This window comes from Pelophylax lessonae, assembly GCF_965119305.1.
Source record: "Pelophylax lessonae genome assembly, chromosome: 3".
NCBI classification, from domain to species: Eukaryota; Metazoa; Chordata; class Amphibia; order Anura; family Ranidae; genus Pelophylax; species Pelophylax lessonae.
Genome location: NC_138770.1, coordinates 423311262 through 423599619, shown reverse-complemented (window position 1 = coordinate 423599619; position 288358 = coordinate 423311262). Strand labels below are relative to the sequence as shown.

The 288358-nt window shown below is 42.8% G+C and overlaps 2 protein-coding genes across 16 annotated transcripts in view; both read left to right on the top strand.

Moving 5' to 3' along the window:
• PTPRK (protein tyrosine phosphatase receptor type K) overlaps positions 1-26407 on the top strand; it is a 658422-nt gene extending 632015 nt beyond the window's left edge. For all 15 annotated transcript variants that reach the window (XM_082251915.1, XM_082251914.1, XM_082251916.1 and 12 more), the window contains 2 exons: positions 11858-11993; positions 25258-26407. In XM_082251915.1, the coding sequence (XP_082108041.1) occupies positions 11858-11993; positions 25258-25311 (190 nt within the window). In that variant the 3' untranslated portion in view covers positions 25312-26407. The remainder of the gene's footprint in view (positions 1-11857; positions 11994-25257) is intronic.
• A 97009-nt stretch (positions 26408-123416) lies between these two features.
• Positions 123417-246364, top strand: THEMIS (thymocyte selection associated; the record flags this gene model as incomplete). Its single annotated transcript, XM_082250912.1, has 7 exons — positions 123417-123550; positions 179537-179692; positions 193800-194258; positions 205283-206295; positions 221119-221248; positions 240160-240294; positions 246348-246364. The coding sequence occupies exons 1-7, from the start codon at positions 123460-123462 to the stop codon at positions 246362-246364; spliced, it is 2001 nt and encodes a 666-aa protein (XP_082107038.1). The 5' UTR covers positions 123417-123459.
• Positions 246365-288358: the final 41994 nt, after the last annotated feature.

Here is a 288358-nt window from a genome sequence, read left to right as displayed (position 1 = left end):
GACCGACTGCAGTGCATGGGCTCCTTCTTCCTCTTCAGTGCTCTAGGCTGAGTCAAGACCCCGCAGAGCACAGCCCTGGGAAGGCATCTTGGAGGAGCGGAATGTTTTTTCTTAGGTTTCCGCCGCCTTTTTTTTTTTTTTTTTTTTTTTTTTCAAATTTGCCGCCATTTCTCCGGATCGAGTGACGCTCGTCCGGACCGGAAGTGAGGTTCCGGAAAGGGCAGCGTTCTGCAGGGGGCGTATGGCGTCATTTCCGCCGGACGCAGAGGAAGAAGGGAGGAGCAAGCTGGTGCCTTATTCCGGATCCGGTCCAGTGCAGGTGCGCTTTGGTCTCCGGAACCGGTACCGAAGCCACGGGTGATACCGCTGCCAAGCGATGGAAGCTTCTTCAGCGAGTGGGACAGGCACAGGCACCAGTAAGGCCCAGGTAAGGGGTGTCTTTATATGGCCTATCTTACTGTGGGGTCTCTCTCCATCCCTTTTACTTTCCCCCCGGTGGCTGGGGGCCTGTCAGGGCACATGGGACTTCCTTTAAATGTCTTTCTGTGCACCTTTGGTGGCCCTGAGAATCAGGCTGACTTTTAAGAAGCATGTGTATGTTTTCCCATTCATGTCTTCCAGGCTAAAAGCTCTGAAACTGTTTTCAAGAGAAAGTGTCCTTCATGCAAAGCAAAGTTGTCGGAAAGTTGGAAAAAGACACTTTGCCAGGGATGTATTGATGCACTAGTAAAGGAAGAAGCATCTGCAGTTTGTGGCGATTTAGTCGCATCTGTGAGGAAGGAATTGGATGCTACCATCCAATCTTTTCGGTCATCCCTACAGGACCCTGCCCTGAGTCAGCCATCAGCCTCACTGTCCTCTCAGGGTTCACAATTGGTTCCTTCGGTGGGGACAGAAGGGGTTCCTTCCACCCAAGGAGATAATTCCCCCTCACATTCCAAGGAGGATTCAGAGGAAGAAGAGGAGGGAGGGGCACAAAGCAGGCCCACTAAATACAAACTATCCTTAGAGCAAGTGGATGGTCTCCTGAGGGCAGTTTACATCACCCTGGGTCTAGAGGAGGAAAAGAAGGAACTGTCCCTACATGACAAAATGTATGCAGGCTTGGAAGAGCCTAAGGGCCGTATCTTCCCAGTGCATCAGACCATCTCAGATGCAATAAAACATGAGTGGTCTGATCCGGAAAAGAAAACCTTCTTCCCTAAAGCCTTTAAAAGGCGATTTCCTTTTGATGAAGACCCAGGAGCTCCCTGGAATAAGATGCCAAAGATTGATGCAGCCTTCTCCCAGGTTTCTAGGTCAACAGACCTAGCATTTGAAGACATGGGAATCCTGAGGGATCCAATGGATAAGAAGATGGACCAGCAACTTAAGAGATCCTGGCAATCCATCATGGGGAGTCTGAAACCTGCCATGGCAGTAACCTGTGTGTCCAGGAATCTGGAATACTGGCTTAGCCAGCTAAAAGCACACATCACAGCAGACTCACCTAAACAGGAAATTTTGGATTCCTTTTCCACGCTCTCCACGGCCATAGCCTTCATTGCTGACGCTTCAGCAGAGTCAGTGAAGATGACAGCAAGATCTGCAGCTTTATCCAACTCAGCCAGAAGGGCTCTTTGGTTAAAGACATGGCCTGGAGATACAGCTTCTAAAAATAAGCTGTGTGGACTTCCTTTTCAAGGGGATCTACTATTCGGGCCTGGGCTAGACTCTGTTCTAGATAGAACAGCAGACAAAAAGAAGTCTTTCCCTGTGAAGAAGAAACAGGCAGCAAAGAAGCTTTTTCGACCTCAAAAAGCTCAGCAAAATAGCAGACCCCAGGAGAAGAGAAGAAACTGGTCGACACAAAAACCCAAAGGGAAAGGAGGTGTTCTCTTCCATCCTCCTGTGTCAACCAACAAAACACAATGACAAGACATTGCCGGTGGGAGGAAGATTGAGGGAATTCCTCCCCTATTGGGCAGCCATAACAGAAAATCAATACATTCTGGATATGCTGTCCCAAGGCTACAACATAGAGTTTTCAGAGACGCCACCCGAAAGGTTCTTTGTCACAAACCTCCCAAGAGATGCAGAAAAAGCCCTGGCTATGATGGACCTGTTAAAGGACCTGAGGCGACAGGGAGTTGTCTGTCCAGTTCCAGTGGAGGAACAACATCAGGGATTTTATTCCCACATATTTTTGATAAAGAAACCATCGGGGGATTTTCGTCTTATACTGAATCTGAAACCATTAAACAGGTCAGTTCTGTACAAAAAGTTTCGAATGGATTCAATTCTTACAGTCAGAACCCTGTTAACAAAAGGATGCTTCATGGCATCAATCGACTTAAGGGATGCTTACCTACATATCCCTATTGCCCCTCGCTCACAGAGATTCCTAAGGTTGGCAGTAAATCTGGGAAAGGAAATGCTCCATATCCAATTCAAAGCACTCCCTTTCGGGCTATCATCCTCCCCTCGTATTTTTACGAAGGTAATGGCAGAGTGTCTAGCTCCCCTCCGCCTTCAGGGAATCTCTGTGGTGCCTTACCTGGACGACCTGCTTTTCTTTGCCCCGTCAAAGGAAAAACTTCAAGAGGACCTGCACAAGGCAAGAGGTCATCTAGAAGCTCTGGGATGGATAGTGAACATCAAGAAATCGAATCTCACACCGGCTCAGCGGGTTCAGTTCCTAGGGTTTCAGTTATGCTCTGTGGAACAAAGAATCTTCCTACCAGAAGACAAACAGGTCAAAATACAGAATTTGGTAGCAAGGCTACAAACAAATCAGTGGTGGTCGATCAGAGAGATCATGTCAGTCCTTGGAAACCTGACTGCATCAATTCCAGCTGTCCAATGGGCAAGGCTGCATTTTCGACCACTCCAATACTTCCTCCTCAGAATCTGGGATCACAATCCAGAGACTTTGGACTTAAAGGTAAAAATCCCCACCAAGGTCAAGAGGTCCCTTTGGTGGTGGAGAAATCGGATAACCTTGTCTCAGGGTTTGGCCTGGTCCTTCCCGGCAGACCAGAGGTTAACAACGGATGCCAGCAGTTGGGGGTGGGGAGCCCACTGGAACCAAAACCTGGCACAGGGGGTTTGGTCTCAGACCGAGACAAGAAAATCCTCAAATTGGAAGGAATTAAAGGCAGTCGGCCTAGCCCTAACTGCCTTCTCTCAAAATCTTCAGGGGACTCATGTTCAAGTCCTTTCAGACAACGCCACTACAGTGGCATATCTAAACAAGCAAGGGGGCACAAGAAGCAAAACCCTACAGCTTTTGGCAACGGAAATTCTGCAATGGGCGGAAAGGCAGTTACTTTCCTTGTCAGCAATCCACCTAAAAGGTACACTAAACAGTGTGGCGGATTATTTAAGCAGGCAGAAGATCCGAGAAGCAGAATGGAGCTTGAACCCAGAAGTCTTTATGTTGATAACCAAGACTTGGGGAAAGCCAGAGGTGGATCTGTTTGCAACGAAAGAAAACGCAAAACTTCCACTTTACTTCTCACTCCACAGAAACGACAACTCTCTGGGAGTAGATTCCCTGGCACATCCCTGGAGGTTCAGGTTGGGGTATGCCTTCCCCCCCTTCCAGCTCATTCCGTTGGTATTGAGAAAAATCCAAAAGGAAAGAGCCTCAGTGATCCTGATCACACCTTATTGGCCCAAAAGGGTTTGGTTTTCGACTGTCCTTCAACTATCAGTCAAACCTGCTTTTCAGCTCCCTCTTCGTCAAGACCTACTGCTTCAAGGTCCAGTCTATCATCCAGAAGTGGAAAAGCTAAAGCTCACCGCCTGGTATCTGAGGAGCAACTGCTGAAAAGGAAAGGATTTTCAGACGCATTAATTGCTACTCTACTTTCCAGTAGGAAAAAAGTCACAAGGAATATATATGCAAAAGTTTGGAAGACATATAATACCTGGTGTGAATCGAAAGATCAAAAATTGAACAGTATTACTTCAATTTTGGAGTTCCTACAGGAGGGCGCAGGAAAAGGTTTGGCAGTAAGTACCCTCAAGGTACAAGTTACAGCCCTGGGGGTATTCTTGGAAAGGCCCATTTCTTCAGAATCTTTAATCATCAGATTCTTCAGGGCCCTTACCCGCTCCAGACCAGTGCCTTTCAGAAGCTTCCCCCAATGGGACTTGTCGGTGGTCCTTCAGGCCTTCACAAAGGAACCTTTTGAACCACTAGAAACGGTTACACTAAAAAACCTTACCCTCAAGACGGTCTTCTTGGTGGCAATAACATCAGCAAGAAGAATCAGTGAATTACATGCTTTATCGGCTATCGAACCTTTCTTGGCCATATATCCAGACAGGATAATTCTCAAGACGGATCCAGGGTTTCTCCCAAAAGTAGCTTCAACGAGAAACCGCTCACAAGAAATTGTGTTACCTACCTTCTGCCCTAATCCATCAGGAGATAAGGAAGAAAGCTTTCACTACCTAGATGTAAGAAGGGTTCTTATACACTACTTGGAGGTTACTAAAGAGTTTAGATCATCAAACTCTCTTTTTGTTCTTTTCTCTGGCAACAAAAAAGGTCGCCAGGCATCAAAAGGATCAATAGCCAGATGGCTCAGATCCGCTATTTCAGAGGCTTACTCCCAAATGAAATTGTCTCCCCCGCAGGGGATCAGAGCTCACTCTACTAGAGCGTTAGCCACTACATGGGCAGAGAAAGCTGGTGCCACTCCAGATCAAATCTGCAAAGCGGCTACGTGGTCAAGCTACTTTACATTTGCAAGACACTATAGGTTGGACCTTTTGGCAGCTGAAGATCAGGCTTTTGGCAGAAAGGTCCTGCAAGCTGTGGTCCCTCCCTAAATTGAGTAAGTCTCGATAATCCTCTCTAAGGTGCTGTCCTGAAAGACGTTTTAGGGAAAATTCAAGTTAGACTTACCGGTAACTTGTTTTCCAATAGTCTTTCAGGACAGCAGGAGGATCCCGCCCTATTGTATAAAATGTATTGCTGTGATTAACCATATCTGTTTATGTGTTCCAGCATGGGCCGGAGGTACTCTTCTACAAACTGATGAATGGTGGGAGAAGCCTCCTTTTAAAATCTGGTGGATGGGGTGTTTCCTGATGAGGAGAGGGAGGAGCCATCTCTCTAAGGTGCTGTCCTGAAAGACTATTGGAAAACAAGTTACCGGTAAGTCTAACTTGAATTTTTGAAGCTATAGGGGCGGTGATTTGGGCGGTAGAAGTCCCTCCTCATCCCCTAGTGCTGACATTTGGATCTTTCTCTTCCTGATCGCCGCATGGTGTGCAGTTTGCCTGGTGATGTAAATGCCTGGTCGGTGGTGATGAGTCTTTTTTGGGGGGTTTTCTCTCCCTCTCTCTGCTATAGTAGCGGTAGTGCTCTGTGCTGGACCCTGTGGTACCGCTAGCGCGGTGGGGATGCCTCTAGCAGTGTTAAAGAATTGTTTTGTTTGGGTCCTCCTCTCTAATGGAGTCCCTGGGGCACATTTCCCCACCTGATCCCCTCTCGGAGGCTGCCCAGCCCTCCGGGTCCCACCAATCCCTGACTGTACTGTCAGCGGTCCTGGAGTCCTAGCAAAAAGCATCCCCTGCCTTCCCCTCTTTCATCTGTCTCATCAGATCCTGAATTTGTGCGGCCACCATGGATGCAAATTACCATTCTAGGTCTGCGTCCCTGCACCCTGCATGCTCAGATAGTGAAAATTATTCATCTGCTCCTCTAGCCGTGCATGAAAAGGCGCTGGTGGATGCGCTGATTGTGTCAGTGCGTGAAACTTTAAAGATGGAGGATTCGGCTGATGCGGCGGAGGCTCAGGTCCCTTTTGGCACCTACAGGCCCTGCAAGGCGGCGAGGGTGTTCCCCTTCCCCGCTTACTCTGATAATATTGTCACTAAACAGTGGGGTTCTCCTTATGAGGATCCCTTGCTTAGAAAGTGGATGGTACCACCTGTAGTGGACTCACTGGTTTCCAGGTTAAATAAAGCCATCTTCATTCCGGTTGAGGAGTCCCCGACCTTTAAAGATTCGGCTGATAGGAGGTCGGAGGCTCTGACCCACCATATGTTCTGTGGCTGGTTCAGCACTTAGGCCAGTGTTTACTATTGCCCTGGTGTCATAAACTCTGACCAAGTGGGCTGACCTTTTACTCCGGGACCTGGAGGTGGAACAGCTTCCCCCTGCCTTTACAGAGCTGGCGGATCACTAGGTCCAGGGGCTAGTGTTTCTGTGATGCCTCTTTGGATGCGGCTCCTTTGATTTCCAGACTGTCTGCCTCAACAGTGGTCCTTCGGCGTATTATCTGGCTGAAATGCGGATCAGACGTCTAAGAAGGCCTTAGCTGATCTGTCATTTGTGGGGGATTGCTTGTTTGGAGCTTCCTTGGATGTCTTTATCAAGGGCCTCACAGTGGGGAAGAGTACTCTTCCGCAGGCTTCCAAGGGCAAGGACCCCCGTTGTACATGCGGGCCATTCTTCTCGGCTCATAAGAGGCCTTTTCATTCCTCAGGGTCTAAAGACAAAGGATCGAAGCCCTTCAGAGCTTCCACCGGAGGTTCCAGGAGGACCTGGTATGGCAAGTCACGAGCGGACTCTTCCAGACCTGCAGACAAGGCTTTTACTCAAACCTGTTCAGTTTCCAGGAAGAAAGGCAAGGTGCATCCAACTCTGGACCTCAAGGCACAAAACTGCTTTCTGCGGGTACAGAAGTTCAGAATAGAGTACATTCGCACAGTAGAGGCATCCCTACATCAGGGGGATTTTCTCGCTTCTATCGACATCAAGGACACCTACCTTCACATTCTATTATGTGCCTGTCACCAGCGCTTCCTCCACTTTGCTGTGGGCTAGGAGCATTATCACCTTGTGGCGTTACCCTTTGGTCTCGCCTCCGCTCCTCGGGTCTTCACGAAAGTGTTGGTCCCGGTACTAGCATTGTTGCGTCAGCGGAAGATCGTGGTACTGGGGTACCTGGACGATATTCTTCTGCAAGTGGAGCCTCCAACTGCTCTCATGGACAACTGGAGATTACTATGTGAACTCTGAAGCTGTTTGGTTGGTTTCTGAAACTTCAGAAGTCTGCTCTGGTTCTCTCCACGAGACTGGACTATCTAGGTCTGGATCTGGACTCGGCCTCAGCCAGAGTTTCTTCCTCCTGGAAAAACTCCAGAATTTGCAGGGGGCAATCCAGTTTCTGTTGTCCAGCAGACGGTTTTCCCTCTGGACTTGCATGAGGGTGCTGGGCCTGATGGTGTCTACCTTTTGAGATGGTTCTATTTGCACAGTTCCACACGAGATCTCTGCAAAGAGAGAACCTGGCTAAGTGGGACAAGAATCTCTAGACAATCTGGTCCTGTTGAGCCAGGGTGCGAGAGGGTACCTGATCTGAGGACTTTGTTCTCCGGCACTTTGACAGGGAAAATCCTTTCTCCCCTTGTATTGGACGATTGTCACCACGAATGCCAGCTTGTCTGGGTGGGGAGGGGTCCTCGGCACAGATTGTGCTCAAGGGGTTTGGACTCTTCCAGAGTCCAGACTGCGATCAATGTACTGGAACTTTGAGCGATCAGACTTTGTCTGGATTATTAGACCGTTCGCCTTCAGGGGTGTCCGGTATGTATTCAATCGAACAATGCCACAGCCGTGGTCTATGTCAATCACCAAGGGGGCACAAAAAGTGCCCTGCTGGCTTGGGAGGTAGCCAGTATTCTGAGGTGGGCAGAATGATTAGTTTCAGCCCTTTCTGCCGTACACATTCCAGGGGTGGAAGTCAGACTCACTCTTTGTACTCACGGATGGACCTCAAAAAGGGTTGGCTGTTTCTGCTGCGACCAATTCCGGAATGAGCAGACAGATGGTGATTCAGGCCTATTCAATTAAGGATCAGGTTCCTCCTTTCCCTGTTAAGGCGCACTCTACTTGATTAGGCGATTAGTACCTCCTGGGCCTTCCGCCATCAGGCGTAAGTGCTGCAGGTTTGCAAGGTGGCCACCTGGTCGTCTGTGCACACTTGCATAAAGTTTTATAAGGTGGATGTGTTGGCATCTGAGGATGTTTCCTTTAACGGCAAGGTTTTGCAGGCTGCTGTTTAGAGGACCTGGTCCTCTTGGAGGGTGTATTGTTTTTTACAGGTGAGCTTCAGTTGTTTATGGTTGAGATCTCCATGTTCCCTGGTTGGCTATGATTAAGCCTTGGGAATTTGTTCTTGCTGTTCCCACCCCTCATGTTTGACACTGCTTTGGGATGTCCCAACTGTCAAGAAGATAAGGAGCTGTATCCATCAATGAACGAAAGAGAAAATGGGATTTCTCTATCGCTCATTGACAGACGTAGTCTTCTTGATTCTCAAGAGCTGGGTTATGTTGTCTCCGCAGGAGTAGGACTAGGCAGAAAGACAAAACGTTCTGGCTCCACCTTAGGGGCAGTCCCTGAGGGTATATCCTCCCTCTCTCTGCTACAGGGAATCAGTTTGTGGCGTTACCTTTCGGTCTCGCCACGGCTCCGCGGGTCTTCACAAAGGTGTTGGCCCCAATGTTGGCACTTCTGCGCCAAAGAGGCATATCGATCCTTGGTTACCTAGACGATCTTCTACTTCATGCAGAGTCTCCTCAGACCTTGCTACAAAACATAGAAATTACTATGATTTCTTTACAGGAATTCGGGTGGCTGGTGAACCAGCAAAAGTCATTTCTGGTTCCCACCCAGAGGCTCGAATATCTGGGTCTAATTCTAGACACAGTCAGGACAAGAGTTTTTCTTCCGGTAGGGAAACTCCGAAAGATTCAATCAGCAGTCCAGTTGTTACTGTCCAACAGCTGGTCTTCCCTTCGGACTTGCATGAGGGTTCTGGGGTTGATGGTGGCTTCGTTCGAAGCAGTCCCATTTGCCCAGTCCCATACCCGAATTCTTCAGCAAGAGATTCTTCTCAGATGGAATCGGAATCCGGAATCCCTGGACAATCAGATCCGATTGAGCAAACAGACCAGAGAGTCTCTGGTCTGGTGGCTTCGGTCTCCGATGCTCAGCCAGGGAAAGTCATTTCTGCCAATATATTGGACGATAGTGACCACGGATGCCAGTCTATCCGGATGGGGAGGAATTCTCGGTCAGTTATCTGTCCAGGGACTTTGGTCCCCGGAAGAATCCAGGTTACCGATAAATGTATTGGAACTGAGAGCGATCAGACTTTGTCTGATTCACTGGACCGAGCAGCTCCAGGGCAGCCCGGTTCGGATCCAGTCGGACAATGCCACGGCCGTGGCTTATGTCAATCACCAGGGGGGCACCAAGAGTGTCCGAGCGGCCAAAGAAGTGGCTTGCATTCTTCGCTGGGCGGAACGATTTGTTCCAGCAATCTCTGCGGTGTTCATTCCGGGGGTGGAGAATTGGCAGGCAGATTATCTCAGCCGTCAGACCCTGGATCAGGGGGAATGGTCCCTCCATCCAGACGTTTTCCACCAGTTGTGCCTACGGTGGGGCACCCCGGATGTGGATCTGTTGGCATCACGATTCAACAGGAAAGTTCAGAGATTCGTGGCTCGCTCCCGCGATCCTCTAGCAGAAACCGCAGACGCACTGATCGCCCCGTGGGGGCAATACCAGCTAATATATGCCTTCCCTCCTCTCGCGTTACTGCCAAGACTTCTTCGCAGGATAGAGGAGGAAGGAATTCCAGTAATCCTGGTAGCTCCGGACTGGCCTCGTCGAGCTTGGTACGCCGACATGGTCAGACTGGTGGCGGACGTCCCGTGGAGACTTCCTCTCAGGGAGGATCTACTGTCTCAGGGACCGATCTTCCATCCTGCTTTACGATCGCTGGCTTTAACGGCCTGGCTATTGAGACCCAGGTGCTGAAGGAAAAAGGTTTGTCAGCTTCAGTTATTCCTACTCTAGTTGAAGCAAGGAAAGCGACTTCCAGAAAGATTTATCATCGCACATGGAAGTCCTACATTGCATGGTGTGAACCTTTGGGGTTCCGTCCTCGGTCTTATTCGATTAGTCGAATATTGGCTTTTCTGCAACAAGGGGTTGAGCAGAAACTGGCCTTGAGTACTATCAAGGGTCAGGTCTCAGCATTAGCCATCTTCTTTCAGAAGCCTTTGGCTACTCATTCCTTGGTGCGGAATTTCATCCAGGGGGTGCGACATCTGGCTCCGCCAGTGCACGCGCCGTTACCCCCCTGGGATCTTAATTTAGTGTTGTCGGTTCTTCAGAAACCTCCCTTTGAAGATATTAGGGAGATTCCTCTACCTACGTTGTCCCAGAAGGTGTCCTTCTTGGTGGCTATTACTTCTGCACGCAGGGTGTCAGAACTGGCCGCATTATCTTGTCGTTCCCCATATCTGGTGGTTCATAGAGATAAGGTGGTTCTTCGTCCGAATCCATCCTTCCTACCAAAAGGGGTTTCAGAATTTCATCTGAATGAAGAAATTGTATTACCTTCCCTGTGTCCTAAGCCCAGTCATCCTCGGGAGTTTGCTTTACACTCCTTGGATGTGGTCCGGGCGATCAGGGTATACTTGAAAATGACAGACTCGTTTCGCAAGACGGATTCACTTTTTGTGATCCCAGATGGACCCAAAAAGGGGTTGCCTGCATCTGCCGCGACCATTTCCAGATGGATCAGACAGACGGTAGTACAGGCTTATTCTATTAAGGGTCGGGAGCCCCCGTTCCCTGTTAAGGCGCACTCCACTCGGGCACTTAGTGCGTCATGGGCCTTTCGCCATCAGGCGTCAGTGGTCCAGGTGTGCAAGGTGGCTACCTGGTCGTCGGTGCATACCTTTACTAAACATTATAAAGTTGATGTAATGGCATCGTCTGATGCCTCGTTTGGCCGCAAGGTTTTGCAGGCCGCAATTTGAGGAGACCAGTGGTCTACCTCGAGGGTTTTTCCGTTGGAAAATTTTTTCTTTAGTCTCATTCTTTGTTTATAATGAGCCTTTAAAACTTCTAGTTTGGCACCGGTTGGGCCTTCTAGATTGGATTTGATTTGTCAATCCCACCCCTCATTTGTGGCACTGCTTCTGGATGTCCCAGCTCTTGAGAATCAAGAAGACTACGTCTGTCAATGAGCGATAGAGAAAAATGGATTTTTGTAAGATCTTACCGTAAAATTCTTTTCTCTTAAGCTCATTGACAGACGTAGTACCCGCCCCTCTATCATTGAGTTGGGTTGGGTTAAATTCTCTGTACTGCTTTAAAACAGAACTGATTCCCTGTAGCAGAGAGAGGGAGGATATACCCTCAGGGACTGCCCCTAAGGTGGAGCCAGAACGTTTTGTCTTTCTGCCTAGTCCTACTCCTGCGGAGACAACATAACCCAGCTCTTGAGAATCAAGAAGACTACGTCTGTCAATGAGCTTAAGAGAAAAGGATTTTACGGTAAGATCTTACAAAAATCCATTTTTTTGACTTACTGTAAAATCCATTTCTCTGGTGTTCATTGACTGACACAGCACCCACCCCTCTGTGGAGTTGGTTTTGTTCTGACACTGCTTGTAACGAAGCTGAATGCCTATAGCTGAGAGTGGAAGTATACCCCCTGGGACTGCCCCATAGGCAGAGTGAAGTTTTTTCCTGCCTAGTGTCCTACTCCCGTAGGAGGCAGTATAAATCAGAGAAATTGATTTTATGGTAAGTCAAAAATCTCATTTTCCTTTTCTGCTTTACTTCTAATATCAAAAGTATTCAGGAGATCACACGAGGTTTAAAACAATACTGTCCCTAGAGTACTTCAGAGGTATGAATAGGCTCTTTGGCCCCTAAACTGGAATTTCAGTTAAGATTGGACTGATGCCCCCAAAAATTATATATTAATTCACAGGAAATAATTTTTTATTTGTAGTCATTTTTGTTTATTTTAATCACTTACATTTTTAGGAATGGTGGAGGAAGAAGTGGAGTGTTCTGTGCCATTAGTATTGTTTGTGAAATGATCAAGAGACAAAACGTGGTGGATGTTTTCCATGCGGTAAAAACACTACGCAACAGCAAGCCAAATATGGTAGAGACTCCGGTAAGTGCGAATATAATCATAGTCTTCTAAACTTCTACTGTGTTTAGATAAAAGCCACCTGTGGCGTATTGCTAGTATACACTACTACATTTTATCATTGTGAATAAGGCATAGCGTTCTAGTAAATTAACAAATACAACCTTTTCTATTCTGTTCTTTCATCATGGATTTTTTTTTTTTGTACTTTCCGTGGTGTTTAATGAGTTTTTTGTGCCTGGAAAAAAAATACTTCCACATCTAGTGCAAGCACATTCCATCATCGAATCTAGTGGTAGCCAGTGTTGGTCATCTTACTTTAAAAAAGTAATTAGTTACAGTTACAAATAACTTTTCCCAAAAACTAATTGAGTTACTGACTCAGTTACCACATTGAAAAAGTAATTAGTTACTCAGCAAAGTAACTGCGACTTTTTTTACTATTCTATAATGCAATTACGTTCTATGAGATCTTTAATAGTGGTGGCGGTGTGGCACACTGTAGGGGTCTGAGTCCTGAGTCCTCCTGACTGTGAGTAACTGTATTTTGTTTTGATTTTTGGTACCTGCTGCCTGGAGTGGCTGGCTGTTGGTGGTGTGGCACACGAGTGGTGGCAGTGTGGCACACTGGTGGTGGTGGCGGTGTGGCACACTGGTTGTGGTGGCAGTGTGGAACACTGGTGGTGGTGGCGGTGTGGCACACTGGTGGTGTGGCACGCTGCTGGTGGTGGTGTGGTGGCTGGTGGGGGTCTGAGACCTGAATCCTGACTGTCTGTGACTGACTGAGTTTTTTTTTTTTTTTTTTGGTACCTGCTGTGCTGGGCTTGCTGGTTGTGGTGTGGCCTCTGGCCTGGCAGGCACACTGTTGTCCGGGTCCCTCTGGCTCCATCCTCCTGCAGGCCTCAGGCCTGCCTGTCTGTGCCTCTCTCCTCTTCTGGGCTGGCTGTGTGCGTTGGACCATTGGTGGACTGGTGGTGGTGGACTTCCTGCTGCCCTGTGGTGGTGGGGGAGTCTCCTGGACTATATTGTTTTGTAAGTAACTGCCACTGGTTGTTTTATATATATATTTTGCCAGTCTGGCAAAAGTAAGGTCCCCCATAGATCCCCCTTCAGTGCAGGCCAGGGCAGGTCTCCCGTAGATCCCCTTTAGTGCAGGCCAGGGCAGGTCCCCCATAGATCCCCATTTAGTGCAGGCCAGGGCAGGTCCCCCCATAAATCCCCACTTTAGCGCAGGCAGGTCCCCCATAGATCCCCCTTTAGTGCAGGCCAGGGCAGGTCTCCCGTAGATCCCCCTTTAGAGCAGGCAGGTCCCCATAGATCCCGCTGTAATGCAGGTAGGTCCCCCATAGATCCCCCTTTAGAGCAGGCCTGACCAGGGTGAGGGTCCTCCATATTTATGCATCCCCCTTTGGAGCAGGCAAGGGAGGCAGGTCCCCCATAGATCTCCCTTTAGAGCAGGCCAGGGCGAGGGTGCCCCATAATTATATATCACCCTTTAGAGCAGGCAAGGGCAGGCAGGTCCCCCATAGATCCCCTTTTAGAACAGACAAGGGCAGGCAGGTCAACCATCCCCCATAGATCCCCCTTTAGTGCAGGCAGGTCCCCCATAGGACTCCCTTGCCTGCTCTAAAGGGGATGTATAAATATGGGGGACCCTTACCCTGGCCTGCTCTAAAGGGGGATCTGTGGGGAACCTGGGATGGCTGACCTGCCTGCTCTAAAGGGGTATTTATAAATATGGGGGTCCCTCACCCTGGCCTAGGCCTGCTCTAAAGGGGGATCTAGGGGGGACCTGGGATGGCTGACCTGCCTGCCATTGTCTGCTCTAAAGGGGTATTTATAAATATGGGGGACCCTCACCCTGGCCTAGGCCTGCTCTAAAGGGGGATCTAGGGGGGACCCCCTAGATCCCCCTTTAGAGCAGGCCTAGGCCAGGGTGAAGGTCCCCCATATTTGTAAATACCCCTTTAGAGCAGGCAACCCCCTAGATCCCCAATTAGAGCAGGCTTAGGACAGGGTGAGGGTCCCCCATATTTATAAATACCCCTTTGTTAGAGCAGGCAAGAGCAGACAGGTCAGCCATCTCAGGTCCCCCCTAGATCCCCCTTACAGCAGGTCAGGGTGACATTCCCCCTTAAAGCAGTCCAAGCAGGGTTCCCAGGCCTCCAGTCCAGTGAGTCCACCACAACCTTACCTACTGTTACAATCTTCCTGTTCTTCTCCCGCGCTAAACAGTCAGTCACAGAGAGATCACTGCGCAGCCGTGCATGCAGGTCTCTCTCCAGTCTCCACTTTGTGGGCGGTGCCACTGCCAAGAGCTAGAGCCGAACAGGAGCCGGGAGCGGACAACCCGAGGGAGGCCTGAGGCTCCGCCCCAGAGCGATCGCATCAGCAGACGAGCAGAGTGAGTCTACTAGCTTCGGCGCAGCGGACACTGCAAGGACCGCTCACGGACACCAGTGTCCGTGTGCAGACACCTTGCCGACCCTGAATACAATTACATCTACTGCCATCTAGTGGCGGTAGATGTAATTGCGGCAACGCAGCCGAAAGTAGCGGCAGCGGCGTTACAGGGAAAAAATGAGTAATCTGATAGATTACTCGTTACCCTCAAAAGTAACTGTGTTAAGTAACGCCGTTTACTTAAACGCAGTTACTACCAACACTGGTGGTAGCGTTACTTTATTGCACACCATTAATCTGAATTTTAGGTTAAACAGTGTAGTCAACACTACAGTGAAAATTCTGTCATATAAAAGCTGATCTATTACCTTTACAGCTATAGTAGTGGGATTTCAAGAATTGAGGGTTTTCTACCATGTTCAACTATTCTGTCCAAAAAAATGTAATCATGTGTGGAGCATGTGGTTTAACCAGAAGTTCACCATGTTTGATGGTAACTCTTTTTTAAAGCAGGCATTGTTGCAGATCTTGTTCCTAGATTTCTGAAGGTAGTATACAAGCATTGTGTCTATGCCTGATCACATTTATTACAGAAGACATCAAAGTTACAACATTGGGCTAGACAACATCAATAGTTAATAGTTCATGGGTCAAGAATTTTAGGCTTCAGGGTGGGTTCACACTGAAGGACGGAGCGGTTTACAGCAGGGGGTCCGGTGCGTCCCTGTTCACCATTTCAGGTTCGATTTTAGTCCGAATCTTTGGCTAAATTCAGACCTGAAACGGACCAGAAGACAGACAGGACTCCTGTGCAATTCGCAACGGAGCTGCTCAGGAAATATGTGAACTGGCTCTAAAGAGAGCCTGTCACAATCTCCTGACATGCGAATTGGATGTAGGGAAGCCTGCACAATTCGCAATAGTGTGAACCCAGCCTGAAGGTCGAAGTATCAAATTGATTGATAAGAAGAAAAGGCAAAATGTTTTTCAGTCAGACATGGAGCCTTTTATTGTGAGGAAAATCAAAAAGGGAAATGCAAATTTTTGTTTATAGTAGTTCTAACCCATTTTCGAGTATGCTATAGCTGATAAAATCTCTGGTAGCCATATTGAGAAAAAATTTTAGTTCATTAGCAGATGGCCTTTGTTTACATCCGGCCTGTATAATACTGCAAGATGTTTGACCTCAATCTTCTGAGCACAGTAGACACACATAAATATATGAGGTTAGTAATATCAGTTGCATGTCATAAATATGATCCGTTTTGGAGCATCTGAGAAGACACAGTGCACTATTATCAGGGAGGGAATTTTTTTGAAACCAGGACAATATAACTCATCTGTATTCTGGAAATGCAGTTAAAGAAATATCTAGATCAAATAGTTGAATTGTTTCTAAATAAATTCTTTATTTTACCTTTTTATTTTGAAAAAAATGCACTTAAAGCCTTGTACATTACAGTTCAACAATTCATCCATATTTAACACTGCTCATCAATTCATGGTAATGTACTGTTTGCACAGAATGTGATGTCCCCTAGGATCTTCAGCATATATCACTTTTGCTGAGGAAATAAGGAAACCAAGGCAAATTATGGAAATGCTGCAAAGCAAACATTTCTCAAATGAGCTGTGCAGTTAATGAGAAATCATGTTTGTTTGGATAATTGCTTTCTAATTATAATTTTTTATAGAGAGTGTTAATAGGTTATATATATATATATATATATATATATATATATATATATATATATATATATACTGTGTGTTTAAAAATTCTAAACAGTGCTCAATCTAATTGCATATTGCTTGTGAACATTTTAATCTGTAACCTTGATCACTGCGAGAAGAAACTAGAGCCAGTACATCAAGAGGTGGATTTGTACTTCCTCGATGGAAGAAGGGAGGAGCTAGCCTTTTTTTAGTTTCGTATACCAAGTGAAAGGCTTAGAACATCTGTAAATGAGCTGTCTGTGGCCACATTTGGGTATGCGAGGGGAAATCTCTCCTCCTCCTGTCTGTATAATAGGTGCCAGACCGAAAAAAAAAAAAAATCCTCCCCCCAAAGTGGGCATAGCCAGCAATAAAGAATTAAATAAATAAATAAATTACTTTTCTAGGTGATAGCTGACAGATAAGAAATTAGAAATCTCATTGATAGGGACATAGACAGCCTTTAATTCCTAGCAGCAAAGCCAACAGAATGCCCCCCTCTGTCTACAGCTTAAAACTATCCTAGGCCCCTCTGGTTTATACTCCGGGCTAGGTTTATTGTTATGCAGAGTATTTTTTTATTTATTCTGGGAAGGAGTAGGAATAAAAAATACTCTGTATAAAAAGTGATCCTAGCAGAGAGTGCAAAAGGTTGTGTGCCTAGGGATAGAATCCATCCCTGATTTATATTCCTGCCATTGCCACTCCAAGTGCTTTCTAGTGTGGCATTGTAGCTGCCCACCATTACTTATCATGTTGTTGTGCTACAGACATTTTAGTAGTCAGAGACTATGCTAAGGATTTTGCAACAGTATGCAGTTATTAGTTTCATGTATTGTGAAATACACTATTGCATTGTGATCTAAACATGTTATTGAGTCATAAATAAGCTCAAAAACAATGCGGCTGTGCGCTTTCACTGGATTCGTGTTTTAATTTGCATTAACACATGCTTATTTTGAGGCATTGTTATGTGCATTGTGAGAGACCTCAATGAGTTAACTGCAGGTTATCGCACCAAAAATGTAGTATGCAAACAATATTTTCCAGGGCAACTCCATAGAATATTTTGGTATAAAATAAGATCTATTATCAGAAGAACATACAGCTTGTAAACCGCTCAGGGGATCCTGTGCACATAGCACTTCTCTCCTTTCTGAATCTATGCAGGGGTTGCCAAGCTGTGGTGCCCGCCTAGCTATCCAACAACACAGATCAACTGAGAGGTTTTTTAGTGTACAGAGAGACTGGATCTACAGCCTAATGTTCAGGGACATGGAGGGAGTGGAAACTGTCAGTTTGTATTGTGAATGGGTGCAGCTCGAGAAAGGGCTTTCTTTAACAAAAACACAAGCTGACAATAGCACACAGCTGCCCCTACACTTGATTGAGGCAGCCAAATATAGTACCTGGCTTGTGTTGTTATGAGATTGTGTTTTTGTGAATTAAAGCCATTTACTCCTGCTGCAGTCATTCACTCTTTCCTCTACTCTGCAGCCTGCTATTCAAAGGGATAAGGAGACAGAGCACTGCAGAATGGTTGGGCTCAGCAATGACCGAAAAATATTTATTTTATTTATTTATTTTAGGTACTTGTATAGCGCTGTCAATTTACGCAGCGCTTTACATATACATTGTACATTCACATCAGTCCCTGCCCTCAAGGAGCTTACAATCTAAGGTCCCTAACTCACATACATACACAGTAGGGCCAATTTTTTATACAGGATCCAGTTAACCTACCAGCATGTCTTTGGAGTGTGGCAGGAAACCGGAGTACCCGGAGGAAACACACGCGCAGGCACAGGGAGAACATGCAAACTCCAGGCAGGTAGTGTTGTGGTTGGGATTCGAACCAGCGACCCTCTTGCAGCTAGGTGAAAGTGCTAACCACTACACCACTGTGCCGCCCCATTGTTTAACTTTCACTGCTTGGATTTAAAATGGGGGACACAAGCCATGTGCACAAAGACCCCATGGGGCACCTACATTTTTGCTTCTGGTGATGACGACTCCTATTGAAAACTGTGTTTTTACCATTTCTTTACATTTTACGGCTGTGTAAGAAGGCATATCTATCTATCCCCCTTTACTACTAGATTATCATTGGCCTTCTTTTTAGGTGAATTCCTTTTTTTTTTTTTTTTTTTTTTTTTTTTTATATATATATTAAGTTTTTTAATTAATTTTAGTCTTCTAAAATTACAAACTTTCAGGTTTTAGTGGATATAAATGGATATGGAAGCATGCTGTCAGTAATAAAACAGACACTAAGATAAATCAATAGAGAAGGCAGTTTGTGTTTATTTCTGTCCATTATTGACTTGTTCAGAAAACTTGGCTTTCACATTAACAAACGTGCTTCGTTCTCACATACTGTTATATCCACGAGCCAAGACTAACCGTGCTGAAGTTAACACACTGTGCCTGCTGAAGATCAGGTACTAACTCATTTTTATGATGCCGCTCGGCTGTGAAGTCAAAGGTAATGTGATTTACACATACTGTTGCAGTATAGCAGAGAAAAAAATATGACTTTACATTTCCGACACGCACTTGAACACATTTTTCTAAGAAATGTATCTAGATATAGGTAGTGCGGTGATCATGGATGTATTAATTTGTGTTGACATCTGTGGCACATTTTTATCATAGTGAAGCCCATTCCAAATGCTTCATTAACTTTTTTTTTTTTTGTTCTTGATAGCTGTGAACAATGATTAGCTAACCTTTTGTAACTCATAGTTTTGATGAGCTTCATATTTTACTTTTTTACTTGACAGCCCATGTACTGCAATAAATACCTTAAATACTTACCTTAAGTGAATGCTTTAGCTCCTGAGGCAGAGCTAAAACTATCCAATACCATATTGAATGCACAAAGCACTAGGCTGTAGACTCACACGTTTTACTATCCCTTCAAATTTAGCAACTTAGGACAACTCCAGGTAGCACATTTAATAATTTAGTAAACTGCTATATACAGAATGAGATGCCAGAGTTAGAAAGACCACTATCTTCTAAGACCAATATTAGACCAAACCTTTTTGTTTTATACAAAGATGGTAATGGTTAGGACTTCTGTCTGTGTTCCCTTCAGCGAAATCTTTTGGCATTTCCGTTCCCATGACTGAGTGTTAAAGTGATGGGATCTCTTTCTGATGCAGAAAGAGAATGCAGCAAAACACATTTAATAGATTGAGGAAGGGTTGGAACATCTGTAAGGTTTTTATTGTATGTTCTCTTTCTTGGTGACTCCTACGCCCTCTAATCCCTCAGGACTGGAATCAAGGAGACATTGCCTCAGTTATAACACAGGCAGCAATAAAAGCTGGGCAATGGTTCTGACTCATACCTACTCTGATTTAAAAAAAAAAAGTTTTGCTGGGGTTTAGCTTTACCCACAGTTTTTGTCAGCAAGATGGTCACATGAGAGAGCTGTAGTCATTATTATGTACAATGTCATTTGTTGGTTCATTTATAATGAACAGCCGATATCACTATCACCGTTTTCTGCTATACTCCACTATGTTACTGTACCCCTCAATCTGCATTTTTTTCAGCCAGCTTATTTATAAAATGCAGGCCATGGTGTGGAGACTGAGATGTATTACAGAACTCCCACTGTCTATCACATGTGACCAAGATCTTCTTCTGGTCTTTTTTTTTTTCCTTCACTCATTTTTCCTGTTCAATATAGTTATTAAATGTTTTGTAATACAAAAATTTAAATAAAAAATAAAAGTAATAATAAAGTTATATGCATACATATAATGTGTACAATACATAACATAATTGGACAGCCCATTTTCCAAAAGGTGCAGTCTTGCCCAGTTGTTAGAGCCCAAATGTGTACATTTAACAGATATAAACCAAATCGCCTCATAAAGGAGGAGTCATGATACTGCAGGTTAGAAAGAAAAATGTTATCTGTATAGCAAATCCTAAAAAAAAATGACCAGAGTAAATTCACTGTGTTAATATAATGTGAGAACGCTTGCTTAATATATATGTTACTCCATTGTTACCCATATTCAGTGTCCTTATTTCTGCTGTTAGCATCAACTAGTATCCCACGTACAGTACTCCAAATGAATTGTCTGTTCTTTAGATGCAGCACTGCGTACACCTATACATTAAAACCAATGTGTCATATGGGTCCGTTAACCTACAAACGACTTCAAAAAAGAAACCAAAGGAAAACTTTTTTGCTTTTTGGAAATTATTTTTATAATCTAAATACCACCAAGTGTAAAACCACCTAATGCAAAAGTCCCTCAATGAAAGTCTTCTTTGAAATATTGTTGTCCACATCAATGTTTTTCAGTGGAGTCTCTGTGTCCTTCACCTTTTAACACTATACGCTCACCTTGATATATGACCTACAAACATGTAAAGAACTTCCAGCATGCAGAAAAGTTGTTTTTTTGGTTTATTTTTTTAAGGGTAATAGACACATAGGACACATTGGTTTTAGTGTGTAGGTGTATACAGTGCTGCACCTGAAGAATAGATATAGAGTAAATTTACTGCAGGTCTATGTGTAAAGTCCATGTAAGCAAATGACAAATTTACTAAATTTTCCTCTTAAGAAAAAGAGAACAAAAGCCCTTGAGCAGAGGTAAAAGGCCTTAGAACAAAGAAACAATAAAAGAAGAATAAGAGAAAAGAATTGAAAAAGGGAGGGAAATTGAAAATGGAAAATAAGTTAGAGAAGGACGTGGGTAAGGTACACTACATAAAGGAGGAGATGATCCCCCATCCCCGGGACCACAGAACCACATATGCCTATGAAATATTTCCAAAAGTCAGACATGTAACGATGTCTGATCAGGTTGCGAATAATTTATCCATAGGGTCCCAATTTTCAAAAATGTACTATGTTTGTCCTCTGAAATGGCAGTCAATATTTATTTGATCATTGTACTGTTTAGCAATAGTTTGTTTGAATTAAAAAGAAGCCAATTAATTTGACTGTTTTACAATGTAGTACTGGAGGTGGCATATTTGGCAAGGCCTCAACTGGATCCTTACACAGTTTACACTCAAGAACTGTATGTCTTAGGGAGTAAACGCTAATCCACAGCCTCTGTGCCTCAGGGCATATCCACTGTATATGTAACAAAGTTCTCTCCTGCTCACAACCTGCAATTCAATGGGGGGAGTTCTCTAGAATGTATTTGGAAATCCGGGAGGAAGTTAAATACCATTTAATCAAAACTTTAGTATGACCGTGGTAAGACCATAGGGCTATACCACTGCTTTAATAATGGGCCCTATAGTCCTAAGGCTGTTCAGAAAATAAGGAAAACCGAAAGTAAACACTGGGATGAAAATTTAATCCAGTCACTAGTTCACCCCACCCCCTGACACACAAAGTTTGTATATAGCCATTTTAATTTTGATTGTGGAAACCCTGGGTGCAATATAAGGTGGATAAAGGCATTATGATACTTTAAAAATTGAGCCATACCTTTCCTGTTTAGGTGCCTAAAGAAAGAAAGGTCTTGGGCAATGCTTTGTCTCTGTACGGGGAGGCCCAGGGCTTAGTGTTGTGTTTGTGGGCCGGACTGTCTTGTTTAGAACCTCCTCCCCCTGGTTCCCTTCTCCCTCCCTCGGTGGATGTGACTTAAGTTTGAATAAGTTCAGCACTGCTTAGCCTCTGTCTCCCTTTACTGAGTGTTTTTTTTCCACTCGCAGGCGGGAGGGGCATCTGTGGTTCCAGGTAAAGGCTTCTTACATCAGGCTGGCATCCACAGTTCTACCCTTGGAATCACCCACCCCAGCTGATATAAAATGTCATGAGAGGCACCTCCAAAAGAGTAGTAAGGGCACTAAAAAGACTTTGTGGTGCATGCCCAGAATGTGTGGCAGCACAGCAGCCACATATTTAGCTTCTATTTTGTTGATACTGAGAAGAGGGAGGACATTAGAAGTGGCAGGATCAACCTGGTATTTATCAAAATATATAAGGTAGGGAAAGAAAAGGTGCACAATATTGATAAAGGCCATCTTTATTATTATAAATATAAATGCCAAGAGAAACATTAATGGCACTTTAAAGATCTTGTGGTTAAATCATGGCAGGTCGTATCATGCTGGTTAGTTTAGGCATCTGTACACTGCATGAATTCTCCCAGATCTTTTGAGTAAAAAGTTTCTGTTTTTAACACATTTATTTAGATTCTACTAGTGGTCATTGTAAAAGGTTCTCTTTCTTTCATTGACGGACACAGCTCCTGGTCTTCTTAACCATTGGATTTTACTGCCCCCTACAGGAGTAGGACACTAGGCAGAAAAAAAGTCTGGCTACCGCCTATGGACAGTCCCAGGGAGTATACTCCCTCTCTCTGCTATAGTTTTTTTTTCTGCTTAGTCAGGAGTAAGGACCTAATTCTTTGCTGGGATCTCTGGTCCTGGCAATTTTTTCTTTTTAGATAGAATTTTTTTTCTCCTGGTTTTTCCCAGTGAGATCTACAATCAACTGCCGGACTGGGCGACGGGCTGGATAATCTAGATCCAGTGGTCACCCCAGTTTTGCCAGCGAGCGCGTGCGGACCTCAGCTCCACGCTAGTTTGGCCGCGACATAGCCGCACTGGGGCTGGCCTGCGAGTTAAAGACCTTGCGAGGTCGCATACGACCGGGTCTCGGCCCGAGTCGCAGCGTTCCTTCTGGCTGACAGCTCCCCCATTTCAATGGCAAGTAGGTTCTGTCTGGAGCGTTGCCCGCCTGGTTCCTTGTATGGTAAGTAACTGTCCCCCCTCTCCCCTGGAGGGTTTTGGGGTGGACGTGGGCCCCTCCATGGGACGTTTGGACCCCTTGGTTTCCCTCCTTCCCGTTAGGCACCCCCCATTGGTCTGATGGACCCTGTGGGACATTTCACCGCCCCATACGCCCCCCCCCCCTCCACTGATGCTGGAGCTGTGGGGTTGCCTGGTCAACCGCCTAGGTTGAGGAAGGTTGCTGTGCTGGCAGTGGGGTTGAGGGGTGCGCCACCGGCGACTGGGTGATAGGCAACTGGGGGGGGGGGGCTGTACCTGGTGGGGGCTACTGCCAAGGCCCCCCTTCCTGCCTGTGCTATTTTCTGAGGCCTAGGGATCCCTCCTGGTGCCATTTTCTTGTAGCCTGTGTGCTTAATGCATGGCCACCATGTTTCAGTGTTTTGCCATTGAAAATAGCGGCAGCCATGACAGTGGAGCCCTCTGGGCGGCGATTTCAGCCCCTCCTCATCCCCTGGTGCCGACTCCTGGATATTTTCATTTCCTGCCCAACGTTTGTGCAGATTCTCCTGGTAGCTGCGGTGCCTGGTTTCTGCGGGGTGGTGAGTCTCATGGGGTTCTCTACCTCTGCTGAGAATCGATTGGTGCTCTGTGGCTGGCAACTGGGTGGGCTGCCAGAGCGGTGGGGGTTGTCCCTTAGCAGTGTTTTACACTTTTTTGTGGGGTCTCCCTGGTGGTTTATGGAGTCTTTGGAGCACATCTCCCCCCACCTGTTCCCCTCTCTGAGGCTGCGGGGCCCTCTGGGTCCCATTCATCCATCGATGCACTGACGGCGGTCCTGGAGTCCTTGGTGTCCCCGGTGGAGATGGTTTTTGGGCGACAGGCTGGCAAAAAGCACCTACCCCTGCTTCATCTGTCTCATCAGATCCTGAATCGGATTTGGCCGCCGCAGACATTGGCCTTCTGCTGTGTCCGCAGCCAGGCGCCTTAAATCCCTGGAATGTAAGGAGGATTCCTCCCCTTCTGCTACCGCGTATGAAAAGGCGCTGGTAGACGCACTGATTGTAGCGGTGCATGAGACCTTAAAGATGGAGGACGCAGCTGAAGGTGCGGCGGAGGCGCAGGTTCCCTTTGGCATTCAAAAGCCATCCAGAGTGGAAAAGGTGTTGCCTTTCCTCTCCTATTTTGACAGAATTGTCACTAAATAGTGGGGATGGCCAAAGCGTCCCCTTGGTGTCCCTAAGCGATTTTTCTGGGCGATACCCTTATGAGGAATCCCTTTTTAAGAAGTTGACTGTTCCACCGGTGGTGGATCCTCCGGTTTCCAGATTAAACAAGGCAACCATGACTCAGGTTAAAGAGTCCCCTGCCTTTAAGGATCCGCTGACAGGAAGGCAGAGGCTGTGGCCCCCATTATGTATACCCTGGCTGGTTCCGCACTGAGGCCGATATTCACTCTTGCCTTGGTGTCGCAGACTCTGGCGGACCAGCTGGTCCAGGGGCTGGGGCTGCAGTTTATCTGTGATGTCTCTTTGGATACGGCTCCCCTAGTGGCTCGGATCTCTGTTTCGGCAGTGGACCTTCGGCGTGTATTTTGGCTTAAATGCTGGTCTGTGGACCAGACTTTTAAAAAGGCCTTGACTGATCTTCCCTTTCAAGGAGGTCGCCTGTTTGATGCTACCCTAGATGACCTCACGGCGCACTCTACTCGGGCGCTCAGTGCCTCCTGGGCCTTTCCGTCATCAGGCGTCAGTGACGCAGGTTTGCAAGGCGGCAACCTGGTCGCCGGTGTACACTTTCACAAAGTTCTATGAAGTGAATGTGTTGACATCTGCGGATGCTTCCTTTGGCCGTAAGGTTTTGCAGGCTGCTGTTTAGAGGACCTGGTCCTCTTTGAGTGTGTACTGTTTTTTTTTCAGGTGAGCTCTAGTTGTTTTGGTTAAGCTCCTGTTTACTGGGTTGGCTATAGTTTAGCCTTGGGAGTTTCTTTTTTTCGCTGTTCCCTCCCCTCATGGTTAACACTGCTTTGGACGTCACAATAGTTAAGAAGATCAGGAGCTGTGTCCGTCAATTAATGAAAGAGAAAATTGGATTTTTTTCTTACAGTGAAATGCATTTCTCTTATGTTCATTGACGGACACGGCACCCACACCTCTGTGGAGTTGTAATTCTTCTGACACTGCTTGTAACAAAACTGAGTATCTATAGCAGAGAGAGGGAGTATACCAACTGGGACTGCCCATAGGCGTAGCCAGACTTTTTTCTGCCTAGTGTCCTACTCCTGTAGGGGGCAGTATAACCTAATGGTTAGGAAGATCAGGAGCTGTGTCCGTCAATAAACATCAGAAACATTTATTTTACGGTAAGGCAAAAATCCCATTTTTATCAATGTTCTTAATTGCTAACTGTTGTAATGTGCTACCTACTATTCTTTTCTTTTTGTTTTTAACAGGAACAATACCGTTTTTGCTATGATGTTTCATTAGAATACCTTGAATCGTCATAGTTGGATATGCCAACCTGCACCTAATGTTCGGACAGATATTACTCCAGCTTTGCAAAGGGGGATTTTTACACCGGACCTTAAAAGTTTTAAACTGAAAAAAAAAAATCAACGAAGAGAAAGTATTTTTCTTATGACTTTCTGTATCTTCATAAAAAGAACTTGAACTGTTTTTATGACTGTATAGAGTATTGATGGATTTATTGCCACATTATCACATATAGTGCTGGAGGCAGAAGCAGGACAAGTCTTTACATCACAAGGATTTGTATGTATTTGTATATGCAGCCGTCTCATGAGACAACTTTAAAGCCAATATGTTGCATGTGTCTATATTTACAATGTGGCAGTATTCTCTCTTTTTTTTTTATTCAAATTTGTTTGAAAAAGATGCAAAGGAAAGCCGTGCAGCTTTGGCGGTAAATTCTCTTTACATTTTAAGTGTCACCAATCTGTACTTGGCTTACTATTTTTTTCATACGTTGATGGCTGGATCATACCATATATATTATTTTGGAAAAAAAAATCCCTAACATAAGCCAAAGAGTCAATTGTAAATATGTCAATATGGAGAAGCACACTCTGTATTTATTGCTTATTTACATTCCTTTCTTTTGACGGCTGAAGGAACAGTCATTTTTCCTGGGGAAAGCTTTTTGCTGAGATTGACGGCAGTTTATTTTTGTATGTATTGAGTGTAAGTAAGAGGCATCTGTTTTTTGCATTAACCCAAGAGCAATGTTTTGAAGATGTTTTGTTGTGCTCATACTGGTGAACTCAAGTTTATGTGACTGACTGGTTCTGGACCATCTTTAAAAGCCGGACCAAAGTGATGTAAAGTTTTCCACAAAGACTTGTACCTATGGATCAAATTACTCTCACAACTTATGGGAATCAAGGCTTACAAAGCTAGATCCGAGCCCTGGGCCACATTTTAGAAAAATTCCGAATGGGAGATCAAGAAGTTAAAACGTCGTTTTCCAGGTAATGAACACCTATGATTGGCACATTGTATCGAAATGTGTTTCTTGATGTTTACAGGACTGTAAGCTTTGGGCTCTCGGAAAATCAATTTGAAATAAATAAATATCTTATTCAAGGTGTGTGAGTTGTCCCATGATTTAAAAGGAGCATTCCTTCCTGGTCTGGCATTACTATGACGTGCTATTAATATTATATTTTGTGATTGATGTGAACATTTTTATACGTTCAGATTGTGTAGTGGTATAGGGGTCTCTAAAGTATCTGGGCCCAAATATGTGTACTGAAATTCCAAGTAATGTGTGAAAGCATTCGACAAACCACTAATACTTTACAGTACAGACCGCAACTGTGTTATGTCAGACAGTTTACTGTATTTACCTTATACTCAGTTATGTGCAATCCCCTTCAGAATAAACATAAACACATACATACAGGAGACATAGGAGGGTAGCTGGCCTCTGGCGCTTACCATCCACTTACACTGCTTCATGCATCATCTAATACATTTCCATGCCAGGATTTAATCTATTTTCAATAGGTGTCTCAGACACTAAGATGTCAACTCTATGTTAAAAACAATGTTCCCCGTTCAGCTACCCCCCAAGTGCATCCCTAGCTACTGTCGAAATGTTCACAATATATGGAAATGAATAGAAACTCAGCTGACTTTCCCGTTCTGATGGTATCACTTTAAGTTTGTATGTATTTGATCACACAAAGAGAAAGTCAGATCTGCCTGCAGGACACCCAGCTGAGAGTATAGTTGACCACAGATGTGAGGTGGCATATGGTCCTTTGACCTGTAAAGTTACGAAAATAAAAAGCCTTTTCTTAGGCTCCATGTACACGGGACGTTGTTAAAAGTCCCTTTGAATGCTGGAATTTTTAGGACGTTTGAAACGTCCGTTAGGTCGCGTTTGCACCCGCGTTTAGCGGGCTTTTGCGTTTAGAACCGTTCCTAGAGGTCAAAAAAATTATTCCCCTTTAAAATTGAGAAACACGAACGCTAAACGCGGGCCATCGCGTTCGGACGCGTTCAGATGCGTTCAGACGCATTTGTGCGTTTGAAACGCCGGGAAACACACGTTCGAACGCAAATAATTGCGTTCTAAAAAAAGTCCCTGAACGCAACTGCCTGCAAATGACTGTAAACGACCATGTGTACATGGACAGATAAGATAACATGGAGCTGCGTTCAGGGGCTTCTGAAAAAAACGCCCAACTGCTCCTAAACGGCCATTTCCAGCGTCCGTGTACATGGAGCCTTACCCTTTTGCCTTGTCTATTACCTTTATACTTCAAGTATTTTGCTTTATCTTAGGGTGCCATTTGTCTATTGATGAATAGATTAATGCAATCTTGATAGATCCTTTTGGAATGACATGAACTTTTACTAACTGGTGTATGTATCTGTATGTGTGTAATATAGAATTTAAAATCCAAATTTCTGACACATGTATGACTTTTCCTTTCTCATTTTATTTCATTTAGTATTTTCAGTAAATTGTGAGCTCAAATATATACTATATTACCAATAGTATTGGGATGCCTTTCTTTACACACACATGAACTTTAATGCCATCCCAGTCTTAGTCTGTAGGGTTCAGTATTTAGTTGACCCACCCTTTGCAGCTATAACAGCTTCCTCTCTTCTGGGAAGGCTGTTCACAAGGTTTAGTATTGTGTTTATGGGAATGTTTGTCCATTCTTCCAGAAGGGCATTTGTGAGGTTAGGCACTGATTTTGGGCGAGAAGGCCTGGCTTGCAGTCTCCACTCCAATTCATCCCAAAGATGATAATCTATGGGGTTGAGGTCAGGATTCTGTGCAGGCCAGTCAAGTTCCTCCACCCCAAACTTGCTCATCCATGTCTTTATGGACCTTGCTTTGTGCACTGGTCCAAATCATTTGGTGGAGGGGGGATTATGGTGTGGGGTTGTTTTTTAGGCATTGGGTTTGGCCCGTAATTCGAGTGAAGGGAACTCTAAAGGCGTCAGCATACCTAGAAATTTTGGACAATTTCATGCTCCTAACTTTGTGTGAACAGTTTGGGGATGGCCCCTTTATGTCCCAACATGACTACACACCAGTGCACAAAGCAAGGTCCATAAAGACATGGATGAGCGTGTTTAGGGGGGAGGAACTTGACTGGCCTGCACATCCCGATAGAAATCTGACCTCAAGCAAATAGAACACCTTTGGTATGAATTAGAGCGGAGACTGGAAGAATGGTCAAATATTCCCATGGACACACTCTTAAACCTTGTGGACAGCCTTCCCAGAAGAGTTGAAGCTGTTAAAGTGTCTAAGGGTAGGCCTACTCAATATTGAACCCTACACACTAAGACTGGGATGCCATTAAAGGTCTTGTGCATGTAAAGGCAAGCATCCCAATACTTTTGGTAATATAGTGTATTTGTCCCTCTACAAACCACACTTGAACTTGAAAAGTTGCTTGTGGTTTTTGATCAGTTTCTGTCCACCTGGATGACAGTGGCAAACTCCATTTTGGTAGTTGAAGGGGCTTATTTAGAAACCTGTTCATACCTATTAGAAAATCTCTGACAATAGGCCCCAGATCTGGTATAGAGCCGAGGAAAAGATAAAACTACCTTATGTATTTGTTAGTAACTTCTCTGGTCTTTGGTCCTTTCACACAGGCTTAGTTACCTACATGGCAGATGTTTTGCGACATCTGTGCCCGTTCAGTCTCAATCCACATTTTGACAACAGACATCTGAAGACCCATGATAGCTCTATGGCTGGCTGGATATAAAAGTATTTGTGTCCATTTACATAAGGCTACCTCCAATCTGTCATTTTAAGGATCCTGAAAAACAGAAAAGTAAGCAGCCCTTTTCCATTTTTTATTTTCTGGACATATACGCAAAGGTAGGCAGATGTAAATGCATACAAGTCTGTTTACATCTGCCCCCCAATAGAGCTAGATGAAGCTTTCGATCAGCTCTGCCTGAAAATCCCGATGGGCAGACCTGATTGGAAAGCGTGTAAGAAAGGAGCCTTATTGTCATTTGGTGCTTAATACCATAATAATACAATCATGGTATCATTTTAGAACACTGAGTAGTGCTTGTGCTGCTTAAATCATCAGGGGTTTTAACTTTACAGTTTTATTTTACTGGCAGAGGGAAGTTTGTCAGAAATGTCTGTCAGTGGTTTTATTGGAGAAGGATGGAACTGCTGTTGTCACCTTGATCCTGTTGACACATTCTTGGGTGCCCATCTAGGTTCAATGGTCAATAAATTTTTTTCCAAAGTTTTGCTTACTGAAAGGCCTTTTGGTGATTATGATAGACCCCTTCAAACGGAACAGAAATATGCTTTAGAATGACTGTATCACTTAGGAATCTTGAGAAATAGAAGATTAACTTTTAATGACTAAAAGTAGTAAATCACATAATGTTTCTGACACGCAGCATGAGTTCAGCAGGGCTAATAGTGTTTTGCTGCTAATTTTTATTTCTACTCAGTATTCCGTGCATCTCGCTGCAGCGTCCAATAATGGTCAGCCAGCTTTGATGGTATTTCAGTTGCCTTGTTACCATTATACCATTGTGACATTGTCCTGGAGAAACCTTTTACCATGTTCTTCAATGACTGCACCTAGATTTTTGTAAAAAAAAAAAAAAAAAAGTGTAAATGCAGGAAAATATCTCCTTGGACATGTTGCTCTTGATGGTCTTGCATGCTGTAGGATGTTTTTCAAACAACTGAATGTAGCTTGGTACTCTGTAGTTGGCAAGAAAATGCTCAATGACATCTTAGAATGCTTTCGAAGCAAATGTCTTTGGTGTATCTCATCTGTGGAGCAACCAAAATGCCTTCCTTAAGCGGTATTAAACCCAAAAGAAAACCTTATTTTATTTTGCAGCTTACCAATTTTTAGATGTGATGGCTGCATTCGTTTTTCTTTTTTAGGCTTTCTTTCTATTTTCATCTGGTGATTTGACCAGCAAGTCTGTTGTTTTTCAAAAGTACAAACTCTCCAGCAAATGTCTGTTAGAGATGGGACACAAATTTAACACTGGCAGGGGTGCTTACAATGATGCTTTTATTTATGTAAAACCTGTATGCCAAAAGGAGAACAATGATTTGCTGTACCTGCTTATAAAGTATTACACTAACAAATTTAAGCTGAACATCCGGTATCTAAATCTGCTAGTACATCTAACACCCCCTTCCCCCAGACTGACATTGCTGCTGTCAAAAGATTCCCCCTGGGCGCAATTATCCAGGAGGTGTGTTACTGATCTTATCACCAGGTGAAAACAGAGGGAATAAAAACATAGTGGTTGTAAAGGCTAAAGGTTGTTTTACTGTAATGCATTCTCTGCTCCTCCCCTGCCCCCTCCTAAATACTTACCTGAGCCCGATCTTGATCCAGTGCTGTGCCTAGGAGAAGCGGAACTGCTGTCTTTCTCCCTCACTGGACTCATTTAAAGCTTAACTCCCTTTTTGTTGAGAAAAAAACATTCCCCTCTGGGTGATCCTTGTACAGTACAAGGATTTTAACAAACGTTGTTGCAGATTCCTACCTTTTGTTATTCTGAACAAATCATTGTTTGTTCCTCTGTGCCCTTGTACTGAGTGGGTCTAATGGGAGTGTTTTCATAATTATCTATCAGCTGTGCAGCTGCAGGGCTCTAATGAGGAATGCTTCTGGGTCTGAATTGTTTTGAATGTGTTCCTATTGGGAGTATCTCACCAAAAATGACATTTTTGTTGCAGTGGATGCCAGAAATCTGAGTTGTATCTTAGTGCAGACTTCTGGGAAAATTGGTGAGCCAATCACACAAGCAGGAAATTATGTTTCTGAGGTGTGATCAGTACACATTATCTGTACAGAAAACCTCCAGGTAGCCAAATTGCATTGCATTTTCAGAAAATTTGCAACAGCTGCAGATTGAAAAGGAAAGGTAAATTTTGATAACATTCAATTACAATATGACTTTTGTCATTGTATATGCTATTTTGTTTTTTCTTTGCTATTTTTCCCCTTGAAAGTGGAGTTACCCTTTAATCAAATCCAGTACCATAGAGGCAGGGCAAAGCCACATTGTGTGTTTTTAATGCACACAATGCCACATGGGATCAAACTCACAGCAGTACCCCTCCAGGGAGGCAGGAGGAGCCAGGAGCACTGACTGAAGACCCCAGAAGAGGAGGATCGGGGCTGCTCTGTGCATTACAATTTGAAAGATACTACGTAAGAGATGAAGTTATAAATAATAAAGAAATTGTATCCAAGTATTCCACTGTCATGCAAAACTGGGACAAAATGCCAAAAAGCATAAAAAATTAAAATATATTCCCAGAGGTGTAGCTGAATCTGAATGCAGATAATAAGCTAATTATTTGCTGTGCTGCCTCCTCACTGGGCTGGGAACACTGGGTTCTATGAAGAGTGGGGGTGCCAAACAGCCTCGTAGTGTAGTAAAAGTTTATTTAGTGGATCAATAAAATACAAAAGTATTGCATTCACAAAGGAGGAGAAAGCCAGGTTTCTAACTGTGCAATGCAAAGTCCATCCTTGGATGATTGTGGCAGGACCTGCAGCAGCTGCTGATATGTTAACAGTCACTGCCACTGGAGGAGAGTGCTGACAGCGCCAGCTGGGTTTAGATGGCGCTTTACAGGAATGCCGCTCGGATCTGCTCCTGCAGTCTGGGTGCGCAAGAAATGCTGAGATACACATTTTGGAGAGCAAACTCATCCCTTTCATCAGTCTAACTACTCCCTATAGTCCAGGAGGAAGAACTCATCTATGTGGTCTTTTAACCACTTGACGACCACCCTCCGCAAATCTGCGGCAGGCAGCCGCTCCTGGGCAAACTGACGTAGTACTCAGGAGACTCTAGGGGGCTAGCGCGCGCTGCCGGCGGCGCGCTCCCGCTCGTCAGCCGGGGAACCAGTGCATGTGACTGGCGGCTCAGATGGCCTCCGGCCACTCATGATCTCCCCCCACTGACAGAGAAGGACAGACGGCTGATGTAAACACAGCCATCTGTCATTCTTCCTGAAGTGATCATAGAGGCTATGTGATCCTGCTATATAGGATCACATGTCTCTGTGATGACTTCACAAGCCACGCCCCCCCACAGTTAGAATCACGCCCCTAGGGACACATTTAGCCCCTTGATCACCTATACTGTTAACCCCTTCCCTGCCAGTGTCATTTTTACAGTAACAGTGCATATTTTTAGCACTGATTACTGTAGTATTGTCACTGGTACCCCCAAAAGTGTCAAATGCCAGTTAGGGATCTGTCCGCCGCAATATTGCAGTACTGCAAAAAATCGCAGATCGCCGCCATTACTAGTAAAAAAAAAAACAATAAAAATGACAAATCTTTCCCGTAGTCAGTAAGCGCAATAACTTTTGCGCAAAGCAATCAAAATACGCTTATTGCGATATTTTTTTTAACAAAAATACGCAGCAGAAAACAAATTGGCCTAAAATGTTAAAAAATTTAGATTTTTACATTTTTTTTTTTTTTTTTTTGAGAATCTCAAGAATGTGAAAAATATTATTTTTTTCACAATTGTCGCATTTTTTTGTTTATAGCGCAAAAAATAAAAATCGCACAGGTGATCAAATACCACCAAAAGAAAGCTCTATTTGTAGGGGAAAAAGGACGTCAATTTTGTTTGGGTACAGTTTTCGCACGACCACGCAATTGTCCGTTGAAGTCACGCAGTGCCGAATTGGAAAATAGGGCCTGGTCATTGAGCAGCCAAATCCTCCGAGGCTAAATTGGTTAAACTCTCCAGTATCTTCCTGACAATAGAAGCTAAACTAACAGGTCTATAGTTGGTAAAGACTTTGATCCCTTTTTAAACATAGCCACCACATTGGCCTTAGTACCATCTAGTGGTACTATTCCAGTCATTAAAGAGTCCCCAAAAATTAGAAACCATGGCTTTGAAATGACAGGAACAGTTAAAAGACAAAAATCACACATGCAGAAATTAAAATCAGAAGTTAAATAAAATCAACTACTAAACTTGTCTCAGATTGCATAAGTAATATGAAGTATAAAACAAAAAAATAAAACCAATAACATTTCCTGAAAAAAATAAATAAGAATGTAAATAAATGAAAAATAGTAATATTGGTAAAGACTCACAATAATACAAAAAAAAAATCAAGAAAATATTTATAAATATTAGAAGTAAGTGCAAACATTATGCATCTAGCTCCAAAGGAGTAGATGAGAATAAAATGTATTGTTTTTGTTGTAATTCTAAGATTTCCCGATCAGCAACATGGGAAAAGAATGTACATAATATCAAAATAAGAGTTTTAACTTTTCAAGGGAAAATCCTTGAGGCCAATTATATTAGTAAAATAAACATGAAATGAATGAAAAAAAAAAAAATATTCAAATTGCTCCAGCTTTAGACACAGTCAAACTTACAGAGTAATGGAAATTGCAATTCTCATGGGCCCCTAAAAATGTCTAAGTGCATCTATATAACAATGCACATGCAAAAGAAACCTAACTCATTTCACGTCATCCCAAATCCCTTCCTCCCTCACCTCCCAACAGTCGTCGCCCCCCCCCAAAAAAAAAAAAAGTGGGGAAGAAAGGCCACTAGGGTCTAAAGAACCATGAACAATGCAAAATCAGCTGGATAGAACAGGTAAACCACAAATGAAAATGAAAGGTAAATGATAACCAAGGAAGGCCAATGAGTCATGGATTCGTAGGAAGTGGGGCAGGAAAATAAATAAGGTAGATATAATTGAAATTCAATAAACAGGGATCAGGGCATGGGTGGAAAAGAGGAAGGATCAGTGCAAGCCCCCAGGGTGGACCTTTGTGGAAAGGGTAGGGGGAGGTTCTAGACCCTTGGGAGAGTTAGGATGGCTGACGGAGTGGAGAACACTGAATACTGGAAGAGCAGAGGAAAGAACGATCTTCAAAGATCAGAACGATTTACTACCACAAGATTATAGGATGGCATGAACTTCAAGTTCTTCATTTAGATGACCTGATTTCAAGCTATCCAGCTTAAAGCTCCAATAGGTTTCATGGTAGCAGAACTTCTTACCTTCAGTAAGACGTAACCTAGTGCGCCCTACATAAAATAGGCCACACAAGCAAGTGATTAGATACTGTAGATGACAAACTTAGAAGAGCAACTTAGTGAAATATTTTTGACCATACTATTCGTGAGCGCATGTCAAGCACTTCCTTTCCATGCATTGATACATGCCCTTGATGGAAAGAAAAGTGAGGAAAGACTGATGAAGGGGATGTTTTCGCACCCTGAAACGTGTATCCCAGTGTTTCTTGCACACCCACAGGGCAGGAGAAGCTCTGAGCGGCATTCCAGGTATAACGTGAAAAAAGCTAGCCGCACACCACAGTTAGATGAATGCTTGTCAAGGTTCTTTGTCGCCATGTCAGACAGATGTAACAGGACAAGGCGACATATAAAGAACCAAGCGTTCGTCTAACTGTGGTGTGGGGCTATCCTCTTTCTCGTTTTACCTGCTATCAACGGTGGTGAGCCGGGGTGAGCACCCACGTTAATGTGCTGAGTCTTTACTGGCCTGAGCAGTGTGTGCATTTCTGTTTGATCATCTAAACCCAGCCAGCACTTTCAGAGGTCTCCTCCAGTGGTGGTGACTGTTTACAAATCGGCAGCTGCTGCCGGTCCTGCCAAAATCATCTGGGGATGGATTCTCTACTGCACAGTGATAAGCCTGGCTTTCTCCTTCTTTGTGAGTGGAATACATTTGTATGTTATTGATTCACTAAATAAAGCTTTACTACACAAGAAGGCTGTTTAGCTCCCCTCTCTCCCCTATTTCTTCTAGTAGTAACCTAATGTGTTCCGATAACACAAGCCTCTGTTACTCAGGTCAGGCAGATATTTTTCAGTGACTGTGGGAACCAAGGCTGAGACCACTATTCTGCCCACATTCCTGAATTTTACATTTTGTAAGCACGCACAGGAGGATTCGAACATGTGGCTTTCAAACCATGTATGGCCAGGCTGAATGTACCCATGTTGAACGATCAATCAACTTGGGTGCATCAACGGCCAGCTATGCAGTTAGTCACTGGTGGAGAGAGAGCATTTGTTTGTATTGTCTAAAGGCACAGAGTGGACGCTGTTGTTATTGGGAGACTGGGACAACCCTCCTCTTTATTTTCCTATGGGTTTTGAATTTGTGTTTACTTGGCATCCAGGCAGTGGTGTTTGCCCAAACCACAATTTGTAATCCTCTTCAGTTTTTTCTCTGCCTCCAGAACTGTAAGGACTTATGACCGATTTCCTGTGTATTCGCTCACTTTACGGATGCTTCCTTCTGGCACTCTGATACTGTTTTCACAGTAATGCTGCAGCATTGCAAGAAAGCACACAATGTGAACTCCCCTCCCATGCTCTGCAAGACATATGACCGAACAGCTGCTGTAGTTGTCTACTGACAGCCACACTCCACAGGTCTTGTTTATGGAGCTCAGCAGCTCTGACAAGTTATCCACTATCTCCACTCTATTCTCCTGCTGCCTTGTGGAGTGACCAGTGCACACTGCCTTTCTGCTCAGATTCCATAGGTATTCTTAGATGATTGAGTAGCTTCTTCCTAAAGGTACATAGTTCCTTTGGGTGTAAGCAGCATGTCTGTTTCTAAATAAAATGTGTGCAAGACAGAGGTTAGCACATCTATCAGTGACTGTTTCTGAACCTGTTTCTTCTTAAGCCTCGTACACACGCACCGATTGTTGGCCGTGAATTTTCGGCCAATGTCCGATCGGCCGATTGTCGGCTTGTTAGTATGATGCTTCCGACAACTGACTGCGACTTTTCGGCCGAACAAAATTTGGTGTGCATGCTATAAAATTTTTGTTGGCCGTCAACAGAACGGCCGATTGTTCGTCAGTCAGTACAGATTTCGGCAGACAAAAATCAGATGAGCAAGACTGGGCATGCTCAGAGAAGAAAAAAACACACGGAAAGTAAACCAGAACATGACATCACTTCTGCATTTGGTTGTTGTTGGCCGACAAAATTTGTGTGCAGTCTAGAGCACATTTCAACCAACACAACAACACTGGACAAAAGACGGCCGATTGGTCGGCCAACAATCGGTACGTGTGTACGAGGCATTACATGGGTATTCATCCCTCTCCTTATCTTACTAAGGACGATTTTCCCTCTGTTATGGAAGGTTTTATGCCTTGTTGCTCCCCCTGCGTCCAAGGGTCAAAAGCACTGTCTGGCTCATTCCCCAGCAGATTCTGATGCAGAGATTCCTAATATTTCTTGGTCTGTCAAAGATATACCGGTGAACTTGTTAGTGAACCACTATGTCTCCTCTTTCCCTTGAGGAGGAAGAGACCCAACCAGCTGACTTTGCTAAAGTGGTTGTAAACCCTCACTTAAACCCAGTGAAGTGACTGGCCTCCGGTGATGCACAGAGATGAAACAAATCCTACTACATATGTTGTACCTGTTTATCTGCACTCTTCCTTCTCTACATCCGTTTGAAGTGCTGAATTTTTAAAGTTGTCAGAGTTCAGAATAAAGGGGGTGAAGAGCTTAAATTACACTCACACAGCTCACATAAACAGAGCAGAGGCTTTCAGTCTGCTGCAGGTCCCTCCCCATCACTATTTTTCTCTTGGTGTTAGGAGAACTTGTGAGAAGTGACTCATGCTGATAGCAGAGAAATGAAGCAGCATACAGAAATGATACTTAAGCCCCGTACACACGTACCGATCGTCGGCCGAACGATCGGCCGTCTTTTGTCCCTGGGCTGTGGTGATGGTTAACTTTCCGTGTGTTTTGTCTTTTCTGAGCATGCCCAGTCTTGCAAATCTGCTGTCTGTCAGGCGAATTCTGTACTGACTGACGAACAATCGGCCGTTCTGATGTTGGCCAACAAAAATTTTAATGCTTGCACGACAGATTCTGTTCGGCCGAAAGTGCGCTGTCGGAAGCATCATACTAACAAGCCGAAAATCGGCCGATCGGTCGTCGGCCGAATCTTTTCGGCCGACAATCTGCACGTGTGTACGGCCTTTAGTCATCTTAATCAAGATAAGTACACACAATAGAGGGATATGCTTTGTTCACATTTCATATCTGAGGTGTACAACCACTTTAACACTATCTGCAACAGAAGGAAACTTTTTTTTTTTTTTAATTGAAGCTGCGTGTTTCCTCTCTTCACCTACTACAGTATCTGTCCAGTCTCCTTTCTTATAAACCTAAAGCAATTTCTTGTCTCCAAATGGTTTCAGATGCGCTATTCCCTTTTTTTGATTTTTGAAGAAATGGTCTACTTCTACCGACATTGAATGTCTTGCCTTAACAAGAATGACCATTCCTATCAAAGATGCTCTGTCCTGTAAGGTCTCTGCTTCCAATGCCTTGTCAGTACTTTCCTAATCCATCTACTCCTTAGTGGGATTGGTTCTTCAACTTTTGATAGCCACTTTTTTTTTTTCCAGACTGGCTACTTGATCTAAATTGCTAAGTTGGGATCAGGAGGCTTTGTTGGTCCTCACATGGATAGGCCTTGACCAGATGACTCCCATGTTACATTCTATGTGCAACATGGTACCGGATGATAGTTGTGTTCTTTTTTGAGCATCCCTTTGGTTCAGATGTGCACTTTCTTTCACTTAGACAAGGTGAATGTAGTATCCATAGATGAGAGTTTTGACTGCGTCCTCCACCTGGGTCACCAGATATTTTTTTTTCGCTTTGCTGTAGAAGATGACCATGATCAGTTTGTGGGCCTTCCCCTTGGTCTAGCCTAGGCCTGTCAAATCTTACCTTGGCTTGTATGTCAAACTGCAGCTAATTAGATTAGGGCAAAGAATACCCAACACAATCCTGTATTCCAGGACAGTACTTTACGTGAACAATTACCTTTTTGTCCTGCTTTTTTGTGTGTGTACTCTAGAACTATAGACAATCTTCCATAAGATGTGTTATGTGTTATGTGTTGTGCGTCTGACCGGGCTGTGCGACTGAATGTTGTGCGTCTGACCGCGCTGTGCGACTTAGTGTTGTGCGTCTGACCGGGCTGTGCGACTTAGTGTTGTGCGTCTGACCGGGCTGTGCGACTTAGTGTTGTGCGTCTGACCGGGCTGTGCGACTGAATGTTGTGCGTCTGACCGCGCTGTGCGACTTAGTGTTGTGCGTCTGACCGGGCTGTGCGACTTAGTGTTGTGCGTCTGACCGGGCTGTGCGACTTAGTGTTGTGCGTCTGACCGGGCTGTGCGACTTAGTGTTGTGCGTCTGACCGGGCTGTGCGACTCAGCGTTGTGCGTCTGACCGGGCTGTGAGATTGTGAGTGTTGGGTGACTGACCGGTGTCAAGTGAGTGGAGCGGAATACCAGAGGGTGAGAAGGTAGCGTTAGGAAGCCAGGAAATAGCCACATAGGATAGACTTAAATCGCTGAATCCCCATTAGATTAGATAGTAGGTACAATGCCCGGCGGGTGTGGGGATGCGACTCGGTGTACATCTTGTGATATGTATGCGTTCCTCGGTCATGCGATAGAGGGCGAATACAAATGCGCAAAATGTGAGCACGTTGCTTCCCTGGAAGCTCAGGTCCTGAATCTAGGGAAGCAGCTGGCAACACTGAGACGAATGTCCATACCGGAGGAGAGCCAGGATTGTACCAATCAGGTGCAGACAGGGGCCTGCACAGAGGTGGGCGGAGTATCGGAGGTGCAGGCATCAGAGCAGAGCAGAGGGGTGACAGTTAGGAGGGGTAGAAGGGGACAAGGCAAGGAGGCTGATCCTGGGCTGGAGCACCCCAACAGATACGCCCCGTTGTGTGATGTTGGGGAAACCAGTCAGGGACCAGCATTGCTGGAGCAGAGCGACGCCCCTAGCTGCCAGGGGACGAACTCCTCCAGTGAGGCCGGGAGAAAGGGAAAGGAAAGACAGGTGCTGGTGGTAGGGGACTCAATTATTAGAAGGGCAGATAGTGTAATCTGTGACATAGACCGTGTGCGCCGAACAGTCTGTTGTTTGCCGGGCGCTCGGGTTCGGCACATCGCGGATCGGGTGAACAGATTATTGGGTGGGGCTGGGGAAGACCCAGCTGTCATGGTACACGTGGGTACCAATGACATAGGCAGAGGAAGACGGAGAGTCCTAAACGATTTCAGGGACTTAGGCGCTAAGTTGAGGACTAGGACCTCCAAGGTAGTATTTTCCGAAATACTACCTGTACCTCGAGCCACACCAGAGAGGCAGCGGGAGATTAGGGAAGTTAACGAGTGGCTGAGGAGCTGGTGTAGTAAGGAGGGTTTCGGGTTCCTGGAGAACTGGGCCGACTTCTCAGTCGGTCACCGGCTCTTTGGTAGGGACGGATTGCACCTAAATGGGGTGGGTGCAGCCGTACTGGGTGAGAGGATGGCCAAAAAGTTAGAGGGGCTTTTAAACTAGGGAATGGGGGGGAGGGTACAGATGTAGAATTAGCCAGTGGAAAGCAAGTTTCAGAAGGCAGAAATGGGGGCATTAGCGGTAGGGTGTTCGGAGCCCCTATACCCAGGGTGGGTACGGGGAAAAATCAAGAGAGCAGCCTAAAAACATCAAAATTACGAGGCTTATATACCAATGCCAGAAGCCTGGCCAACAAGATGGGAGAGCTGGAGCTGCTGATGTTTGAGGAGGACTTAGATTTTGTGGGGATAACTGAGACTTGGTTTGACAGCTCTCATGACTGGATGGCGACCATTCAGGGGTATTCCCTTTATCGCAGAGATAGAGAGGGTAAAAAAGGGGGAGGGGTATGTTTGTATATTAAGAACAGTATACAGGTAAATATGAGGGATGATATTAATAATGGAGCTATGGACGAGGCAGAATCCCTATGGGTAGAGCTTCAAAGGAAAGGCACGGTGGGGAAGGTAATATTGGGCGTATGCTATAGGCCCCCAAACCAGAGGGAGGAGGGTGAGGTGGACCTCATGTTACAGATAGGATTGGCAGCAAGGATGGGAAATGTCATTATAATGGGGGACTTTAATTATCCTGATATAGACTGGGCAGAAGGAACCGCGCATTCAGCCAAGGCTCGGCAGTTCCTAAATGTTTTGCAGGACAATTTCATGGGTCAGATGGTGAATGCACCGACAAGAAACAATGCGGTACTTGACCTACTGATTACCAACAATACAGACATGCTCACGGATATAGAAATACGGGACAACTTAGGGAACAGTGACCATAGGTCAATTGGTTTCAGTATTAATTACAGTAATAGGAAACACAAGGGTAATATAAGGACACTGAATTTCAAAAGAGCCAATTTCCCTAAACTGCGCTCGCTGCTAGAAAATATCAATTGGGATAGAACCCTGGGAACAAAGAACACGGAGGAAAAATGGGAGTGCTTCAAGAGCATACTTAACAAGGGGGTGGACCAGTGCATTCCACAGGGAAATAAATTTAAAAGAGCAAAACTAAACCCTGGGTGGCTAAACTCCAACATAAAAATGTATATTAGACCTAAAGAAAAGGCCTTCAAAAAATACAAGACTGAGGGGTCATTGGCAGCATTTAAGCATTACAAAGAGTGTAATAAGAAATGTAAAGATGAAATCAGGGCGGCTAAAATAGAACACGAGAGACATATAGCGGAGGAGAGTAAAAAGAACCCCAAGAAATTCTTTAAGTATATAAACAGTAAGAAAGCGAGGCCAGAACACATTGGCCCCATAAAAGATGATAAAGGAAAAATGGCCACTGAGGACAGAGAAAAGGCGGAAGTGTTAAATAATTTCTTTTCTTCAGTCTTCACAAAGGAATCGGGGGGCTACACGAACCCCGCTTGTAAGGCCGAACTAAATAATACACCTCAGGAAGTGCCGCCATGGCTAACAGAGGATAGACTTAGAGCTAAACTAGAGAAACTTAACATAAATAAATCCCCGGGACCGGATGGCTTGCACCCAAGGGTTCTAAATGAGCTCAGTCAGGTGATTGCCAGACCATTATTCTTGATCTTTAAGGATAGTTTACAGACAGGTATGGTGCCAGCTGATTGGAAAAAAGCCAACGTGGTACCAATATTTAAAAAGGGGCCGAGATATATCCCGGGTAACTATAGGCCGGTCAGCCTAACATCTGTAGTCTGCAAAATTTTGGAGGGGATGATAAGGGACCACATACAAGACTTTAGTAATGAAAACGGTATTATAAGTAGTAATCAGCATGGATTCATGAAAAATCGTTCATGCCAAACCAATCTATTAACCTTCTACGATGAAGTGAGCTGCCACTTAGATAAAGGTAAGCCTGTGGATGTGGTGTATCTGGACTTTGCAAAGGCCTTTGACACCGTTCCCCACAAACGCTTACTGTACAAACTAAGGAAGGTAGGTATGGACCATAAGGTGAGTACCTGGATAGAGAACTGGCTCCAGGGGAGAGTACAGAGGGTGGTGATTAATGGGGAGTACTCGGATTGGGCGGGTGTGGAAAGTGGGGTCCCCCAGGGTTCTGTCCTGGGACCAATCCTGTTTAATTTATTCATAAATGATCTAGAGGAGGGGATATCTAGTACAATCTCAGTATTTGCAGATGATACTAAATTAGGCATGCCAATATCTTCTATGCAGGATGTGGAAATCTTGCAAGCAGACCTGAACAAAATAACGGGGTGGGCAACTACATGGCAGATGAGATTTAATGTAGAAAAATGTAAAGTAATGCACTTGGGGGCCAGAAACCAGAAAGCAAGCTACTCACTAGGGGGGGAACCTCTGGGTGAGTCTAGGATGGAAAGGGACCTGGGGGTACTGGTAGACAACAGGCTTGGAAGTGGCATGCAATGCCAAGCCGCTGCAAGCAAAGCCAACAGAATACTGGGTTGTATAAAAAAGGGGATTCACTCCAGAAATAAAGAGATTATTCTTCCACTCTACAAGACTCTGGTCCGGCCACATCTGGAGTATGCTGTCCAGTTCTGGGCACCGGTCCTCAGGAAGGATGTGCTGGAACTGGAGAAAGTCCAGAGAAGGGCAACAAAAATAATTAGGGGAATGGAGGACATCGGCTATGAGGAAAGACTACAAGCACTGAACTTGTTCTCTCTGGAGAAGAGACGCTTGAGGGGGGATATGATATCAATGTACAAATACTGTACTGGCGACCCTAGCATAAGGAACAAACTATTTAGAGTAAGGGAATACAATAAGACACGTGGCCACTCACTAAAACTAGAGGAAAGGCGGTTTAACCTTAAAGTGCGTAAGGGGTTCTTCACTGTAAGAGCGGTAAGGATGTGGAATTCTCTTCCGCAAGCAGTCGTATCAGCGGGGAGCATTGATAGTTTCAAAAAACTATTGGATGGACACCTTAAAGACCACAACATACAGGGGTATACAATGTACGGTTAAAAGCAAACACACACACATAGGTTGAACTGGATGGACTTGTGTCTTTTTTCAGCCTCACTAACTATGTAACTATGTAACTATGTAACTATATAATGGCTCGGATTTCCTTTTATATGTGCAGAATCCTGTGGCTCAAAGCCTGGTCAGCTAAAGCTGCCTGTAAAAGATACCTCACAGGCATGCTCCTTGAAGGAAGACCTCTCCTTGGCACAATTCTGTTTGCCTAGTTGTTGCCCACCCATCTCATTAATTTCTTGAGTATGTTTCAGGTTCTATAAATAATCAGCATGTGTCCTGTACTGTGTGATTGATGTAGATAAAAGGAAATTTGACTTACCAGTTAAATTACATATCTTGGAGTACAGCAAAAACGCATGTCCCCCCTCCCTTCTATTTCTACATCGTTACAAAGCTGAGGACTCAGGAGTAGGGTAGGGTTACAGGTAGGGATGTCCTTATCCTCAGTGGCTTGCTAATGTCCAGTCACTTCAAAGCAGCATCCTAAAACCCAGGTCTGTCAACCTTAACTAGAAGGATCTCTGAGTTATCAGCTTTGTCCTGTAAGGAGCCCCATGTATCCTTACACAAAATCAAGGTTGCTTTGAAACCAAGGACCCTTTTTTGCCCAAGGTGGTTTCAGCTTTTCACCTTAATGAGGATATTGTGTTACTTTCATTACGTCCAGCTCCTGTTTGTTTTTAATGGAAAAAATCATGTTTTTTCATTATGTTTAGCTCCTGAGGGTCCTTGCTTTTCACTAGAAGGGTTAATTCACACCTGCGAATGCACCACCATTCTGGTTAGATGCGAGAACCCCAGTAGGGGTTCCCCAATCAGCTGAAGAAGGAACCCTTATGAAAAGCAATAGAAGGGTGCTGGCACCTGCAACTAATCATGGACCCTTGCATGTAATCCCTCGCGCAGTGATCACATGAGTGATGGCCCCTGGATGCAGGCAGTATGCGATCACTACATGAGAGATTACATGTGAGTGGCCACGATTAGCTGCATGAGCTGGCATCTTCCTATTTTCTTCAATGGGGTTGCCTCTCACAGTTAGAGGTGAGAATCCTAGCAGGGCTTCCAGCGATTGTTTGGAGTGCAGGTGCATTCGCAGCTGTGAATGCACTTTAAAGCAAACCTTTACCCTACCTCACATTTTGTGCTGCTCTGCTCCCTCCCTCTCTTACTAATGGACATCATGTTTTTTTGTATGTATGTTATTCGTGCTGCCAAGCTGCACTTTGTGTTCCTAGAATAGGCAAGACTTTCTCCCTACCTCCTGTGCATGTGAAGATGTGCCACAGTGCTTAAAGTACCAAAGAGCCCTGTGGCACATCAGTGCATGTGCCAGGTTCCCCGGCTAACTGCGCACCCACAGGGTTTCCCACACATGCACAAAGACTGCTACCAGGGAAGCTCTAAATCTTAACGGTTTTAGCACATGCGTGATAATAGTGATGGACTGAAGTTCTGTGTTAATAAAAAAGTTGTATTACCTTTGGTATATCCAGCTCCATTTCATTCCACTGAGAGCTCTTTCCATTATCTGCATGTGATAAGCATCACCAGGGTTTACCTCTCCACAACTCCTTCTTTTGGGCAAATACAATCCCTGTTTGTTATTCCAGAAAGTCCCAAAAGAGGTTTTCTGGCTTCCAGATCCAACATTTTGTTGTGAGAGAAAGTTTCTCCTTTTCCTGTTAAAGACTGCTCAACTAGAGCAGTGTGTTCCTTTTTTGGGCTTTTGTAAGAAAGTACAGGTAGATTAATCGATATATGGGGCTTACATCTCAAACTACTGAACATAAGGAGAGAAGAACCCCCTGGAAAAGGGACTTTGGTGGCCAATCGGGTTTAAATAATATTGTGGATCATATAAAATCATAGTTTTCTCTGTCGCTCATTGACAGATGTAGTCCTCCTTGATTAATATCAACTCGGGTTATACTGCCCTCTACAGGAGTAGGACTAGACAGGAAAGAAAACGTTCTGGCCACACCCTAGGGGCAGTCCCAGAGGGTATATCCTCTCACTTCCTGCTACAGCAAATCAGTTTTTTTTCTGTCTAGTTAGGAGTAAGGACCTAGATTCCTTGCTAGGATCTTCGGTCCTGGCAGGATTTTTTTTTTTAGAAATACTTTTTTAGACAGCTTTTTTTCTCCAGTGTTCCTGTGAGATCTTCAAGCAAGTACGCTGAAACTGGGCGATGGGCTGGATGTTGAGATCCAGTGGTCACCCCAGTTCAGCCTATGAGCGCGTGCAGGCCATAGCTCCGCGCTGGGTCGGCCGCGACATAGTCCCACTGGACGGGGACTGACCCTGCGAGTTAAACGTCTCGCCTGGACGCCAATGACCAGCAGAGTCACGGCGTCCGTATTGGTCGACAGCCCCCCCACCCCGGTGGAGAGGGGTTCTGTCAGGAGTTGGCGCCCGCCTGGTTCCGGTATGGTGAGTAGAATGTTCCCCCTCTCCCCCTGTCGGGTTTGTTGGTGGACGCGGGCCCCTCTCTGGGATGGTCGGACACTCAGTTTCTGGGTCTCCCCTCTATCCTATAACAGGTCACAGATCCCCCAATTTTGAGTGTGATTTTGTGAATAGAAACTAGGAGGCTTGGTTTGGGAGCTGATGATCTAAAGTCACTATATGACTGTAAGGGTGACTGAAGTCAGTGGCAGACTACTAAAAGGCATTACTGTTGAGGTATAGAGGTATCCTACCTGTCTACTGTGTACACAGGCCGATGTCTATGCCTGAGTTACTGCAGCCACAGATCGCTATCCCTCCAGAAAGCCGGTCACTTTCACAGGCCGCACAGCCTCCCGCAGGCCGAGGACACCTCCTGCAGGCCGAAGCATTCCCATAGGCCGCACAGGCCGAATGCACACCTCCCGCAGGCCGCTGCTAGCTTGCAAGCCGCCGCTATCCTATACAGACCGCCGCCATTTTTTCTTGCAGATCGCACGAGGCCACCATATTTGCGTAGCCTCGTGTCTCCAGCATGGGGGCAGCCATGTTTGAGGTGACCAAACACCTCGTGGAGTAATTGGGAGGCGCCGGAAGGTGTGTAAAGGGGCGGAGCCGCCTCCTTGGCCCAGGGAAAGCAAGCCAAAGACTTCCTGTCTGTAACAGACAGTGCTGGAAGCAAGTTGATAAACTTCTGTGCATCAGGTGAGCCTTGGGGTCTCTCTCTCTCTTTCTGAGGGGTCCAAGCAGGTAAACTGAGGGGCGCTATTGCGCTGGGGGACTAAGTTAAAAAAAAAAAAAAAAAAAAAGTTTTTTTTTTTCTTGCAATTAATTTTTTTGTGTTTGCTGGCAAGTGTCTTGTTACATGAACCCTGCCACACATGTATCCCCACCTGATCCCCTCGGGGTGGCCGCAGGACCCTCCAGTACCCCATTTGTGATGATGCATTATCAGCAGTTTTGGAGTCTTTGGTATCCCGGGTGGAGGTAGCCTGTCAGGGACGGGGGTCAAGAAGAGCGACCCCCGCCTACCCCTATGTCATCTGATACTTCAGATACGGATTCTGAGCTGGTCATTGCATTTCTGGGGTTGTTGTCTCAGGTAGGTCTCCTCAGACAGTGAGGAGGACGCTTCTGCCTCCGCCATAGCACAAGAAGCGTTGGTGGAAGCACTAGTTGTGTCTGTCCGGGAAACCTTAAATCTTGAGGTTACACCTTTTTTGGTACTAGCAAGCCTACCAAAATGATGAAGGGTTTCCCTTGCTCAAATGGGGTCGTCCGTAAATGAGCCCCTGCTATTTCCAAACGCATTGCTAGGCGCTATCATTTTGAGGAATCCCTCATTACAAAGATGGACGGTACCACCAATAGTGGACTCACCGATTTCCAGACTAAATAAAGCCACTGTTATCCCATTGGATTGACAGAATGGGCCCCACCCATCTCTAGGGTGGGGGGACGTCTTCACCGGTTTCCGGATCCAGGGCTTTCCAGAATCCCGGATAAAGGGCAAGGTCATATGGTCGGGATACAAGATCGAGTTTCGATCACTTCCACCGGTGCGATTCTTCCCTTCCAATATTCGACATCCCCGGGTCGCTTAAAAAGCTTTGCGGGGGACAGCTTGATGTAACAAGCAGTGGTAGTTCCCATTCCTTGGAGGAGTTCTATTCGAACCTGTTAACAATGCCCAGTAAAAAGGGCTAGGTGCGTCCAATTCCGGTCTTGGAAGAGATGGAGTCCATCCATACAGTGGTGGCCTCCCTGCATCAGGGGGATTTCCTGGCGTCCATAGACATTTAGGATGCCTATCTTCATATCCCCATCTTCGCAGGACATCAGCGTTTTCGTTGCTTTTCCCAAAGATCATCCCTGGTTCCCACCAGGAGACTGAACTATCTGGGCCTAATTTTGGATACATCCTTGGCAAGAGTGTTTCTCCATGCGGAGAAACTCCAGAAGATTCAGTCAATGATTCGGATGTTGCTGTCCGTCAACTGGCTGGGATTGATGGTCGCCTCTTTAGAGGCAGTACCGTTTGCCCAGTCTCATACCCGAATTCTCCAAAGAGGAGATTCTTCTCATATGGAATCGGAATCCCGATTCCCTGGACAATCGGATCCGATTGAGCGAGCGGACCAGGGAGGCTCTGGTCTGGTGGCTTCGGTCTCCGATGCTCAGCCAGGGGAAGTCATTTCTTCTGATAAATTCCAGGTTACCGATAAATGTGTTGGAACTGAGAGCGATCAGACTTTGTCTGATTTACTGGACTGAGCAGCTCCAGGGCAGCCCGGTTCGGATCCAATCGGACTATGCCTCGGTCATGACTTATGTCGATCACCAAGGGCCACCAAGTGTGCCCTGGCGGCCATAGAAGTGGCCAACATTCCTATTGGGGGAACAGTTGTTCCAGTTCTCTCCGCGATATTTATCACGGGGGTGGACAGGCAGATTATTTCAGATTCTGGATCAAGAGGAATAGTCTCTTCATCCAGAGGTATTTCACCAGCTGTCCCTTCATTGGGGCACCCCAGAGATGGATCTGTTGGCAGGTTGGCTCAACAGGGCTCGCGCCCGCGATCCTCTAGCGGACGCAGCAGACGCGCTGAGCGCCCCGTAGGGGAAGTATCAGCTACTGTATGTCTTCCCCCTTCTCAAGTTACTGCTGAGATTTCTCCGCAGGATAGAGGTGGAGAGAACTCCAGTTATCCCGGTAATTCCGGGCTAGCCTCGTCAAGCCGGGTACGCCGACTTGGGCAAGACTAGTCACGGACGCTCCTTGGAGACTTCTTCTCAGGGAGGATCTGCGGTCTCAAGGACCGATCTTCCATCGTGCTTTACAGTTGCTGGCTTTAACGGCCTGGCCATTGAGACCCAGGTACTGAAGGACAAGGAATTGTCAGCTTCAGTTATTCCTACTCTAATTAAAGCAAGAAAAGCGACTTCCAGCAAAGTCTATTATCGCACATGGAAGGCTTATATTGCGTGGTGTGAATCGTAGGAGTTTTCCCCCACGTACCTATTCGGTGACCCGAATCTTGTTTTTTTCTGCAATAGGGGGTTGAGCAGAAACTATCCTTGAGCACTATCAAGGGTCAGGTTTCAGCGTTGGCAATCTTCTTCCAGAAGCCTCTGGCTACTCATTCCTTGGTGCGGAATTTCATCCAGGAGGTGCAGCACTTGGCTTCGCCAGTGCGCGCGCCCTTACCACCCTGGGATCTTAATTTGGTGTTGTTGGTTCTTCAGAAACCTCCCTTTGAAAATATCAGGGAGATTCCCTTGCTTACATTATCCCAGAAGGTGGCCTTCTTGGTGGCTATCACTTCTGCACGCAGGGTGTCAGAACTGGCTGCATTATTGTGTCATTCCCCATATCTGGGGATTCATAGGGATAAGGTAGTTCTTCATCCGAAGTCATCTTTTTTTTCCTAAGGTGGTTTTCAGACTTTCATCTGAATGAAGATATTGTGCTACCTTCCTTGTGTCCTAAGCCCAGTCATCCTCGGGAATGTGCGTTGCATTCCTTGGATGTGGTGCGGGCAATCGGGGTATACCTGAAGACTACGGAATCGTTCCGTAAGACGGATTCACTTTTGTTGATCACGGTTGGCCCCAGAAAGGGGTTGCCTGCATCTGCCGCGACTATCTCCAGATGGATTAGACAGACGGTGGTACAGGCTTATTCTATTAAGGGTCGGAATCCTCCGTTCCCTGTTAAGGCGCACTCCACTCGAGCGCTCAGTACTTCCTGGGCCTACCGCCATCAGGCGTCAGTGGTCCAGGTATGTAAGGCGGCCACCTGGTCGTCGGTACATACCTTTACAAAATTTTATAAAGTTGATGTGATGGCATTGGTGGATGCCTCATTTGGCCGCAAGGTTTTGCAGACCGCAATTTGAGGAGAACGGTGGTCTACCTCGAGGGTTTTTTTCCGTTGGAATTTCTGTTGAGTCTCATCTTTTGATTGATGAGCCTTTTAAACTTCTAGTTGGCACCGGTTGGGCCTTCTAGATTGGATTTTGATTTCCATTTTCCCACCCCTCATTTGTGGCACTGCTTTGGGACGTCCCGAGTTGATATTAATCAAGGAGGACTACGTCTGTCAATGAGCGACAGAGAAAAATGGATTTTTGTAAAATCTTACCGTAAAATCCTTTTCTCAAGCTCATTGACAGACGTAGTATCCGCCCCTCTGTTTTTGAGTTGGGTTGGGTTAAATTCTCTAAACACTGCTTTGTGACATAACTGATTTGCTGTAGCAGGAAGTGAGAGGATATACCCTCTGGGACTGCCCCTAGGGTGTGGCGAGAACATTTTCTTTCCTGTCTAGTCCTACTCCTGTAGAGGGCAGTATAACCCGAGTTGATATTAATCAAGGAGGACTACGTCTGTCAATGAGCTTAAGAGAAAAGGATTTTACGGTAAGATTTTACAAAAATCCATTTTTATTAAACAAAGTATCTAAAAACACAGAGAGATGTACATAAGAGTCCATACATTGTGGCTTGTAGATAAAACATTGACAAAATGTAACCAACATATTGACACCGCAAATAGAGGCCGACGCGTTTCAGAAGATACTTCTTTCTTCAGGGGTGTATATTTCTGTAGCATTGACAGATCACTTCTAGAAAGCAAGAAGAAAATGTATAATATATAAGCGAACACTTTCACATCAATATACATTATTATTGCTCCACTTAACATGATTGTACACTTACATGTTGAAAAGAATTATACATAGAAAAAGCCACAGGATTAATTAAAAACAGACCGTGACAAACTTCAACTGGTCACAGGAGGGAAAAGTGTCTCAGGATATTTGAATTTGCCTCTAGAGTATTCCAGCAAGACCTGGTAGCTGTCAGTACACACAAAAGAGAAGCGTAACGAAGAAAGGCACAAGGTCTAATACATAAAAAGATTTATTTAGATGTGGAGTGGCTTAGGCATATAGTTATATAGAGGTAGCAGATGCTAATCACCCATCATTAGCCCATAGACATGAGGGTATGTAATAAATTGGGCTTTTTGTCATCAAGCCTCTGATTGTGAGCTGCAAGGCTGCAAACTGATCTTCAGTTCACACGTTCTTTAAGGCTGGCCATACATTATACAGTTTTCTTGTACACTTTCCTTTAGATTTACCAAAACCATATAATATCAAACCTAAACCCTTTCAATTTGCATGCAATCAGGCAGGCCTTGGAAAACATAATTGTAAGTAAATCTAAAGGAAATTGAACGAGAAATTTTTATAATGTTTGGCCCACCTACAATTTATGGGGTCGATGTAACTGCTCCCCAGGTGCTTTTTTTTTTTTTTTTTAGTAATAACAAAAAAAGTCCTGTAAGTGTAAGCAACTGTTTAACACTTAATTTTCCTTTGTTTTGGGTGTTTTCCTGTTTGGCTGGATCACTTTTGGTGTTTTGGTGTATGCTTCCATCTGTTTAAATTGCCTTTGGAAGCCCCTATGTTGCTCAATTTTAATCAAACTGTGTCCCATTGAGGAACACAGCTCCCTCCCTTCATATGCTTTCTTTTCCTCTGAACTGCTTGCTGCGACTAACTAGATGGGAGGGTTATAAGGAGTTTTGGGGCAGGCCTTCAGTTTTCATGTGCCTAGTGTTTATTTCTCCTGTAGGTGGCAGAATATAGCCATATGTTGCTTAATTCCCATCAAGCTGTGTCCCTCAATTGGCTCACAGTAAAATCCTTTTCTCAGAGTACAAAATTCCCATTATTCCACTCAGTTTTTGTGTACCATGTTTTTTTACTTGCTACCAGAATGTATTTTACTTAATGGCATGAAGAAACGGCAAAGCAGAATCTTCCTTACATTAAGACTTAAAGCAGCTGTGCTGGACTGGCATCACTCTGAAGGTCTAACCAACTCCAGACAGAACTTTTTTTTTTTTTTTTTCCATAGCATTGAATTTTGATTGCGGTTTGTTGCACCGTTAGGTCCTTGCGCTATGTGATGCACATCACCTGGACACCAGGCCTTCAAAATTCTGACAAAGGTTTTAATCTTTCTCAAATCCACTAAAAGCAGTTTTCTGACATTGTATCTGACATCCAATAAATAGCAAGTAATTAGAAATCTCCCAAGTGGAGATACATACAGAATTCCCCATTTTATCTAAATGTAGAACAAAAAGCTTCAGTCAAGATTATAAAAAATACATTTTGCAACTTTTGTAATTTAATATAGAAATTATTACAAGACAAGCTCAGAAATCAATACCTCTACATCACTATAAACAGAAAATAATTTTAAAACATAATGTACAGTACTGTGCAAAAGTGTGAAAAAATTATACCACAAAAAAAAGCTGCACTGTGTCTTTAAATGAAAAGTGTTCAAGTGGAACTGAACATATACAAAATTCATATATAAAATATTTCTCTTTTGTTCGACAGACTCAGCACTCCATAAATCATAACTACTGGGTTATATTGCCTCCTCCAGGAGTAGGACTAGGGAGAACAAAAAACACCTGGCTATACCCATGGACCGTCCTCAGCTTGGTATATAACCCTCTCTCTACTCTAGATAATCATCTGTCTGGTCAGGAGTAAGGACCTAGGTTCCCGGCTGGGATCTCCGGTCCAAGAAAATTTTCTCCTTCCTTACATCTTCTTTTTTGTTTTTTTTGTTTTTGGGAGATTTACAATCAACTGCTGGGCTGTGAGACGGGCTGGATAGGTCTAGATTCAATGCCCCCCAGCCCAGCCAGCGAGTGCGTGCAGACCGCAGGCATGTGCTAGGTCAGCCGTGACATAGCCTCACAGACAGAGGCTGACCCACGAGTTAAACTTCTTGCAGGGTCGGATATGACTGGGCTTGGGTCTGTATCGCAGCGGTCCCTTGGCCGACAGCTCCCCTACTAGGTGGCGAGGATTTTGCCTGGAGTGTTACCGGCACCATGGAAGGGTAAGTACAGTCCCCCCTCTCCCCTTTTTAGTGTTTTTTTTGGGTGGACGCAGGTAGCCTTTAGGGGCAGTCAGACCTCTGCCTGCAGGTTTCCTCCTCCCATCCTTAAATCCCTCAGGAAGCTGGTCTTCTCCCACTCCCTTTTCCCCTGACTAGACCTGGAGTCTGGTGGGGGATCCCAGGGCAGAGAATGCAGCGGAGACCTCTGGGGTCTCCCCCGCTATCCCCACTCTGTAAGGGTTCGGGGATAATGTGTGTCCTGCCCTGGTAGTCTGGAGGGGTCCCAGTGTAGGAAACCCCTAGGTGCATGCCCTACTGTTTACATTGTGGGTATAGTTCAGGGGGGTCCCAGTGCAGAGACCAGTGCACAGCGCAGTCTCTCCTAACGTGTGTCTTACCTTCGGGGGGTCCCCTTACAGAGGGTGCAGCATTGCAGAGGGTGCAGGGAAGATCCTGGCAGTATGCTTTTGCATTTGTAGCTGATGGTGGCCATTTTCTCTTAGTCTGGCTGGTCTCCAGTTGGCGGCCATGTTTGTGTAGCCTAATGTCACGGGGCCGTTTTCCCTTAAGGCCTGTACACACGATAAAAAAATCTGAAGGGAAATTAGGTCCGACGACTGATCTGCCGATTTTCGGATTGTTAGTATGGTGCTTTCGACAGCCGACTCCAGGATTTTTTCTGCCGAAAAGTCCATGTGCAGGCTATACAATTTTTATGGTCCGTCACCACAATGTCCGATTTTCATCTCATTAGTACAGTTTTTTCGATGGAAAAAAATCTTAAGAGCAAGACTAGGCATGCTCAGAGACAAAAGAACACCTACAAAAAAATCCAACACATGACATCACTTCTGAAGTAGAATTCTGTCGTACAGGAAAATTCGTATGAAAATAACCTCTTCACTTTCCACATCAGACTAGCATGCCACAAAAAATGGACGACTGATCATTTGATAATCTGATCGCGTGTACGGGGCTTTAGTCTGGCTGGTTTCTGGTTGGCGGCCATGTTTGTGTAGCCGGATAATGTCATGGGGGGTCATTTTCCCTTAGTCCAGGAGATGCTGGAGACGACCGAAGCCTTGTGGGAATGCCGAAGCTTCTCCTCCTCCTCTTCCTCCTCAGTTTCCTTTTCTGTGCCTGGGACATATGAACAGGGATGGCGTCCATGATGATGCTGGGTTCGAATACTCAGCGCTCCTCCGGTCGGTAGGGGGACCTTGGGGGTCACTATTATCTCTCTCTCTGCTCTGCTGATAGGTACCCTGAGCCTTGAGGGGATCCCAGGTCCTTCTGAACCTCGGCTTCCCATGGTTGCACTGACAGCGGTCCTGCAGTCCTTGGTGTCCCGGGTGGAAGTGGCGTGTGGGCAAAGGAGGAAGCGTCCCCCCACCTTCCCCCTGATCAGTCTGTCTTGTCTGAGCCTGATGCGGCCCATCCAGGGGGACTTAATATCACACCCCCAGATCCATCTGATAGTGAGAATCAGCAGCAATTAAAAAAGCACTGGTAGACGCACTTATCACTGCAGTGCGTGAGACTTTAAAAATGGCGGGTGCGGCTGATGTAGCCACGGACGTGGCTGTGTCATTTGGTACGCATAAGTTGCCTTGTACTCAAAAGGGGTTTCTTTATGTGCCTTATTTTGACAGGTTTTCCTGTAAGAAATGGAAACAACCAAAATGACCCTCTGTGGTCCCCAAACGTGTTGCTGTACATTACCCTTTTAAAGAGTCACTTTTAAAAAAGTGGACTAGTTCACTAGTGGTGGACCCTCCTGTTTTCAGGTTTAATAGAGCAAGCATGATACCAGTAGAGGAATCCTCTTCCTTTAAGGACCCAGCTGACAGGAAAGTGGAGGCGTTGGTGTCACAAGTTAGCCGTCTGCTGTCTGTCCTGACCTCGGCTTGTCTCCTGGATCTCCTTATAGTCTCCTGTTTACCCTGCACAGGCCAGCGGTCTCCACATCTTCAGCTGGGCCTACCTGGGGGCCGCGACCTGGTTCCAGTCTGCTGCAAGTCCATCCCCACCATCAGGGGCCCTGGTGAAGAAGCAGGCTGGGGCTTAGACTCAGCGCCCTGGGGAATCCTGAGCTGGGGATCTATAAGGGCTCACTACCACAGACTCGTTGACAGTTGGCACACAGCATGTTTATTATGGCTGGTTCGGGATTGCGGCCAGTCTTTGCCTCAACCCTGGTATCTCAGAACCTAACTGAATGGGACAAGCTTTTGCACCAGGGCCTGGGGAGTGAGCAGATCCCCGCTGCTTAGGTTAATTTAGAGGACAAGTTGGTCCATGGGCTGCAGTTTATTTGTGATGTAGCTTTGGCTAAACCTCCTGTGCTGTCAAAACGTTCTGTTTCAGTGGTGGTGATTAGGCACTTGTTGTGGCTTAAGAATTTGTCCGCAGACCAAGCCTCCAAGAAAGCTATCATTGATCTGCCTTTTCAAGGCAATTGCCTGTTTGGGGCTATCCTGGATGACATCATAAAGGGTATCATAGGGGGGTGGGGAAAGAGTACCTTCCTGCCGCAGCCCTCCTCCGCCACAGCCCTCCTCAGCCCATAGAACATTATTTTGTGCTTCAGGCTGCTGTTAGAGGGGCTGTTCCCTCTTGAGGGGTGTTTTTCTTTCAACTTTTATTTTTTTCAAACGGGTCTCCTGTGACCCGGTTAAGGCTCCTGTGTCCTGGTTAAGGGCACTTATGTTTTAGCCTTGGGTTATTTTCCCCACCCCTAATTTTCCCTTTGGTACTGCTTTTGGACGTCCCAGTAGTTATGATTTATGGAGCGATGTGTCCGTTGAGAACGAAAGAGAAAATGGGATTTTTGTACTTACCGTAAAATCCATTTCTCTGAGTTCGATGAAAACACCACCCACCCCTCTATGGAGTTCGGATATTTCTAATACTGCTTGCTAATAAACTGATTACCTAGAACAGAGAGGGGGTGTTATATACCAAGCTGAGGACGGCCCATGGGCGTAGCCCGGTTTTTTTATGTTCTGCCTAGTCCTACTCCTAGAGGAGGCAATATAACCCAGTAGTTATGATTTATAGAGCGCTGTGTCCGTCAAACTCAAAGAAATGGATTTTACGGTAAGTACAAAAATCCTATAATTATAGCCAAATTGCATAAAATTAAAAGTGCATCATTCTCAACCGCACTGAAAAAGTGCTCTAACGCAAGTAATTTATGTACACAATTCATACATTTTACATAAAAGTGCTATCACGCATAGATCACATCAAGTGCTCATGTGCTTCTTTTAAATTAGTAAGAAGTCCACCAAAGTTCATAATATCCAAATAGTCTGGTGCTGGGAGACTTTACTCAAATTCCACCGCTGTGCAACAACCAATTAGCCTGTATTTCTCAGCATTGAGGACTCCATTGATCCTGAACAAATCTCCAACTCTATTTGCAGAAATGCAGCCCCAAACATGTAAGGAACCTCCACCATGCTTCACTGTTGCCTTCAGACACTCATTATTATTCTGCTCTCCAGCCCTTCAGTGAACAAACTGACTCCTGCTACAGCCAAATATTTAAAATTTTGACTTATCAGTCCAGAGCACTTGCTGCCATTTTCCTGCACCCCAGTTCCAATGTTTTTGTGCGTAGTTTAGTCACTTAGACTTGTTTTCACAACAGATGGATGGCTTTTTGGCTGCTGAAGACCACTTCTGGCCAGGCTTTTCTGGACAGTAAATGGGTGTACCTGGATTCCACTGGATTCAACCAGTTCTGTCCTGATGGCAGTGCTGGACATATTCTTATCTTGAAGGAAAATAACCATGTGTCGTCTTTCATCTGCTGCATTAAGTAGGCCAAACACTGCGCCTGTTGTCCTTAAAACACTGCCGTTTCTTTGTGCTTCTACAAAAGAGCTTGAACAGCACATTTTGAAACTCCAGTCTGCTTTGAAATCTTTGCCTGGGAAAGACTTTGCCGAAGCAGTATGGAGCATTGACATAAAGTGTGCATTGACAACAATATAGGGTAGTCCTGTGTCCTTTTATCCCTAGTTACATTCACGTATGATCTATTGCTCTAAGCCGGTGCTTCTCCATTCCTGTCCTCAGGACCCACTAACAGGCCAGGTTTGCAAGATAACGGAAATACATCACAGGTAATATCATTACTACTCAGTGATTGCAGTATTCTAGTCTGCATCTCCCCAAGGTAATACTTAAAATCTGGCCTGTTAGTGGGTTCTGAGGACACTGCTCTAAGCTCTTGGAGTACATGGTTGTTTTTGCCTATGCAGTATAACTACCTTGTGTCTTGTTGCTGTGCCCAGTATTGACATGGTGTATGGTCTGTGATTGCCTTCCACAACCTCACCTTAGTAGCTTAGTAGAGTTTGGCTGTTCCTCATCCAGTTTTAAGTCTCCTATATAGCTGTTTGTTTCAATTAATGACTGCGTTTCAACCTACGTATAAAATTGATGATCATAAGCACCTGCTTGGCATAATTGATAAATCATACACCTGACTCTAATCCTACAAAATCCCTCACTTTATGCATGTGTACAAAGTGTGCAAGTGTAAGAAATTATGCTGGTTTGAAGCCAAAGGGAAGTTGCACCAAACGTTGATTTGGTTTAGATTTTTGTTTTATATATATATATATATATATATATATATATATATATATATATACAGGTCCTTCTCAAAAAATTAGCATATTGTGATAAAGTTCATTATTTTCTGTAATGTACTGATAAACATTAGACTTTCATATATTTTAGATTCATTACACACAACTGAAGTAGTGCAAGTCTTTTATTGTTTTAATATTGATGATTTTGGCATACAGCTCATGAAAACCCAAAATTCCTATCTCAACAAAATTGCATATTTCATCCGACCAATAAAAGAAAAGTGTTTTTAATACAAAAAAAGTCAACCTTCAAAAAATTATGTTCAGTTATGCACTCAATACTTGGTCGGGAATCCTTTTGCAGAAATGACTGCTTCAATGCGGCGTGGCATGGAGGCAATCAGCCTGTGGCACTGCTGAGGTGTTATGGAGGCCCAGGATGCTTCGATAGCGGCCTTGAGCTCATCCAGAGTGTTGGGTCTTGCGTCTCTCAACTTTCTCTTCACAACATCCCACAGATTCTCTATGGGGTTCAGGTCAGGAGAGTTGGCAGGCCAATTGAGCACAGTAATACCATGGTCAGTAAACCATTTACCAGTGGTTTTGGCGCTGTGAGCAGGTGCCAGGTCGTGCTGAAAAATTAAATCTTCATCTCCATAAAGCTTTTCAGCAGATGGAAGCATGAAGTGCTCCAAAATCTCCTGATAGCTAGCGGCATTGACCCTGCCCTTGATAAAACACAGTGGACCAACACCAGCAGCTGACATGGCACCCCAGACCATCACTGACTGTGGGTACTTGACACTGGACTTCAGGCATTTTGGCATTTCCCTCTCCCCAGTCTTCCTCCAGACTCTGGCACCTTGATTTCCGAATGACATGCAAAATTTGCTTTCATCCGAAAAAAGTACTTTGGACCACTGAGCAACAGTCCAGTGCTGCTTCTCTGTAGCCCAGGTCAGGCGCTTCTGCCGCTGTTTCTGGTTCAAAAGTGGCTTGACCTGGGGAATGCGGCACCTGTAGCCCATTTCCTGCACACGGTGGCTCTAGATGTTTCTACTCCAGACTCAGTCCACTGCTTCCGCAGGTCCCCCAAGGTCTGGAATCGGTCCTTCTCCACAATCTTCCTCAGGGTCCGGTCACCTCTTCTCGTTGTGCAGCGTTTTCTGCCACACTTTTTCCTTCCCACAGACTTCCCACTGAGGTGCCTTGATACAGCACTCTGGAAACAGCCTATTCATTCAGAAATTTCTTTCTGTGTCTTAACCTCTTGCTTGAGGGTGTCAATGATGGCCTTCTGGACAGCAGTCAGGTCGGCAGTCTTACCTATGATTGCGGTTTTGAGTAATGAACCAGGCTGGGAGTTTTTAAAAGCCTCAGGAATCTTTTGCAGGTGTTTAGAGTTAATTAGTTGATTCAGATGATTAGGTTAATAGCTCGTTTAGAGAACCTTTTCATGATATGCTAATTTTTTGAGATAGGAATTTTGGTTTTTCATGAGCTGTATGCCAAAATCATCAATATTAAAACAATAAAAGGCTTGCACTACTTCAGTTGTGTGTAATGAATCTAAAATATATGAAAGTCTAATGTTTATCGGTACATTACAGAAAATAATTAACTTTATCACAATATGCTAATTTTTTGAGAAGGACCTGTATGTATATATATATATATATATATATATATATATATATATGATACACTGTTGTTGACTATGTTTAGTTTTTCTGTTTGTTTTCTAGCAAACACTTCTATTACCTAAATTGTATGTTTTTTTTTTTTTTTGTTTTTTTTTTAATTCTACAAGTTTATTCAGCACTGCTTATTTAGCTCCTAGTTATTTACGTTACTATAATATTTCCTTTCTCATTTCATTCTCAACAATTTTTTTTTTATTTCACTTTATTAAAACTGTTTCCGGTAAATCACTTGACTTTTTTCATTTATCATAAACAATAACCTATTTTGCTTAAAGATGATGTACAGCCAAAGCTCGTTTGGCTGTGCTTCTCCTATGGATCACAGGAGTACAGTTTGTTCTTCACTCCCGTGATCTGTTTTTAGCAAAAAGTGTGCTGAAGTCCACTCTCTGCTGACGTCAGATGTCAGTCCAGGCACCGTGTCATCACGACCACAGAGTCGAGATCCGCCAGGTGCCTGAACCGACACCCGGCTCAGCCTCTCATCGAGCAGCTGAGAGGCTGAGCTGGCCTCTCTGCCCCTCCACAGCCCAGCGCTCCAATGAATGAGGAGAGGGCAGAGCAGAGAGCTGCTGACTGACAGTCAGCTGCCCTTCACTCAGAGAGCTGTCAGAACCGAGTGATTGGCGGTGTTCGATTGCTTGGTTCTCAGTGTAGAGGCGCCAGGGGACAGATGCAGCATCAGACCAATGCTGCAACAACCTAGTAGGTAAGTATAAATAGGGAGTAGGTATAAATAGGGGGAAAACATTAAAAGCCATGCTTCTCTTTTAATTTTAATAAAATGAATCCAGGCCAAACTGTTCTGTATTTTCTAAGACTCAAATGTCAGTGATAAGCCTGAGAAGTGCCAGTAAAATGCCATCTGTGACATTGCAGTTATTCTTGGAGCTCTCAGGAAGAGCCACAAGATTCACGACTTAATGAGAAAGTAAGTGTTCTTTTTTCAGAAATAAAAAAGACTACTAATCTAGCTGCTCAAAAAGTCAAATTTCTAGATAATGTCTCTTACTGTGTTCAGTACTTTCTAAATTTTAAACAAAAAAAAAAATGTGCTGTTCCTATAGTGGCTGACCTGTGATCAAAGGTCTGGACATTAGCCATTTAACCTCTTCTGAAGAGAAGAATCAGAGTTCTGGTTGAGTTGCCAATTGACTAGTTTAGCTATTATTTGTTTTTAGTGACCTCATATTTTGATTATTACCTTAGGGTGCAGCACACTCCTAGAATATGTTAAGTGCATAGATTAATATATGAAGTTCATCAGTGATCAATATAAAATGAAATACAATAACTATATACATAAATATATTTCTCCTTCATTCATCGACAGATACAGCGCTCCATAAATCATAACTAGTGGGTTATATTGCCTCCTTCAGGAGCAGGACTAGGCAGAACAAAAAACACCTGGCTATGCCCATGGGCTGTCCTCACCTGGTATATAACACCCCTCTCTGCTCTGGGTAATCAGTTTTAATCTGTCTAGTCAGGACCTTGGCTCCCAGCTGGAATCTCTGGTCCTAGGAATTTTCTCCTTCCTTACATATTTTTTGTCTTTTCTCTCGGGAAATCTATAATCAACTGCCATGCTGGGCAACGGGCTGGATAATGTAGATCCAGTGGTCCCCCCAGCCCAGCCAGGGCATGCAGACCGCAGCCATGCGCTAGGTCGGCCACAACATAGCCTCACTGACAGAGGCTGGCCCGCGAGTTAAACGTTTCGCAAGGTCACATACTACCGGGCTTGGGTCTGAGTCACAGCAGTCCCTTGGCTGACAGCTCTCCTACTTCAGTGGCGAGGAGTTCTGTCTGAAGCATTACCCACACCATGGAAGGGTAAGTACAGTCCCCCATCTTCCTTTTTGGTGGTTTTCTTTGGGGTGGATGCGGGTAACCCCTAGGGATGGTCGAACCTGCCTTCAGGTTCCCTCCTCCCATCCTTAAATCCCTCAGTGAGCTGGGCTTCCCCCACTCCCATTCTCCCCTGTCTGGACCTAGAGTCTTGTGGGGGTCCAAGGGCAGAAAATGCAACAGAGACCCCTGGGTTCTCCCCTACTATACATACTCTTTAAGGATCTTGGGATAGTGTGTGTCCTGCCTTGGTAGTCTGGAGGGGTCCCAGTGTAGGAGACCCCTAGATGCATGCCCTGCTGTTTGCAGTGTGGGTATAGTGCAGGGGTCCCAGAGCAGAGACCGGTGCAGAGTGCACAGCAGAGTCTCCCCTAAACGTGTGTCCTACCTTTAGGGGGGGGTCTTCTTGCAGAGGGTGCAGTGTTGCAGAGGGTGCAGGAAAGATCCTGACAGCATGCTTCAGTGTTTGTAGCTGAAGGTGGTAATTTTCCCTTAGTCTGGCTGGTCTCTGGTTGGCGGCCATGTTTGTGTAGTCGGATGGTGTCACAGGGGCCATTTTGCCTTTCCCTGGTCTTCGGTTGGCGGACTTGTTTGTTTAGCTGGATGAGGTCACGGGGGCCATTTCCCTTAGTCTGGGAGATGCTGGAGACAACTGAAGCCTCATGGGGTTGCCGAAGGTTCTCCTCCTTCTCCTCAGTTTCCTCTTCCTGTGCCCGGGACATATGAGTCTTTGGGGGTCCTTTGTATCTCTCTCTCTGCTGATAGGTACCCTGAGCTTTGAGGGGATCCTTTATTGGTGCCAAAAGATCGTTTTTGTACTACAAGGTCTTCCTTTCCTTATGGAGCCTCAGAGTCACATCTACCCCACTGACTCCCTCATGGAGGTGGCAGGTCCCTCATAACCCCAGCTTCCCATTGTTGCACTGATGGCCGCAGCGCGCGTCTGACCTAAATCCAATAGAACACCTCTGGGACATTTTCGGTCCATCCGACGTCTCCAGGTTGCCACCTCAGTCTGTTCAGGAGCTCAGTGATGCCCTGATCCATATTCGGTAGGAAATACTCCAGATACCATCTGTCGTCTCATTAGGAGTATGCCCCGACATTGTCAGGTATGCATACAAGCACGCGGAGGCCATACAAACTAGTGAGTACCATCTTGAGTTGCTGCTATGAAATTTCAGCAAAATGGTCTAGCCTGCTGCATCATTTTTCACTTTGATTTTTGGGGTGTCTTTAAATTCAGACCTCTGTAGGTTGATAACTTTAATTTCAATCAAACGATGTGGCATCCTTTCATTCCTAACACATTACCCAGTCCATATCACTATAGATATCCAGCATGATATTTTTTCCTATTGAGATCTGATGTGTTTTCAAAGTGTTCCTTTATTTTTTTTGAGCAGTGTATATATAAACATTTGAAAGTGAGTCCATCTTTCTGTGGCAGTCCATAAAGAAATATATGTATAAAATCTGCAAATTGTGTAATCCCGTTCACCTAAAACAATCCTGTGTGTATTGGCCTTTGTTCACCACGTGCCCTTCACCCCACCTAAGGGTGTCTTCTCACCTGCTTGGGTGGACCCCACTACCTAAATGAGGTCATATGCGCCTTTGCAGTGTAAAAGTGTCACTGCTTCCACTGACCATCCAAATCCAGTTCACAGCTCTCAGCATAGTGTCATGCATGTAAGAGACAAACCATAGTGCAGATCACCCATGCAATATATTTATTAAGAGTAAAAATAGCACTCACAGTTCAAACACAGAAATATTTCAGTACTATGCCTGGCTTGCACAGCTCCACCTGGCTCCGTCCAGCATGATTACATCATCGTCCACCTCACGCGTGGCGCCCAGTGGGCTTTCTCAAAGGTCTGCTGGAAATTTTCATTTATACGGCTATGCTTGCATTTTAAGAAGAAACAGTGGAGCACAGCCAGTGTGTAGCAGTACATATCAGGGCGCTACACCTGTATATGTAACAAGGGAATAAGACTTCCCATATGTACATATGATTTCAAATGATATGGTATACAGTATATCTTGTGCTGCGTCTTCTCCTTAGTGCTATGCAGGGACTGTAAGCGTATGATACCAGGTAAAATTCAGATTCTTGCTTACATTTAAAAAATAAATGTAATTATGTGTTAAGGATAATTGGCACATAGCCAAGGAAACTCTCAATTGGTTTCAAGGAAATAAAAATAAAGCTGCTAGAATGGCCAAGCCAATCCCCCGACTTGAATCCAATAGAAAATCTTTGGAAAGAACTAAAGATCAGAGTTCATAGAAGAGGCCCACAGAACCTACAAGATTTGAAGACTGTTTGCGTGGAAGAATGTGCCAAAGTCACACCTGAGCAATGCAGGTGACTAGTTTCTCCATACTGGAGGAGTCTTTAAGCTGTCGATAACAAAGGATTTTGTACAATACTTTTTCCCTGTGTCAATCCATTTTATTTCACATAACTTTCTGAGCGTATTTGTTTTGGTTTCTTAGTATGTATGGATTGCGTGGATTGTTACCGGCATGTGGTGAAAATGTCATGTCAATAACCACTTTAAAAATATATTTACCTAGAAAAATGGTGACATGTTCAATACTTATTTTACCTGCTGTATGTACACTCACTGACCACTTTATTAGGTACACCTGTTCAATTGCTTGGTAGCATAAATGGCAAATCAGCCAATCACATGGCAGCAACTTAATGCATTTAGGCATCTAGATGTGGTGAAGACAACTTGTTCAAACCGCGCATCAGAATGGAAAAGAAAAGGGATTTAACCTCCCTGGCAGTATGATTAGGTCAGGAATTTTGTTACCAAAAGCGGTACAATTTTTTGCATGGAAATTTGGTGTTATGTATTATAGGCCTACAATTCTTAGTAATTACTGACTTAAACCTGACCAAATAAGACTCTAGTAGACATCCCAGATGTGATAAAGTTTGGAACACAAAATCATGAATTATAATCTAATAAATAATATAATTTTATTCAATAATGTAATAAATAATAAAATTTGTCAAAGAAAATTTAATAAACATCCTGAGTGTGATACATTTTGAAACGTGGGACTACACAAAGTTCGACGTCACAATCAGGACAATGGAACCTGGTTTCCTTTCAGACTTTCTTTTCATTGCCATCTCTCTTTAAGCAGCAAACTATGCACATCCTGCTAGGTGCTTCCTTTTTTTGCGGTTGGCGGGATATAATCCACAAAGTGACGACCAGTCAGGCGTTCTGGGTTGACAACGTCAACAGCACGATGTCCAGGTCTGTTCACAACTACTTATGGCGTCTGGTGGTTGACAAAAATCCGCTCCGCCACCTTCTAGATAAACTCAGAATGAACAAGAGGCTTGTCACTCTTTGCTCTGTGCAGGATATATGCAATCCAAAGGCATTGTTCCAGAAGATGTCTGAATATCTTCTTATAATATTTTTGTTGTTTGCGCATAGCTGGATAAAACTTAATTTCCTGATTGGCTCTGTCGACACCTCCCATGGTTTTATTATAGTCTATCACGACTTGCAGCTTCAGCACATCTTTCCCGCCACTGGACCAAGGCAGTGGAGGTATTGTGCACAGTACTCATGAGACACACGTCCTTTTCTCGCCATCGCATTGCCATCATCTTACCCTTCTGCCAGGCAACCATTTCTCCTGTTTTTAGTTTTTTTTTTTTGGCAAACCTAGATGGCATGTCACGTTGGTTAGGCCTAATGGTACCATATACGTCAGTCTTGTTTTGTAGCAAAACCTCATACAGTTCCGGAGACGTGTAGAAATTGTCCGTGGTCACACAATATCCCTGGTTCAGCAATGGCTCCAGAAGTGTAAGGACAGATGATGTGGCCATCCCATAGCTGCTGTACCTGGGGTTTAACTTCATGCCTTTACCAGTGTAAATGTCCGAATTCCAGATGTACCCAGTGGATGACTCGCTGAGCATGTAGGATTTGATGCCAAACCGCACTCTTTTGGATGCAATGTACTGTATCCAGCTTAGGCATCCCTTGTAGGCCATCAAACTTTGATCCACGCTGACGTCCCTTTCTGGCACATAGGTCCGCTGGAAATTAGTCACAATATTTTGCCATACCTCCCAGATTTTTTTTAGTTTGGGCGCAGTATGCGTGGCCTCATCAAATTCTTCATTGTTCATGAAGTGGAAATACTTCATGATGAGGGAAAACCTGTATTCTGACATCACGGTGCCAAATAACGGAGTGGCCAGTAACTTGTTGGTGGTCCAGTACCATTTCTGGAACGGTTTCCCCACCACTTTCTGAAGAATGATGAGTCCCAGAAACTGCCAGATGTCCTCTTTCGTCACCGGTTCCCACTTTCTGCTTCTGGAAGATCTGGCATGCAGCAGAGCGGATTGCTGCTCTTGGTAGCAATTTGTCTCTGTGACAATTTTTTCAATTCCCTCCTCAGTGAGGAATAATTGCAGGTATGCCAAAGGGTTGTCACGCTCAACATCTACCTTCATTCCAGGTGATCCAGTGAACGGGAATCTTGGGGGCGCTACCTGGTCTGTATCGCAGTCAATAGCGCACCAAGTGCGCACATCGCTGAGGTCAGGTGCAGGATCATCGCCGCTGTCACTTGCCAGATCAGTGTCAGACGACAAATCACCCCACGACTCACTATCGCTCAGTTCTGCGAGCACCTCCGTGTCGCTGTCACTCAACTGATCCAAAAGCGGTTTCGTAAAGTGCCGCTTTTTTGATGCCATGTTATATTTTTGTGGGCACAAATGACAGTATAATGTCAGGCAAGGGGCACTGTAATGTATGAAATGTCAGATTTGAGGTAATCAGAGGTAATACAGTGTAATCCTCTCAGATTACAATGTATCCTCTCTTTTATTTGTGTTTTTACTTTCAAATTTCGCGCCCAGTTCTGCTCCCGTGCGCCGCAGCTGCTCGCAGGGAACGGAACCAGGAAGTCAGACGCCAGCCAGCCAGCGATCAGAGCGAAGGACATCAATGGATCGCCAGTGGAAGGTAAGGGGACTCCACTGGCATGTAAGGGGGCTCTGCTGGCACTCTGCAATGCTACCCTGAGCATGGCTCGGGGTTACCGCTCCTGGTAGTAAACGCTCGGGATCACCGCTAAGGAGGTTAAGTGACTTTGAACATGGCAGGGTTGTTGCTGCCAGACTGGCTGGTCTGAGTATTTTCAAAATCTACTGGGATTTTCACACACAATCATCTCTACGGTTTACAGGGAATGGTGCGAAAAAGAGAAAATATCCAGTGAATGTCAGTTGTGTGGACAGAAATGCCTTGTTGATGTCAAAGGAGAATGGGCAGACTGGTTTGAGATGAGTTGAGTTACAACAGTAACTCAAATAACTCGTTACAACCAAGCTATGCTATCCTAAGCTATATCATCTCTGAACACACAACACATCGAACCTTGAAGCAGATGGGCTACAGCAGCAGAAGACCACACTGGTTGCTACTTCTGTTAGAGCTAAGAACAGGAAACTGAGGCTAAAATGTGCACAAACTCACCAAAAGTGGACAATAGAAGATGGAAAAACGTTGCTCGGTCTGATGAGGCTCAATTTCCACTGGGACATTGAGATGGTAGGTCAGAATTTGGCATAAACAACATGAAAGCATGGATCCATCCTGTCTTGTATCAATGGTTCAGGCTGTTGGTGGGCATGTAATGGTGTGGAAGAGATTTTCTTGGCACACTTTGGGCACCTTTGTACCCATTGAGCATTGTTTAAATGCCACGGCCTACCTTAGTATTGTTGGCACACAGTTACTCTCAAGAAGCGCTTGGGGTTATATTCTGTAAGTCCACTGGAGTTGGTGTAAACTTCACTTAAAACTATTTTATTGGTCACAAGTTCCAAAATGGTATAAACCACTAGAGAATGGCATATATTGGAGTACATTACCACAAAAGCCCGCCTGGCTGACCCTGAAATGAAAGCCACATGCCCAGATCAATGGATGAAACCAGTTGGAGATCAATCCTGCGGCATGACCTGATAAGGCTCTTTACAGGGAAACCGTCGTCATAGCAACCACCTCAACGTCCCTTTTGCCCATATTGGTGATCCTGCACCATTAGCAAGCCCGCAGCCAGTAATGCCAAACCCAGGACTGCTCTTGCTGACCTTAACTACATACAGTGTCGGCTCCTCCCTTTCACCTCTCCCCTGGGCCCAGGATTGTAGTATCCACGGAGACTGTCATTGGTGTGTTTACACGATTCCCCGCCGGGACCTGCGCCAGTGACGTTATCTCTAGGCTGCAGTGCCTGACGTCTCTTGACATCACCAGAGGCTTCCACTTCCCTCCTGCCCTCTGCCTAGACTGTGAGGACAGCAGGCTACTTTGGCTTTCCCTGCTATCTGGTCTGTTGACTCTACGGCTCCCAGCCAACAGCAGGTGACACAGCAGCGGCTATTCTCCTCCTGCAGTTTGAGGTTACACGGCAACCTTCTTCCCCCTTCCTCCTCAACACACGTCCTTGACATGCCGCACACAAGCCACAGGATTGGTTTCCAACTGGCTCCATCCATTGATCTGGGCATGTCTTTTAACATATGCCATTCTCTAGTGGTTTATACCATTTTGGAAGTTGTGACCAATAAAACTGTTTTAATTGAAGTTTACACCAACTCCAGTGGACTTACTTAATATAACCTCAAGCGCTTCTTGAGAGTAACTGTGTGCTATTAATTTAAGCATCCTTATTCCGTAGGATGACTCTTCCTGGCAGCTATGGGCCAATTGTTAATTAACCTGTCGCCAATCCTCCTTGGTGCCCAGTCACACTAGTTGTGTTTACTTGAGTATTGTTACTGACCATGTCCATCCCTTTATGACTACAGTGTCCCCATCTTCTGATGGCTACTTCCAGAAGGATAATGCATCATGTCACAAAGCTCAAATCATCTCACCGCTGGATTCTTGAACATGACAGTGAGTTCACTGTTATCCAATGGTCTTCACAGTCACCAGATCTCAATCCAACAGAGCTCTTTTGGGATGTGGTGGAACTGGTGATTGGCATCATGGATGTGCAGCTGACAAATCTGCAGCAACTGCGAGATGTCATCACGTCTATATGGACCAAAATATCTGAGGAATGTTTTCAACACCTTGTTGAATCTATGCCATGAAGAATTAGGATAGTTCTGATGACAAAATGGGGGCCAATTTGGTATTCGCAAGGTGTACCTAATAAAGTGGCTGGTGAGTGTATATAATTTGTGTCGTTTTTTACTACAAAAAGCTGAAAGTAGAAATATCACCACTTTAGCATGTACACAGATATGTCTTTAACCACTTACCGCAAAATGACGTAAGACTACGTCGGCAAACTTTGCGGTGTTATATCGGGATGATGCCTCTATCTAGAGGCACCATCCCGGTACCGTGGTTTACAGCCGAAGGTCGGCTTTCCGTCAGTAATGACCGATGTGCCGACACGTCCGCTGGCTGGATGGAGTCTCGATCAAAGCCGGAAACTACTTCGATCGGGTCTCCGATGGCGTAACCCGGAGGCGGCGTCCATGATGTCACTTCCGGGTTACTGTGCTGCAAAAGGCGGCAAATTTAAAAAACAGCTGTATGCAAAAACGCTGTTTTCTGCATTTTGAATACATGGAAGTGTAGTGGAGGGGGTCTAGGGTCTTTTAGACCCTCGATCCCTCCATAAAGAGTACCTGTCACTGCATATTGGTGTCACAAGGGATGTTTACTCTGCATTGTGACAGCAATAAAAGTGATCAGATGTTGTTTTTTTTTTTTTTTTTAAACCTGAAATAAAGTTTAAAAAAAAATAAAAAATTTAGCTGCCCCCGTCACCGTTAGCTCGCGCACAAAAAAAACGTATACGGAAGTCGAGCCGCGAATGAAATTGCTGTTCAAACTACACATGTGAGGTATCGCCGCGATCGCCAGAGCGTGAGCAATTATTAAAAAAAAGAGCTACACTCTAACTCTAAACTGGTAACCGTTAAAAAAAATTAAAACGGCGCCTATTGAGATCTCTATTGACCGTAGTTTGTCGCCATCCCACGGGTGTGGGCAGTTTTAAACCGTAACATGTTGGGTATCTATTTACTCGGCGTGACATCATCTTTCACAATATATAGAAAAAAATTGGCTACCTTTACTGTTTAGTATTTTTTAAATGCAGTGAAATGGGATTTTTCAAAATTTTTCCAAAAAAATGGCGTTTTAAAGACCGCTGCGCAAATACCGCGTGACAAATAATATTGCAATGACCGACATTTTATTCTCCAGAGTCTTTGCTAAAAAAAAAAAAAATATATATATATATATATATATATATATATATATATATATATATATATATATAATGTTTGGGGGTTCTAAGTAGTTTTCTAGGAAAAAATACTGGTTTTAACTTGTAAACAAAAAGTGTCCGAAATAGGGCTGGGGCTTAAGTGGTTAAAGAATAAAAAATGTGTTTAGGTTAGGAATGCATGTACTGTTTTTTTGTTTTTTATTCTGTTCTTTGTTTTCTTTTCTTTTTTGTTTGTTTTTTATCCTGTTTTTTGTTTGTTTTCTTTTATACTGTTTTTTGTGTTTTATTCTGTTTTTTGTTTTTTATTGGTTGAGTCAGATGGACTTGTGTCTTTTTTTCAACCTGACTAACTATGTAACTATGTGTGTGTTTTTTTTTTGAATGGTTAAATGACGTGGCCCTCTTTTAAATGACTGTACATTTAAGGGCTTCAACCTGCTTAATAAAATATTTCCTTGCGGTTTGCAGTTCCATAGTTGGTTATTTTACTGTTTAAGAGCGATGTCTTTTATTTATGCCTCCAGTTTAGAATACAGCGGAATTTAATCAATCTGAGGCAAGGACATATTTCGAGCAGGAGATTACTAGTCTGTAAACACTTAGATAAATCCTTGGGGATAATCTATATAGTGTTACTGGCTGTCATTTGCAGAATACAGCTTACAGTATTTACTGTCAGAAAACTTATTCCAGTTCACTGAAATGTTTCTGACTTCTAGATGAAGAGACCATAAAGCAGCATCCCTTCCAGTCTGTGCAGAAATCACACAATGTTCTCAAACGTCAAACACATGTTGATAGGATACGCTGAAATAGAGAAGGATCTTCTTCCTAAACCGTGATGCTAAAGGAAAGCTTTTGCACTCCTTATTATATGTCATACAGAGATTGCAGGAAATGTCAAGGATTACTTTTTAGAATGGTATATAGATAATCCATCCAAGAAAGAAGGACCAAGGATGCAGTTGCCATAACAGCCAATGTGTCATATTATGGCTGGAATGCCTAAAATATTAAACAACATTTTACACTGCTACTGGTATACAGAATACATTTGCAGTTTAATGGAGTCCACTGCAAACAACCGTTTAATAAGATGACGGCATGAAATGTAACCCCTTGTTGACAAGAGTTCCTGAACAAATCAATCTTTTGCAAATTATGCCACTTGCATTAGTGTGTTAATGCACACTCCAGATAAAAATATTTTTCTTTTTTTACTGCAACAAGGAAGGTTTACACAATTTAAAAATGCTAGTTGTCTGGCTGTCATGCTAAGCCAATTACTTTAATACTCTGTCACTGATCTTTAAGAGTAACTCCACCTTTGTTGAGAAAAAAACATTCCCCTCTGGGTGATCTATGTACCTCCTTTACAAGCATTTTGACAAACTTTGTTAAAGATTCCTACCTCTTGTTATTCTGAAGACACCCCTGTGTGTTTTGTGTGTCCATGTGGTAAGTGAATCTAATGGGGGCGATTTCATAATCCTCAATCAGCTGCTGAACCTGCAGGGCTCTAATTAGGAAAATTGCAGTGTCTGCATCCCTTAAGACGTGTTCCTATTGGAAGTATCTCACGAAAAATTACATTTTTGTTCCAGGGGATGCTGTAAATCTGACTTGTATCTTAGTGCAGACTTCTGGGAAAATTGGTAAGCCAATCGGACAAGCAGGAAATGTTTCTGGGGGGCATTCTTTATACATTCTGTGTACAGAACACCTCCAGGTAGCCATATTGCATTGCATGTTCAGAAAATTACAGCGGCTGCAGATTTAAAAAAGGAAGGTCATTTTTTATAACCTTGAGTTACAATATCATTTCAGTGAGTACACTCGCACCAAGAAAAGTGTGAAATAACACTGTGAAGCTGCTGCAAGCTACCTGTTTGCCTATGTTTAGTAATATATTACCACAAAGAGAATGTACTCTATGCGGTCAGCAGTGTTAGCTCATTCTAAATAGATTTATATAATACACCAGATAACCACTTAAGTCCTTGTGGCTATTGCAGAAAATAGTTTGTGAAATATATACCTTTTAAAGTCCTGGTAAGATTACAGTCATGTCCATAAATATTGGGACATCAACACAATTCTAATATTTTTGGCTCTATACACCACCACAAGGGATTTGAAATTACATAAACAGGATGTGCTTTAACTGCAGACTTTCAGTTTTAATTTGAGGGTATTTACATCCAAATCAGGTGAACGGTGTAGGAATTACAACAGTTTGTATATGTGCCTCCCACTTTTTAAGGGACCAAAAGTAATGGGACAGATTAACAATCATAAATTAAACTTTCACTTTTTAATACTTGGTTGAAAATCCTTTGCAGTCAATTACAGCCTGAAGTCTGGAACGCATAGACATCACCAGATGCTGGGTTTCATCCCTGGTGATGCTCTGCCAGGCCTCTACTGCAACTGTCTTCAGTTCCTGCTTGTTCTTGTGGCATTCTCCCTTCAGTTTTGTCTTCAGCAAGTGAAATGCATGCTCAATCGGATTCAGGCCAGGTGACTTGGCCATTGCATAACATGACACTTCTTTCCCTTAAACTCTTTGGTTGCTTTCACGGTATGCTTCGGGTCATTGTCCATCTGCACTGTGAAGCGCTATCCAATGAGTTCTGAAGCATTTGGCTGAATATGAGCAGATAATATTGCCCGAAACACTTCAGAATTCATCCTGCTGCTTTTGTCAGCAGTCACATCATTAATAAATACAAGAGAACCAGTTCCATTGGCAGCCACACATGCCCACACCATGACATTACCACCACCATGCTTCACTGTTGATGTGGTATGCTTTGGATCATGAGCAGTTCCTTTCCTTCTCCATACTCTTCTCTTCCCATCACTCTGGTACAAGTTGATCTTGGTCTCATCTGTCCATAGGATGTTCCAGAACTGTGAAGGCTTACCTACCTCCTGGAGAGTGTTCCTGGTCTGGCCAACTGTTGTGAAGGGTGTTTTCTTCACCAGGGAAAGAATTCTTCGGTCATCCACCACAGATGTTTTCCGTGGTCTTCCGGGTCTTTTGGTGTTGCTGAGCTCACCGGTGTGTGCTTTCTTTTTAAAGATGTTCCAAACAGTTGATTTGGCCACACCCAATGTTTTTGCTATCTCTCTGATGGGTTTGTTTTGTTTTTTTCAGCCTAATGATGGCTTGCTTCACTGATAGTGACAGCTCTTTGGATCTCATATTGAGAGTTGACAGCAACACATTCCAAATGCAAATAGCACACTTGAAATGACCTCTGGACCTTTTATCTGCTCATTGTATATGGCAAAATGAGAGAATACCATACACCTGGCCATGAAACAGCTGAGCAGCCAATTGTCCCATTACTTTTGGTCCCTAAAAAGTGGGAGGTACATATACAAACTGTTGTAATTCCTACACCTTTCACCTGATTTGGGTGTAAATAACCTCAAATTAAAGCTGAAAGTTTGCAGTTAAAGCACATCTTGTTTGTTTAATTTCAAATCCATTATAGAGCCAAAACTATTAGAATTGTGTTGATGTCCCAATATTTATGGACCTGACTGTATATGGTGCTCATATAAGGTGAAAGCCTACATAGGTTGTGAATACTGAGAATTGCCCCTGGGGGTCTGCCTGAAGTTAGAGGGGACCACCCAGGAAGAGGTTATGGGATCCAATGTCAGCTACCTGTAAAGGGGGTACCTAGGTTGAGGACCCTGAAGCTACAGAGGGGGTACATAGTCAGTGGACCCTAAAGAGTCAGAGGTTAAAGGGAGCACCTGCGAATTGGGCCCTGAACTGTACAGAGCATGCCAGTTAGTGACAGCTATACAGAATTCTACTATATACTACCTCAAGCTGTGCCAGAAGGGGGAAAGTATTCAGTGACTTTCACTGTGCAACAGTGTCAGGAGTTCTACAGTTCTCAGTCTTGGATCTTCTGGACTATAAGTTGAGGATTCAGCACTTCTTCTGTCTTACAAAATATTCTCAGTGTCAGTGAGCACTGGCTGGCGTCAAGGAAGCGCCAACGGGCATTTCAGAAGTAAAAGTCCCAATTGTAATTAGTTTAAGCCTCAAGGAGTATCCCACTCATTCCCTTCTCCTATCCCCTTAATTCCAATAAAAACCACAAACCAAGATGCCGGAGTTGTTGCTGCTTCAGTTATCACACCCAGGCTCAGAGCTCACGTGGGCTGGAGAGATTACCAGTACTAATGGCAGACCCACATCAGGCCATAGGCCTGGAAACCTTGCTACATCCATTTAATAAAGCAGGAATTGATTGCAAAATGCAAAAAAAAAACCTGAGATGGCTAGATCAGTGCATGACCATCTTTAGTTGCTGACAATTTACTTGATGACGGAGAACACCAAAAGGATTTGAAACCATATTTAGTTGTATTTGTAGTACTAAACACTCAAATTCATTTACCCATGAATATAAGAATAACTTTTAATGTCTTCAAAAAAATAAATAAAAAGACGTTGGTTACAAGAGAGATTTTCTATGATACTTTTACAACAACAAAATTGTAACTAAACAAGAAAGATCCGTGGGTGGGTCCTAGCATGGGATGTGAGCAAACAATTTTTACTGCAGCATAGTGTAGCATTCCTACACTATCCTATACTGCTAATCAACATTGTGCTACATTCTGTTGCCTGTTTTGGACCTCAGAAGCCTTAAAAACATTAAAGGAGATAACCTCTAAAGAAGTTGAAGCTACTGAAGTGTTTGTGACTAAATTTATTAAATTGATTAATATACCAATTTGAATCCAACTATTTGTATGCTTTTGGTCTGAAATATGAAAAAAACACTGTCTCTGGAAAAGAACCAAGCTTGCATGTCCTCACTTTTCCTGGTAGTAATAAATGTGGAGCCCAGCTGGGCCTGCACATTCCTGCAGAGATTTTAAGTACCTCCTGCTTCATCTGAATGTCATTCTGACATGCAAAACTTTGTAGCAAACAAACAAAATTCATACACAATATTTCATATCTACTCGTTCAAACAGTAAAAAATTGTTTTAGTGTAAACCATGATAAATGCAATACTACTCTACATTACCTTTAATTGTACGTTTTATGTAAATTTTCCATATAGTAAAAAAAAAAATCCCAGGGGCTATAATGTTTCCTGCATTTGTTTGCAAGTTTGATTTTAAATTAGGGCATTTAACCTCTGTGATTGGTGCTTTTTCTTTATTTGTATTTCTCATGGCTGTATATCTGTATATCTGCAGTGTGAATTTCAGGCACTGCCGCCTCTGACTACTAGTCTCAAGAGCTTAGAAGATTTCAATACAATGCTGCTCACTATTCTCCTTGCTGAAAACAAAACCCTGCCTCTGCCAAAATGCTCACCTCGACACAGTGAAGAACAAGACATGGTAACTTCGTAACAGAGAAAATTACAGATGCGGGTATCCTACTGGCAATACTGCTAGCTAGTTCTCCACCATTTGCTTGGCTTTTTGAATAAAACTTTTTTTTTTTTAACCACTTCTGGACCGGAAAGGTTTTACCCCCTTAATGACCAGCCCATTTTTTTTGCCATAGAGCATTGTATTACTTTAACTGACAACTGCGTGGTCGGGCGATGCTGTATCCAAAAAAAATTGATGTCCTTTTTTTCCCACAAATAGAGCATTTTTTGGTGGCATTTGATCACCTCTGCGATTTTTATTTTTTGTGCTATAAACAAAAAAAGTGACAATTATGAAAAACTAATATTTTTTACTTTCTGCTATTAAACATTCCTAATAAAAAAGAAAAAGTAAAAATCAAATGTTTTCATCATATTAGGCCAATATGTATTCTGCTACATATTTATTGGTAAAAAAAAATCCCAATAATTGTATATTGATTGTGTAGCACTGCTGGATTCCACACCTACAGCTCCCCCTGGATTACCAATAACAACTTTGACATTCACAGTTAATCACTTTACTTCTTGGCTCAGTCAATAATCTGTCCAGGGGTATGTCGTTTTTTTGTATTTTATTTGATAAATTAGGGATGGGAGAAGGGAATAGTGGGATACCCAGATTAACTATTCACAAAACAAAGGACATCTAACTCTCAGTACAGCCAGGCTGTTAATCCACCTTGCCACTTAGGTGGGTTCAGGGTTAAGTCTCTTTCCAGATGACTTGATGAACTACATTTATTTTCAGGACACTCTCCTATTATCCTCTCTCTTGACTGCCGACACCCTTCTGCTGACTATCCTACTCTTGGGGTGGCACCCCTCAGGTTAGGCCCCTTGACACAATCCCCTTTACTCACGATACTTTTTTTCCAGTGTCTCCCCCTCAGTCAATACTCCTGGACCCCCGGGTTCAGCTCCATTCCTCTGGCCCTCAGGGTGACCACGTGCCAATGCTAAAGAGGAGGAGGCAGCCACCACCCTCTCTCCAGGATTCTGCTCACCAGCCAAAGACGCCGCAGCACATGTGCTTCTGGCTTTTATACAGTATCCCAGAATGCACTGAGACAACCTGTCTTTACCAATCACCAAGACTGTGTCAAAGCTTATGCATTCATTGGTCAGTTTTCCTTCCACTGTCCAACATGCCTCTCTATTGGACCAGTGTGAAACACTCTCTAGACAGAATAAATCGCATACTGAGCACAATGAGCAGACCTCACTAAAAGATAAGCAGGGAGCAATATAGATTTGCCTGCTGCTCCTCTGGCAGACAGAGCCAAAAAACTATACTCTCTCACTAGCACCTACCTAGGAGGGTGCTACAATTGGTTTGAGCAAAAGTTATTGCGTCTACAAACATGGGGAGAGATTTGTCATTTCTATTTTATTTTTTGTTAGTAATGATGGCGATCAGCGATTTTTAGTGGGACTGCGACATTGCCCTGGACACCTAACTGACATTTTTGACAATTTTGGGGGGACCAGTGACATTACTACAGTAGTCAGTGCTAAAAATATGCACTGTTACTGTACTAATGACACTGGCAGGGCAGAGGTTCACACCAGAGGCGATCAAAGGGTAAATGTGTCTCAAGAGGGTGCTTTCTAACTGTGTGGGGGATGTACTTATGGAATGAACACAGGGACCTGTGTTCCTAAATAGGAGGAACAAAACTGACAAAACAGAGGTCTGCCATGTTTACATCCACGGGGATCGATCGCAGGTGCCCCGTGGAATTAGCGACAGCTGGTATGTCATTTCGTGGGACAGAGCCAACCTGGCACAGTAAAAGTACAGCGGCTGGTCGGCAAGTAGTTAATCTTGGCTTGGAATAGGTAAAAACATTTCTCCTTATCACCTTCCAAGATGAAACCCGTTAGAGATGAGAGGCTCCTCCCTACAGGAAACCCAATCAATTGACATCTGTTAAAAGCCAACATCCTTCTCGTTGTCCCTCAGTATTGACTGCGTTTCTCCCTAACAGCGGAATTTTTTCCTTAACCCCTTCACGCATAAGGGTAAAACAAATCTAAATGCCTAAGCACAATTTTGCAACTTTGACATGTGTTAGTAAACTCCTTATTAATCCTTGCTGTATATTTCTTGTGATTATCACAATTTACCACCAAAAAACAACCTAAAATAAATTCTCCTGCACCTGATGATCTCAGCGATACCACATATGTGTATGTTAGTTGTTCGTACCCATAGAACAACCCAGAAACCTTGGTGCACATTTTGAATTTTTTTTATCCTGCCTAAAACACACTGACACTTATACTAACTGACACTCATACCAAATGAAATTGTTTTCTTTTAAATTTTACCCAAAATATGCTGCCTGTGACCTTTGCCCTCGGCCTTCACCTTTGACCCTAAACACTAACCCTGCCTAACCTTGATCTTTTTATTTTTTAGAGCAACACTGAAGCCAGTTGGTAGCAAAGCCCTAAGAAGTCTGCCTTGAACCACCTCATAGAAAAGGAGGAAGGAAAGGCAGCACACCCAGCTTCAGGCAAGAGCAAAACGGGGCCTAGTAAGTGCCTTCCCAAGGAGGGGGGTGTATGCCACAGTCAGCATTAGCAGTTCCTAGGGGACCCCATGCTTTCTTCCCTTTTTTGATTTGGGCCCACAGCCAAGGGAGGTAGGAAGAGTTACATGCTGGGTGCTCCCTCTTCTCTTGCAGAATCCCCAAGTGGAACTGAGAGAGCCTCTGATAATCCACCTTCCACATCCACAAGTTCCAGTTCCTCTAAGAAATGTGGCTTTTGCTGGGAAAAAAAAAAATTGCCCAGATCTCACTCCAAACCTTTTTGTTTAAGGTGCATTAACAGATTGGCTGGGAAAGAGGCCTCGGGCTTGATGAAAAAATTCCTGGCTTCTATGCAGGCATACATTTTGGCCACTATCCAGTCTTTCTGTACCTCTGTGACACAACCTCAGGGTTCAGGTCCAGAGGAGTTAACCTCTAAAGGGGCCCATCTTCACAAGAAAGTCTCAACTTGAGAGGGGGGCTGAGCGGTTTTCTCCAGCTTAGGCTAGGGAGAAGGAGGAGGGAGGAGAGGCAGAAAGCCAGGTTAAGTGAGACCATAGCTCAGGGAAGGAAGTGAACCTGGACTTAGGCAATGAGGGAGGCGAGGAGACCTATTTTTGGCCGGGATGATTTGGAGGGACTCCAACAGTTCGTTTATGCCATTTGAGGAAATCCCTGTGTTGCCTAAGGAAGCCTCTGCAGAAGACAACATGTACAGGTTGCTAGTTAAGACCCAGTCTCGAGTATTCCCTTTTCATCTCAGGTGGGGGCAGACATCGAGAGGGTGATTATAATCCTGCAGACACTGGGCTGGGTAGTGAGTATGGAGAAGTCAACCCTGGGGACAAGGCAGGTCAAATCCTTTTTAGGCTACCTGGTGGACACAAGCGTGCAAAAACTCTTCCTGCCAAGGGAAAAAGTAGAGAAAATAGTCTTGTCTGTCGAAGGGCTAATAAAAGCCCGCTTGTGGTCCAAGAGAAATATTCTGAGGGTTTTGGGTCTGATGTCGTGCAGCATCCTGGCGATTGTATGCTCAAAATTCCAGTCAAGAGACCTTCAATTCTTCCTTCTTTCATACTGGGATAAGAAGAAAGAATCCCTGGCCAAAAGCTTAGTCCTCACTCCACAGTTAAAACCTTCCCTGGAATGGTGGATGGTCGCAAACAGTCTACAGAAAGGCAGTCCTTGGACACAATGGGACCCGTTAAAAGTCATCACAGAGACAAGCACCTGGGGGTAGGAAAGCCAAGCCAAATGGTGCCTGGAACAGTGCGGAAACTTAGACCTCATTAAACTCCAGAGAACTCAGGGTGGTAGTGTCAGGGCTGGGCTTGCAGCAACTCTCTTCTCTGTGCTCAGGCTTCTCAGCGGTCAGTTAATTGTCTGCTCTCGTTTCCACAGTGGCTTACCTGGGTATCATTACCTGCTCATCAGTCCTGCCTACAGCCAGCTCCTTCTGCCTATTTAAGCTGCCTTGTTCATTCCTTTCCTTCGCCATGGTCAACATATCTGGAGTTTCTCTGCTGTGTTCCTGTGAAAGACTTTGCCCGGTTGACATCCCTTCTGGTTCCTGATATTGATCCTGTTTCTCTGCCTCTGACTATGCTCATTTCTGGTTTACTGATCGCTGGCTCATCTGACTTCCCATCTTGGCTTCCAACCCTTGGCTTATGTTTTGACTATGTTTACTGTTCTGTACCATTTTTTTACCATTAAATTAAAGTTGTGATTTTACAGCATTTTCCGACTCAGATTCATGGTTCCTGACAGTAGGTGAAGGCCATGAATTCGGAAGATGCAGGCAATCCATCTAGTGGTTTCCAGATTGGATGAGCACATGGACCACCACTGTGGCTGTTCCAGTAAAACCATTATTGCAGGTCATCCCTTCTGCTGCTCCAGTCTCTGTGCAGGCCCCGGTCTCTGATGTTACCTCTATAGGTGGTATGTATTGTTCTGCCCTGCTTCGCCAGCATTTTGGGGGTGATCCAGTTCAATGCAGAGGGTTTCTCAACCAGGTTAGGATATACTTTGGGATGCTGCCTCAGGAGTTCCCCACAGACAGAAGCAAAGTAGGCGTCATTATTTTTTGGCTTTCTGATAGAGACTTGGCTTTGGCAAACCCTCTATGGGAGATTAAAAAAACCCATTGTCCTGAGTTACCCTGAGTTTGTGGCTTCCTTAAAAATGATATTTGATGTTCCTGCTCACTCCACTTCTGCTGCCAAGAGCTTCATGTCCATCAAACAGAGTACGAGAACTGTTGCCGATTACGCCATCAAATTCCCTGGCTTGGAACAATGAGGCCCTCGTGGCTGCTTTTTCTCATGGTCTCTTGGATAACATTAAAGATGAAATAGCAGCTTGAGACGTACCTATGGATCTGGAGAAGTTAATCATGTTTGCCATTCTCATTGACTCAAGTATCCGAAAGAGACCTTCCGTTTAAGTAGCGCTTGTGGGACCCTTCTGTACGTTTAGTTTCGAGCTTTCGATTCCCACCCTTGCCTCCCTCACCTCCCATGCCTCCTGGTACCGAGTCCGCTAATAAAGAAGAAGCCATGCATTTTGGCTTCACACGTTTCCCTGCAGAGGACAGGGTATTTAGGAGGAGGGAGAGATTGTGCCTTGTGTATTGAAGTCTTGTCCTACCCATCTTCGAAACTCCCGCACCTGAGGCCCTTTTAGGGGACAAACCTTAGGTGGCGTTTTTGCACCTCCTGTTATCCTGAGAATAAGCCTCTATTTTTGGTTACCCTTTCTTGTTCTGAATTGTCCATCGATACACAGGTTCTAATCAATTCTGGTGCTGCAGGCCTTTTCATAGATGGTGCCTTTGTGTCTAAGCACTCTATTCCACTGCAGCTTCGTGCCACTCCACTTACCATTGAGGCTATTGATGGGAGAACTTTACAGCCTGCCCATGTGACTCATGAGACTGCTCCGTTGACCATGGCTGTAGGAGCTCTGAACCATGACATAATCTAATTTCAAGTAATTTCCTCACCTCACTACCCAATGGTCATTGGTTATCCTTGGTTACAGAAGCACAATCCCTCTCTTGATTGGCATTGTGCTGAAGTTCTTTCCTGGTCGCTACAATGCAGTAAGACATGTTTTCTGAAAATGGTTAAGGTCTTGTGCACCTCTTCACTTTCCTATAACGATATCTTTGACAAAGGTCAAGCCAGTAGTTTGCCTCCACACTGGTCGTTTGATTGCACAATTGACCTTCCACCTGGTGCCAGGCCCCCTCATGGCCGGATCTATCCTTTGTCTGTCCCAGGGGATAAAGCCATTGTCAGGGCACAAATCGCAGGAGAAGGGCTCTCGGACCCAGCATCTGTACCGCCACATTGGCAAGAGAAGTATTCTAGGACCCAGCATCTCTACCAGCACTTCACCTGGGCCTGTATAAGGAAGCCTGCCAGTGATTTTAGTTGCTGGTTGACCTTCGGCCCCTCCAGTGCGTTATCCCTGTTCCTGTGTCTCCTGTTACCAACCCGGCTTGTCCTTGACCTGTCTCCTGCTTGGTTCCTGTTGTCGACCTCGGCTATGCACCTGACCACGTCCGCTCTCATACTAACTTGGCTCCTGATCTTGGCTATCCACCTGACCACGTCTGCTCTGATACCAACCTGGCTCCCGACCTAGGCTTCCTTTTGATCACACTCCATTCTCAGCATTATCCGAGTCCTGCAACACCTCACGAGCGCCACCTATCTGCTGATTCTACACCAGCACACCAGCTGTACTCTGGAACTCCCTCACACAGTCCAGCAGGCGACCCAAGCTACTTTGGGCCTGACCTCTCCTGTTTTCACCCTCAGGGGGGTCTGGAACTTGGCTGCAAGGTAAGCCTTCTCTCTCCATTGGCCTCCAGCACTAGGTACGTGATAGCCATGGAGGACTTTGTTGCTTCACTTTCTCAAGGGTTCATCCGCAAGTCCTCTTCTCCTGCCGGTGCTGGCTTCTTCCTTGTGAAAAAGTAGAGTGGTGAAATGAGATTTTCTATTGATTTATAGGGGTATCAATCGCATCACGATTAACCACTTAAGCCCCGGAGGATTTGGCTGCTCAAAGACCAGGGCCTATTTTGCGATTCGGCACTGCGGGACTTTAACGGACAATTGCGTGGTCGTGCGACGCTTTACCCAAATTAAATTGACGTCCTTTTTTTCCCACAAACAGAGCTTTCTTTTGGTGGTATTTGATCATCTGTGCGATTTTTATTTTTTGCGCTATAAACAAAAAAAGAGCGTCAATTTTGAAAAATAACTTTTTCCCATTCTTTATATGAAATTCCCCCCAAAAAAGTGTAAAAATCAAAATTTTTTAACATTTTAGGCCAATTTGTTTTCTGCTACATATTTTTGGTTAAAAAAATCGCAATAAGCGTATTTTGATTGGTTTGCGCAAAAGTTATTTCGTTTACTAACTAAGGGAAAGATTTATGTCATTTTTATTGTTTTTTTTTAACTAGTAATGGCGGCGATCTTTTGGCAATTTTTTTTTTTGTGGGACTGCGACATTGCGGCGGACAGATCGGACCCCTGACTAACATTTTTGACACTTTTGGGGGTACCAGTGACATTACTACAGTAATCAGTGCTATACATATGCACTGTTAATTATAAAAATGACACTGGCAGGGAAGGGGTTAACTTTATTAGTGATCAAGGGGTTAAGTGTGTCCCTAGGGGCATGCTTCTAACTGTCAAGGGGTGTGGCTTTTTATGTAACCACAGAGACATACGATCCTACATAGCAGTTACACCAGGGAGAATGGCAGGCGGCTTTGTTTACATGAGCCGCCTGCCTTTCTCCCTCTCCAGCGGGAGATCGCGAAAGGCCGCGGACATCGGAGCCGCCGGTCACTCGCGCAGGGATCCCTGTGAACGAGCGGGGGCGGGAGCGCGCCTCTGGTGGCGCGCGCTCACCCCCTATTGGCTCGCGGGCGAGTGACGCACCGGTACGTCACTTTGCCCAGGAGGGGCTGACTGCCACCGTATATGTACTGGCGGCGGTTGGCAAGTGGTTAAGAAAGCTTGTCCGATTTCATTGATCACGGAATTATTTGACTGCCTCAAGGGAGCCACAGTTTTCACTAAGCTCGATTTGAGGGGGCCATACAATCTCTTGAGGATCAAGGAGGGCTGTGAATAGAAAACTGCATTTAATACCAAGACCGGACATTATGAATACCTCGAAATGCCTTTGTGGTGGTTTATCTCGACAATATTTTCATATTTTCAAAATCCCTAGAAAGCTACCACACAGATGTCTCCCGTGTGCTACAGAGGTTGAGATATAGTAGTATAAGTAGGAGAAGTACGAGTTCCATCATGATCAGGTTTAATTTCTGGGTTATGTAACTTCTACCGCCGGTTTTTCGATGGACCCCAAGAAACTATCTGCAGTTCTACAGTGGCCTTGACCCATAGGTCTATGTCCACTACATTTTCTTGGCTTTGCCAATTATTATCTGAAATGTATTCGTAACTTCTCTTCTCTGGTCAAAACCCTGACTGATATGACCATGAAGGACAGCAACTCACAGAATTGGTCTCCAGATTCCAGTCTCTCAAGGCTGCCTTTATCTCCTGTGCTGGCACATCCTGATCCTACGTTACCCTTCATTCTTGAGGTTGATGCGTCTGAGACTGGAGTAGGCACCCTTCTGTCTCAACGTCCTACCTCTAAGAATGCTATGCATCCTTGTGGCTACATTTCTAAGAAATTGTCTCCTGCAGAAGGCAATTATGAGATTGGGAACAGAGAATTGCTAGCTATCATTTTAGCTCTTAAAGCATGGAGGCATCTTCTCGAGGGTACTACTGTGCCGGTCCTCATGTTGACTGACCGTAGAAATCTTATTCTTGTTGGAGGCTAAACGCTTATCTCTCAGAAGGGCACAATGGGATCTTTCTGTCAAGCTTTATTTACATAGTCTCATTCTTACCCAGTACTAAGAATGTAAGGGTGAATGCATTGTCACGACAGTTTTCCTCCTCCAAGGAGGAGTCCGCTCCTATTCTTGTGATACCTCAGATCGCATTCTATCCACTATTTGCACTAGTTAGACTAGTAAAATTCTTGCTGCTCCTTCTGTAAAACCTTGTGACCACTGCTTTGTCCCCGAGAATCTCTGCACACTGCTTTGCTCCAGACATACCATTCTCCCCAGGCAGCTGGTCACCCTGGGAAGAATCAGCTCATCTGTTCTATTTCTCAACAATCCTGGTGGCCTAGTCTTCCTTTTTTTATGTAACCTCCTTCATAGCCGCTTGTTCCATGTGTGCTCAGAGTAAGACACCATGACACCTTCCAGTGGGCCTCCTACAACCCATACCCAATCGAGAGAGGCCTTAGACCCACTTGTCTATGGATTTTATTGTGGAGTTACGAGACTCCCAGGGCAACACAGTTTTTCCTATGGTGGTTGACCGGTTCTTGCAGAGTACTCATGTTCCACTTAAGAAGTTGACTACATCCAAAGAACTGGCATTCCTTCCATCGTTCAGGAGATCTTTCGGTTTCATGGGCTACCCAAGTTTATGATCTCGGACAGGGGTAGCTAGTTTGTGTCCATGTATTGGCGAGCCTTTTGTGCACAGTTGGGAATTCAGCTTTCCTTCTCCTCAGTGTATTGTTGAAAAAATAGGTGCGCTAAACAAATGTGCTAAATAAATTGCCGTGTAGGCACCTATGCACAATGAAAACAATCAAGTTACATAAATGGTAGTGAAAAATCAATAAGCCATGGTGAACGTGATGCAATAAGAAATTGAAAAACCCAAAACAAGTGCAAAAACTTATGAGTCCACAAAGTCCAATTAATGAAGTCTTCACCAAAATGTGTGTTGTGAAAAATTGTGAGAAATCGACTTCAAGTGATATTTCCAGTGCTGTGAAACAGTGATTCCCACCACCGACAGGCTTTCCTCCTTACCAGATGAGATAAGGTTAGGCGCAGAGAAAAAACTAAAATAAGCCGGTTGGAAAGAAGGAAACTTTCACTGCAATTCCACCCTGTGAGATGACTCAAATTGGCCTCTTACCAGATGGTGTATATATCAAAGGCACAGGAAAATCTCCTAAGTGGATGTCCCTTCTGCTGATCGGATACCAGTAGTCCCCTCCGCTAACCACATGCGTCCGTTTTCTTATTGAACTCCCCAGGATGTCCTCCTCTGCTGCCACTCCCACCAATGTCTCCTCTCTACTTCCTCCCAACCCCTGACTAACATTTTTGACACTTTTGGGGGTACCAGTGACATTACTACAGTAATCAGTGCTATACATATGCACTGTTAATTATAAAAATGACACTGGCAGGGAAGGGGTTAACTTTATTAGTGATCAAGGGGTTAAGTGTGTCCCTAGGGGCGTGCTTCTAACTTTTCAAGGGGAGTGGCTTTTTAATGTAACCACAGAGACATACGATCCCACATAGCAGGATCGTATGATCTCTGCAGTTACACCAGGGAGAATGACAGGCGGCTTTGTTTACATCAGCCGCCTGCCTTTCTCCCTCTCCAACGGGAGATCGCGAAAGGCGGGCGGACATCGGAGCCGCCGGTCACTCGCGCGGGGATCCCTGTGAACGAGCGGGGGCGGGAGCGCGCCTCTGGCAGCGCGCGCTGGCCTCCTATTGGCTCGCGGGCGAGTGACGTACCGGTACGTTACTTTTCCCAGGAGGGGCTGACTGCCACCGTATATGTACTGGCGGCGGTCGGCAAGTGGTTAAGAAAGCTTGTCCGATTTCAGTGTCCATGTATTGGCGAGCTTTTCTTCTCCTCAGTGTATTACCCGCAGTCCAATGGGGCCGCAGAACGAGCCAACCAAGCCTTGGAGCAATTCCTACGTTGCTATATTTCTGACCACCATAACAATTGGTCAGGCCTCTTACCTTACCCTAATTCCTGCATTAGAGGAGCATCTCTGTCATCTCCGTTCCACTTAGATGCAGCTTGAAGAGTCCTTGTGACGTGCCAGTGATAGGTACAGACTCCATGCCAACCGCCGATGCCTACCTGCTGCTTCCTACCAGGTTGGAGAGAGGGTCTGGCTGTCATCTCCTAACCTCCAACCCCGTGTTCCCTCACTGAAACTGGCACCGCAGTATATTGGGCCTTCCGTATTCTCCGTAGGATCAACGCAGTGGCTTGTACATTCCTTGTAACATGAGTATTTGAATGTATTTTATGTTTCCTTTATACAAACTATGGTGTGCAAGCACTTCACCACCTCAGTACCACATCCTCGCCCAATTTCAGGTTGAGAATTATGAGAAGTAAGAGATACAATCGATCATTGACTCCCGTAGGTTCAGTGGGTGCATACAATACCTTGTTCAGTGAGGAGGATACGGTTCTCGGATATACATGCTCCTGTCCTCCTCTGTGCTTTCCATAGACTTTTTCCCCTCAAACCTGGTGCCCCTCCGAGAGGGTTGTTAAGGGCGGGGGGGGGGGGGGGGTTAATTACTGTCAGGGCTGGGCTCGCAGCAGCTCTCTTCTCTGTGCTCTGCCTTCTCACCTGTCAGTTAATTGTCAGCACTCATTGTTTACTCAGTGGCTCACCTGGTTATCATTATCTGCTCATCAGTCCTGCCTACAGCCAGCCCCTTCTGGCTCTTTAAGCTCCCTCGTTCATTCCTTTCCTGCCTCCGCCTTGGTAAACATATCTGGAGTTTCTCTGCTGTGTTCCAGTGAAGGACTTTGCCCAGCTGATGTCTCTTCTGCTTCCTGATCCTGTTCCTCTGCCTCTGACTATGCTGACTTTTGGTTTCCTGATCACTGGCTCGTCTGACTTCCTGTCTTGGCTTCTGACCTCTGGCTTATGTTTTGACTACGTTTACTGGTCTGTACCATCTTGTACCATTATATTAAAGGTGTGATTTTTATTTCATTTTCTGTCTCAGTCTGTTTAATGGCTCCTGACAGGTAGGCGAAGCACTAAAGGCCTTCAAGAGCAGTATCTCGGGCAGGGAGGTTCAGGTCAGCTCCGATAACACTACAGCTGTGGTGTACCTAAATCACCAAGGAAGAACCCGATCCAGACTTCTTCTAGATCTTGTCAAGGAGATTCTGGGTTGAGCTGAAGGAAGGGTCGTTTCGATATCCACAGTCCACATATAATTGACAAGCAATCAGGAAGCGGACTTCCTCAGTCGCCAACCAATCAGGCAAGGGGAGTGGGAGTTGAGCTTGGAAGTATTTCAGGTCCTAGTACAAAATTTTAGCAGTCCAGAAATAGATCTATTTGCCAATGCCAAAAACAGGAAAGTCAGGAGGTTCTTCTCCCTATCACAAGAAAGGCAGGCAGTTGACAGCCTGTCTAGTAAAAGGCAGTTCTCTGAGTAAGAGACACCCTCCTCTTAAGCAGAAAACCGATAACCAGGAAGATTTACTCTAAAGTATGGAGAACTTTTTGTACATTGTGCAAGCAGAAACAGCTTTGTTCTACCTTTTATTCCAGTAGTCTTGGAATTCCTTCAGGATGTGGTAGAGAAGAGTCTGGCGGTCTTTGAGTGCAAGTAGCAGCACTTTGTTTTTCTCGATGCTAGATTAATGAAAAATCCCTTAGTTAAAAGATTTTTGGTGGCCAGGGAAAGTTATCCTATTCAGAAAAGATAGGTTTCTGTCATGGGATCTGACTAGGGTGCTAGAGGCTTTTTTGAAGCACCCAATTGAGGCAATAGAAGAGGTTCCCTTTAAGTTCCTAACTTTAAAATTGTCCTTTTTGTTAGCTAAGATTACGGCTGGAAGAGTAGGGGGACCTACAAAGTTTATCTATAAAAGAACCATTTTTGTTGATCCTGCCAGTTAGGAATCGGATCACCCTCAGGCCAGACCATTAAAACTGCCAAAGATGGCTTCCTCACTTCATAGGGCACAGGAAATAACCTTGCCATCTTTTTGTGACAACCCTAAGAAGGATAGGGAAAATAAGTTTCACTGTTTAGATATGCGGAGATGCCTCCTCACTTTTTTACAGGGAGCCAAAGAGTTTAGGAGATCTAACCCTCTATTGATCTTACATAGTTACATAGATCTTCTTTTCTGGACCAAGGATGGGACTCCAAGCATCAAAATCTTTGGTCTCCGGGTGGATTATTGCCCTAACATATGAGAATTTAGGGATTCCTGCACCACCAAATTCAAAAGCGCATTCAACCAGAGCTCTGACGACATCCTGGGTCGAGAACGCAGGGGCTTCCTGGAAACCAGATTCTCAGCACAGCAACCTGATTCAGCCAAGACACCTTTTTGTTTCCAATGATTTGTATTACAATTTTAAGCACTTTACAGTATAAAGCTTAGATAAAAATTATCAGGTAATGGTCAAAACCAGGATGCATTTACCAAACTGATCAGAGGCCCAAAGTAACCAGTTTAGCAACCCGGCTCTACTTATTAGTGTGACCATTTCTCCAAGGCTATAAGCCCACAGATATCAATCACTGTATACTCAAAAATTCAGCAAATCGTAATCAAGTGACATTACAGCAAGTTGTCGGTCACATGTATTTTCAAAACATAGTGAAGTATAACATTAGCATCCAGAATGGATCCTGATATTGCAACCGATGGGTCTTGATCCTGAGAACAAAACACCTTTTTGAAGCTTTACTGAGCAGAGGTTGTAATGATATCACGTACTGGACACACGGAAAACTGTAGCAAGGGGCCCTGTTGTTCAGCTCTCATAGTAAGCCATGACAGTGTTGCAGAACAGTTACACTTTGCCGCAGTGATATTACCCCCTCCCTCCTCCTTTAACTCATGGAAGGCATATGTTTTACACTTCAAAAGAGCCGTTATCTCAACTCGGAGACATCAGAAACCAGCGTTTAGGCCTGTGCAGAGCTGTAAACTGCTAATTGAGTCCTGGCAGGTTGTCTGTTGCTTCTGTCCAGGCCAAGCGTAAAACTATGACCAAGTCCCTTAAGGATACCCAGAACTAATGGGGATTGTAAAAGACAACCAGAGAGCTCTGCCCAATTCAAAACTTAACCCTCCTCTTATGTTAGAATTCCGTTACTATCCATGATGTTTAGGGTCGGTTTTGACCCGTGTTTTAAATCAGCCATAAAATACCCTCTGAATAATTATTTATCATCAAATTTGTTTCTTACCTCTTGGTTACCTTGTTAGGCTTCTTTATCCTTGAAAAGATTGGTTTTAATATTTTTGGTGTGACCCCTTAGACCTTTCTTTTGATAGCATACCTCTCATTTTCAAATTTAAAAAATGGTAAAATAAAGTCAGCAACTCTGAAATGTATTTGTCCTATGTTTCTTCACTTTATTTAGAGAAACAGACAAGCAGGAAAAGAGATAGGCCCCTCCCTAACTACAGCTCTCAGGGTTGAGAGGGGATTGGCTGTCAGTGTTACTAAGCAGAGAGAGTGTTTATGATTTCAGTTTTGGCACTTATTAGTGTCCTAAAATCCTATATTATAACTGGGTCAGAATTGACCCTAACACCATGAACGTCTTAATTTTCACCACAGTATTTTATAAATTAGTGAAAAGGATTATTTTTCTATTACATTGTTTAAATAGAGGTTCCTGACAAAGTAAAAAAATCTTGATGCAATAAACAAATTTATGTGATACGTATAGACATTCAAAACCTGAAAACGGGTCGGTTCTGACCCTAACATAAGAGGAGGGTTAAGAAATTCACACATGATTCATAAACTCAGACAGGAACCTGACACATTAATAATAAGTATATATTTGAATGAGAAATGTTGTACTGAACAAAATAAGGTCATACATGACCACACTAGCACATATAGAAGGGAACATAGCTTTCAGATATTCCCTGGGTGACAAGTTTATCTGAGCTACATGTGTTTAGTATCCCTGGATGTGAAATTCAATGTTGAACAATAATCTATCAGTTTCAAGAATGCAACCGGTACATATTGGAAGATCTGAATAGTGGTATAAAACTGTCTGTAGAGGAGGGACCTGATATTGTCATAAACCCAGGACAGCCCATGGACAGTCCGTTTTATTGGTCAGAGGCATCTGTCAACACCCCTTTGTTCCCAGAGAAAAAGTGAGACCTATCCAGTTGAGAGAGTTCTCATGGTATCATCAAAGCAGGAACATCTGTCAAGTTTGAGTATGGATACCACTATGCTCATCGACTGAACTCTGATGTGATGTGAGATTGGCTGGTCCCTTGTTACGAGTTAGTGAGGAGGTCAGGGATCTGATACCCGCATCCGTCATAGAGTTGCTTTCACAGTAAGACTTAGCCTTTGGCTGGAAGGTACTATAAGTAGTGGTCCCTTCCTAAGGTAGGCCTGTAATTACTTGACTATCCTCTCAGGTGTGCTATCCTGGAAGGTGATAGGAGAAAACCAACGGTAAAGCCCCGTACACACGTACCGATTGTCGGTCGTAAATATTCGGCCGCCGAACGATCGGCCGATTGTCGGCTTGTTAGTATGATGCTTCCGACAACCGACAGCGACTTTTCGGTCGAACAGAATCGGGTGTGCAGGCTATAAAATTTTTGTTGGCCGTCACCAGAACGGCCGATTGTTCGCCAGTCAGTACAGAATTCGGCCGACAAACGGCAGATTAGCAAGACTGGGCATGCTCAGAAAAGAAATAACACACGGAAAGTTAACCATCACATGACATCACTTCTGCAGTCGGCTGTTGTCTGACAAAATTCGTGTGCAGTCTTTTGCACTTTTCAGCCGACAGGACAGCACTGGACAAAAGGCGGCCGATCGTTCGTCCGACATTCGGTACGTGTGTACGGGGCTTTAGACTTACTGGTAACAGTACTAATGGGAATCTCCCCAAAGTGGCAGGTCTACTTTCAACCCAGTTGAGGATGGAAAAAAATAGAACAGTAGGTGGTGAGTATCTAAGTAGATTTCTTTCCCTTGTGGACTGTTTGGGAGAGTTACTTTATTAACCACTTTACCACCGGAGGATTTTGCTGTCTTCCGTCCAGGCCACTTTTTGCGATTCGGCGCTGTGCGACTTCAACTGACAATTGCGCGGACGTGCGACGCCGTACCCAAACGAAATTTACGTCCTTTTTTTCCCACAAACAGAGCTTTCTTTTGGTGGTATTTGATCACCTGTGCGATTTTTACTTTTTGCGCTATAAACAAAAAAAGAGCGTTTATTTTGAAAAAATAACAATATTTTTAACATTTTTTTATATGAAATTCCCCCCAAAAAAGATGTAAAAAACAATTTTTTTAAAAATTTTTGGCCAATTTGTTTTATGCTACATATGTTTGGTAAAAAAAATCACAATAAGCGTATTTTGATTGGTTTGCGCAAAAGTTATTGCGTTTACTAACAAAGGGAAAGATTTCTGTCATTTTTGGTGTTTTTTTTTTAACGCGTAATGGCGGCGATCTGCGATTTTTTTTTTTTGCGGGACTGCGACATTGCGGCGGACAGATCGGACCCTTGACTGACATTTTTGACACTTTTGGGGGTACCAGTGACATTACTGCAGTAATCAGTGCTATATATATGCACTGTTACTGTAAAAATGACACTGGCAGGGAAGGGGTTAATTTTATTGGAGAGGGAGGGGTTAATGTATGCCTGGTGCTTACTGACGTGTAGGGGGGGAGGTGACTGTGTGAGTCATGGACAGATCGGATGTCCAGCTATGCTGAACAGTCCGATCTGTCACTCCCTGTCACTATGGAGATCCGCCCGCTGTGTTTACACACAGCGGGCGGATCTCCAGACTCGATCCCCGACGATCGGGTAAGAGCAGCGGCGATCGCTGCTGCTCCTCCCCTGGCCCGACTCCCGCTGTGAATGAAAACAGCGGGAGCGAGCCTCCGGCGGCGTGCAAGCGCCGCCCAGAAGGGGGAGTGTCTAACGACGTTAATACTACGTCGCTGGACGATAACGAGCCACTCTGCCGCAGTAGTATTACTGTGAGCGGTTCTAAAGTGGTTAAAACTCATGGATAAGGGAAAAGGCGGGAGCTTTTAACAGATGTCAATTGATTGTGTTTTCCTGCAGGAAGGAGCCTCTCATCTTTCAGATGGAAGATGCAGAAACACTGTCACCAGTAAGTATAGCAATTTTTTATTTTTTTAACTCTGTCCTCTTTGAAAGATCTTCTTTAATTTCCTACCTTGTAGACATAGTGAGAGGAAAGTTCTCTAAAGTAGGGTGTATCCCTTCTAAGGCAACTTTTACTAGAAGAAGTATCCCTATTTCAAGAGTTGTCTTTTCCAGTTCTTAAAAGGTCAGCTGCAGGAAAAGCATAAACCATTCTGGTAACTAGTCATTTGCCCTCTGCTTGCCTTTTTTTTGGGAGCCTACCCCTTAGCAGCCATTACCGGAGCTGAGGAGACCCTGTGGTCTCATAACCCCATTTGAGGTCTGACAGCTAAAGCTCCCAATAATCAACAGAAAAAGTTTGACCGCACTCAGGAGAAGATGAAATTGAAGTGTTTTATACCCCATAAAACTTGAATACATACAATGATTCACACAGACATGGGACCTCCCTCCTGGATTTGACTGAGTTATTATGAAGCTGATCACGTTCAGCACAAGATCCTTTTAGAGTCTCTAGGTAGATCCTGCGTTTCACTGCATTTTAGCCCTGGAATATACACCTTCAAATCCAAATAAGAAATGGCAGCTCCTATATCTATACTGACACATAATGAAATAGTAATCTATAAGTCTCAGCAGTGAAAGGAAAAAAATGACCTTAAAGTGGTTGTAAACCCTTATATATCCAGTGAATTCACTACCCTCAGGCGATACACAGAGATGAAACAAATTCTCCTATAAAAGTTGTACCTGTTTATCTGCTGTCTTATCTTCTCTACAGCCATCAAAAGTTCAGAATTTATAAAGCTTGTTTGAGCTTTCAGTGAGGAGAACTGAGAGCCGATTGGAGGTAAGGGACACACCCCCTTGACACAGCACACAGGAACTAAGCTGAGGCTGTCAATCACAGGTTGTGTGCTGGAGCTCCCTCCCCGTCACCTTTTTTACATCTTAGTGTCAGAAAAAGCTGTCAGAAGTGGCCCATGCTGATAGCAGAGGAACAAAGCAGAAGACAGAAATGACAGTTCATGCTTTGGATTAAGTACACACTATAGAGGGTAAAGTATTATTTCATACTGCATTATCTCCACAAGATGGAGCTGAAAATCATAGAAATATATAGAAAATTATATTTCACACATATTACAAACATTATTGGGATGATTCATGACATTTGTGTGTAGGCAGGTAGAGTTTTTTGCTGCCCCAGCAGGGAGGGTTAAATGTTAATTGGGTTTCCCTGTTCTTTTCTTGGCAGGCTTTCCTGGGTCTGACCCACTGGTTCTGTGTATTATGAAAGGAACAGGGGTCTGGACCAGAAGAGAGCGCATGCATGAGAGGTTATTGAAAGTCTGAAGTTGCTGTTGTTACTGTTGCTGAGCTCCATCCTTTTGGCATGGAGCATTGGAGTCTAGAGTAACAATTAATGCACATCTGCCCTCAGAATCCTGCTACAGCCTTGAGGAACTTTTGGGATTTACAGTCCACTCTGAAAAGGCCACTCCTGGATGTTACCACCATGTATGCTTTAGCAGCCACAAGCCTGAGTTAGGGTCCAGGGATGTCTTTGAGAGGGTTTTGTTCCTCAGACAAAGAAAATTTGGACTTTATGGGCCATAAAGTCCCAATTTTCTTGGTCTGAGGCACCAAACCCTCCAAAGACATTTATCAGGGATGATGGCCAAACCAACTTTCTAGGTCTGGGAGTCACACCTTCTTTACCAGGGTCCAGGGATGTTAGAAAAAGACTGTTGCCAATGCTTTTTAGAATGACCAAGTTTTTCAGTAAAGCTTTCGAAACGTTGTCTTTGCCTGGTCTGAAGTTATTAAAAGGGTGTAATGCAAGTAACTGGCACATATTGTCTTCAGCTCGGGTCACTCTGCACATTGGGGTATGAAGACAGTGGTACCGGGGGTAATACAGTGTGAAGACAAGTGGCTACCAAGGAAAACAAAGGATTCTCTAGCAGCCTGTCTTAAGTGTGTACATGTGCCAGGTGGGACAGCTTCTAGCAGGAGGAGTTGTTGGCACTCTCTCTGTGTCTGGTCCATCTCCCATAGCAAGATGAGCAGAGCAGCGCCGCAGAGGTCCCCGACCCATACACAGGTACAGAAGAAAATGAGTTAAGTGAAGTGCACACATGGTGTCAGCGCTAGGCGTACAGAGGGGCTCCATGCTGTTACTGGGAGTGAGGTAGCTGTGATACGCTGGACAGGTGGAAAGGGCATTGGTTCTGAGCGTCCCCCTAAAATGCATCAGTGACCATGGTGGTGTATATTACATCAAGAGAGTTTATTAGAGTTCAGTCATCTATTCCAGCAAAGGAACCCAATGTGTAAGGCAGTGACCCTGTTCAAAACACCTAGGACAGCCCAGAAGAATCCAGCCTAGGGTAGGCCTCTCAAGTGACCTGCACTTGATGCCCAATGAGCAGGGAAACATGGAGGATGTGAAGATCACCCTACCACCCCCCCCCCCCCTTCATCCTTACATGTGCGGATGTGAAGACATTCATACAAAGATTCTTTTTTTCCATAAATGGACCCCATAGTTAGTGCCTTTCTTTTTTATTAGGTGCTGAAAAGGCTATGAGGGGTGAAATTATGGAGAGCTGTGCGCAAAATAGCAGTTTCCTACTTTCTAAACAAACATGTTTTCATCAATGTCTCCCATTGACATAACTGCTTACCCGCCTTCATTCTTTATCTTCTCTAGATCCAGCACCTCATAAATATGATGATTATCAATGCAAAATTCTGACATTCTGTTAGACGTGAACGCTATTTGCCCTTTAAAATGACAAGGAGCTTTGTGGGACAGCAGAGCTACCAGTCTGTAATTGTGGCCATAATTTTGACATCCTTTAATATTGATGCATTGTCAAAAACAAAGTATACAGACACTCAAATGACATTTATTTTCTCATCATGCAATTAATATGCCTAAAATCCTTTCTTTAATTGCTTTGTTTCCTTATTCAGCCAAGATAAAAATCCACTTTGTACAAATACTAATGTGTCAGCGTATCTCCCAAGTAGATTAAAGGTATATTTTCCCCTCAAAAGCAGTTAGTCGACAAAGCACCTGGGATACTTTTTTTTTTTTAAAACATGAATTACATCGAGGAGAGCTAGACAAACCACCAAGGAGTTAGTGGTATTTAAAATTAATTTGAAAAGTTCTTCACTGTACCTCCAGCTGTCAGAAATGCACTTTAGATATGTCAAGCATATTTCAGTCCGCTTTTGCTGCTTTTTCATGATATATTAAGTAAATCTTAAATCTTTAATAGACAAGTGCCATTTAATGAAAAGCTTGGAGATAGTTCAGTTAAAACAGTTGTAAAGAAATTGAATGTGTTTTAATGCGTTATATGGAGGAGAAAATGGTTTCATGTGTCCTTGCAGAGAAGAGAAATTTCAAGCCAATTAAAATATTCTAAATATAGTGTTATCTATTGCATTATTTTTTATAATCAATTTTAGATAAGACTTCCTATCCAAAGTGGAAAAATGACACTGCACAGCTACTGTTTTATTTATGTAGCTACCAATATATTGCTCTTTGTGGCAGTAGACATTTTACATTAATTGTATGCAATTTCATTCTACAATTTTTAAATTAGATTTTGTCAGTTTTTAACAGGACTTGTTCTCTATTAAAATGCCCCTCATCTGATTGGATGAGGTGGAGAGTGTGATGTCATTGTCAGAGAGCTGAGTTTACAAGATGTAGAACGGAGTTAGTTGAGGGAAAGGCAAAAATCATTTAACAACTGCATGTGGAATTTCAAATATTTATCCAAAAAGCTATAAAGAATTTTGTTATAGGTCACAAAAGGAAATTTTTTTAGGCCTAAACAGCTAAGCAGCCACATGTACTCTTTAGTACTTAAAGTGCAACGTAGAAAATTACGTCGTGCTAAATCACGTCAGGCTGGCCCTTTTTGCAGGTATAGGTTTGTAAAACATTAAAAATGAGTACCTAGACAGTAATGCAATGTCTCACCCTGCTCTGCACATGCTCGCTTATTCTCCATTTTTGGCATTGTGCTAAAAAACGAAGCCACTAGAGGCTGACAGCCTAAATATTTACTGCTGTTCAGGGGCTCTGGGCTTCAGCAAAATGGCAGCCTCCGGAATGAAACCGGCACAATGCTGGAGGCCATTTACAGCATAATTATTCATATGGAATGTATGTTCCTTGCTTTATTCTGAAATTTAATAAAATGTAACTTGTTTTTTTATAAAAGTTGGTTTGTGCGTGATCCTTCTACTCCCACTGGCCCATAAAGCCCCATCTTTCTCTATCTCTTTGCTTGCTAAAGAACATTATTTTTTTTTTTATAAAGACCAGTGTTGCACCTGGAAACTGAAGATCATTGGGCAGAAACCAGGCACAGGTACTATATGGTACCAGATTAGGAGGCAAAGCAATGTCTGGGAAGGGAGCTGAGGTCAGCAACAACTGGACGGGTTGGTATCAAATCAGGAGGTAAAGACGGAATCCAATCAGCAAGCTGAGATCAGTAACAGTCGGGCCGACAGGATACAAGCCAGAAGGCAGTAGCAGTATCCAGGAGGCAAGCCAGGTCATACAAAATGAGGCAGAATAAGCAGGCCTAGTTTTAGGTAAACAAGAACATCTCAATGATTATTAAACAAGTAAACGCTCTCTCCATAGACAGTAGTGTTGTGTGTCTTCCTTGTCATGGACTCTGGCAAAGCGGAGGAACCAGATCTGCGGCATGTAGAAGAAGATGTTCTTATTCCAAAGCTGATGAGAGAGAAATCCAAAGTGCGATGTGCTGAACAAGTAGAAGCTTTCACAAAATGCTGTCAAGAAAGCGGTTTTCTCATGGTGGTAAAATGTCGAGATGAAAATGCAGCACTGAAAGAGTGTCTCACAAAGCACTTTAAAGATCCTGTTTTTTATGAAGAATGTAAGCAAGAATATTTAAAGAAAGAGAAGAATTTAGAAGAACTGGTATTCCTGCCAAAAATAGAGAACAGAAATTACCAGCTAGCATGTAACATTGCCCTTCTGATTAATATGAGCTGTACCTAGATTACATAGTGATTCTGTGATTCCTGTGTATTATTATTATTATTATTTTTTTTTTTTGAAAAATAAAAAATGGAAGATATTGGAATTTTGTATGTGAAAAAAAAAAAATAAAAAATTTAAACAAGTAAACAAGAACAACCTCAATGACACAGAAGAGGGACACACTTACTTGTCATAAATGCCTTAAAGAACCTAGTGATTCCCTTCATATGATCTGGTACTATAAGAAAATTAAGCCCTTTTGATCTCAAATTACTGCCTTTATCCCTACTACCTTTGAATTGTCCAACATATGTAATCCTAAGTGGTGTCTTTTGGGTATTCAATTAGCAATAAAGGTTTATATTTAGGGTGCTTAAACCAACCTGTGGTGTGTATTGAGATTGCTTTTACTTTAAAGCTGTTTTTAGTATATAAGCACTATTATACAATAGGTACACATATTTAAGTATGTCAAAGCACATCAAGCATAATACAGTAAAGGAATTTGTATTCCTTATTACAATTCCCTTGTTATTTCCAATATACTGCATATACAAAAAGAATGCATGCATGCACATAGGTAAAGTGAGCACCACTTAGTCCTATCGCAACTGACGTACATATATGTATATATATGGAAAATATATATATTCAGGAATTCAATACCCAGAGTAAAATGATGGCAAAGAGAGCAGAGCCAAACCATGGTGAAATGAGAGGTAGAAGATTTTTGAAAAAATTTGTTTCTATCGCCTTTGTGTTTTCACTACTGGTTCTTCCTCACCTTCTCTTTTTCCGACCAGTGTCTGGCACTGCTCTCTCATCATTTTGTTATGGGTACTGAACTCCAGCTTAAGGCAGGGTCCCTTAACTAGCATTCTCGAAAGGCAAGGTCGGCAATAGAAAACTCCAATATTCTCTTATAACAGGTTCCTTTAAAGTGATGACAGATTGATTCCCCAACTATTTACTCTGTTCTTGCTACCAAATGCCTGTAGGAAGTTTTGCTATAGTGTATTTATCCATTTATTTTTAACCAGGGCTTTTTTTCTCAGATAAAAGGTGCAGGAACTCAAACAAGAACCCCCGCCCCCCCCCCCCCCCGTGCTACATTAAAGGGTGAGTGTGACTAAGTGGATAACTGGGAGGGTCTTAACGCACAGAATAAAGGACAATGCAGGGGTCAGGAGTAAGTAATGCAGAGAGGGCAGGGATCAGGAGTAAGTAATGCAGAGAGTGCAGGGTTCAGGAGTAAGTAATGCAGAGAGTGTAGGGGTCAGGAGCAAGTATTGCAGAGAGTGCAGGGGTCAGGAGTAAGTAATGCAGAAAGTGCAGGGATCAGGAGTAAGTAATGCAGAGTGTGCAGGGATTAGGCGTAAGTATTGCAGAGAGTGCAGGGACCAGGAGTAAGTAATGCAGAGAGTGCAGGGATCTGGAGTAAGTAATGCAGAGAGTGCAGGGGTCAGGAGTAAGTAATGCAGAGAGTGCAGGGGTCAGGAGTAAGTAATGCAGAGAGTGCAGGGGTCAGGAGTAAGTAATGCAGAGAGGGCAGGGGCCAGGAGTAAGTAATATAGAGAGGTCAGGGATCAGAAGTAAGTAATATAGAGAGGGCAGGGATCAGGAGTAAGTAATGCAGAGAGGGCAGAGATCAGAAGTAAGTAATGCAGAAAGTGCTGGGGTCTAGAGTAAGTAATGCAGAGAGGGCAGGGGTCAGGAGTAAATAGTGCGGAGAGTGCAGGGATTAGGAGTAAGTAATGCAGAGAGGGCAGGGGTCAGGAGTAAGTATTACAGAGGGTACAGGGGCCAGGAGTAAGTAATGCAGAGAGTGCAGGGATTAGGAGTAAGTAATGCAGAGAGTGCAGGGATTAGGAGTAAGTAATGCAGAGAGTGCAGGGGTCAGGTGTAAGTAATGCAGAGAGGGCAGGGGTCAGGAGTAAGTAATGCAGAGTGCAGTAAGTGACGCCCAGGCCACTGTACAGAATACAGCCAAAAATGACCCCCTCCAACCCCTCCCCCCCTCAAGCTCATATCCACCCCAACTCAGATCTTACCCAGCCACCCCAATCCCCCCTCCACCTCCAGTAAAGATCACCCCCCCCCCCACAGCCCTCAAGCCTCATTAACATGGGCAAATTGATCTGTACCCTGTATAGGGCCATGTTTACCCACACAGTGATGCATGGGTGTTCCGATACAAGCAGTCCAATTGGTGTCTGCATGGACACAGCCGCTGTGTCCCAATATGACATCCATGTGGGTGTATGTGCTTATCCCTGAACTCACCCTGAATGCTTCCGGGCTGTACACCCCTGCACCAATGTCACATTGGGAACAGCAACTGTGTCTGTACAGCCCTTTTGTCCCAGCAGATAACAATGGGACTTTGGCACAGGGATGCATGGAACACCTGTACATCCTTGTTCCCGTAAAGCATTGCCCTGCACAGGCACAAATAATCATGTGAATCCCCCAGCCCACCCCCTCTGTAGAAACTGTTCTCTCTTAGCTTCCTGTAAAATTACAATTTTACAAGTTAGTTCTTGAAGAAGAAACTGCAAATACATTAGGTCACACCGCAGTCTTACTGTACACAGGGCTCTATCTTGCTCCCTTGTTCTTCTGCGGTTTAGAAAGCCTGCTTTTTATCTCTACTCATTCTCAGGCACCCCTGTCATAGAATGTACCTGTGCAGAGTAGAGGAGAGAAGGGAGGAGGCCGCCTGTAGTGTTTAGCCTGTTGCCGCCTGCTGCCCATTGGTGGGCAGAACTTGAACAGGAGGAGGGCGATATCAGATCACTCCACCTCTCCTGCCTGCTGAAGACCGTAGTTTGCAGACCGCACTCAGCGACATGAGATGGTCAAAAGAAACTCATGCTGGCACCTACTGGATTGAGGTACCACCCCCTCACCTAAGCCACGGCCCGCCCCCTCCTCTGCTGTTATGGAGATATACAGGACAGGGAGGGTTCTGTGTGTGCCACTGGGAGAGCTGTGCTGTCACTTGGAGACACAGGAATGGAGCTCCCATGTTTACAAGTGCAGCAGTAAGCACTAGAGGTGGCGGAACATCGTTCCACCGCATTCCGGCAGAAAAAAAAGCCCTGTTTTTTTAACCATTTTTTGCATTTCCTAGATAGAGCTCCATTCATTGCTGTTCATGTAGTATCTGTATTTCTTCAGTAGAATTTGCTGTATTTATTACACTTTAATGTGAATTTCTCTAGCCTCAATCACATATACTGTTTTCACATGATGAATCATTTTTGTAATATTGAGTCACTACTGAATTACATGGAAACTACTAATTAACTTTTGTTTTGAGAGTTTGGAGGATGGAGGACTTGGTTCAGAGAGTGAAGTAGGTGCATAAATGTAATGTTCTGGTACCTTTGGGTACCCTAATTACTCTTTCATAAGTGTATGCGCCCCACCATTCTCTTTTGGTAAGGTGCGCATACACCTTTAAGACTGATGCTGTCATCACTGAGCGCCGGACTGGATGGCTATTTAGATCGCCGGCTCTCACTCACATGTGTTCGTTCAAACTGCTTTGTGCCTTGATGCTAACCTGTCTTGAAGCTCTCATGCTTGCAAGCATACCTTGCTGTCGGAACCACGCTTGCGCTGATCCCTGTATCCCGCTACCGGATCATCCGCTCTTGCCGAACCTCTCCTCTACTACATTGCTATTAGTGATAAGTACCCCACAGGGGAAACCTCTATAACTTTCATACTAAAGCTTACACTATCTAGCTCTGCATACTAAGGACTATTACTACATCTGCATTATCTAAGATTGCTAGCTCTTGAGCCTACTACCACCTGTTCTTGCACTGGGTTGATCTCTCTTGTATGTCCACCTGCTACTCTGTCATCTGCTACCATACATGATTGCTAAACCTATCTGCATCCCATCTGCTACTATCTTACTTTCAAGAACATTTCCTTTCAAGTGTCTGTCATCTACCATCTCTACCCAACCTGTCTCTTCAGCCTATCATCACTGTGTTACTATATACATAAGTCACTCTAGGAAACATCTTATTGAGTGTGTGTATTTACTTGCTGAATTGAGATCATCCACACATGATGAGTCATTGAGAGTTGGGATTGGTGTCTCAGCGTTTCTCTACATGACTACTGAAGAGGAATATTTCTGCAGCTGAAAATCCACATCATACATAAAACGCAGGAGCGTTACAATAAATTAAATGATAATGGGTGCAGTTCAGTTCATAGCAATGCATGGATGGAGCTCTGGAGATATGCTGTATCAGTTTGGGGTATATCAGCAGGGGCAGGGCAAAATTTCTCAGATGGTATTACAAGAACCTCACAACTTGGGATAGTTAGCATAAGTAGAGTTAATTGTGATTACTGCAGATTGGGGGTTGTATTGACATAAGCTTATTTTTGATGGTGGCATCAGTCCAAGGTGCAAATATAATATAGTTGACTGTATTATAGGTTATTGCTGATTTGATTTGGTTGCTGCCACTGATTTTCAGTGGGGTTTAAGTCTGGGCTCTGACTAGGCCATGCAGGGACATTCACCTTTTTCTCCTTCAATCCCTGTGTGGTCATTTATGCTGTGTGCTTTGGGTCATTGTCAAGTTGGAGGGTAAATCTCCTTCCCATTGACAACTTTCTAGCAGAAGGCAGCAGATTTTCCTCAAGAATTTGATAGTATTTTACCCCATCTATTTTCCTTCTATCCTGAAAAGTGCCCTAGTCCCTGCTGCAGAGAAACAGTTCCATAATAGGATACTACCACCTTTTCATGCTTTACTGTAGGAATGGTGTTCTTTGGATGGTGAGCTGTATTGGATTTCAACCAGACATATCATCGTCTATTCAATTTAGTCTCATCTGACCATAACGCCTTTTTCCGTGTGGCCTCAGAATCTTCAAGGTGCGTTTTGGCAAAGCTCAGTCGCGACTGCATGTGGCCTTTCTTGAGGAAGGCTTTTTACTTGCAACCCATCCATACAAGCCACATTTGTAAAGAATTTATGATATTGTTGTCACATGCACACAAGGACCACTCCGACATAAATTCCTGCAAATGCTTCAGAGTTGCTGTAGGCCTCTTGCTAGCCTCTCTGACCAGTTTTCTTCTGGCTCTTTCATCCAGTTTGAAGTGATGTCCTGATACAGCGAGAGTCTGTGTTGTACCAAATACCTTCCACTTCTTAATAATCAACTTCGCTGAGCTTTTAGTTCTTGATAAAGCCTTTGCAATTTTTTTGTATCCATCTCCTAACTTGTGCCAAAATAAAAAACCTCAGAGGTGATCAAATACCACCAAAAGAAAGTTATATTTATGGGGAAAAAAAGGACATACATTTTATTTGGGTGCGACATTGCATGACTGCACAATTTTCAGTTAAAGTAACGCAGTGCCGTATCACAAAAAAATGGCCTGATCACGAATGGGGGTAAATCTTCTGGAGGTCAAGTGATTAAAGGTCAGTGATTTTTTTCTTTACCCACTGTAAACCTTATGGGTAACATGAAGTTGTACTTCCCTTCTTGCTAACCTATGTGTAGGCAAACTTTCAGTCTGGTGGGTAGGCTGTACAGAATGAAGGCAAAAAATTCCATTCTGGTGGTAAATGTGCAGAGCTCAAACTGTTTAGTGTACCACTTCTGACTGTACATGGACAATACTGATCACCGTTTATGAACTATGCCTTTGACTGCCAACTTGGTACCTTACTTTGGCATTTTGCATGCATGTAATCTGTCACTAGTAGGGCAAAACTAATGCATGCAATGTAAAACATTGCATAATGAAACCCATACCCTCCTCTAGGGGATAAAGACTGGACATCCCTAAGACCCTTTAGGGAAGCCCATGCCTAATGATTGTCAAATAATGGAGATCCAGAGTATTCCCACTAACCTGTAATTAAAAAAAATAAATAAATTCTCTTCCATAAAAAATAAAAATCCCCAAAAAAATCACAAATTCTAATAGTTGATTATCTAAGTCTCTGTAGCAATTTCACAATTTAGTAAATTATTCTTTTTTAAGTTTATGGTTTGGCTTTTGCTGCTATGATCACATCTCACTTAGGACAAAAAAAGGTTTTCATCTTTAACCACTTAAAGTGATTGTAAAATCCTGTTTTTGTTTTTTTTAAATAACAAACATGTTTTACTTACCTCCTCTGTGCAGTTGGCTTTGCACAGGACAGCCCAGATCCTCCTCTTCACGGGCCCCTCTTCGGCTATTCTGGCCCCTCCCTCCTGTCAAGTGCCCCCACAGCAAGCAGCTTGCTATGGGGGCACCCGAGCAGAGCTGCAGCTCCGTGTGTCCATTCAGTCACATAGCTGCCGTTCGACCCCGCCCCTCTATCTCCTGATTAGCTAACTGACTTTGATTGACAGCCGCAGGAGCCAATGTGTTTCAGCCAATAAGGAGGAAGAGTCCCAAACAGCCGAGGGACTTGTGGACATCGCTGGAGAGAGATGGGGCTCAAGTTAGGCTTGTGGACATCACTGGATAAAGATGGGGCTCAGGGGGGGGGGGGGGTTCTGGGGAGGCTGCTACACACAGAAGGCTTTTTATCTTAATGCAAAGAATGCATTAAGATAAAAAAAAAAAAAAATTCTGACTTTACAACTCCTTTAAGGACCGGAAGGTTTTTTCCCCTCAATGACCAGGCCATTTTTTTGTGATACGGCACTGCGTTACTTTAACTGACAATTGCGCTGTTGTGCGACACTGTACCAAAATAAAATGTATGTCCTTTTTTTCCCCACAAATAGAGCTATCTATTGGTGATATTTGACCACCTCTGTTTTTTTTTTTTTGTTTTTTTTTTTGCGCTATAAAAAATAGAGCGGCAATTCTGAAAAAAAAAAAAACAATATTTTCTGCTTTCTTCTATAAAACACAGCCAATAAAAAAAAAAAAAAAGAAAAACGAATTTTTTTCATCAATTTAGGCCAAAATGTGTTCTGCCAAATAATTTTGGTAAAAAAATCCCAATAATTGTGTATTGATTGGTTTGCTCAAAAGTTATTGCGTCTACAAGCTAGGGGAAAGATATGTCATTTTTATTTATTTTTAATGGCAACAATCAGCGATTTTTAGCGTGACTGCGACAATGCGGCGGACAGATTGGACACCTAACTGACACTTTTTAGAAGACTAGTGACATTACTACAGTAATCAGTGCTAAAAATATGCGCTGTTACTGTACTAATGACACTGGCAGGGAAGGGGTTAACACCAGGGACAATCAAAGAGTTAAGTGTGCTCCTCGGGAGTGTTTTCTAACTGTGTGGGGGATGTACTCAATAGATGAACACAGAGACCTGTGTTCCTAAATAGTAGGAACACAGAATCACTGTGTTTATCTGTAACAGATCGGCGGTCTGCCTTGTTTACATAGGGGAGTGATGGCAGGTGGCCAGCGGACATCGCGTCTGCTGGACCCGGTGATTGGACCACCCTCTGGCCACTCAGGGCATGCTCATCCCCCTCTATCTATTACACGAAGCGACGTACAGGTACGTCCTTTTGCGTAATGGAGCTGCCCTCCTGCAGTAAAACTATGGCGGCTGGTTGGCAAGTGATTAAACAATTAAGCATGAAAATGTTAAATTACAGGACTATTATATGATTAAATAATTTTGCATATTATTTTAGCATAAAAATATATCTGCTTTAGAAACTAGGTGTATATTGAAATAAAAATGAGTAGCAATCTGAGTAAACTGTGCTATCTCCTAGTCTTGCTTTAGCAAATTTGTATTCTCCAGCAAAGACAAAAAATAATTTCACACCAAAGGGGGAAGGGAAAGTGTTTTAGTTAGGTTAGAGCTATAGTTTTTATTGCTTTTGTACATTCAATTTTTTTAGTTTTCTGATCTAAAACTACATTTATTCTGATGTTTTTCTTCTGATGTCAGCTTATTGTCTTTGAGCCGTCTTTCTCTGATAACGTGAGCTTTTTGTGGTATCCTTAGCAGTGTAAACATTTTGCTGTTCAGAGATCTAAACTGCACACAGCTTGTGGTTAACCTTACTACAGAATGTCTTTTCCGACATTAGTGCACAAAGCTAAAATGCTAGTGATGCTTCAGAAACAAATGTCGTTGGTGCTCATTGTTGTGAACAAGCAGCGTCAGTATTGTATAGGAATGTGCAGGGCATTTCCCAACAGTCTGACAAAGTAAACAAATCTTCTTTGTGCAATTATTGAAGTTTATCTATACAAAATAAAAATGTAAAAAACTGCAGCCCACCAGTCTTCGATTTGTTTATTAGTTTTCCTTTGTAAGAGTTGCCACTCTCTAATTGATCCTGCAAGTAACATGATTCTGGTCTTAGAGCGATGGGGCTTACTCGCTGTACTGTATCTATGGAAGAGCGGCTTTGTCACCCTAGGATCCTCTCCTGATTAGGAGTACAAATGACTTTCGTTCTCCTTCTCTCAATTATTTAGGGAGTAGGGCTTGTTTACACTTGCTTCAAAACATGACATTGGACGCTTTTTTAAATCACTCTTTATGCCAATCAAAGCACCTGTCACTAACTAAAACGATTAGCTTACAGTCCTGTTCACGCCTTGTGTTTGCTTTGCTTTGTTTCAAACTTTATACCCCATGTTGCTTTAGTGGTGCTTCAAAGAGTCTTCAAAGCCTCCATAGAAGTCCATGACAAAACTCGCTTGAAGCACCTGAAGCTTTTGAGAGGCTTTTATTCAGCTTCAGCTTCACTTTGGAGAAATTGCAGGTATTAGAGCTCATTTACAGTTGCTTCCGTTTCAACACACATTAAAGCGCCTACCGCTTCATCATTCTTTTATGATATGATTTTGATGCTGCGGTGGTGCTGTGAGGAAACTTCAGTGATGCTTTAGTGATGCTCTTTTGAAGCTTTGTTGAAGCTTGGCAGATGCTCTGTGTGTGTGTGTGGATATTTCATACCTGCAATTTCTCCAAAGAAAGCGAAGCTAAATCTGAATTAAAGCCTCTCAAAAGCTATAGGTGCTTTAAGCGAGCTTTGTCATAGACTTCTATGAAGGCTTTGAAAATGCTTTGAAGCACCACTAAAGTGACATAGGGTATACTTTTTGAAGTGAAGCCAAAGCAAAGCAAATGCAAGGTGTAAATAGGACTGTAAGCTAACAATTTTATTTAGTGACAGGAGCTTTGACTGGCATTAAGAGAGCTTTAAAAAAGCTTGTCTGTAGCCCTGTTTTGAAGTAAGTGTAAACAAGCCATTCAATATCAACACACACACACACAGGGCATCTGCCAAGCTTCATTTAGGGCTTGTTTACACTTGCTTTAAAATATGGCTTCCATCACATGTTTTTAAAGCTCTCTGAATGCCGTTCAAAGCTCCCGTTACTAAATAAAATGTTTAGCTTACAGTCCTGTTTACAACCTTGCTTTTGCTTTGCTTCGGCTTCACTTCAAAAATTATACCCCATGTCACTTTAGTGGTGCTTCAAAGTGTCTTCAGAGCCTCCATAGAAGTCTATGATAAAACTTGCTTGAAGCACTACTGAAGCATCATCAAAGCATCAAAAAGGCATGTTGAAGCAATAGATGATTTAATGTATGTTGAAGCTGAAGCAAGTGTAAATGAGCCCTTACACCTTTGTATTTGCTTTGATTTAAAAATGATACCGCTTGTCACTTTAGTGGTGCTTCAAAGCCTCCATACCATGTTTCCCCGAAAATAAGACCGGGTCTTATACTAATTTTAGCGCCAAAAGACACAGCAGGGCTTATTTTTGGGGTAGGTCTTAACATATAATGTACTGTCTTCTCTCGCCCTCTCCCTCCCTGTCTGTCAGGAATCCCCTGTGTGAACAGAGTAAAAGTGTTAACCGCACATGTAATGAACCTGAATCAGAGGTTAGAGACTCTTACCCAGACAGTAACTGAGTTACAACAGGAGAACCAGACTCTTAAAACCTTTTTAGCGGGTCGCACAGCCCTCCTCATAAATCCTGAACCCAAGATCAGTCCCCCTGACATTTTTTCTGGGGATAGGAGGAAATACCGGGAATTTATAACTTCCTGCCACTTACTTTTTTACCTCAAACCACACACTTATTCTACCGATAGAATTAAAGTTTGCACAACCATCTCTTACTTAAGGTGGGAGCCCTGAGCTTGGGCCAACATTTTTCTTGAGAAGAATGACCTCATACTAGAGTCATTCCCTGCTTTTTGTACCGCCTTGGTGCTTCTTTACGATGACCCCAGTAAACAATCCACTGCAGAAACTGCACTTCGTTCCCTAAAACAGGGCAAGAAACCTGTTGAGGATTATGTTGCAGAGTTTAAACGCTGGGCTACTGATTGTCAGTGGAATGACTGTGCGCTTCGAAAACCAGTTCCGAATCGGACTTTCAGAACCCATTAAGGATGAACTAGCCCGCATTGATCTACCTCCTTCCTTAGAGGTGTTGATTAAAATTTGCATATCAATTGACAGGCGGATTAGAGAAAGGAAAGCTGAGAGGGTGTCTGCTTCCAGCTACATGCCATTTAAACCTACCTTTGTTGAATCTGAAGTACCTATGGAGATTTGCTCCATTCGTGGGCCATTGACTCCCATGGAAAGGGCTAGAAGAAAAGAATTGCATTTATGCATGTATTGCGCAGCACCTGGGCATACCGTAGAAGCATGTCCAATCCTTAAACAAAAACCTAGGGGTGAGTTACTCTCTGTTAGTCAGTCTGATACATCGCATAGTGTGCAGCCTAACTACATTACTATTTGCTTAACTTTACAGTGGGATCAAAAAATGTCAACGCTCTGGTCGATACAGGGGCCACAGGGAATTTCATTGATACCACTATAGTATCATGTAATAAAATTCCATTTATGCATAAGACAGTGCCTGTGTCTGTGAGGGTTATTGATGACACAGTATTAAATATAGGTCCTGTCACAAAACAAACACAACCAATCCTGACTATAATCATGAACAACCACAGGGAATTTATATCATTTGACATCATATCTTCTCCCCTCTTCCCGATCATTTTAGGCCTACCCTGGCTATTAACACATAAACCCACTTTTCTATGGGAGTTCCTCAGCTTGCAATTCAATTCCTTGTATTGCAAGGAGACCTGCTTAATCTCCCTCAACACATACCCCGCATATGCATTAAACAACGCAGAGACGAAACCCTCGATACCACCTCCCTATATGGATTTCAGTGACGTCTTCTCTAAAAAGAAGGCTGAAGCACTACTACTCCATAGGACCTATGACTGTCCCATAGAACTTCAACCAGACAGTAAGATACCATTCGGACATATTTACCCCCTTTTACAACTTGAGTTGGTACATTTAAAACAATACCTTGATGAGAACTTGAAGAAAGGGTTTATACGGCCCTCCACTTCCCCTGCAGGGGCCACAATGTTTTTCGTCCGTAACAAGGATGGAAGTCTGCGGCCTATAATAGACTACAGACAATTGAATAAAATTACAATTAAGAACAGGTACCCACTTCCATTAATCCCTGAACTTCTAGAGCAGTTACAGGAAGCTACAATCTTCACAAAGCTTGATTTAAAGGGTGCTTACAATCTCATCTGCATCAAAGAAGGTGATGAATGGAAGACAGCTTTCCGAACTGGGTACGGTTTATATGAGTACTTAGTGATGCCATTTGGCCTCTCCAATGCCCCCGCAACTTTTCAATATTTCACCAATGATGTTTTTCGAGACCTTCTAGACATCTGCGTGGTTGTTTATCTTGATGACATATTGATTTATTACAACAACCTTCAAGACCATCGCAGACACGTTAGATGGGTATTGGCTAGGTTAAGAGCTCACAACTTGTATGCCAAGCTTGAGAAATGTATCTTTGAAGCTGAAAAGATCTCCTTCCTTGGTAACTCTATTTCCAGGGAAGGAATTCAGATGGAAAACAACAAGGTTGATTGTATATTGAACTGGCCAACACCAACCAGTAGAAAGGCAGTTCAAAAGTTTCTGGGATTCTCCAATTTTTATAGTAAGTTCATACAGAATTTCTCCCACATTGCTAGACCTTTGACCCTCTTAACCAGTAGTAAAACGAAATTTCTATGGAATAGCCAAGCCCATGAGGAGTTCCTAGAACTTAAAACCAGATTCTCTTCTGCACCTATTCTCAGATTACCTGATCCGAATTTCCAGTACATACTTGAGGTTGACGCCTCTCAGGTTGCAATCGGAGCAGTACTATCCCAAAGACCCAACTCTTCCTCACCAATACATCCAGTTGCATTCTTTTCCCGCACATTAACCGGCCCAGAACAGAATTACCCAATTGGGGAAAAAGAACTTCTAGCCATTAAGGCGTCTTTAGAGAATTGGTGTCATTTATTAGAGGGTACTGTACTACCGATAATTATCTACTCCGATCACAGTAACTTACAGTACATACAGCGATGTAAAACTTTATCCGCCAGACAAATAAGATGTGTGTTCTTTTTTGATAGATTTCATTTCAACATTACGTATAGACCAGGATCTAAGGGTGCTAAGGTTGATACCCTATCCAGACTAGTTGAAGGGTCATCCTCCAATTCCTCTCACAATAACATAATACCACAAGAGAAATTCATTAACGTTTTGGACTCACTCAAAGAAGAGTTTAAACAAGCCCTCTTACAGGAACAACCCAAAATAAAGCTACAGAGTGATGATGAAGGGATTCTTTATAAAGGGTTGAAACTCTATGTTCCCACAAAACTCCGCAGTAAGATTTTGCATATCAACCATGATCTCCCCCTCGCTGGACATCCTGGGGTACGGAAAACTTTGGAATTAATACAAAGAGATTATTGATGGCCTGGGTTGTACCAGACTGTGACAGGAGTCACTTTGGGCATGGGGGTTGTGGACCCCAAATTCCTTTAAAGAGGTTGGGAGGCACTATGTCCAGCCTTGTGTGGCTTTCTTATGTTTAAGTCACCCTGCATCTGTTATGGATGCAGGGTGACCAGGAGGGTGGTGAACACTGAAAATATGGTTTGGACTACTACAAATGGGACAGTCATATTCAGGAATAATCTCTCCCTTGTAATATGAAGATTTTTGTTCCCATTTGCCATGAGGTCTCTGAACAGGAAGTCAACTCCTAATATGGTCATTCCAGGAAGTTCTGAGGAGACTGGCTGTCTGAGGTGGCTCTCCATTCACCTATTGTCAGGTGTGCTAATGACCTCACCTGTTGTCTGCTAAGGGATGTATTGACACTCAGAGTAATGTGTATTGAGGGCTCGTTAGGGAACCATTGTTCTGTATCTGACCAATCCCTGTTGACTCATTTCAAGTCCTCATTTGCATGGCAGTCCTTTTGGTCAAGCTATCTGACCAATCACTGCTGACTCATTTTCAAGCCCTCATTTGCATGGCTGGAGAGGACCTTATTGGGAACTGCAAGTACTTTACAATTGACCAATAGGAAAGCGGTTGTTGGGGGCAGGATGTTACAAATTCTGAATAAAAGTGTGCTGTGTTCTTCCAATAAATGTTGTTGTTGTTCCTGTTTTACCCTCAACTCGGAGCTTTGTCTCGTTCTTGGGGGGATTCACTGTATGCTGTTGGAGACTGATTGCTAGGAGTGTAAGCTGATGTATGCTTTTCCTGTTCATCTGCTAGCAGCTATTCGTAAGGTTCCAGGTTGGAGTGCTATTTTGTATCCAGTTCGGGAGTTTGGCGTCCTGCAAGTAGCTGTGCCTGTCTCTCAGAAAGGGGCATATCGCCTAAACGGATTTTAACCCCCTGTCTGCTGAAACGGTCCATTACACAGACTGTTCGAGATTATGTTGGTTCCTGTGAAACCTGTGCACGGTCCAAACATGACACTGGTTCACCATTTGGTCAGCTTATTAACTCACCCATACCAAGTAAACCTTGGGAGGCTCTTTCCATGGATTTTGTTGTGGATTTACCCTCTTCAGGCGGTTACACCACAGTGTTTGTTGTGGTGGATACCTTAACTAAAATGGCTCATTTCATTCCGCTTAAAAAACTTCCCACAGCAAAGGAAACTGCTACAGCCTTTATTGGAGAAATAGTGAGATTACATGGTCTCCCATTCTCTTTACGCTCTGATAGAGGTTCACAGTTTGTTTCAAAATTTTGGAGATCTCTCTGTTCTGCTCTTCAAATTGAACATCAATACTCCAGTGCGTATCATCCCCAGACAAATGGGCAGACAGAGCGACTTAATAGAGTTTTGGAACAATACATTAGTTGCTATTGTACTCATCTACAGGATGATTGGCATATATTCATTCCTCTTGCGGAGTTTTCGTACAATAATACGATTAGCTGAACTACAGAACAAACCCCTTTCTTCGCAAATTATGGGTACCACCCATCCTTTTTTCCATCACAAATGTTACCCTCCAACAATCCAGCTTCTCAGGATTATCTTCAATCCCTACAGGATATCCATGACCGCTTAAAAAAGAGGAGCAAATGTTCTCAAACACAGTAAATGGTGGGCTCAGTGATACGGTGCCTTTTGAGCGAAAAAACTCAATAATGGTTAAATAATGGCCCAGTTCAGAGCTGGGAATATTGTGCAGTTGGGTAAGTTGATCAAAAGTGCAGATTGTATTACAAACTGTGATGGCTTTAAGGGAAACCAGGTCTCTGGATATCCAAGGTTCTAGGTCTGTTTCATCTAGTGGGAAAGAGGGGGAGCCCAAACCTTAAACTCTTTACTAGATGGTATTTAACCCCTTCTCTTATGCACTCTTTTTACGAGTCAGTCTCTCCTTCCTGCTTCAGAGGTTGTACTGAAGAGGGTACTCTGCTTCATCTTTTTTGGAACTGCAAGTATTTGCAACCCATTTGGGATCAGGCCCAAAAGCTTATTTCGAAAATAGTTGGGTCAAATTTTTCCCTCTCCCCTAAAGTTTGTTTACTCTTTATGAAAATTCCTGGTGTCCCATCCCAAACAGGGAGACTAATCCATACATTGATGTGTTATATTCATTGGATGGTCGCCCTTAATTGGAGATCAGATACCTTGGTATGGTCTCAGGTTCTCTCCCGAATGGAAAGTATCAAGCTGTCAGAAAAAGTTTTTCATTCTGTACACAACTCGATGGCAATATTTCAGGCCAAATGGGCCATATGGGACTCCAATGTCTGAAACTATAAATTTTTAGTATATGGCCTCTTTGATCATGTAGTAGAGCCTTACGGCACTCTTTATCTTTTTCGGCCCCATTGTTTTTATGCTTGTCTTCCTTGTTATTTCTCATACGCACACCCATTTATGTAATTTCTTTGTTATGAGGTGCAACTACTGTATATCTCTATTTTTTTTTTTTTTTTTATATATGTTGAAAATGATCTGTACTGTTTTTCATGACTTTCTAATAAAAATCTTTTGAAAACAAAAAAAAAGAGTATTTCCCAAGCCCAACTCAAAAAAAGTATTATGATACTAGACGGAGACCTGCTCCTCCTTATAAAGTTGGAGACTTGGTTTGGCTATCCACTAAGAATTTATGCCTCAATACACCTTCTAGAAAATTCAGCAGTCTCTTTATTGGACCGTTTCCTATTCAAAAAATGATTAATCAATCGGCTGTGCGGTTACACTCACTTAAAGATTCATCCATCATTCCATGTTTCACTACTCAAATCTCAAAAAACAAACAATTTTCCAAATAGAACATTACCCCCAGAACCCCCTGTACTAGTTGCTGGACAGGAAGAGTTTGTGATTCACTCCATCTTGGATTCTAGAATTAGAAGAAGGAAATTACAGTATTTAATTCGCTGGCAGTCCTATGGTCCTCACGAGGATTCATGGGAGGATGCTTCTAACGTACACGCTCCCATACTGGTTCGTCGGTTCCATTCACGTTACCCTCATAAACCAAAGACACCTTTGTGACGAGACCCTTGCTCGCTCGCTCGCTTCCGCTCTCCCGACACTCCTCTGCTTCTAGTGAGTCAGCTTGCAGATCGCAACGTCTGATGGTTCGGTCAACCAAGGCTCCGGGATCCGAACTACAGCTATGTGCCGTTCGGAATCCATTAGAACAAACACCAGGCAGGCTGTATGTAAGTTCAAACAGGAAGACAATTTATTGGAAGCACACAGCACACTTCTATACAGAATTTGGAACATGTGTGGCCCCACCCATCCTTTACTTAAGGTGTGAACTTCATTCCCTCAGTGTCTCAGCAACACATCAGACGCCGATGATCAGCTCCCTCAAGCCTTCATCTCCTGTGACTGTTCTTAGACTACCTCCGTCCTTCATACTTTCTACACGACTTCTTGGATCACTGCTCCATCTACTAGCAGAACAGTGTACTACAATTTCAGCTAAACTGCAGTTCCCATTTAACTCAGCTAACAAGCAAGTATAGTGCCTTGAGCTAAATTGTTTCCTCTGCTAAAAAAGTCTCACTGTGATGTTACTGTAGCCTGTATAACCAAACCTCACATTGGTAAACATAGCTCCGTTACTGAGTGGTTGACTTCCGCAGCTGAGATCCATACGGGTAATTACTTGATTGTTACACATATGCTCTAAGCACTGCAGATGGGAGGGGCTGAAATCCCCCCACTGACAGCTGGGAGAAGAGGAGGAGAGCAGCAGGAGATCAGCTGAACATCGAGAAGCGCTGTACCGAAAGTATTTGACACAGATATAATACAGAAACACACACATTGGACATTTTATAACACAGTAAGAATAGATTCTAGGATTTTTCAAACACTTTAAGCTAGGGCTTACTTTCGGGGTAGGGCATATATTGCAGCCCTCCCGATAATCAGACTAGGTCTTATTTTTGGGGTAGGGCTTACTTTTGGGGAAACACGGTAGATGTCTATGACAAAGTTTGCTTGAAGCACCTGCAACTTTTGAGAGGCTTTAATTCAGCTTTAGCTTCGCTTTGTTTTGGCAATTTTTCCATGTATGTGATATCAACGCACATACAGGGCATATGCCAAGCTTCATTAAAGCTTCAAAAAAGCATCACCCAAACACCATGGAAGCATCATCGAAGCACCACGAAAGCATCACAGAAGAATTAAAAACACATAAAAAAAGCATGTTGAAGCGGTAGGCACTTTATTGTGTGTTGAAATCAAAGCAAGTGTAAATGAGCCCTAAGCTCGGGTTCACACTGCTCTGACACGGAACTCGCACGACTTCCGATCCTATTTTGCCCTGTGACTTCAAGTCCAAATTCTATGAACGGGATCCGAATTTGAGATGGTTGCGAATGGTCCTTTGCCCTAACAAAACAATTCCTTTGTTTCTGGTATGGATGAAACCTCACACCAAATTTATAAAAAAAAAAAAAATGGCATGGGGTCGGCCACTATGGATCTTGAAGAGGAACCCCACGCCAAAATTAAAAAAACAAACAAAAACAGTGTGGAGTTCCCCTCAGGACCATACTAGACCCTTTAGATTTTGAGGGAAAACCCCCACACCAAATATTTTTTTAAAAAAACGGTGTGAGGTCCCCACTAGAATCCATATTAGACCCTTATCGAAGCATGCAGGTCAGAAAAGGTGGGGATGAGCAAATGCCCCACTGGGACCATACAAGGCCACATGCCCTCAAAATGTGCCAAGGTTTTACCTTGCATTCCTGTTGGCAGCCATCTTGGACATGTGCAGACTGCTGCCTTTTATAGACTCTGATTGCATCATCACTTCCTGCTGCCTGGGCATCGCACATTGATGATGTCACACACCTGATTATAGCTATCAACTGCTGGGTTGCTATCATTGCCCTTGTGTTTGTGCTCCAAGGTGCATCTCTGCTAGCAGTCTTTTGTTCTCTGTGTTCCCCTGTGCATGACCTGGCTTGGCTGACGACTCTCCTTGCTCCTGACCCGGGCATCGGCTGACGACCCGGCTTTGCCAAATGACCTGACTTTGGCAGACTATCCACTTCTGGATCCCACCCCGGCTTGGATTACTACCCGCTCCTGGACTTGACCCCAGCTCAAGTCCCCTTTGGGGCAGGGTTTACCCTCTCTCAGTTGCGGAGAATAATTCCATGGAAGAGTACATTGCAGATGGGCTTGCCCGGGGGCACATTTGCAAGTCCACTTCTCCAGCAGGTGCTGTTTTTTTCTTCGTAAAAAAAAAGGGGGGCGAGTTGAGACCTTGCATTGATTATAGGGGCCTCAATTGCATCACGGTCAAGAACGCATACCCAGTTACATTGATTACTGAATGTTTGACTGCCTCAAGGGAGCAATGGTCTTTACCAAGCGTGACTTAAGGGCCGCGGGCAACCTCGTAAGGATCAAGGAGGGCGACGAGTGGAAGGCCGTGTTTAATACCAGAACCGGTCATTACGAATCACTGATGCCTTTTGGCTTGTTCAATGCTCCTGCTGTCTTCCAGAAGTTCATCAATGATGTCTTTCGTAATATGTTGCAGCAACGCATGGTGGTCTATTTGGACGACATCTTGATTTACTCGGACTCCATTGAATCACACTACCTGGATGTCAGAGGGGTGCTGCAACGGTTAAGTGAGAATGGGCTTTTCTGTAAGCTTGTGAATTCCACCTGTCTCAGGTTGCCTTCTTGGGCTACATCATTTCAGCTGAGGGGTTCTCAAAGGACCCTCAGAAGGTTTCAGCTGTTCTACAATGGCCTCGCCCAGTGGTCTCCGTTCCATTCAGTTTTTCCTTGGGTTTGCCAACTATTATTGGGAATTTATCAGGAATTTTTCTTCTTTGACCAAACCCATCTCAGATCTGACCAAGAAGGGCAGCGATTCCCACAATTGAACGCCTGCTGCCATCCAAGCTTTCAAGGCCCTCAAGCCTGCTTTCACTTTGGCTCCCATTCTGCCTCATCCCAATTCTGGTTTGCCCTTTGTCCTAGAGGTGGATGCGTCTGAGACGGGAGTAAGCACCCAACTGTCTCAGGGTCAGACACCTGATGGACCCTTACTTCTTTGTGGGTTCTACTCCAAGAAGCTGTCTCCAGCTGAATGCAATTACAAGATTGGAGACAGAGAGCTCTTGGCCATTATCCTGGCTCCCAAAGAATGGAAACACTTGCTAGAAGGTTCTGTGGTTCCGGTTCTCATTCTCACTGATCATAAGAATCTAACGTATCTCTCAGAGGCCAAGAGGCTCACACCCTGTCAGGCCAGATGGGCCTTGTTTTTGTCTCGTTTTAACTATGTGGTCACCTAATAGAATAATTAATTATTTATTTATTAGTTTTTTAAGGTATTACAAATTCCATAAAAATAACATAATCAATGACACATTCCCATAATCCACAAAGGAACCAAAAAAAAATATATATAGACATATATGTCTGAATATATACCCCTAGACATATATAGGTGTGATAGTAGCAGAAATAAATGCTTGCGCTAATGAAATCATTTACAGTAATATATTTCTGCTACTATCACACCTATATATGTCTAGGGGTATATATTCAGACATATATGTCTATATATACCCCCTATACACATGTTCAGATGTTTTGCCTGCCTCAAAAGAACCCCAAAAAATGCCAAAAAAAACGCTAGCGCCAAAAAAAAAAAATGCCCAGGTGTGTTTTTGCTGGCATTTTTTGGGGGGTTTTGGAGGCAGGCAAAACATCAGAACTTGTGCACAGTACCACTATACACAAGTTCAGATGTTTTGCCTGCCTCAAAAGAACCCCAAAAAATGCCAAAAAAAACGCTAGCGTCAAAAAAAAAAATGCCCAGGTGTGTTTTTGCTGGCATTTTTTGGGGAATTTTGGAGGCAGGCAAAACATCAGAACTTGTGCACAGTACTACTATACACAAGTTCAGATGTTTTTCCTGACTGCAAAGAACCCAAAAAAATGCCTGCTATTAAACCGGCAAGGTGTTACAGCAGAGAAGCCATATTCCTGTGCTTAAAGTTTTCTAATACAAACGATCTTTTTTTTATGGTTCTGGACATGCTACAGAGCTGAAACTTCACATGTACACTTTTTAGACCCCCCAGATACTAAATCCAAAGTAAAAATCAAAAAATCTCTTTTTTTTTTTTTTTTTTAATTTTTCAATAATTGGCTTTTTTATCAAAAATGACAATTTTTAAGAACTTTTTTTGTGTGATTTTGTGTCTGGGGGGTCTAAAAGGTGTACCTGTGAAGTTTCAGCTCTGTAGCATGTCCAGAACCCCAATAAAAGATCATATAAAAGTGTAAAAGAGGGGTCCCACCATCCCTGCTCTACTGAAAAATTATCTTTTTTTCTGGTTCTGGACATGCTACAGAGCTGAAACTTCACAGGTACACTTTTTAGACCCCCCAGACACTAAATCCAATAAAAGTCATGCCTGCCTCCAAAAATGCCCGATAAATGCAAGAAAAAGCGCCGTAGAGAAGCCGTATTCCTGTTCTAATAAAAATTATAAGAAAATGCTAATTTTTGGGGGGTTCTGGACATGCTACAGAGCTGAAACTTCACATGTACACTTTTTAGACCCCCCAGATACTAAATCCAAAGTAAAAATCAAAAAATCTCTTTTTTTTTTTTTTTTTTTTTTAAATTTTACAATAATTGGCTTTTTTATCAAAAATGACAATTTTTAAGAACTTTTTTTTGTGTGATTTTGTGTCTGGGGGGTCTAAAAGGTGTACCTGTGAAGTTTCAGCTCTGTAGCATGTCCAGAACCATAAAAAAAAAGATCGTTTGTATTAGAAAACTTTAAGCACAGGAATATGGCTTCTCTGCTGTAACACCTTGCCGGTTTAATAGCAGGCATTTTTTTGGGTTCTTTGCAGTCAGGAAAAACATCTGAACTTGTGTATAGTGGTACTGTGCACAAGTTCTGATGTTTTGCCTGCCTCCAAAACCCCCCAAAAAATGCCAGCAAAAACACACCTGGGCATTTTTTTTTGATGCTAGCGTTTTTTTTGGCATTTTTTGGGGTTCTTTTGAGGCAGGCAAAACATCTGAACTTGTGTATAGTGGTACTGTGCACAAGTTCTGATGTTTTGCCTGCCTCCAAAACCCCCCAAAAAATGCCAGCAAAAACACACCTGGGCATCTTTTTTTTTTGACGTTAGCGTTTTTTTGGCATTTTTTGGGGTTCTTTTGAGGCAGGCAAAACATCTGAACATGTGTATAGGGGGTATATATAGGCATATATGTCTGAATATATACCCCTAGACATATATAGGTGTGATAGTAGCAGAAATATATTACTGTAAATGATTTCATTAGCGCAAGCATTTATTTCTGCTACTATCACACCTATATATGTCTAGGGGTATATATTCAGACATATATGTCTATATATTCCCCCTATACACATATTCAGATGTCATGTCTGACATCAAACATGTCCTCAAAAAAGCACTGGCAGTGGCAGCCCCTGCAGCATTAAAAAATGCTTGCTGGTGAGAAGCCACATACCTGTCCCGAAGCAGAGAAATGATCATTTCTCTATAGCGGTCACCCTGCTATGGAAGGGTTTTGTCACCCTGCCATAGCAGTCACTGTCAGTTAACCCTACACTACACTACGGTCCCCTGACACTTAACACTTTCCCTACAGAAACTAAATTTTTGAAGCTAACTTAAGTGTAAAGGAGCACTCTAACTACACTAGATATCCCTTTCCTCACACTAAAAATAGCTAAATGACACTTTTAAAGTAAAATTAACAGAACTGCTTCCACTCTCTTCCATGTCCAGTATAACAATGCTGGGAATATGGCGGGGGCGATCTCATATACTGGGGGGCGTATTCACTAATGATTGGTCTAGGGACCCCCTAGTCACTCCAATCACATTCCTAGCATTCTCCTGCCCCCTCAATTGGCTTTTGCTAATGGTTCTGGTCCAATCACGGGCTTTTAAAGCCCATTTCCTGAAGCATTGCATTTTGGGCGGTTCTGGTTGCCGAATTCCGAACTTTTTGGGCAAAAAGTTCTAAATTCGGCCGAACCTCGAACACCCAATGTTCGGGCCGAACCGATGGTGGACCGAACCGTTCGATCATCCCTAGTTATTAGGGATTTTAGTATCCTATAATATGACTGGGGTATTGGTATCGGCAGCATTTGATATATATAAGTCACTTTTGGGAAAATAGACATCTTGATAATATTTATCCTTCCCATCCATGATAGGACCCTAGGTGCTAACTTATTGATTTCTCCTCCTATTTCGTTCAATAAGGGGGTATAATTTACATTATATAAATTTTCAGGAGTTGGTGTTAATTTAATTCCCAGAAAATGTAAATCCGATTTTCGCCATACGAAGGGGAATTTTTGTTTTAGTGCCTCTACTTCCTGCGTTCTCAAATTCATATTTAATATCTCTGATTTTGTTGGATTAATTTTTAGATTAGAAAGGGCTCCATTTTTTCAAAACTTCCATCAGGTTTGGTAGGGTTGTTTATAGGGCTGGACACGTATAGCAAAACGTCATCCGCATACGCGGCGACCTTATGCTCCACGTCTTCGGCCACCACCCCCCTCACGTCGGGGTTCCCCCTTATTGTCGCCAAGAGGGGTTTCAGAGAGAGCACGAATAACAGTGGTCTCGCCAGTTTTCTGAGTTGTCCAGGAAGGACTCTGTGTCGACACCGGTCATACCTTCAGATCATATCCTGGCTGCCATCCGTACCAACTTAACCTCTCCTCTTGGGGAACAGATCTTGGCTGCCCAACCTGATGCTCCCACAGAGAGACCTGCTGGTAAATGTTTTGTACCTTAGGGGTTGCGCATCAGACTATTGCACACATACCACAATTCCAAGACTGCCGGTAATCCTGGTAAGAACCAGATATCCTGGGCTATTTCTCTTCAGTTCTGGGGCCATCTCTCCACACTGATGTTGCTGCATATGTGGCTGCTTGTTCGCTCTGTGCCCAGAACAAATTTGCTCGGCAACTTCCCCTGGGCCTACCGCATCCCATTCCCAAAGCGTCCCTGGTCTCACCTGGCCTTGGATGTTATTGTGAAACTTCCCGCATCTCGAGGTTACTCGATTATCCTCATGGTTGTTGACCGGTTCTCCAAGATGTGCCACTGCGTTCCATTTAAGCAGCTGCCTACCGCCCAGGAGCTTGCCCCTGTGTTTTCCAGGAAGTTCTTCCTTTTACACGGGTTGCCTAAGGAGATTGTCTCAGACCGTGAGAGCCAGTTTGTCCCCAGATTCTGTCGAGCCTTTTGCTCCCAGTTGGGTATTTGACTCTCCTCGGCCTACCATCCGCAGTCCAATGGTGCCGCTGAGCGTTCCAACCAAGCTCTGCAGCAATTTCCCTGCTGCTATATCTCTGATCATCATGACAATTGGGTTGATCTACTATCCTGGGTGGAGTTTGCCAGGAACTCTGCCATCAACTCGTCTTCCGGAATTTCCCTGCTAATGACCAATTATGGGTTCCAACCCGTTATGTTGCCCGGGTCTTTCTCAGCACAGGACATCCCGGCTGTGGAGGATCATCTTTGTGCTCTCTGTTACTCTTGGGTGCACAGACTTTACAGGTCTCTGCACAGCGTCAGAAGCTCAAGGCTGACCGGAGACGTTTATCTGCTCCTTCGTACCAGGTCAGGGAGAGGGTGTGGCTGTTGACCCGTAACCTCAACCTCAGGGTGCCTACTCCAACTGGCACCCTGTTTTGTTGGGCCTTTTCGCATCTTTCCTAAGGTAAACCCAGTAGTCTATGCCCTTGATCTTCCACCTGGCATGCGTATCTCCAATGTCTTTCACGTGTCACTTTTGAAGCCACTGGTTTTCATCCACTATACTTCTTCTTTTCCCCCTCCTCGCCCCATTCCTGAGGGCAATCATGAGGAGTATGAGGTTAGCAGTATCTTAGGTTCTCGTCTGTTCTGAGGTCAGGTTCAATACCTGGTGCAATGGAAGGGTTATGGTCCTGAGGAGCGCACCTGGGTTCCTTCCGCTGATGCCCTTCTCAGTGCTTTTCATGCTCGCTTTCCTCAGAAACCATTTTTTGCTTTGCGTAGGTGGGACCGTTGAGTGGAGGGTACTATTAAGGTCTTACCTTGCCCTTCTGCTGGCAGCCATCTTGGACATATGCAGACTGCTGCCTCTTAAAGACTTTGATTTCATTATCCCTTCCTGCTGCCTGGGCGTCGCACATTAATGATGTCACACACCTGACTATTTCTATCACCTGCTGGGTTGCTATCATTGCCCTTGTGTTTGTGCTCCAAGGTGCATCTCTGCTAGCAGTCTTTTGTTCTCTGTGTTCCTCCGTGTATAACCTGGCTTGGCTGATGACTCTCCTGGCTCTCGAATCGGCATCAGCTGACGACTCTCCTGGCTCTTGACCTGGCATCGGCTAACGACTCGACATTGGCAGATGACCCGGCTTCGGCAGACTACCCACTTCTGGATCCAGCCTCCAGCTTGGAATACTATCCGCTCCTGGACTTGACCCAGGCTGGTTCCTGCTCTCATTTCCTCACTGATGCTGTGTGAATATTATTATTTTTGCTTCCTCCAATAATCTGCTTCATTTTACCTGCATTCCCATTTGGTCTGGTTCCCTGGCACCCTGACAAAATCGGGGGGGGGGGGGGTGCTTTGGGGCAGGGGGCTTTGTTCCTCCCACCCCAAATTAATGGGGGCAAGGGCCTCTTCCTAAAAACCCTGGGCGGTGTAGTGTTGCAAGAGACAGTTTTTGACAAGTCCTTTATTAAACATGAAGAATGTCCCTGTTGTAGCTCCAACGTGTCTTCTTTCTCTGGTTTCACCACCACTTCTTTCTCTGGACTTCAACCTCCTCCGATGTCGTCTTCCTCCAGTCTTCTCCCTCTGCGGATTTCTTCTCCCTTCTCTGATGACGTCTGCTGCCACGACCTGCCAAAAAAAAATTAAAGATCCCCTCCGATGCTGGCTCCCACTGTTGTCAGCTCCGTTGCCTGCTGGTTTATGTATAGCTATGGGGTGTGGTCATCTAGTGATGTCATCCAGGGACCCCACCTCTTTTGATGTCACTGTTGCTGGATGTTTGTCAGCCCCAGTGTTTTCCTGTGCTCCTGTTGAATTCCCTGGTACTGACCTGGCTTGCCTTTGACCTGTGTTGTGTCAATACCTGGCTCTGTCCCCTGGCTTGTTCTATTGACTCTGCTGCTGCCTGCTTACACATGTATGACCTTGGCCTGATCTCCTGTGTATGACCCCGACTTGTCCCTTGTCCTGCTTCCTGCTATGCTCCTGGCATTACTACTGGCCTGGCTCCAGATCCTGCCTTCTGTCTCACCCTGCTGCTAAGTATCGCTTGATACTTCTGAGGGACACCTACCCTTCAGTGCATCCTGTTCGCTTGGCAATCATCTGATGAACATCATCTCTTCACCTCAGCCTACCACAGCTGGCAACCCATGCTTTGGACATAGCATCTCCTGTTATCACCTTCAGGGATGCTCTGTACTCACCTGTCCCATGCTCGTCGCAAGGGACGCTCTCTCAGCACTCTGGCCTCCAACCAGGTACATGACAGACATGTAGTGGAATACATTTTGTGACAAATTTATGAAGAAATTCGATTTTTTTTTTTGGTAAATTTTTTATTTGATATGTTTTATAGCAGAAAGTAAAAAATATTGTTTTTTTTTTTCCAAAATATTTAGTCTTTTTTTTGTTTATATAAGAAAAATCAAAAAAATTGCACTGGTGATAAAATATCACCAAAAGAAAGCTCTATTTGTGTGAAAAAATTGCTTAAATTTCATATGGGTACAGCGTTGCATGACCACACAATTGCCAGTTAAAGGATAAGTTCACCTTTCGGAACATGTTACATGTTCCACCTTTATCTAGGGTGGAACATGTAATATGTTCCAGTAGCTGCAGCCATTCCCCCTCTCCTCCCCATTGACAGCGGATGGGCGGGCATCTTCTCCAGGCACCAGTTGTCACTCTTTGAAACGAATGTGGCCATGCGTGGCTCTGTTTGCACTGCCACATCATTCATTCACAGTCCTCTGTAAATGGGAAACTATATTTCCTGACATTTGCGGCTGTCGGCTTATAGTTCTCAATGAATTACCACTGCGCTGTTGAGCACCGTGGTAGTTCATTCATTCTTCCTGTCAGTGAGCATCTGCCTGCCCGTATGAGCAAACAGATACACTGACAGGTCAGCAGGAGTTCTGCATGGCACCTGCGATCTGCTGATCACTGGTGTAATGCTTTACAGGCTCCCAAAACAAAAAATAGCAAATGCACATTTTTTACCTGCAAAAAAAATGTGCATTTATTATTTTTTGTTAAAAGGTAAACTTCTCATTGAGGCTGGGTTCACACTGAGTTCAGATGCGGCTCACAGCAGGGGTCCGGTGTGTCCCTGTTCTCCGTTTCAGGGAGGAATCAGGCCTGAATTTTTGCCGGAATTCGGACCTGAAACTGAGCAAAAGATGCACAGCACCCCTGTGCAATCTGCTCCCCTGTTCCCCCTCGGAGATGTGTGAATCGGCTCCATTGAGAGTCAGGCACACTCTCCTGTCATGCGAACAGGATGCGGGGAAACCCGCATTCACCTCGCACTAGTGTGAACACTGACAGTTCCCAGAAGACTGCATCCACCAATCCAGGATGCGCCATGCGGTTCACACGCGGTTGTAGGCACTCGGCTGTGAAGCCACAAGCTGTCATAGCCGGATGCATGCGCCGCCGAAGGAGGACGGAGAATAAAGATGGTTCGCACGTGGCTGTAGGCACCCGGCTGTGAAACCGTAAACTGTCATAGCCGGATGCCCATAGTGAAGTTGCCGGCGCCGCCGAGGGAAGACGGAGAATAAAGATGGTTTGCACGTGGCTGTAGGCACCCAGCTGTGAGCCATAAACTGTCATAGCTGGATGCCCATAGTGGAAATGCCGCCGCCGCCAAAGGAGGACGAAGAATAAAGATGGTTCACACGCGGCTGTAGGCACCCGGCTGTAAAGCCGTAAGCTGTCATAGCCAGATGCCCATAGTGAACATGCCAGTGCCGCCGAGGGAGGATGGAGAATAAAGATGGTTCACACGTGGCTGTAGGCACCCGGCTGTGAAGCCGTAAGCTGTCATAGCCGGATGCCCATAGTGAACATGCCGGCGCCGCCAAAGGAGGACGAAGGATAAAGATGGCTGGGGTGAGCTCATCGCTGGAGCATGGGACAGGTGAGTGGCTGTTTTTTTTTAAAAGTCAGCAGCTACACTTTTAGTAGCTGTTGACTTTTATTTTATTTTTTTTATAGGTGGCTGGAGCTTCTCTTTAAGGGAGAAAATCTGTATGTGTCATTGAAAATATAAAAAATGTAAACCATATTGTTAATGTGGCATTTGCAGAGTTTGATGAAAAAAATAAATGAACAACTGAATGCAAATATATTTCTGATATCTCAGATGTTGTCAAAACAGTTGTTACATTGCCGCATTAGATATTGAATAAGAGTGGTGTATTTCTTAATAATGTGACTGTCTATAATGGAATCTGAACATCCATATGGCCCTATAATGATCAGATATAGAGTCCATCATGCATGCCTTTGTCTAGTGTAAAGTGCTACTTCATTTAGGGTTTAGGTCAAGATATTCTGAGCAAGATCTTGGCTACTTGCAGATGTTTGAACAAAGCTCTCTGTGAGTTTTTGAGGCAGGTGAGAACAGGAACTGAGCTTCTTACTGTGACAAATAAAACCTCTTCCTGTATGTAACCCAAAAAAAAAATAAAAACGGTATCTGTAGCTGGATAATTTACACCTCCGCTCTTTCAGAATACAATTTGCAGCTGATTGCATGTCTAATCTTCCAAGATGACAGCTACACTGCAGAAATTCATTCAGTCCTTGGACCTTAAAACCCTTCCTAGGATCCTGCAAATTCAGTCTGGATTTTATCATGAAGGTAATATCGTGATTGCTTTAAGCAGGTATTTCGGCTAACATATAATAGCATGTGGGATTACCAAATGGAATAGAAACGCTGCAGTAGGAGTTTAATAGGCTTTATAATTACACATTTAATGGGTCTCTAAATAAGTTTCAATGAAGTAAACTAGAAAATTAGGTATCTCCGGAAATGTGATGTTAACGTTCTTAAAGCTTGTTAGTAGAGATGCATGGTGTTTCAGAGATATAAGACTTTTAATTGCTTTATATTTACAGCGGATGTCTACTAGATCAGTCACAGCCTTACAAGCTGAAAGCTTTCAGTCTTGTTCAATTAGAAATTATTTTGTATTTTTAATTTGTTACAATAAGCGCACAGAGTTATTATTTATAGTGTTATTAAATTATAAAGGTTTTTAACTCAATAAATAATAAGAAACAATATCAAATTAATTCTTCTTTGTTTTAAACTTCGTTCCATTGGACCACAAAAAAAAAAAAAGTGTATAAAAAAAATAAGAACATAGTACTACCACAAGAACAAACAGTTTTTTACTGGTTTTTTTTTTTTTTTTTTTATAAGGATTGATGTTTTCTTTTTCTGCTTTATTGTATTTTGCTTTCTAATAGTCTGTATGTTGAATTTCTGAGTATAATCTATTTTTAGAAGGTAAGCATATCCAAAATTAATATTTTAACAGGTAAGCATATCCAAAACTGATATCTAATGAAAATATGTGGCCAAATCTTTACGCAGTTCCCAGGTCTGCTGACCTACAATTGTCCCCCAAAAGGTATTTGCATTATGTAAATTGCAGGTCACTTCAGTTGTTTGCACAATATATAAATGGCCGGGGGGGGGGGGATTGAACCATTCTAAATTTTTTTGGGGTGGACTGACCCATTAGGTTATCTCCCCCCTTGTTCAACCTTCAAGGTAGTGAGGCTGTTAAGGAAAATGACCAATCTATTAGCAAGCTGTCACCAGCAACAAGATTTACAACATTGACATTGTTTTAAAGAAAATGGTAAATTTATTTAAAAAAAATAAGAAAAGGAAAAAAAGGGGATGAGGAAAAACTCAAGGGATTGATTTTAGCAAAACATTTATTTCAAAAAAGGGCTTTTAAATGATCACAGTCGATATTAGTTTTAAGACAAGTATTCTGAATAAGTCAGTTTGGAGGTTTTTGTGGAAATTCTAAATCTGCTTCAGAGGTGTTCAGCCTGTGCATCTGCCGCTTCAAGTGGGTCATTTGGTGAATTTATTCAATCCCCCATATTAGAGATTTCACATTTTTTCAGAGTTTTCTGCTGGGAACCTTTGAATTCCATGACCAGCTGACTCACATTCTGCAAAACAAGCTTAGATCTAAGCATCCATGGTCCAATTGTTTGTGGTTATACTTTATTACTGTAATAGAAATATTGTTGAAGAATCCAAGAATTCTAGTCTGGTTTGAGAGCTAAAACCCCCTCTAAAGGCCATTGTAAATTAAGGAACAATTATAACATATTCAATATATTTTTGAAATAAATAATAATGCAGCCCCTGGGGCCAGTTTGGGAACCCCCAGGCTATGTCCTGCTGTGGAAGATGCCACATTGTTTGAGATTTTTTTTCTTACAATGAACTGTCCTCAATGACCTCAGCTTGTTGGTAGAGTATAGCTTTTCCTCATCCAGTTATACCCCAGCCTACGCAGCTGATTTTTGTTTGATATATTTGCTGATCTTAATGTACCTGTTATATTCTTGGTCAATAGCATATATGGTTTAATTGTTTAATCTTTCACTGGACAATATACTGGCAAAATCCCTAAATGTGTGCAAGTGTACATGGTAAATCTGATTCTTTTTTAAAGCTATAGGGTGAGTAAACCAAATATTAATTAGTTTTAGTTTATTTGTGCACTTTGTAGGTCGTTAATAGGGGTGAGCTGGTGGTTCGCTCCTTTTTTGCACCCTGTTTCATGGGAGTCGAAAATTATATATAGAAAGAAGTATTTCTACTGCTTCTATATGTGACAGCTTCCCCCTCTCACTGGTTCCTAAGGAAGCTAAGTGTGTTTGGACTCGCCACATCCCTAGGAACCACTGATGTCACTGGGAAATCCTACTAGCAATTTGTCAGCAGTTTTAAACACTCTTTCCTTTGTAAATGTTAGCACTTTCTGTACATCACTGAAATAAGCCTTGTCACAGAAAGGATAAGGACACCTCCTGGCATGTTATTTCGAAGGTAACTCCACTTTCATGGGGGAAAAATATAGCAAATAAAGAAAAAAAATATATAGTGTATGCAATTGTGACACAAGTTATATTGTAATTGAATGTTATTAAAAATAACCTTTCCTTTTTAATCTGCAGCTCTGTAATTTTTGTATAATTCAATGCAATATGGCTACCTGGAGTTGTTCTGTACACAGGATGTGTACAGAATGCCCCCCAGAAACATAATTTCCTGCTTGTGTGATTGGCTGGCTGATTTTCCTACAAGTCTGCCTAAGATAAAAGTCAGATATAAGGCATTCTCTGCCAAAAAAATATAATTTTTGGTGAGATGCTCACAATAGAAAATCACGTCTAAAGAGATACAGGCCCAGCAGCTTTCCTCATTAGAGCCCTGCAGGTGCAGAAGCTGATTGATAATTATGAAACCACTCCCATTAGATTTTCTTTACCACATGGACATCGACAAACACACTGGGATTTCTTCAAAATAACAAAAGGCAAGATTCTGCAACAAAGTTTGTTAAAATCCTTGTAACGTACATAGATCACCCAGAGGGAAATGTTTTTTTCTCAACAAAAGTGCAGTTACTCTTTAAAGGAATTGGGCATTTTTAATGTTGCACCCCAAAGTGTTACTAAAGTCAGATTTAAAAAAAAATTAATATAACAAACATGTTATACTCACCTGCTCTGTGCAGTGGTATCGCACAGAGCGGCCAGATCCTCCTTTTCTCTGGTCGCTGGCGGTGATCCCAGCTCCTCCTCTTCTTTTATGTGTCTCCATAGCTTGCCGTTTGCTATGGGGACAAACGGTATGTGCTCTCTCCTGACCTGTGTGTCTATGGAGCCACGCTCCATTACCTTTCCTTTTCAATCTGCAGCACTGTAATTTTCTGTAAAATACAATGCAACATGGCTACCTGGAGCTGTTCTGTACACAGATGTTGTACAAAATGCCCTCCAGAAAGATAATTTCCTGCTTGTTTGATTGGCTCACTAATTTTTCCAGAAGTCTGCACTAAGATACAAGTCAAATATCTGGCATCCCCTGCAACAAAAAAATTTATTTTTGGTGAGATAATCCCAATAGAAATTTACATCAAAAGGGACGCAGACCATGCAATTTTCCTTGTTCAAGTATTTTATGAAACAGGAAAGAAAAAGGTGGTACAATCAAACATTGGTCCTTAAATAGACCAAAAAAAAAAAAAAAAGGTGAATCGGCACCACAGCAGTAACTATGAGAATTTAACAAATATTGAATTATGTGTATATGTAGGTTTAAGATGCAAATCAAGCATCCTTGGGTAAAACCTAAAGTCTAGCAATCTAAAACATGTGAAGATTGCCTTGAATACATTAAAGCACTTTATTGAACAGGTAAATCTTACTGAACTTGGAGATAAAAGTATGCATACATGAAAGCCTACTGAGGGGCTGTAGTGGTTTTTAGAAAGTTGGCTACCTAAAGAGGAGGGCCATCAGAAAAAGAAAAGAAAATAGCAGGAGATAGCCAAGAAGGTGGCAGGAAGGAAAGAGAGAAAAAGGGAAGACAGGGGAGGGAGGAACCCCACGTGTACCTAGGCCAAACCTAGTGGAACATTTCAATAAGTGATAAGATGATGTTACCAATCACAGAATGAAAGGAGATTTATCAAAATTGGGTGGGAGGAAGTGTGCCACCCACGGGGACCAGAAGGCTTCATATTTGGCTCCTCTATCAGAGATGGCTGCTTCAATTTTAGCATGAATTATGGCTTATGTGACCTTATTTTTCACTGCAAGAACACAAAGGTTAGGGGTCGCAGACCTTGCAATTTTCATCATTAGAGCCCTGCAGGTGCAGCAGCTGACTGATAATTATGAAATCTCTGCCATTCGATTTACTTTCCCAAATGGGCACAAACACAGGCATTTCTTCAGAATAACAAAAGGTAGGAATCTGCAACAAAGTTTGTTAAAATCCGTGTAATGTACAGAGATCACCAAGAGGGGAATGTTTTTTTTTTTTCTCAACAAAAGTGGAGTTAGTCTTTAACTAACCAATATTAATGGAAAACCTGCTGTGAACTGTTAATCATGTTTTTAAAAATTCCCATTTTGGGTTGTCCAAAATTTTTTAGAAAAACAGCTATTTTCATTATCAACGTTCTTATAGTTGGACTTTGTTTGAAGCATGTATTAGAGATATAAGATTGGATGTATAGATGCACATATTATCAAGTATTAGCGTTATACGTATGAGCAGGAAAACATCATCTTATGCCATCTTATTCTTAATATATGCAGCTTGCTATTTGGTCAGAATCACCTGTTAGATTTAATGTATGATGATCTGTCATATGTGGTTTCCTATGTGAATAGTTGATTTCTATTTCTTTCTTATCATATCCATCGTGGCTTTACTAAAACATTTTTTAAATGTGTATTGTATGTAGAAAAGGAAAAGATAATTGTTGCTTATAGTTAATTCTGTGTTTGTGAAAAAATCTATTATCATACATATCTTGGTCCAGACAAGTTGGGTGCAGTTCTTTTTCAGCTATTTATAATTGTATTTGTTAGGTTGTGTCACCATTATTTAACAAATACTTTTTAAATGATGACCGTTTCTAAAACAAAACAAATTCCCAAAGCAGCCACTGGTTCCTATTTTTACTTATAAGGCAAATGCTGTTATTCAAGGGAATGGGAGATGCAATCTTTTCATGAACTTTTACAGAACAAAATTTCATTTTTTTTCTCTGAGCCACCACATAAGGGACTGCTTTCATAAAATCAGTTTTGTCTCCATTAAAAAAACATTTTCAATGACAACTGAATGTATTTGTTAACCACTTAAGCCCTGGAAGATTTTACCCCCTTCCTGACCAGACCCCTTTTTTCAACTTGGCACTTCGTGAATTTAACTGACAATTGTGCGGTCATGCAATGTAGTACCCAAACGAAATGTATGTACATTTTTCCCACAAACAGAGCTTTCTTTTGGTGGTATTTGATCACCTCTGCGCTTCTTATTTTTTGCGATATTAATAAAAAAATAGCGAAAACTTGGCAAAAAAATGACACTTTCAACTTTGTCTTTTAAAAAATATCCAATATACTCAATTTATGTCATTTTTTTTGGCCAAAAAATATTTAGCTACATGTCTTTGACAAAAAAAAATTCAATGAGTGTATTTTTATTGGTTTGCGCAAAAGTTATAGCGTCTACAAACTATGGTGTAAATACTGAAATTTACACAGCTTTAATTTCTGACTGCCTAGCTCATTTCATGAAGTGCTAAAATGGCAGGGCAGTACAAAACCCCCCCAAACTACCACTTTTTGGAAAGTAGACATCCTAAAGAATGTTCTGAGAGGCATGTTGAGCTCATTGAATATTTCATTTTTTTGTCACAGGTGTTTGAAAAATGACTAAAAAAAATTTTCTTTTTTTTTTACACAGTTGTCATTGAAATGATATATTGCTCACACTTGCCATAGGTATATGTGTAATTACACCCCAAAATATATTCTGCTGCTTCTCCTGAGTACAGGGATACCACATATGTGAGACTTTTTTGGGAGCCTAGCAGTTTACGGGAGCCCGAAAACAAATCACCACCATCAGAATTTCAAAGGGCGTACATTTTTCATTGCATTTTCTCACTACCTATAACGGTTTAGGAGGCCCTGAAATGTCAAGATACCACAACCCCCCCCCCCCCAAATGACCCCATTTTGGAAAGTAGACACCCCTAGCTGTTTGCTGAGAGGCATGGTGAGTCCATGGAATATTTTATATTTTGCCACAAGTTTTGGGAAAATTACAATTTTTTTTTTTTTTACACAATGTTGTCACTAAAAGATATATTTCTCACACATGACATGGGTATATGTGAAATGACACCCCAAAATACTTTCTGCTGCTTCTCCTGAGTACAGGGATACCCCATGTGTGAGACTTTTTTGCAGTCTACCCGAATACAGGACCCCGAAAACCAACCCCCACTTTCAGGCTTTCCAATTGTGTAAATTGTTGATTTCACTCCTGACTACCTATCACAGTTTCGGAGGCCATAAAATGCCAAGACAGCACAACCCCCCCCCCCCCCAAATGACCCGTTTTCGGAAAGTAGACACCCTAAGCTATTTGCAGAGAGGCATGTTGAGTGTTTTGCAGATCTCACTTTTTGTCACAAAGTTTTGGAAATTGAAAAAAGAGGAAAAAAAATGCATTTTCCTGTTTGTTCTTCATTTTCCCAAAAAAAAAATGAGAGCTGCAAAATACTCACCATGCCTCTCAGCAAATAGATTGGAGTGTCTACTTTGCAAAATTGGGTCATTTGGGGGGTTTTGTGCCAAAAGTGTGATAGGTAGTAAGGAGTGAGATCAACAATTTACACCCTTAGAAAGCCTGAAGGTGGGGATTGGTTTTCCGGGTCCTGTACGCGGCTAGACTGCCAAAAAGTCTCACACATGGGGTATCCCTGTGCTCAGGAGAAGCAGCAGAATGTATTTTGGGGTGTCATTTCACATATACCCATGGCATGTGTGAGCATTATATCATTTACTGACAACTTTGTGTAAAAAAAATAAATAAATAATAATTTTCCCGAAACTTGTGGCAAAATATAAACTATCCCATGGACTCACCATGCTTCTCAGCCAATAGCTTGGAGTGTCTACTTAGCACAAACCCCCCCCCCCCAAATGACCCCATTTTGCAAAGTAGACACTCCAAGCTATTGGCTGAGAAGCATGGTGAGTCCATGGAATAGTTTATATTTTGCCACAAGTTTCAGGAAAATTATTATTTTTTTTTTTTTTGTTTTTTTACACAAAGTTGTCAGTAAATGATATAATGCTCACACATGCCATGGGTATATGTGAAAAGACACCCCAAAATACATTCTGCTGCTTCTCCTGAGTACAGGGATACCACATGTGTGAGACTTTTTGGCAGCCTAGCTGTGTACGCGACCCTGAAAACCAATCCACATCTTCAGGTTTTCTAATGGCGTAAATTGCTGATTTTACCCCTGACTACCTGTCACAGTTTCAGAGGTGCGGAAAAATTTAAGGTAGCACAAACCCCCCCCCCCCCCCCCAAATGACCCCATTTTGCAATCTTGAAATTTCAGGGCCTCTGAAACTGTGACAGGTAGTCAGGGGTAAAATCAGCAAATTACGCCATTAGAAAACCTGAAGATGTGGATTGGTTTTCGGGGTTGCGTACACCTAGGCTGCCAAAAAGTCTCACACATGTGGTATCCCTGTACTCAGGAGAAGCAGCAGAATGTATTTTGGGGTGTCTTTTCACATATACCCATGGCATGTGTGAGCAATATATCATTTAGTGACAACTTTCTGTAAAAAAACAACAACAAAAAAAAGAAATAATAATTTTCCCGATACTTGTGGCAAAATATAAAATGTTCCATGGACTCACCATGCCTCTCAGCAAATAGCTTTGGGTGTCTTCTTTTCAAAAAGGGGTCATTTGGGGGGTGTTTGAACTGTCCCGGCATTTTATGCTCAATCTTATCCACACATCACCCACTCTTCTAACCACTTGAAAACCAAGCCTTTTCTGTGACTTTTTGTTTACATGAAAAAATAATTTTTTTTTACTAGAAAATTACTTTGAACCCCCAAACATTATATATTTCTTTAAAGCAGAGGCCCTATAGAATAAAATGGTGGATGTTGCAATTTTTTTTGTCACACGGTATTTGCGCACAGATTTTCCAAACACAATTTCTGCAAAAAAAATACATTTTTTTAAAATTTATTGCACAAATACACTATATAATTCCAATTTGTTGGATAAAATTTAAAAGATGATCTTATGCCGAGTAAATAGATACCAAACATGACATGCTTTAAAAATTGCGCACGCCTCTGCAGCGGCAACAAAGTACGTACATTTTTAAAAACCTTTAAAAAAAGTATTTACAGGTTACCACTTTAGACTTACAGAGGAGTTCTACTGCAAGAATTACTGCACTCGACCTGGCGTTCGCGGCGATACCTCACATGCATGCTGCAATTGCGGTTTACATATGTCACTAGACCAACGCTTGCGTGCGCCATTGCACGCAAGCACGGGGGGACAGGTGTGGGGGGCTTGATTATTTTTTTTTTTGCTTTTTTATGTTATTTTGACACCTTTCCTTTCATTTTTTTTTTTTTTAAATCATTTTTATTGTTATCACAGTGAATTTAAATATCCCCTATGATAGCAATCTGTAGTGACAGGTACTCTTTTTAAAAAAAATTGGGGTCTTTTAGACTCTAGATCTCTCCTCTGACCTTAACGCATCTGACCACACCAAAATTGGTGTGATAAAATACTTTCCCAATTTCCCAATGGCCCTGTTTATTTCTGGCGAAACAGAAGTCATGAAATGCTCGTAGCTTCCGGTATCTTAGGCCATAGAGATGATTGGAGCCATTCACTTCTCCAGTTAGCTCTATGGTTAGATAATTGAAGCACCGGCTGCACTCTCGGGTTAACCGGTGGGACAGGAGAGCCAGAGAAAAACCACGGAAGGCTGCGGAAGGCGGTGGTTGGGGGGGGGAGTCCCCTCCCACTGCATGTAAAAGCAGTCTAGCAGCCAATTACCTGCTAGGATTGCTTTTACATGTAAGCCGACCGCTGGCTGTAAAAAACGATACCAAGATGATGCCTAAATCTGCAGGCATCATCCTGGTATAACCACTCAAAGTCCAGCAACGTACCAGTACATTGCTGGTCCTTGTTTGGCATATAGTGTAGGTTTTTTTTTTTTTTTCATGCAGCCTGTGGGCTGAACAAATAAAAAGAGAACCTATCAGAAATCAGCACAGGAATAATGTGTAGTATTACTCATCATTAACCGCCCAAACAACCACCTCCTGAATTTAATGATGGGTATACACGACACTACTCAATGTATACCAAAATAGGATTTTAACTGCAGTGCTGAAATCAGAAAATCACCACAGCTGCTGCCAGCAAAGGTATTCATATATGCTGAGCGCAAACACTGTTTGCGTCAGAATATATAAAATCAATGTCGTGGCAGTCGACGAGTACCTGCAAGAGAAACAGGTCACAAAAGAATGAAAAAACAAACAAAGTACATTAAAAGTACAGTAGGAAGAGTAGAAGAACATATAAAATGACTGACACAACAACAGTTTTTGGATCCTTTTATTTTTCTTTCTAACTGTTGTTTTTTGATTTGGGACTGCGATCTTCCAGCTTGGGTCTCTCAAAATGTCGATGGACATCCAACATCTTTCGAGACCCTGTGTTTGTGTGCCCTACACTGTGTCGTGCTGAACCCTACACTAATACTCCACTAGTGTATGGTAGCGCTCAAAACATTCCCTGATGCAGAGACCAGGTTGGTCAGGACATTTGGGACAATAATAACGGGTGTCACGCCTAAATCCGCGCCTGCTACAGACACGACACCTTCTTTGGGAGTATCTTTGGGTAGGGGTACTCGGGAGGACATGTGAAAAATGCCTCTCATGCAGCCGGCTCACTGCATCTGGAAGGAGAAGTTGGGCAGGCATGCCTCCTGGGTACAGATAGGCAAGGATGATCTCTTCCTGGAATTCCCGGAAGGATCCAGTTCGTCCTGACGCCCTCTATAGGACAAAGGCGTTCAGCAATGCCAATTGGAATAAATAAACAGACACTTTTTTGTACCAGTGTCTGGCTTTACGGGCAACTAAATACGGCGCCAAAAGCTGGTCATTAAGGTCCACCCCTCCCATATTAAGGTTATATTCGTGGACACAGAGGGGTTTCTCCATAACGCCAGTTGCCGTAGGGATTTGGATAGTCCTGTCTGCGTGAAGGGAGGACAGAACATAAACATCCCGTGTATCCCTCCACTTCACCACAAGCAATTTGTCAGTTTTCAAGCAGGCTCTCACCCCCCAACTAAGGCGGGAATCTACAAGCCATTGGGGGAAGCCCCGGCGATTAGGTCGCACGGTGCGACATGTGCCAATTTGTAATTCGAGCAGGTGACTAAATAGTGGCACGCTTGTGTAAAAGTTGTCCACGTACAAATGGTACCCCTTTCCGGATAAGGGTGACACCAAGTCCCAAACAATCTTGCCGCTGCTCCCTATGTAGTCTGGACAGTTGGGGGGCTCCACACAGCTATAATTCCCTCATAGACCCAGAAACTAACTGTATAACCTGTGGCCCTGTCACACAATTTATACAGCTTGACCCCGTACTTGGCACGCTTGCTGGGGAGGTACTGTTTCATAGCAAGGCGGCCAGTAAATTTAATCAGGGACTCATCAAAGCAGACAACTTGTTCAGGGGTGAACAAGGCTGCAAACCGCTGATTGAAGTGGTCTATGAGGGGCCGAATTTTGTGGAGCCGATCATATGCAGGGTCTCCCCGAGGACGACAGATTTCATTGTCGCTGAAATGCATAAATCGCAGAATTTGCTCATATCTCCCCCTGGACATGGAGGCAGAGTACATGCGCATATGGTGAAGTGGGCTAGTGGACCAATATAGCCGCAATTCACTCTGTTTGGTTATGCCCATGTTGAGGGAAATGCCCAGAATGATTTTAAATTCTGAAACTGTTATAGGTTTCCAGCCGAATTGTCTGGCAAGGGGCGAATTTGGGTTGGCGGCGATGAACTGTTGTGCATATAAATTTGATTGATCAACAATGGATCTGAAAAGATCTTCCGTGAAGAACAGCTCAAAAAATTTCAGGGGCGTAAAACCAGCTGTCTCCATGTGGATTCCAGGTTGGGCAGTAATTGGGGGAAGTACTGGCGCTGTAGAATCAGTGAGTTGCCAATTGGGATATGCCAGCGCATCAGGGAGGGCACTATGGGCTCTACGGGCCTGTCTTCGAATACGCGGTGGCTGCGGGCCACTACTCGTGCTAGCCACCGCACCAGCTTCAACTGCACTTAGGGGACTCGCCATGTCACCAGGTGATACTGCAGTGCTGGTTGTAGTAAGTCCAGGGTGTACTAGGCCGCTGGCGCTTGCCAGGTCGCCAGAAGGATGAGCTGCACTAGTACCCACACTCTGCTCCATACGAGCACCCTGCGATTCCTGCATCTCAACAACTCCAGAATGGGGTCTGGTACGCCTGGGTCTAACAGGGACTCATCCGTCGTCGGAGCTATCTGTCAGGGAGCCGCTGCCGTCATCTGGTTCGTATACTGACCCTAAATTCTGTGAGGCTTCCCCATTGCTCTCATCTGACATGGTCATTATACTATATATCTCTTCACCACTGTACCAACGTTTGGTCATTTTGGTAACTAAATTTACTGGTACAGTGGTGCGACTCACAGGTAATAAAAGCACCTGGTTGTCAAGGAATATTTCAAGTGCTACCAAAAAAAACTGCTAATGCTAGCAGGGATCAGGCCTGACTCTGCTAACACAGCGGTTTTGTGTGTTGTGTTTTTTTGTAAGTGACAGTAATCTATTGATTACTACACTTGCCTGGGTGAAAGGGTTAAACACAGGTGCTGGCCGGAATCAGTGCTGATCGTGCAAACACCGCGTTTTGGGAACCCTAAACTATGGGGGCGCTAGTATAGTTCTGATCAGATCAGATATTGATCTGTTCAAACACTATACTAGTAATGGAAGTGTATGTGCGTGTGTGTGGTAATCAAGGGGTTATTTCTAACTATGCGCCGGGGATCTGGGGGGGTGGCGGGGACCCTAAACCTCCTTGGGGATAGAAACTAACTCGCTAGCGCAAACTCAAGTCACAATCACACTAATACAAAATACAGTAAAAACAGTATATTATGTGTGTATTAGTGTGCAATGTGACAGGGGGGAAGGGGTTAACTGGATGTGATCAGGGGGGATCAGGGGGTTAAATCTTTATTGGGAGGGGCTGGCGGGTATCCTAAGGATAAAAGGAACGGTGGCAAGCGCTAAACCTGGTCACAAGTCACACTACGGGTATATAGAAAATGCTATATACTGTATACAGTGTGTGTTGTGGCAGGGGGTGTAGGGGTGATCAGGGGGGGATCAGGGGGTTAAATCTTTATTGGGGGGGTGGCGGGGACCCTAAACCTCCTTGGGACAGAAACTTAGTCACCTGCGCTAATTCTGATCACAGTCACACTAATACAAAAATACAAAAACACAGTATATTACGTTTGTATTAGTGTTGAATGTGACAGCGGGGTAGGGGTTAACTGGGGGTGATCAGGGGGGATCAGGGGGTTAAATCTTTATTGGGGGGGGGTGGCGGGTATTTTAAGTGAAAAAGGGAGGGCCACAAGCGCTACACCTGTTCACAAATCACACTTATACGGGTATATAGGAAAATGCTATTTACTGTATACAGTGTGTGTTGTAACAGGGGGTCTAGGGGTGATCAGGGGGTTAAATCTTTATTGGGGGGGTGGCAGGGACCCTAAACCTCCTTGGGACAGAAAAGTAGTCGCCTGTAGTCACACTAATACAAAAATACAAAAACACAGTATATTACGTTTGTATTAGTGTTGAATGTGACAGCGGGGTAGGGGTAACTGGGGGTGATCAGGGGGAATCAGGGGGTTAAATCTTTATTGGGGGGGTGGGGTAATTTAAGTGGAAAAGGGGGGGTCGCAAGCGCTACACCTGACCACAAATCACACTTATACATGTATATAGGAAAATGCTATATACTGTATAGAGTGTGTGTTGTGTCGGGTGGTGTAGGGGTTAACTGGGGGGGTGATCGGGGGTTAAATGTGCCTATCTACCTGTGTGTGGTGTGCTTGTGCAGTTACTCACAGTTAGATGTGCTCTCCTCTCACGCTGGATCCAAAAAGGATCATGGGAGGGAGAGCACGTCTTTTCTGAGCCTGTGTTTACATTTCACAGGCTCAGAACAGGATCTGATTGGGCAGGACCGATCTACATGTCCAGGCCAAAAATGATTGGCTTGGACCTGATGACTGATTGGTTCTGAACCCAATCGAGCACAGGACCAGCGGGAAGTGCCGACGTAGATCTACGTTACTCTGCCTGGCCGGGGCTGACTGCCGACGTAAATAGTCGTGCGGCGGTCGGCAAGTGGTTAAAATAAGCAGATCGCGAATGATCATTTGTTCACTGATATGATTGCAAACTTAAAGTGATTGTAAAGGATCACCTTGTAAAACAACCTATTCAGTTTAAAATAGAAATATTTTTGTATAGATATAAGAAAAAAAACATTAAAAATACCCTTTTTTATAAGTGATTACATATCCTCTGTTCCCAGCTGTATAAGAGCTGGGGGAGGGGGGGGAGCAGCACGGTGAGCTTCCCAGTGAATGGCTGTGCAGTGGGGGCAGTTCAGGACAAGAACACTGAGTTCCCAGCACAGCTAGAGAACTGACCACAGTGTGTCTTGTCTATATTCCCTTTGCACACGTTCCTGGGAACAAGGCTCATTCATAGTGGGTGCTGCAGCGACTACCAGCTGGTTACTGGAAACATCACAGATAAATGCCCATGTTCCCCAGCACAACAAGGATCCTCAAGTGTCATCCAAAGGTTTTTATTGCAGAAAGATCACATCACAAGAGAGAGTGCTACATTTGAGGGTCCTTGCTGTGCTGGCGAATATGTGCATTTAACTGACCACGGTGTGTTCTGTTCTGCTTAGTGTGGGCAGTTTTTAACTGAGGGACTGGCAGGAACACCAGAGATTTCACATAAAGGTAAAGATACAAAAGAAAACAGGATACCTTTTTATACAAGTATATGGTATCAGGAATATGAAGTGTTGGGGTGACAAACGCTTTAACTGTGAAATGCATTTGTGTTTAAAATTGAAAATTTAAATTGTTTATTGTCTGCTGATCCAAGGATTTCATGGTGCTTTGGTAAACTGTATATGTCCTTTTGTGTGCGTAGATGTCTGTGCACATTACTGTTGCAATCATAAAACCTATTGTATATTGATGTATAATGTGTACAATGTGGCCCTAATTTGCCATGCACTTGAACATCCACATAATTCTGCTTTTGTGTCTTTTGTACCTAAAAGGTGTACTGCAAATGTTAACATTTTACTTGCAAATGAACTGAAAGAAAAAAGAATCAGCTTGCTGAGCAAAAGGATGTGGATGCAATAAACTGAACTGATGCTATGTTGTCATAGGAAAAAAAGGCATATTTATCACTGCGATTTTTAATTTAAGCATTGAATCTCAAATGCTAGCTAGCTGCTTGATTTCTAATCATGTGCACAAAGATAATTACTAATGTGCAGTACAATAGCCCATAGCCCTCTGCATATAGTTCATTCCTAATTTTTATCTTTTACAACAGTGGCAGCTGGTGCTCCATGGGCAGGGGGGGGCGACAGACAGACCACACCAGCCCTCACACCTTACCCCCTACCCTGTCAGGGGCTTACTCACCCTCTCACCCTGGACATGTGGAGGGCAGTCGGAAGTCAGCAGTAGCAGCGGCGGCGGCTTCCCCATCGGTCTCCTGGGTCTCCTCCCTCTTCCTCCTCCTCAGCCAATGGCATGGCTACTCCTTTCGGCCAATTGGGAAACAAGTCTCAGGACCCGCTTCCTGATTGGCCAGAAGAAGAATCTGTGTGACAATAGCGAATATTAATTCGCTATTGTCACACAACTGGGTGGGCTCAGGGCGCAGTGCTCTGCGCCCCAAGCCCACCCTTTTTTGATTTTAGTCTCTGGCTCTAATCACATGCTTCAAAAAACAAAAACCCCATTGGAATCCATGTGTCCGGCGCCCTGCATGTAGATTAGGGGGCCGGACGCATAGATAGGCGCCCCCCAATGGACGGGCCGCCCCTGTTTTACAATCTGCTTTGATAATATCCATGTGCACTTGATTCAGGTTTATTCCAACAATGGTTAGATAGACTTAAAACCATTGGAGAAAAAAAACACATTTGTACATCAGACACACTGTGGATTACTTGGCATGTATTAAACACTGGAATAACAGTGAACCAAAAAACCCCCTGAATGGCAGGGACTATGTAGGCAACCAAACATCAAAAAAAAAAATCTAAAAAAAAAACTTTTTTATTTCAAACGTGTAAAAGTGAGAGTAATATAACTCAATGAAGCCATAGAAAATATTACAACACGACAATGATCAATATTTATACACACAATAAAATATTTTCACGGCTTAAAGCAGATGATCATCAGAATTAATGGAGCATCAGTGTAACATATCTCCAAGACCCTACGCGTTTCAGGTGAAACCTTTCCTCAGGGGTAAATTATATGAAGTTGTATATATTCCTGCATCGTGTAAATAGAAAAACATCATTTTAATCATGCAACAATTGTTTTTACATGTACATATAGTACATCTTCATTGTACAGTAAATAGTTACGTACCAGTTTGAATATTCGTAATGAACAAAAAAGCAGTGTAAATTATAACCAAAGGGAAAGAACCAGGAGACAGATATTATTGTCTCAGCTGCACCACATGTGTCAGGATGGGGATGCCACTGCCAACGGGTATCGATCAATAACTCACGGAGATCCTCACTAGAAAGTGAGCCAATGATATCCCTGCATTCTAGAAGTGAGTCTTTGTATAGGAGACATTGATAGATAAAGTGCATGAGGACTAGGTTGGGAAAGGTGGCTGGAAGTAATATTAATTTGAATGACAGAAGCTCACTATATAATAAAGGTTTATGAAAGGGGTTAAATTAGATAATAAGAGGTATAAATCTGGATTAGAACAATAAATAAGAAAGGTTAGTATCTAGATGTAGGGAGTGTGTAGCTATGTCAATGTATGTTTCCTCGGTGTTGCCGAAAAACCACTTCAGCCCCGGAAGGTTTTACCCCCTCAATGACCAGGCCATTTTTTGCGATTCGGCACTGCGTTGCTTTAACTAACAATTGCACAGTCGTGTAACACTGTACCCAGATACAATTGATGTCCTTTTTCCACAAATAGAGCTTTTTTTTGGTGGTATTTGATCACCTCTGCGGTTTTTAGATTTTGCGATATAAACAAAAAAATAGCAACAATTTTGGGGAAAAAAAAAGAAAAACAATATTTTTTACTTTCTGCTATAAAACATTCCCAATAAATTTTTTTAAAAAAATCAAATTTTTTTCAGTTTAGAACAATTTGTATTCTGCTACATATTTTTGGTAAAAAAAAAATCCCAAAAAGCGTGTATTAATTGGTTTGCGCAAAAGTTATAGCATTTACAAACTATGGGATAGATTTATGGACTTTTTATTTTTTTGTTGCTTTTATTAGTAATGGCAGTGATCAGCGATTTTTAGGGGGACTGCGACATTGCGGCAGACAAATCTGACACTAAGTGACACTTTTTGGGGACCAGTGACACCAATACAGTGATCAGTGCTAAATAATATGCACTGGTACTGTACAAATGACACTGGCAGGGAAGGGGTTAATACTGGGGGTGATCAAGGGGTTAAGTGTGCTTCTAAATTGTGCCTACTAACTGTAGGGGGGCTCTATGACAGGCACACAGTGATCGGTGTTTCAGCTTAGCAGAGACACGCAATCTCTCTGTGCCTGCCTGACAGGAGAGCCACCTGGCTTGTTTACATAGGCAGGCGGCACTCCTGTCAGCTTCCCTGAAGATCACGGGAGGCTGGTGGCGATCGCGTCTGCTCTTCCTGCGGTCTGGCTCCCGCTGTGTTTAATCATGCCGCCGAGACCGCGTGCACATAATCACGTAGATCTACCGCAGTAAATCTGCGTGGGGCGGTCGACAAGTGGTTAAAGCTGTCAGGAACTCCCAAGGGTCCCCAAACACCATTCAATTCCTAATGGAATGCATATAGAGAGGAGTCATTGCCAGTTTGGACATTCAAGCCAACACCCCCCCCCCCCCAGAATTGCAAAGCATGAAGCATGTTATATATAGATCTGTCAAGGCTCACCTGAGCAGTATATCTGGCCAAGTGCATAAACCGGCAGTGTCTCCAAATACAATAATATAAATATATTGATCCTGCGAGCTACTATCTATGAAATTAGGCGAATATAAGCTGCTTGCATTGTTTACAATAGCACTCATGTGCTAACTAAATCAATACACAATAAATGCTGCGCTATGGGAATACTAAATGTGTGTTTACGTGTGCTACGGCGCATGCGCGAGCGTCGGACACCCTATTTAAATCGGCGCACTAGCTGGCTTATTTGCAGACACTAACTAAATCAATACACAATAAATGCTGCACTATGTGAATACTAAATGACTGTATAATAAGAATATAAAAATATAAAAATATTAAAAAGTGCATACATATAGTGAAATATTGTCCAACATATAATGAAATATTGTCCAACATAAACGTGCAATCACCATATAACAACGAAAGAGTCCATGCAAATGATTGCTTGCAAAGAAAATATAAAGCAAAAAAATATCTATCAAAAAACACACACTGCTTGATCCGCCATGCAATTCCTTCTCAGTGCAAAAAAACAATTGTGTGCCACCTCAATGTGCTCCCCCCCCCCCCCACCAGGAATATTCTCACCTGGGATAATCGTTTTTAGGACAATCAGTGTAAACAGCAGCCTCACAGACAACCTAGCCTCCAGCTCCACGTTGGTTCCTAGGTGTCGTCACTGTCCTGACCCCTCCCCTACCCCCTCTGGGGAGGGGCCAAGACAGTTAGGACACCTAGGAACCAACGTGGAGCTGGAGGCTAGGTTTGTTTGTGAGGCTGCTGTTTACACTGATTGTCCCAAAAACGATGTACCTTCGGATTGTGAACGCACCGGTAAAGAGTAAGTACCATGTGATCTTTTTTAATAAATGCAAATTTTAAAAATGCTATAAGCACTATTGGCTTTTTTTTTTTCTTTCATTCATTATATCGGGATTCTACAATCCGTAATGAGAGGAGCCTAGAAGGAGGTTGGAGAAGTTGGCTTTAGCCAATAGTGGGCTAAAAAGCTGGTTTGGATCACTCCTAATCGCGTTGATCACATTACCCCAGGTGAGAATATTCCTAGTAGGGGGAAGAAAATCGAGGTGGCACACAATTGTTTTTTTGCACTGAGAAGGAATTGCACGGCAGATCAAGCAGTGTGTGCTTTTCTGATTGATTTTTTTGCTTTATATTTTCTTTGCAAGCAATAATTTGCATGGACTCTTTCGTTGTTATATGGTGATAGCACGTTTATGTTGGACAATATTGTTCTATATGTATGCACTTTTAAATATTTTAATATTGTTATATTCTGATTATACAGTCATTTAGTATTCACAAAGCCAGCATAGTGCGCTGATTTAAATAGGGTGTCCGACGCTCGCGCATGCGCCGCAGCACACCTGAACACGCATGCGCGGGGGATATAGCCATTGGGATCAACTGACTCTGGAACGCATGGCGCCACTCCGATGTCTTGCGGGGGATGCATTATGTGTTCCACAGGCACTGGCACGCGAATGTGACCCCACAACTAAAGACGGCGGTCTGTATGGAGATACTGTTACACTGATGTTCAATATACTCTGATGATCATCTGCTATAAGCAATGAAAATATTTTAATTGTGTGTATACATATTGATCACTGTCATGTGGTAATATTTTCTATGACTTTATTGAGTTATGTTACTCTCACTTTTATACGTTTGAAATAAAAATGTTTTTTTTTTACAATTTTTTTTAATTTGATGTTTGGTTGCCTACATAGTCCACCCCCCCCCCCCTCCATTTATTGTGATACTATTGGGACGATGGCCACCAACATCATGGATTCCGAATGATGAGGTATTCCATACATGAACACTGAAATGTGCATTCCATAGTAAGTCACATGTTTGCGTGCATGGTGGGCACATAGTAAAATCCATGGGAATACAGTTTGTGCACAATAGATGCAGCAGCATACCTGCATATCCTTTTCAAAAGCAAGAGCTGAGAGAAAAAGAGAGATAGATAAATATTTTTAGCATTCTGTGAGATTGAAATGTACATACTTTTATAACATACACCAGTCAGCCATAACATTATGGCCCCTGTTTTCTTAAAACAGCCCTGGCCCATTAAGGCATGGACACCAAAGAAACATCCACATAAATGGCAGGACCCAAGGTCTCCCAGCAGAACATTGCCCAAAGCATCACACTTCCTCTGCCGACTTGCCTTCTTATACCGCTTCCTGGTGCCATCTCTTCCCCAGGTAAGTGACATACACGCACCCGACAATCCACATGATGTAAAAGAAAATGCGATTCATCAGACCAGGCCACCTTCTGCCATTGCTCCTTAGTCCAGTTCTGATGTTAATGTGACCATTGTAGAAGCTTTTGGCTATGGACATGCGTCCCCATGGGCTTCACAGCCCCATACACAACAAAGTGCGATGCCCATTTTTTTTAATGCTTTTACTACATCAACATTATAGACAACATGTTCACCTCCTGCCTAATATATCCCACCAATTTTCAGATGCCATTGTAAGGAGATAGTCCCTTTACCTGTCAATGGTCATAATGGTATGGCTGATCGGTGTATCTTACCTACTCTTGTGGGTTTTTATCTCAGCAACTTTCATAAATAGTGTTTTATGGTGTCTAGCTATAAAGTACAAACTGTATATTATGCGAGAGAGAGATTTTCTTTTTGAATTTAAGATTGGATTTATTATTTTCTTAACAGCTATCATGAACAGTATAGCTAATAACTATGCTTTATAATTGTGTGTATAAAAATAACCGCGCTAAGCACAAAAAAGTGAATAAACAATAAATGACAAATGTGGAAAAGAGCTGCAGCTGTAGTGGGAAACACCAAAAAGTAAATGCAAAGAAGAGCCGCGCTAAATTGACATATTGGAAATAAATCAAACTATGAATAGTGAAAAGTAATAGCCATAAATTGTGCTAGAAATTAAATCATATAGATCAATTACATACAGTGCCTTGCGAAAGTATTCGGCCCCATTGAACTTTGCGACCTTTTGCCACATTTCAGGCTTCAAACATAAAGATATAAAACTGTAATTTTTTGTGAAGAATCAACAAGTGGGACACAATCATGAAGTGGAACGAAATTTATTGGATATTTCAAACTTTGTTAACAAATAAAAAACTGAAAAATTGGTCGTGCAAAATTATTCTCTCTCCAGAAGTTCAGTGAGGATCTCTGAATGATCCAATGTTGACCTAAATGACTAATGATGATAAATATAATCCACCTGTGAGTAATCAAGTTTTCGTATAAATGCACCTGCACTGTGATAGTCTCAGAGGTCCGTTTAAAGTACAGAGAGCATCATGAAGAACAAGGAACACACCAGGCAGGTCCGAGATACTGTTGTTAAGAAGTTTAACCACTTAAGCCCCGGAAGATTTTACCCCCATTCCGACCAGGGTTTTTTTTGTGATTCGGCACTGCGTGATTTTAACGGACTATTGCGCGGTCGTTCGACGCTGTACCTAAACTAATTTGACGTCCTTTTTTTCCCACAAACAGAGCTTTCTTTTGGTGGTATTTGATCACCTGTGCGATTTTTACTTTTTGTGCTATAAACAAAAAAAGAGCGTCAATTTTGCAAAAATAACAATATTTTTCACATTTTTTTATATGAAATTCCCCAAAAAAAATGTAAAAATCAAAATTTTTTAACATTTTTGGCCAATTTGTTTTCTGCTACATATGTTTGGTAAAAAAAATCGCAAAAAGCGTATTTTGATTGGTTTGCGCAAAAGTTATCGCGTTTACTAACAAAGGGAAAGATTTTTGTCATTTTTGTTGTTTTTTTTTTTAACGCATAATGGCGGCGATCTGCGATTTTTTTTGCGGTACTGCGACATTGCGGCGGACAGATCGGACCCTTGACTGACATTTTTGACACTTTTGGGGTTACCAGTGACATTTCTACAGTAATCAGTGCTATACATATGCACTGTTACTGTAAAATTACACTGGCAGTGAAGGGGTTAACTTTTTTTGAGAGGGAGGGGTGGTGTGTGTCCCTAGGGGCGTGATTCTAACTGTGATTGGCTGTGGCTTGAGGTGTAGGAACAGTGATCAACGGTCCTACATAGTAGAACCGTATGATCACTGTTTCTACACAGGGGAGAATGACAGGCGGCTTGTTTACATTAGCCGCCTGCCTTTCTCCCTCTGCACCGACGATCACACGCGCGGGGGGGTCCGTGACCGCGTGGGAGCGCGCGCTCGCTCCCTAGACCCTCACAGGCTAGCGACGTAGTACTATGTCGCTCTGCCTGTGAGGGGCTGACCGCTGCAGTAAATAGTCGTTCAGCGGTCGGCAAGCGGTTAAAGCCGGATTTGGATACAAAAAGATTTCCCAAGCTTTAAACATCCCAAGGAGCACTGTGCAAGCGATAATATTGAAATGGAAGGAGTATCAGACCACTGCAAATCTACGAAGACCTGGCCGTCCCTCTAAACTTTCAGCTCATACAAGGAGAAGACTGATCAGAGATGCAGCCAAGAGGCCCATGATCACTCTGGATGAACTGCAGAGATCTACAGCTGAGGTGGGAGACTCTGTCCATAGGACAACAATCAGTCGTATACTGCACAAATCTTGCCTTTATGGAAGAGTGGCAAGAAGAAAGCCATTTCTTAAAGATATCCATAAAAAGTGTCGTTTAAAGTTTGCCACAAGCCACCTGGGAGACACACCAAACATGTGGAAGAAGGTGCTCTGGTCAGATGAAACCAAAATCAAACTTTTTGTCAACAATGCAAAACGTTATGTTTGGCGTAAAAGCAACACAGCTCATCACCCTGAACACACCATCCCCACTGTCAAACATGGTGGTGGTAGCATCATGGTTTGGGCCTGCTTTTCTTCAGCAGGGACAGGGAAGATGGTTAAAATTGATGGGAAGATGGATGGAGCCAAATACAGGACCATTCTGGAAGAAAACCTGATGGAGTCTGCAAAAGACCTGAGACTCGGACAGAGATTTGTCTTCCAACAAGACAATGATCCAAAACATAAAGCAAAATCTGCAATGGAATGGTTCACAAATAAACATATCCAGGTGTTAGAATGGCCAAGTCAAAGTCCAGACCTGAATCCAATCGAGAATCTGTGGAAAGAACTGAAAACTGCTGTTCACAAACGCTCTCCATCCAACCCTTAGGCTGGCCATACACTATACAATTTTCTTGTTCAACTTTCCTTTAGATTTACCAAAACCATGTAATATAGGGTCAAACCTAAACACTTTCAATTTGTATGCAATCAGGCAGGCCCTTGCACTACATAGTTAAAGGTAAATCTAAAGGAAATTGAATAAGAAAATTGTATAGTGTATGGCCAGCCTTACTGAGCTCGAGCTGTTTTGCAAGGAGGAATGGGCAAAAATTTCAGCCTCTTGATGTGCAAAACTGATAGAGACATACCCCAAGCGACTTACAGCTGTAATCGCAGAAAAAGGTGGCGCTACAAAGTATTAACTTAAGGGAGCTGAATAATTTTGCACGCCCAATTTTTCAGTTTTTTATTTGTTAAAAAAGTTTGAAATACCCAATAAATTTCGTTCCACTTCATGATTGTGTCCCACTTGTTGTTGATTCTTCACAAAAAATTACAGTTTTATATCTTTATGTTTGAAGCCTGAAATGTGGCAAAAGGTCGCAAAGTTCAAGGGGGCCAAATACTTTCGCAAGGCACTGTATATGGCAATAAACAATAAGTAATGTTGTCCATGAAAAACAGCAAATTATCTGTTAATATATATTGTCTAAAAAGAAACAGGAAAGTCCAATTTAGGGTGCCAAGTGCAGTAAAATAATCCACCACCAATTCTATGACTTCTTCCACAATTAGTGCTGCATGCTGTGGGCACACTAAACGCTTACCAGATAAAGGTAAATACAGGCATCCAACATATAATGGGAACTCCAATGTGATCCTGTAGGTGGCGTGGTACCTCTCTCTAGATGGTCTATGCAAATCCAGCAGGGAGCCGCGGTACTAAGCCAGTCTCCGCCAGAGGGCGCCCGTTCTCCGGACAAGCGGCGGCGCCATTCCGAGTCGGGCTGGGACCATTTAGAGCAGTGGTTCTTAACCTTGTTGGAGGTACTGAACCCCACCAGTTTCATATGCGCATTCACCGAACCCTTCTTAATTGGAAAAATAAAATATGATTTTTTCAAATTCAAAACATAGGTATATATTATTTTAGGTATATATTTATACATAGGTGCACAAAATTAACAAAACCATTAAGAACAAAGAACAAAACCATTAAAACATGATTTTCACACAAAAACATAATAATGAATATTTACTGCAAATCAGTGTGACTTCTGCTGTTGTCTTTCAGAGACCAGTTCAGAAATGCGCGGCTTTATCTTGGCAAGTGCCACTCTCATGTCATTTTCGCAACAAAGTCTGTTCCTTTTCTTTGTTTTGATGAGGGGCAGTGATAGGCAGGACTGATGAGCTGCACTGATGGGTGGAACTGGTGAGCTGCACTGATGGGCACTGATAGGTGAAACTAATTGGCACTGATAGGCAGCACTGATGGGTTGCACTGATAGGTGGCACTGGTGAGCTGCACTGAATTGGGGCATTAATAGGTGGCACTGCTGAGCTGCACTGATAGGTTTAACTGGTGAGATGCACTGATGGGCACAGATAGGTGGCCCTGATGGGCACTGAATGGGGGCACTGATAGGTGACATAGATGGGCACTGATGAGCTGCACTGATAGACAGCACTGGTGAGCTGCACTGATGAGCACTGAATGGGGCATTAATAGGTGGCACCAATGAGCTGCACTGATAGGTGGGACTGGTGAGCTACACTGATGGGCACCGATAGGCGGCACTGAATGGGGGCACTGATAGGCGGCACTGATGAGCTGCACTGATAGGTGGCACTGATGAGGGGCACTGATAGGCAGGACTGAAGAGTGGCATTGATGAGCTGCATGGTGGGCACTGCTAGGTGCCTAGTGGGTAGGCCTCATCACTCCCCCCAAATAGACCACCATCTTCCACCACCCCTCCCAAACTAGTTACATTTCAGATTAGCCAATTCTGCAGTTCACATATTAATTTCATATAGCTTACCTTGAAGCTTTACAATTAAGCGCCAGAGCCCAGACAGTGCCAGTATCTGCTTCCAGTCTCAGGACCCAGACCTTCCTTCCCCCCGCCGCGGCAACGGCCACTGCACTTTACCAATGCCCGGGCCGGTCTCTGGATGACGTCACGTCGCGCCCGGGATGAAGCTCCGCCCAAGTGTAGGGGAGGAGCGCGCAGCCTCGGCACACCGTGCTGCATAGTAGCCTAGTGCAGTGCACGTAAGCATCGGAGTCACGGAGGCAGTGTCCTTTCGGGGGTGGGGGGATGATGCTGACAGGGATTATGATTGTCTGTTGTGTCTGGACTTAGGTAGCCGGCCGGCGGCCGCTGATGTAAAATGTAGCCTCCCTGCTGACTTTATATTGGGCCTAAATAGTGGTAGGGACCTGGAGCTGCAGCTCCAATAGCCCCTACCTTAATCCGGCCCTGCATGTGAATCACTCCGCCAGGACCGGGCTCTGTACTGTGGGGATGTTATGTATTTCCATGATGACGACGCGGAGCGGAAGGACGTGCCCGAAACTGGAGAAATAGTCCCTGACAGCGAAGTGGAAGTAGCGGAGGGTGTGCCGAACCCTCGAGACTGACCCACTGAACCCCTGGGGTTCGATCGAACCCAGGTTAAGAACCACTGATTTAGAGTGTTGGCTGGCTTAGTACCGCGGCTCCCTGCTGGATTTGCATAGACCATCTAGAGAGAGGTACCACGCCACCTACAGGATCACATTGGAGTTCCCATTATATGTTGCATGCCTGTATTTACCTTTATCTGGTAAGCGTTTAGTGTGCCCACAGCATGCAGCAATAATTGTGGAAGAAGTCATAGAATTGGTGATGTATTCTTTTCCTGCACTTGGCACCCTAAATTGGACTTTCCTGTTTCTTTATGGACACCATATATTAACAGATAATTTGCTGTTTTTCATGGGCAACATTACTTATTGTTTATTGCCATATATGTAATTAATCTATATGATTTAATTTCTAGCACAATTTATGGCTATTACTTTTCACTATTCATAGTTTGATTTATTTCCAATATGTTGGCTCTTCTTTGCATATGCTTTATAATTCCCAAACAGTTTGGAATTTGTATCTGCACGGATAGAAAGGTTTCCAGTGTTGACAAGTATAGAAAGTTGTTAATATTTATGCTTTATAATCCTAAAATGGTTTGCGATTGAGATTTGGATGAATGGGGAAGTTTCACAGTGTTGCTAAGCATGGAATTCCCTGATTTATACAGACGTATAAATCTCTTGAACAATCTCATGTATAGAGAAGTGAGCAATACAACAAGCACATTGCTTACCAGTGGTTGGTTATTTGATAAGGCTGCTACACCACCATGTGTGAAATAAAATATGAAATGATAAGGTACTGTGTAGTCTGCTGTCTCTCTGACAGAATGCATTGTGTTTTTTAAGTGTGTGAAGCCAAGAAAGCTGTCTATACCCTGTTACCTTCATTGCCTCCCCCTGCTTGTTTTCGCCAAAGATTGTTCTGCCGACTTGTGCCATAAAGATCATAAGCCACAAGTTTAAAATCAAAAAAGACTGAATATCCATTTTAAACCAAGTCAGCTTAAACAAACACATTTTTAAGCCTTTGTTGTTGATAAAGTAGTTGTAAAGTTCAGTTTTCATAAAAACATTTTTGAATAGATGTTCGTATACATTAAATTAATGCTTGGTTATATTTACCAAAAAAACGTGCCTGTAGCTATCCATTAGGCTGTAAATGTGCGGGTCACATGACCGCTCTTCAATGGCAGTTGGTGGAGGATGGGGTTGTGGCTTTAACCTGACCAGGGAAGATACAGGCATTCTGTCTACTTGCACTGCCACCACAATTACAATATCATTATTAAAAAAATGAATGGCAATACCTTAAACTGATCACTTTAATTTTATTTTTAGGGTTACAAACACTTCAGGGTTGCTGATTATTTTATAAATGTGGTAACAGCAGCAGAGTAAAATGTATAAATATTCTTGAGAAAGCAAGATTAAGGTTCTTTTTGGATCTGAATTTATCTAAGATGAACTTTTAGTAAGAAACTGTTTGCTAGGTGTACATCTTAATGTCTTGTATGTAAATAATTTTTTTTTTTTTTTTTTTTACTAACCAGAAACGACAAAGAACACAGGACAATACAGTAGTTGTGCTGTATTGCACTAAGTAGCAAACTGTGCAGTGTGAATCATCTAATAGCTTATTAAGCATTTGTATATGTGGGTTATGAGCCAGTTGTGTTTGTATGACCCATTTCTTTTTGTCTTTTATGGAATAAATTAGTGTTTCCTAACCCTTCAACCATGGCCTACTGGCTATACAAGCTGGACGTAGATAAAATCCTTTTATAAATGATTTAATTTAAGTAATTATAACGTTTACGTACGCTTTCTAAATCTAAATTGTTGTATAACCGTTGTTTTGAACCAGAAAAAAAAAAGTTTATTAAAATCTCTAAAAAAAAAAAAAAAAAATCTCTAAAATAAAAGTGCTGTAGTTCTAACAAAAGAAAATCTGCCAAAAAGATAACAACATGAAAAGGTCCACTGTGATAGGGGACAGTGGTAAAAATAAGGTTTTTTTTTTTTCAATAAGGTGGTGAGTAAAGCTCTTAGCTCAGCAAACCAATAATTTGGTCAGTTTTCACTGATGTGAATACAGAACGCTGAATGGTTCCTTTTACGAATGGGGCCTTGCAAATTATTGTAGCTTTTTTAAATGCTTTCTTTATTATGCTTTGTGACTAGAAACTGGGTTCCTTAGATAATGTCATAACATATGGCCACCTAATCTTGAGTATGGAGGATAGTTGCTTAAGAACAGGATTAAAGAAGAATTCCAGAAAATGTTGTTCTATTTTTTAGTCTTGGGCAGAAACATTAGTTCCTGTGTCAAGTTTATATTGATTAAGCAGACATCGTCTCAATTCCTGGGTGGTCTCTAGAATAGAAAGGGAGGGAAAAACGTTTTACAGTAGATGTAAACTATGTTAAAGGCACTTTTAGAGAAGAATGGGGAAAGGGTATAACCTCTAGTAGGTTTTTATTGCTGTCTGTATTACTGTCACAGGAACAGAAGATTAGAAAAAAAATTCCCAATAAAAACCTGACAGATGTGTTAACCTTTTCCACTCTGTTTCTATTATAAACCAAATTAAAGTTATGGCTAGTATTCTATTTTGATTAATACATGTATCTTTTATTGGCCAAGAAGCCACAGCTTGTTGAAGTAGATGTTAGAGCAAGGACCGAAAGAAAACTCTGTCTAAAAATATTAGGTAAAGAGATTTTTTGAAAATCTTGGGACAAAATCAGTTTTATGTGCCCATCAATAGTCTTGTAGTCGAGCAAAGTAAATGTCTTTTAACTTGAACTTCTTTCAATATTTCCTAAACCCTCCTATCTAAACGTTACATGCCATAGACTTTTAGTTGGACATCTTCTACCTAATGGTCAGAGCCGGCTCTACCATAGGTCTCGCTGGGTCCATTGGACCCAGGCAGCACTTGGAGAGGGACAGCAAATTGACTCCCAATATTTTTTTTGAGCAGTTTTGTGTGTCATCTGTTTGTGGTGCATTACGGGCGGCATTTCCCCATCTCATACTGCTGCCTGTAGTGCAAACTGATGAGTGTGAGGAGGCGGAGTGTCTCCTCCGGGGAACGTCCGTCACGTGATCGTGGTGTGCGCAATGACGTCAGATATCAGCACACTCTATCTGACACAGGGCAGGCTGGATCTTCTAGGGCAGTGGGCACTGCAGACACAGGAGTGACAGGAGGACTGAGGACAGACAGTGGGTGTTTGGTGGAACAGTCCAGTGGTGAGTTATGGAAGAAGATAACAGTATATATAATATTTTCTAAATTTTATATTTATAAAAAATAATGAATGGGGGGCGGGGGGGGGGGGGGGTATTGCAGCATTTCATCCTTGGACCCAGGCAGCACAATTTTTTGGGCCAGCCCTACTAATGGTGAAAAAATGGGTGAAGGGTTGTGGGTGAGAACTGCAGGTGAGTTATTAGTAGGAACTATGAAATGCTTGGTGCTGGACCTGTAAATTACTGAACTGTTTGACAAGGTATGTTCAGTCAAAGTGAGTCAGATTACATTTACCAACTAAGTGTACTGGAGCTCATATCCCAATACTGTGTTTAATCACTCGGTTCTCAGTCTTAGAGGTGGCAGGGGACAGATGTAGCATCGGATTGATGCTGCATCCACCTAGGTATTATTTTGGAAAAAAAAAAACACATACTTCGCTTAAGCACTGATCCTTTGCTAAAACTAACTACATTATTACCAAATAAGTATTTTATATGTCTGTATACTTATCTAAGAAAAAAAACTGCGACAACAGAAAATGCACTTCAAACAAAAATTAATCTTAAAAATGACATCCTTTGTACTGTCACAGTAGTAAGGCAAAATTACAAACATACTGTAAATAATTATAGAAAACTTAAAAAAAAACATCACAAACCAAATCCCTCTGGAAATACAGTTTGTGCCCTGTGAAATAAGTATGACAGTAATCAAAGTGAGATTAAAGCAATCCCAGTTATAGCTAAAACCAGTTATATAAAGACACCTCAACATATAAACCATAAAAAAAAAAAACAAAAACATAATCAGTTGATATAAAAAAGTCACAAACCTGTCATACAGTATGCTAATAACCCTACACAACTAAGAACTAATGAACGGTTGCAAAAATAATGTATACTCTATATATCAATAACAATCCAAAACTTAAAGTAAACACTAATATCAGTCAAGTTTCCTTAAAACAAATATAAGATAAAAAAAAAAAAAAACATGTACAGGTATATCTGACCCATCTAAATCCCATCTGCCATGCCTGTTCAAGCTGGCCATGGCCATCTGGCTTAACCAAAAAAAGTAGAAAAGCGATTTCCCAATCCATACATTCGAGGTGGATGAGGAAATCATCCACATTGTCTCATTGTATTCTGAAAATACGCTGATCAGCATTGCAACCGATTGGCGCTAAACCTGCAAAATAGCAAGCTGGTTTACAAAGTTGAGTGAAGGAATTGACCAAAAATGAAAAGGAACAGCCATACATGGATCGAAATTCGGTCAGTTCCTGTTGCACCGGCCAAATTTTCATCCATGTATGGCCAGCTTTAGTCTCTTACAGTAATTCTTAGTGTAACAAGCATGGTGGCACTGACAATATGTCCCCTCAAACTACCTGGGTTTTATGCCCAATGAAAATTGATATACTGTATATAGCAGAGTGCATTGATAACCTCGACATCATACATAGCTTAATGTCCATGTGGTAGAGTAAATTAGGGTATATACAATAAGGATGCAGGTTTGTATAACTGTACTCCATAGCCTCAAGTGCAAAAAAGCAAATTGTAATGCTTTTACATAATGCACTCATCAAAAGTCACAGTGGACTTTCAGCAACATAAAACAATTAATGTTGATTTTCATATGGTAAGTGGCTCCAAATAAAGGGAGTGGTATCAAATCACAATGTAAACATGAAAATGTGATCCAATCATGGGAATTCCATCTTCTATGGCTTGCAATAGAAACTAGAAACTGAAATAACTTTCAGATGCTCATGTTCAGCGTCATTAACTCCACAGTCATAAAAAGTGGTATGCACTACAAGTAGGCAATTGAGAAACTGTTGTATGTATGAGTGCAATCTGCTAGAGCCGCACCCAGGTAGATGAAACCAATTAAAGTACTTTATTCTTTAAATCAAAATATGAACAGACAGTGCAGGGAACAGGTAATCCAGGTTAACGCGTTTCACGGCGCACACAGCCGCTTACTCATAACCATAGTGGTGGATCACGGAAATCGGTTTGATATACAATTTTTAATTGATGATTGGTTGCAGATTTGTATCATCAACATGATGTTTCTCAATTGAACAACCGACACAGCCGTGATTCAGCACCTGGGATTATTCAAACATACATAGAAAATGCTCCATACGGAACAAAACATACATAACAATGAACATGAAAGATTTGAAGTAGAAAAAGCGTGTGACATGAATAATACTAAATAAAACAATAAAATCATGTTATGTCAGGGAAAAAGAATCCAAATCGACATGATACAGAGGAAAAAGAAATTTATATAACAAAATATAAATATCAAAACCAAATATACATGAATACATTGTAATTATGTTGATTTCCTCTGTTATCATATATAGATGTTGAGTCTCCAGACGTGGCTATAGACAAAAATTATTAAATAGAAAATATGTAAATGATTAAATAATGTTAGGAAAAAATCTTGTTAGGAATGTAAACAATTTAATTTAAATAATTCAGTTTGTTTCCTACATAAATACCAAAAAAAAAAAAAAACTGTTTTTCGGATGTGCATGTATAAAATATATACGGAAAGTGCACAATGTATGCTTTGTATACAAGGAAATCAAAATGCAACATGGTAGCATACAAGCACATATCCGTAAAAGATCAAATGCAACGTAGTTACATATAGGCACATATCTGCAGTTGCATAAGTAAAAGATGTATAAAAATGAAAGAAAATAATTGTAACATATGCGTGTATGCAAAAAATAAGTTTTTTTATGTGTATAAAATGAGAAGTGTTTTATACGGGAAAGTGCATATGCATGTGAAGGTGTACATCTATCAAAACCTGAAAAGTGATATGACGTAAGAATGAATGTGATGTAAAATTGTTCAAATTGGCAGAAAAAAGTTGTATAATGTAATTAATGAAAAAATAGAAATAATAATAATTATAAAAAACAATATTTATGCCAACTGAAAAAGATATCAATAAAGTGACCAATGTGAAAAATGAATGTGAATTAAAACGTAAATGGTGATAAACGACAATACATGATCTGGAAAAAATTGACCAATGAAAATTGACCAATAAAAACCAAATGTGGTGCAACTAAATTAATGAAAAAAATGTGAAAGTTGTTGTGTATAATAATTCAAGTATGATGATCAAAAAATATTATATGGTAGAAATCTAAGTGTGGTGATAAGAAATATATACGTATGCACGAAAAAAGATAAAAATAAAGATAAAAATAAAATTGAAATATTAATGGGCATGTCTGGAGACGCAAGATCAAAGTCGGGATGGATATGTCCCATGTTCACAATGTACATATACCCGTTGGACAAGAAGTAATAATCAAAAGATCCATGAATTATTACAAACAAAAGTAATGATATTTGCATATACTACACTGGTAAAGAACAAAAATGTTCATCGAAGGCAAAAGGCAAAAAATGAAATTATAACTAAATAAATGATTGTTTAATGCCAACGAAACAACAAGTTTATGGAACCAAAAACCAACGGGAAAAAGTTGAATGGAGGACCCTCATAGCTGTAATGAGAAGAAATAACCCAAATAATCAGTGACCGTATATAATTGTCTGAATGTAAATTGTGAGTATAACGATATGGTCACTTGTTATGCAAAACTCCCAAGCGAAGACACTGTCATTGAATGAAATAAATGAATATGTGTGTTCGCTATTGTAACAAAGACTTGGCATGTCCATATATAGAAGTAGAGCTCAGACTGGAAGAGGGGAAAATGGTAAACTCCAAGCAGAAAATTAGTGAATATATGGTAAAACATCAATGGAGGGGAGTCACTCATAAAAATGAGTGACATCCCATTCCCAGTTTAACCCATGAGGTATTCGTGTATGTAACTTAAAGATCCAAAACACCTCCTTTTTACAAAGTGATTTGAAAATGTCACCACCTCTAGGGGGTCTGGTGACATGGTCGATGGTTTGGACTTGTACTAGGGACATATCCCCTTGATGTATATTATTAAAGTGCTTGGCTATATTAGTAGATTTTAAAGTGCGAATATCGCTGAGGTGCTCTCTAAACCGATCTTTTAACCTACGGGTGGTTCTGCCCACATATTGCATAGAACATGATTTACATGAAATTAGATAAATGAGATATTTTGTGTTACAATTGAAAAAATCTTTGATGGTGTACACCTTTTCATTGTAAGAGGAAACAAAATTATTTCCACTGATAATGTGTGGGCAGGTAACACAGTCTGACGCGCCACATTTGAAATTCCCTCTACAGTATAGCCATGTTCTAGATGCATTAGGTTTTGCAGAAGTATAAAGACTGGGAGACAGGGAATTGCCCAAGGTGGCTGCCCTTTTAGCCACTATGTTCACCCCATCTACAAGGACATTTGCACAGATATCATCTGTGTATAATGTAGGAAGATGTTTTAAAATGATCTTTTTTATGTTGCTAAACTCAAGGCTATAGGGTAAAGACAATGTAATTGAAGGAATCGTTTTCTTAGGGCTCTTCAATGTCCTGGCTTTTTGCCAGACTGTGTTACCGTGGTCATTTCGGGGAACGATATCGTGTTGTATGTGGTGTGGATCTTTTAAGCTGTCAAGTGCTAAAAGTTCTGAACGATCTTTGTGTAAAGCAATAAAATATGCCCTATTTAGCATCCACTTGGGGTATCCCCTTTCCAGGAATCGATGGTATAAGAGAGATGCTTGTTTTTTAAAATCTTGTATGCTGCTACATATCCTGCGAACTCGAAGAAATTGTCCCACAGGAATGCCTTTAATGGTGTGAATCGGATGGCTGGAATGTGCGTGTAATAAACTATTTCCAGACAAAGGTTTCCTGTATAAATCAGATATAATTCTATTGTTTTCATGACTCAGCACAACATCCAGAAATTCTATTTTTTGTGCGCTAAAAGTGCCTGTAAATTTTAGATTCAAAGAGTTGTGATTTAAATAAGACAGAAATTCATCCAGATTCACACTCTTGTGACAAACAAAGATGAGATCGTCTATGTAGCGATAATAAAGAATAACTCGATCTCTGTATGGATTATTACCTCCAAAGATGTGGGGTCTCTCCCACCAACCCATGTATAGGTTGGCGAGAGAGGGGGAAAACTTGGCCCCCATCGCTGCCCCACATCTTTGGAGGTAAAAATTGCCATCAAATGAAAAGAAGTTGTGCTTCAAAAGAAAAAAGAGTACCTCAAGAATGTAAGCTTGTAGTTCGGCGCTGAGATGGGTACGTTGTTTTAAGATGGTGTCTATGGCTATAATGGCGAGGTCATGGGGTATAGAGGAGTACAAACTGGACACATCACATGTAATCCAGATGTAGTCCTCTGCCCATGAGAATGCATCCATAATATTTAAAAGGTGTTTGGTATCCCTAAGATAACTGGGGAGCTCTAATACAAGGTGTTGTAGTTGACCATCTAACCATTCGCCTAATTTCTCACAGAGAGACCCAATCCCAGAGACAATTGGTCTCCCCAAAATAGGGTCTAAGCCCTTATGTACCTTGGGGAGATGATGAAAAATGGGTGTAACTGGGTGGTCTGGGATGAGTTTCTCTGCATCATTAGTGGAAAAGACGCCAAGGGTTAAGCCTCTTTCAACCAGGGCACATAATGCCGATTTGTAATTTACAGTGGGATCACTTTTCAAGGGCTGATAGGTACAGATGTCATTAAGTTGTCTCAAGGCTTCCTTTTTGTATGTCTCACTATCAAGTATGACTATAGCCCCTCCCTTGTCAGCATTTCTGATAGTGATGGATGTGTCTTGTTTTAATGACATTAATGACACTCTCTCTTTGCTAGTTAAATTATCAAGGGACCTAGAAATGGAGGAAGGTGTATCCATAGCTAAACTAAACATATCCTTCTCCACTGCCCTTTGGAAAAGGTCCATACCGGGTGAACGTGATTGAATTGGATAAAAGTTGGAAAAGGAGGACAAAGCAATTTTCTTAACCCCTTCTTCAAAGTTATCATCTGGCTGTTGTAAATTCTCCATAGCCAGATCTTCCAATTCAACAACGGCACATGTCTCACGAAATGTGAGCATGGACCCGTTTACATTGGGGGATGTGGCAAGATCAACATCGTTGGAGATAGTGTCAACATCATTAAAATAATGCCTTTTAAGTGTTAAATTACGAACAAATTTGTTCACCTGTAAGATAGTTTGAAAGGGGTCAAAGTGAACATGAGGGCAAAAATTTAAACCTTTGGATAATAGACTAACATCATCAGCAGTTAAAGTTCTTTTAGATAAATTAATAACATTGTTACTTGCTGTTGTAATACCGGTAGATGAGCTTTCTAAGTCTATTTCCGAAAGGAACGGAGGCGAGATCTGCCGGTGGTGTCTTCTCCCTCCTCTTCTTGTACGTTTTTGCCCTTTTTCTTTGTGTATCGTCTGTTGCGTTTGCTTGATCCGTTTTTTGAAGCCGATGATACATTACTCGATCTAGATTCCATTGATGTGTCCGTTGTATGGGCCATCGATGTGTCTGTGGCTCCCATATCGGGATCTGAAAAGCTAACCCGTTTCCTGGTAGGATGTTGACGATACCAGGAATTAGTTCTTTTCCATGTATAGACGTTTTTTGTATCGTAATCAATCTCATCTCTGAGCAACTTTTCTTGCTTTCCCTTTATAATATCCAGTTCCAGCTTGTCAATTTTATCGTTTAAACTGTGATCCAGATCCGAAAATAAAGAGGACTCTTTGAATGGTAAAAGGTCTGCTTGTAGTGATGAGATCTCCTCTTGTAATTTGTCAAGCTCCAAATTCTTGGAATTCACAATGAGCCTCATAAGCTCAAAGGAGCATTTAGACAGAGAATCTGTCCACTGCTGTTTGAGATCGTCGTTGTACAAATCAAAGGTTGGGAATTTTTTTATGCGAAGACCTCTTGGAATCCTCGCGACATCAATGTACTCGCTTAGTGTAGTTTTCTCCCAATAGGCTTTAACTTCTTTTGTCATAAGCTTCTCCAGTTTGTGAAAAATCGTCTTGATGGAAGAAGAAGAGTCATCATTGGCCTTTTTAAGGGTAGCTTGTACATCTTGCCGCAACGGATTATTATTTAGAGATCTGAGCGTTCGGCTCATAGAGGGTGCCTCCATATCCGTTCCAAGTGTGAATGACACACACACACTGTCTGTTGTAAATCGGTATAAAGTCCGTAAGTGTTGAAAAAGATAAAGCAGGACTCACCGGGCTGGCTGTAATCACGGAGATTGAAGGTAATGAGAAAGATGAAGCCGCTCAGGTGTGTCAGTCCGACCTGGTGCTGGCAAGACCCGCCATCCGGATGAATGCAAAAGAAAAGTGTTGGAACCGCACCCAGGTAGATGAAACCAATTAAAGTACTTTATTCTTTAAATCAAAATATGAACAGACAGTGCAGGGAACAGGTAATCCAGGTTAACGCGTTTCACGGCGCACACAGCCGCTTACTCATAACCATAGTGGTGGATCACGGAAATCGGTTTGATATACAATTTTTAATTGATGATTGGTTGCAGATTTGTATCATCAACATGATGTTTCTCAATTGAACAACCGACACAGCCGTGATTCAGCACCTGGGATTATTCAAACATACATAGAAAATGCTCCATACGGAACAAAACATACATAACAATGAACATGAAAGATTTGAAGTAGAAAAAGCGTGTGACATGAATAATACTAAATAAAACAATAAAATCATGTTATGTCAGGGAAAAAGAATCCAAATCGACATGATACAGAGGAAAAAGAAATTTATATAACAAAATATAAATATCAAAACCAAATATACATGAATACATTGTAATTATGTTGATTTCCTCTGTTATCATATATAGATGTTGAGTCTCCAGACGTGGCTATAGACAAAAATTATTAAATAGAAAATATGTAAATGATTAAATAATGTTAGGAAAAAATCTTGTTAGGAATGTAAACAATTTAATTTAAATAATTCAGTTTGTTTCCTACATAAATACCAAAAAAAAAAAAAACTGTTTTTCGGATGTGCATGTATAAAATATATACGGAAAGTGCACAATGTATGCTTTGTATACAAGGAAATCAAAATGCAACATGGTAGCATACAAGCACATATCCGTAAAAGATCAAATGCAACGTAGTTACATATAGGCACATATCTGCAGTTGCATAAGTAAAAGATGTATAAAAATGAAAGAAAATAATTGTAACATATGCGTGTATGCAAAAAATAAGTTTTTTTATGTGTATAAAATGAGAAGTGTTTTATACGGGAAAGTGCATATGCATGTGAAGGTGTACATCTATCAAAACCTGAAAAGTGATATGACGTAAGAATGAATGTGATGTAAAATTGTTCAAATTGGCAGAAAAAAGTTGTATAATGTAATTAATGAAAAAATAGAAATAATAATAATTATAAAAAACAATATTTATGCCAACTGAAAAAGATATCAATAAAGTGACCAATGTGAAAAATGAATGTGAATTAAAACGTAAATGGTGATAAACGACAATACATGATCTGGAAAAAATTGACCAATGAAAATTGACCAATAAAAACCAAATGTGGTGCAACTAAATTAATGAAAAAAATGTGAAAGTTGTTGTGTATAATAATTCAAGTATGATGATCAAAAAATATTATATGGTAGAAATCTAAGTGTGGTGATAAGAAATATATACGTATGCACGAAAAAAGATAAAAATAAAGATAAAAATAAAATTGAAATATTAATGGGCATGTCTGGAGACGCAAGATCAAAGTCGGGATGGATATGTCCCATGTTCACAATGTACATATACCCGTTGGACAAGAAGTAATAATCAAAAGATCCATGAATTATTACAAACAAAAGTAATGATATTTGCATATACTACACTGGTAAAGAACAAAAATGTTCATCGAAGGCAAAAGGCAAAAAATGAAATTATAACTAAATAAATGATTGTTTAATGCCAACGAAACAACAAGTTTATGGAACCAAAAACCAACGGGAAAAAGTTGAATGGAGGACCCTCATAGCTGTAATGAGAAGAAATAACCCAAATAATCAGTGACCGTATATAATTGTCTGAATGTAAATTGTGAGTATAACGATATGGTCACTTGTTATGCAAAACTCCCAAGCGAAGACACTGTCATTGAATGAAATAAATGAATATGTGTGTTCGCTATTGTAACAAAGACTTGGCATGTCCATATATAGAAGTAGAGCTCAGACTGGAAGAGGGGAAAATGGTAAACTCCAAGCAGAAAATTAGTGAATATATGGTAAAACATCAATGGAGGGGAGTCACTCATAAAAATGAGTGACATCCCATTCCCAGTTTAACCCATGAGGTATTCGTGTATGTAACTTAAAGATCCAAAACACCTCCTTTTTACAAAGTGATTTGAAAATGTCACCACCTCTAGGGGGTCTGGTGACATGGTCGATGGTTTGGACTTGTACTAGGGACATATCCCCTTGATGTATATTATTAAAGTGCTTGGCTATATTAGTAGATTTTAAAGTGCGAATATCGCTGAGGTGCTCTCTAAACCGATCTTTTAACCTACGGGTGGTTCTGCCCACATATTGCATAGAACATGATTTACATGAAATTAGATAAATGAGATATTTTGTGTTACAATTGAAAAAATCTTTGATGGTGTACACCTTTTCATTGTAAGAGGAAACAAAATTATTTCCACTGATAATGTGTGGGCAGGTAACACAGTCTGACGCGCCACATTTGAAATTCCCTCTACAGTATAGCCATGTTCTAGATGCATTAGGTTTTGCAGAAGTATAAAGACTGGGAGACAGGGAATTGCCCAAGGTGGCTGCCCTTTTCAATTAAAAATTGTATATCAAACCGATTTCCGTGATCCACCACTATGGTTATGAGTAAGCGGCTGTGTGCGCCGTGAAACGCGTTAACCTGGATTACCTGTTCCCTGCACTGTCTGTTCATATTTTGATTTAAAGAATAAAGTACTTTAATTGGTTTCATCTACCTGGGTGCGGTTCCAACACTTTTCTTTTGCATTCATCCGGATGGCGGGTCTTGCCAGCACCAGGTCGGACTGACACACCTGAGCGGCTTCATCTTTCTCATTACCTTCAATCTCCGTGATTACAGCCAGCCCGGTGAGTCCTGCTTTATCTTTTTCAACACTTACGGACTTTATACCGATTTACAACAGACAGTGTGTGTGTGTCATTCACACTTGGAACGGATATGGAGGCACCCTCTATGAGCCGAACGCTCAGATCTCTAAATAATAATCCGTTGCGGCAAGATGTACAAGCTACCCTTAAAAAGGCCAATGATGACTCTTCTTCTTCCATCAAGACGATTTTTCACAAACTGGAGAAGCTTATGACAAAAGAAGTTAAAGCCTATTGGGAGAAAACTACACTAAGCGAGTACATTGATGTCGCGAGGATTCCAAGAGGTCTTCGCATAAAAAAATTCCCAACCTTTGATTTGTACAACGACGATCTCAAACAGCAGTGGACAGATTCTCTGTCTAAATGCTCCTTTGAGCTTATGAGGCTCATTGTGAATTCCAAGAATTTGGAGCTTGACAAATTACAAGAGGAGATCTCATCACTACAAGCAGACCTTTTACCATTCAAAGAGTCCTCTTTATTTTCGGATCTGGATCACAGTTTAAACGATAAAATTGACAAGCTGGAACTGGATATTATAAAGGGAAAGCAAGAAAAGTTGCTCAGAGATGAGATTGATTACGATACAAAAAACGTCTATACATGGAAAAGAACTAATTCCTGGTATCGTCAACATCCTACCAGGAAACGGGTTAGCTTTTCAGATCCCGATATGGGAGCCACAGACACATCGATGGCCCATACAACGGACACATCAATGGAATCTAGATCGAGTAATGTATCATCGGCTTCAAAAAACGGATCAAGCAAACGCAACAGACGATACACAAAGAAAAAGGGCAAAAACGTACAAGAAGAGGAGGGAGAAGACACCACCGGCAGATCTCGCCTCCGTTCCTTTCGGAAATAGACTTAGAAAGCTCATCTACCGGTATTACAACAGCAAGTAACAATGTTATTAATTTATCTAAAAGAACTTTAACTGCTGATGATGTTAGTCTATTATCCAAAGGTTTAAATTTTTGCCCTCATGTTCACTTTGACCCCTTTCAAACTATCTTACAGGTGAACAAATTTGTTCGTAATTTAACACTTAAAAGGCATTATTTTAATGATGTTGACACTATCTCCAACGATGTTGATCTTGCCACATCCCCCAATGTAAACGGGTCCATGCTCACATTTCGTGAGACATGTGCCGTTGTTGAATTGGAAGATCTGGCTATGGAGAATTTACAACAGCCAGATGATAACTTTGAAGAAGGGGTTAAGAAAATTGCTTTGTCCTCCTTTTCCAACTTTTATCCAATTCAATCACGTTCACCCGGTATGGACCTTTTCCAAAGGGCAGTGGAGAAGGATATGTTTAGTTTAGCTATGGATACACCTTCCTCCATTTCTAGGTCCCTTGATAATTTAACTAGCAAAGAGAGAGTGTCATTAATGTCATTAAAACAAGACACATCCATCACTATCAGAAATGCTGACAAGGGAGGGGCTATAGTCATACTTGATAGTGAGACATACAAAAAGGAAGCCTTGAGACAACTTAATGACATCTGTACCTATCAGCCCTTGAAAAGTGATCCCACTGTAAATTACAAATCGGCATTATGTGCCCTGGTTGAAAGAGGCTTAACCCTTGGCGTCTTTTCCACTAATGATGCAGAGAAACTCATCCCAGACCACCCAGTTACACCCATTTTTCATCATCTCCCCAAGGTACATAAGGGCTTAGACCCTATTTTGGGGAGACCAATTGTCTCTGGGATTGGGTCTCTCTGTGAGAAATTAGGCGAATGGTTAGATGGTCAACTACAACACCTTGTATTAGAGCTCCCCAGTTATCTTAGGGATACCAAACACCTTTTAAATATTATGGATGCATTCTCATGGGCAGAGGACTACATCTGGATTACATGTGATGTGTCCAGTTTGTACTCCTCTATACCCCATGACCTCGCCATTATAGCCATAGACACCATCTTAAAACAACGTACCCATCTCAGCGCCGAACTACAAGCTTACATTCTTGAGGTACTCTTTTTTCTTTTGAAGCACAACTTCTTTTCATTTGATGGCAATTTTTACCTCCAAAGATGTGGGGCAGCGATGGGGGCCAAGTTTTCCCCCTCTCTCGCCAACCTATACATGGGTTGGTGGGAGAGACCCCACATCTTTGGAGGTAATAATCCATACAGAGATCGAGTTATTCTTTATTATCGCTACATAGACGATCTCATCTTTGTTTGTCACAAGAGTGTGAATCTGGATGAATTTCTGTCTTATTTAAATCACAACTCTTTGAATCTAAAATTTACAGGCACTTTTAGCGCACAAAAAATAGAATTTCTGGATGTTGTGCTGAGTCATGAAAACAATAGAATTATATCTGATTTATACAGGAAACCTTTGTCTGGAAATAGTTTATTACACGCACATTCCAGCCATCCGATTCACACCATTAAAGGCATTCCTGTGGGACAATTTCTTCGAGTTCGCAGGATATGTAGCAGCATACAAGATTTTAAAAAACAAGCATCTCTCTTATACCATCGATTCCTGGAAAGGGGATACCCCAAGTGGATGCTAAATAGGGCATATTTTATTGCTTTACACAAAGATCGTTCAGAACTTTTAGCACTTGACAGCTTAAAAGATCCACACCACATACAACACGATATCGTTCCCCGAAATGACCACGGTAACACAGTCTGGCAAAAAGCCAGGACATTGAAGAGCCCTAAGAAAACGATTCCTTCAATTACATTGTCTTTACCCTATAGCCTTGAGTTTAGCAACATAAAAAAGATCATTTTAAAACATCTTCCTACATTATACACAGATGATATCTGTGCAAATGTCCTTGTAGATGGGGTGAACATAGTGGCTAAAAGGGCAGCCACCTTGGGCAATTCCCTGTCTCCCAGTCTTTATACTTCTGCAAAACCTAATGCATCTAGAACATGGCTATACTGTAGAGGGAATTTCAAATGTGGCGCGTCAGACTGTGTTACCTGCCCACACATTATCAGTGGAAATAATTTTGTTTCCTCTTACAATGAAAAGGTGTACACCATCAAAGATTTTTTCAATTGTAACACAAAATATCTCATTTATCTAATTTCATGTAAATCATGTTCTATGCAATATGTGGGCAGAACCACCCGTAGGTTAAAAGATCGGTTTAGAGAGCACCTCAGCGATATTCGCACTTTAAAATCTACTAATATAGCCAAGCACTTTAATAATATACATCAAGGGGATATGTCCCTAGTACAAGTCCAAACCATCGACCATGTCACCAGACCCCCTAGAGGTGGTGACATTTTCAAATCACTTTGTAAAAAGGAGGTGTTTTGGATCTTTAAGTTACATACACGAATACCTCATGGGTTAAACTGGGAATGGGATGTCACTCATTTTTATGAGTGACTCCCCTCCATTGATGTTTTACCATATATTCACTAATTTTCTGCTTGGAGTTTACCATTTTCCCCTCTTCCAGTCTGAGCTCTACTTCTATATATGGACATGCCAAGTCTTTGTTACAATAGCGAACACACATATTCATTTATTTCATTCAATGACAGTGTCTTCGCTTGGGAGTTTTGCATAACAAGTGACCATATCGTTATACTCACAATTTACATTCAGACAATTATATACGGTCACTGATTATTTGGGTTATTTCTTCTCATTACAGCTATGAGGGTCCTCCATTCAACTTTTTCCCGTTGGTTTTTGGTTCCATAAACTTGTTGTTTCGTTGGCATTAAACAATCATTTATTTAGTTATAATTTCATTTTTTGCCTTTTGCCTTCGATGAACATTTTTGTTCTTTACCAGTGTAGTATATGCAAATATCATTAATTTTGTTTGTAATAATTCATGGATCTTTTGATTATTACTTCTTGTCCAACGGGTATATGTACATTGTGAACATGGGACATATCCATCCCGACTTTGATCTTGCGTCTCCAGACATGCCCATTAATATTTCAATTTTATTTTTATCTTTATTTTTATCTTTTTTCGTGCATACGTATATATTTCTTATCACCACACTTAGATTTCTACCATATAATATTTTTTGATCATCATACTTGAATTATTATACACAACAACTTTCACATTTTTTTCATTAATTTAGTTGCACCACATTTGGTTTTTATTGGTCAATTTTCATTGGTCAATTTTTTCCAGATCATGTATTGTCGTTTATCACCATTTACGTTTTAATTCACATTCATTTTTCACATTGGTCACTTTATTGATATCTTTTTCAGTTGGCATAAATATTGTTTTTTATAATTATTATTATTTCTATTTTTTCATTAATTACATTATACAACTTTTTTCTGCCAATTTGAACAATTTTACATCACATTCATTCTTACGTCATATCACTTTTCAGGTTTTGATAGATGTACACCTTCACATGCATATGCACTTTCCCGTATAAAACACTTCTCATTTTATACACATAAAAAAACTTATTTTTTGCATACACGCATATGTTACAATTATTTTCTTTCATTTTTATACATCTTTTACTTATGCAACTGCAGATATGTGCCTATATGTAACTACGTTGCATTTGATCTTTTACGGATATGTGCTTGTATGCTACCATGTTGCATTTTGATTTCCTTGTATACAAAGCATACATTGTGCACTTTCCGTATATATTTTATACATGCACATCCGAAAAACAGTTTTTTTTTTTTTTGGTATTTATGTAGGAAACAAACTGAATTATTTAAATTAAATTGTTTACATTCCTAACAAGATTTTTTCCTAACATTATTTAATCATTTACATATTTTCTATTTAATAATTTTTGTCTATAGCCACGTCTGGAGACTCAACATCTATATATGATAACAGAGGAAATCAACATAATTACAATGTATTCATGTATATTTGGTTTTGATATTTATATTTTGTTATATAAATTTCTTTTTCCTCTGTATCATGTCGATTTGGATTCTTTTTCCCTGACATAACATGATTTTATTGTTTTATTTAGTATTATTCATGTCACACGCTTTTTCTACTTCAAATCTTTCATGTTCATTGTTATGTATGTTTTGTTCCGTATGGAGCATTTTCTATGTATGTTTGAATAATCCCAGGTGCTGAATCACGGCTGTGTCGGTTGTTCAATTGAGAAACATCATGTTGATGATACAAATCTGCAACCAATCATCAATTAAAAATTGTATATCAAACCGATTTCCGTGATCCACCACTATGGTTATGAGTAAGCGGCTGTGTGCGCCGTGAAACGCGTTAACCTGGATTACCTGTTCCCTGCACTGTCTGTTCATATTTTGATTTAAAGAATAAAGTACTTTAATTGGTTTCATCTACCTGGGTGCGGTTCCAACACTTTTCTTTTGCATTCATCCAGATGGCGGGTCTTGCCAGCACCAGGTCGGACTGACACACCTGAGCGGCTTCATCTTTCTCATTACCTGCAATCTGCTAGAGGCCAGGTGTCACTGACCTTACATGCTCACCATGGTCTCCTTTTCTTATGTATATGTAGTATTTTTTTAGATGGAACTGGCACTAACTTACACGTATTGCTGGAATTGACTAACATCAATGTTAAAGGGCATGAGCATACACATAGATGTGGACATTCAGATATGGTGTACAGACCTTTATTTAAACCCTAGTGCAGGGGTTCATAACTTGAAGTCTATGGACCCTTAAGTAGTCCATTGATGGGTTTCACGGGTCCATGAGAATCAGATAAAAAAAAATAACATTTACATCAACGTTGTATGTCAGCATTTAATGTTTCTCTATAAGCAAAAAAACACATACAGGAAATACAAAAACACTTAACTTTAAGAGAGCAAATTTTCCAAGGATGAGGGCTGCTCTCCAGAATTTAGACTGGGAGGGAATATTGGCATCAATGAGCACAGAACAGAAATGGGAATTTTTCAAAAAGACTTTATGCAAACTCACTGCAAAGTATATTCCCATGGGTAATAAGTTTAAACGGCTAAAAATAAAACCTATATGGCTCATGGCAAAAGTTAAAAAAGCTATAGATAAAAAGAAAAGAGCTTTGAAAAATATAAAAATGAGGGAACACTATCATTGTTTAATTGTTACAAAGAATATAACAGAATATGTAAAAAGGAAATCAGGGACGCAAAAATTCAAAATGAACGACAGATTGCAAAAGATAGTAGGACAAACCCCCCAAAATTCTTCAAATATATTAAGAGTAAAAAGGTTACGTCTGAGCATGTAGGCCCTTTACTAATCTTTAACCTTTAATAATTAGGAGTGGGTGACTGGGGACAAAGAGAAGGCAAATTTATTAAATACTTTCTTCAGCTCTGTATATACAAAAGAGCATGGGGGAACTCATGACCATAATGAGGACAGTATTGACACAGCCCCAAATGATCCACAATGGCTCAAAAGTGATATGGTCCAGAAATATTTAGACAGAATAAGGGTGGATAAAGCACCTGGACCAGATGTCATCCACCCATGCATCCTAAAAGAATTGAGCGCTGTAATTTCAAAGCTTCTGTTTCTAATTTTTAGGGATTCGTTCAGGTCTTGAATAGTACCACTGGATTGGCATAGGGCCAATGTGGTGCATTCAAAGTCTTTGCCAAGAAAATATAGACCTGTTCATTTAACTTCTATAGTCGGGAAGATATTGGAGAGTTTAATAAAAGACCACGTAGATGAATTCTTGCTGGGAAAAAAAATTTTAAGCAACAGACAGCGTGGATTCATGAAAGACAGAAGTTGCCAAACAAACCTGATTTCTTTTTATGAGGAGGTAAGTAAAACCTTGGACAGAGGGGTGTCTGTGGATGTAGTATACTTGGATTTTGCAAAAGTGTTTGACACAGTTCCCCACACATGGCTAATGTGTAAGGTAAAGTCTACAGGATTGGAAAGACTGGTTTGTAAATGAATAGAAAATTGGCTAAAAGAGAGAATCCAGAGAGTAGTGGTTATTGATTCTTACTCTGAATGGTCTAAGGTTATCAGTGGTGTACCCCAAGGTTCAGTGTTGGGACCCTTACTTTTAAATATCTTTATAAATGATATAGAGTCTGGGATTAAAAGTACCATTTCAGACTTTGCAGATGACACCAAGCTTTGCAGTGAAATAACTTCTTTACAGGATGTCTCCAATTTGCAAGCTGACCTCAATGCACTATTTCATTGGGCAACTATGTGGCAAATGAGGTTTAATGTTGATAAATGTAAAGTTATGCGCTTGGGGGCTAAGAATATGCATGCATCATACATACTAGGTGGAGTAGAAATGGGGGAATCCATAGCGGAGAAGGATCTGGGTGTTCTGGTAGATCATAAGCTTAATGATGCCAAGCTGCTGTTTCCAAAACAAGCAAAGTTCTTTCTTGTATTAACAGAGGCATGGACTCCAGAGAGAGAGATATCATTTTGCCCCTGTACAGATCATTAGTAAGACCCCATCTGGAATATGCAGTTCAGTTTTGGTCACCAGTTCTTAAAAAGGATATCGGGGAACTGAAGAAAGTGCAGAGAAGGGCAACCAAACTGATAAGAGGCATGGAGGATCTCAGCTATGAGAAAAGATTAGAGGAACTGAATTTATTCTGTCTTGAGAAGATGAGATTAAGGGGGGATATGATCAACATGTATAAATACATAAGGGGTCCATATAGTGAACTTGGTGTTGAGTTGTTCACTTTAAGGTCAACACAGAGGACAAGGGGGCACTCTTTACAACTAGAGGAAAACAGATTTCGTCTCCAAATACGGAAAGGTTTCTTCACCGTAAGAGCTGTGAAAATGTGGAATAGACTCCCTCCAGAGGTGGTTCTGGCTATCTCCCTAGATTGCTTTAAAAAGGATTCTTTCCTAAGTGTACATAATATAAATTGGTACTAAACTTTTTTTAAGTAAAGATGATCCAGGGAATATCCGATTGCCTCTCGGGGGATCAGGAAGGAATTTTTTCCCCTGCTGTAGCAGATTGGATCATGCTTTGCTGGGGGGTTTTTTCGCCTTCCTCTGGATACCTGCAGGTATAGGATTGCGTATATGGGATTGTATGGTTGGGTTTTCAATACTGTTTTCTTTGGTTGAACCAGATGGACTTTTTTCAACCTGACTAACTATGTAACTATATGTAACTATACAGCCTCCCCCCTTGTCCCAAACAATGGTTTCCTATTCAAAGAAGTTAAAGAAAGCACACCCTGCCACTGCTTAGAGCACTGACTATTAGGAGCCTCTTGAAATGTTGTTGGCCCATGTCTACCATTTAAATTTGAATCATTGTTCTCTGCACAACCACCATCTTGTGCGACTCCTTAATAGCAAGAGCTAATTCTCATTTGTTAGTAGTAGTACAACGTAGTAGCAAATTTAAAATTGTTTTGTTTAATTTGCACAAGATGTTGTATTTCATTTTTGTGATAAGTGGTCAAAACTTTTTGCATGAAAAAGAGTGAATTTTTTTTTTACTTTTAGTTAATTTTGCAAAAAAATGGAAGAGGCTCATGGTGCAATATGAAATAAAATCGGTTTACTAAAAAACTCTATATTGTGTATCACTGGTACAAAGTGCAGTGTACATTAATTATAAAACAAATAGCAGTAAAAATAAACTCACATATAAAGCCACCACTAAAGGAAAAGTGATGGCTGGGACCTTAGGTGTTTGAGATAACAAGCTCTACGGCCGTTTCGCGTCCAAAGCGTCCTCAGGAGCTTAACCGATTTTATTTCACACCTCTTCCATTTTTTTGCAAAATTAACCCTTGCATCATGTGCTGAGTTGATCATCACACTGGAGGTTACCCATGAGGCCAGAGGTTGCGGACTGGACAGATGTCCTGGAAATCCTGAGACTGGTCGCATAACACTCGTTTGCTGTCCTATAATCTAGACAGCCTCTGGTTCTGGTGAGTTGGCACTTCACTCGTTATTGATGTTGGAGATTACCTTTTTTTTTTCCTTCTCATTGTTTGATTCTACTCGTTCACTGGATTATACCCACTGAATATTATATGAACTTTCGTCACAAGAAACGTCATATTATCCTTACCATTTATTTGAGAACACTTATTTTACTTGTTGATATATTTTCAGCGCTGCAATTTTCTTTTATGGTTATATTCTTGTGTATGTATATTTTACACTTCCTTTGCTAGCTGCTGTTTTTTATCATTAGCGCTGATTCAATTTTTTTATATCACCCATTTGCACTATTATAAATAATGTTGCTAAAAGTCCACTGTGATATTTGATGGGTGCATTAAAATCATTACAAATTGCTTTGTTTTTTGCACTTGAGGCTATGAGTACTGTTATACAAACCTGCATCCTTTTTATATATACTCTAATTTATTCTATTTACTTTCTTGTCACTGAAAGTCCACTGTGACATTTTATGAGTGTGTGAAAACATTACAAATTAATTTTGCACTCGGAGCTCACTCTGCCACCGTGTAATTTTTGAAGAAGTTAAAGAATTATTAAGGCTATAGGTCCAGATATACAAACCTGCATCCAAATTTGTGCTACCAAGCGGACATTAATCTATGTATGGTCTCTAAGTTATCTATGCACTTTGGTTTATATATCTATTTTTATTGGGCATAAGGCCCAGGCATTTTGAAAAGACATATTGTTAGCATCATTTGTTACACTAAGAATTACTGTAGAAATTAGAATGATCCCTGTACTCTAGGAATATTTTGTGCAATAAATGGTCATTTTAACTTTGACAGATGTTAGTGTTGTTTTCAATCTATAGAGCATACACTTTATTTATTTTGCAAGAGTCTATAGATGCCTGTTATTAGTACTTGTATGTGGTTTTTGCCTTATGGTCTTCTGTGGTGATATGCAGCCCTTTAGTTTAAGTTTTACTGTTGTATTTTATATATAGGCTTTCATAAATGTTATGATAATTAGCAGAAACTGATAACAATCTTATAACAAAAGAGAGAGATACTACTGAATATAAATAAATGTAACCAAAGTAAAAAAAGCTAAATAATGGGACAAGACATAACACGATAAGAAGGGAGGTGGTAGTGAGAGAAAGATGTACTGAAAGTTGGTGTGGAGGACAAGAAAGATCAGTAGTTAAGAGGAGTTATACTGACTCTATGGGGTTAGATTGTTACATTAAATGCTGAAAAAGACACCAGTCCATCCAGTTCAACCTATGATGTGTGTGTGTGTGTGTGTTTGCTGTTACCGTACATTGTATACCCCTTTATGTTGTGGTTTTTAAGGTGCCCATCTAATAGTTTTTGAAACTATCGATGCTCCCTGCTGATACCACTGCTTGTGGAAGAAAATTCCACATCCTTACTGCTCTGACAGTAAAGAACCCCCTACGTATTTTAAGATTAAACCGTTTTTCCTCTAGTTTTAGTGAGTGGCCACATGTCTTATTGTATTCCCTTTCTCTGAAAAGTTTGTTCCTTATGTTAGGGTCCTCACCAGTACAGTATTTGTACATTGATATCATATCCCCCCTCAAGCGTCTCTTCTCCAGAGAGAATAAGTTCAATGCTTGTAATCTTTCCTCATAGCTGATGTCCTCCATTCCCCTAATTATTTTTGTTGCTTTTCTCAGGACTCTCTCCAGTTCCAGCACATCCTTTCTGAGGACCAGTGCCCAGAATTGGACGGAATACTCCAGATGTGGCCGGACCAGAGTCCTGTAGAGTGGGGGAATAATCTCTTTTTCTGGAGTGAATCCCCTTTTTTATACATGCCAGTATTTTGTTGGCTTTGCTTGCAGCGGCTTGGCATTGCATGCCACTGTCAAGCCTGTTGTCCACTAGTACCCCCAGGTCCTTTTCCATCTTAGATTCACCCAGAGGTCCCCCCCCCCCTAGTGAGTAGCTTGCTTTTGTGTTTCTGACGCCCAAGTGTCATTACTTTACATTTTTCAATATTAAACCTCATCTGCCATTTAGTTGCCCACCCCATTATTTTGTTCAGGTCCGCTTGTAGGTTTCCACATCCTACATAGAAGATATTGGCATGCTTAGTTTAGTATCATCTGCAAATAGAGAGATTGTGCTGGATATCCCCTCCTCTAGGTAATTTATGAATAAATTAAACAGGATTGGCCCCAGGACAGAACCCTGCGGGACCCCACTTTCCACACCCGCCCAATTCCGAGTACTCCCCATTTATCACCACCCTCTTGACTCTCCCCTGGAGCCAGTTCTCTATCCAGGTACTCACCCTATGGTCCATACCTACATACCTTAGTTTGTACAGTAAGCGTTTGTGGGGGGACTGTGTCAAATGCCTTTGCAAAGTCCAGATACACCACATCCACAGGCTTTCCTATATCTAGATGGCAACTCACTTCATCGTAGAAGGTTAATAGATTGGTCTGGCAGGAACGATTTTTCATGAATACATGCTGATTACTACTAATAATACTGTTTTCACTACTAAAGTCTTGTATATAGTCCCTTAACATCCCATCCAAAATCTTGCAGACTACAGATGTTAGGCTGACAGGTCTATATATACCCGGATATATCTTGGCCCTTTTTTAAAAATTGGTACCACGTTGGCTTTTTTCCAATCAGCTGGCACCATACCCATCTGTAGACTGACTATCCTTAAAGATCAAGAATAATGGTCTGGCTATCACCTGGCTGAGTTTCTTAAGTACCCTCGGGTGAAAGCCATCCAGTCCCAGTGATTTATTTATGTTAAGTTTCTCTAGTTTAGTTCTAAGTCTATCTTCTGTTAACCATGGGGGTACTTCCTAAGGTGTATTATTTAATTTATCATTACAAGCTGGGTTAGTGTAGCCCCCCATTCTTTTGTGAAGACTGAAGAGAAGAAACTATTTAACACTTTTGCCTTCTCTCTGTCCTCTGTGGCCAGCTTCCCTTCGTCATCTTTTATGGGGCCAATGTGTTCTGGCCTCACTTTCTTACTACTTATACACTTTCTTGGGGTTTTTTTTACTCTCTTCCAATGTATGTCTCTTGTGTTCTATTTTAGCTGCCTTGATTTCAATTTTACATTTCTTATTGCACTCTTTGTAATGCTTGAATGCTGCCAACGACCCCTCAGCCTTGTATTTTTTGAAGGCCTTTTCTTTAGTATTAATATACATTTTTATGTTGGAGTTTAGCCACCCAGGGTTTAATTTTGCTCTTTTAAATGTATTCCCCTATGGAATGCACTGGCCAATCCCTTTGTTGAGTATGCTCTTGAAGCACTCCCATTTTTTCTCCATGTTCTTTGTTCCCAGGGTTCTATCCCATTTGATATTTTCTAGCAGAGAGCGCAGTTTTGGGAAATTGGCTCTTTTGAAATTCAGTGTCCTTATATTACCCCTGTGTTTCCTATTACTATGATTAATACTGAAACAAATTGACCTATAGTCATTGTTTCTTAAGTTGCCCCGTATTTCTATATCTGGGAGCAGGTCTGTATGGTTGGTAATCAGTAGGTCTAGTACCGCATTGTTTCTTGTCGGTGCGTTCACCATCTGACCCATGAAATTGTCCTGCAAAACATTTAGGAACTGCCGAGCCTTGGATGAATGTGCGGTTCCTTCTGCCAATTCTATATCTGGATAATTAAAGTCCCCCATTATAATGGCATTTCCCATCCGTGCTGCCAATCCAATCTGTGAAAGGAGGTCCGCCTCCCCCTCCTCCCTCTGGTTGGGGGTTGATGTACTAAAGGCAAGTAGAATGTTCATTTTGTAAGATCATTTTCTCCTAGCTTAGTGAATGTGATAAACATTTACTTTGCAAATAAAAACCAATAGCATGCAAGGAAAATAATAAAAAAAACAAAAACAAAAAAAAAAACAGTATATTTTTTATCACTGAGCTAAAGGAAAATTCACTTGCAAAGACAAAATTTCCATTGTAAAGTGAACCGCCTATTTGCCTTTAATAGACCAACTGCCATATGTATGGAGGGAAAGAAGACCCTTTTTTCAGGAACATAACTGGCACAGTCTCTTAGATTTATTTTGCTAGCCTATTTTACAACTAAAACAACTTTTATGAATGCAGCATACAGAGGTTTACACTGGTTTATTCAATTTCTGCAAACATGAATTGAGGTAAATATATTTAATTTTAGTTTGAAGTTTTTTATAAACGAGATATCAAAATAAATTGAAATGGTATACGTAATTGAAGAAGCAACACACTATCAGCCACTAATAATGTAGTTGCTTTTAATATTAGTTCCTTTTCTTTCTATTGGTTCTCTTTGCTGGAGGCAGCAGCTAGAACAGGTGTGGTTGTGAGTGTTTCTGCTTTTATATCAAATCTTTTGAAAATCACATTAGTTCATTTGATGAGTTTGTACTATAGAAACTCTCTAGTAGAGTATCAGAGTTTTGCGATATGAAATTTAGAAATGTCCTTGCAGCAATTTTTTCATTAGAGCACCATCATAGACACAAACTAGATAACAAGGAGAATGATGTTGTAAAGAGAAGGAGAAATAGATATAATGCACTGAATCATTCCATTTTTCTCATTATGGTTTTCAATAGAGACACAGTGAAAAGGAATCCAAGGATACCAAAGAATGCTTTCAAATGTAGTGTATATGAAATATATAAAGTAAATATAACCAGATAGATTAAATTGATAATAGATAGTTCTAAAGCCCATCTCCTGCTTTTGTTTAGGATAGAGCAGAGACAATTTAGAATTCTGACAGGTTTTAAATGCCTTTTCTGTCCCAATTGAGTTGTTGAATATTTTATGTGTCCCTATAGAGGAGAGTTGCTTTTTCCTTTTGTTTTGACTCACACTTGTACTGGATATGAGGACATATCTCCCAAATAGGGCACATGCAGTCCTTAAAACCGGAGAGAGGTTCATACAATAATATAAAACTGTGTGTTTGTGTGTGTGCATATATATATATATATATATATATATATATATATATATATACATACATACACACACACACACACACACACACACACACTCTCTGTATATATAAGTGTAGCACCTTCTAGTGTGCTAGATTAGTCTGTACATAGGTTTTGATAGAGTAAGTAAATTGTTAGGCTTGTCTGACAGCCAAGCCTGTTTGAATCTGGGTCAGGATGAGTCACTCAGGGAGGCTGGATGACTCATCAGGCAGCATCTCTGGTACCTCCCCCTACTTGCTGGAAACCCAGGATAAGTTTTCAGAAGAATGGGAGGGATATTAGGAGGAACTGCCTGGAGTGTTGAAGTCCCCAGTAAAATGGGCTGGTAGGTCCCTCCTAAATACTCAGTCAGGCCAGCAGGGGGAGTGTGTGATGTAAGGTGGAAGATTGTTGGCGATTGAGTGCTAAGAAGTCTATTGGAGGCCGTTGAGGGTGCCCCCTAGTCCAGGGGTGGGGGGACCATGGGCCTGGGACTCAGGGGGCTGAAGGGATCCTCTACAGCATCCAGATGCACGGGAGCAGGTGTGAGGACAGTGGGAGAGGGTTGGCATGTCTGGGAGATCTCCAGGAAGAAGTCAGCCTAGAGGGCTGGTGAGTGTGCAGTCTGGCAGAACTGTGGGAAGTAGCCATGTGGGCTAGTGTAAGAGGCAGCTGAAACCAGGCGTGTTTGCAGTGCTTGAAGAGGTGGTGCTGGTGCCAGTAGCCACAGGGATGGAAGCTGGACACTGACTTTTCCTACACAACAAAGGGGCCTGCAGTCCCTGCCTGTAAAGGGCTTTTTCTGGAGCTGTCTGAGTGCTTTGTCAGATCCCTTAAACAGTGTTTCTGCTGGGTTTGAGTAGTTCTGCAAGTAAGTGATGTGCTGGAGGAAGAGGCATGTATACAGAGTATGTATATAGTTAAAGTGTCCCTGAAGAGACTTTGTTCCAATCAAGTGGGCATCCCATAATACCCCTATCCCCATCCACATTTAATACCCCTAAAAAAACAAAAAAAACAAAACAAAGCAGTTGGACTGTTTTCCATTATTAAGCGAGCCTGTGGAAATTCAGTGTGCATGGATGTGCAGGATAGGGTATCTCTATTCACCAGTGGCTCCTACGGGGATGTGCTACATATATGATATTATCAAATGATTCATGATGGAATATATATAGGTAAATGATAGTAAAGCAATGTGTTTATGTGAGGCACCATATATAAAGCAACTTTATTTACTGATGTTTTATTACAAGTAATGCATATTACAACAACTAATGAGGTTTAAAAATAATTAAGTTAACAAAGTAGTATATTAACCACTTAAAGACTGCCCCACGTACATTGACTGTGGCGGGGCGGCCCCGAAGCACAAAATCACGTACCTGTACATGATTGGTTCTATTGGCTATAGGGGGCGCACAGCGGGAGCCAATCAGTGGGTTCAGCGGCCGCGATGGCCACCAGGCCACCTGTGATTGTTTGGAGGAATGACAGAACAGCGGTCTGCCTATGTAAACAAGGCAGACCATCGTTCTGTCAGACAGGAAGAGAGAGATCTTGTGTTACTACTAATTAGGAACACAGATCTCTCTCTTCCTGCAGTAAGCCCATCCCCCACACAGTTAGAAAGCACTCCCTAGGAGCACACCTAACCCTTTTGATTTCCCCTGATGTTAACTCCTTCCCTGCCAGTGTAATTTATACAGTGACAGTGCATTTTTTTAGCACTGATCACTGTATTGGTGTAACTGGTCCCCAAAAAGTGCCACTTAGTGTAAGATTTGTCCACCGCAATGTTGCAGTCCAGTCCATAAGTCTATCCCATAGTTTGTAGACGCTATAACTTTTGTGCAAACCAATCAATATACGCTTTTTGGGATTTTGTTTACCAAAAATATGTAGCAGAATACAAATTGGCCTAAATTGATGAAGAAATTTGTTTTTTTTTATTTTTTTTATTGGATGTGTCTTATAGCAGAAAGTAAAAAATATTGTTATTCTTTTCAAAATTGTCAGTCTTTTTTTGTTTATAGCACAACAAATAAAAAATTGTGAGGTGGGGTGATCAAATACCACCAAAATAAAGCTCTATTTGTGGGGAAAAAAAGGACATCAATTGTATTTGTGTACAACTTGGCACGACTGAGCAATTGTCAATTAAATCAACGTAGTGCCGTATTGCAAAAAAAACGGCCTGTTCAGGAAGGGGGTAAAACCTTCCGGGGCTGAAGTGGTTAAAGCTTATGATTATTATATGTTATATGTACTACATACCCTAACATTGGCTTAGCTCCTTCCTGCTTGCTAAATCATATTGGTGGACACTTGGTCATATGGACACTTGGGGATATACTGTATGTATAAAGCAGTGATTCTGACATTCAGTAAACATTCACTGCAGATGAATCTTCTGGGTGTTTTAAAAAGCAGTGATTGATTCACAACCATTGAAGGTTTGGTGAAAGTCGCTTTCAATGCTTTATAAACAGACCCCTTGGTCTGGCAGATCAAACTATTATTCCTTACCTTTTTTGTACTTGTATGTTTACATTTTCTACTGAATATTCCATTAAAGTGTAACCAAAACTTTTTGTAAGGGAGGATTGATTATAAACCCTGTCGGTTGTTTTGCGATCTGTGTCCCATTGGGGAGATTTCTATTCACTTCTTTGCCAAAACAGGAAGTAAGAGGAAATCCCTTCAAAGTGAAGGGATCCTGGTTTGTCACTGTGGCACCAGAACTAAAATGCCCATTGAAAGATTTCCCATTAGTGTTTGATGTCAACCCAATTTTTGGGATTTTCTTTTACTTTCACTTTCCATGATAACAGTAAACAGAACAAATAGGGTGAATCTCTCCCGGGGATACAGATTGCAATAAAAAACGGAAAGTGTTATAATTATTTTCTGCTCTATCCATGAAAAATGTTGCCTTTGGTTATACTTTAAGGATTTCTCTTAATATCAGAATGGATAATTACCAATATAACTCCTGATATTTTTTTCCCTTTAGTTATGAAGGAGTGGGGAAGTGTCAGGTACTCTATAGGCTTTTAATGCTGAAATATTTGGGAGATGATAAAGGAGATTTCTCCACTGGGGATAAGTACAGCAATAAAGCACATAGGGAAAATGGTTAAAACAGTATTGCTGCCTGTATTATTATTTCGCAAGTTCCCCTCCCTTTCAGTTCATTTTCAGTTCTGGTAGTCATTGAGACCAGGACTTAGGGAAAACATTACCAGCATAAACCTACATAACAAGAAAAACCCATTAGAGGTTTAAATCTGTCTTTGCCGTATACAAAAATAAAAAGTACATATGCTCATGAGTTACACTTTAATGAGAATCTGTCATTCAGGGCAAAGTGACAAGTTTTATTGAAAACATATTCATCTTTTCTGCACTCCCCTGCTCATAAATCAATCTGTTGGAGCTCTTGGAAAGACCCAATGCTTACAGGTATGCAATAGCATGTCTTCCTTAAATACAACAATGCAGTGCCAGAGGCCTATATGGCCAGTTGCCAGCCTTGTATTTGGTGGTAGGGGACCAATTAATTACATTGAGCTTACACTGCGTTTAGACTCATGGCTCCAATGCATGAAAGAAGGGGCAGGGGAGTGCTGGTAAAGTGTATATCATTGTATGCGTGTGTGAGTTTTCAAGAGAACCTGGCATGTTGCCTGAATGGGCAGCATGACAGATTCCCTTAAGCAAACCAAGTCATTCATTCATTTTTTTTTTTTAATGGTGTTTTCTATTTAAAATTATGTAGGCTCCATTTATGAACTTTGTGGAAATGAATGCTCCCTCTCAACAGGAGACCTAATTAAAGTAAATGGTTACACAGTAAAGAAAGTCTTGGCTCATCTTTTTACAAGCAATGAGTATGACATGTTGCCAACGATGGAGCTTCCTCCTGATTTTCCAGGTATCAAAACCTAATTATTTCAATTGAAAATTCTGTTACATTTATTTCTGCTTGTAATTATTAGCACCTGTAAAATTGTGCTCTGTTTGGGGTGTTTTTATTCCAATGAAGGATGACAAAATCTTAAAGGATAAGTTAACCTTTAAAAAAAATAAAAATAAACAATAATAATAATAAATGCACGCTTTTTTTTGCAGGTAAAAAAATGGGCATTTACTTTTTTTTTTTAGGAGTCTGGAAAGCTTTTTTTTACCAGCGATCAGCTGGTGCCATGCTTGGCTCCTAAAGACTGTCAGGATCTGTTCAGATTTCAGCGTTGCTATTTTTAGGGGGGTTTTCATGCATTTCTTTGGGCATTTTGCAGGCGTTTTTTGCAGCTTTTTTTTTTTTTTTTGCAGCATTTTTGTGCAGACGTTCTTAGGTGACCAATGAAAAATAAATAAAAATGCCTTTAATCTGCCAAAAAAGAAGCTTGTGTACTTTTTTGAGCGACAGGCATTTTGCTTAAGGTAAAACAGGAAATTATTCAGCGCTAAATCACTAGGGAAGCATAACAAGCAGCTGAACACTGAAATAGGTCAAACCTAACAAAACCTATGGCTTATACACAGAAATCAAAAAATAGTGCAGTGCTAGAAATAACAATTAACAAATTATAACATAATCTGTAATATGTAAAGTCCATAAAAAGGAAGCCTTCAGTGCTGGAATGGTGAGCAATATACACCACTGATAGGTAGTGAGTCCCTCCACCACAGAGTATCAAAGCCTCTGACCTCCAACAATCGACCACTAGGGGTCACTGCGCCAAGAAATATCACTGAAGATAATGGAAACACCAATCCTCCTTTGCAGATCTTGCACTGAATAGGGCTTGATATGGACTTTTCATCCAAAGAAATACAAAGAAAGAGATCTAATGCTCTCTGTCTTTTCTTTCTCTCATACAGCAAACTTCAGATCAGTAGCTCTCCCAGGTTTGGCTTCCTGAGTACCAGGCCAAGGCTACCTATCAGTGGTGTATATTGCTCACCTTTCCAGCACTGAAGGCTTCTTTTTTATGGACTTTATGGACTTTACATATTACAGATTATGTTATAATTTGTTAATTGTTATTTCTAGCGCTGCACTATTTTTTGATTTCTGTGTTTTGCTTAAGGTGACAGAACGCTCAGATGTGAACAGGGGCCATTGAAATTAATGAGATGTGTCTTCTTGGGCATTTTTTGAGCTGAGGCTTAGAGCAGAAAATTGCCCAAAAATGCATAGATGTGAACGGAGCCTGAGTCTAGGCTGCCTGCCCATACATCATATGGACAGACAGTTTCATACTGACAGGAAAAATCAATGAACTACCATAGTGCTGAACAGTGCCATGGTAATTCATTGAGAACTACAAGCTGACACAGGATGTAGGTAATTGTAGTTATTTCATTCACAGAACTCTGTGGGCAGAACCCCGCACGGCTGCGCTCTTTTCATAAAGTGACAGCTAGTACGGAGAACTTCTCCCCGTATCGCTGTTACACAGAGACAGCGGATTGTCGAGTGGCTGCAGGAGCGGGAACATGTTACATGTTACCGAAGGTGAACTTATCCTTTAAAATAGGGGTGGGAATAGGGTTTTTTTTTTTTTTTTTTTTTTCAAATAATGCTATACATACATGGTAATTAGAAATATGATAGGGGGTAACATAATAGGAGGGAGAGGAAAAGGAGCAAATTTTTACTCTACTATAAACACACATTCTTATGGAATCTTTCACATACACCAAGGCTTCTTTTCCAGTCTGGAACCAACCTCAGATGGGTGTTGGTAATCACAGTCATTGAAGATATCTTGAACCAAAGGTCACAAAAGTTCATTCCTGTCCCAGGCTTCAGAGATTAGTTTCTTTTGAGAAGATGATCAAACACAAATGCCCATCCAATCTATCCCCTTCAGGAACCATGCTGGCCAGGTGCCAGGGCAGTGAATAGCCTCTGGAGTCTTGTTGGTCTGACAAAATCTACTCCATTGTTGGCCTTATTATAGATCCTTTGCACTGATATACATTTTTATCCAATATTACAGCACCAGAGTATTTTTCTTTGTAAACTACATGCAAAGGCCTTTTATTGGCTGAGAAAAACAGTGGCAAGAAAAAGTAAAGAACACCTTGGAATTACCTGGTTTCCTGCAGTAATTTTCCATAAAATGTGATCTGATCCTCTCCGTAGGCAGGCCATAGAGGATGTGTGGTTGCAAGAAAGAAAATCTCTTAATTCCCCCATTAACACAGTCACTGCTGATGGGGGAATCTCTCCTACAGAGCTATTGTGTTCTCCAAGGGGGGGCACGGGAAGCTGTCCCTGCCGAGAGAACACAATGATTATTGCTGGTGGCTATAGCTGCTGGCAATAATCGCATGCTAAAAAACTGACATGCTGGTTGTACCCAAGTGTATTGATGGCCTGCCCATAAATTGATCAAATCTTAGGCGGTCCCTGGTGAACTGGCCAAGATTCAAACCTATCTATGGCAGACTTAAGTCACAACAATAGACAAACACAATGTGCTTAAGCTGGGAACACAAAAACAATTCTAATTTCTCATGTCTTTATTGAAAACACATATTAAACATTCACAGTGCTAGAGGAAAAAGTAAGTGAACCCAGAGACTAATTGCTTCAATGAAAGCTAATTGGAGTCAATAATTTGTACACCTGGAATCCAGTTAATGAAATGAGTTTAGAGGTGTGGATTAGAACTACGTTGATTATTAAATGACCTTCAAACATTTTAGGATTGCTGTCTATAAGACGCATCAACTGATCTGTAGACCATGCCTCGCAAAAATGGAGCTCTCTGAAGACATGCAATTAAGTAGTTTGTATGCATAATGGCTGGAAAGGGATATAAAGCAATCCCAAAGCGTTTAGGCATCCATCAGTCAACAGTTAGAAAAAATGTCTATAAATGGAGACAATTTCATTCTGTAGCTACTCTTCCTAGAAGTGGTTTCCCAGCCAAAGTCAGGATGACTCCCAAGGCACAATGTAGAATCCTCAAAAGTAAAGAAGAACCTATGAGTAACAGCTAAAGGCTTGAAGACATCACTGGAATTGGCAAACATCCCTGTTCATGAGTCTACTATATATAAGTCTTTAACCTTCTTAGCGGTATTCCTGAGCGTGGCTCGGGGTTAAATTTCAGAGCCAAAAGCGGTAACCCCGAGCCACACTCGGGGTACCGCCAGAAGCATCGCTGGATCCTGTAAGAGAGGTTTCTTACCTTGTCACCGGGATCCAGCGATGTGTCTCGGCGGTGTCTCGCGGCGGATCTTCCTACAGATCGTCTCCGTGCCCCGGCTTCCATCTCCTGCGACGTGACGTTCGCAGGGGGGTGGAACCGGCGGCAAATTCAAATGTAAAAACACACCAAACACACTGATACCATTCAAAATAAAAAAAAATCACATTAGTTTGCCCCCCAGTTCCCTTTCCTGCAGTTTTACTGTACTTTTTATGTATATATATATATATATATATATATATATATATATATATATATATATATATATGCTCATTCACAAGAATTATATATAATATAAAAGAAAATAATGGTACCGCTTTCAGCACCTAAAATCCAAAAGAATCATACCGCCAGGGAGGTTAAAAAGGCAGGGTGTCCATGGCAGAACACCACAGTGGAAGCCCCTGCTGTAAAAAAAAAAAAAATTTCTGTGCACCAGAAAGTTTGCCGACGAGCACCTTGGCAAACCGCAATGCTACTGGGAAAATGTTTTGTAGACAGATGAAACAAAACTTGAAATGTTTGGGAAGAATACTCAGCACTATGTATGGTGCAAAAAGGGCACATCTTACTGATCTTAAAACATCACACCAAAGGTAAAGTATGTTGGATTTGGGTGATTGTGATTTGAGCTGGCTTAGTTGCCCCATGGCCTGGACTACTTGCCATTATCTAGGGAAAAATTGATTCCCAAGTTTACCAAAATATCCTACAGGATAATGTCAGGGTGTCTGTCCACCAACTGAAGCTTAGTAGAAGTTGAGTGATGCAGCTGGACAATGATCCTAATGATTAAAGTAAATTCACCAAAGAATGGCTTCAGAAGTAGAAAATGCACCTTTTGGTGTGGCCCAGTCAGAACCCAGACCTTAACCCCATAGAGATGCTGTGGAATAAGCACAAGTGAGCCATTTAAGGGCCATACACACTATAAGATTTTCTGAAGACTTTTTTCCTTTAGACTTACCAAAACCATATAATATGAGGTCAAACCTAAACACTTTCAATTTGTATGCAATCTGGCAGGCCTTTGCACTACATAGAAAAGGTAAATCTGAAGGAAATCTAACAACAAAAGTTGGATAGTGTGTATCCAGCTTTACACAACACATCCTACAAATGTGTCTGAGCAGAAGTAATTTTGTAAAAAGGAAAGGTCAAAAATTACTCCGAAACATTGCATATGTCCAATATAGAGCTACTGAAAGCGATTGCATGAAGTAATTACTACAAGCAGGCTATAAATCATGACTACCTAGGTTATGCACTACCTATAGGTGAATGTACACTGGCAGAAAAAACAGGAAGTCCCCCTTTATAACCCCTCCAACTCTTGCACCTTTTTCATAAGTGTCCTAAAGGTGATGGTCACTAAAGTTCAGTTCTCTGTGTGATGTTTCCAGATTCTCATATGATTCCAGCAGGCACCAGGAGATTGGTTGGCCAGATCCATTCCTACAGCTAGAACGCTAAGATGAATGGTACCTGGGCCCTGCTATAACTACACTATATCCTGTGTATACAGAACCCTGCACAGTAGCCTCTGGTAGGGTGCTGTACAGGTCCAGGGCACGGGACCCTAAAGGAAAGTGTTTAAGTCCCTGAAGGTCAGGTGTGTCATGGCCCATGGAGATGTTTGAAGGTTTGATCCAGGTCTTTGAATAGGATTCTGCTACGAGACATTGTGATTGTCCCTGCAGTTTTGGAGCCCTTGAAGGAGATCACAAGTTAAGCTGCCTAAGGTGTCTTTACAGTTTTGGCCTCTAGGGCCAGGTGTGGTCAGATCTTACATTCCATGTTCCTGTTTATTTGTTTGTCCTTGGGCTAGCTGCAGCTGGAAGTGCAGGTGCTGGGGTAAAGTGTCGCCTGTGGTACACTGGCATGGGTGTGTTTTCACTGTGGGGCCACTGCTTATATTATGTTTTCTGTGGCCATAGTGCAACGGCCATGCAGAAATAGTAATACATCAAAGGGGGGCAGAATTGGTGGCCATCTTGCTAAGGTACATGAAGCCATTGTCTTTCCATGCATTTTTTGGGCTGTCAGATGGCTGCTTCTGATTTATCATCTAAGGGGGGGGGGGGTGCAGATCTGTCCTCTCAGCTGCATAGGGTTGCTAGGTGGCACAGACCCTGTTGTTGCAAGATTAGGATGTCTTCCAGAAAGTAAGGAGGGGATATTGTGGCTACTGCAGGAGCATCAACCTTAGCTTATTACACTGAGGATGATTTGGCTATGGTGGGGCCTAGAGGGTAAAATTGCTGGCACGTTCACCTCCATGGCACAAGGCAGTAAGAAGCGGAACATTCCCTTTCACCAGATTCTCCTCCCAGTTGTTGAGGAGTGGGTGGATATTTATGAGAAGGTGGTAGGAGTGGTGCTTGAAGAGGGTCAAATTGTGTATTCCACATTTGAGGATTTGAATAGTGAAGAGGTTCAGGGGCTATTTGTCTCTCAGTCTCAGAAGACATTGATGCAATCCTTCTCTGAGATGATATCCAATAAGGGAAACATTTTTGAAAAAGTGGAGCATACCGACAGTGGACGCCCTGGTGTCCTGTCTCAATAAAAATCGAATCTGCCTGGTTGATAATGTCCAAGTCTTTAAAGACTTGTCTGACAAGAGACTGGAAGCGCTACTAAAAGCTTCCTTTCTTTTGCAACCGGTGGTGGCAGCCATTAGCATTTGGCAAAGCCTTAAGGACCGCATTAAGCAGTTGGTAAAAAAGGACCTGTAGCATTCAGGGGCAGACACTGGTGAGGGGTAGATAGAGTTTCCCAGGGCCCTGTGTTTTGTGGTAGATGCCCTAAAGGATACTATCTAAAAAAAATGTTTGTTTTGCTATAGGGTCTATTTAAATGCATACAATTCTGTAGTTGAAAAGCTGGTCTGTTGAACTGCCCTGTAAAAAATGCAGATTTTCCCTTAGGTGAAGACTTGGATAAGTATATCCCAAAAAATTCTGGTGTTACATGCTCCCCCTTACTGCTTAAGAAAATGGCCAAGCATCTTGCTTCTAAAGGTTCTGCAACTTCAGCTTCTAGCTCCTCCTTAACTAGACAGTCCTCTTGGTGCTCTCAGATGACTGGATCCAGAGGAAGGACGCAGGGCCAAGGGCAAAAAATGTCCTGGCCAGGCAAGCCAGCCAAACCAGAATCCAAGTCCTCTTCACTATAGAGGGGCACCCCTCACTTGTTTCGGACCTTTCCTCCTCCACAGTTCATAAGGTCAAATGTACCTTTAGATCAACAGAAGAGGGCTTTGTTTTATTCTAATCTCTTCACAGTCCCAAAGCCAAAGATTTTGGACCTCAAGAGTCTAGACAAGTTTCTCAAAGTTTGGTCATTTTGTATGGAGTTGATTTGGTCAGGGGTAGCATTACTCCAGCAGGGAGACTTTCTGGCGTCAGTAGATATAAGGGATGCATATCTCCATGTGCTGGCTTTTGCCACACATCAGAAGTTCTTTCGATTTTCGATAGCAGATCAGCACTTTGAGTTTCTTACCCTGCCCTTTGTCCTGGCCACAGTTCCTCAGGCTTTTACAAAAGTGTTAGCCCCAGTACTGGGCTTGGTAAGGGTCCTGGGAGTTTGCATCCTGAGCATAATGCATTGGTGGTGCAACCTGGCAGAGTCCAGGCTGAGACTACCACTTGCTTTCACACACTGGGTCTTGACTTGATGTGCAGCTCTCCGGACATCCAGCCTATCAATGTGCTGGGGCTTCCGGTGGTTCATCTTGAAGGAATCTACTGGATGAGTCAGTTGAGGGAGCTTGAGGTCAGAGTCCAGACAGTGCCACTGCTGTGGCATATATCAACCATTAGGGTGGCATGATGAGTTGGGCTGCCCAGAGGAAGCTGATCAAATTCTGGACAGGGCAGTGAGTCATGTTTCAGCCCTGTTGGCAGTGCATATCCTGAGGGTGGAGATATGGCAGATGGACTTTCTCAATTGCCAGCAATTGTTCTTGGAGGGAGTGGTCTCTTCATCCCAACAATTTTATCAGGTGGACAAGGATGCTGCTTTTGACCACAATATTTTGCGGCCTGTGGAGTAGTGTACTCGGGGCCTGACGGTGGCTGCTGTGTCTCCCTCACCTCATATTCATTGCTTTGGGACATTCAGGGTAGTCATCATTTACACCATGCTTTATGCTTTGTGGCCCGTGATGTATGGTAAAGAAAATTAGATTTTTGTACTTACCTGTAAAGTTCATTTAGTGGAGTACATCACAAGACACAGAGGTTCCTCCCCTCTTTCTGTGGATTCATTGCTTGCTACAAAACTGAGGAGTTTCTGTAGTAGGAGGGGTTATATAGGGGACTGTATGTTTTTTCTACCAGTGTCCATTCACCTGTAGGTGGCGCATAACCCAGGTAGTCATAATTTATAGCCTGCTGTGTCCTGTGATGTACTCCAAGATAAGTATTTTACATTTAAGTACAAAAAAATCTATTTTTCCCTCCAGCACTGTGAATATTTAATAGGAGTGTTCAATTAAGACACAAGAAATGACATTGTAAAATTGTGTGTTATCAGCTTAAGCACATGTGTGTTAGTCTGGTCAGGGTTTCTCTATGAAATTAGAGATGAGACAAATATTAAGGAAATACACACTTTGAACTCAGTATCATAGATGTGCACCGGCCTCAAATTAAAGCCTTGAAGGACTGAAATATTGGGACATGTAGAAAGCTTATGTGCAATTTAAAAGCCAAGTATGCTCAAAGCTGAGGAACAATATCTAGATGGGATATTAAAGCATACACCAACCAGTTTATCCCTGGGAATACACAAAGTCTGTTTATCTATTTGACAGAAAACATACTTTTCTTAAAGTGTCAGCTCGTTGCATTCTGCAAGCACTAAGAACTGATCAACTGAATTGAGCACAAGGAATAATTAACAACAATTGAACTTTCTGTAAATTTCTCTGCGGAAGAAAAAAAAATAGTCTGAAGAGAGGTCAATTCAGGGAGAAGTGATTTTGTTTCACTATTCCAACTTTGAACAATTTTCAAATATAACAAAACAGTTCTAGACCTCAAGGGGATCATTGGAATCAAGAAAATAATAACTATATACTATTTAAGTGTTTAAATGCTTTTCAATTTATTTATATTCAGGGGGTATAGAACAGAACCTCCTTTAAAATAGTCATGTTTTGTTGCTTTGCAGCCTAAAATTAAGACAGACACAGTATTTGCTTTACCTATCTGTATTTACTTGGTGCGACATATAACATCCAAGTGAAAGATATAACACCAACTTGTCAGAAAAAATAAAACAAATTTAAAAACAGAATCACTGAGAAGGATCATCCCCTTGTGTCAGTATTTTGCTGAGCCACCTTTTGCTTTATTTACATCCTTTAGTCTGTTGGGATATGTCTCTACTAACTTTGACCATCTAGAATTTGCAATTTTTGCCACTCTTCTTTGTAGAACTGCTCAAGTTCAGTTAAATTTGATAGTGACCATTTGTGGACTGCAGTCTTTAAGTCATTCCACAGATTTTCAATAGGGTTTATGTCTGGGCTCTGACTAGGATTTGCAAGGATATTCAACTTTTTCTCCTTCAACCACTGTGTGGTCATTTTTGCTGTGTGCTTTGTGTCATTGTCATGTTGGAAGGTAAACTTTCTTCCCATTGACAACTTTCTGGCAGAAGGCAGAAAATGTTCCGCAAGAATTTGATGGTATTTTGCCCCACCCATTTTTCCTTCTATCCGAACCAATTGCTCCAGTCCCTGCTGCAGAGAAACACCCCCATAACAGGATATAACCACCTCCTTGGTTTCTGTAGGAATGGTGTTATTTGGATGGTGAGCTGTATTTGATTTTTGCCAGACATATTATTTGGTGTGGAGGCCAAATAATTCAATTTTAGTCTCATCTGAACTAACACCTTTTTCCATATGGCCTCAGAATCTTCAAGGTGCATTTTGGCAAACCCCAGTTGTGGCTGCATGTGGCCTTTTTTAAGGAGTGTTTACAAGCCACATTTGTCTTTTTAGACCTTGTTTTTTAGACCATGTTTTGTGCACTGGTGTGCAGTCCTGTTGGAACTGGAAGGGGCCATCCCCATACTGTTCCCACAAAGTTGGGAGCATGAAGTTGTCCAAAATGTCTTGGTATGTTGACACCTTAGGAGTTCCCTTTCCACTGCAACTAAAGGGCCAAGCCTAACCCCTGACAAAACAACCCCACACATAATTCCATCCTCCACCAAATGATGTGGACCAGTGCACAAAGCAAGGTCCATAAAGACATGTATGAGCGAGTTTGGGGTGGAAAAACGTGACTGGCCTGCACAGAGTCTTGACCTCAACCCAACAGAACACCTTTAGGATGAATTAGGAGCAGATACTGCGAGCCAGGCCTTCTTGTCAAACATCAGTGCCTGACCTCACAAATGCACTTCTGGAAGAATGGTTAAACATTCCCATAGATACACTCCAAAACCTTGTGGACAGCCTTCCCCAAAGAGATGAAGCTGTTATAGCTGTAAAGGGTGGGCCAACTCAATGTTGAACCCTACAGACGAAGATTGGGATGCCATTAAAGTTCATGTGCGTGTAAAGGCAGGTGTCCTAATACTTTTGACCATATAGTTTATATATGTGATTGTTAGTGACTTGACAGTGAATACATTATTATATATTTTACTGTTACATAGTCCATACTTTCAGTGATCATTTTATTGTAAAATAAATCTCTACACAATGTTAACTGGAAATTAACCAAGCCATTGTAGTTATACCTATTAATTTATCTAATGTTAATTAGCTTGCTGGAAGGCTGGAGGCACTGTCTTATATTGATTAAATAATCAATATTGGTGTCTTGAATTGATTAATCATCTGAACTTCCTGACAGTCTATTGTGACCTAGATGAGGATAAGATTACATTTTATGGCAAATTACTGCATAAAACCTGTTAATATACTTTTTCTCGCCACTGTATAAATTCCCAGTGTATACTTTTGTGGGTCAAACTTGCCTAGATATTGTGTCAAAAATCAAGTGTTATAGCTTTGTAAATTTAGCTTGGTGCCAGTTAAATTAGCAACACCAGAAAGCCCTTGACTAACTTGAGAATAGAGGTGAAAAAAACAGATTTTACTGGGCTACCAGTGTAAATGGAAAACACTGTTATATCTGTACAGAATTATGGATTTATGAAACCCTTTCTAAATAACAACACATACCTTCTTTTCTGGATTGTCAGTTATATACAGTGCATTTGGAAAGTATTCACAGAACTTTACTTTTTCCACATTGTTTTATGTTACAGCCTTATTCCTAATTAGTTAAATTCATTATTTTCCTCAAAATTCTACAAACAATACCCCATAATGACAATGTGAAAGAAGTTTGTTCAAAATCTTTGCAAATTTATTAAAAAAAAAAAAAATTCACATGTTCATAAGTATTCACAGCCTTTGGCATGCCGCTCAAAATTGAGCTCAGGTGCATCTTGTTTCCACTGATCATCCTTGAGATGTTTCTACAACTTGATTGGAGTTCACCTGTGGTAAATTCAGTTGATTGTACATGATTTGGAAAGGCACACACCTGTCTATATACGGTCCCACAGTAAACAGTGCATGTCAGAGCACAAACCAAGCCATGAAGTCCAAGGATTTGTTTTTAGACCTCTGAGACAGGATTTTATTGAGGCACAGATCTGGGGAAGGGTACAGAAAAATGTCTGCAGCATTGAAGATCCCAATGAGAACCGTGGCCTCCATCATCCATAAATGGAAGAAGTTTGCAACCGCCATGACTCTTCCTAGAGAGGGCCGCCCGGCCAAAGTGAGAGATTGGGGGAGAAGGCCTAATCAGGGAGGTAACCAAGAACCCAATGGTCACTGTGACCGAGCTCCAACATTTCTCCGTGGAGAGAGGAGAACCTTCCAGAAGAACAACCATCTTTGCAGCACTCCACTAATCAGGCCTGTATGGTAGAGTGGCCAGATGGAAGCCACTTCTCAGGAAAAGGCACATGACAGCCCGCTTGGGGTTTGCTAAAAGGCACCTGGAGGACTCTCAGAACATGAGAAACAAAATTCTCTGACCTTATGAAACAAAGATCGAACTCTTTGGTCTGGATAGCAAGCATCATGTCTGGAGGAAACCAGGCACTGTTCATCACCTGACCAATAACATCCCTACAGTGATGCATAGTGGTGGCAGCATCTTGCTGTGGGGATGTTTTTCAGCGGCAGGAACTGGGAGACTAGTCAGGATCGAGGGAAAGTTGAATGCAGGTAATGTACAGAGACATCCTTGATGAAAACCTGCTCCAGAGGGCTCTGGACATCAGGCTAGGGTGAGGATTTATCTTCCAACAGGACAAAGACCCTAAGCACACAGCCAAGATAACAAAAGAGGGGCTATGGGACAACTCTGTCAATCTCCTTGAGTGGCCCAGCCAGAGCCCAGACTTGAATCCGATTGAACATCTCTTAAAAGATATGAAAATGGCTGTGCACGGACACTCCCCATCCAACCTGATGGACCTTGAGAGGTCCTGCAAAGAAGAATGGGAGAAACTGACCAAAAATAGATGTGCCAAGCTTGTAGCCAGGGCTGCTGATAGGGAGGGACAACCGGTCCTCTTGTAGGGGACCAAAGCACACAGGGGGCCCCACACAGGAAGAGGGATTACTGACAGATGACAATTGTTTCTCTCTTCCTCCAGCAGATGAAAGCTGATATCTCCCTGCTGCCAGCTTTTATCTGCTGAGAAATAGACAGTTGCCCCTCACTAATCCCCCTCCCTGTGTGCCCCCCCCCCCCCCTAGCCCTGGCTCTAATGTTAGCTCTGCTCAGGAGTTTGTGATCTCCACAGCTTTGTTTCTATCCCTGCAGTTCTTCCTATTCTCCTTGTCCCAGCCTGTATATTTTCTTCATCTCTCTTCCCCTTTGCTCAGTCTCCCTGACAGTCACAGCTGATCAGTTGCATTCCCATGGGGTGAAGAATTTACTGTTACACCAGTTTCATAGCTGCCTTTTTTCTTGTCCCAGTGAAGTTTAGTGTACTTTATGGAGCTAGGCTTACCACTCCTCTCCCCCAGACTGCTTCCTGATCTATGCAACTTTGCTTCTTCTCCTCAACAATGTCAGTTCCCTCTGCAAATCAACTCCATCTATTTAACTATTTACTAACTCTCTGGCAGTAGTAAACTCAATTTTTTAATCTTGTAATATTATAGAATAGGGCTTACCTGTAGGTACAGTGAAAATCTCCTAAACGTAGCAGCCGGTGATAGCACCAGCACATGTGCATTGCGCTCTTAATGGATGACATACCATCAGGGCTTTTTTTCAGCTGGAACTTGGTAGAACTCAGTTCCGCTACCTCTGGCTCAGGCCCTCTGCACCCTGCTCACTGTCATGGACATGCAATAGTGTCTGGTAGCTTACCTTATCCTCATGTCTGCATTATAGGCCAGACTCTTCCTTCTGGCTGCTTTTATCATCTCTCCTCCGTGTTTGGCTCCACCTCAGGCCATTCCAGGAAGTCTATATTAACCAGCGCACTGCAGGTCTGCTTTGCTGTTAAACAGTGTTTGTTAGTTCTGTTCCTGTCTACCGTGTGCTTGATCTACCTTTCTGTGTACCGACTTTGGCTTGTCTCTGACTATTCCTTTTTGCCTGTTACCCTGACCTTCGGCCTGTCCCTTGGTTACCCTCGTCTGTCTGTTGCCCCGACCTCGGCTTACCCATCATTATTCCTTGTGTCCTGAGTGGCTGCTTCCCCTCTCTCCCTATTGAGCATGACCCGGGGGACCACAGGGACCGCAACCTGGGCCCAGCTGCAGCCAAGTCCATCCTCACCACTGGAGGCTCTGGTGAACACCTGCTGGGTCTTAGGCTCACCTGCTGGGTCTTAGGGGGAATCTTGGGCTCACGTTTCTGTCCATCCGCAGCAGTCAGCTATCGGGTTCACTACGTTGCGCTGCACCCCTGCCTCCAACATGGTGCAGTTGTCACCTCCCCACAGGTGACCTGACACTCACCACTATCACTTGTAAACACAGAAGTCCAGCTTCTGTGTTTACAAGTGACAGCTTGTCTCCCAATGGCTCGCCACAGATATGATCTCCTGAGTGGCTCTCACAGAGTTTAGGATGGGGACAAGGAAGATTGTAGGTGCCTGGGATGAAGTGTGGCTACTGACCCACTGAATGATCTCCCTGCAAGTGAGAGTAATGAGCCACCTACAGTGTGCTGGGAGGTACTAGCACCGGCTGTGTGCTTCAGTTTAATACAGCAACAAATGGCTGTCAGGTAGTCTGTACAGGGCCCTGTGATTTCTATCAGCAGCCCTGCTTGTAGCATCATACTCAAAAAGACTTGAGGCTGTAATTGGTGCCAAAGGTGTTTCAACAAAGTATTGAGCAAAGGCTGTAAATCTGCATATGTGATTCTTTTTCTTTTTAATAAATTTACAAAGATTTCAAACAAACTTCTTTCATGTTGTCATTATGGGGTTATGTTTGTAGAATTTTGAAGAACATAATGAATTTACTCAATTTTGGAAAAAGGCTGTAACATAACAAAATGTGGAAAAAGTGAAGCGCTGTGAATATTTTCCAGATGCACTGTAAACAAAACGCATAAGTTACTTCATATGATTGCATTTTTTTCTGCAAACATGCATATTATGTTTCAGGGCTTTAGTTAGCCAATCTGGTATTAGTTTGGCAATATTATGTCCTAATAAATTGCAAGCTATTCAGTTTTGGTGATTGTATAATTCTCTGTGTTGGTAGTTTAACTGTTTTATGTTTTTTTATAGGCGTATTTAGAGTTGTTGCTGACAAGGACCCTTATCACTCAGTTGAAGAGATTGTACAGACACTACATATTGGACCCACGCAGTTTGCTCATCCTTGCTTGTACAGCAGTTCAGTCTTACATGTGGGAGACCGCACCATAGAAAAAGGCACAAACATCATGTTCCACTCCGTAGATAAAGTAAATGGAGTCATGTCAGCTAAGTGTAAAGTCCTTCTGGAAGGAACACTTTACTCTTTTTCTTTACCTCTTTCCTGCACTGGAGAGTTTTTTGAATGCCAAGACGAAAGAATATACACGCTGAAAGAAATTCTAGACTGGAAAATTCAAAATAACAGAGCAAGAACTGTCATCCTTGCAGATATTATGGAGATAGGAAACAGCAAAAAAATTTACCAAGCTTTCATCAATGGCATGATGATTCTGAGTCCTGTTTATGAGATACAGGCCCAAATGCAATGTAAGTACAGGAAAAAAAAAAAAAAAAAAGATTCGTTGATAGAGATGTTTGCTTTTCATTCAGTTGTCAGTTTATGAAGAAAGGCGAATGACTGGGCGTGGGAGCATAAAAAGAACACAGAAAAATAAATAGACATACTACACAATTCTACAAAAAGATATAACTAGGAAATAAAAAGCAATCGTTCGAAAAGGAAATACACAATTGTTACACAGAAAATCGGAGAGTAAGGTTCATAAGATAAGCCACACATAGTAGTATTGTACATCCATTCATTCTTGCATATTATTGCATTCAATGTAGATTTCACTTTCAAAATGCTTCTGATTTAAGGCAATTCTGACCACCAAGTGTAACTAACCAATGATACTCATTTTAGTAAAATCATCTGATATGCCATTAGCTCCTTGCTGTCAACAGCCCCCCTAGTGATTTGCAATTAAAGGTTTAGAAACCTGATGAACTCTTAGGCCCCTTTCACACATGGGAGTCCATCGGCGGACTCAGCTTTTCTAAGCGGGGGATCGATCCGTAGATCCCCCGCTGAGCAGGTGGATGGCAGCTCTGTCTCCGTGTGTGCGGAGACAGAGCTATCAGGTCCCCGTTGCTCTCTATGGGGGAATCAGATGGGAACGGACCGCTTGTCCATTCTCATCAGATCCCATCTGATCCGCTGGACGGATGGAAAATAGGGTTTCCATCCATCCAGATTTGACAGACCAGATTGGATGTCAGCGGACATATCTCCGCTGACATCCGATGCCCCATAGAGATGCATGGGGCATCCATTCAGATCCGCCTGAAAAACTGACAGGCGGATCTGAACAGTCCGCTAGTGTGAAAAGGGCCTTAAAGAGAATAATATGAAAGGTCAATATCTGCACTGACCGTTAAAGGGTATGTTAACCCTAATCTATTTATCAAGTAGTATTTTGTAAATCTATTGCAGTGTTTTTTTTTTTTTTTTTGCCAGGAGACCTTACTAATAACAACAAAATTTTGAACATTCTAATTTGGCTTTCAAAATAAATTTAAATGTCATTTACTTTAAAATAGTTCTAAATGCAAACATGTTTTTACTTTTAATGCATTCTGCGCATTAAGGTAAAAAAAAAAAAACTTTCAGTAGCAGCTCTTAGCCTCTCTTACACACTTACCTGAGTTCTCGCTCAATCCAGTGCTGTGTCATCTGCAGCAGCTCTTCTCCCCTCTTCTTGTATTCAAAGGAGGTAGCAGGAGCCACTGGCTCCTGCTGCTGTCAATCACATCCTGTGAGGAGGAATTGAGGGCGGGGTTAGGTGTCTAGGGACACAGACAGCCCGGTTTGGGACCAAGCCTGCACAAGTGCTCCCACAGCAGCCAACTTGGTTTGGGGGCACTCGGAGAAGAGGAGCCATGGAGCGTGCTGGTCGGAGACCCCAAAAAAGGAGGTAAGGGACCTCTCTTTGCAAAACCAAGAAGTGAAATATAACATCTTATTAATTTTAGGGGAAAACAATAAAAGTTTACAACCACTTTAATTTAAGAATGATTTTATAATATTTATTCATGTAAAATGTGTTACATGGACCAAACATGGGTTTAAAAGTCAAAAACAAAAATATAACTGTTAAAGGTTTTGCAAAAAAGTACTTAAAGTAATGTTTCCTTGGCAGCCCTCCAAGTGCTTCATGCCAAATAAGTTTTTTTTAAACACATTTGTAAGACTATGAGTTTGAAAAAATGTTTTTCGTAAGAGATCTTACACTTGTACAGTTGTATCTGAACAACTGACTCTTTGCTTTGGAATAGAGTTGGGAAGGATTCAAACATGTCAGGTTTAAAATGTCACCATTGAGAAGCTTCCATTCCTGCTTTGTCTGATACCCATCATCTAAACGTGTAAAACCCCCTTCATATGAACACAGACAAGAATAAAATCCTGACAGGTGTTCTAAAAATTCACCAAACTACTAAACAAATTATTTTTCCTGCTACCGATCTCACCCATTGGGGGAAATTCTACTCACTTCCTGTTCTGTCTACAAGCAATCAAATAGGAAGTTTGGAACATTTTCTCTCACTTCCTGTTCTGGCTGATATTTGTAAAGCAGATGGGAGATGAGGAGAAATCTACCAAACAGCTACACAGATAAACCAAGTGTGCACTGTTGCCTAGTAATCTTGCAAATACCAAACGTCTTCTTCCTGGGTGGCTGTGTCACTCCTCCATTGTATCCAAGTTGAGACTCATGGTCAGGGCAGCCATCAGAAATTTTGGGGCCCCTTACACAGCTTTAGGACTGGGCCCCCCGGTGCTTGACCACCAATCTTCCCCATGACCCGCCCACTGGCCGTCCCACCAAATCTGCCCACTGGCCATATTACAAAGTCCTTCAGTGCACCCACTTTTATTTTAGCACTCTTACAACTTAATATATGGAAATGAAAAGTGTATTACAAGTCATCAGTGCTTTCAATATTTAACAGTAAGACTCCATTCACACTAGTCCGACTTAGACCGCGACTTGTCAGCCTGACAAGTCGTGGTCCTCCCGCTCCCATTGTTCGGTACAGGAGCCATTCTAATAGGAGCGACACAAGTCGCTCCGACTTAGAAAAAGGTTCCTGTACTACTTCGGGGCGACCTGGAGCGACTTGCATAGACATTCATTTTATGAAGTCCGTGCAAGTCGTGCCAAAGTCGCGGTGCACGCGACTTCACAGGTCGCCCGAAAGTCGTGCCGCTGCAGTGTGAACCGAGACTTAGGGAATACAACCCTCCCTTATCTTAGATATTTCCTCTTTCATACATGAATCAAACAATAAAACAACTCTTGATTGACTAAAGCACAATACCTTTATTCTCCTTAGAAATTAAATTTAACAGGCATGAAACAAACATTATTACAGGCCCCCTGAGAATTTAGTGACCAGCGTACAGGCCCCCTGAGAATGTAGTGACTAGCGTACAGCCCCCCTGAGAATGTAGTGACCAGCGTACAGGTCCCCTGAGAATGTATTGACTAGCGTACAGGTCCCCTGAGAATGTAGTGACTAGCGTACAGGCCCCCTGAGAATGTAGTGACTAGCGTAAAGCCCCCCTGAGAATGTAGTGACTAGCGTACAGGTCCCCTGAGAATGTAGTGACTAGTGTACAGGCCCCCTGAGAATGTAGTGACTAGCGTACAGGTCCCCTGAGAATGTAGTGACTAGCGTACAGGCCCCCTGAGAATGTAGTGACTAGTGTACAGCCCCCCTGAGAATGTAGTGACCAGCGTACAGGCCCCCTGAGAATGTAGTGACTAGTGTACAGCCCCCCTGGGAATGTAGTGACCAGCGTACAGGCCCCCTGAGAATGTAGTGACTAGTGTACAGGCCCCCTGAGAATGTAGTGACCAGCGTACAGGCCCCCTGAGAATGTAGTGACTAGTGTACAGCCCCCCTGAGAATGTAGTGACCAGCGTACAGGCCCTCTGAGAATGTAGTGACCAGCGTACAGGCCCCCTGAGAATGTAGTGACCAGCGTACAGGTCCCCTGAGAATGTAGTGACTAGTGTACAGGTCCCCTGAGAATGTAGTGACTAGCGTACATGTCCCCTTAGAATGTAGTGACCAGCGTACAGGCCCCCTGAGAATGTAGTGACCAGCGTACAGGCCCCCTGAGAATGTAGTGACTAGTGTACAGGTCCCCTGAGAATGTAGTGACTAGCGTACAGGTCCCCTGAGAATGTAGTGACTAGTGTACAGGTCCCCTGAGAATGTAGTGACTAGCGTACAGGTCCCCTGAGAATGTAGTGACTAGTGTACAGGCCCCCTGAGAATGTAGTGACTAGCGTACAGGTCCCCTGAGAATGTAGTGACTAGTGTACAGGCCCCCTGAGAATGTAGTGACTAGTGTACAGCCCCCCTGAGAATGTAGTGACCAGCGTACAGGCCCCCTAAGAATGTAGTGACTAGTGTACAGGTCCCCTGAGAATGTAGTGACTAGTGTACAGGCCCCCTGAGAATGTAGTGACTAGTGTACAGGCCCCCTGAGAATGTAGTGACTAGTGTACAGCCCCCCTGAGAATGTAGTGACCAGCGTACAGGCCCCCTGAGAATGTAGTGACCAGCGTACAGGCCCCCTGAGAATGTAGTGACTAGTGTACAGGCCCCCTGAGAATGTAGTGACCAGCGTACAGGCCCCCTGAGAATGTAGTGACAAGTGTACAGCCCCCCTGAGAATGTAGTGACCAGCGTACAGGCCCCCTGAGAATGTAGTGACCAGCGTACAGGTCCCCTGAGAATGTAGTGACTAGTGTACAGCCCCCCTGAGAATGTAGTGACCAGCGTACAGGCCCCCTGAGAATGTAGTGACCAGCGTACAGGCCCCCTGAGAATGTAGTGACCAGCGTACAGGCCCCCTGAGAATGTAGTGACCAGCGTACAGGCCCCCTGAGAATGTAGTGACTAGTGTACAGGCCCCCTGAGAATGTAGTGACCAGCGTACAGGCCCCCTGAGAATGTAGTGACTAGTGTAAAGGCCCCCTGAGAATGTAGTGACTAGCGTACAGGCCCCCTGAGAATGTGAGACCCCTGAGACCAGTGTGTGTGCGTGCCCCCTTCAATGCAGTGTATCCCCCCCCCGGGCAGGGATGGGGGATGATGGAGTTGCATTGTGAAAATGGATGAGGATGATTCTGGGTGGAAGTGAGAGTTACTAAGTGAAGAGGCTCTCCACAGTGTAATTCCTTTCCCCACATAGAATCATCCCCAGCCATTTTTACAATGCAACTCCATCATCACGTCTGGAGTCTGTCTCTGTCTGTGTCCCAGGAGTCCAAACAAAAGAACAGGTGAACAAGCAGCAGGCAGCACTTTCAAAGTTCAGTCACTTATTTACCATCCACGATGATCTTCTTTCTGCTGCATGTACTGCGAGGGCTGGGGACACTTCCTCCTGCACAGTGATAACTCCACCCCCATGCTGAGTGCTGGCCAATCAGCTACTTGCCAGCCAGGATCTACGGCCACTCGGAAGCCTGTATGCAAATTGCAGGGATTTCTTCTCTCCTCTCCTCCTCAGTCAGACGGCAGCAGCGGTGGGGGTGGGGGGCGTGCGGCGACGATCTTGCTGGTGATGATTAGAACGCCCCCACCCCCACAGACACGTACAATACAAACAGCAGCTGCAGTATTATCCCATAATCTCCCCCCCCCCCCGTGGCGGGGGGAGGGGGGGGTCGGGTGCGGGTGGCGGTCGGAAGTTCAGAAAAAAAAAAATTTTAAGTGTAAGGGAAGCAGTCCCCGCCGGGCCCCTCTGAGGCTCGGGGGCCCCTTACACCAGTACTGCCTGTACCCCCCTGATGGCGGCCCTGCTCATGGTTGTCACCCTAGGCTGCTCTCCTGATATGGACTACAAATAAGTCTGTATCTCCTCAGTGCAGGTCACAGGAAGTGACAAGGACACTGCATTTCTGGCAAGATTGACAGGTGCTTAAAATGTTCTTAACATGAAAAAAAAAAAAAAAAAGAGTTGTGCGGCCACAACATCTAAAAACTGTAAAATGCAATATATGACTTTTTTGTCTTGAGTTTAATGTATCCTTTAACCGCTTGCCGACCGCCGCACGACTATTTACTGCGGCGGTCAGCCCCTCACAGGCAGAGCGACGTAGTACTACGTCGCTAGCCTGTGAGGGTCTAGGGAGCGAGCGCGCACCCCTGGAGGCGCGCTCCCGCGCGGTCACGGACCCCCCCCCGCGCGTGTGACCGGCGGAACCGATGTAAACAAGCCGCCTGTCATTCTCCCCTGTGTAGAAACAGTGATCATAAGGTTCTACTATGTAGGACCATTGATCACTGTTCATACACCTCAAGCCACAGCCAATCACAGTTAGAATCACGCCCCTAGGGACACACATAACCCCTCCCTCTCAAAAAAAGTTAACCCCTTCACTGCCAGTGTAATTTTACAGTAACAGTGCATATGTATAGCACTGATTACTGTAGAAATGTCACTGGTAACCCCAAAAGTGTCAAAAATGTCAGTCAAGGGTCCGATCTGGCCGCCGCAATGTCATAGTACCGAAAAAAAAATCGCAGATTGCCGCCATTACGCGTTTTAAAAAAAACAACAAAAATGACAAAAATCTTTCCCTTTGTTAGTAAATGCGATAACTTTTGCGCAAACCAATCAAAATACGCTTTTTGCGATTTTTTTTTTTTTTTACCAAACATATGTAGCATAAAACAAATTGGCCGAAAATGTTAAAATAATAGATTTTTACTTTTTTTTGGGGGGAAAAAAATTTGAAAAATATTGTTATTTTTGCAAAATTGACGCTCTTTTTTTTTTTTATAGCGCATGATCAAAAAATCGCACAGGTGATCAAATACCACCAAAAGAAAGTTCTGTTTGTGGGAAAAAAAGGACGTCAAATTCGTTTAGGTACAGCGTTGCATGACCGCGCAATTGTCCGTTAAAGTCACGCAGTGCCGAATCGCAAAATAGGCCCTGGTCAGGAAGGGGGTAAAATCTTCCGGGGCTTAAGTGGTTAAAGGACTATCCCTCTTCATATAATGAAAATAGCCAGTCAATATCAATACATTGTAAATGTAACCATCTTTTTTGGATTATATAAAGCATCTAGTCTCTTCAAATAATTCATATAAGAACCAAGGAGTCTAACACAACCCAGTTTGTTAAAATTAACATAAGTGCTGTTACAGCATGACATATTCTATATCCATTTCCGTTACTATGATTTAGAATCTCGAATCAACAACAAAATTTATCCAGGTTCCTACAGTATATCACTCCTACTAAATCAAAAATATAGATAAAGACATTTAATTACATGCAGCAAAGACCAGATAACAGTTGGATAAGAATTTGAACATTGCATTAAGGATAATTTTGTTTTATGGATGGATAATGGTGAATAATTATTTGGAAGAACAATCTGATTATTAGCTAATATAGTTTACACAGACAAGAAAAATGTTTTATATTCAACTATAACTTATTTGCATTCACACACTTTATTTGCATACACCCAATACACGCATATTACATGCAGTGATAATTTTATATGGTGTAGCCCATCCTTTTATGAGAGGCTGAATTTAATTGCATGGTCCTCTTACCTTTTGCTAGTGGTGAAACCCTGAATAGTACCTAGAACACACTATCCTAAATAAAATATTTTCGTATTATTGGCTGACATTGGGAGAGAAATGGTGACTAAATATCCCAATGTAGACATACATGAACAGTAACGGTGGTAAATACATACAACAGTCACAGATAATGTACCCCAGAAACTGATTGCAATGTAAATGGTTAAGTAGATGTGAACTATAAATAACTAAAGTTAATGAGGAATAGCTACACAAACCATATGTAAATATCCAAAGCCTGCTGGGGCCCAATGGAGCTCATAAAAAACAAATATTTCACTTTGTAATCTACAGGTATAATGTGCGTTGCTAAAAGTGCAGAGCAGTAGAAGATGGTTTGGCCAGAGATCTAGCTGTGTTTTTTCCTAACTGTATCTGTTCTTAAAATAAATTTTTAAACAAGGGTCCTCTTAATATGTCAGCTAAAATGGTGTCCACCTTGCTGATGGTGTATAGGTGAAGTTGGCTGAATCCGCTTACTGCTCTGTCAAGCTGCAATGAGGCTCTCCAGCACTGGAGATCAAATGGTCTGCTTTAGCGCCATAAGTATAGATTATGCTTGCTATTTCAGAGGCTGCCTGCCACAGACATAGTTCCATGCACACAGAAAACACAGGCTCAGCCTAAGAGTTGCCTTTCTGTGAATTTTATTTTCAGAAACCTGAAGAGGAGAGGAGAGGATTTAAGGGATTACGATACTCCAAAAAAATATCAAAAATCAACAGGAGGACAAACTTCTTAGCACAAATCCTATAGCAATGGGCACACATGAAAGTCCCAAACCTAGGTCTTACTCACAATGTCCCAGGAGCTGTCTGCCATCCAGCTTCCTCATGATACTTTTCGGTGAGGAAGACAAAAAGATGCTTCTCCAGACTAGGACCCCCAAAGCAACACCCTTTAGTAGATCTCTTTAGCACCGAACACCAGCTGCAATTCTTGTCCTGCACTGGCTGCCTCCCAGGCACAGCAGCTGCAGGTGAAGAGAAACCCTCCTAGCTGAGAAAGAACACTGTGCCCAGGGTTCCCTATATATTTATCACCTCCCTAACCACCTTCTGGGCACCGCCCTTCTAAGGGATTGACTGTGGTCTGATACATTTTCATAAATCAGTGGATGATCCTCCTACTTTATGTGGATTTGCTTACATGCCCCCTAACTACATCTTTGTTCTGTCATTTTACACCCTCTGGCCAACTCCACCTCAGACTGCAGCCTTCGCTGCAGCAGAAATTGCTTGTAGGGAGTGGGTAAGCAAATCCTACAAAGTTTTAGGTTGGTCAGCACAACTGCACTAATAGGCCTGTTCCCAGTTTTTGACAATAATGCAAGTAACCAGCTGAGGTAGGGAACACAGCAGGAGGGTCCCACAATATCACTGAACAGTTCCAGGTCCACACAAAACTTGATTGACAGATACAGAGCTGCATAGCGATTTTGAGACAAGCACATGGCTGCCTGAAGTGGGATCCCTTGAGCTTGCACATCATTGAGGGGTATGGGGCAATTTGACATGTTTGCTCGTGTCCTGGCAATTGTCACAGGTCTGACTATCAGTAGTGCAAATAAAATAGATACCAGAACTTCCCCAGCATGAGAGGGACACTGACCTGATCACAGACTGGACACATCGCACCTGCATCTTCAGAAAATGGTTGCTGTCCTTTCCTACTTCTTGCAGCTTCTCCGTTCTCGCTCTCTCTCAGTACTTCTGAGAGCAAGTTACGCAGACCCCACCCTCCCAAGCTCAGGTTTAGCTGTAGCAGCACTACAACCTCTAAAGAGGCCAAGTTGCTATGAATCTACAAACTCACCCAGCCAAGTTTAAAAAGGGAACTTTAGCTCCCTATGGGTAGCTACAATTGTTATTTTTTGGAAAATCAATAAATACAATTAGATTGAATAATGTTCTCAAGACTATAAGGCACATTTTGATCATTTATTTCCATTCATCATGACATACCAAATATATGACTACATAATTGTATTTTTTCACACACTATACTGTTGCGTCCTGTGGGGAGGAGAGAAAGAAAACAATAGGAAGCCATGGTTTGAACTCATCTAGTGATTAGACTGTGCTGCTGCCTGACCTAGCCAGCTGATTGCCAATATGTGAACTGAACTCTTTAGCTTAGTGCACACATTTATACCCTTCATTTAGGACACTTTGCAGATTACCAGCCTTCCACTGTGCTGGCACAACTACACCCAACAACAGGTGCAACCAAGTTCATACTGCTTCCTCCCAGCACACTGACTGGTGCTGAATGAGGCGCACTATTTAAATCTCACAAGCCCAGTACTGGCATCGTTCTTTCTGGCATGTGTTTGTTCTCACCTCTGCTTGTTACTGACCATGCCGTTTGGATTGCCACTTGACCCAATCTCTGCCTTTTATTGACCATGCTTTTTTGACCCAAACTCTGCTTGGTACTGACTTTGCTGTCTGTCTCCAGCCTGCCTGTCATGAGCCTATTTGCCATCAGGTTTCTTATCTTCAACCTGCCTGTCATTTGCCTCCTGTCTTCAGCCTGCTTTTCATCTATAAACTTGTATATTGGTTTTAATTATTACATTTTTTGTGTTTATGCTAGAGTGAAATTTATAGTTATTTTTCACAATTTCAGCTTGTATTTGGTGTGAAGATTTGGCATTACAATACAGAATGCTGTTATATGGATTAAAGTCTTTAAAGCAGAACTAATGTCTTACATACCTGTCCAATGGTCCTGCGCTTGCCTCTTCTGAGTGCCGGTCTTCTGGCCTTTTCATGGCCCGGCAGGAGATGACATCACTCCTGTGCATGTGTATAATTAAATATGCAGAAAGACTTGTGCGCTACTCAATGTGTGAATTACAAAAATAAAAAGTGCATAGATACAAATCAAACTAAAAAAGCTGCCAACTCCTATAGTGTCACTACACCATCAAAACCATATCGTTTGTAAGAATAGAGTGGTGCTAAATCGGATGGACAACACTAAAAATAATCAATAAATGAAATCAAAGAAAAAAAATATATATAGATGTTAAATGAATATATGAAAACATCTGATGAAAAAAAAAAAAAAAGATGTAATAAAAGTCCAGTGCAAAAATTGGGATCCCTGATGTGTGACCCCCTTGGCCCTCACCACCACTCGTTAAGCAGCTATTTTAACTGTAAGTCTGCACATTGTTTTTAATAAATGCATCTTAATACTACACCATGAGGAGTTATTTTCCTTTTTTCATGTGCGATGCTCTGTGACTGATGAAACGCAGTTTGATGCCGATTATCTTTGGACTGGGGGCAAGGGGCGATTGCACATGGTGGTGGAGTTTATTTGTATCTCTGGACCTAGCACCGGATTGTGATCGCTTACACTGGGATTTCTTTGTGCTTATTATCTCACTAATAAGAAATTTGTGTTCACCATTACATTTTTGCACTGGACTTTTATTATTTATTACATCCACTATTTTTATTTTTTCATCAGATGTGTTCATATATTCATTGAATGTCCATATAAATTATATATATATAACTTTATATTAATTTATTGATTATTTTTGGTGTTGTCTGATTTAGCGTTGCACTGTACTCCTGCCCATTTGCAGTAGGCTGTCATCCCGCCACTATCAGCTGAACTGCACATGTGCAGCTGAGTTTACAGTGCTGGAGGAAATGGCGAGCATGCAGGTAAGGGCATTTTCTTGCAGAAGAGACCCTGCAATAAAAGCCTGCCTACAGATTTTTACAATGGGACTTTAGTTCCGCATTAGGTGGTTATTTGCGCATTCCTACTGTTCTTTTCATCATTTGTACACAGAACTGAATATTTAAATCATGCAATAATTAAATTTATAAACATTTTTCTTTTCTTTATTATTGCAGTTGGTGGTCCTATTAACCTTCTTTCAGATCTTGATGTGGAAGTACTGGATATCACGGAACACTTTAATAATAAATTATTCACCGAGATACTAGCTACTCAGGATGTCTTTGATAAAACAACCAATGAATTTCCATTTATTGCAGAAATTGTAGAAGCTCCAAACAAACATTGCAAATCGTATTCATTTTTGCAAGGCGGTAAAAAAATCATTGTCCACGGGAAGTATCAAGCAGATCGAGTTATTGCTTCTGAGCTAAGAAGTGACACTCAGACCAGACATTTTCTCATTCCAGCAAACTACAAAGGGAAATTCAAAAGAAGACCCCGCTTTTTTCAAACAGTCTATGACTTGACGATTGTCAAGAAGGAAACGTCTGAACTTCAGGTAGTGGCAACAAAGCCGTTTAATTCACTACACCAAGAATTCTCCTCAATATATGTTGGGGACATGTTTCAGGTGAAAAAGTCTCAATCCTGTGAAATAACACATGAAGGCAAACAGACTTTTGTAGATGCTCTTGAATGTACAAGGATGAAAGACAAAAATCATGAAACTGTTAAACTACCATTGTATGTAGAAGGTGGGTTTATCGAAGTTGTGCAAGATGATAAACAGTACTATTTATCTGAACTTTGTAAGCACTTTACACTTCCTTTGAATGTCAAGGTGTCAGTGAGGGATCTCTTTGCAATTGGACAGGACATTTTGGCTAAAACTTGCTTATTAAGATTGGAAGAGCAAATTACAGACTCTTACCTGCTTGTTAGTTTATTTGACAATCCTGAAGAAGTTTGGGAACTTCCTGTCTTCCGACTGAACCTTACTTTTCAAGTGCTTGGTAATTTTAAAGGAAAAGTGTTCTCTTTGCCAACAAGAACCAACACTGAAGAAATCAATGAAGAGGAGTACTATATGGCAAGACGTTACGAAAATAACTTTCAAACCCCACCGCCACGCCCTCCAAAAACTCCTTTGTATGTAGATGAAGCTGAAAGAACTCATATGCAAGAGGTATACTTTCTTGCTTTATATTTCGTGTGTGTTCTATTACATCATAAAAATTGTACATAGCTAAAAATGTAATTGCCATAATATTAATAATATCTTTCCTTTTTATTGTATAACAAAATTGTAAATAGCTCCAGTGTATTAGTTAGTGGTATTACTGACAACGATGATGTAAGCCTATATGATTTACATCAAAGCATACCTTTCACAATCATCCTATGGATGAGGCTTGTCAAATTCCTCCAAGCATTCTGCAGACATGAGCAATTATCATAACTATCCCTAGACTGTCAGTCACTGTAGGGTCACTATTGTTATACTTTGGATTTTGCTTTGATAACTTATGGGTCCCAGCTTAGATGATGAGTGAAGGGATTGAGTGCTCAGTGCAGGTCATTTGAGGCACCAGATTACTATTGTAGCACCTTCTTACCCTTGAGCAGTTGTGGGTGACCCATAAGTGGCTTAGAAAGCTAGCACCTCAGTTTTCAGGGTCTGGTCCCTGGTGTATTGCGGAGTGAAATATAAGTTTGGTTCTAGCCATTTTAGTCTTTTTGAGCTCACAATAGGAGAGATGGTTTAGAGATGCAGGATACCCAGAAAATTGCACAAAAATTAAGAACAAATATTCTGAAGGAGTAGTGGGCACATTTTGAATAAATGCTGGACGTTGAGAAACACAGACAAACAGATGGCCTTATAAGAGCAGTGACAGTCTTTCTTCAGTTTTACTGAACATGTCAGGGTTTTTGTTATTTTGGAAGCAGTCAAAAATACCTTGATCCATTGGCAAGGAATTATTCCTACAATGTTCAGATGGTAGTTTCTTTGCAGCTCCTCTGCCGTGCTCTTTAGCAAAAGGATCCTTTCTCCAGCCTCTTTAAGTAATTTAATCCAGCTTTAGGTCAAGTTGTGGGTGGGGCTTAAGGTGCCCTAATGGGGACCCTGGGACCCTAGTGCGGAACTCCATGTGCTAATGCCTGAATCACAGGCAGGAGCTGCGGTCATGTGAAATCAACATTAAGGCAGGTCCCTAACCATTAACTTTTGCAATGTCACCTGTTTCCTGGATAGTTGGTTGCTTTGGAAAGTGACAAAGATATGGTAGTCATTAGCAACGGCGGTCTGATTCTTCCTCATTAGACTCTATACTTTATCTTTTTTCCCTTGTTCTATGTCCTGTTCTTTTTGAACCCTGTGCACCCTTTAGAGACTTCAGACCAGGTAATTCAGATGAACAAATAAAGCGCCTTTACTGAAGTAGTTGCAGGTAACAAATAACAGTTCTCAAAGCTTTCACACGCTTCCCTATACAAAGCTATAGCTCAGTGCCTCAAAGTAAGAGTACCTTAGGCAGTTAGAAAACTCCATAAAAGCAATCCTTTGAAGGCAAGAGTCCATTTAGAAAAAAGATAACACTATACTAGTGTATCTCCCCGTGCCTCGGAAAAGGTTTTGTTTAAATATAAGATAAAAGTATAAAAATGTGTGCAATTAGTGAGATATAAATATAAAAATATATATTGTGTGGCAGCAGCTGTAGATTTAAAATGGATGATAGAAAAATAGCCTAGGCTATATACAGCACTTGCCGCAGAAAAACAATTAACTTAATGTATGTGAACAATGTTGAAAACTTATCTTTACAGTATAAGTGAAAATACAAATCAATTAAACACATGAAAATTAATAAAAAGTTCCAAGGAATTGATAAATAGATAAATACGTCTTTGCAACTGATCACAACTTGAAAAGACTTTATTTATTGAATTTTACATTTATTTTATTAACATATATTGATCACCACTGGAAAAGACGTATTTATCTATTTATCAATTCCTTGGAACTTTTTATTAATTTTCATGTGTTTAATTGATTTGTATTTTCACTTATACTGTAAAGATACATTTTCAACATTGTTCACATACATTACATTAATTGTTTTTCTGCAGCAAGCGCTGTATATAGCCTAGGCTATTTTTCTAAGAGTCCATTTAAGCAGTATATCTACAAGAAGTAGCAATAGTCCCTTTGAGTCCACGAATTGGTAGTTATCCACAAAAGGCAAAATAGTCCATATCTGACAGTTATATGCCCACAAAGGTCTACAGCCTGCAGATCCACTGAGAACCCCCAATTGGGCTCCAGTTGCTCCCCCTTTCCCAAGGGTGTGATCACGCTGACAAAGTAACTGCTATTTTTCGCAGTCTTTCCCCCTCCACTCCTCACAGGCCATTTAGTGAGGCTTATTTATATGGTATGACTTACAGGGAGCAGTAACCTTGAGAAAAAGAGCAGGAAAACCATCAACCCTGCCTTCTTGGACACCACCAACTCAGCAGATCAACCTGAGGACCAACCGCAACATTAAGACATTGTAACAATTTGCGCCTGGTTGACATAATTAACTGAAAAGCATGAACACAGCAGGAAAAACAGTTTACTTTTTTAGAACTTTTTGGAAGCACCTGCTTATAATTTTTTTCGACCTTTAGTCCATTCTTCATCCTGTGGCAAGGTCCAAGAAGCAATCCTTTAGACAAACATCTTCCTCTGGGGAGGGAGAGCTCAGGAAAAGCGCTCCCAAACATTTAAAATTTCTCCATTGATCTGAAAACAGATCCTCAGAGATTGTCTGAGTTAGATTACCATTTACTCTCCTGTCTACTTACTGCAATCTTCTCCCAGAAACAGACAGAACCAGTCAACCCACCAGGCTTAGGGAAAAGGTAAATGAAAGCTTAGGTTGGTTACAGCCACAACACACAAATTTAGATAGGGACACAACTGCTTAAGGTGGGGTTCCTACAATATAGCATGTCAATTAAAATGTTGCTTTTGTATCCCAGCCACAAGGGACCACTGCTGACAGGCAGAGTGCCTACACCAGTTCCCTGAAAATGGTTTTCACTGCACACTCTTCACGACTAACTGAAATGTACATTTATAGTAGCACTATACAAAATGTAATACCAATAACTGTAGCACTACCCCCAAAGGAGCTGCTTGAGAATATTTGGTTCTGTACTCTGCCTCTCAACCCCAAGAACAGTCTCAGCCCCTCTGGCACACCTGGTGTAAGTGTTCGTGCGAACACCACCAATAAAAGACACATGTTATAGTAAAAAACAGAAATGGTCATTACTGTGAAATTTCTTAGAAATAGAAACAAACAGAATCAATATAGCTGAATAGTAGACAAATGTATCTCAAATATGTCAACTGTGTAATAATGACTGAAATCAGGAGCAATAGAACTCAATAATACTGTATGGCTGCTCTCAGGGGACTCCCCATGGTGATTAACCCAGAAAGCAGAGGCAAAACACTTTAACAATTGACAGGTCACAAGATGGCAAACTCTGTAATGGATTGGTCACCACTCTACTTAAATTGGGCTCTAGGAGTCCAGGCAGGAGTATTTTGGTCCTCCTGCAGGCAGGAAGTGTAAATAATCCCATCTGGGGACAACAGGGGCTAAAAGTCGTTTCAACAAATCTGTGTTGGTCCCTACGATCAATAAACTTCCTGTGGACCCTGGTAACTGAGGACACACAATGGCCAGTGTGTTGAAGTTCTGAGGCTGGCCAACCTTTAATGGATCACATGATAACTTGATCTGCAGATGGCCATCACAAGGGGGATCCTCCATTCGAATACCCTGGATCTCTATATATTCCAACTCCTGCAGGGGTATATACGACCGATATCTTTCATAAAAGTCTCTAGTCAGCTAAGTAACCTAATCACCTGAGTCAAGAATGGCTCTTGTGTAGATTCCTTCAACTAAGAGGGGTACTACAGACAAGGAGTCTACCAACTTGGCAGGAAGGTTCGTAAAAGTATTGGAAGTACTGGCTGACTGGACTCGCACTTCTTTTCTCGTATGGTGCTCGAAATGCTGTTTCCGGTGATGTTTTGGAGGTTGGTACACATTCCTCACTGAAACAGCATAAGTTGACACAACTGCAGGTGTTGTCCATTGTTTCCTTACAGTATCAGGAAAGGTCCTTCTCGAAGGCCCAGGCCTTCTCTCCATCCTCGGGCTCCATCTTGACCAGGGGCTAGCTGGAGTAATTGAGAAGGCTGGGCATCAGGCAGACGATCTCATGCGGCACCCTTCAGGTCTCCTCTTTGGTCCCTGCCAACACTCTGTCCTCTTCCACAGACTTGGGCATTATTTCTGGTATTGAGTCTAATGACCTACACCTCCACAATTTAGGCAGATGTCTTAAATCGTTGACCTCTTGTCCGGTGCAGCAGACAAGGCCAGTAAGTTTTTCTGCAAGCAAGTTCATCATTTCCATCTCTGGGATGTGTATCTTCAATGTGGCTATTTCAGCCTTGATATCCAAGATGCTCTGCTTCTTTGCACAACCTGGGGGTGGTGACTGTGTCCACTTTGGTGACTTGACCTGACGGCCCAGTCATCTCTATTAGCTGGGACACCTGAGACTTCGGAAGCTCAATCCCTGGGTCATCATCAGCTGTAGTGGCCACCCTGACTCCGACAGCAGACTCCAATTTCCAACCCTTCTTCTGCTCCAGGATGGCTGCCTCCTTCCTGCACCACCCGGATCAGATCAGGGTACTTCAGGATACCACCATCTCCTCTGGCTCTCAACTTGAATGGTGATGGGGGTCTAAAGGCTGGGCACCCCAAAACACTTGCTGTGCACGGACCTCATCCACCTCCCGGGGATCTAAAGCCTTCTTCTGTAGGATTTGATGCAGTATCCTATCCAAACGCCTCACGTAATCTGATAACTTCTTCCCTTCATTCTGGTAAGTATACTCAAACTGGTAAATGAGGTCGGAAGCCTTCTCTGTGTGCCAAAACACATTCTTTAGAATATTCAGGTAGTCTTGAATGACAATCTTTCTTGGTGAACTTCAGATTGCGAATAGCTTCTAAAGCTTAGCCCCTTAAACTCTCTATAATTCTCTGCTTCTTGTGGATCTCCGGAATATCCCATTCATCCAGGGTTTGTGTGGCCTGCTCCAGTTACTCTTCAAAGTTGTCCTCTCATGTAGGCATTAGTTGTCTTCCAGAAAAGGCCCTAAATTTCAGGTACCTACTTCCAGAGTATGATGGAGTATCGTGAAAAATAAAGGTGCGCTGATATATGTGGTAAAGCCGCAACCAAGAAATGTGACTGGTATATTGTGAAAAATAGGTTGGTGCGCTAAACTAAGATGTGTCCTCAATCAATAATCTAGAGAAACAGGATAATGAAACACAATCCAACAAAACATAAATATATCATGTGTGTGAAAAAGTCCAAAATCAAAGTCCATCAAAATGTAAATAACATATAAATAATATTCCGTGAGACTTCTGTGATTTATTTCTGTGCTGAAAACTCAATTCAAATAAAGTGACATCCACGTGAAACGATCCCACCACCAGCAGATTTATCTTCTTACCAGATATATATGTATAAATGGCGTGACTAATCCACATGAACCAAGGTTAGCTATTTTCCCCTACACCTTCACCCAGCATGTGAGCACACTCAAAAGCTTCTTACCAGATGTAAGATATACTGGGCGTTGGGAATAAACTCTCCACTTTCCAAGATGTGGCTCTAGGCTGGCTAACGGTCATACGGTCCACAGATGGGTTGGTGCTCTGTCTCTTAAATTGCTCCTCTGCTGCCAATTTCAGCTATGGCTCCTCGCTACTTCGTTCCGACTCCAAAAGGCATCAAATTACAGATTAGACATTCTTATAATATGTCAACAAAAGTTAGATTTTGTTTCCATCATTGACACTTTCAAAATAACAGAAAACAAAAAAATGGCGTCTGCAAAAGTTTGGGCACCCTGCAGAATTTATAGCATGCACTGCCCCCTTTGCAAGGCTGAGACCTGCCAGTGTCATGGATTGTTCTCAATCATCGTCTGGGAAGACCAGGTGATGTCAATCTCAAAGGTTTTAAATGCCCAGACTCATCTGACCTTGCCCCAACAATCAGCACCATGGGATCTTCTAAGCAGTTGTCTAGAAAACTGAAACTGAAAATAGTTGACGCTCAAAAAGCTGGAGAAGACTATAAGAAGATAGCAAAGCGTTTTCAGATGTCAATATCCTCTGTTCGGAATGTAATTTAGAAATGGCAGTCATCAGGAACAGTGGAAGTTAAAGCAAGATCTGGAAGACCAAGAAAAATATCAGACAGAACAGCGCGCAGGATTGTGAGAAAAACAATTCAAAACCCATGTTTGACTGCACGATCCCTCCAGAAAGAGCTGGCAGACACTGGAGTTGCGGTACACTATTCCACTATAAAGAGATACTTGTACAAATATGGTCTTCATGGAAGAGTCATCAGAAGAAAACCTCTTCTACTTCCTCACCACAAAAATCAGCGTTTGAACTTTGCAAATGAACATATAGACAAGCCTGATGCATTTTGGAAACAAGTTCTGTGGACCGATGAGGTTGAAATTGAACTTTTTGGCCGGAAAGAGCAAAGGTATGTTTGGAGAAGAAGGGGCACAGAATTTAATGAAAAGAACCTCTGTCCAACTGTTAAGCATGGGAGTGGATCATTCATGCTTTGGGGTTGTATTGCAGCCAGTGGCACGGAACATCTCGAGAGTAGAAGGAAAAATGGATTCAATAAAATTTCAGCAAATTTTGGATGGTAACTTGATGCCATCTGTGAAAAAGCTGAAGTTAAAGAGAGGATGGCTTCTACAAATGGATAATGATCCTAAACACACCAAACAATCCACGGGGGATTACATCAAGAGGCATAAACTAAAGGTTTTGCCATGGGATTCACAATCTCCTGACCTCAACATAATTGAAAATCTATGGATAGACCTTAAAAGAGCAGTGCGTGACAGACAGCACAGAAATCTCAAAGAACTGCAAGACTTTTGTAAGGAAGAATGGGCAAAGATACCTCAAACAAGAATTGAAAGACTCTTGGCTGGCTACAAAAAGCGTTTACAAGCTGTGATACTTGCCAAAAGGGGCAGTAGAAGATATTTACTCTGCAGGGTGCCCAAACTTTTGCAGACGCCATTTTTTTGTTTTCTGTTATTTTGAAAGTGTAAATGATGGAAATAAAATCTAACTTTTGTTGACATATTATAAGAATGTCTAATCTGTAATTTGATGCCTTTTGGAGATTTTTCCATCTTTATGCACATTAATACAAATTTTTAACTGGGGTACCCAAACTTTCGATCCCCACTGTATGTATGGAGCTTCTAGTTACACATAGAAGCACAGTAGCACCTGTTTGATACTAACTTCTAGATACTGTGATAGACAGCCCCACTGGTCCAAGGAAGCATCTTGGACGGAAGTTACCTGCCTGCTGTCTAGAGAATGGCAGTTCATGGTGGTAGCGGTAGGTTTCTGAGTTTGTAGGTTACATATACATATTGGCCACATCTCTCCCCCTCATGGGCGGTAATTTATAGTAAGTCTGCTGTGAGATGAGTTAAGGTGGCGTGTTTAAAGAGAGATTGCTTTCTGGCAATGTTGGATCAGTCTGCAGGTCTTGGCAGACCAAAAAGGGTTGATTTACTAAAACTGAAAGTGCAAAATCTGGAGCAGCTGTGCACAGAAACCAATCAGCTTCCAGGTTTTATTGTCGAAGCTTAATTGAACAAGCTGAAGTTAGAAGAGGATCGGTGACCATGCTTAGCACCGCCAGATTTTGCACTCTGGTTTTAGTAAATCATCCCCAAAATGTCTCTTAATAAGCCAAAAGACTGAAATTTTTAGTTGTGTACTATATTGTGCTTACACAGACCCCTCCAGAGGAAACTCTTTTGCTTCTATTTTATACCACAGTGATGGATGAACACAGGCAGGAAGCCCCTTAAAGCATTTGGGTGTGTGGACTTCCTTTTCGCAAAAACTCTCTGGTTTAAGCTGCCCTCTAATATACATATAGTATGAGAAAAAAACTGAAATTTATAACAAAGACGAATGATATAATCCTGCTTGTAGAAAGTCATGTAGTGTTAATCTGTAAAGAACCTAATTAGAAGAGAAGTAAAACCCCTCCAGGAAGTGGTGAACACTAAATAAGCTAGGTGTCTTTGGATAGTATAAAGCTTTCGTTGTGGTAGCTTGCAGCCAGCTTGTGGTTTTCTTTTGCAAGAGCCTTGCAAGCAAAGAGAGGGTTTATTGCTATATTTTATATAGTATATATTGTTTATTGTAACGCATTCCTCTGAAATATTGTTGGTTTTATATTTTCCACATTTATTGGTTAAAAACGGTCACATACTGTAACACTAGGTTTTCTTTTATGAGATGTTGACTATGCCTTTTGAACTTTATTACCATGAAATCCTTTTCTAAATTGTGCTGTTTTTTTGTTCCATTGTTTCTGTTATACTTTTAATCTGTGCAGTAAGATCTTATAAACAGTATTCACATGTCACTCTTTCATGAATACAAACCGTTGTCAGGGACAGAACTGCTGTTAAAGTGGCTGTAAAGATGGAAGGATTTTTACCCTAATGCATTGCATGCATTAAGATAAAAAAAATCTTCTGTTTGCAGCTACCCTTCCCTTTCCCCCAGGCCCCTTTCATACTTACCTGAACTCATTCTCGATCCAGCGATGTGCTCGAGACCAGCAGCTTTCTCCACTCGCTCACTGCTCACAGGCAGATTAATATCAGCAGGAGCCATTGGTTCATGCTGCTGCCAATCAAATTCTGTGATGAAGCAGTGGGGGCGGGGCAGAGCCACATTGTTTGTGTCAATTAACACAGAACAGCGTGGCTCAGGATCGAATCTGCAGGTGTGCCACAATAGGAAGAGGAGTAGCCAAGAGCACTAGAGGTGGACCCCAGAAAAGATGGATCGGGGCTGATCTGTGGGAAACCATTGAACAGAGCTGATAAATATAACATGTTTGTTATTTAAAAAAACAATAGGGTTTACAATCACTTTAAGATGGCTATACACTAATAGATTTTAAGCCTAATGAAAACATTTTACAGATTCCTACAGTATACAGGGTAGATGGAAAATGTCCTGCTGAGGTTTATTGTATTCTGATAGGCAGCACTGGCGGCTTTCAGAATATAGTAGGCACTGCCAAACAGTGACTTGAGCTTATTGGCTGGAGACACTGTTCACATGAGAATTATCCACCCTGCTGCTTTTATTTTCAGATCAAACAATGTTGAAAGGTAGAGTGTCAACAGAGCCTACCTCTGTTTGAATTTTGACTGGTAAATCAGAAATTCCATCAGTGTATGGCCAGCATTAGTGACTCCCACTTCTGCATTTTACAGTGTATGCAACACTGATTTGGGTAAGTGGGAGTATTACAAAGCATCTAGCATTTTAAAGAGGTTGTAAACTCGTTTCAAAGTTTTTTTTTTTTTTTTACAACCTGCAAGAGAAACACATAATGAGCTAGTATGCATCGCATACTAGCTCATTATGAAATACTCACCTTACAACGAGCCCCCGCCGTGCCGCTCACTCACCTGTATGACGGGCGACATGTTCAGTCGCCCGTCTTCCGGGATCGCGGCATCCGGCCATCTGATTGGCCGGAGCCGCAATGACGTCACTCCCGCGCACGCGCGAGGGAGCCGACGGTCACGGCACGGGACTCTGAAGGAACGGCACGAGCGGCCGGTCCTTCAGAGCGCATGCGCCAGTGACGTCACTGGCTGCATGAAAGGTAAATATCTCCTAAACGGTGCATGTTTAGGAGATATTTACAGTACCTATAGGTAAGCCTTAAAATAGGCTTACCTACAGGTACAACTTGCCGAGGAGGGTTTACTTCCTCTTTAAAGTGTGTTTCCAAGAAATTCAGTTTGTTTGTGTCCTCAGGTTCAAGGTCCAAGCTTTTGCACAGTTCAGGATTTGTAATTGCAGGAGTTGAATTTTGTTCAGTACCACAAACTGGTGAAACATATGGCACTGTGCCTTGACCATGAAGTACTATCAATTGCTATACATGCCATGGTATTCTAATAATTAGACTTCATTTCATTCAACACTGGAAATATTTTTTTCTTAAGACCTGCTAATGTGTTCAGGAGGGCTGTGGAAGTTAGTGACACCACTACAAATTACTGAAGCCTTCACAATTCTTTCAGAATGAGCTAAAGGCGCAACAAACAGGGCCATCTTACTGAATGGGCACGGTGGGCAGTTGCCCGGGGGCCCCACTTGCCCGGGGAGCCCCACCTGCCCAGTGACCCAGCCCCAGTCAAGCATTTGTCCCGATTCCTATGTGCATCCCACCACCAAACTTAGCAGGTGGCAAGCGCCTGTCGTCCCTGTGCTACTGTCAGGCCACTTGGGCCGTGGAAGGGGAGCCCACAACTGCAGGAATGCCTGTCTGCCTCCACGGGAACAGGCACACACAGGACAGTTGAGTCTAACTCCCATCCGTGTGTGTGTGTTCACCGGACTCAGCCGCCGAACTTGGAAGCTGTCATTAGCCTGGCATTGCTGTACCGATAAATATCGCCTTATCCATAATTTGCATTTTTATTCTCGTGGGTGATTGTGTAAGTCGGGCCCCAGTGCACTGCATTGCCTGGAGGCCTATAATGCTCTTCAGATGCCACTGACAACAAAGTTAACGAGAGGAGGTTATTTAGGAAAAGTATAGCTAATATCCAAAACTTTATTTGCCCATGGAAGTTCTGCCTTTGACTAAACCGCTATAATTTTTGGAATTGTGTAATAGTAAATAATAATAATTGAGTGTTTATAAAATTAATATTTTGTAGATTTTTTTAAATCTCGCTGTATTTGTATGGGAGTAGTTTTCATGCAGGATAAAGGGTAATCGGCAAAAGTCTAATATAATCTTAGACTTTTGCCGATTACCCTTTATCCTGCATGAAAACTACTCCCATACCAATCAACTTTTCGAGGGTCCAGAGTTATGCTTTTTTCTCATGACATACAGTATCTCACTAAAGTGAGTACACCCCTCACATTTTTGTAAATATTTTATTATATCTTTTCACGTGACAACACTGAAGAAATTACACTTTGCTACAATGTAAAGTAGTAAGTGTACAGCTTGTATAACAGTGTATATTTGCTGTCCCCTCAAAATAACTCAACACACAGCCATTAATGTCGAAACCGCTGCCAACAAAAGTGAGTACACCCCTAAGTGGAAATGTCCAAATTGGGCCCAATTAGCCATTTTCCCTCCCCAGTGTCATGTAACTCGTTAGTGTTTCAAGGTCTCAGGTGTGAATAGGGAGCAGGTGTGTTAAATTTAGTGTTATCGCTCTCACTCTCTCATAATGATTACTGGAAGTTCAACATGGCACCTCATGGCAAAGAACACTGAGGATCTGAAATAAAGAATTGTTGCTCTACATCAGGGGTGGGGAACCTCTGGCCCACGGGCCGCATGCGGCCCGCACGATCCTTCTGTGCGGCCCGCACAATCGTTGCGATCTGCCCCCCCTCGTGCCGCTGTGTCAGAAGGAGCCGATGGCTCCGTTCTGACACTGAATCTCCGAAAAGGGTGGACCCGAGGCGCAGAGCAGTGCGCCTCGAGCCCGCCCATTTGTGTGACAATAGCGAATGAAAATTCGCTACTGTCTCACGGATCCTCCTCCTCCTTGGCCAATGTCATTGGCTGAGGAGGAGGCGGGACGCGGGAGGACTCGTAGAGACGTGGGGACTGAAGAGAGGAAGCCGCCGCTACAACAGGTAAGTCAAGTGCACTGGGGCTTGGCACGCTGTTCACTCTGCGCTGTGGTCACTTCGCATTGATGGGGGCACGCTGTGGTCACTCCGCATTGATGGGTGCATGCTGTGGTCACTCCGCATTGATGGGGGCATGCTGTGGTCACTCCGCATTGATGGGGGCATGTTGTGGTCACTCCGCATTGAAAGGGGGCACACTGTGGTCACTCCGCATTGATGGGGGCACGCTGGGGTCACTCCACATTGATGGGGGCACGCTGTGGTCACTCTGCATTGAAAGGGGGCACGCTGTGGTCACTCCGCATTGAAAGGGGGCACGCTGTGGTCACTCCGCATTGAAAGGGAGCACGCTGTGGTCATTCCGCATTGATGGGGGCACGCTGTGGTCACTCCGCATTGATGGGGGCACGTTGTGGTCACTCCGCATTGAAAGGGGGCACACTGTGGTCACTCCGCATTGATGGGGGCACGCTGGGGTCACTCCACATTGATGGGTGCATGCTGTGGTCACTCCGCATTGATGGGGGCACGCTGTGGTCACTCCACATTGATGGGGGCACGTTGTGGTCACTCCGCATTGAAAGGGGGCACACTGTGGTCACTCCGCATTGATGGGGGCACGCTGGGGTCACTCCACATTGATGGGGGCACGCTGTGGTCACTCTGCATTGAAAGGGGGCACGCTGTGGTCACTCCGCATTGAAAGGAGGCACGCTGTGGTCACTCCGCATTGAAAGGGAGCACGCTGTGGTCACTCCGCATTGATGGGGAGACACTGTGGTCACTCCGCATTGAAAGGGGGCACGCTGTGGTCACTCCGCATTGATGGGGAGACACTGTGGTCACTCCGCATTGAAAGGGGGCACGCTGTGGTCACTCCGCATTGATGGGTGCATGCTGTGGTCACTCCGCATTGATGGGGGCACGCTGTGGTCACTCCGCATTGATGGGGGCACGTTGTGGTCACTCCGCATTGAAAGGGGGCACACTGTGGTCACTCCGCATTGATGGGGGCACGCTGGGGTCACTCCACATTGATGGGGGCTCGCTGTGGTCACTCTGCATTGAAAGGGGGCATGCTGTGGTCACTCCTCGTTGAAAGGGGGCACGCTGTGGTCACTCCGCATTGAAAGGGAGCACGCTGTGGTCACTCCGCATTGATGGGGGCACGCTGTGGTCACTCCGCATTGATGGGGAGACACTGTGGTCACTCCGCATTGAAAGGGGGCATGCTGTGGTCACTCTGCATTGAAAGGGGGCATGCTGTAGTCACTCCGTATTGATGGGGGCATGCTGTGGTCACTCCGCATTGAAAGGGGGCACACTGTGGTCACTCTGCATTGAAAGGGGGCACGCTGTGGTCACTCCGCATTGATGGGGGCACGCTGTGGTCACTCCGCATTGAAAGGGGGCATGCTGTGGTCACTCCGCATTGAAAGGGGGCACGCTGTGGTCAGTCTGCATTGAAAGGGGGCACGCTGTGGTCAGTCTGCTTTGAAAGGGGGGCACGCTGTGGTCAGTCTGCATTGAAAGGGGGCACGCAGTGGTCAGACTGCATTGAAAGGGGGGCACGCTGTGGTCAGTCTGCATTGAAAGGGGGGCACGCTGTGGTCAGTCTGCATTGAAAGGGGGCACACTATACCTTGATTACTGAAGGCCCCTTTCACACTTTTGTGACTTAAAAGTCACGCAAATTTTTACCGCGTTTTTTGCCGCAAAGCAATGCCTATTACATTTATGCATACATTTTGTACGGCCCCCGAATTATGTTACAAAAATCCAAATGGCCCTTGGTAGAAAAAAGGTTCACCACCCCTGCTCTACATAAAGATGGCCTAGGCTATAAAAAGATTTCCAAGTCCCTGAAACTGAGCTGCAGCACGGTGGCCAAGACCATACAGCGGTTTACCAGGGCAGGTTTTTCTCAGAACAGGCCTCCTCATGGTCGACCAAAGAAGTTGAGTGCACACGCTCAGCGTCATTTCCAAAGGTTGTCTTTGGAAAATAGATGTATGAGTGCTGCCAGCATTGCTGCAAATTGGTCTGCATGGCTGTCGTCCCAGAAGGCAGCCTCTTCTAAAGATGACGCACAAGAAAGCCTGCAAACAGTTTGCTGAAGACAAGCAGACTAAGGACATGGATTACTGGAGCCATGTCCTTTGGTCTGATAAGACCAAGATAAACATATTTAGTTCAGATGGTGTCAAGTGCGTGTGACGGCAACCAGGTGAGGAGTACAAAGACAAGTGTGTCTTGCCTACAGTCAAGCATGATGGTGGGAGTGTCATGGTCTGGGGCTGCATGAGTGCTGCCGATTCTGGGGAGCTACAGTTCATTGAGGGAACCATGAATGCCAACATGTACTGTGACATACTGAAGCAGAGCATGATCCCCTCCCTTCGGAGACTGGGCCTCAGGGCAGTATTCTCACATGATAACGACCCCAAATACACCTCCAAGACGATCACTGCCTTGTGCCTTGCTAAAGAAGCTCAGGGTAAAGGTAAAGGACTGGCCGAGCATGTCTCCAGACCTAAACCCTATTGGGCATCTGTGGGGCATCCTCAAACAGAGGTTGGAGGAGCGTAAGGTCTCTAACATCAACCAGCTCTGTGATGTCATGATGGAGGAGTGGAAGAGGACTCCAGTGGCAAACTGTGAAGCTCTGGTGACTTCCATGCCCAAGAGGGTTAAGGCAGTGCTGTAAAATAATGGTGGCCACACAAAATATTGACACTTTAGGCCCAATTTGGACATTTTAACTTAGAGGTATACTCACTTTTGTTGCCAGCAGTTTAGACATTAATGGCTGTGTGTTGTTATTTTGAAGGGACAGTAAATTTACACTGTTATACAAGCTGTACACTCACTACTTCACATTGTAGCAAAGTGTCATTTTGTCAGTGTAGTTACATAAAAAGATATAATCAAATATTTACAAAAATGTGAGGGGTGTACTCACTTTTGTGAGATTCTGTAAGTACTGCATCCATCTTAGAGCTGCTGAAAACAGCTTTTTTCATTTTGCAAATAGAAAATTTCTGTAAGTACATTTTGTTCCACGCATTTTATAGAATATTACTCTGCACTTTTTTTTTTTACAAATCACATGGGTTATAGCTTTCTTATTTGCTGTTTAGGTGCTTCTGAAAGATGAAGGTTCTAAAGAGGTAACACACTTACAAGACGACAGTCATGGGGAGAGTTTGCCACCAAGAAGCTATAAAGACATAGGCACAAAGAGCATAACCAAGCAAAACAAAGAAAGAGGTGAGCTTATTTCCAACAGTTATCTCAGTATTTACACATTTCCAAGTTATGCATTTTCTTTTCAATATTTTTACTGAAAAAAGAACAGTAAAACATCCTTAATCACTAAAAGTGTAAATAGTCAGAAAAAAATTGTCAAGGTTGACAACTGATCCTCACATCAAACTGTGTAAAGAAGATTCAGTACAAAAGAGTTAAATAGGTAATTTACAGATTCAAGTCCCTTAGTGCTACTTCATATAGACTGGTATACTGCCTCTCATTAAAGCACTTAAGCTCTCATACCTCTTTGTTGAAACAACTTAGGGGACTTTGATTTCCCCCGACAATATTTGAGTGCACATACCGTATAAATGCCTCTGTGTGATCATGGACAATCTGTGACACTAGGATGCATTTGGAATCTGATTTACACGGACCTGTAATATTGTAGGAGTGCAAAGGAGAGAGGGATGGTCTACATGTATACAGCATACTATTGTGGGAAGAAATGGAAAGTCTCCTTAAGGTCTTAGCAAAAAATGTGGCTAAATTGTCTATAAAATGGAGCTTGCTGGATGCTTCTCATCTCAGTGATTCCTTCAGTCAACACTCCTTAACGGGGAAGGAACTGTCAGGATCTGGATCACCAGTTGGGGACACTGTGGTTCCCTGGGTAAAGGGTTGTAGTCTGGGTGTTCACCAGTGGGTGGGGTGTCTCCCAGCAGCCAGCAAACCCCAGTAATCCATTTCTACCTGATGCTGGCTGCTGGGAGGGGATTTAGGTCCTCCCCTGCTAAGTGCCTCTCAGTCCAGTGTTTTTATTTGCTGCCAGATACTGCTAGCCATTATTCTATTTCTGTTCCTGCTCCTGCACTGTTCGCTGTACCTTGTATCCTGTCTTTTACCAGCTCCCTCTTGTTCCTGATCCCAGTTATGTTTCCACCTTCCCATCTGCTTCCTGCACCTCCAGTTTTCCCCTGCTTTTCGCTGTTCCCAATTTTGTATATAGTGTAACATGGGGGACTATTAGCTCTAGTGGTAGATGCGTTTTCAAGTGACTCACAGTAGTCAGGAACTATATTTTTATGGTTTCCTATGCAGGGGTTCTTCTCCACTAAATACACAAACAGAAAATGCTAGCCCACCTGGCTCTTTATGCTGGTCACCCTGACCATAAGTGCTTTTGTACAGACTGCTTTACTCTAGCATCCACAGCTCCGCTCTGGCTGAGCCTCTTGCGTATACACACACTCTGGCTGCCATGCAGCCTCTGACTCCTGGAGAGAATTGAAGTCCTCCTGACCGCCATGCACAGGCCTCCTGTCTGTTGGTTGGAGCAGTCTCCAACTGGGAGCCCGGCGGTATTCCTATACCTCTATTATAAGGCCCATGTGCACCTGAGAACACACCCTGCTAGTCATCCACAAAACCCGTAAACAGGGTTAGAGATTCTGTCCCACCCAAGACACTATGGAATCTCCAAACTACAGAGCCCCATTCAGGTATACCAAAACCTAGAGAAAGCTGCAAAAGCCGTTTTCTTCACTCCACATCTACACCTTGTAGTCCTGCACTGAGCCAATGTTCACAGCCTGTTTCCTTTAAACAACCATTCTCACTGTGACAGCATCTCATCTTGTCACATATCCCCCCCCCTGTTTTGACCCAGTAAGGGGCGGAACACTCCAGCCCAAATTTTTAATTGGGGCACCTCTGTACCAGTGATTAGCTGTGTAAGCCCAATCTTTTTTTTTTTTCGAGTACACTTCCAGGCATGCCCTAGCCTGAACCATAACAGGGTCCTACCATCTACTATCCTCTGCTTTCTCCCATCTGTGACATAAGGGGGCGGGGCCTCTAGGTGACGTCACCGGGAGGCCATGCCCACATTGGCTATATAACAAGCTGCAGAGACCGGAGACCGGCATAATCGCCGGAGACATTGTCGGAGGAGGACCGGAGGAAGAAGAAGAGCAGAAGATTGGACAGCAAAAGAGCAGAAGATTGGACAGCAAAAGAGCAGAAGACAAGAAGAGAGGAGAGGAGAAGACCGGAGCGGAGAAGTCCAGATGAAGAAGTCCAGATGAAGAAGTCCAGATGAAGATTTTTAATAAAATTTCCAAAACGTCTCCTATCATTATTTACATACACTGCCTTTTATGGGGTGAATGGGTAGGGGTACAGTGTACCCCATACCCATTCACATAGGGAGGGGGTCCGGGATCTGGGGGGCCCCCTTGTTAAAGGGGGCTTCCAGATTCCGATGAGCCCCCTGCCCGCAGACCCCCACAACCACCGGCCAGGGTTGTGGGGAAGAGGCCCTTGCCCTCATCAACATGGGGGCAAGGTGCTTTGAGGTGGGGGGTGCAGAGCTCCCCCTGCCCCAAATCACCAACACCCCCCCCATGTTGAGGGCATGTGGCCTGGTATGGTCCAGGGGGGGTGGGGCCGCTCGCTCGTCCCCTCCCCTTTCCTGGCCTGCCGGGCTGCAGGCTCGGATAAGGGTCTGGTATGGATTTTGGGGGGGACCCCACGCCATTTTTTCGGCATGGGGCTACCCTCAAATTCCATACCGGACCCGAGGGTCCTGGTTTGGAACCTGGGGGGGACCCCCACGCAGTTTTTTTCCCATTTTTTGCGTGGAGTTCCCCCTCAAGATTCTCACAGCGCACGTCGCACCGCGAGTCGGATCATCCTGATCCGACTTGCGGTGCAACTTCCATTCAAATCAATAGGCTCCCATAGGGAACCATTGATTTTGAATGGAGGCAGAAAAAACGTATAACGTGGCTGAACGTATGTTCATAATGTTCAGTCACATTTGGTCATGTTCAGCCGCGTTTCTGCGTTTGAAACGTTCGAACGCCGGGAAACACACGTTCGAACGCAAATAATTGCATTCTAAAAAACGTCCCTGAACTCAACTGCCTTCAAATGACTGTAAACGACCCTGTGTACATGGACAGATAAGATAAAATGTAGATGGGTTCAGGGGCTTCTAAAAAAAACGCCCAACTGCTCCTAAACGGCCATTTCCAGCGTCCCGTGTACATGGAGCCTTAGTGTCCTAATAATAAAAGTCAGCAGCTACAATATGTGTAGCTGCTCACTTTTAATTTTTGGAGGGGGTGGACTCCGCTTTAAGGTATCACATACCTTGGTTGATCAAGATTTTCATTTAGTGAAGGAAAACCTTTGGTTCAGGTTTGTTCTAAATTAGCTGCACCTGCTACATCTTATGGCCATGATGTTTTCATTCCTCCCTTCAATATGCCTCAGGCTGTCTTTGGTGTGGTTGCTGGAAGATGACACAGCTTACTCAGTTTGTTCACAAAAGTCCCCGATAGATTGTGTTACTGATATGCTTTTATTAGTCAGACAAAGAAACTGAGAAGTTTGTTCAGCCACTGCTCCAAGCCTTGTCAGTATCCCCAGTTTCAGTTGATTCACACCAGATGTGCATCTAAACATCAATAATCTCTTCCTTTGTTACCCTTAGCAACCACAGTTGCTACCTGCTAAGTGTTCATTACCATCTGTATACCAGTAGTCTGCTTTTATTAACCATACTTCCCCTGCATTTACCCATTGAAGGTTTTCTCTACAGTTCAATTACCCATGGCAATCTTACAGAGACCTTCCTTTGCTTCTGCTAACATTTCCTCTATGGTCCCCAGTAGTGTTTCTATATCCCCACCAGCAGTATAATCTGGTTTTGGTCAGCACCCTGCAACCACTTGCATGACTCCAGCACTCCTTAAAGGAGAAAGAAATGTCAGGACCTGGAACACCTGGTTGGTGGCACTGTGTTGCCTTGGCTCAATAAATGATGTGTTGGATGCTGCGCTGCTAAATTCCGCCTACACAGACCGAGAGTGACGTCATGCGGAAATAAAGCCAGGGATTGTTTGTATTGAAGCGCACTTTAAAGATTTTAAAGTTTGAGTGCATTTTTTCTTTTGATACATTTTTTATATTACCAACATATTGCACCATAAGAGGCTTTCTGGTATTTACCCAAATGTGGGTAAGGCACTTTGGCAGCATGAATAAAGTTTAACCTGAAAGGCATCACACTCTCCCTATCATTGGAACCCTCAGCAAGTTTAAACAGAGAGCCCCCTAGAGGCATAGAGAAGGAAGAAGAGGTGATCAACATTTCAATCTTGGAGGATTATTATATACAGACTATTTGACATTAACCTGGAGGTGAGAGTTCAGTGAGCACAGAGCAAATAGGGCGGAACACAACTGTGAAGTTTTCGGCACCTATTTGTAGAGACTGGGTGTTGGTTGATTTATGGAACAACATTTACATCACCAGTATTGTTGTTGTTTAACACTTTTTGATCTGCAGAGACTTACCACTTCAACCGGATTGGAATCTTTATGTTATAGTTGTATGATATTTTTTAATATATTACTTTGTTATAATGAATTGTATACACTAAGGTTTACTGACACATATCACCTTGAAGTATTAGATTATTTATTTGTGTTTTTGATGTATTTGTATATATGCATTGGTGCACTGGAGTTAAGCAGTGCAGCATCCGACACATCCCTTGTTGAGTCCTATGTTCTGTGTTGGAACACACACTGATGCTAGCAGCAGCTTTTCACTTATTTAATGTTGAATTAACAGGTACACATGTGTAGAGATTTTAAATACCACTTTACTGGTAGCTAAAGAGTAACACTTTGTATACTGGTGTTCCCTGGGTGGAGGGTTGTAATTTCAGTCTTCCAGCAGCCAGCAAACCCCAGTAATCAGCTTCCACCCGATGCTGGCTGCTAGGAGGGTATTTAGGCCCTCACTTACTAAGTGCCTCTCACTTCAGTTCCTGCTCCTATTGTTTACATCAAAAGCAGTCCTAGTCCAAGATCACAACTTCAAAGCGAAGTATGGGTTTAAAAAAAATAACATATATACTCCCCAACGTGGATGCAGCATTGATTCGCTGATTGCTCAGTTCTCACTCTTGAGTGAGCAGCTGTCAGTCACCAGCTCTCTGCTCTGCCCCTCAAGCACCAGTGGCGAATGGTGCTCAATTCTGCACTTATCCCATCCACGGTCGCGGCTTCCCCCGGTTTCTCCTCCCAGCTAATTCTGTCCTAAGATCCGCCTCCTGTCCTGATTGGCCGGGAGGAGAAGCCGGAAGACAAAAGCAAATATTGATTATCCCAGAGCCAAACCTTTTTGAAGCCAATTAGAGCTTCAGGCTCTAATCATGTGCTTCCAAAAAAAAAAAAAAACTCATAGAAACCTATTAGTCCGGTGCTCTGCATAGAAATTAGGGGGGCGGCACCCCTGCACCCCTTATAGACCGGTACAGCTGTCTCAGGCTCCCAGTGGCCTGCTGAGAGGTTGAGCCAGTTGCTGGTTCAATGGTCTGGGTGGCTCCCGAATGTAAAGTCAGTATTGATTCAAAGCCGAGCCTGGCTGAGTGACGTCAGCCCACAGTGTGCTTTAGCCCGTTGTAGTCTAAAAATAGGTCACAGAATGAACTGCACTCTTGTGATCCCCATGAGAAGTATAGCCAAAAGAGCTTTGGCTATATTTCTCTTTTAATGGATGACTTGCATTAGTAGGAGAGCCCTTCTTGTGTTCTCAATCCTACCACAGATTGTCTAGCCCCGTTTGTAGTGTGCTAAAAAGTTGAGCAGCATGAATTGCAATGCCCTTCCCATTATAAAGGACAGTGGTAGACCCCCCTACTGCCAATGATGTAGTGGCCCAGCAAATGGAGACAGAGCATAAAAAAAAAAAAAAGGAAAAGGATGTACTCGATGTGCTTCTAAAACAGAAAATATGGAGGGGGAGAGAGAGCACCACTATCTAAACTTAGTAGTGATAAAACACAGCGTATCAATATGTTCAGTGGAAACATTAACGAATGGCAGCTTCTTAGGCAATGTACAACACAGGCGTTAATCAATGTGTTCAGCAGGTGGCATCCTTCTGATGGTCCCCAATGGAGATGTATGGAAGGTAGATAGGGAGCTGCTCCTGGTGGATGGTTTCATCAGTGGATGTAAAAATACGGTGGCAAAAACCAAGGGGAGAGTGGACTGCTCTAAGTGCAGTATTATTTATTAAATACCAAGATAAATGATAAAAAAAAATGCACTCACATTTCATGAGTAAAGCAACAGGAGATATTCCAAAAACTTCCAGCCAGTGGCATTATATCATGAGCACCAAGAGATTGTCAATCTTTGATGTTCATAAGTGGATAAGTATGCCAAGAAGCACTATAAACTCTAACAGGATGAGCACTATATGCTGTATGATTGGATCCAACACCTATTGTATGTTGGACCAACATCTGCCTGTTATGCCTGTGTGTTCATTCCCCCAGGATGGTCCCCCATACATGTAGACTGTGTAAGTCTAGATACTCTTAACTAGAGTTGATTGAACACCTGGATGTCCGGGTTCGGCGGGTACGGCCGAACTTGGAAAAAAAAAGTCCGGGTTCATGACCCGGCGGACTTAACCCGAACTTTACCCCGATCCCGAACCTCATTGAAGTCAATGGTGACCCGAACTTTTGAGCACTAAAATGGCTCCAAAAAACACATGGAAAGGGCTAGAGGGCTGCAAATGGCAGCAAAATCTTCTTAAGAGCATGGCAAGTGCTCTGTAAACAAATGTGGATAGGGAAATAACTTAAAAAAACATAAAATAGATAAAAATAAAAAATAATCTTGAATGATGTAGGAGGAGGACGAGGCCCATATGGAGTAGGAGGTTGAAGTTGCAGTTGATATGGCGGTGTAGATGGAAGCGGTGGAGGAGCAGGATGAGGTAGCCAACACTGGTTTTGGTTTTTAATTACATTTTTTTTTAAATTAGGGTACACCCCAAAAGAGTAAGAAATATCAAATACAACAATGGCTGGGTAAGGCCGGTATACATGTCTATTCTGCACAAGGTACAGACAAGTCCTGTGGCATCCATGCCTGGTTAATTTTAATGAATGTGAGCTTGTCCACATTGGCTCTGGACAGGCGGCTGCGCTTGTCTGTGATAACGCCCCCAGCCGTGCTAAATACCCGTTCAGATAATACACTGGCTGCAGGGCAGGCCAGTACCTCCAAGGCGTAAAGGGCAAGCTCAGGCCATGTGCCCAACTTGGATACCCAGAAGTTGAAGGGGGCAGACCCGTCATTCAGAACGTCTAGGCGTGTGCACACATACTGCTCCACCATGTTAGTGAAATGCTGCCTCCTGTGAAGACGTTCCATATCAGTTGGTGGTGCTGCTGCTTGTTGTGGCATGCTGACAAAGCTTTTCCACATTTCAGCCATGCTAACCCTGCCTTCTGAGGTGCTGGCGGTGCCCTAGATGTGTTGGCGACCTCTCCCTCCTCCTCTGCCTTGGCCTTGTGCTTCCACTGTGCCCCCGCTGTCAGGTGGGAATGCCACCACCATCGCGTCTACCAGCATGCGCTTGTACTCGTGCATCTTCCGATCATGCTCCAGTGAGGGAATTAAGGACGGTACGTTGTCCTTGTAACGGGGATCCAGCAGCGTGGCCACCCAGTAATCAGCACAAGTTACAATGTGGGAAACACGGCAGTCGTTGCGGAGACACTGCAGCATGTAATCGCTCATGTGTGCCAGGCTGCCCAGAGGCAACGAAAAGCTGTCCTCTGTGGGAGGTGTATCCTCTGTGTCCTCTGTATCCCTCCAGCCATGCACCAGTGATGGACAGGAGCTGGCCTGGGTGCCACCCTGCTGTGAACATGGTTCCATCTCCTCCTCCATCTCCTCCTCCTCATCCTCGTCATCCTCCAGAACTGTACCCCTGCTGGACAATTGTGTACCTGGCATTTGTGGAACCCACCCTCGGAGCCACTTGTGAATGACTGCCCTGAAAGCCTTGGAAATTATACCTCTTCCTCCTCCTCCTCCTCCTCCTCATCCTGTGCCACATCCTCCATCATCGCCCGAAGCGTTTTTTCAAGAAGGCATAGAAGTGGGATAGTTAAGCTTAGAACGGCGTCATCGGCACTGGCCATGTTTGTGGAGTACTCGAAACATCGCAACAAGGCACACAGGTCTCGCATGGAGGCCCAGTTATTGGTGGTGAAGTGGTGCTGTTCCGCAGAGCGACTCACACATGTGTGCTGCAGCTGAAACTCCACTATGGCCTGCTGCTGCTTGCACAGTCTGGCCAGCATGTGCAAGGTGGAGTTCCACCTTGTGGGCACATCACATATGAGGCGGTGAGCGGGAAGGTCGAAGTTACGCTGCAGCGCTGACAGGCGAGCAGCAGCAGGGTGAGAACGCCGAAAGTGCGCACAGACGGCCTGCAGCAGCTCTAAAAATATCGGGGTAATTTCTAAGGAACCTCTGCACCACCAAATTCAGCACATGCGCCAGGCAAGGGATGTGTGTCAAACTGGCTAGGCCCAGAGCTGCTACGAGATTTCGCCCATTATCGCTCACCACCAGGCCGGACTTGAGGTTCACTGGCAGCAACCACTCATCGGTCTGCTGTTCAATGCCCCTACACAACTCCTGCGCGGTGTGGGGTTTTCCCCCCAAACAGGCAAGTTTTAAAACTGCCTGCTGTTGTTTACCCCTGGCTGTGCAGAAGTTGGTGGTGAAGGTGTTACGCTGACCGGATGAGGAGGCGGTAGAGGATGAGGAAGCAGAGTAGGAGGAGTTAGGAACAGGAGGCAAACTGAAGCACCCTGCAATCCTCGGTGGTGGAAGGACATGGGCCAAACTGCTATGCGCCTCAGGCCCAGCCGCCACTGCATTTACCCAGTGTGCTGTTAGGGAGATATAACGTCCCTGACCGTGCTTACTGGTCCACGTATCCGTAGTTAGGTAGACCTTGCCACAGATGGCGTTGCGCGGTGCACACCTGATTTTGTCACCCACTTGGTTGTGCAGGGAAGGGATGGCTTGCCTGGAAAAGTAGTGGCGGCTGGGCACGACGTACTGTGGGACAGCCACTGCCATAAGGCTTTTAAAACTCTGTCTCCACCAGCCGGAATGACAGCATTTCAAAGGCCAGGAATTTTGAAATGCTGGCATTCAGGGCCAGGGATTGCGGGTGGGTAGGGGGGTACTTCCTCTTCCATTCCAGTGTTTGGGAGATAGAAAGCTGAACGCTTCCACGGGACATTGTGGAGATGGTTGTTGGTGACCCAGGTGGTGGTGTTGCTGGCAGATCCTCTGTCTGCGGGGTGGCAGGTGCCACTGTCACTACAGAGGTGAACGAAGAGGCTGAGACTGCAGCAGAAGAGGAAGCAGGAGGAGCCAGAGACCTTTCTTGGTTTTTGAGGTGTCTACTCCACTGCAGCTCGTGCTTTGCACTTAGATGCCTGGTCATGCAGGTTGTGCTCAGGTTGAGAAGGTTTATGCCTCGCTTCAGGCTCTGATTGCACAGTGTGCAAACCACTCATGTCATGTCATCATCACATTGTCTGAAGAACTGCCACGCTAGGGAACTCCTTTGAGCTGGCTTTGGTGTGCTCGGTCCCTTGCTGCGTTGGGCAGTAGCAGGCGTAGTGTCTAGGGCAGTGGTCCTCAACTCCGGTCCTCGGGGCCCACTAACAGGCCAGATTTTAAGTATTACCTTGCGGAGATACAGACTAGAATACTGCAATCACTGAGCAGCAAATGAGATCAACTGTGATGTAATTTAGTTATCTTGCAAACCTGGCCTGTTAGTGGGCCCCGAGGACCGGAGTTGAGGACCACTGGTCTAGGGCATGGCCACTCCACTTTTGCACCCTGCTCCCTCTTCTGCTGTGCTGGTTGCTCTGTGCGACCACCGCCTCTTCCTCCAAACTACTCAGGTCACCTGCATGACGTTCATTCCATGTGGGGTCGAGGACCTCATCATCCTCCACATCATCTTCCCCCAAGTCTTCACCTCCTTGTGGGTCTCCACAATTCGGAATTCCGCAGCAGTTGGCACCTGTGTTTCATCATCATCCGAGACGTGCTGCGATGGTCCTCCCATGTAAGAATCTTGAGACATAAGTGGTTGGGCATCAGTGCACTCAATCTCTTCCACTTCTGGGGCAGGACTAGGTGGATTGCCCTGGGAAACCATGCTAACAGAGTCATCAAACAGAAGAAGAGACTGCTGCATGACATGGGGCTCAGACTGCTTGGCTGATTTGCAAGATTGATGGACATCGGCTGCAGGTGCCAACTCTGACCTTTCAGCAGTAGACTGGGTGGGAGACAATGTGAAGAAACTGGAGGCACTGTCAGCAACCCAATCTACTATCGCCTGTACTTGTTTTGGCCTCAACATTTGTAGAAGTGCATTAGGCCCTGCCAAATACTGCTGCAGGTTCTGTCTCCTACTCACAACAGGAAGGTGTTAAACTTGTGCGTGTAGCTGGCACAGATCGACCACGTCCTCTCAACCACGTCCTCTCCTTGCAACAGGAGCTCCACCAGCAGCACCACGACCCAGACCATGTCCCTTATTTGACCTTCTCCTCATATTTCTCTAATTTAGGATCTTCCTATAAATGGGTTTTTATTGAAAAGCGGAATACAACAACAGTATCCAATGGGTGTATCTCACTGTAACATGTGCAGACTAGGCTGCAATTTATTTTTTTTTCCCCTAAATAGGTTTTTATTGAAAAGCGGAATATAACAACAGTATCCAATGGGTGTATCTCACTGTAACATGTGCAGACTATGCCGCAATTTAATTTTTTTCCCCTAAATGGGTTTTTATTGAAAAGTGGAATACAACAACAGTATCCAATAGGTGTATCTCACTGTAACATATGCAGACTAGGCTGCAATTTAATTTTTTTCCCCTCACAGTAATGTATGAATGACATTTTTTTATTTTTCCCTTTAAATTGGTGCTTTTTGAATAGCAGATTAGAACTGCAGTGTCTAAACGCTGTATGACAGTGTCACAGTAAAGTATGAATGAAAAACTGAAAAATAATTGTCCCCTTAAATCGGTGCTTTTTGAATAGCAGATCAGAACTGCAGTGTCTAAACGCTGTATGACAGTGTCACAGTAAAGTATGAATGAAAAACTGAAAAATAATTGTCCCCTTAAATTGGTGCTTGTTGAATAGCAAATTAGAACTGCAGTGTCTAAACGCTGTACGTCACAGTAAAGTATGAAGGAAAAACTTTTTTTTTTTTTAAAACCAGATCAAGCAGACACATATGCACTGAGCTTGCATTAAATGGCTGCTGCACGCCGCCCACCTAACAGACTGATAAAAGTTTTTTTTCCTCCCTCCTCCTCACTGGGCTTAGGTCAGGGCAAAAAGATTGTGCACTGCACCCCCACACAATAAAATCAATGTAGATCACTGTCTGATTAAAGAAGATTCTTCCTATTCTTTCCCTGAAAGCAATCTTCAGCCTGCCCCTACAATAATCTCCTATCTCTCCCTCAACAGCAGCAGGAACCTCTCCCTACAGTAGTTAGAGCAGAGTGATGTGCTGCGCTATGTGACTCCAGCTTATATAGAGGCTGGGTCACATGCTGCACTGGCCAATCACAGCCATGCCATTAGTAGGCATGGCTGTTATGGCTTCTAATGGCACACTATTTAAACGTTTGCTGATTGGCTGCCTTGCAGCTGTTGAAACCGCGCCATTAAAACCACACCGAACAATGGACTGCATCCCAAACATACAGTGAAATGTTTGTGTCCGGGTACCGAACACCCAAAAGTCCGGTACGATCCTGAACAATACAGTCCGGGTTTGCTCAACCCTATTCTTAACGTCAACTTTATAATAAATTATTTTTTTTTAATCTTTTTTTATATTTTTGAACAAAGGCACCATTTCATATGGAACTGGGGGTTACATAGCATGTTAATACAAATAGGGTGCCTAAATTATTTTGACCAAATCTATTTTATTTTTTTGAAATATCTTGGTTTTAGTTCTGAATTTGAGAATAAAGAAAATGGTGTGTTTGTTTTTGTCTGGTTTGGCTTGAGTATTAATATACTGCATAGAAGGCATGCTTGGAAAATACACAAGGTAAAAGATGAGGATGCAAAAAGTTTTACTTTCTTACTAAACATAATAATCTTACAATCTCCCGAGAGCTTTGGGTTATTTATTGAAGATGTACATCTTTATCTTTGTATATTTACTGCAGAATTTACAGTAGAAGAAATGTTTAGTCTGAAGTTCTTAATATTGTTGCATAGCTTTAGATAACAAAATATTGTTTATCTGAGTGTTTGATGACTAAGAACAACAATGTCCAACCAAATACAGTTTAATAATTCATTGCATGGGTTCTCTTTTTGTGTATATTTTACAACATGTTTGCAGTGAGGAGGAAAGAATATAAATGTAATATATCTAACACGTGTCTTTATTGCTGGTGTGGTACTTGTTTATCGTTAAAGGGAAAGTATGGAGAATGTGTACATATCTTCTTTTTATGTTCGCTGTAGTCAGGATAAAATAAAAATAAAAACTTTAAAAATATTTTTTTTTCTTTTTATTTTAGTCTGGGAACTGTTGTATGGCAACAAATAATGTCTCCTATCCAACCAGCAAGTGGAGCTCTAGTCTTCTTTTTACATTTAAAGCATTGCATCATTCTCAGATGTGCTGCTAGAAACATGTTGTGTAAAGAACAATTTCAGGAGGTCAAATAGAACCTCAAAACAATCTTGTTTTGGAAGTTTAGCAATTTGCTCTACTGTGTTTTGAGTTGATGTAGTAAAAATGACCCAAAACCGATATGATCTTCTTTACTACAATCACATGATGTTTTTTTTTAGCTAAACAGAGAGTTTATTGATTTACATTAGTCATATGGAACTGATGGACCCCATATGTTCAACTGACTTAGATGCTTTTTGCTGAATTGAAATACATTTCCATTTCTATAAATGTTATGAAGACACCATCAGCTGTCACCGGAATTATACTGTTTAAAAAATCTTATTCAAAGTCTCTTTCTCTGTGACAAGCCAGTGCCACGATGTTTGCATGTGTCTACCTGCAACCCTCTGTTTGGTCTGGTGAGTCAAGGATACAGTTGGAGCCATGCTAAGGATTTTTGGGTAGGTTTAGGGTAAGGGTGCAGTTTATGGCTCAGTTTAAGGCCTACATCTGGGTTAGGAATTGCGACTGACTGCCCCGCACCCCACCTGGGTGCCTCGGCCAAACGGTGCCTCCTTCCCTCCAAACCCTTCCAGCAGAGAGATGGCTAATACCAGCCGGCAATTTAAATGTCATTTCATTCATTTTTTTTCTTTAGAAATGTCATTTTTGCTTCAGCATGTTCTATAGATACTACAGATGCACCACTTTACAGGCAAACTAAGGGGACCCCCCAGGCACTATATTTAAAGGAACTTTTTAATTTTTATTGCTGCACTTTAACCACTTGCCGACCGCCGCACGACTATCTACGTCTTCGGTCAGCCCCTCACAGGCAAACTAACGTAGGGCTACGTTGCTTGCTTGTGAGGGTCTAGGGAGCGAGCGCGCGCCCCCGCTCCCGCGTGGTCACGGACCCCCCCGCGCGTGTGACCAGCGGACCCGATGTCCGCCGGCCACTCGGCGATCGGCGGGGGAGAGGGAGAATGTCAGGCAGCTTGTGTAAACAAGCTGCCTGTCATTCTCCTCGCTGCAAAGACACTGATCACATGGATCTACTATGTAGATCCGTTGATCAGTGTCCTTACAGCTGAAGCCACAGCCAATCACAGTAGAAAGCACGCCCCTAGGGACACACACAGCCCCTCCCTCCCAAATAAAGTTAACCCCTTCACTACCAGTGTATTTTTACAGTAACAGTGCATATATATAGCACTGATTACTGTAGAAATGTCACTGGTAACCCCAAAAGTGTCAAAAATGTCAGTCAAGGGTCCGATCTGTCCGCCGCAATGTCGCAGTACCGCAAAAAAAATCGCAGATCGCCGCCATTACGCGTTAAAAAAAAAACAACAAAAATGACAAAAATATTTCCCTTTGTTAGTAAACGCGATAACTTTTGCGCAAACCAATCAAAATACGCTTTTTGCGATTTTTTTTTACCAAACATAGGTAGCATAAAACAAATTGGCCGAAAATGTTAAAAAATTTTGATTTTTACATTTTTTTTGGGGGGAATTTCATATAAAAAAATGTGAAAAATATTGTTATTTTTGCAAAATTGACGCTCTTTTTTGTTTATAGCGCGTGATCAAAAAATCGCACAGGTGATCAAATACCACCAAAAGAAAGCTCTGTTTGTGGGAAAAAAAGGACGCCAAATTCGTTTAGGTACAGCGTCGCACGACCGCGCAATTGTCCGTTAAAGTCACGCAGTGCCAAATCGCAAAATACCCCCTGGTCGGAATGGGGGTAAAATCTTCCTGGGCTTAAGTGGTTAAGCATCATTAACCACTTGCCGACCACTCACGTTGCTGCTACTGCAGCAGAGTGGCTCGGCTGGGTCTGACGACATATACCTAAGTCGCCAGATACCTCCCTCTCTCGTCGGCACGCGCGCCGCTGGAGGCTCGCTGCTGCTGTGTTTAGACACAGCGGGAGTTGGGCCAGGGGAGGAGAAGTGGTGATGACTGCCTCTCTTCCCCGATCATTGGGGAAAGAGTGAGGAAATCCGCCCGCTTGTGTAAACAAAGCAGGTGGATCTCCTCTGTGACAGGCAGGGACAGATCACAGGATTCAGCATAGCTGGAGGCATTTAACCACTTGATCACCAACAGTGTTAACCCCTTCCCTGCCAGTGTCATTATTACTGTAACCGTGCATATTTATAGCACTGATTACTGTAGTAATGTCACTGGTCCCCCCAAAAGTGTCAAAAATGTCAGTTAGGGGTCTGATCTGTCCGCCGCAATGTCGCAGTCCCGCAAAAAAAAAAGCAAATCGCCGGCATTACTAGTAAAAAATAAATAAACTATAAAAATGACAAATCTTTCCCGTAGTTAGTAAACGCAGTAACTTTTGCGCAAACCAATCAAATTACGCTTATTGTGATTTTTATTACCAAAAATATGTAGCAGAAAACAAATTGGCCTAAAATGTTAAAACATTTTGATTTGTACATTTTTTTGGGGGGAATGTTATATAGCAGAATGTGAAAAATATTGTTTTTTTTTTTTTTCAAAATTGTCGCTCTTTTTTTCAAAAATTAAAAATCGCACAGGTGATCAAATATCACCAAAAGAAAGCTCTATTTGTGGGGGAAAAAAGGACATACATTTAATTTGGGTACAGTGTCGCACGACCACGCAATTGTCCGTTAAAATAACGCAGTGCCGAATCGCAAAATATGGCCTGGTCAGGAATGGTGTAAAATCTTCTGGTCTTAAAGTGGTTAAAATTATGCTCATTGAGAATGTTTTTGTCAAAGACATGTATCTAAATGCATTTTGGCCTAAATATATGACAAAAATTTAATATATTGGATATTTTTAACTGTCAAAGTAGAAAATGCCATTTTTTTCACACAATGTTCGCTATTTTTTTATTACGCAAAAAATGAAAAGCGCAGAGGTGATCAAATACCACTAAAAGAAAGCTCTGTTTATGGGAAAAAAAAAGGACGTACATTTTGTTTGTGTACAGCATTGCATGACCTCGCAATTGTCAGTTAAAGTCGTGCAGTGCCAAGTTGAAAAAAGTGGCCTGGACTTTAAGAAGGACGTTAAAAATCCTCTGGTTAAAATCACTGCTCCTGTAAAAACTTTTTTTTTTTTTTTTTTATTGCATTGATACTTGTCTTCGCTGCAGCATGTTCTATAGATACTACAGATGCTCCACTTTACAGGCAAACTAAGGGGACCCCCCAGGCACTATATTTAAAGGAACTTTTTAATTGTTATTGCTGCACTTTAAGTATTAAAATCACTGTTCCTGTAAAAACTTTTTTTCTTTTTTTTTTAAATTGCATTGATACTTGTCCCCCAGGGCAGCATCCAGACCCCCATACCCTTTTTTTTGCCAATTACTTGCAAATTAGACTTCAATATGGGGTCTTTTGATTTTTCAAGTTTGGGTCAGAACTTTTTCTCTGTTCCAGAGTTCTGGTGCGAACTGCACAGGGGGGTGTTTTGGTCCATCTCTATTTACAAGCCATGTTTGCAGAATGCATTGTGGTGTGGTATTTGCCACAAAGGATAGAGTGCTGTGCCAGATTTTATGAGCAAAGTATGGAGTATGGCTGAGTACATATTGTTATAGAAGAAGAGCACCATACCAATACCCTCAAATCACAAGGAAGAAGAAGGAGAGATTATGTTGGATAATTCTTTAGTGGAAGGATTAAAGAATATGTTACCCCAAAATGTCATATTCCTGATATATATCTGTTGGAACATGTACTTGTGTTTTGTTCTTTTGTATTGCTTCCTTCGTTTGAAATATCCTGTCAGTCCCCCTGCATTCCTATTTTAAACTGACAAGGCTAGGCATGAGAATACTTCCATACCAGTTTGGTCAGTTTTCTTGCTGTGCTTGGAGAACAGTTTGCCTGTCCTCCAATGATCAGACTTGACAACCCTCTGCACAGCCATTAACTGAGAAGATCAGTGCACTGCTTTTTCTCCACCTCTCTAAGCCCCGTAAGCAGAGATTACGTGATCACTACAAATGTTTTGCCTTTTCATTTGCCTTTCATTTATATTTTTAACTGAATGGCTTGTTTTACAAGGTAAGGGTTCTCATAACATATCATTTCCCAGTTCAAGTCTAAACTGTATATATTGTACATATTAACTTTTGGGTATTGTTTTTAATTTGAGCTTCTTGTGAGCAGTTCAGCATGTTTAGCATATTTGTTTTACTGCTGGTGAAATCAAGGATAGTTAAAAATTAAGTAATTTTTTTTAATAGAATGAGGAAAGCTTAAAACCCCAGCTGATTCTGTATGTGCCCTTACCTAAAGATACACCCTTGCCTCAGTGGCAGGTGCCAAATAGGACAGGAGACACCAAATGGAACACAGATGGGATTTAAACCCTTCCAAAAGTTCAAGCCCTCCTCCACTCCTTTCAAAGTCATGGTGCTTTTTACATCCCCACCTTTTAACCTTTTAGCTTGGTTTTTAACCGCTTGCCGACTGCGCACAGTATATTTACTGCGGCAGTCAGCCCCGGCCAGGCAGAGTGACGTAGGTCTACGTCGCTAGCCTGTCACCGGGTTTTGAGCCAATAGCGGGCGAGCGCGCGCCCACTGAGGCGCGCGCCTGCCTCGGCTCGTTCACAGAGGAGTCCGGGCGTGTGACCAGCGGACCCAATGTCCGCCAGTCACACTACGATCGTCGGTAGAGCGGGAGAAAGGCGGACGGCTTATGTAAACAAGCCGCCTGTCATTCTCCCCTGTGTAAAAATGGAGATCAGACGGTTCTACTATGTAGAACCTTTGATCTCTGTTTTTACAATAGGAGACATGTCCCACCACAGTTATAAACACGCCCCTAGGACACATTTAACCCCTCCCTCTCCAATACAGTTAACCCCTTCCCTGCCAGTGTCATTTTTACAGTAACAGTGCATATGTATAGCACTGATTACTGCAGTAATGTCACTGGTACCCCCAAAAGTGTCAAAAATGTCAGTCAAGGGTCCGATCTGTCCGCCGCAATGTCGCAGTACCGCAAAAAAATCGCAGATCGCCGCCATTACTCGTTAAAAAAACCCACCAAAATTACAAAAATCTTTCCCTTTGTTAGTAAACGCGATAACTTTTGCGCAAACCAATCAAAATACGCTTTTTGCGATTTTTTTACCAAACATATGTAGCATAAAACAAATTGGCCGAAAATGTTAAAAAAATTTGATTTTTACATTTTTTTGGGGGGGGGGGGAAATTCATATAAAAAAAAGTGAAAAATATTGTTATTTTTGCAAAATGTACGCTTTTTTTTGCTAATAGCGCATGATCAAAAAATCGCACAGGTGATCAAATACCACCAAAAGAAAGCTCTGTTTGTGGGAAAAAAAGGACGTGAAATTCGTTTAGGTACAGCGTCGAACGACCGCGCAATTGTCTGTTAAAGTCACACAGTAAAAAATCGCAAAAAAAACCCTGGTCAGGAAGGGGGTAAAATCTTCCGGGGCTTAAGTGGTTAACATCTAGCCATGAGTTAAGCAATGAGGACATTCTTCAGAGCTTCTATGGCTGTGATATCCTACTTACTGCAGTCAATTATACCATGCTTATTTTTGATTATACAATTTGAGAGTAATATCAGAAAAGACTTGGAAGACTGTTCCTTTTTTTCAGTTAATGACCTCGTGCTTGCTTTATTTAGAAACACAGGTTTGAGCTGCTGTGAAACCTTTTCCTACATCACTGGTGTCAAACGTAAAGTTGTGTTTTCCATTGTAAAGATTTTCACAAGATTTTGTCATGTGATCATTTTTTTTTTTCTTTAAAAAAAGCTTAAAGGATAAGTTCTTCTTCTGGAATATGTGACATGCTACACCCATATTTAGGGTATAACATGTAACATGCTCTAGACCTCGCCCCTGCCACATTTTGAAAACAACGTGGGGATTGGTTTGTACCTCTGCCCATCTGCGTCATTTATTCATAGGAATCTGTAAATGAGATAACTACAAATTCCATCTGCTGCTGTGAACTTATAATTTGAATGGGCTGTGAGCCTACTGTTTAGCACACCAGTAGCCCATTCACATTCCCTGCAGCTTGTAAGCTGACAGTCTGTACAGAGGCGCAGGCTGAAAGCTGTAGGGAGACTGTACAGGGGCCTGAAATTGCACCTGTGATCTGCTGATTGCCATTGCAATACTTTGAAGATTTATACATTTTTAGGAAAAGGTGAACTTAACCTTTAAACAAATTAGTAATTTTCTTTGAATGATCATGTTTTAATTAAAAGAAGACAATATTTTTGTATTTGATGTTCTCAAAGGTATATTATATTTTTATTGTATATTTTTATTGTCCTGTTCAAGATTTAACTAAGCAAGTATTAACAGTGGATGTAGAAGAAGAAAAGAACCAACATATAGAAAAAGCCATTGAAGACATTGGAAACCAGTTTAAAACCACAATCTCAAAATTTCAATCTGATCTAGACAAATTACAAGGTACCGTAATACTTTTCATGCTTAAACCTTATATTACTATATGTTACTATCAACCTAAGATACACAAGTAGGCATTTTCTCTCTTCAAGCCCTTTTAATATTCTTAGCCCCCGAGTAAATTGACCTGAGCCTTTGCTGAAGTGGGAGAATGGGTATTTTAATATACAGTCATTAAGGGAGTGCTGCTACTCAATAGGAGCTTGTATACTGTAAATGACCGAGATCACCAGTGTCCCTAGCTATAGTATTACTTGGTTCTTTAACAAATTGACAGTCTAGTTTTAGGTATCTTTTCTGTTACTATATTGTAGAACTTTCCGTGATCTGTGGAATATCCAAATACATATAGTGTGCAGATAGGGACATACAGCAGGCTGGTAGCAGCTCTGCGCAAACTGAGGTTTCTTGTTTTCTTTTTGCCAGCTTAATAAGAACAGCATCCCAACAAGTGGAAGTTCCTGGATAGGAACAAAATAGAATGGGTATTCAAGGATTAACGCGTATGTATAGCCACTTTTAAATTTTGTATAGAGTAGGGAAAGGTTGAAACTCCTGTCCTTCACTTCTTGTCTTGGACATGTAACAGGAAGTAAAAGAAAATCTCTAAAAAAATTAGAGGAATTCCTTAAATAGTTGTCACTAGCACAGTTGTTCCCATTGGAACTGTAAACCTTGGATTTACAACCACTTTCTGCATTGGTCATAATGAGATTTAATGAGTCATAATGAGAACAATTTTACCTAGCTGGGACATAGACTGCTAAGAAAACTGATAGGGGTTCTAATCCTTACCTACTCTATCCACAACTATTAAAAGTTTTGCTATGCACATACTTTAAACGGTTATCTCTCGCAGCCCAAGGCTCACACTACAGCCTACAGGCTAAAGCCTTTCCAGAGGCATGGGTAGCATTATGGTTAAAGCCTGGTGCAACCCACCAATGAACAAGTCTTCAGTGATTGGCCAGCCTACAAACTTTCAGCAAAACACCGGAGTATAGCTAAAGCGAAAGAACATTGCCAAAAAAGCAAAGTAGGATGTTTGTTTCAAGTCTTAGTGAACACATAATACTATATTTTTTTTTAACTCAGGGTTGGTTAAGGGTATTACTTGTATCTGTAATGTAAGGCTGACCATACATTTTTGTACAAGTTGAGGGGAGACAATAAAAAGTGGAATGGGAAAGGAGAGATAAGTAAGTTTTAGCTGCCAGGCTAGAGTAGACTAAAGTCAACCGTGGGTGCCTAAGTATTGCATCTTATGGTATGTTTAAAAGTCTATAGAAACTTTGAAATTGTCCTTGCCAAAGCACCCATGTGTGTCAAGATTTAGCTTGCTGTTTTACTGCCTGTGTAATACTAAACCTCCTCGCTGCAGTGCTTCTCCTAGTCCTCTGATTCCTTTCATATGTGTTGTTTGGCTTCTGTGCTCACCTATCAGAGTCACCTGCTATTCTACAGGTTTATATTTCCTTTCTCTTCCATCACTTCCTGGCCGGCCTCCCAGTTTGGTTCTTTACATATACATATGCTCAGTGCGGCCCACATTGCCTGAGCAACTTCAAGGTTCTCTGAGCTAAGGTTTCCTTACTATTATGTATATTCTGTGTCTGACTTCCTGTGTACTGACCCTGGCTTCATTAACTGTTTGTGCTTGACTGTCCCCCACATTGACCTCAGCTTGTTTCCTGGATTTCCTTCTGCCTCCTCCTTGTACTCTGCATATTCTATAGTGGTCTCCGCATCCTCACCTGGGTGTACCTAGTTCCAGCTTGCTGCAAGTATATCCCCACCATCAGGGGCCCAGGTGAAGAAGCAGGCTGTGGCTTAGACCACAAGGGCTCACTATCACAGACATCTGACAATATAAGACAGGTGGACCAAAGGAGTCATATCTACTGAGGACAATATCTTTTATATGTATGTTTGCATTTTGAATATTTTTTAAAATATATTTTAGGGTGTTAAAGTACCTTGTTTTACTACTAGGAGTATAAGAGTAAAAGTAGTATACAGAATGGTTACATATGAAATACATATGCTAGGCAGAAACCAGCAGCGCTCTGTCCTGTTTCTAGCACTGCAGCTGGGAGTAGGGGCTTCACTACAGTAGCCTGTCATGGAGAAGAGAGGCCAACTGCCCTGGCTCCCTAAAACTCCAGAGTTGTTGCTGGTGCTATGCAGAGGTTGGTGGCACTTCAACCAATCTGGCAGGCTGTTGGGGTGGAAGGACGACTCGCTCCTCTCTTGAGTCCCTAACTGACATTGGAGAAGGAGAACAACTACCTCCTTTCTTTGGTCCTTGGCCTGCCACCCAGGGAGTGAGGAAAGTTACCTCCCCTTCCTACATATCGGACTGCTACTGGGGAGGTGAGCTGGTTGCTTCATGCCCCGTACTCTCATCCAGCTGCTGGGAAGACATTCTGGTACTGTCTGCCAGGTGCACTGATCCTTTCTGGGAAGGGAAGACAGTTTCCCCTACTCTGGCTGACTGTTGGGAAGAGAGGAAAGACTGTTGATCTGCTGCTAGGGAGGAATGATGACCACCTCCCCTCCTGGACTGTGGATCTGCTGCTGGGGAGGGAGCATGACCACCTCTTCTCCCTGGTCTTTGGCCTGCTGCCGGGGAGGGGGAATGGCTTCCTCCCCTCCCTGCATCTCGGACTGCTGCTGGGGAGTAAAGACAACCACCTCTTCTCCATTCTCTCCCAGGATCCTGGTCTGCAGCTGGGGAAGGAAAACCACCAGCTTTCCACCCTGAGTCCCCAGAACTGTGGGGGAGAGAGGTCTTGGACGCTCTGTCTGGTTGCCTGCAAGGGAGGACTGCAAACAAAAAAGAGCGCACCGGCCTAGCGCATTATCCTCAATAAGGCTTTATTAATACAAGGTAAAAGTGACTCCTCACAAACAATGGTGTAAACCAGCATATCAAATTCAAACATCAGGATCAATTTGTATCAATGTCCACTGTCCTTGATGAAATGACGGCTGACGCCTTTCTCCTTTTTTTTTTTTTCCAGTATTGTTTATATAGAATAATATTTTTTTCCATTTAGCTTGCAAGAATGCCAATTGTTTAGATTAGTCTCTCCAAGGCTAGTCAGACCCCCGTATAGTGTGATAGTTTCACATAGCAATATACATATGAGCTGCCTCTTTGGTGGAGTGTATTAATGTAGTTTTAGAAATGATGTGCCTCATATTATATTTTATTTAACAGCAATAATGCAGTTTTTAGTACAGAAATGTGTGTTTTCTTTTTAAAATATATATGTAGAAAAGGGTGTTTTAGAACATTTTAGTAAATGTCAATGCATATGTGTATATATATATGTATTTATTTTTATTTTTAATCTTATACTGGTTTTAAATGAAATCAATTAATGGATTGTATAATGAATTTATTTTATTGTATTGTGCCCACCCGTGTTTCATGGAGATGCTGCAAATGGTATATAGAAGGGTGTAAGAAAATCCCCCTCCCCCACAGTCCGCTGTATGTTCTGTGGGGGACAGTGGGTATATGGTGGGCTGAGGTGCAGTGGATAGAGAGGGCTCATCGGCTTAGTTTGTTGTTTTTAGTCCTTTGTTTCTGTCTCCTGTTCATATACACGGACAGACTGCAATTCATTGGAGGCAGAAGTTGCGGGAGGCGGAAGTGACGTAGGCGGAACTGATGTCACGGCTTTGGAACGCATGACGCGACGGCCCTTCCAGGATCCCGCGGCGTTCGTTCCACGCACATCTATTGTATTGTACAAAGGGGCTCTTGAAGCTGTGGTTAAGCCCCTTTCCCACACTATATTCTCCAATATATATATATATATATATATATATATATATATATATATATATACTATGTTTACCCACAAGAGAGGGATTAGAGAATATATGGTTTATTACACAATACAGTATTATTAGTGCATAGATACCAGCATGGCTACATCTGATCTCCAGCAAGGCCCAGGGCGCTATTGAGTTCCACAATATATCTGCTCCATGACAGTATCTCCCTGAACCGGTGTGGGTATGTTTTGCTATTAACCCCTTTTTTATTCTTTTTTATTTTCTTTTTTCATTTTTTAATCCATTATTGTATTACTGTGGACATATTGTTTGCATGTCTGATCAGGTAATTTGTCATAATGTGTGAGTACTATGAATCAGCAGTATTGTAGGCTGATAAGTGTGTGTGGCGGGGGTTAACATCTCTATTGCAACCACACCAATGAGGGAGGGGTTTTCTAAGGCCCCATAGATGAGGCATGAACCATTTTTGCTATATAAACTGGTGGTCTTGACATGGCCCATTGGCTCTGAGGAAGAGGTGGAGCCTTGAAACGCGTCAGCCGTCATTTAATCAAGGACAGTGGACATTGATACAAATTGATCCTGATGTTCAAATTTGATATGCTGGTTTACACCATTGTTTGTGAGTAGTCAGTTTTACTTTGTATTAATAAAGCCTTATTAACCACTTTAACACCGGAGGATTTTGCTGTCTTCCGTCCAGGCCACTTTTTGCGATTCGGCGCTGTGCGACTTTAACTGACAATTGCGTGGTCGTGCGACGCCGTACCCTAACGAAATTTACGTCCTTTTTTTCCCACAAACAGAGCTTTCTTTTGGTGGTATTTGATCACCTGTGCGATTTTTACTTTTTGCGCTATAAACAAAAAAAGAGCGTTTATTTTGAAAAAATAATATTTTTCACATTTTTTTATATGAAATTCCCCCCCAAAAAAATGTAAAAATCAAATTTTTTTTAAATTTTTGGCCAATTTGTTTTCTGCTACCTATGTTTAGTAAAAAAAATCGCAATAAGCGTATTTTGATTGGTTTGCGCAAAAGTTATTGCGTTTACTAACTAAGGGAAAGATTTCTGTCATTTTTGGTGGTTTTTTTTTAACGCGTAATGGCGGTGATCTGCGATTTTTTTTGCGGGACTGCGACATTGCGGCGGACAGATCGGACCTTTGACTGACATTTTTGACACTTTTGGGGGTACCGGTGACATTTCTACAGTAATCAGTGCTATATATATGCACTGTTACTGTAAAAATGACACTGGCAGGGAAGGGGTTAATTTTATTGGAGAGGGTGGGGTTAATGTATGCCTGGTGCTTACTGACGTGTGGGGGGGGGAGGTGACTGTGTGACAGAAGGACAGATCGGATGTCCAGCTATGCTGAACACTCCGATCTGTCAGTCCCTGTCACTATGGAGATCCGCCCGCTGTGTTTACACACAGCGGGCGGATCTCCAGACTCGATCCCCGACGATCGGGGCAGAGCAGCGGCAATCGCCGCTGGCCCGACTCCCCCTGTGAATGAACACAGCAGGAGCGAGCCTCCGGCGGCGCGCGAGCGCCGCCCACAAGGGGCGGAGTCCAGCGACGTAGGTCTACGTCGCTGGACGGGATCGCGGCACTTTGCCGCAGTAGCCTCCATGTGAGCGGAGGTAAAGTGGTTAAGGATAATGCGCCCTTTCTTTGTTTTTTTTGTTTGCAGTACTTTGTAGACCACCCCAGTCTTAGAGGGCAGCAAGGCCTTAGCCATTGGGGATGCCAAGTATGAGTTCCGTTGTAGGAGTGGTCAGGGGGCCTTGTTTCTGAGCGCAGGGGCAAGGTGCTGTGCATTGTAAATTTGTTTTGGAGTGGAGAGAAGGACTGCTTCCCTTGGCTCCCCAGAGCTCCAGAAGTGCAGTGGGTACTGGGCAGAGGTCAGTAGTGCTCTGCCCTGATGCCAGCTCTTCCACTGGTAAACAAAATTAAAATTTGGTGGCCTCGCACAAATCCTCCAGGGCCACCGATTGTTGTAGGCAGAAGTCAGCAACACTCTGCCTTGATGCCATTCTGCTGGGGGTTTCATGGGTTGTTCCTTCTCAGCAGAAAAGTATATTAAATCCCCAGCCTCTGGAATTGCTGAAAATCCAAGGCAAGGGCTGGCCGCTTCAGTGGAAGATTTATAATCCATAACATCCATGGGTACTGGGGCATAATGTTGAGCTTCATCAAAAGCTTTGTCAAACAGTCTTTTATATGCTTGTTGCAGCTCCCATTCTTGTGTAACTATAAAGTCCAAGTCACTTCTCTATTCCGAGCCCACTGGGAAGTTCCAACTCCCTAAAATGTCAAATGTCCCCCCATCTCCACTCTTCTGCACTACCGAAATGTGGGTCCCCCTGAAGTGTCTCAAATATCAATCCCGGGCTGCCGTAGTCATAGCCTTCTATGGGATTGCTGTTCTTCAGCGACGGACACACTTGAGTAGCATACCATTGCAGAGCCCGATACCCATCTTCGAGCACCATTTCTGTCTGAACCAGCCTATCCAGCTTTGTCAGCCATTCTTGTCGAGGATACTCTCCCAGTATATGCAAGTCCAACTGTAGCCAGTAGAGTTCCATGGACATCGGGAGGACCTTTCCATAATAGTCTTTCTCCATTTGGAAAGCCTCCATCCAGAGCTCCTAATGCATCACGTCTCTCAATCCCAGTATGTCCCAGGCAGAACCAGGCTGTCCGTGCTGGGTGAACATTTCTTGCATTCACCACTGGATTTCCGCTTACATGGGGACCTGCTCCTGGAACACTTGTTCAATATCAACCGACACTGGGTCTCTGTTGTGGTTTGAACTGCAATAGGGAGGAAGCAAATAAAATCCCTCTTCCATGGGCCATAATCAATCAGTGGGTAGAAGGCTAGCCCCTAGTCTCCTCCAAAAGCCCCTGTCCCGGTTGGATTTGTCAACCTTACATTAGTCTAAGCTCAACTAATGTAACTATGCAAAACTACTCATACATGAAATTTACTTTTAAATTGCAAAATGGGTTCTTTTGTTTTAGAGCAGTGGAAATGTAGACCTTTCTTTCACATGAAGTGGTATTAGCTGACAGTGTTGATAAAATCTTATAAATCTTATCAATAAATCTTATCAACTAACTATGGTACTATGTAGCATATTATATGGAATTACCACATTCATATCTGCATATGGTTATTGTGCAGTTAGTCCAAATTGCTTTTATAGAGCAGGATTTAAAACTTTTCATGTACACTGCAATAGTCTCTATATTTATTCAATATCTAATGCCTTTCCAAGTCACAAGATGTACATAGTAACTAAACAAATAAGAATATTACACCAATTGCTGTTTGCTTCTCAACACAGAAAATAATTATCCCTAGGGAAATTCCAGGTGTGCTGAATGATTTAGCATAATAAAATGGGTTTGTACATTGGGTGATATTTACTGGAGAATTTATTTGATATCACTTTCCTGGAGTAAACTGCTTTGTATCGTTAGTAATAGCCATATACAGTAAAAGTTTAACCTTAGTTCTTCTAAGTATCTTTATCCATTTTAATCCCCTAGTGAACACCATAAAGCTATTCCTAGAAATAAAAATGATAAATGTTTTTGTGCATATTTCTAACTTACTATTTAATGAGCCTAGAACACTACTGAATGTAGATTCATTTGTTTCTACAATTTACCAATAGCTCCTGCTTGATTTACCATACTTAAATGGAACCTATAATAGTTTCAGGACAGTTTTATAGTTTTATTTTATTTGTAATTTTAACATTGTTAGGTTTTACATGGTTATATATTACACACTCTTAACAAATTAACTATTAATACAAAAAGGATATATGAAACTAGATTCACAGAGTACTATCGATTTTTATATATATAAGACAGCACAGCATAAGCTGTCTTGCCATTCACTTTGCAAGGGAATTTTACCTTACCTCTGTTAATGGGCTAACACTCTGCTGGCTTCCATCATCCAATCAATGTGCAAACATATGTTTTATGCTTCTTGTTTCTTTGCACGTGATTTTTCTTTCTTTACAAAGTAAATTTTCATGGGACAATTCCCTTGCAGAGTGAAAATCCCCTAGCAAAGTCAACAGCCTATTTGTCTACAGTATACATAGAATGCTGGCGCACAGGTAAAATCAAATAAGAATTAACGGAAAAGGTAAATTAGAATACAATTATAATAAAACCATGAATAGTCCAAAGAGCACATGGTAGGCTGTGGAAAGTCAGTAATCCACACTAGGGCTAAAGAATCTCCTCCAGAGTGAAGCCAACTCAAGGGTCTATATAACATAAATAGAGAAAACAGGAGAGCGCCTCTGAGTGTAATATTTAATTAATCCAGAGTATTAAGCACATATAAAACTCACATAGAAGTAGAGGGAAAACAGTAAAGCTTGTCACAGGTGAGACTGCTACAGCGGTGGGGAGAAACGGGCATTCAAGCTGTGTTATAGATTTCCTTTCCTCCTGTGGCGTAATGTCTTAGTGAGGAGACAAGATGCTTCTGGCTCTCAGCTGTGTGGGCCACTGGTTGAGGCGCAGCGCCAGCTGACGTGTGATGTCACCGTGGAGCAGGGAAACACAACGCGTTTCCGAGCATGTGCGAACCTCTCACAGAACATGCGCGCTCCTTTTTCAAGTCACACAAAGCCAATAAAGGTAGACTGTAAAATGTATTAAAGAAACCTAAAGCTCCAACTGCTGTCTCCCCATGAAAATACACAATATTCCTTTGTAATATTACATATTTACTGGTGATTCTTGGATGGCAGCAGAGTTTTTTTTAGAAACCTTGGGTTTGACAAAAGCAGTTGGACTCTGCATCATTCTTGATAATGTCAGGGGACTTTAGCCACTTTAACCACCTGCCGACCAGCTGCCGCCTGTATACAGCGGCAGGTTCCAGAGAATTGCCGTATCTGTACGGCGGTTCGCGGGAGCGATCCTAGGGGGGCACGCCCACTCGCCAGCGGGGAAGTCAATCCACGGGGCCCGCAGCCGTGTTTCCCGCCGGGCACCTGTGTTTTCCACCGTGCACCCATGATCGCTTCCTGTGAAGAGGGAGAATGCATTTTTCTTTGTTTCTGTTATACAATTTCACAAATAAATAATCTTTCTTAATAAATTTAGGTCAAAATGTATTCTGCTTCATTTATAGGGTGAAACTAGCCCATATCAGGGTTTATTATTTAGTCTGTAGGAAAGTTATAGAGTCCACAAACTATGGTACAGTTGTGCTCAAAAGTTTGCCCACCCTGGCAGAAATAGGGAAATGTTGGCATTGATATTGAAAATGCCATTGATCATGCCAAAAAACTGTCTTTTATTTAACCACTTGCCGACCAGCCGCCACCTATATACAGCGACAGTTCGTCAGGTTCCAGCGAATCGCCGTACCTGTACGGTGCTTCCCAGGAGCAACCCTGGGGGTGCGCGTGCACCCAGTCACCTGCAGGGAAGCCGATCCAAGGGGCCAGCGGCCGCGATTGCCACTAGGCACAGGCGATTGCTCCCCGTGAAGAGAGAACATCGGTCTGCTGTTGTAAACACAGCAGACCGTTGTTCTCACAGGAATCAATACAGCGCTGCCATCTATAAATGTGATCCCGTGGCGAATCCGCCCTTGAAATCACTTTTATCCGAAAGCCGGCCGCTTGCCTAACAAACAAAAAGATACGGGGGTTATGGTGGCTAGCTGCTGCCATAACACTGGTTTTTAAAAATGAAATACATGATGTACATTTACAGTGTACAAGGGACATTTTTTAAGGTTTCCTGGAGTTCAGCTTTCAGTGACAGGAATACTTTAACCACTTTACGTCCAGCTGCTGCAGATGTACTGTGGCAGGCTGGCTCTCCCAGGCAAAGTCCCGTACATGTACGGCGCTCGCCTGGGAGGAGCTAGGGGGCGAGCGCACGCCGCTGCCGGCATGCCCCCGCTCGTCAGCTGGGGGGCCAGTGCATGTGACAGGCGGCTCCTGATGGCCGCCGGCCAGTCGCGATCTCCCCCCCTGACAGAGAAGGATGGACGGCTGATGAAAACACAGCCATCCGTCCTTCTCCCTGCAATGATCACAGAGACCATGCCATCCTAATACATAGGATCACATGTCTCTATGGTCATCTCACAAGCCCAACCCCCCCCCCCCCCCCACAGTTAGAATCACTCCCCTAGGCTTACATTTAACCCATTGATCACCCATAGTATTAACCCCTTCCCTTGCCAATGACATTATTACAGTAACAGTGCATATTTATAGCACTGATTACTGTAGTAATGTAACTGGTACCCCCAAAAATGTCAGGGGTCCGATCCGTCCCCTACAAATCGCAGATCGCCGCCAATACTAGTAAAAAAAAAAAAAACAATAAAAATGACATAAATCTTTCCCATAGTTAGTAAACGCAATAACTTTTGCGCAAACCAATCAAAATACGCTTATTGCGTTTTTTTTTTGGGGGGGGGGGGGGAATGTTATATAGCAGAATGTGAAAAATATTGTTTTTTTTTTCAAAATTGTCGCTCTTTTTTTGTTTATAGCGCAAAAAATAAAAATCGCACAGGTGATCAAATACTACCAAAAGAAAGCTCTATTTGTGGGAAAAATAGCACGTCAATTTCGATTGGGTACAACGTCGCACGATTGTGAAAGTCACGCAGTGTTGAATCGCAAAATAGGGCCTGGTCATTAGGCAGCAAAAATCTTCCGGTCTTAAAGGGGTTAAACTAGGTAGTCTCTTCCTGTCTCTCAGGGGTTACACTGAAAAAAAAAATCCTGCTCACAGGTGTTTTGTTTGTCAGTAATTTTCAGTGGGAGAACGCAGGCTGCAAATCATTTGTTGGACATGTTTATCTTTAGGTAAATAAGACAGTTGGCTGACTGACACAGCAGGAAGGAATGCTAAGTCCAGTTCTGGGCATAGTGTTAGTGATAGTCTGCCTGCACACACACACAAGGCTGCTACTGCTGAGTGTGGTCATAGGGCTGCAGATCCTGATATTCTTCGGATATTTAGCCTTGGTTCACACCAGTGCGATTTGACAGTTCAAAATTGCATGACAAGTCGCACCCCTTTGCTGGCAATGGAACCATTCAAATTGTTGTGACTCAAGTCCCAACGACTTTGAAAAAGGTTCCTGCACTACTTTTTATGATTATAATGCAACTTGTATTTACTTCTGGTAAATGAAGTCGCAAGCAGAAATGAAATGAGGTCCTAATCGCACTAATCTACAGCTTTGAAATTGCGCTGAAGTAGTGAGATTTCAAAGCCGCACTGATGTGAACCAGGGCTTATCTAGGGAAAGTTTGACCTACATTCCCAGCTAACCTTTGCCTTTCCTGGTTAGCTCTGCTGAGGATGGAAGAAGTAATAAGCAGAATAACCATTGCTCATTAGGGAGAACGGGGCACAACCATAAAGCGGAGTTCCAGCCTGTGTTAAAAAAAAATTAAAGTCAGCAGCTACAAATACTGTACCTACCTTTCCAGGAAGGACGCAATGTCGGCACCTAAAGCCAACCCATCCATTGGCTCTGGGTGCAGACGCCAGCATCCTTTTTAAGGGAAACAGGAAGTGAAGCCTTGCAGCTTCACAGCCTGTTTCCTATTACGCATGCGCTAGTTGCGCTTGTTTTCTGTATGGTCCCATCATCTTCTGGGACGTGTGTGTCTCCCAGAAGGCAGCGGGGGGAAGGAGGAGGGGTCACGAATAATGTAGGTTGATGCGCCCTTTACCCAGAAGTGGGAGCGGGTATCCACTCCCCCCCAAAAGGTGCCAAATGTGGCACCAGAGGGAGGGGAGGAAGCAGATAAGCAGAGCATCCATTTCTGGGTGGAACTCTGCTTTAAGAATGAAAAGACTTTATTTCCTAATGCTTCCCCTTTGCATTTATTCTATTTTTGCCTCTTCTGCTTCTGTAAGCATAAACATCCATGCTTGGGCAATCTGAGTGTGCATGTTAATCTGAATATATAGTATACAATAAAACAAATTTTAATGCAGCAGGATCTTGCCTGATTACCCTTAAATGCCTATTACCTATAGAGACTAAAGGAGGGCTTGAAATCCACATACAATCTGACTGCCCTCAGATATTTGTATCAAGAAGAATTGTGGCTGAGCATTTGTAACTATTATGTGAAGAAGGCAGGGAAAGTTAGTGACATAATGCAGTACAAAACTATAACTTCCATCGCTCAGAGGTCCTCCACTGTTGAATGGGACTGAGCAACAATTTCAAATGCTAGGCGGATGCAGCCTTCCATGTGTAGCACTACTCCCTTGGGAGCTGCTTGTTACGGGTTCCCCTGAGTTACCATTAGCAACTACACGACAGTTAGACATTCCCCAAGTGATTTTGGCTCAGTCAGGAAACAGTCTAGGAGCTTTGGTTTTTGTGTTTTTATTGAGAACTTGGATGGGAGAAGGGAATGAGTGGGATACTCCAACTTATGTAATTATGCACAAGTAGCTGGGACGACTGAATAATGCTGAACGTTGCTAAGCTGCTGCTTCACCTTGTCAGTAGCAGTGACGTAGTAAGGAATAACTGTCTGAGGTAAACTGTACTGTACTGCAGAACAATCTTCAGGATCCTTCCTGGCACCCCCCTTTGTTCCTATATGTCAGGGTTAACTACACAGCACCCCTTTACTGTTACACTTCCTGTGTGAGTTAGCTCCTTGATCCCCCTGACTTCTCTGGAGTAGTCCCCCTTCCTGAGCAGACCCCTTGGCAAGTCCCCGAGTACTCATGACACTGTTTTTCCTGAGAGACTCTGCCACCAACTCCACTGCCAGCACTCTGGATCCTCTGCAGCTCAGCTCCACACCCGGTTCACTAGGCCGACTGCCTAAGACCACTTTTCTCTCACACTGCAGGAGGAGAGACCAGCCGCCTGCCTCCTACTGGGACTCTGCTTCCCGCCAAAGACACCCTGTCACCTTTATATTTATGGTCAATACCAGGATGCATTGCAGGAATGCCCTCCCTCTGGGACTGCCATAAACCCTGATGCGTCACTGGCTGGGTTTCCTCCAATGTCCAACAAGCTCCCTCATTGGATGCAGTGGGGACACTCCCTCAGACCCAGTGAATCACACCTGGAAACACGTGACAGGCAAACTAACAGATCAGGCTCCCCTGATAAGCAGAAGGAGAAAATAGATGCTTTTTCCTAGCACCTACCTAGGAGGGTGCTACACAAGGATAAGGGAATCCAAAGTGGTACTGAAAAAACAAGGAGACAGGAAGGTGCAAGCACCTAGTAAATTACCGCAAAATATTTCTTTAAGCAATTAAGATTGCTAAAAATTGGATACTTACAAAAGTGCAACTGGCAAAAACACATAGACGGCAAGATGCCATATAGTATAAGATATGTATGCTCTAATTGCATCCTGCTGTAAAGCCAAGCTGACACGTTTCGGGGGCGCACCCCCTTTTCAGTTCAGCTCTGAGGAAGTGGGTGCACTATCGAAGCTCATCAGATTGGCTATTTAGTAGGAAACAATTGGAGCATACAAATCTTACACTATATGGCATCTTGTGGTCTATATGTTTCCATCAGTTGCACTTTTGTATATATATAATTTTTTAGCCATCTTATTTGCTCAAATAAATCTTTTGCGGTAATGCACTGGGTGCTTGCGCCTTCCTGTCTCCTTGCTTTAGAAAGTCAGTGACATAGCCGGTGGCAGAACATCTCGGGCAAAGGTTTTCTGGCCAATCATTATTTTTACAATTAAATTATAATGCAAAAATGTCAGGTACAGGCCACATGAACATGTTTTGCATTGCAAGCGAACCAGGAATCCCTGTTTATTTGCAAACATTTGCAAGAATTACAAGAGGGTGTTTAGTACTGTGCAAAGGGTTCATTGAGAATTTGTCTGGATCAGGCCATGATTATCTTGTGTCTATTGGTACCTGCTAACAATATACCTACTACCTCACTGGTTTACAGAGAGATCAGCACTTTCTTTTCAAGAGCATTTGTACCAATAACTATTAAAGTATAACTAAAGGCAAAACTTTTTTTTTTTTAGCTCTAGATAGAGTGGAGAGGGATAAGAACCCCTGTCAGTTTTTTTGCGGTCTGTGTGCCCGTTAAGGAGATTCACCCTCTATATTGGTCGTGTTTACCATTATAATTTAAAGTGAAAGTAAAATAATTTACCCAAATTTTGGGTTGACCCCAGAAAAGTAACAGATGTGAAATCTTCCAATGGGTACATTAGTTCTGGTGACCTGGGGGTCCCCAAGGAATTCCCTTAATTTACAGGGATTTAATCTTACTTCCTGTTTGGGACACAGATGGTGAAACAAAAATCTGGCAGCAGTTATAACCCTCCCTTACTGTATCAAAAAAAAAAAGTTTTGTCTATAGTTCTACTTTAACTATGTATTTGAAAAATAAAAAGTGAAGCCCTTGTCCTGCTATTTTTTTTTTTTTTTTTTTTAGAATAGAGGATAAAATATATCTTTGAAGAAATATATTTACAGAATGTGATTTTATTTCAAAACCACAATACCAGATTTCATCAGGAAGGGGGCAGTACTAATAAATAATACAACATTATTATTATTAAGGATTTCTATAGTGCCAGCAGTTTACGCAGCGCTTTACAATATTAGAGGGAGACAGTACATATACAATACAATAAAATACAAGAGGATTAAGAGGGCCCTGCTCAGAAGAGCTTACAATCTAATGGGGTGCCTTAGTAAAAAATACAGACCTATCAGGGGTATTTTTACTAAAATGCCTAACATTATATATCATTCACTTTTACATTATGTAAACCAGAAACGTATGTGTACTAAAGGCAAAAAACATGTATTGAACGTCAAGCATTGAGTGTGTGAATGTGTTTCCAATCTTTTATAGCATATATATTATATTATAATATTGTAAGTTTTATCACATTGTTCTCATTTCCATTTTATTGTCCATTAGATCACAACTCTCATTATGGGAGTATGTCATTAAATACCATATTGCACAAATAGGTCACTGCAGTTCTTCTGAATAGATGTCTTTATAAATTAAAAGTGATTAGACTGTACTGTTCTAATCTTGTCTGCTTGTTGACACCAATCTAAGTGCAAGAAATACTGTATATCTTAAGTTCATTCTTTTTCTTTCAGATACAATTACAGAGAAACTGTGAGCTGGAGCTTCAAATATTAAAGGACAGTTTACCAAAAATGTGCAAATAATTCTGTTTTTGTAAAGTGCTGCCACTTTATGCTTTTGGCAGTATTTGGTAACATATTTTGCAGCAGGAACATTTTTGTGGCATCTGGAGCCTGATGTGAATGTTCTTTATTATATTAATAATATACATTTTGTAAAGCCTTCGGTTAAGAAATTCAAACCACAGTAACAGTATCTCATTTTTGTCTTTTTATCTGTCAATAATATACCTTTTCCTTATAACCTACAGGAAAAATAATATAGTGTGTGTTTATATTATATATACATATATATGTTACGCTTTTTTTGTTAACATGCTACCACAGCCAACAGGTTTGCATTGTCTAATTCGCAGCAATTATTTATTTGTAAAAAATTGAATAGGGGTATTATATTTTAGCACTTATGTTTTTTGTTTAACAGAAAAAAATCTAATTTACCCAACCCTGTAAAATGCTGGCATATAGAAATTTGTAAGCAGGTTAACATTCTGCTTCTACGTAAACAACCAATCTTACATAAGGGTAATGGAAATTTATCAAAAAAAAAAAAATCAGCTTTGCAAATAATGAGATAATGTTAATTTGGAAACATGTAGGTGATACTGTGCCTTTACACATGCATCATTTTAAATTAACCGCACTTCCATGCACTAGGATGGGGGGTCTCCAAATGTTCTAAACAAAGGGCAGGTTTACTGTATTTCAGACTTTAGGTGGGCCGGACTGTGTTCATCGGAGTACAAAATGTCCCAGCATCAGTGGCAGTAAACCATCCCCCATCGTTGGTGTCATTGGGCCACATTGTTGGTGTCATTGGGAGGAACTGTGCTCCATCATTGGTTTCATTGGGAAGAATTATGCCCTTCATTGGTGTTGGTGAATCAAACAGCACCCTAAGGGCCACATCTGGCCCCTGGGTTGCAGTTTGGAGACCACTGCACTAGGACATGGATAAGAGCTGCTGTAAACCTAAATGATAACTGAAGTTTGGGATAACGCTTCAGGACACATTCGCACATGCGGTATATATAGAATATCAAACACAGGTTCATGCTGCAAGTCCATTACAGCCTGAGTGCAACAAAGGGGTTAACTATTGCAGTTATATTGTATATATGTACTAAACATTGTCACAAGAAGGTGTCAAGCTGCATCTGCTGAACAGTAGTTTCACACCTGTGGGCGATCTTGAGGCCTACATTTTATTGCCAGGCTATCTTTAAATTTGTCTCAGGATGGAACCCTTTGAATCGTAAGGATTAATGAGCCCTTTACAATATTGATTGTGGAGGTGTGGCTGACTTAATATGCAAAAAGAGAAAATAATTCCTATCAGGTTCACCTCCTTTTTTTCTTTAGAATAGAGTGTGGAAGTGTAAAACAATTGATAATTTTTAATTGCAGTCCAAATCCCCTTAGGGGAGATTCACCCTATTTGTTCTGATGACCATTGTCACCGGTTCCAGTAAAAACTGTCTAAGAGAGGAGTTTCTCTAATTATGGAGAGATTTCTCCTCATTTCCTAGTCTGTCTCAGGACTGGAAGTGTAGGGAAATCTCCTGAAAGCGGTTGTAAAATTTCCTGCAGTGCAATATCATAATGTGCTAGAATGCATTGCATAATAGCACATTATGATAGACTTAACTGAGAGCGAAGCCCTCCAGCACTGCAATGTCACTGCTGAGACGGCTGACCACTCCCCCTGGTCTTCCTTCTGGTTTTGCGGGCTTTGGCTTCATAAGTGGGCGGGGGGGCGCAATGACGTCACTCCCACATGTGTGTGGGAACCGCCGTTTCTGGTACGGGTTCTGAAGGTCCATCACTATAAGTTGGACCTTCAGAGCACATGCGCCGGTGATGTCATCGGCTGCATGCACTCTGAATATCTCCTAAACTGTGCAAGTTTAGGAAATATTCACAGTACCTACGGGTAAGCTTAAATTTAGGCTTGCCTGTAGGTGCAAGTGGTAGTACAGAGTTTACTACCACTTTAACAGACCACAGACAGAAAAGAAACACGAGTTTAATCCCTTCCCTATCTAAAAGTTCTGGATTTACATATGCTTTAATTTGAGGACATGCTTCTCAGTAATGTTTGTTTTAATCTGGTATGTTAATATTACATTCACCATGATTTTGGATTCTAGCTCCTGAATTAGTGTTCTGCTATTTGGCTATAATGGATTTATATGATACATTGTGTAGCTTAAGATGGCGTGATACAAGTAACAAACATAGCAGTCTAATACTTTTAAAAAAAAAACTGCTAACTTTATGTGGAGTTTTTATTTCAAACAGGGCTACACATGAAAAAAATTTAAAAATTAACATTCAAACAAAAGCTCAGTTTTTGCCTATAGTGACAAATCATGTTTCTTGTTTCATTTTTAAATGTGAAACCTGATTGGCCACCATGGGCAACAGATCTTCTTTTCTTTCAATTTAATTAAGATTATTTTTTCTATAAATAGCCTTCATCTAATAAATCTTGTACTGGCCATGACATTTCTGAGACTTAATGTATTTTTATTTTTTTATGTTAGTCATTCTTTTGCATCAATAAATGCTTTTGTCTTCACTGTATCACTGGATCAAATAAAAAGCAAATATGTAAAAAAAACATAACCGTTGTTGCACTCAATGTTGGATTCTTTGTTGGGATCTTCTCACATCGGTGACACTATTTGAATTAATTATTCACATCAAGTTTTGCATCACTATTTTATTGCTTTGCAACTAATATTTACTTTTTGCACATTCACGTGGACTTTTTTTTATTGAACTTTATAATGTCACTTTATTGATTATTTAGATCAAGTGCAGTTTATATTTTTTTACACAGGGATTTATGTTTTGGATTCTGTTGTTATCAATGATTGTTTCAGGAGTGCTATATTGTTATACTATATACTGCACCAACCCTAAATATACAGCAGCCAGCAACAACAAATGACAATTTGTGAAGACAATGGAAAAGCAAAAATTTGCAGCGCTGTTAGATTGTGTTATAAGGTGCCATGGTGCTAAAGCAAGGCCCGAAGCGAAAAAAAAAAAAAAAAATAGCGCAGGGCAGACATGACCATGTGAAGAGGGGAGACAGGGCAGGTGTGAGTTAAATTAAATTGTTTTGAGTTGGGGGGTATTCAGGGATTGGTGTATCAGGTTTGGGAGGGGTTGAGGTACAGTTAGGAGGGGTGGCCCCTCAGATTGGAGGTCAGTGGAAGTTCAACGGACGAAGGAAGAAGAAGCTTGTTCACCCACCTTTTTCACTGCAGAGCATCTCACCTCAGCTTCCCTGGTCTGTGATGGCGGATTTGGACGTTTTGCTGGAGCAAATTAAGGCCGCTGCCGCGGTGAAGGGGACTGAGTGGCTCCGGTCCCAGGTCTCCACGTTGATGGGGGTTCAGGACTCTGCACAGGATTCGGAGGGGCTTGCGGTCCCGCGGGCTCGGCGGTCACGGCCGCCGGAGCGTTTTTCACCGGACCCTTCCCCTCGAGCTCAGCGTCATCCTAGGAGCCCCGACAGGGACCCTTCAGGGCCGCCGGCTAAGCGTACTCCTGCTGCGGCCGTGCGCGCCTCTGGGAGGAATCCTCTGCATGGACGGAGCTCTGGGGGTAGTGGGGGGAGGCGGCCTTCGGTCTCTCCCCGTCCCTCTCGCCGGGGTGCTACTGGACTGGCGGGCTCCCCTACTGGCGATGCTCCGGTCGGAGGGGTGCCTCGGCGTGGGAACGGCTTCATGGCGGCCGGTGGCAGCAGTGATCGGCGGGACTCGGAGTCGGCCTCGGCTGGGCGCAGAGAGATGACGCGGCGGGGCAAGTCACGTGGCCGGGTCATCGGAAGTTCGGCTGGTTCACAGAGGTCTCCGTCGGGCGGAGCTGGAGTACGGGGGCGTGGACGCCTGTCGCTCGGCTCTGCAGATGGCGGGAGTGCGACACCTGGTGGACGGATGTCGGCGGTGCCCGGGGACGATCGTTCGGAAGGCGAGGTGTCCGGATCGGATGTGGAAGAGGATGTCGGTGGTCGGTCGGCGACGAGGGAGGCTGGATCGGCGGCTGGGGGCGCCCCCCCTGGGCAGACAGGTGAGGTCACAATTCCTTCTCTGGCTTTGTCTGATTTGCGGGGCTTGTTTGATGTGGGGGGTGGGAGTGCTGGAGGGGCTCGGGGGGTGGGGGTGTCCCGGCCTGTGGGGGCGGGGACCCCGGAAGGGGGTGATGATGGGGGTTTGAGGGGCTTCCTCCTGGGTCTACGAGACCTCTTGGGGCGTTTGCCCCCGGGGGACGGGGGCCGCTTGTCTCCAGCGGTGGCTTGGGTGCCTCCGGCGGGGGGCTCGGGCACGGAGCCGGGGGGGGCCCCGGGGCTGGCGGGGCCGTCTTCCACGGGGCTAGTTGCGGGGGGGGCTGGGGCCCCTCCCCAGGTTGTTGGTGCGCCGGCAGTGGTGGCGGCGACGGCCGGGGCGGCGGGGGACAAGACCGGGACGGCGAAGGAGGGGAAGGCGGACGCTGTTCGCCTGGACGATTCAGCGAAAGGTGAGGTATATGTTTGTTTTGAGGGCCCGTTGGGGGCACATTTGAAGCAGGAAGTCCGGGAGAGGATCTGGAAGGGTGAGTACGTGGAAATCTTCACGCTGTTGCCCCTCGAGAAGTTTCACCTGGACAGGGTTAAACCGGAGGAGCGCAAGAAGGAGGACGAGGAGGCGCGACGCTATCGGCTTATCCCTCGGACCTTCGCCAATTGGCTGCAGGCCTTTGCCATTCTGGCGGGCGTCATAGGGGAAAAGGCGCCGGAAAACTGCTCGGCCCTGTTCTGCTACATGGACGCTGTAGGGGAAGCCTATCGGGTTTACGGGGGGTCGGCCTGGCTGCGGTACGACGAACAGTTCCGGCAGCGGAAGGCGGTTAGGCCGTCCTTGCGGTGGGACCACAAGGACATCAGCCTGTGGATGCGGCTCATGTCGTCTGCGAAGGCTCCGAATCAGTTTTTTCCAGGGGGGGCCGGTGGTTCTGCGACCCCGGGACAGCCGGCCGCAAAGAGGAGGGGTTTCTGCTGGCAATTTAATGAGAGTTCCTGTAAGTTCGGTGGCACATGTCGCTTCAAACATGAATGCTCCGGTTGCGGAGGTTCCCATTCCTTGGCTCGGTGTTTTAAGTCCGGAAAAGGGCGGTCCGGAGAGCCTTCGCACAAAGGGGACGACGCCGGTGAGGGTGGAAAGGCTGCGGCCTTTTCTAGATAGGTACCCCGATAGGGCGGCTGCCCGACTTCTGGGGGAGGGTTTTGCGGTGGGTTTTCGTATCCCTTGCTCTTTGGCCTCGGTGCCGCCGGTGGCGAGGAATTTGCGTTCGGCATTGCGCCACCCTTTGGTGGTGTCGGATAAGTTGCACAAGGAGGTGGCTCTCGGTCGCATGGCGGGCCCGTTCTCGGAGGTGCCGGTGCGTGACTTGGTGGTTTCGCCGTTGGGGGTGGTTCCCAAGAAGGAACCCAACAAGTTTCGCCTCATTCACCACCTCTCCTTCCCAAAGGGTGGGTCTGTGAATGACGCCATCGACCCGGATGCCTGTACGGTGTCTTACATTTCCTTTGACGCCGCGGTGGCCTGGGTGCGACATTATGGGCGGGGGGCCTTGATGGCCAAATCGGACATTGAGGCGGCGTTCAGGTTGCTCCCGGTTCACCCGGACAGTTTTCGATTGCTGGGCTGCCGGTGGCGAGGGGCGTATTATGTGGATCGCTGCCTTCCTATGGGCTGCTCCATATCGTGCGCGCTGTTTGAGACCTTCAGTTCCTTTGTGGAGTGGGTGGTTCGGGAGGTTTCCGGTGTGAATTCGGTGATCCACTATTTGGACGACTTTCTGTGTGTGGGCCCGCCCTCTTCCAACGGGTGCGCGATCCTGCTTGCCACGTTGCAGCATGTGGCCGGGAGCTTCGGCATTCCGTTGGCCCCCGACAAGACGGAAGGCCCGACCACGGTGCTCAGCTTCCTGGGCATTGTCGTGGATTCGGAGGCCATGGAGTGTCGCCTACCGGAGGATAAATTGGGGGCTTTGAGAGCTGAAATTGAAGGGGTGCTGGGTTTGCGCAAGATTCAGTTGCGCAGCTTGCAGTCGTTGCTGGGTAAATTGAATTTTGCCTGCCGCATTATGCCCATGGGCCGGGTTTTCTGCCGACGGCTGTCGGCGGCGACTTCGGGGGTGAAGTTGCCCACTCACTTCGTCAGGCTCAACAGGGAACACAGGGATGACTTGCGTCTGTGGCACGGTTTTTTGGCCACATACAATGGTAGATCCTTGTGGATGGCCGGGCCGATCAGCAACTTTGATTTGGAACTGTTTACCGATGCTGCTGGTTCGGCGGGGTACGGGGCTTTTCACCGGGGGGCGTGGAGCGCCGCCCCTTGGCCGGGGGCATGGCAGGTAGCGGGGCTGGTCAGCAACTTGGTGTTGCTGGAACTGTTCCCGGTGGTGGTGGCCCTGGAGATTTGGGGGGCGGAGTTCAGGAACCTGAAGGTTCGCCTCCATTGCGACAATCTCGGGGTGGTTCAGGTGATCAACCGCGCGTCGGCTTCGTCTCAGCCTGTGGTGCGCCTCCTCAGGTATTTGGTTTTGCGGTGTCTACGGTTGAATGTTTTCCTGTACGCTGTGCACATTCCGGGGGTTAAGAATGATATTGCTGACGCGCTGTCTCGTTTTCAGTGGGACAGGTTCCGGGAGTTGGCACCGGCAGCGGAGCAACGCGGAGTCACGTGTCCGGAGTGGCTATGGGGGATTGCCTTGGGGTCCTCGCTGGATGGATCAGGAAGTCGGTGAGCGAGTCCACGTGGTCGGCTTATTGCAAGGTATGGTTGGAGTGGCTGGAGGTGTTGCGGGTGGCATCGGTGGATCCTCTGGGTCCGGAGGTCAGGTGGGTGTTACTTTCTTTTGTCTCTGATCATTTTGAGAGGGGCGCGTCGGCTTCCGCTGTGGCTCGCAAGTTGTCCGGCTTGGCCTTTCTGTTTAAATTTCTGGGTTGTCAGGATTACACGAAGGACTTCGTGGTGAGACAAGCGTTACGGGGCTATTCCAGGGCTTATCGGAGGAGGGACACTAGGCGCCCGGTGTCCTTCGCTCTTTTGCAGGACGTCTGCCGGCAATTGGGGGAGCACTGCGCCTCGAGTTACGAGGTGGTGTTGTTTAAGGCGGCCTTTTCTCTCGCTTTTTTCGGGGCTTTCCGGATTGGGGAATTGGTCAGCTCCTCCCGGACGGTGCCGGGGGGCCTATTGGGTCAGGATGTCTCTGTCGGTCGGGAGGGGGTTACTATCCTCCTTCGACGGTCCAAAACGGACCAGAGTGGCAAGGGGGTCCGTGTCCGGTTGTTCGCGGTGCCGTCTTCACCGCTGTGCCCGGTAGGGGCGGTTCGGGATTACTGGGCAATCCGCCCTTCGCGGCCCGGTTCATTTTCAATGCATGCGGACGGGTCGTCGTTATCTCGTTTTCAATTTGTATCAGTGTTCAGAAGGTGTGTGGGCTCTTTGGGTTTGGATGCCAGTAGGTTTGCATCTCATTCCTTTCGGATCGGGGCGGCCACTGAGGCTGCACGCTGGGGATTGAATGACGATGCGGTCAAACGCATTGGGCGCTGGGAGTCTAGGAGGTTCTTGTTGTACGTTCGTCCACAGCTGTTGGTGTAGGGTATGTACGGGGGGTGGTTTTGTCGCTGGGGGGGTGTGGGCCCGGCTGGTTATCTGATTATTGGTTGGTTTTCTTTTCCTTTTGTCCCCTTTTCTTGTAGGTTTGGAACCCTGCCTTGTTTGGATCGTGGGACACTCGTATGTTTTCTGGGGGGCCCGGAGAGCTGATGTGCGTCCTAATGGTAGACAACTTGGTTTTTCTCGGCACGAGGCTTGTGTCAGGTGGCTGGGGGTGCCGGGGCTTACTTGGGGCAGGGTCCTTCCCGAAGTGCATCGTTTCGCCCGGTTGGACAGGCAGCCAGATGTTTTGGTGCTGCATGCCGGGGGCAACGATTTGGGGGCCAGGTCCGCGCGGGCCTTGATCAGGGACATAAAGTTGGATTTCCTTCGGCTGCGCACGGCTTTTCCGGCGCTGCTTGTAGTTTGGTCGGATATGGTGGCCCGCACGTCCTGGCGCATGGCCAGGTCGGTCGCGCGCCTTAATAAGGCTCGGATTAAGTTGAACAAGGAAGTGGGGCGCTTTGTGTGTCGGAATGGGGGGTTGGTGGTTCGCCACCTGGAGTTGGAAGTGGACACATGGCGGTATCTGCGGGATGATGGAGTCCACCTCAATGCGGTGGGTATAGATTTATGGGCCCTGGGATTACAGGATGGGATCCAGCGAGCCTTGAGGGTTTGGAGGGGCACGCAAGGGTAAGGTGTCACCCTTGGGTGCTGGTGGCGTTTTGTTGGTCTTTGCTGGCGGGGGAGGTGAACAGTTTAGGATAAGGGTATGGTTGGGACTCATCGTTGGTATGGGTCCCTATGGTGCATTCCATTTAATGTCAGTTTAAATGGAATTCAAAATGGTGGCACTGCGGGGAGTGGTTTGTCTCCGAGCCGGTGACGCGGCTGGAGGCCTATCAGGGCACAGGTCCCGCAGTGCAGGATTTGGAATTATTTGGAGGAGCCTCAAAGACCAACAGGCCTAATGACTGATTGTTTTATGTTTGTAAGGAATGTTTTTTCTCCTTATGTTAATTTTAAGGTAAAAGGGTTAATAAAATGGCTGCTGTGGCCAATTAACTCCAAGCACGGTGTGGTCTCAATTATTTAGGTAAAGGGAAAGGTTTATGGCATGGGGGTGGAGCCTTTGGCTTTAAGCAGCCTAAGAGTTTGGGGGTGACATCTATTCTACATTGGTCAAGCAAGGCCCGAAGCGAAAAAAAAAAAAAAAAATAGCGCAGGGCAGACATGACCATGTGAAGAGGGGAGACAGGGCAGGTGTGAGTTAAATTAAATTGTTTTGAGTTGGGGGGTATTCAGGGATTGGTGTATCAGGTTTGGGAGGGGTTGAGGTACAGTTAGGAGGGGTGGCCCCTCAGATTGGAGGTCAGTGGAAGTTCAACGGACGAAGGAAGAAGAAGCTTCCCACCCGCCCTCCCTAATTTCTGGGACTGTTATGGTTGATTTTGATTCATGTCTTTTGTGCTTTCTGTCCTTTCTGGGGGAATTTTATATTGTCATGGCAGCTGGGCGTTTTGTTGGTCTTTGCTGGCGGGGGAGGTGAACAGTTTAGGATAAGGGTATGGTTGGGACTCATCGTTGGTATGGGTCCCTATGGTGCATTCCATTTAATGTCAGTTTAAATGGAATTCAAAATGGTGGCACTGCGGGGAGTGGTTTGTCTCCGAGCCGGTGACGCGGCTGGAGGCCTATCAGGGCACAGGTCCCGCAGTGCAGGATTTGGAATTATTTGGAGGAGCCTCAAAGACCAACAGGCCTAATGACTGATTGTTTTATGTTTGTAAGGAATGTTTTTTCTCCTTATGTTAATTTTAAGGTAAAAGGGTTAATAAAATGGCTGCTGTGGCCAATTAACTCCAAGCACGGTGTGGTCTCAATTATTTAGGTAAAGGGAAAGGTTTATGGCATGGGGGTGGAGCCTTTGGCTTTAAGCAGCCTAAGAGTTTGGGGGTGACATCTATTCTACATTGGTCATGCATATAAATATATGCTGACCAAAAAAAATAAAGTGCATAAACTATGTGCAAAATCACATAATTACAGTGCTGAAGTGTGCAACTTATAAAGTATCTAAATACTTCAATAAATAAAGTGAAAAATTGCATAAGAACCACAAAATTACTGCAGTACTAGGCAATAAAGTGGAAAATTAGATATGGACCACAAAATCATAAAAACATATATATAAAAAATATATAAAAGTGCATAAGTGATAAAGTGGCTGATGATGTTAATGTGAAATGCTCATCATAGCATAAAGTCAACAAATTCCACCATAGATGTGCAAAGATGCTGATAAATCTTCTTTCACCCCAGATGATGTCTACTTAGATGAAACGCGTTGGGTATACTTGGGGATAGCTACACGTGGTAAACTGTTATGATGTAGGAATGCTGGGCTGCATTTGCTTGAGATGCTTCACAGGGCAGCAGGCAATTAGCAGCACATGGAAATGAATAATGCTCTCGGATTGGCTACTTTCAAACCTCCCACCTCTGAGTACAGGGGTATTTCACCATCCCAAGCCGTGTTTTCCCCTATGGTTGCCTTGTGTTCTCTCTAAGTACTAAAAAATGTATACAGTATTATATTTTATATGGAAATTTAGCTGAATTTACATTCAAATTTATGTTACAAAATTAGTAAATTATATTATAATTTTTAATAAGATTCTAAGGAAAAATCTGCAATTGACTGAGGCTGCGAACTCTAAACTGTGACTTTGCAGGGGTCAACTGTACAAGAAACCAACATGGTTTTAAGAATCAGTCTTTCTTCAAATTCCCTCCATTGCAAAAGAATGAATCGTTGAAGAAGTTGAATAATTTACTAATGACATTTTAGGTGACATTTTCCTTTTTGCTGAAATAAAGACAATTTGGAAAAAAAAAATTGCTCAGAACAGCTTTGTAAGTTGACAAAAATATGGAAATGGATATTTTGATGGAGATGTTTGAATTCTGACCTTTTATATAGGCTTCCAGATAATAACTCTGGTGAGTTTGGCACTACTTTATATGCAGTATTCATTATATTCAGCTAAGCAATAAGTAGTAAAGTTCATATTTAGTCTACTTTTACCAAGATAATTCTTTTATATAGGGCTGGGACGAGGGGGGGGGGGGTGGCAGGAGCTTTAGGTGCAGGTGGAGTGATTGCCATGGCTAGAAAGCAACAGAGTGGCACCTTGCAGAGTGACAGTAGGGTGATTTTTGCGCTCCTGCACCCGGCTATAGATGAAGCCACATATCTGCAGATTTAGTGATCTTTACCTGACAGGTGACTGTTAGTTCTGGTCTCTGACACAATGTCATTCAAAGACAAGAAGAGCAAGCAGTGCTGCTGGAGCTAGTTTAAGTAAGGTATGTAAATTAGAGTGTCACTAAACCCAGGAGCCTGCATTCACTATATCTGGTCTCCCACAGTACACAGAACATGGAAATGCAATTATTTTAGTAAACATAAACTGCTAAATACATTTTCTCATCAGCAGTATATAGCAGCCTTGTGACTTTTATCAGTGTCTGGTTAAAGCATAACTCCACTATTAGAAAAAAAAAATAAAACATTAAATGATCTATGTACATTGCAAGGACTTTATCAAACTTTTTTGCATATTCCTACCTTTTGTTATTATGAAGAAATCACTGTTTGTTCCTCTGTGCCAAGTGAGTCTAATGGGAGTGGTTTCATAATTATCAATCAGCTGTGCACCTGTAGAGCTCTAATGAGGAAATCTACTGGGCCTCCATCCCTTTAGTCATGTTCCTATTGGAAGTATCTCACCAAAAATAACATTTTTGTTGCAGGGGATGCCAGAATTCTAAATTGCATCTTAAGGCAGACTTCTGGGAAAATCAGTGAGCCAATCACACAAGCAGGAAATTATGTTTCTGGAGTGTGGTCAGTACATATTCTGTGTACAGAACAACTCCAGGTAGCCATATTGCATTGCATTTTACAGAAACCTACAGCGACTGCAGATTGAAAAGGAAAGATTTTTTTTTAAATATTTAATTACAATATGATTTGTGTCGCAGTTCTATACGCTATATTATTTTTTCTTTATTTGCTATTTTTTTCCCCCCGAAAGTGGAGTTACCCTTTAACCACTTCCCGCAAACTGACATACCTGTATGTTGGCTTGTAGAAGTGCTTGTACCCAGATGATGCTGGCAGCTGCAGCCATCAAACCGGTACCATTTTTAGAGCTAGCGGTCGGCTTTCAGGAGATAACAGCCGATGCGGCTCAGCAGCTGCTCAGCCGTTATCCTAGCAACACCCCCGCCTCCCGCCACCTTCTGTGGCTCTGCCTGGGTCTCCTGTCCCACCGAGAGACCCGAGCAACCAGCCGACACGTCCGCCGGCTGGTTGGAGTCCCAAAAAAAGCCAGATTCTGTTAGAGAAATTAAGAATGTCTTTATAATCATTTATGTATAAGGCTGATTGGGACTCCATTTTGTTCTGCTTGAATACAAATCTAACTGGTGTTAAATGCCCTATACCATATATGGTGAGGCTAGATCTCAGAGTTTGTAAGATGAAGCTTCTTCCCCTTTAAGGAAATGACAATAAAAGCAGACATTCCTTATTGTCCTGGGGGAAGGGTGAAGTCAGAACGTTTAACTGTATATATATATATATATGTGCCAGCTAGTTTAAGAAATTAGACAAGTCTCAGATAAGAACCCGACTAGGCTGGCTTACTGTGTCTATACCATGTGTCACAGGCAGCTAGAACCGATGGGTGAATATCTGAAAATCTTCTGCACTTGTCTCCTCATATATGAGCAATAAATTCTTCTTTGAATCAGCTTGTGGTCTAAAGATGCTTTCCCTATCATCTGGTGCCGAAATTTTACCCGGGAATCCTCAATCCTGTTGTGAAGGACCAGAATTACTAGTGGCCGATACTGTACAGGGGAATTTCCGGTTCAGGCGGAATTCCTATCTTAAAGTCCTCCGTCTGAATTGGCGTTATCAGAGGTTGGTTATCTGGCTGGCCGTAGTAACAGGTGACGGATTTTCCACAAATCAGTAAGAAAGAGACCCAATCTGGTTCAAGGTAAGAACATTTTATTTATATATGCATATATCGATCACACTAAGAATGTTAGTTGTGTAAATGGTTAAAAGGTTTATTTGTTTGTCTATGTATGTTATTTGTTTGACTTGTGCTATTCTTGATGAGAGGAAGTGAGTTGTCACGCACTCCTCGTTCCGAACATCTGTGGCCATCTTGGATGGGCAGATAGGTGACCGATCTGCGTTTTGGTAAGACGTACTCAGGGCGTCCTGAGTAGACAGTCGAGCACTGCAGATTAATTTCTCTATCTCCTCTTGTTGTCTATGTATCAGAGTGTGTTCTTGTCAGTCTTATTTTGTTTCTGTGTCTGGTTTGATGTTCGGATATGGTCTATAAATATAGCCGGGCACAGACAAAGGAAATTTGTTGGACTTTTAAGTCCAAAACAGCCTTGTAACTCTGTAAAGAAGTCCCGTGCAGACAACATAAATATCCGTGAGATCAAACAACTGCATATCGGTCTGTCTTAAGTGTCTCTGTCTTAGCTTGATACCGGGATGTGGTCTCTAAAATGCCAGGTTACAGACAAAGGAAATTTGTAAGACTTTTAAGTCCAAATCAGCCTTGTAAATCTGTAAAAAAGTCCTGTGCAGACAACATAAATATCCCTGAATCAAAATATACAAATAGAAAAACTGCATGCCTGTATTTTTAGTAGGACGCAAGACCGGTGTATTTTACAGCAACGTACAGCTGTACTAAGTCTGTGAGTGCCTGTGAGATAACAAAGTACTGTGCATATGTGTTAGGAATACCAATGCTTTTTAGTAGAACATAGAACTGGAAGATTGAAGGGGTATAGTAAGTTTTCCAGAGAATCTGTGGCTGTCTGCGAGATAACAAAAGTATTGTTCATACGTGTCTATGTGAGAAGACCTAAACTAACTCCGTGCGCACGCCAAAAAGGCCAAGGTTAATTGTGTGAGAATGAACCAGAAATGTGTGAAACAAGAAGAAATAAGTAAGTATATATGTTATTTGAGTTGAGTTTGGACGGAATAGATTTATTGTGGTGTCTGCGTCTTTAAGTGTTAAACTTCTGAAAAAAAAAAATGAATGAAAAGGTGTCCGCTGGTGCTATGAGAATCTATCTCTCGTATGCTTAAATGTAGATCTGTCAACTAATAATTTAGCACTCCCATGGGGTTTCAGGGAATACAGATTTGATATAAAGTATTTAAGGGTGGAATAATTAAATTGCCTGCCATATACTCCTCCCTCCCACTAAAGAAGAGGGATGATTGAAGAATGAATCCTACTGTGTCTTTGCTCACACATAGAACAACAACTCCCAGATAGCCAGAATGGTGGGGGAAGGGGAACAGGGAGAAATTCTAAGGGAAGATAAGGCTGTAACAAGCACTTCATTTTCTGATTCCACAATACATTATGAGCGCAAAGTAAGATCAGTGATGTGTTTTTCATATATTATAATGGGAAATTGTGTAGTAATTAAGCCCATAGATACACCTGAACAAAATGATATAATAATTGACAAAATATAAGGTCTGACTTAGACTCAGAGTTGACTGGACACCAGCTTGCAACTATTAATATCTGGATGGTAGAAGTTTCAGAGCAATGAGATTTGTTTGAATATTGAAAACGATGAGCTGACTGCTCAGATTATTAAACTGCAGTAACGTAAGATATGTGTGTATGTCCAAATTGTTCATAGCTTGCTAACGTTGATAATATGGTACTTGTAATATGTGAAGAAGATGTGTTTTGAAAAACTTCTTGTGGAAGACCCACAAACAAAAGAAAAACAGAGTGTAAAATTGTGATATCTGAAGAGTGTCCGATTAACCCCTTCTCAAAATAGCAGAAGAAAAGGTTAAAGGGAAAAGTTATGAGGTTTAACATAATTTACACTGCATTATGTCTTTTAAACATTCCATAGGAACTGATGTTGATTATGAAAGAAAATTGGGTAAATTCTTAGGGGTCAGAATTACGTTGAAAACGTTATACTTGAATCAGGAGAGAAACAGCGTGGCCACCTGTCTCTTTCCTGATGAGATATTCATGTTACATAGGGGACGAATTATACCCCATGTATCAATTACTCGGAATGTCTCTATGAGTTAGGGGAACTTTTGACTGACTGGGTACATATGACAACTGAGCAACAGAAAATAAAGGGAATCCAGTCTTTCAACCTTAGTTGGGTCACACAATGTACTCCAGGAGTGCACCTTTCAGGAGGGTACTCAAAACGGTAAGTGAAGCACAAAGCACCCCTAAAAAGTACTATGTGACCCTATTAAAAACAATACCTCTTAAGAAAAGATGTTTAATGTATGTTGTGTTGCCTGTGTAGAATGACAAGAGACAAGTGGTGTGTTGGGCGCTTGTGCCGATGGATAGGACCCGCACTGAGCTGTAGATGGAATGGAGGGATGTTGATCCTAATGTGGCAAAATCCGATGTTGGTTCCTGAAGGCAGCACTGTGAGCAGGCAGAAGCCGGAATCCCGCTGGCACATATGTAATTAGAAAGGACAGGCGCCACTCAGTAATACAACCACGATTTATTAAACAACAATATAGCACACTTATGTGTAGGTAATGTGTGGGCTTCTCCTGTTATTCTCTCAACCCCGTGGCATGGCGCTCTCTTCCTCACAGCCGAACCAGCAGCCGGGAGATAACGCCGCCTCGATAGAGTCCAATGGGGGAGCAGGATCAGTCCAGCAACAGCGGTGAGCCGCTTGTCCACCTATGATGACATAACGCGTTTCGGAGCATGCGCACAACGCTCCTTCCTCAGACGACGGTTGCCTGAGGAAGGAGCGCTGTGCGCATGCTCCGAAACGCGTTACGTTACTTTCGCGTTAAGAGGTTGTGATCGTTACTCAGTATGAATGGTGATGTATAATTTTTGTGTGTAATGTTCAGAGGTCTTGGAGTTATCTGATTATGAAAAAGTTTTTTTTTTTTTTATAAAACAATAGCTTTATTACACCCTCTTGTTCTGAGGGTTTTAAATGGCATTTCAGTAATCTTACTCCAGGATAACATTTTTATTTACCCCCAGCAAGACATTTGTCATGTATGACCACTCTCTTAGAGCAACCTCACATCGCTTATGCTTACACCCATTAAAGGGGGTTCACATGACCAAATAACTTAAATTGATGAAAGAATATGTTTTATGAAAGACCGCATGGATGGGTTATTATAATGTTGTAATTATTTGTTTTGTTGATGGGTTGTGTAAAGAAAAATGAGCAGGTACAAATCAAACAGGGTATGCTGCTGTAATATATGACCAACATTCAGAGATCATAGCTCTAACAAGGGCATGTAACTTGGGTAAAGGGAAAAGGTGACTATATACACAGAGAGTCAACATGCTTTTCCCACTGTATGTACTTTCGGAAAGTATTCAGACCCCCTTAAATTTCTCACTCTTTGTTATATTGCAGCCATTTGCTAAAATCATTTAACCTCCCTGGTGGTATGATTATGTCAGGAATTACATACCAAAAGCGGTACAATTGTTTTCATGGAAATTTGGCGTTATGTATTATAGACCTACAATTCTTGGTAATTACTGACTTAAACCTGACCAAAACAAGACTCTAGTAGACATCCCAGATGTGATAAATTTGAAACACAAACACGTGAATTATAATCAAATCAATAATATTATTTTATTATTTAATATATAATATATATAATAAAATTATATTATTGATTAGATTATAATTTATGCATTATATATAGATATATGTGTGTGTGCATATATATATATATATATATATATAATATAAAATGTGTTTTGTGCAACGTTTTTTTTTTTTTTTTGAATTTCCCTCCCTAGTTCCGCTCCCATACAGCATTGCTGCTGCAGGGAACGGAACTAGGAAGTGATCACACCGACGGAGGGACGGAGGAGCGGCGGGACTCTCGGCTGGCAGTCACAGCAAGAGAGATCATCGCTGGATCGCCAGGATAAGGTAAGAGAACACCGCTGCGCTCTCTGCAATCCACCCCAAGCGTGACTCGGGGTTACCGCTCCTGATATGAAAAATCAACCCCGAGTCACGCTCGGGATTACCGCTAAGGGGGCTAAGTTCATTCTTCTTCCTCATGAATGTACACATAGCATCCCATACTGACAGAAAAACACAGAATTGTTGACATTGTTGCAGATTTATTAAAAAAGAAAAACTGAAATATCACATGGTCCTAAGTATTCAGACCCTTTGCTGTGACACTCATATATTTAACTCAGGTGCTTTCCATTTCTTCTGATCATCCTTGAGATGGTTCTACACCTTCATTTCAGTCCAGCTGTGTTTGATTATACTGATTGGACTTGATTAGGAAAGCCACACACCTGTCTATATAAGACCTTCCAGATCACAATGCATGTCAGAGCAAATGAGAATCATGAGGTCAAAGGAACTGCCTGAAGAGCTCAGAGACAGAATTGTGGCAAGGCACAGATCTGGCCAAGGTTACAAAAAGATTTCTGCTGCACTTAAGGTTCCTAAGAGCACAGTGGCCTCCATAATCCTCAAATGAAAGACTTTTGGGACGACCAGAACCCTTCCTAGAGCTGGCCGTCCGGCCAAACTGAGCTATCGGGGGAGAAGAGCCTTGGTGAGAGAGGTAAAGAAGAACCCAAAGATCACTGTGGCTGAGCTCCAGAGATGCAGTCAGGAGATGGGAGAAAGTTGTAGAAAGTCAACCATCACTGCAGCCCTCCACCAGTCGGGACTTTATAGCAGAGTGGCCCGACGGAAGCCTCTCCTCAGTGTAAGACACATGAAAGCCCGCATGGAGTTTGCTAAAAAAACACCTGAAGGACTCCAAGATGGTGAGAAATAAGATCCTCAGGTCTGATGAGACCAAAATAGAACTTTTTGGCCTTAATTCTAAGCGGTATGTGTGGAGAAAACCAGGCACTGCTCATCACCTGTCCAATACAGTCCCAACAGTGAAGCATGGTGGTGGCAGCATCATGCTGTGGGGGTGTTTTTCAGCTGCAGGGACAGGACGACTGGTTGCAATCGAGGGAAAGATGAATGCGGCCAAGTACAGGGATATCCTGGACAAAAACCTTCTCCAGAGTGCTCTGGACCTCAGACTGGGCCGAAGGTTTACCTTCCAACAAGACAATGACCCTAAGCACACAGCTAAAATAACGAAGGAGTGGCTTCTCAACAACTCCGTGACTGTTCTTGAATGGCCCAGCCAGAGCCCTGACTTAAACCCAATTGAGCATTTCTGGAGAGACCTAAAAATGGCTGTCCACCAACGTTTACCATCCAACCTGACAGAACTGGAGAGGATCTGCAAGGAGGAATGGCAGAGGATCCCCAAATCCAGGTGTGAAAGACTTGTTGCATCTTTCCCAAAAAGACTCCTGGCTGTATTAGATCAAAAGGGGGCTTCTACTAAATACTGAGCAAAGGGTCTGAATACTTAGGACCATGTGATATTTCAGTTTTTCTTTTTTAATAAATCTGCAACAATGTCAACAATTCTGTGTTTTTCTGTCAGTATGGGGTGCTATGTGTACATTCATGAGGAAGAAGAATGAACTATATATATAGTTCATATATATAACTATATATATATATATATATACTGTATGTATGTATATGTATGCTTTTCCACCATACAAGTGTTTGCACAACAATGGAAGAATAGAGGTATGGTCACATAAAATGGGTAAATCCATTTTACACAGAGATCTTATTCTAGCCCTGTTAGACCATGTACAAAAGCCAATCCAAGTAGCAATATGCAAGTGCACAGCCCATAAGAAAGGGATAGACCCTATCACACAAGGGAATGCCTTATCAGACAAGGCAGGGAAAGAGGCAGCTGGAGGTAAACAGGAATCACACTCCTATCCTGCTAAACCAGTAGAAATACAGAAAACAATGGATGAGACCTGGCTGACAGAAATGCAGAGAACAGCACCTGAAAGAAAAAAACAAAAACAAAAAATGGTTATCAAAAGGAGCGACACAGGCGAAAGGTATTTACACAAATACGGAAGGCAAACCTATCTTGCCTTCCTCCTTGTGTAGATATGCAGCCTTATTGAGACATGGGCAAAGCCATGTCTCTAAAGGGGGATGGTACAAATGGTTAACAAAGTGTTTGCAACGTATGGTTTCACTAATTACTAAAAAATTTTGTTTGACATGTCCAACCTGCAATAGATATCGTATGAAGGGGTACTGCGACCTCTAAGAGGCCAGTTCCCTAAGTCTCCTTACCCCTTTCACACAATATGTATGGACACCCTGATGATCAGTCAGGGGGCCAGGATAAGCATAAAGGAAATAGTTCCCAGGTTTAGGATCTCTTCCATCATTTATAATAATAATGGTTCTTATTTTGTGAATCCGATAATACAGCAGATCGGCAAATGGTACAGTAGTAGCTTACAAAACCGTTGTGTCTATCACCCACAGTCTGCAGGTACCGTGGAGAGACATAATGGTATTTTAAAGGGTAAATTGAGAATATGAATGGAAGAGACTAAAATAAAACCTGGATACAGTGTCTGTCAATAGCCTTGCTAAGCATGAGAGTAACTCCCACAGAAACGGGGTTGACACCTTATGAGATATTGTATGGGAGACCGCACGACATCCCATAACTTAGGCCATTTGTTAGAGAAGATGAGGAATCGGACAGTGGTCTAGCAAACTATATGGAAAAACTGTTAACATCTAAGGAGGTGTTGTCTCTGAATTCTCTTACAGGTCAAAAACTCCGGCAGAGCAGGGCATCCTTGTGCAACCAGGGGATTGGGTGTGGATCAAAATAATCAAGAGAAAACAGTGATCAGATCCAAGGTGGGAAGGGCCTTATCAGGTACTATTGTCTACACTCACAGCTGTAAAAGTAGCAGAAAGAGTACCTTGAATACATCTATCACATTGCAAGAAAGCAAAGTATCTAGGGCCAGAAGAGGGAGCGCCCACAGAGCCTTGATTGTAAGTTCGACTACAAAGGGGGGTGACTCCAATAGGGACCACTCGTCTCAAACCCGGTGAAGAAAATGGAACAAGATAGGCTCATAGGGGCGATAAAACAGCTTAGGGAAAGACAGCTATTAGAACCTGGGTATTTTACTAAGCAATGGACAGGTAGGATCTTATTAGGTGGAATGGTAGTCGGAGGGATTATAGCACTGATATTGATACTCTTGGACATCAACTCCCCTCAGTGGGTCAACAGGGTAAAGTCAGGAATGACAAAAAGAGAGATAAGAAGAGGGGACAAAGATGGAGTAATGTATGGTGGACAACAGATAAGTTAGGATATTACAACAAAGGTTCTGTAGTCCCTGAGAATAAAAAGGATTTGGTATCCAGACTGTCAATAAGTCACTTTATTTACCCGGGCTATGACCATAACTTTTTGACTGTAACCTTAAAAATCCTAAAAGCACTGACTCTGGAGATTATGGTTTAGGAATAGCTGTCCCATGGAACTACGGATCAGACCTTTTGATGAGAATAAGAATCCAAGTCACACCTAATACTCCTCCAACACCACCCCCAGTAAACCCCGACTTAAATCTTCCTGATACTAAATCTGAATACCTATTTAAAACAGATTTTACCTACAAAGAACAATTAAGTATTACAACGGGATATGGAGATAAGAATGAATGGATAGAATGGGTTAGATGGACTACTTAGCAACAGTCCCCTTCCTAGCTGACGAAACAGATTTAACATGTATAATAATGATGTTTAAAGAGAAAGTAACAGATGACCAGTGCAAAATGAGCAGGAGTTATACCTGGCAACTAAAATGTAGAGTGTGCCCCCATTAATTAGAGTAATTCCGGGAAATTTTACTTGTTTCATCAGTACTGATGAGACGGGACAACAAGTAGGAGAGCTACCCTCATCTTACTGCCCCCAGAACGTACTTATCACAAGTTCACCTTACCAACAGACATGGTTTGAGGATCAGGAGAAGCAATTAGCTGATGTATGGTGGTTATGCGGGGATATGAAGCTTAGGCCTAAACTCCCTCCCAGGTGGAAAGGGAGCTGTGCTTTAACACACTTGCTTCTTCCCTTTTATATGATACCTGTAGGTGCTGAAGTAAAAATGCCTCGGTTGGAGAAGCACCACTTTCGCATGAAAAGAGAAACACCTCGAGGATCGTTTGACAATAGAGTCTATGTTGATTCCATCGGAGTGCCACGAGGAGTCCCTGATGAGTTCAAAGTACAGAACCAAGTATTAGCCGGACTCACCTCCATCTTCCTATGGGTACAGCCCAACAAGAATGTTGACTGGATAAATTACATCTACTATAACCAGCAAAGGTTTGTAAATTATATCCGAGATGCTCTTAAAGGACTAGCAAGCCAACTGGATGCAACTTCGTTGATAGCCTGGCAGAATCGTATTGCTCTCGATATGCTGCTGGCGGATAAAGGAGGTGTGTGTAAGATGTTTGGAACTTTTTGTTGCACCTTCATTCCTAACAATACAGCTCCTGATGGTAGCATAATGAGGGCTCTGCAAGGATTGCAGATGCTATCTGTGGAACTAGCAGAGAATTCTGGGGTGGAAAACTCCTTAACTGGACTCTTTGAGACTTGGTTCGGTAGGTGGGGTGAACTGGTAAAAAAATGCGTTGAGTTCAATAATAATGGCCGCCACAGTGCTAACTGTGTGTGGTTGCTGTTGCTGTTGCATTCCCTGTGTTCGAGGACTCCTCCAAAGTTTCATTGACACCTCTTTAACAAAGACTATGTATCTTCAAAGGGACCTAGATGGACAATACTCTGGACTTGGTTCTGAACCAGATGAGGACAAATTCAAGAACTTTACCCCTGACTCTAATGTGTGAACTATATGATGAACTTTGGCAAAATCTTAGAAGCTAAGGTTCTGATGAACTTGTCATAAATGAGTATAAACAGGGGGGAGATGTTAGAGAAATTAAGAATGTCTTTATAATCATTTATGTATAAGGCTGATTGGGACTCAATTTTGTTCTGCTTGAATACAAATCTAACTGGTGTTAAATGCCCTATTCTATATATGGTGAGGCTAGATCTCAGAGTTTGTAAGATGAAGCTTCTTCCCCTTTAAGGAAATGACAATAAAAGCAGACATTCCTCATTGTCCTGGGGGAAGGGTGAAGTCAGAACGTTTAACTGTATATATATATATGTGCCAGCTAGTTTAAGAAATTAGACAAGTCTCAGATAAGAACCCGACTAGGCTGGCTTACTGTGTCTATACCATGTGTCACAGGCAGCTAGAACCGATGGGTGAATATCTGAAAATCTTCTGCACTTGTCTCCTCATATATGAGCAATAAATTCTTCTTTGAATCAGCTTGTGGTCTAAAGATGCTTTCCCTATCAGATTCGGCTCCAATTGGGTCTCCAATCATGTAACCCGGAAGCAACGTCACAGAGTTACTTCCGATTTACTCAGCTCCCAATTGTGCCAACTTCCAAAAAACATCAGAGCCAAGTGGAAATGTCCCTTCTGCGTTATCAAGGGGACCTATCATCCTTGGACCGTTTGGAGTGCTGCCTCTGCCAGGATTGCGTGATAGGGCTCTGTGGGGAAGGCCTCTTCATGGATCCAGATAGCTTGAGCGCTGATGAAGTTGTAGGGTCCTGTGTGATGAGTCCAAGATGAAGCAGCAGGTGTTCACCCTCAGGAAGGGAAGAGAAGCCGTGGGTCTGTTGTTGGTAGATGAAGCTTAGGCGGAACGGAAAAGCCCACCAGTACTTGATGGCTTTTTGCTGCAGGACCTGCAGCAGTGGTTTAACCACTTGCCGACTGCCTAACGTCTATCTCACAGGCAAAGTGACGTAGGTCTACGTCGCTAGCCTGTGAGGCTCTAGGGAGCGAGCGCATGCCGCTGGAGACGCGCTCCCGATCGCTCACGGACGCCCCCGCGCGTGTGCCCGGTGGACCCGATGTCTGCCGGGCACTCGCGATTGTCCGTTACAGCGGGAGAAAGGCAGGCGGCTAATGTAAACACAGCCGCCTGTCATTCTCCCCTGTGTAAGAATGGAGATCATACGGTTCTGCTATGTAGGACCGTTGATCTCTGTTCTTACACCTCAAGCCACATCCAATCACAGTTAGAAGCACGCCCCTAGGGACACACTTAACCCCTCCTTCTCAAATAAAGTTAACTCCTTCCCTGCCAGTGTCATTTTTACAGTAACAGTGCATATGTATAGCACTGATTACTGTAGTAAGGTCACTGGTAACCCCAAAAGTGTCAAAAATGTCAGTCAAGGGTCCGATCTGTCCGCCGCAATGTCGCAGTCTGGCAAAAAAAATCGCAGATTGCCGCCATTACTCGTTAAAAAAAAAAACAACAAAAATTACAAAAAAACTTTCCCTTAGTAAACTAAATAACTTTTGCGCAAACCAAAATACGCTTTTTGTGATTTTTTTTTACCAAACATATGTAGCATAAAACAAATTGGCCTAAAATGTTAAAAAATTTTGATTTTTAAATTTTTTTTTTGGGAATTTCATGTAACAAAATGTGAAAAATATTGTTATTTTTGCAAAATTGATGCTCTTTTTTTGTTTATAGCACATGATCAAAAAATCGCACAGGTGATCAAATACCACCAAAAGAAAGCTCTGTTTGTGGGAAAAAAAGGACGTCAATTTCGTTTAGGTACAGCATCGCACGACTGCGCAATTGTCTGTTAAAAATCATGCAGTGCCGAATCGCAAAATAGGCCCCGGTCAGGAAGGGGGTAAAATCTTCCGGGGCTTAAGTGGTTAAGGGCCCGACGTTTCTGTATGGTGGTGGGCGACAGGTCAGCAAAGATCTGCACTGGGTGGCCTTGGATGCAGAGGTTATCGGCGCGTCTGGCTTTCCTCATAATGGTGTCTTTTACTTTATAAAAGTGCGGTTTGACTATAATGTCCTGTGGGGATCCATCCGGGAACGTGGCTCGCAGGGCCCGATGTGCCCTGTCCAGTTCCAGACGATGAGGGGGCATGTCAGGGAACATCTTTGACACTTTCAGGGAGCCCCCTGATCCTGAAATTGTACCGCTTGGACCTGTTTTCCAGGTCGTCTATTTTAGAGAGTTCTGTGTCAAGCTGGTCATGAAGTTCTTGGAGCCTGGCTGAGTTTTGGTTGATGCGCCCCACAGTTTGGTCAGATTTTTGTTCAATGGCCTCGATCCTAGCCCCCAGGTTCTGTAGATCAGCCTGAATAGCTGAGGTAATCTGGGTAGCAGTCTGGGCCAGTCCAGTAGAGAGCATTTTGGAGAAAGTGGTCATAATATAGTGCATGTCAGGAGAAGTGCTGGAGGGAAGATGCTGAGGCCCCTGTGAGGTGCTGCTGGGATAGAATAGGCCCCATCCGGGGACTGGATTAATTCATCCAGTGTGCTTTCCAGGAGGGATACTGTAGAGGCTGGGGAGAGGATTTGGGGGCCGTGTGGGGGAGTCTCAGGGTCCAAATATGCTGACCTATGTGGCGTTCCCGGATCTGGATCATCGGTAATGTCCACCTCTCTCCCAGAGTCTGTGTGTGAGGAGAGTGCGGCCGCCATCTTGGGATCGGCAGTGGGAGAGGCCGCAGCCCCGAGATGTGAGGAGAGATCACTGTGGACCTGAGAGCCGGGCTTAGGAGGGACCGGGCAGGTCAGTGGATGTTCCGCTTTCCGTTGATGCCGGTTAGTCAGTGGCGTTGCGCAGATATGAGCGGTGCGGGCATTAATGCGGCCGGGGTGGGACGGAGCTCCAGATTCAAGCTGCCATTCTGGGAGCTAACGCGCGTGCGCCTTTCAGATGTGCCAATCCTTCCAAGAACCATTCTCTGACAATTTCTCTTAAGTTTACCTGTGGGTTTTTCTTTGAATCCACAACTGCCAGAAGAATTGTTTAGGTCACAATCTTTCTTGGTCTACCTGACCTTGGCTTGGTATCAAGACTTCCCCAAATTTTTCCACTTCTATTAAGTGATTGAACAGTATTGACTTGAATATTCAAGGCATTAGATATATTTTTATATCCTTTTCCATCTTTATAAAGTTCCATTACCTTGTTATGCAGCTCTTTTGACAGTTTGTTTTTGCTCTCCATGGCTCAGTATCTAGCCTGCTCAGTGCATCCATGTGATAGCTAACAAACTCATTGACTATTTATACACAGACAAAAATTGCAATTTAAAAAACACACATGTTCGAAGTTAACCTTTAATTGCCATTTTAACCTATTCTTGTGTGTCTGTACTAAGGCCAAACATTTTAGGGTATGTAAACTTTTGATCAGGGTCATTTGGGTGATTTTTGTTATCATTTTGTTTTTAAAAGGAGCAAAACAACCATGTGATAATACATGGCTTCATGTAATCACTATCCTTATAGAGGAAGTAAACCCTCCTCTGTAACTTGTACCTATAGGTAAGCCTATGATAAGGCTTACCTATAGGTACTGTAAATATCTCCTAAACATGTACCGTTTAGGAGATATTTACCTTACATGCAGCCAGTGACGTCACTAGCGCATGCGCTCTGAAGGAACGGCCGCTGGTACCGTTTCTTCAGAGACCCGTGCCGTGACCTTCGGCTCCCGCGCGTGCGCGGGAGTGACGTCGCCGCGGCTCCGGCCAATCATATGGCCGGATGCCGCGATCCCGGAAAACGGGCGACTGGACATGTTGTCTGTCATACAGGTAAGCGGGCGGCGCGGCGGGGGGCTCGTTCTAAGGTAAGTATTTCATAATTAGCTAGTATGCATACATTTCATAATGAGCATACTAGTTCATTATGTGTTTCTCTTTCAGGTTGCAAAAAGAAAAAAAAAATTCTGGTTTACAACCTCTTTAAATTAAAGACAGTTTTTTTCTCATGATCAGTCATATTTTCAGTATCCATGCCACAATTTCAGGATTTCTGCCAGGGTATGCAAACTTTTGAGCACAACAATCTAAGCTTCAAATGTCAGTTTTATGTTCTCTCACTCTCATTTGTAGGAACCTTTTGTTAAGTATTGTGACAGGAAGTCAGGTAAATCTGTGGATGTAGTCACAGACAGGAGATACATTTCCACCTGGTTTAGAAAATTCACCAATTACTATAGGGTGTCAGCTGCAAAGGTAGCCAGAACTGTCTAAGGACGTTGAACAGACTTCAGCTGTTCAGAATGAGGAAATTAAGGCCTCTATAATTTGTCCAAAGGAAGTCTATGGATTGCTGCCTCCTGACGCTGTGTGAGCTGGGGAGAGGAGGACAGTCAGATGTGTGCCTCCCGACGCTGTGTGAAGCCTGGGAGAAGGATTGCTGCCTCCTGACGCTGTGTGAAGCTGGGGAGAGGAGGACAGTCAGATGTGTGCCTCCCGACGCTGTGTGGGCATGGGAGAAGGAATGCCCCCTGAAGCTGTGTGAGCATGGGGAAGACCTCCTGAAGCGATGTGCGCTGAGGAGGGTAACAAGTGTGAAGACTACTCAAGGTGAGGTCTTGGACTATTTCTATGTGGAAAGAAATACAGTAAATGCACTGTTTGCTATGTGAAGAGACAAACAAAGGAATGTGTTCTATGTGAAGAGAAAAGCAAAGGGACATGTTCAATGTGAAGAGGAAAAGAGACACGATCAATGGACATTTGTTGTGTGAAGAAAAAACATGGACTATTGAGTGTCCTCTGTAGGATCAGCAAAGTTTGCCCAACAGTAGGTTGGAGACAGACTCCGTAGGTAGGTTCCTGTATGTGAGAAGGTAGCCGCCCACAGTGGCAAGGATTTATTTTGTGTTTTATTTTTATTTTGATGTTTCTGAGGCTTGCACTTGTGTGAAGTAAATTGCAAGAATAAACCAAACTGTTGTTTGCAACCACTTCTCGGCTATCTCCCTGTGTAAATGCACCCCCCCAAGGGGTCATCCATACCCGCCACCGAGCTAATCCCCACAGTATGTGTAGGTATTTTGCAAGTGCTGTGGCTACCTGTTAGTTTTCCGTAATGGGCAATAGTAAAATTTAACAAACAATAATTTGCCTAAAATAGTGTACAAATGTCTCATGTTTAGAGCGTGTTTGGGCAAGACAAAGAAAAGGTCTGCTGAGGGTCCAGTGAGCTTCTTGTGAAGAAACACAGAGCTTCTGGGCTCTTTGGTCTTGGGGGGTATTGTTGCTCTTACATGATTCCTTTCCTGGATTTCAGGTCTGCTTCCTCTTTCCTTAGCTCTACAAAATTATTGGGCGATGTTCTTTGGTCCATAGAGCGGAGCTGAGCAGGGCTGGCGGCACTGCTTGGAATTTCTGTGTAGAGCAGGCAGTGTTTTTTGGCTTACCATGTGGGTTGGGAGTTTGCTGGATTTCCAGTATATTTTTCTGTACTTGTGCCATTTTGAGGATGGAACTTGGGGAGGTGTGCCTGTATTGCATAGATGTACTAAGCTTTTTTTGTTTTGCCTAGATACTTTAACTATTACTTCCAAAAAATTATTTTGGCCAAGACTGGCCAGTCTCCAGTCTCTTGCTTTTTTTCATCTATTATAAATAGGTCTTCATGATCAAATATTGATATGAAAATGGCCATCAGATGTTTGTCTCACTTCAATGGCATATTTTGTATCTTTTATGTTTTTATAAAAAGGTGAAGATAAATAGAACTAATGTTCTTTATTGTAGCTAGCTCTACACCTGATTGACAGGAACTGAAACACCAGTTGGAGATATGCTGTTGTTCGATGATCAAAAAATTTGGTAGGTTTGCTTTTCTTTTTTCAATAGAAAATCGCAAGAATGAGAGGCAGAGGTTCTGCTTGAGAAGGCTATTGTTTTTTTTAAGCTGCTTTTTTAAAGAATGTCTAAAGGCAAAACTTTTTTTTTTTTTAGTTTTGGATAGCGTGGAGAGGGATTACAACTTGTCAGTTTTTAACTGCTGTCTGTGCCCCCTTTACGGAGATTTACCCTCTCTATTTGTCCTGTTTATCATTATCATTGAAACTGAAAGCAAAAGAAAATCCCAAATTTTGACTTGTTCCCAGAAAAGTAATAGAGGGGAAATCTTCCAATGGGAACACTAGTTCCTGGTAACCTGGGGGTCCCCAAGGAATTCCCCTAATTTACAGGGATTTCCTCTCACTTCCTGTTTAGTTATGGGACAGGAAGTAAAGAGAAATTTCCACAATAGGAAACAGATGGCGAAAAAAGATTTGAAAGGGTTAAAGCCCTCTCTTACTCTATCTAAAATTAAAAAAAAGTTTTGCCTTAAGCTATACTTAAACCACTTGCGGATCACCTTATTGCAGATCTACTGCTACAGGGCGGCCACGCTGTACAGAATCACATATATATACATAATCTTGCACGTCCGGGTATCTGGCACGAGTGCACACTGCCGCTGGCTCGCTCCCGCTGTGATTCTACTGGTGATCGTTCTGTACACAGGCAGAACAGCGATATCCCTATGTAATCAAGTCAGATCGCAATTCTGTCAGTAGGGAAGGCATTGATCCTGTGTTCCTGCAAAGCAGGAACATGGATCATTGCCTTTCCCTAGTAAAAGCACCTCCCACAAAGTACACAAACACTGGCTAGGCACACAGTTAACCCTTTGATCGCACCTGATGTTTAACCCATTCTCAGCCCGATGTCCACCGACACCCACTAATTGTTTTTTACACAGGCAGATAGGCAAACGTCGCCATTACTAGTAAAAATTAATGAATAAAAAATGTATAAATATATCCCATGGTTTGTAGACGCTATAACTATATAATCAATATATGTTTACTGGGATTTTTTTTACCAAAAATATGTAGCAGAATACATATTTGCCTAAATTGATAAAGAAATTTGATTTTTTACATTTTTTTATTGGATATGTTTTAGAGCAGAAAGTAAAAAATATTGGTTTTTTTTTCAAACTTGTCATTTTTTTTTTTATAGTGCAAACAATAAAAACTGCAGAGGTGATCAAATACCACCAAAATAAAGCTCTATTTGTGGGAAAAAAGGGACATACATCTTATTTGGGTACAGTGGTGCATGACAGAGAAATTGTCAATTAAACTAGCACCGTGCCGTATTGCAAAAAGTGGCCTGATCGTAAAGGGAGGTAAATCTTCCCGAGCTGAAGTGGTTAAAATAACTTAAAGATTTTTTTTTTCTTTGGTTTATTTTTTTGTTTCTTTGTAAAGCTGTTTCTGCCCTGGTCAAGCTACTTTGGGCATGCAGAAAGTCCTAGGCCTGAAAACCATTAATCTTGTAAAAATAAAAAAGGATTCCTTGCAATATAAGGCCACCAGCTCAGACACTTGTTGCTGCAGTGGTGAGATGCAACTAAAGGCAGCTCCAAGAACAGTGTATGCCAGTCTTTTCTCATAAAATAATTAAATAAAGCTGCGCCAAAGTTCCAAGAAATCAACCGTGACTCAAATCATACATAAATCAAATAAGATGGATGATACCACTGTGAGTGATAAATAATATAAATCGTGCAGAAGTGGGTGCAATAAGAAAATCACAAATGTGAAATAAGAATTTCACAATAAATAAATAAATAAATAATATTGTAAAATTGGTGGAAAGAATCCCAAACACAGTCCTCAAAAACAGAGAATGGGTGCTGCAAATATCCCAACCCAATATTCGGTGCTGTGCTCAAATGGGTTGGGATATTTGCAGCACCCATTCTCTGTTTTTGAGGACTGTGTTTGGGATTCTTTCCACCAATTTTGAATTTTGCACCATTGCAATATTATTTATTGTGAAATTCTTATTCACAATGTGATTTTATTATTGTGATTTTCTTATTGCGCCCACTTCTGCACGATTTATATTATTTATCACTCATAGTGGTATCATCCATCTTATTTGATTTATGTATGATTTGAGTCACGATTGATTTTTTGGAACTTTGGCACAGCATTATTGAATTATTTTAATTATTATTTTATGTCCACTGGTTTAATGTGTTAACACTGAATGCTTGCAGCCTTAGATTTTGTTATTATTTCACTTAATATTATTGTGGTTTTGCATTGATTATTATTCTTTTTAGTTTTTCCTCATAGCTGATGTCCTCCATTCCCCTAATTATCTTTGTTGCCCTTCTCTGGACTCTCTTTAGTTCCAGCACATCCTTTCTGAGGATCGGTGCCCAGAACTGGACAGCATACTCAAGATGTGGATGGACCAGAGTCTTGTAGAGTGGGAGAATAATCTCTTTATTTCTGGAGTGAATCCCCTTTTTTTTATACATGCCAGTATTATGTTGGCTTTGCTTGCAGCAGCTTGGCATTGCATGCCATTGCTAAGCCTGTTGTCTACTAGGACCCCCAGGTCCTTTTCTATCTATTTCTTTAGATTCACCCAGAGTTTCACCCCATAGCGAGTAACTTGCGTTCATATTTCTGTCACCCAAGTGCATTACCTTACATTTTTCAACATTAAACCTCATCTGCCATATAATTGCCCACCCCATTATTTTGTTCAGGTCTGCTTGTAAGGTTACCACGTCCTCTATAGAAGATATTGGCCTGCTTAGCTTAGTATTGTCCGTGCTGGTTAGCCCATTCTCTAGGTTGTTAAATTAAACAGGATTGGTCCCAGAACAGATCCTTGGGCGACCCCACTTTCCACACCCGACCAATCCGAGTACACCCCATTTATCACCACCCTCTTGACTCGCCCCTGGAGCCAGTTCTCAATCCAAGTACTCACCTTATGGTCCATACCTATGTACCTTAGTTTGTACAGTAAGCATTTGTGGGGAACTGTATCAAATGCCTTTGCAAAGTCCAGATACACCACATCCACAGGCCTTCCTTTATCTAGATGGCAGCTTACTTCTTCATAGAAGGTTAACAGATTGGTCTGGCAAGAACGATTCTTCCATGAATCCATGCTGATTACTACTAATGATACCCACCTCCCTTTCTTTTAGCAAAATGCCATTTTCATAAGGGAAGGTGGAGTTGTGTGGTATTGTGAGTGCAGTGATTTTTACATTTGTCTTTCAAAGGATGCAGTGAGGTGCTGGAAAAAAAAAAGGCAACAACTGTCTGATGCACTGGCAAGAACAACTGTCTGATGCACTCTAATGACCCCAAGCGAAAAACTATAAAAAAAAAAAGTCTGGATAGCAGGATATTTTTAATTAGGAAGAATTGTCTGAAATGTACTAGAGACAAATTGGTAATTTACGAAAAACAAATAGGCTGTTTATTTTGTAAGGAAATTTTCCCCAGAGCTTAGCCAATGTAGTGAAATTCCACTTGGCAAGGGATACCCAATTGTGTGCAAGAAAACCTGCATTTTTTTGCTTGCACAAAGCTTCACCTCATTCACTAAGCTCTGGGGCAAATTCCCTGGCAACTTCCCATGCAAAGTGAACAGTCTATTTGCAAATAGTAAATCAACTTAAAAGAATACACGCATACATTTTTCCACAAGAATTAGGGGACCATAGATGACACAGCAGTATAAAACTGGCCAAAAGCGAGACACATTTAAACATCAAGTTAAGGCTCAATTTATTATATAAAAGACTTAATGTATAACTAAAGGCAAAACTTTTTTTTTTTTCGTTTTGGATAGAGTGGAGATTAGAACACCTATCTATTTTTACTGCTGTCTGTGCCCCCCATTAATGAGATTCATCCTCTCTATTTGTCTTGTTTACCATTAATATTGAAAGTAAAAGTAAAAGAAAACCCAGATTTTAGGTTGTCCCCAGAAAAGTAATAGGGGGTGGGGGATCTTCAAATGGGGACACTAGTTCTAGTGACCTGGGGGTCCCCAAGGCATTCCCTTAATTTGCAGGGATTTCCACTCACTTCCTGTTTGACTATGGGACAGGAAGTGAAGGAAAATCTCTACAATGGGGCAAAGATGGTGGAAAAAAATGTTTTCCTATAGTTCTACCTTAAGATACTGCATAATATACAGCACTGTAAAAGTGGACAGCAACAGGGCAGTTTTAATCAGTGATGATAGGCCTAACCAGTGTATGCCTAAATTTTATTTTATCTATTCTGATAGGAGAGTGTTGTGGGGTGAGTGATATAATGTGGTTTAGGTGCACATTGTATCTCCATTTATTTATTTTTCTTTCAAAAAGTACTCTTCACTTTTAATCTTGTTTAATGTAATTGTTGTTTATTGTCTGTTTTGTAATATATTTTCTGTAAATATTTTCTTGCGTTATTTTTCTCTTCTGTTCATTAAAACATTATTATAAAATCTTTACAATTAATATCTGAATGCTCTATTTATAAATTAAATCATTTTTGCACTTGTGAGGGCTACCACACATTACATTGCTGTCTGGGTGTGACAGCGGGCGTCGCAGACATTCCCTAAAATTCAGAATTACAACAGCAGATGTTGTGAATTGTGTGTGTGCTTTTGGGTCCAGTTCATGTGCAAATTCAGGGAAAAATTTGGCCCTGAATCACATCTGAACTGGTGAACAGAAACGCACCAGAATGTGTCTACATGTGTGAACCCAGCCTTACTGCAAAGTTAACCTAGCCCAGTGATAATCGCTATCAGTCTGCTGGCTCTTAGATTGTTATCCTATAAACTGGAACATCTCTTCGCTGGTTGAAGTTGAGAGTGGAATGTCATATCAGTATAATCAGATACATTGTTTTCTTTAAAATAGGATACAAAGGTTAACTTAAAAATACATAAATCCCATCTAAATCATGGACCTCCAACTGTGTTAAAACATCATAACTTGTCCCAGACTTTTTTGAATTGCTGCCACTTTAGTTCACCACAGATGTCCCAATCAGTGTTGGTTGTTGCATTGTCCTTGTAATCTGTCTGTATGTATGTTGTTAATGATACAAACAGTGCTTGTGGCATAACATTTCTTGGGTGAATTAACCTAATTATTCAACAGCTGGCAGCTGCAGTAATTACTTTAAGATTATAATACATGATATCTGTTAAAATATAATTACTCTGATCTATGAACCAAATAATTAAAAGAAAAAAACATCATTCTTTAAAGCTCATTACTTTATTTCCTTTGAAAATTGTTAAATAATGACACCATATTAGAAGTGTATCCATTGAGTGACACTGTGTAATTGAAAGCTGTGCCTAGAGATATTAAAAGGTCAAAACAACATTTAATCAAACTTGGTCCAAAAACTCCCATTCATTTATTTATTTTTTTTTTTAATAGCGGAAATAATTTTAAACACCAGCTACATAATTATAAGATTAAAAATGATTGCTGTCAATATATAAGAAAAGCAAGAAATTGACTTTTTTTTTGTAAAGTAATGATTTTAATTATATAT